This window comes from Syngnathoides biaculeatus, chromosome 3 (assembly GCF_019802595.1).
Source record: "Syngnathoides biaculeatus isolate LvHL_M chromosome 3, ASM1980259v1, whole genome shotgun sequence".
NCBI classification, from domain to species: Eukaryota; Metazoa; Chordata; class Actinopteri; order Syngnathiformes; family Syngnathidae; genus Syngnathoides; species Syngnathoides biaculeatus.
Genome location: NC_084642.1, coordinates 8,709,643 through 8,925,502, shown reverse-complemented (window position 1 = coordinate 8,925,502; position 215,860 = coordinate 8,709,643). Strand labels below are relative to the sequence as shown.

Genomic DNA, 215,860 nt, shown 5'->3' with positions numbered 1-215,860 from the left:
GTTTAATTGGAAACGATAATGTGCAAGTCGGTGTGTATCTGCGTGTGAAAATTTAATTTGCAAGCGCAAGTAGCACCGAATATAGTTTTTGTGACATTTTTGTTCGGTGGTGTCCCGTGAGATTTTTCAAATATAAAATATTTCTCAATAAATGTTAGGAAACACTACTCTACACAATACAGTACACTACCGGAAGTGTTTAAAATCGGTACGACAAATAATGACCACTGATGTTATTTTAGGTCTTAAATTATTTTAAGTGCAAGTGATTCACACATACATGACACGTCACAAAAAATGTAACATAAATTGTATTATTTACGATCACTGATTTATGGATTGCTTTGCTTGTTTCGTCCATTGTTTTACATCAGCCAGATGAATTCTTTCCATCACTTCCATGATTCTTTAGTGTCCCGTCCCGGTTCTGCTGCGTCGTGGTCTCGTAATAGGGTCTGTAGATATAGAACCCACCAGCCACCCCGAGGAATGTTGCCAAGGCCATCTGAGCGAAGGGGATTCTTCTATGAAGCATTATTTTTCTCAAGCAATGGCAGGGTGAGGGTACAAGGCGAACCTGAAAGTCAGGAAGAATGTAAAGAAAACAAAACCACGCATTGCATTTTAATGCGAAATTCCACGAGATATCGCGAGAGTTTGTTGCTTAACAGTAGTACAGTAGCTGTACATAAGTTTGGAGTGAAATGTCGACATCTTAACAATGATTGAATGATTGATATGTTTCAACTCACCGAGGAAAACCAAATGTCCGAGGCGCGTTACTGTCAGGGGATAAAAGACAGAAGGGAAAAAAAAAAAAAAAAACACGACGTCACAACATCTTCAACAAGAATGACACCTAGGACACCTCCATAACGAGACGCATGTTCTTATTCTCTGCTTTATTTACAGAAGAAATTACAATAAGTTATCCACGTCGCCTTCTGCTGGATAGAAGGTTACATTGCACCTTGTCAATAATAAATCACTATTATAAAAATTCATCTAAAAATGACACAATAACTAAATATAGTACGTGTAATGTGCAAGTTAGACTTTATTTAGGAATACTGTTTACAAAACTGTATATCGGAAATGCTGAACTTTTAAATTGAAGTGGTAAGTAAACATGATGGCGAAAGTGCCGAAAGAAATTTCAGCTCGCTTTCTCGATAGACCAATCGATAATAAGAAGCACTAAATTATTAAATAAGTAAATATGGCGGTCTAGAATTAAAGGAAAGCTGTTTTTGTTGTGCGGGATTCCCTTTGGACATGAATATAAAGTCGTCGCTCGTTTTTGTCGTCACAGATGTGTCAATGCGGCGTTATGAATACCACACGTCTTCTGTGCAGGCTATTTCCTGTTGAAAAATGATTGGTTTCACTTTACTTTATTTTAAAAGCGATTGGCTGAACAAAAGAGGAATGTGATTGAAGTGTAGCGGCACCATAGGAAACGTGACTATTTATTTTTAGCATGCAGAAATGTGATCTATATTTGAAGTTAGCGCGTCAAATTGTGGGAATTTTGGTTTGGAATGGTCGCCCTTCCTACGACGCAGTTAGTGCGTTATCGTTCAGATTTCCTTCCGAAATTCTTGGCAGTCATGTAGATTCATGTCTGCATTGACGACTAAGAAAACAACATCCACACATGGAAACTTTCAGGCAGCGTTCGAGGTTCGGGAGGAAAGAGGACGACGTGAAACTCAGGAAAAGAAAATCTCGACTGTACACAAAAGACGACGGTGCTCCTATAAAGACAGGTGGGTTGCCATAGTTTGAGTGATAATTGTTTATTAACTACTTTACGAAACCTGTTAATATCCCACTAAACTTATTGTCCAAAAGTTATTTACAAACTAATGGAATTACTCATTCACAAATGATTAGTTACCAACGAAATTAATTTCCGTGCTACTTTTTTTTCTTCTTAAAACAACCTGACATGTACATGTACAAAAGTGAATTTTCTTCCATAAGAAAATTCTGATTTATTTTTCTTCAGTTTTCACTGTCTAGTAAAATAGCATAGACCGTAGGTGTCAAACTCTGACCCGCGTTTAAAGGCAATTTCAAATTAATATTAGAGTATTACACACTTGTTTGGTTCGATATTAAAAGGTTCATTTGTTCAACCTTGGCCCGCTGCTTTGTTCAATTTAAAATTTTGGCCCACTGTGAATTTGAGTTTGACACCCCTGGCACAGACAGATATTTCATTTAAAGGGCCAGCAAAGGTTTTGTTTTTTTCCTTTTTAAATACAATCTCGTTAAAAAGTATTGGAACACTTCTCAAATTCTTGTATTTTTGCATAGTTGCCCCAGTTTAATGATTAAGATCAACGAGCAAATTTAATTTTAGAAAACATAACCCAGGCTAACTCAAACTACTGTGTTTCAATATTTATTTCATGTAATGAAAAGAAAAAAACAGCAAGACAGCCGCCCAACTAATAACTGTACCAATGTTTTCTGTATCTGGCAATGAGTCTTCCACTTCTCCGTGGAGAAATTTTTGCCCACTCTTCCTTGCAGAATTGTTTGAATCCATCAAAAAAATGAAGCCATTCTTCTTTCTCCCTACAGAAGTGCTGAGAGTCGCGTTGTTTTCTGTGCTTTTCCGCGTGCTCAACTGCTTCCTGGTTCAGAGCAGCTTCGTTCCGGATGAGTACTGGCAGTCTGTGGAGGTCGCCCATCACATGGCCTTCAAATATCCTTTCCACTCAATTCAATACATAGTGTTTGTCCACATTTGAGCGTACACCCTGCACTGGTCACGGGGGCAACGGCATTCACGTCAGGTCATCAAGTTTTTGAAAAAGATACTTAACAGTGGAACTTATGGGCATCTGACGTGGGAATGGAAGGAGGGCATAAGAGGCTTCACATATCCTCTCTTCTTTGCAGTTATCTATAAAATGCTACACTGGATACATTGCGATTCTGTGTATCTTCTGGAAAGTATCTTTTTTTTTATTATCTATATTCAGCCATGTTTGGGTCGCAACAGATTTTGTTGTTCGAACTGGTTGGTTTTGCCTCCAGATATGGCTTCCCCGACTACTTCACGCACTCGTTGCCGCCTTTGCGGACGTTAAATTCTTCTTCCTCATCAGAACACTGGAAGATCGCGATATTGCAAAATGGACGGTAACTAGACTTGTTTCTGTCTGGGTTGAAATTCAAATCTGTTGCCTGCCTGTTGATGGTTTTGTTTTGTTATTTATGCTTTTGTGCAGTTCTTCTGCCACATGTGCTCGTGGTTCACGTGGTTCTGCTGCACCAGAACGATAAGCAACAGCGTGGAGGCCACAATCGCTTGTCTGGCTCTTTCCTACTTCCCTTTGCCGAGATCCAAAACACACAGCAGGTCTCCTGAATGTGATAACCTCCCCCCCACCTTCCCTTTCTCTGTCTCACACCTTGCTTGTTTTTTTTCCCCCCACCCAGTAAAAAATATCTGAGCCTCGTCGCATTAGCGTTCATTGTTCGTCCCACGGCCCTGATTGTCTGGCTTCCGCTGTTGATTTACCATTTCTGGCGGGACGAAAACAAATTGAGACTCATGGTTGATAACTACATTCCTATAGGGTTAGTCGTGTTTCGTATTCACAGCTTTATATTTTTTGGATTTGGGGTTGATTTTGTTTTGTTTTGTTTGTTTGAAGTAACAATATTTGTGTTTTTTAGGGCTTCAGCCATCGCGATTTCAACCATAATCGACTCTGTCTTCTTTGAAAAGGTGAAGTGTACGTTGAACATCCATTAGGTACACCACACAAGTTCATGATAATCAACATTTTATTTATTTGTTATTCATCTTTTGTGTAGTGGATCTTGGTGCAATTCAACTTCGTGAAGATGAACGTCTTACACGGCGTGGCTGACTTTTACGGCACCCACCCCTGGCACTGGTACCTCACCCAGGGCTTCCCCGTCATCGCGGGCTCTCACCTCCCGTTCTTTTTCCACGGATGTTCCCTCGCGTTCAGAAGGTACAGAATCCTGCTGGTGGCGATCGCTTGGACCGTCGGCATATACAGGTAACGCGTCGGAATTCTCTCGCTTACTCTCCGAATGCTAATCAGTCTCATCAATTCTTTGGCTCGTTTGATATCTTTTCAGTTTGCTTCCTCACAAGGAGTTTAGATTCATCTACCCTGTGCTTCCCTTCTGTATGGTCTTTTGCGGTAAAGTTTTTAATTTACATTTTTTTAGATGATATATAAGGTGAATCAGCTGGTAAAGCGTCGGCCTCACAGTTTTGAGGACCCGGGTTCGATCCCGTCCCCGCCTGTGTGGAGTCGGCATGTTCTCCCCGTGCCTGTGTGGGTTTCCTCCGGGCACTCCGGTTTCCAACATTAATTGGACACTCCAAATTGCCCATAGGTGTGATTGTGAGTGCGGCTGTTTGTCTCGATGTGCCCCGCGATTGGCTGGCAACCAGTTCAGGGTGTACGACCCGCCTCCTGCCTGTTGACAGCTGGGATAGGCTCCAACACTCTCCGCGACCCTCGTGAGGATAAGCGGCAAAGAAAATGGATGAATGGATGGATATATAAAGTCTAGAAAGATGGAAGGAATAATATCCAGTTTTATTGACCACAAATACCAAAGCAAAAATTGTTGCCGGGAAAAGCCTACTAAAGCATCTGAACCTTTCGGGGAGGGGGTTGAGGTCGGTTTTAAATTGTGGCAGGTGTGTGGTAACTCCCATTTAAAATGAATTGGAATGCTAGTCATCCATTTTCTTAGCCGCTTATCCTCACAAGGGTCGGGTGTTTGTCTCTATGTGCCCTGCAATTGGTGTACCCTGCCTCCTGCCCTGTGATAGGCTCCACCACTCCCATGACCCTTGCGAGTATAAGTGGATAAGAAAATGGGTGGGTGGATGTACCATGACTATATTTTTCTCCCCATGTGTAATATCCATCCATCTATTTTCTTTGCCGCTTATCCTCACAAGGGTCGCGGGGCGTGCCGGAGCCTATCCCAGCTGTCAACGGGCCGGAGGAGGCGGGCTACACCCTGAACTGGTTTCCAGCCAATCGCAGGGCATGTGGAGACAAACAGCCGCACTCAGAATCACACCTACGCGCAATTTAGAGTGTCCAATTAATGTTGGATGTTTTTGGGATGTGGGAGGAAACCCACGCAGGCACGAGGAGAACATGCAAACCTCCACACAGGCGGGGCCGGGATTGAACCCGGGAACTCAGACCTGTGAGGCCAACGCTTAACCAGCTGCGTCACCGTGCTGAATTGGAATGTGATTCGTTAATTCTTTACACGTTCACTTTCCCATGCAGTGAGAAGAGGGTATGAAGACTAATGCAACCTCATTTCAGGGTTTTTTTTTTCTTTCTTTTCCAGTTTACTTCAACAGGTTGTACATGAAATTTGTGAAATGGTTTGTCCTGGTCTCAATATTTTACATTACAAAAACCTGTGAACAGGGGTGTGTAGTCTTTTTATAAACACTGTATGACAGGAATCTCGGCAGTGTATAAATGCCTGGTGGGTTGGATTACGATACCTCGCCCAGCACTGGAGTATGTATGTAACTGCGTGTGTATAAACAGGTGTATCGGTGGCAAATATGAAAGTGTGGCGACGAGCAGCCGCGTGCGGCTTGTTGGTGACCAACTTGCTGGTAGCCCTGTACACGGGTTTAATCCACCAGCGCGGCGCCCTGGACGTGATGGGCCACGTCCGCGCGCTTTGCCACAACGTGTCCGAGTACGACGTCCTCTTCCTCATGCCCTGCCATTCCACGCCTTACTACAGGTGCCCGCTGCACGGTGAGCCACAAAGACCCGTAACGGGCAACTTGAAGAGCTTTCCCTCTCCCCGCAGCCACGTCCACTGCCCGCTAAAGATGCGGTTCCTCGAGTGCCCGCCTGATCTCGGCCAGCCGGGCCACGTGGATGAAGCGGACAGATTCTACGACGACCCGCTCCTCTGGCTCCGGACTTCGTTTCCCCACGTGCGGTCACGTCCTACTCACTTGATTCTCTTTGATGTCTTGGAGAAGGTACTAGTGTTGTTTCTAGAAAGCCATCCGTGCATTTATTCGTTATCCTTTATATCCACGTTGAGGTCCTTGTATTAGTTCTTTGGGGCATATTTTCCCATGTGCTTAAAGTTATAAGATCTTAATAAGCCATATTTTACCAACACATTAATCTTCGATATTTTCGCTCAAGAAAATGAAACTGTCCTTCATTTCCAAAAATATCAATTCATTTTGTCGCAATTTTGAATACCTAAATTCCTATGGAATGCGCCTTTTCATTCCCGAAATAGATACCATCACTTAAAGTGTGGGCAGAACTATGGGGCAGCTGGTAAAGCGTTGGCCTCACAGTTCTGAGGACTCCGCCTGTGTGGAGTTTGCATGTTCTCCCCGTGCCGTCGTGGGTTTTCTCCGGGCGCTCTCGTTTCCTCCCACATCCCAAAAACATTCAACATTAGTTGGACACTCTAAATTGCCCATAGGTGCTATGTGAGTGCGGCTGTTTTTTGTCTCGATGTACCCACCGATTAGCTGGCCACCAGTTTAGGGTGTACCCAACCTCCTCCCCGTTGACAGCTGGGATAGGCTCTGGCACTCCCCGCGACCCTTGTGAGGATAAGCGGCTAAGAAAATGGATGGATGGGATGGACTTATAGTGTGCTCGAAATGGTGACCAAAGTCACTGCATAGAAGGTGTGGAAAAGGGAATATATTACACTACTACTACTATATACTACTACTACTATAAAGTGGTAGTTAAGGTAGTTATATTTTGCATATCATATTCTTCTGGGAGAGTTCCCCACCTTTAAAATTACAACTTTTCAGGAAATGAAAATAAAAGGTGGTTAAAAAAAAAAAGACAACTTGCTTAAGTTTCCAAACAGCACTTTGTTCAACTTGTTATTTACAGCGCAGCAATGCCTCGGTTCTCGACCACAATCTGTTCCAGAAAACGGTTCAAGAAGTGATTTGTTCGAAAACGGAATAAATGTTTCCCATAACAATGAATGGAAAAAGAATTATTGCGTTCCAAGTCTAAAAAAATTAGGCTTTTCAAAATATTTTTTTAGCTTTTCCTGATAATAAACTGCATAATAGAAATACGCGTACAGTTTAAGTACTTTATATAATAAAATAATTTAAGAAATATACTCATTTTTTGCTTAAAATGTATGCTTTAGTAGTAGAGTACACTCGGCTGGGAGCGCATTGCCGTATCTGTAGCGACTCGGACCCCAACCTTGTAAACTTTTTTTATTAACAAAAGTGCAGAATAAGTTTAAACAAGCAACTTGCCTTCTTTGGAGCCATGATTGGGGGTAAATACGGTCGTCCTCGATAAGAAGGAAAAACAACAGTCACTACTGGGACACTGGGTCTGTGTACAGAGGCTGCGTTATACAGAATAACAAAAGTGCGCTGGTTGCGCCGAACGCGTTGTGTCATTTACAGTTTTTTTTCGGGGGGGTGTTCAAATTGACAATAACAAAACGCGTCGTGGGTGTGTCAACTGGTTGCGCCCGTTATTTCCGGGTTTTTCGGAGGCGTGGGAATTCACAACCAAGCATGTCCTGGGTCAGCTGGTCTGGCCACGCGCAATACGGGGGCGTTCGATTTTTGTTTGAAAACAGAAGCAAAAAAAAAATCTCAAAATTTTCGTTCGAGAACCGAGGCTTTCCCGTATATTGCTATGTACTGTTGTTCATGCAGTAGTTGACAGTCGACAAATAGGATTGATAGCCCACTAGTGCATTGAGTTGACCTGCTAGTTGGGACAAAGTGCCTACTAGCACTTGGGTCTTAAATTGGACACTAAGCATATTGAATAAATGCTCATTTGGCCGTCTATTGGTGACTTTAAAAGTAGATATGTTACTGAATTTTGTTTTATGTTGCAGGAGATCTCAGCGTTTCTGCAGGACTACATTAAAACAGCGGACGTATTTCACACTCATTTTCAACAGGGAAAAGTTGGAGGAAGAATCTTTATTTATGAAAGGCTTCAACCACCACGGGAACATCTCGGGGACAATGTCTGATATTATATAGAATACAAGGCTTATATTTTAAGGCATGTAATGGGCCTTCAGTTGAATTTGTTTTTTTTTTGCACTTGTTAGCGATTTTGTAATGAGCACCCTGTCTGAAGCGCTGCGTTCAACACTGGAAGACACCAGAATGCTGCTCTCGTTCCTTCCTTGGGGCCATTTGCCATTTTGTATTATGTCTGGCTTGTATGTTTGCTACATCTCACTGTAGGATTTACTTTATTGATTTGCCCCTGTTAACAAGAGTTTTGGCATCTCCCCATCATCACATCATGTCATGTTTCCTTCGTTTTCACTTGTTGTGTTGGTTTTGCCTTCCACCATAATTTTTGGTTACTTTTTACCCACCCGTTTATCAAGATTCCCCTACCTCGTTATACTTTTTTTTTTTTAATATATATATTTCTATTTCTTGGCGGCACAATGATTGATTGTTAAGCACATCTATTTGACAGTTCTGAGGGTCCAGGTTCAAATCCGGCCTTGCTTGTGTGGACTTTGCATGTTCTCCACGTGCCTGTGCGGGTTTTTTTCCAGGTACTCCCGGTTTCCCCACCACATCCCAAAAAACATTCATGGTAGACTAACTGGGGGCTTTAAATTGCCTGTTGGTGCAATTGCTTGTATGTGCCCTGCGATTGTCCGGTGACCAATTCAGGGTGTACCCTGCCTCTCAGTCAGCTGGGAGAGGCTCAAACACGCTTGTGATGTAAGATGAATGAATGAGTTCTGTTTAGTTTTTAGTTGTTTTTTTTTTTAAATAAAGACAGCTTCTGCAGCTGTTTTTCTATTTTTTTTACAGAATCAAAGGATGCAAGGGTCACTTCGACATACTTCAACTTTATTAAACATCGTAAAAACAATCTGCCAAACAATTTTACATGATAGTTGTTTTGAGAAACTGCTACATCAGCGCTTTCTGTGAAGTGGTAAGCTAAATCGTTTTGCAGTTTCATGATTTTTTTGGGGTGGCCCCACAACCTCGTATCACACGATAACATATCTCCATATAATGAGAACCAAAATGAGGAATCTCTAAAAAGATGACAGTCTGTTTCTCGAGATCATAATTAATCATTAATGTGACGTCTTCCTAAATTAGCCTTTGCTAAGAGCAAAAACAGGAAACCATTTTTGCTTCTGAAACTTTGTCCAAGGTGCATTAAAGAGGGACATTTTGTTTGTTCTAATTGTATTTGCTTTTCTAAAAAATATGGATCAATTCATTATTATCGCCGCTCTACTCACATATGGTTCACCCTCATGATCCTTTAGTGTTGCGAGTTTGTGAAATTTTTTTTGCGTTAATTTTTTTCTATATGACGCAGGCCACCTAAAATTGACCGGGAATAACAAACAAATATTGTACTATATACATATATAAAAAGCAAAAAACAGAAAAGGATTAAGTGGGGGAGGGGATGTAGCAATTTTTATACAATGTTTACACTTCATGAACCAATGTATTGCGTTGCATTCTCTTATTTTATCTTTTTTACATTGTTTTTTTTATGTAAAAATGTAACAAGATATATATATATATATGAACAAATTCAAGTGGAAACTATAATATTTTTTAATCAGGTAAAAATTTAAACTAAATCTTAAACCGCGATACAGCGGGGGATTAAGTGGTTTAAAAAAACTCGCCAGGTTAGGTTAAACATGAAAGTTGGCACGGAAAAAACATTACAACGTTCTATTATTAGAGTCGATGTATGAATGTGATATGAATATAATGTTCGTTGTGCTAGTCAATATTCTATTCTGAGTTGAGCCACACTCCTCACCGGTAGGCGGCGGTATTGCACACGTATGCCAAGAAGAACAGCCTGAGAGGCTGGGGGGAGCCTGAAATAGGAAGACACTTCCAGCAGACACCGAAAAGGTGTCTTCTGGGTGACTTTGACGTGGTTACGGCCGATACCGACTTGTCTGCATCGCTACAAACTATATTATTCGTGTGAGCAGCGCGCATTGTTGTTGAATAAAGGGAAACACCGGAGAGTTGCGACGACGCTCGAGGAAAAGTACGGCGACCGCCTGAGAGTGAACGACGCGATGGGACAATTCCTAAGGGAATTCGTAAGGACGTGAGGTGGATTGCCACCGGTTTTTTTCCGAGTACGTTTGACCCCCAAAAGAGACAACCGGGGAGAAAAAGCGGTGGACCGAGTGTCAACAAAAATGGCGGCGTCCATTGTTACCAGCGGCATGTGAAGACTCCGAAATCCCGTGATACCACGACTTAGGACTGCACAAACTTGGCTGTTTACGAAGGTTGTTTTTAAATTGTGCGGCGAGCTCAAACTCCAAGCAACCGTGCCGCCAGTCGGCGAACCCCACAACATCGGCCCAGCATTCCTCATTAGTTCCGTTCACGTGGTTAACATCCAGTGAGTGGAAGCGTTTTTATTTTTACCCTGGGGAGGCTTGCATTTTCTCTTTTTATCTGTATAGTTACCGTCACAAATTCCCTTTTTAAACATGGATCCTGTGAAGAAAGTCAATCCTCCAAAAAAGAAGAAAAAGAAAATGATGTCCATTCAATTAAAGCATGAAATCATCGAAAAATACGAGCGCGGTGTGCGCGTCGTCGACTTGGCGAGGCTGTACGACCGAAATACTTCCACCATATGTTCTATACTGAAGCAGAAGGAGTCTATAAAGGCGATAACACCAGCTATGGGTGTTAAAATCATCTCAAGATTGCGGACGTCTGTCCATGAAAAGATGGAGAGGCTCCTGTTGGTGTGGTTGACAGAGAAGCAGCTCACAAGATGTCCATTGACCGAGGGTGCAATCTGCGAGAAGGCACGGGCCATTTATGCCGATTTGTTAAAACAGACTCCGGGATCTTCGACGGGCGGGGCGCCGGAAGACTCATTCAAAGCCAGTCGGGGCTGGTATGACAATTTTAGAAGGCGGATCAGCTGCCCTTCCGATGTCAGGAGTTTTGAGACGGCAAGGTCGGACGTGAACGAGGATTACCGCAAAACCTTTACTGATGTGATTGCGGCTGAGGGCTACGTCCCCCAGCAGGTCTTCAACTGTGACGAGACCGGTCTGTTCTGGAAAAGGATGCCGAGGAGGACTTTCATAACCGTTGAGGAGATGAAGATGCCGGGTCACAAACCCATGAAAGACCGGTTAACCCTAACATTGTGCGCCAATGCGAGCGGCGACTGCAAGATCAAGCCACTACTCGTGTATCATTCAGAAAATCCCAGGGCCTTTAAGTCGCATAAGATTATTAAAGAAAAACTGCAGGTTATGTGGAGGGCAAACCCGAGGGCGTGGGTCACCAGGCAGTTCTTTGTAGAGTGGGTCAACCTGGTCTTCGGTCCTGCTGTGAAGACTTACCTCCAGGTGAAAAACCTACCCTTGCGCGCTCTCCTCGTCCTGGACAACGCCCCTGCTCACCCGCACAACCTCGAAGACGACATCCTCGAAGATTTCAAATTTATAAAAGTTTTTTACCTTCCACCCGACGGCACCGCTATCCTGCAACCCATGGACCAGCAGGTGGTCTCCAATTTTAAGAAACTATTCACCAAGCACCTCTTTCGTCGCTGCTTTGAGGTGACGCAGAGTTCAAATCTCACCATCCGAGAGTTCTGGAAGGACCACTACAACATCGTGTCGTGTCTCAAAATCATCGACATGGCCTGGCAGGGCGTTACGAAGAAGACCTTGATTTGCGCGTGGAAAAAGCTGTGGCCCGAGGTCGTGTCTGAAAGGGTCATATTTGAGCCCGAAGAGGCGGTGGTGGAGGAGATTGTGTCCCTCGGGAAGTCCATGGGGCTGGAAGTCGATGAAGAGGACGTGAACGAGCTCGTTGAGGAGCACTCTGAGGAACTGACGGCGGAGGAGTTAAAAGCTCTGCAGACGCAGCAGCACGCAAAGGTTTTGCAGGAAATCGGTACCGCGGAGGAGCCGGAGGTGGACGAAGTTATCTCCACGAGTGAGATCATGGAAATGTTGGGAATGTGGGAGAGACTTTCAAATTTTGTCGAGCGAAAACACCCCGAAAAAGTCGCAACCGGGTGTGCGTCGTCCTTATTCAACGACACCTGCCTGGCTCATTTCCGGAATATCCTTAAAGAGAGGAAGAAACAATTATTGAAACGGCCTGCGGGTGAAAGTGGGGAGTGCCTGATGAAAAAGCCAAAAACAGAAAAGGATTAAGTGGGGGAGGGGATGTAGCAATTTTTATACAATGTTTACACTTTATAAACCAATTTATTGCTTTGCATTCTCATATTTTATCTTTTTTACATTGTTTTTTTTAGTGTATGTAAAAATGTAACAAGACAAGCGGGGTGGGTTTCAGGTGCTGGAAAAGATGGCATTTTATTAAATTTCAGTGGGCTGAATTGGTTGATGAAAGAGGACAGTGAGTCACAAGCTCGGTAGGTAGGTAAGTCTACCAGTGCAGCACGGTCAGAACCAAGCAAAACGAAGCCTTTTCATGTGCGCTGAGCCCAGTCAAAAGAGATGCCTGCGAGGTTTGAGTTGGGACACTACAGCGGTTTTACGGACAATGACCCGACTCAAATGTTTTGCGCTCAGAACTTTGTGGAGTAACTTGGTGGCAGTCGACGCGGTGGCCGACTCCTTCGGCACAAACCCCCGGTAGTGGTACCGCTCTCTGGGGGCTTCGCCCTCATGTTCCGTTCTTTCATGGACGCTCCCTCGGGTTCAGTAGGTACGGGATCCTGTTGATGGTCATCCCCTGGACCGTCACTTTGTACAGGTAAAGGGTCGGAATTCTCTCTCACTACTCACATGGACTAAATATTTACCTGTTGATGTACCTCACCCCATTTTTCAATTCTTTTCAGATTGCTTCCTCTCAAGGTGTTTACATTCATCCACAAAATGCTTCCATTTATGATCTTTATTGGTAAGTAAGTCCCTATTGCAATTCTTTATACTCATGGGAAACTTTTTTTTTTCTCCAGATGGAACAGATCAGTTATAATGTTTAAAAAAAAAAAAAAACATTCTGAAAATCAATAGACAGACATTTTAGTTTTCCGAGGCTCGAGCCAATCATTGGGCACATTGTTTTGTTTTTGTTAGGTTTAGGTTTTGATTTTTGCTTGCAAGCAGAAATTTGAGATGTGACCACTGCATGGTGGCAGTGAACGCTGTACCGGGTTTTCAAAACAGTCCTCCGTGAAATGCTTGGAACATATTACTGTCCGCTTTGATTTCTAAGTCCAATGTGCCCGCTTTGTCTTCAAAAACCTGGTCCATAACCTGCCTATCCGCTCATGTTTCGGCCATTCATGAAAGCTAACGCCATCTGTGTGTGACGCTAGCCGTATGCAACACACTTCCTCATTATCGTTGCTAGCTTTTTCACTCCCTGGCTAAATGTTGTCGTCACATTCCGGAGCGTACCGGAACTTGCCGAATCTAAGTTGACATTTCGAACAAAATCCCGAGACTGACTTTGATGCTAATTTATTTCATTTCTGTTGTGTTGAGAATTTTTTTTTAAATATTTTTTTAAATGAAAATTTAGCTACATTTGTATGATAGACAAATAAAATACATTTCCTCTCAATTAGACAGTTAAAGAGAATTACACAATGAATTCAAAACAACCACACAGTTATGCCATTGGAAAGTCAGTTTAACTGCTGACGAGTGTTGCAAAACGACAGTGATGAGTCCAACAATACTGATATCAGCACGTGCCGAGCTCAGGGGCGAAACCCCGTTCAGGTGTGCTTACCTCTTTAAGAAAGTCACATGACTGATTTGTTCACGTCTCTGACGGGCAGATTTATTATAAGTTTCCCAACATTACAATCGTCCCCACAGCTTGGAAACAGCTGTAGAAATGTGTGTACGGTATCCACAAAGTTGGTGTACACTGTACGAAAAAGGACGTACGTCATGTTTTTGTGCGTGCGCACCTTTTCTACATGAGGCCCGAGGACTTTGAAAACCAAAAGTCTGCGGCACCGCTGGTTTTCCTTCTAGAGAAAAATGTAAATTTTCAAACAGAATCAACATAGTACTCTGTTGACTAGTCGTTTGGTTAAACCACTTTGTGTGTGTGTTAACAGGGGTAACGGTGGCTCACTTGAGTGCTTGGTGACGAGCAGCCGTTCCTGGCTTGTCGGCGGCAAACCCGCTCTCAGCCACATCTTCACTGCACGCTCGAGGTCAAGGTGCCACATCCACGCTCTTTGTCGAAAAGTCTCGACGCCGGAACTCTTCCTCTTTGCCATTCACCGCTCACCTTACTACAAGTGATGCAGGTTGGAGGGGGTGTTGTTGGGCCTATAGTGCACTGATGGAGGTCCTGAAGCGGCCTCCTGGGGACGGGGGGCACGCGACGTGTACACAGCCCAAAATGAAATATCCCCAGGACCAAAGACCTTTTTTCCCCCTGCCATTTCTTACATTTGTCCCCATCCCAAAACTCAGAACCTACTCTTTAGTAGGTTCAGCTCCCGACTTGCAAGCTCAGCCGCTTGGTTCCACTCCAATGTGGCCTCAGACTTTTTATGTGACCTCTGGGCAAGGTTTTATGCAAGGGGATAGCAGTGTAGCTACCCTGCATCTATATATGTGTTAAGAGTTCGATAGATTCCGTCTATGATGCCTTGGAAGTGATTTGTTGCTGAATGAAAGAGGGCAAGCTGTGAGAGAAAAAGCATGCGTACAAAGAAGTTCGAGGTAGCTTGGTTACTGCTGACAGTCCCCGTCTGGTTTTGCAATAAACACGTGATTGACCTTTATCGACCCAATCTTGAGTTTCTGATGCGCATGTGCACGTAACGGTGAACTCTATGAGTGGGGGAGCTGGACCAAGTAATAAGACGATAATGTACCCACCGTGTGCGAGGTTGGCTGGTTGAAAAGTAGATCTCGGGGCAAAAAAGTTCGGGCACCACCCGGTCAAGGCAGATGTGTGACGTCTAATTTTGAAGGCTGTTTAAGAATATTTGTTACATCAGAACTTGTCATGGTTCACTGAATTCTGTCTTCCGCGCTTTTTGTCTGCACGTTACTGCAACTCATTCAGAATGCTACAGCTCGGGTTCTGACCAGAACAAAGAGGTCAGAGCACAAAACTCCAATTTTAAAGTCCTTACACTGTCAGCTTTAGAATAGATTTTAAAGTTCTGCTACTGGTCTATTCATAGGGTTCTGGGCACAGAATCCAAGGCAAACGTGGTGAAGGATCGTTTAGCTACTTTGCTGAACACAAATGGAATAAGTTCCCGAAAGAGATGACGCCAGCCCCAAGTGTAAATATTTTAGAATACTGGTTGAAAACTCTTCTTTTTCTCATGCTTTTTAGAGTATTTCCAATTTTGAAATATATTTCTTGCACTGTATGTTGCTTTAATTGTACTTTTATTTATTTTTGTTTCCTGTTTTTAATGTTTTATTTCTTTGTACTTAAGTGCTTTTAATCATGTAAAGCACTTTGACTTTCCTTTTTGTTTATGAAATGCATTACACAGATAAATTTGCTTTGCTTTGCCTACTATACCCCCCCCCGCCCCTCCAAAAAAGAAGAAAAACAGCGCTGACTGAAAAGTGTTTGTTTGTACATAAAAAACAAAACAAAAAAAATGCAATACAGTGTTATGAAAAAGTTCATTCATTCCCGAAAGTGGAACTCATACAGTATGTACCTACAGTTAATGGAAACTCCATATTGCGTGTCTCAGGAAAATATATTATGAAAAAGATCAGTATTGGAAAGACCCTAATGAGCTGATAAACTCAAAACGGCTGGAAATGGTCCCTGATCCTTTTTAATGGTCTCTATAGAGTCCGGTTCACTAGATATACAATCATGGAGAAGAGTGCTGACTTGATAGATGTCCAGAAGACGGTCAGAACCACCCTTTACAAGGAGGGTCGTCGTCTTTTCCTTTCGGCTTGTCCCGTTAGGGGTCGCCACAGCGTGTCATCTTTTCCCATCTAAGCCTATCTCGTGCATCTTCCAATGTCATCTTGTCTTCCATCAACCTTTTCTTTGGTCTTCCTCTCGCTCTCTTCCCTGGTAGCTCCATCCTTACCATCCTCCTACCAATTTCCTCACTCTCTCGCTTCTGGACATGTCCAAACCATCGAAGTCTGCTCTCTCTAACCTTGTGTCCAAAACATCCAACTTTGGCTGCCCCTCTAATGAGCTCATTTCAAATCCTATCCAACTTCAACATCTACATTTCTGCCACCTCCAATTCTGCTTCCTGTTGTCTCTCCAGTGCCACCGTCTCTTAATCCGTACATCATGGCCGGCCTCCCCACTGTTTTATAGACTTTGTCCTTCATCCAAGCAGAGAGTCTTCTGTCACATAGAACACCAGACACCTTCCGCCAACTGTTCCGCTCCGCTTGGACTAGTTTCTTCGCTTCCTTGCCACACTCATCATTGGTCTGTATTGTTGACCCCAAGTTCCATGTACAATACTTGATAAAGAAGCTGCTTGTTCACAGAGTACTGTATTCAAGCATATTAACAGGAAATTGAGTGGAAGGAAAAAAGAGTGGTGAGAAAATGTGTATCTTGAGGATTGTCGAGAGGATTGTCAAACGAAATATATTGAAGAATTTGGGGAAGCTTCGCAAGGAGTGGACTGAGGCTGAAGTTGGTCCACCAGGAGCCGAAATGACGTGGGCTACAAATGTCGCTGTCCTCCATTCAAGTCATTTTTGCTTTTTATCTGGTAATCGAGGTTTACGAGTCGAGCGGAAGAATGGAGAGGCACACAAAGTCCACAGTCCATGTAGCCATAATCTGCAAGTATTGGGAAAATCTTCAGCACTTCCTGCTTTTTTCTGCCGATACGCTTTACGGAGATGGTGATTGTATTTTCCAGCAGGACTTGGAACCAGTCTACATCATCGAAGGTACCAAAAGCCCATTCAGTGATTCTTGTATGAATGCCCGGGTGAGAAAATGATTCATTTACAGCAAATACTGTATAAATCTTAATCTACATATCTGTGCTGGTGGTGACAGAACAAAGAAATGCTCATCCAATACTTGGCAGCAAGTGCATCCTTGACTTGTGTGTAAACCTTTGATTGGCTTGTATCAACTTTTTGTGACATCTTTGTTTGTTGGTGTGATTTTCCAGAGGTCAAATATGTGCCTTGCCTCACTAAATCATCGCTGAAATCTATATGAGGGATGCAGGTATTATTTATGTCCACTTGAGGACGCCAGTCACACATTCTACTCGACAGTAGCTCTGACAACGGCGTGTGTGCCTTACCCTTATTAAGCATGATTCTTATTAAAAGTGTACTTACGCACAAAAACTAAACTTAAAAAAACTGAAAATGTCCATTTTCATTTTCCAAGATGCTTATCCTCATGAGGGTCGCGGGAGTGCTGGAGCCCATCCCAGCTAACTTGGGGCGAAAGGCGGTCTACACTCTGAACTGTCGCATGGCACTGAGCGGGAATCGATCCCACGCTGCCCTCACCAAAGTTGGGCTTCTGTGCTGAAAATGGTGTCGGACAAAAATAAATAATCAACAGTGGAGTGAACATAGTGGTTCTTTTCCTGCTGTGTTTTTACATGCTTGGCCAGGCCTGGACAGCTGGCCAGTCATTCCCATGCCTGCCTTTATTCTTTTATGAAGAAACCTCACTGTTGTAAGACATCCATAAAAAAAGTAATTGCTTGGATGGCAGCATATGTTGTCCCAAAGTCCCGTGAGGACCTTTCACAATTAGTGATGCTTTCACAGATGTGCACATTACCCATGCCATGGGCACCAACAAACCTCCATACCATCAAAGATGCTGACTTTTGTTTTGATAACACTAGATTGTCATTTTCCTCTGTGGGCGGACGACACAATGTCCATACTTTTTAAAAACAATTTGAAATGTGAACTCCTCAGACCACCGCACACTTTTCCACTCTGCGTTAATCCATCCCGGATGAACTCTGCCCCCGAAAAGCCGGTGGTTTTTGTATGCATCCGTTGACATACGGGATAGTTTTCACTTTGTACAGTACAGTTTTAACCTGGATTTGTAGATGTAGCAACCAATTGTGATAACTGACAATGGTTTTCTGAAGTGTTCCTGAGCCCACGTGGCAAGTATCCTTAACATAATCTTGCCTTATTTTTGATGCAGTGTTGCCTGGGGGATGGAAGATGAAGTGGATTTGAGGTTGGTTTTTGTCCTTGCTGCTTATGTGCAGAGATTTCTCCAAATTGTCTTAATCTTTTGATGCTATTTAAGTGAAGAAAATAAGTATTTGAAGACCCTGCTATATTGCAAGTTCTCCCACTTCGAAATCATGGAGGGGTCTGAAATTTCCATCGTAGGTCCACGTCCACTGTGAGAGAGATAATCTAAAAAGAAAAATCCAGAAATCACAACGTGTGATTTTTTTTTTAAAACTATTTGTGTGATACAGCTGCAAATAGGTATTTGAACACCTGTCTATTAGCTAGAATTCTGACCCTCAAAGACCTGTTAGTCCGCCTTTAAAAGTCCACCTCCACTCCATGTATTTTCCAGAATCAGATGCACCTGTGTGAGGTCCTTAGCTGCATAAAGACACCTGTTCACCCCATATAATCCGTAAGACTCAAACTTGTAACATGGCCAAGACGAAAGAGCTGTCCAAAGACACCAGAGACAAAAATTGTACAACTCCACACGGCTGGAAAGGGCTACGGAGAAATTCCCAAGCAGCTTGGTGAAAAAGGTCCAATGTGGGAGCAATCATTAGAAAATGGAAGAAGCTAAACAAGATGGTCAATCTCAATCGGAGCAAAGCACCATGCAAGATATCACCTCGTGGGGTCTCAGTGATCCTTTTAGAAAGGTTAGGAATCAGCCCAGGACTTCGTCACTTACCTGAAAAGAGCTGGGACCACCGTTTCCAAGGTGACAGACTGTTGGTAATACACTAAGACGTCATGGTTTAAAATCATGCATGGCACGGAAGGTTCACCTGCTTAAACCAGCACATGTCAAGGCCCGTCTTAAGTCTGCCACTGACCATTTGGATGATGCAGAGGAGTCATGGGAGAACGTTTTGTAGTCAGATAAGATTAAAATGGAACTTTTTGGTCATAATTCCACTAACCCTGTTTGGAAGAAGACGAATGATGAGTTCCATCCCAAGAACACCATCCCTACTGTGAAGCATGGGGGTGGGAGCATCAGGCTTTGGTGGTGTTTTTTTGCACATGGGACAGGATGATCGCGGCCATGTATTGTGAGGTTTTGGGTAACAACCTCTATCCCTTGTCAGAGCATTGAAGATGGGTCGTGGCTGTTGTCTTTCAACACGACAATGACCCGAAGCACACAGCCAGGAAAACCAAGAAGTGGCTTCGTAAGAAGCATATCAAGGTTCTGGTGTTGCCCAGCCAGTCTCGAGACCTAATCTCAATAGAAAACCTTTGGAGGGAGCTGAAACCCCTTGTTTCCCAGCAACATCCCAGAAACCTGTCTGATCTAGAGAAGATCCGTGTGGAGGAGTGGGCCAAAATCCCTCCTGCAGTGTGTGCAAACCTGGTGAACAACTCCAGGAAATGTTTGACCTCTGTAATTGACCCCTCCGAACAGGGCACTTAACCACGCCTACCGAAGTGACGTCACGCCACATGTGCTGAAGTAAGACAAACAGTTTGTAAAAAATGGCCAATACCATACAATACATTCTGAACTGAGAGAGACCCCATGCTTCTGATTTCATTCAATCATTCACACGTAGCAATGTTATGCTAGCGAAGAACGAGACGTGTATTAAAAATCAAATTTAGGGCATATCTTCGTGCAAACACAGTCTGGTTAAGCTTTCGGCCGCGAGCCAGCAAGAAAGCGATACGTTTGTGCAGTCCGAGCATCGCTAAATATCGCTCGACAAAGAATAAGTGTGTCAATCGATCACACGTAGCGGTTATGCTAGCGAAGAACGTCTCATTCATTTATACGAGACGTGTATTGAAAATCAAATTTAGGGCATACCTTCGTGCAAACATATCTGTTCTGGTTGATATTAGATGGATTTAGTTGATGATGCGGTCTTCCACAAAGTTTGATCCATCGAAGGCATTTTTCGTACTGGGTCTTCGGTTTTGGAAAGGGTACGAATGGAACTCCACCAACTAGCCTTTCAGGATACCTGTCGTCACTATTACAAAGTCCGTGACTACAGCTCTTAACCATATTTTTTGTTAAATAACCCAAATACGCGATAAAACGCTACCAAAACCTATACTGGACCATGCAATGTTGCCTGAGAAAATGGCGGGAGCAAAAACGGGCTTTGGTTTATGCAGATCTCTGGTCTCTGATTGGTCAGTGACGTGGATTGCGCAATATCCACGGAGGGGTCAATTGCAACCAAAGGCCAAATATTAAAATATAATTTATATATTTATTCATAATATAATATATATTAAATAATATAATTATAATATAATTAATAATAATAATTAATATAGTTCAATATATATCATCAAATAATTTATATATTATAAATATAAGTACCGAATATTCATGTTTTTTTTTTCAGGTGTTCAAATACTTATTTGCAGCTGTATCACACAAATAAATCGTTACAAAAATCATACATTCTGATTTCTGTATTTTTTTTCTTAGATTTTCTCTCTCTCTCTCTCTCTCACAGTGGACATGCACTTATCCCCCCACCCCAACATTTCACCTCAAAACCCTAACCTCAACAGGTTCTTTCAAGACTGAAGTTTCTGTTTACTCCAAGGTGACCGCTGAGACCAACAAGGGACTTTTTGTGTAACACCTCAGAGCAAGGGTCTTTTTCAGAGAGGATGAGTGAAGCATACTCACTTAAGATTTCCATACGTCGTGGCTGCGTATGAGGCCTTGTATGCGATCCGACATGTGTACCATGCATAAAGAAGCTGGCGCCACCACAGGTCCGGCTCACAGTCACCTTTCCGGTTTTCAATAAAAGGCTTGTCAAATGCGCAAGTCTTGTCATCTTTCCAGCATCTGGGCGGACGCAGTATGTCCATCAACTTCATGTATGCATCGAATGTATGCGTGTATTGCATTTATGGATGTTGCATGCAAGATAACAAGTTATATTTATGTTGAAACTGTTGAACTTTTAATTTGAAAGCTGTAAAATTTAAAAAATTTGGCTCCATCAGAACAGTCATGTTTTCCTGTCATTTAGCTCCTCCCTGTTGTTTTTTTTTCCCAGCTTCTTGTGCAAGAGTGAAGCGGCTGGAGTGATCTACTCTGTGCCCAGACCAGCAAGACCGTTTCCCATACCGCATCCTGTCTCGCTCTTGTGGTTCTTGCCAGTCTCGTTCGACGAGTTGTCTTCCGAATTCCTAGATCCGTTTGTCGTAAGCGTCGGCATATTCCTGACAACTCGCCTCGCTTGAAACTTCGAATTCGCCCTCGTGCACACTTGCGGCAGCGCTTTTGTTTGCTTTTGCCTCACCTTGTTTGTTTTTCCAGGGCTCGTCGCAGATTCTTTTTGTTTTGGATTTGAGTTTTAAATTATTTTAATGGGTTGCAAATAGTTGCAGGACTTTTCATTTGAAGTCTGGTTACGTCAGACTGAAAGTCAGTCTGGATTCACACCAAAAACAACCAAAAAAGTTAAGTCATTTCCTTTTTTTACATTCATACTCGTTTGGTACCTTCAACATCTTTACGGAATATATATATTTTTTTATGTTCCTTAAATTTTTCAGCATCCAGGCTTGTCTGCAGTCCCACATAAGGGCAGAACATCCACATGGGGACTTTGACACAGCGATGGAGCTACGGTGGAAAAGAGGAGGATGAGAAACTGGGGAAAAGCCAGTCCCTGCTGTTAAAAAAGGAAGACCATGCTAGTCTTAGGACAGGTGGGTTTCCTGATAGATGTGACATCATCGTATAACTGTCTTGTTTCTTTCGGCTTGTCCCGTTAGGTGTCGCCACAGCGTGACATCTCAGATCTTCTTTTCCTTTCAGCTTGTCCCAATCAGGGGTCGCCACAGCGTGTCATCTTTTTCCATCTAAGCCTATCTTGTGCATCTTCCTCTCTAACACCCACTGTCCTCATGTCCTCCCTCACAACATCCATCAACCTTTTCTTTGGTCTTCCTCTCGCTCTTTTGCCTGGGAGCTCCATCTTCAGCACCCTTCTACAAATATACTCACTCTCTCGCTTGTCTCTGAACATGTCCAAACCATCGAAGTCTGCTCTCTCTCACCTTGTCTCCAAAACATCCAACTTTGGCTGTCCCTCTAATAAGATCGTTTCTAATCCTATCCAACCTGTTTACTCCTCGCGAGAACCTCAACATCTTCATTTCTGCTACCTCAAGTTTTGGTTCCTGTTGTTTCTTCAGTGCCACCGTCTCTAATCCGTACATCATGGCCGGCCTCACCACCGTTTTGTAAACTTTGCCCTTCATCCTAGCGGAGACTCTTCTGTCGCATAGAACACCAGACACCTTCCGCCAACTGTTCCACGCCGCTTGTATCCGTTTCTTCATCTCAGATGAACGCTCACATTTGTTTGGCACAGTTTTTATGCCGGATGACGCAACCCCTCTCGGGGAGTGGAGGCCCCAGTGGGATACAAACTCACAACCCCTGGTTTACTGAACCGATGCTCTTAACCACTGAGCTATGGGTCCTCCTGACATCATCTTAGAACTAGCTTGTGGTTATTGTTGTTTTTCCACTCCCGTCCCAAGTCATTCTTCTTGCTCCATACAGAAGCGCTGAGAGTCGCGGTGTTTTCTGTGGTTTTCCGTGTCGTCAACTGCTTCCTGGTCCAGAGCAGCTTCGTTCCAGATGAGTACTGGCAGTCTGTGGAGGTCGCCCATCACATGGCCTTCAAATATCCTTTTCAACGCAGTAATTCGTGTATCTTATATTGCGTTTGTCTTTGTCAGGGTTGCGGGTGTGGTTGTCAGAATTACTGGATTACATTTAGAGGAGACGTAGTTGAAGGTAGCTGATTGGTAGATGCAAGGAACAAGGCTGACAAGAACATTTGGAAATGAAAACCTTATGATTCGACTTGAAGAAGACTTGAACTACAGTCTTGGGGGAAAAAAGAAGCTAAATTCATCCAAAACAATGCAAGAGTCAAGAAACTGATATCATGACAAAGTACAATCTCGAAATTTACTGCACTCTCAGGTAACACCATCACGACCAGTAGTGGGCCTCAGTGTAATGAAAAACGAGACAAATGTTTTATTTCTGAACGGTGTAAAGTATTTCATTTTCCTGTAAGCCACTGTAAGTTGCACTTGCTGTATATGAAGGAAAGTAAAAAAAAAACCTTAGATTTGATTGAACTTTATTTGACAAATTAAATGAACGCTGTATCTTAATTATTAAAAACATAGTACTAATTACAGTTAAACCAGGGAGATTTTTTTTTTAATTTTATGACATTTTACAGCCTTAACAGTGTGACTTATGGTCACCTGACGTGGGAATGGAAAAAAGGCATACGAGGGTTCACCTATCCTCTATTCTTTGCGGCCATCTATAAAATACTACACTGGATCCACTGTGACTCTGTGCATCTTCTGGAAAGTCTTTTGTCTTCATATTCAGTCATTTTTGCATGATTTGTTATTCACGTGTCTTTGCTTTCCCTACAGGTTTGGCTGCCCCGACTGATTCAAGCGCTCGTCACGGCGTTTGCTGATTTCAAATTCTTCTTCCTCCTCAGAGGACTGGAAAATCGGGACGTTGCGAAATGGACGGTAACGATACACGTTTCTGTCTCGGGTCATTGACAGTTCCATCGCACGCTTGGTTGCGTTCACGACAGCTACGTCGCATGTTTGGTTGCGTTCTCGTGTGTGCAGTCCTTCTGCCATCTGTGCTCGTGGTTCACGTGGTACAGTTGCAGCAGAACGCTGACCAACAGCGTGGAGGCCACCATCACTTGCCTGGCTCTGTGCTACTTCCCCCTGCCAGGGTCCAAAACACACAGCAGGTCCCCTTAGCGTCATCAACATCATACTGTATGCGCCGTGGATTCCTGGCTGACACCTTGTTTGTGTTGTTCCCTCCCCAAGCAAGAAATATTTGAGCCTCGTCGCATTAGGGATCGTCGTTCGCCCGACGGCCCTGATTGTCTGGCTGCCGCTGTTGATTCACCATTTCTGGCACGATGAAAACAAACTGAGACTCGTCGTGCATGACTACATCCCCATTGGGTTTGTCGGGTTTCAGGTACGCATTCAGTTGTTTTGTCTTGTTGGAGGTAAAAGTGTGTGTGTCTCCTCTCCAGGGCTTCGGCGGTTGTGATTTCAACCATAATTGACCGCATCTTCTACGAAAAGGTGAAACATAGACACAACACTTCCTTAGATACGCCTACGTAATCGTATGTGACAACATTTTTCCGTGAATGTAATATTTTTGTAGCTTTTCTGATGTCGTGAATAAACAGGACATGTTTGTATTTCATCAAAGAGACATTTTTGCCACGTTACACCTAGGTCTATGAAAATTGCCAAACCTCGACAACACAGAATGGTGGTGGGCAGGAAAATTAAGAAGACAAAGGGTAGAGCAGAGAATCGGGTGTGGAAGCTGAGAAAAGGAAGAATCCTGTGCGGCATTCCGGAAGGAGGTGAGACGGGCTCTCGATGGACAGGAGGAGCTCCCGGAAGACTGGACTACTACAGCCAAGGTGATCAGAGAGACGGGCAGGAGAGTACTTGGTGTGTCTTCTGGTAGGAAATTGGAGAAGGAGACCTGGTGGTGGAGATCCAAAATACAGGAAGTCATACAAGAGATTAGCAAAGAAGAAGCGGGACAGTGAGAAGACGGAGGAGGGGCGAAAGAACTCCATTGAGCTGCGACGTAGGGCAAAGGTAGAGGTGGCGAAGGCTAAAAAGGAGATGGATAGAGATGGGAAGGATGTGCAGCAGGTAAGGGTGATTAAGGATAGAGGTGGATACGTGTTGACTGGTGCCGGTCGTGTGCTGAATAGATTTACAGAATACCTTGAGAAGTTGATGAAGGAAGAGCAGAAAAGGCAAGCGTGAAGGACCAGGAAGTGGCAATGATTAGTAAGGGGGAAGTCAGAAAGGCACTACAAAGGATGAAAAATGGAAAGGCATTAGAGGGACAGCCAAAGTTGGATGTTTTGGAGACAAAAAGGTTTGAGAGAGCAGACTTTGATGGTTTGGACATGTCCAGAAGCGAGAGGGTGAGTATATTTGTAGAAGGGTGCTGAAGATGGAGCTGTCAAGGAAGAAAGAGAGCGAGAGGAAGACGGAAGAAAAGGTTGATGGATGTTGTGAGGGAGGACATGAGGACTGTGGGTGTTAAGAGAGGAAGATGCACGACATCGGCTTGGATGGAAAAAGATGGCACGCTGTGGCGACCCCTAACGGGACAAGCCGAAAGTCACTGATGGTGTCGTGGTACACATCCCTTACTTTGGTGTTTGTTGGGAGCGATACCAGCTCAGTGATGTTGTTGATGTTGTGTGCCATGCCATGCCAGTCACTTGACTGGCGACCAGTTCAGATTGTAGTCTGCCTTTCGCTCGAAGTTAGCTGGGAAATGCTCCACCCCTCGTGAGGATGAGCGGCTTGGAAATTGGAATTCCAAAGCCAACAGGAAGTGACCTATGACCTTTTCATTGTACAACAGAGGACCTTTTTTCCACGAGTTGAATGTGTCCTACTTTTACACTGATCTTTCAGCAGTGGTGCCCAACCTACAGCTCGGGGGCCATTTGCTGCTAGTCCTACGTTTTTGTGTGGTGTTTTCGTGTTTCCTGAAATGTTAGTGTTGCACAATTTGTTGTTTCTTCTTGTCTTGTTTTGCACTTCTATCCCACCAAACAGTTTTTCTGCCACAACCTTTAAAAATAATTTACTGTATTAGATATGACGTGTGATGTGGAAATCAAATAAATTCCGAATACCTCTGATCTCGGAATCGCCTCTCACGTAGTCATATATTTTAGTCTGAAAATGCTTAAGTAAAATTAAAATATGCAAGTCAAGAGATTGGTTTTAAGACCAGCGTGAAATGAAAGGATGTTTTTGGTTCGTCAGTTGTTTTGTGCTGTGTAGTGGATCTTCGTGCATTTGAACTTCCTCAATGTGAACATTTTGGACGGCGTTGCCAGCTTGTACGGCACCCACCCCTGGCACTGGTACCTCACTCAGGGCTTCCCCGTCATAATAGGCCCCCACGCCCTGTTCTTTTGTCACGGGTGCTTCCTCGCTCACAAAAGGTACAGAATTCTGCTCCTGACCATTGCCTGGACCGTCGGTATTTACAGGTAAACCATCGGAATTCTCTCTAGCTTGTTCTCCGCTCAGGCCTACTAATATTAATCCGTCTAATAAACTTGTGACATGTTTGAATTCTTTTCAGTTTGCTTCCTCACAAGGAGTTTAGATTCATCTACCCTGTGCTTCCTTTCTGTATGATCTTTTGTGGTAAGTCCGTTACAATCCCTCACAAAATCAGTCCTAATATTCTCTATGCCTGTTTTTAAATTGGCTGGTATACAAAAAACAGCACTCAAAATCTTCCTCTCACTCATCCACACAGATACATAAAAGAAATGCAGACACAGTTAAAAAAAAAAAACAAAAAAAAAAACGAAATGCCTCCTGGTAACACCACAAAAACAAATTATACTCTAGACAATTTGACTGGGAGTGGGGCTAAAATCGACCCCTGTGGCACACCGCATGGATTTCAGAGGAGCATGTACCTAGACTTACTATAAAAGTTATTTTGGTGATGTAGAACGACAACAATTTTTGTGTATAGTCCAATGAGGCCAACCAGGTGTTTAATATAATAGTGTGCTGTGTCTAAAGCTGCGCTAAAATCTTTCACTTGAATTGTGGTTACCAGCCTTCACTAATAAATACAAGCTTAACGTGTGTGTGCATAAAAAGTTGTTGGATATAAATTTTTACTACTCCGTTTTCTTTGCGGGCAACTGGTCATTTGTGTCTGTCAACAGGGGCGGCGTTGGCCCGTATGAGAGTGTGGCGAAGAGCGGCCGCTAGTTTTTTGTTAGCGTCCAACCTGCTCACAGCCCTCTACACGGGCCTGATCCATCAACGTGGCGCTCTGGACGTCATGGGCCACGTCCACGCACTGTGCCGCGACGTCTCCCAGCCGGACGTCCTCTTCGCCATGTCCTGCCACTCCACGCCATACTACAGGTGCCAAACTGCGCAATGGGAAACGGTGGATCTGAAGTATTAGTGTACTTGACTTTTTCTGTCGTCGTCTTTTCTTTTCGGCTTGTCCCGTTAGTGGTCGCCACACCGTGTCATCTTTTTCCATCCAAGCCTATCTTGTGCATCTTCCTCTCTAACACCCACTGTCCTCATGTCCTCCCTCACAACATCCATAAACCTTCTCTTTGGTCTTCCTCTCGCTCTTTTGCCTGATACCTCCATCCTCAGACTCTCTTGCCTCTGAACATGTCCAAACCACCCAAGTCTGCTGTCTCTAACCTTGTCTCCAAAACGTCCAACTTTGGCTGTCCCTCTAATGAGCTCATTTCTAATCCTATCCAACCTGCTCACTCCGAACGAGAACTTCAACATCTTCATTTCTGCCACCTCCAGTTCTGCTTCCTGTTGTCTCTGTAGTGCCACCGTCTCGAATCCGTACATCATGGCCGGCCTCACCACTGTTTTATAAACTTTGCCCTTCATCCTAGCAGAGACAACTTTCGCCATCTGTTCCGCCCCGTTTTCAACCCTGTTTCTTCACTTCCTTACCACACTCTCCATTGCTCTGGATTGTTGAGCTCAAGTATTTGAGGTCGTCCACTCTCGCTATCTCTTCCCCCTCCGCCCCTCTCATTCACGCACATAAATTCTGTTTTACTTCGGCTAATTTTAATTCCTCTCCTTTGCAGTGCACGCCTCTATCTTTGTAATTGTTCCTCCGCCTGCTCCCTGTTTTCACTGCATTTAACGATATCTGCGAAAATTGTGGTCCAGGGGGTTCAAGTCTAACCTCATCTGTCAGCCTATCCGTTACTACTGCAAACAGGAAGGGGCTCAGCGCGGGTCCCTGATGCACCTTAAATTCTTCTGACATACTGACGGCATATCTCACCACCGTTCTCCTGCCCTCATACATGTCCTGTACTATTCTAACATATTTTTCCGCCACACCAGACTTGGGCATGCAGTACCACAGTTCCTCTCTTGATACTCTGTCATAGGGTTTCTCTACATCCACAAAGACACAATGCAGCTCCTTCTGACCGTTTCTGAACTTTTACACGTCCGCAAGGCAAATAATGCATCTGTGGTACTTTTTCTCGGCATGAAACCATACTGTTGCTCAGAGATACTTACTTCTGTCCTGAGTCTAGCCTCCACTACTCTTTCCCATAATTTCATTGTGTGGCTCATCAACCTTCTTCCTCTATAGTTGCCACAGCTGTGCTAGTCCCCGTTGTTCTTGAAAATGGGAACTAGGACCCTTTTTCCTCCATTCTTCAGGCATCTTCTCTCCCGCTAGTAGTCTGTTGAATAAGTTGGTCAAAAACTCCACAGCCACCTCTCCAAATAGCTTCCCTACCTCCATCGGTATGTCATCAGGACCAACTGCCTTTCCATTTTCATTTTTCATCTTTCATCCACTGCCACTTTCTGGTCCTTCATACTTGCCTTTTCTACTTTTCATATTTATTCATTAAGTTCTCCAAAGTATTCTTTCCATCTATTCATCCCCCTTGCAGCCACGTGCACTGCCCACTGAAGATGCGGTTCCTGGAGTGCCCGCCCGACCTGGGCCAGGCGGACTACGTGAACGAATCGGACCGCTTCAACGAGGACCCGCTTCTCTGGCTCCAAACTTCGTATCCGCACGCACGTTCACGTCCTACTCACTTGGTTCTCTTTGACGTTATGGAGAAGGTAAAAAGTGGAGACAAATCTGCCACTGTAGCAGACACATTAATTTAATGCTAATTCTATTTTCATGTTTGCATTGTAGAAGATTGCCGCATTTCTGCGCCAAAACAACTACACGAAAACAACAGACATATTTCACACTCATTTTCCCGAGGGAGGGGTAGGAAGAAGAATCTTTATTTATGAACGGCATCGACAACCACGGGGACATGTCGGCGGCCATGTCTGACCTCATGCAGTAGCTGATGAAATAAAATACTTTACACAATTTTTTTTCCTGTCTCATTCAGATGAGAACAAAAAAAATGGAACGTTAGAACATTAACCTCCGTCACACAAGCTTGTTCTACATATCAAACCCATTTGCTTTTTTTACACCCCGCAATTCTTTTTTTTTTTTTTGTTGCATACAAATAACAACCAATCACACATTTACAAACAAATTGTGTGTTAATCAACATTAGTCGGCTATTGCGTTCGAGCTAAGGTCGAATCGGCACGCAAACGTTTTTAGAAACTTGAGGGTGAAGTTTAAGGGATGGTTCACGGTAGCTGCACTCAACAGTGAGATCAGCACATGTTCCTCACCACTTCACTCAAAACGCCAACATTGCCAACGTGCGCAATGTTTGGAGTGCACAAATGCATTTTAATTACGTTTAGGACTAAAAGAACAGCGCGTGCGCCTCATCTCTAACCCCGTGTCGAGGTGTTATTTCAACCAAGGCAAGATGGTGGAGTGTTCTAACTTTTACGGAGCAGACAATTCCTGGCATTGCCAAAAAACAGCATCCTTTTGTATTTTTGGGTGGAAATAGCTCAATCCAAAAACAAATCCATTTAAAGTGCATCTGAAAATGTTCCACCGGAATCCACAGAAACCCCCCTGGAGGACATTCAGTAGCATTAAAAAAATTAAAACATTGTGCAAACAAGGCATCAAGAGCCACCCAGAATAGGACTAAAGAATGAAATCAGGTATTGCCGTCAAACTTGTCGAGAAGTGTTCAGTATTTGGGTTCGAACGGCGTGGGGGCCGCTCTGAGTTTGACGTCGGCCCTGTGCCCGTTTCTTCGCCTGCTGCGACGCCACGCTCTTTTGTCTCTGCTGCCGACGTCCTTGGTGTTTCATCCTCAGCTCCTCTCGGGAGGAAGAGTCCGGTCGCTCGAGAGGCCCGCTGGAACATTTGAGGTCAAACGTGGGGAAAATTTACATGAAAGAATACAACAAGTAGAGAGGTTAAGGTTGGCCCGCATAGTTAAGAGATTTAAATACCGTAATTCTCAGCCTACAGAGCGCACCTGGTGAAAAGCCTCGGTACACAGAGAGTTTAACGCTAGTGCAGCCGCGCTAACGCGGCGGTGGTAACACTAGTGCGGCTTGTTAGCCAGGAATTACAGTATTTTGAAGCATTTTACAGATTCCGTGTTACATATTCCACGAGCAATGATTTGGGCCTCCGATGCCTACAGAGCACACCCGGTGATAAGCCTCGGTACACAGAAAGAGTTTAGCGCTAACGCGGCGGTGCTAATGCTAACACGGCGGCGCTAACACTAACTAGTGCGGTGGGTGTGAAAACAGTTGTGGCTTGTTGGCCAGGAATTACAGTATTTGAAGCATTTTTCAGATTCTGTGTTACATATTCCAAGACCAATGATTTGAGCCTCCAATGCCTAATGCTAGCGCTAACACGGTGGTGCTAACGCTAACACTAACTAGTGCAGCAGCTGTGAAAAAAAAGTCACTGCCTGTAGGCTGGGAATTACAATATTTAAAGCATCTTTCAGATTCTGTGTTACATATTCCACGAGTAATGATTTGGGACTTCAATGCCAAAATGAAAAGCATGAAGGATTTCTTGGCTAGATCCTGGTGTGCGACTCTCCTACGGCGCATTCTGATGAAGACCCGACGGATTGCGTAGTGTGACTGCCGCCTATCCCCCTCCCGATCTGACCGCTGTTGTCAATATTTATTCACACGCAAAAAAACACACTCTTTAGCGAAGCTTCGGCGCGTGATTGGACGGAAGGTCTCGCTCACCTGGGTCCGGCGCTCTCTGCGTACGGCTCGCCAAAGAGGTGTCTGTAGATGAAGTCGTCCACATCCCCGAAGGCGTGGTCGTGAAGGCCGTGGTACTCGGGCATGCTCACCAGGTACTGCTCCAACCTGCTCACGAAGTCCGTGAAGAGCATGTGGTCGTGAATGAAGAGGCCGTTGCGGAAGAAGCCTTTGATGAAGCTCTCCAGTTCCTTCCAGTGGCGGAAGTTGTGGACTTCCCGTTGCAGGTAGCTCCACAGCAGCTGGTGGAACTCGTCGGCCCGTATGGGCTCGGCGGCTTTGTTGAAAACGGTCATGGACTCGTGGTAGGCGCAGTCGAAGACTCCTCGGCATCCTTTGGGGTTGGTGCTCTGGCCTCGCTCTTTGTGGACTCTGTTCCCCGATTTGCGCGTGTTGGCGTCTTGTCTGGGTTGGCCCTTCTTTTCCTTGTAGTTTTCTTCTTCGTAGAATTTGATACCTTCCCTCTTCATCGTGTTGATGAAGGTGCTGGCCGAATCCTTGAAGTGGCGGAAAGTCGATTTGACGGAATCGGAGAATTTGCGCAGGTTTTCCTTCACAACCTCCTTGGCTTTCTTAATCTGCTCTTTGTGATGGTGGACAAATTCCTTGGTGGAGTTCTTGACCGCATCGAACGTGTCTTTCACGACCCCCGACGTGCGTCCTTTTGCCTTCGCCACTTTGGGTTCCGTATCTCCCTTGGCCCGGTCTTCCTTGGTTTCCAGGTAGAGCCTCTCCCACATGTTGGAGCGCTGCTCCTCGTAGGCCAGCCTCTCCTCCAGCTTCCTCAGACGGGCCCGGGACTCTTGGGCCTCCGCCTCGTATGCGAGATTCCGCTCCTTGTCGAGCTGCTTCCTCAGTTCCTTCTCCCGATCCAGCTCGTCCTTCAGCTTCTGGTTTTCGGACAGCAAGTTCTTTTCGTCCTCAAGCTTGTCCTTCAGGCTCTTTGTTTCGGACAGAAGCGCGTCGGCTGCGGCTGCTCTAGCCTCCAGATCTTGAATCTTAGAGTGAAGGTTCCTCAGCTTCTTCTGCAAGGTGGACAGCGATTGTTAGTGGAGTGTGCTAAAGGTTTTCACCACATATGCAGTAGGTGTGGACTTCATAATTTTTTTTCCTCTTTTCTTCAAAATATACCGTCATTTCCGCAACGTTTTCACATGCATTCGATCTTGCGGTTTATCCGGTGATGCGGCGCTAACGTTCGCGCGGCACTTGCGTTAGCGCAGTGATAGCGTTAGCGCACCTGGTTATAAGCCTCTGTACACAGAAAGAGTTTAACGCTAGCGCCGCACTAGCGTACTGTGGACCGTGATTCTGACCAAGTGTGCTCTGTAGGCCGGGAATTACGGTGGTCACCTACAAATCATTTAATTTTAAAGGTAAAATTGTCAGATTACTCTAAAGTAATATTAATGTGTCTCTGGATTGGCGTAATTATGGTTTTCTACTATTTGCAAAAGTACTCTGTGCATACTTCCCCAGAATAGCACTGATACAAATTGGTATAATGGTACGCAAAAAGTAGGACAGTAACCTTGTGGTTTTAGCGGGGGGGGGGGTTTACTGTACCAGTTCTCCTCAACCGGGGGCCTCTGCTTTCATAGTCCACTTGGAAAGAAAAAAGGGTCTCAGTGCAACATCTTGCTTCTGATGACTACCGTTGTAGACATCTAGTCAGTTGTGTCCATCCATCCATTTTCTTAGCCGCTTATCCTCACAAGGGTCGCGGGGATTACTGGAGCCTATCCCAGCTATCAGTGGGCAGGACCTTGAACTGGTTGCCAGCCAGTCGCAGGGCACAAGTAGACAAACAGCCGCACTCACAATCACACCTAGGGGCAATTTAGAGTGTCCAATTAATGTTGCATGTTTTCGGGTTGTGGGAAGAAACCGGAGTGCCCGGAGAAAACCCACGCAGGCACGAGGAGAACATGCAAACTCACACAGGTGGGTCCGGGATCGAACCTGGGATCTCAGAACTGGTAAGTTTACAAGTTAAGTTTACCACTTTAGAGCTGGTCCACTGTGCCGCCTCAGTTGGTTTTTTTTTTTTGTTTTTTGGTAAGGGGCCTTGGGGATACTAAAGAACACCGCGCACCAATAAAACAACAGTAAAGATGGAATAATTATTCAGAAAAATAAAGCACAAATACTGCGCAGTGCCTTTATCGTGTGTAGGCGATCTTCAATATTTTGGGTTTTGAATTGGTTATAAACGAAGTGAAAGAGACCAAGTTCCAAAGGTCTGTTGGCAAAGAGTTCTAGTACTTGGTACTAGGAATGGCAGGTGGACGGAGGAAGAAGATCTGAGGGTGCAGGCTAGAGTAAAAAAAGTACGTTTCTTTCGGCTTGAGTGGTGAATTCTTAATTTATAAGTTGCTGAAAGAAAGGGGGTGGGGGGGGGTGTTTATGGAAAGTGGGGGATTTTGGTGCTGATGCTTGTAGCATAGTTCTGACCCAATTCAAGCTTAATAAACTTCAATCAGGAGGTCAGTGAAGATTTTTAATAACGCAGTTTCAGTACCAGAGAGGGGAGAAAATCCATACCGGAAAGGCTCGTAAATACTTTTGTGATTAATGAAAGTGAAGTTGAAGACTTTAGAAATGAAGGCTTTATAGGAGATGGTGAGGAGGTTCTTGTACTTGTTGGGATCCAAACCAGGTTTTTGAGAGCAGGGGTTCCAGCTATAGTTTGGAGCTATGATGGGACAATAATGGTGGAGGTAGAGGTGAAGGGAAGCGGTTAGGAGAGGCTGGATTTGGTGGGAGGGGTTGAAATTAGGAAGGAGACGAAAGGAGGAAATGAAAAGGAAGTTACTGTACCTGTCCGCGTCCTTGCTGGATGCTGAGCTCCTTGTTCTCTTCGTCCATCTTTTTGACAACTTCTATGAACAATGACGTCAGCTTCTGCTCATCCAACTCATCCAGGATAAGGTTGTCGCTTTTGACCTAGATCGGTAAAAAAAACAAAACACTTCACTGAATAAAAGTCTTTTCAATTGACCGCGAGAACTGGGCCGGTGCTTTACTGACGTGGTTTTGAAGAACGTCCCTCACACTGTTGAGTTCATTTTCTCTGACTTTATTGATGTTTTTCTGCCTCTCTTGTACGTGCACTGTACCTGCAAACAGAAGATAACGTGAAAATCGTCCAGAAAGGACCCAAACTGCTAAAACATCCATCCGTCCATTTCCTGTACCACCGCATTAGTGTCATGGCCGAGCTGGACTTTAAGAGGTGGGCGACACCCTGGACTGGTCTCCAGTCACAATCGCAGCGCACATCGAGACAAACAAGCGTTCACGTTCACACTTATGGGAAATGGCGTCACGGTGGGACAATTGGAAAACATTGGCCTCACAGTTCTGAGGTCCTGCGTTCAATCCCGGACCCGCCTCTGTGGACTTTGCACGTTCTCCCCGTGCCTGTGTGGGTTTTCTCCGGGCAGTCTGGTTTCCGCCCACATCCCCATAATTGGACACTCTAAATTGCCCCTTGGTGTGATTGTGAGTGCGGCTGTTTGTCTCAATGTGCCCTGCAATTGGCTGGCGACCAGTTCAGGGTGTCCCCCGCCTCCTGCCCGTTGACAGGTGGGATAGGCTCCAGCACTCCCCGCGACCCTCGTGAGGATAAGTGGTTAAGTAAATGGATGGATGGAGTTGTAGGAAATTCAGAGCAACGATTCCAAATAGGTGAACTATGATATCATCTGCTGTGCGGTGGAAAATGATCCGATTTTTCATAATTTTTGGTCACAAAATTATCTATTGACTACAAACAATGTAGAAAAACAATCAATGACGTCAACGCAAAGTGACAGGCAGAACAACTAAATGCGCTTCCACTAGATGGCAGCAGCTCCAGTTAAACTGTTACTATGTCCATTCCATAATTTTTCACAAATCTACACTGTTGATCACTTCCGTCATGGGTCTATTTATTTATTTTTTTCAAATATCGACCAATCTAAAGTGTTGAAATCGGCTTGCTCTCTTTGATTCCATGTTTATGGCTTAAAAAAAAAAAAAAAAAAGGTTTTGGAGATGCAAAGATTCTGCTTAAGTACTAAGTAAATCCATTTGGGTTATTTACTGGTACATAAATTATTCAATACATTTAGTGGGGTTTTTTTGGTGATGGTGTTGTGAGATTTTCCCAATACGTACAATATGTATTGTTGCATGAAAAAGGTTGAAGAAAAAAAAAAAAAAGTCTTCAATAAACTGAAACCATACCGTAGAAGTGTCCAAAGGCCACGCTGAGGGCGATGACGACGGCGAGCAGAACGCAAGAGTTGAGGGTGGCGCTGCCCTGGCGTCGCATTCTCACCGTCGCAGGTTTGTCTCCAGTTTGCTCCGCCAGCTGCTTGTCTTCCTCCTCCTCCTGCTGCTCCTCCTCCTCAGACTCCATCGTCGTCTCCTCCTCGCAGGACTCCGTCACGGTGTTCGCCGTGTTCCTCCTCAACCTGCGTCTTCGCACCACGACGCTCAGCGCCGCCTCTTCCTCGCTGCTGCTGGAGTTCGTGGCTGCGGGCGGCAGCTGAGCTGCTAAAACGTCCGGTGATATATGCAAAATTAATATGGGAAAAAAACATCATGCGCGGCCAGTTAAAAACGGGCTCACTACACATGCGTACATACGTGAGATTATTCATGCCAAAATGATTGTATTTTGTGCAAATGTTTGTCATTCAAGTTTTCAAAACAAGCAAAAGCTGCTTACTCAAATTCATAACTACACGCGTGTAAACAGCACACAACAATCAAAGGCCAAATATTAAAATATAATTTATATATTTATTCACAATATATAATAATAATAATAATTAATATAGTTTTACTGTGAAAACATCATCTAAGGGGGAACCTCAATCAGAATAAGAATCAGCTTTAATGGCCAAGTGTGTAAAAACCACACAAGGAATTTTTCTCCGGCAGTCGGTGCTGCCCTGGTAAACATCATCACTTAGGAAGGAAGAAAAATTGAAGACTTAAAGGTCAAGTGTCATGAAATAGATGATTTTTAATGTTATTAATGAAAAAACAGCAGCCGGTATGGACACATCCGTTTTTTGACCACAAAACCTGATTTTGACGTCCATGGCTTTTTGTATCCTCCGCCATGAAAATCCTCTCGAGGGATTTGTTTTCGACAAGAAGCAGGAAGTGACGTTAAGGGCAGTAGCGCACTCAAGCGGACTCGTTTCTTTCTATTGGTTTTACCTGCGGGAAGGTAGCTCGTTGTTCCTTCGTGTTAGCCAAAATGCCGGCTCGTTGCATTGCTGGATATTGCTCGAACACTCGGGAGGATGGATTTACTCTTCATAATTTTCCAAGAGACGCGAATCATTGTGAAAAATGGATTGTACAGGTGCAAAGGCAGAGAGCTTCGTGGGTTCCAAATGACAGGTAGGTGTGTATACAGCTACTAAAAAAATAAATCGCCACCGGCCACGTCGACTGGGCCGGCTGGTCCCGGCACCGGGCTGCGGCGGCTCATCTCCGCCGCGGAAGTGGATCGGACAGGGATACGGTTTGGCCGCGGCGTCGTCGTCACTCGTGGGCGGTGTTTTTTTTTTTTAAATCACCGTTGTGCAGCGGTGGTTTGGGGGGGGAATGTGGTTTGGCCGTGATCCGCATATCATCTAAATATGGCTCAAAAAGATCGGGTCATATTGCCCCGGACACTTCACTCGATTGTGAGATGTTCTCTTCTTCGAAAAGAGCTTCCGTGTCAGAAGAGGTGCGTTCGTCTCCCACAGTAGGGGCCACAGCGTGTTTTCAATGGTGAATGTCCGGGGTGAGGTCACAGGCAGGAGATGCAGCCAATATGGCGACCACTTGGATGTCGAATGACACTTCCTCAACTTTGCGCATGGATTTTAGAATGTTTATAGGGATGACACTTGACCTTCAACTACAATTTATCGGCGTGAAATTATTGTACAGTGAATACATGGTTCTCAAACAAATCGGTTTTTGAATGAAAATTTTGAGATTTTTTGTGTTTCTGTTTTCGAACAAAAATCGGTACTCGAGCGCCTGTGACAAGACCTGGAAATAACATAATGTGCGCGGCCCGACCAGCTGATCCACAACGTGCGTTGTTATTGTGTATAATGCAGCCTCTCTACACAGACGTGGGAAATATTGATTCGGTTTTCAAAACGCCTTCTGGAACGAATAATGGTCGAGAACCGAGGTTGTACCGTGCATTATTGGGGAGGACAGAGGAAATATGATCCTATCTATGCTCTCTGTAGTCCTGAAAATTCCATACGGTATTTTCCGCACCATAAGGCGCACCTAAAAGCCTTTAATATTCTCAAAAGCCGACGATGCGGCTTATATATGGATCAATATTGAGCCTTTAGTGCAGCTCCAGCTAATGGATGCATAACGTAATCCCAGCCTCCACTGTAGCGTCGATTCCATGCGCCTTATAGTGCAGAAAATATGATACTTTTTGCATCATTTGGTGGTGTACGTTGTGTATTGTTTGATGTAAAATATGCACCTGGGCTCCATTCAGTATGGGAAACAAACTCAAGTTCATGCAAGCCAAATATAAAATACAAGCACGTACTGCAAAGCGGTTATTTGTGACCGCGATTAGTTCGCGCGCGGGTCCCGACGACTTTCCCCTCTTGATGAGTTATTTGTGAACGAGCTTGAAAATTGTCACACTCGGAACGAGGCCACCTGTAAAAGTGAGCCGACTTCGGAGCTGGCAGCCTAAATTCGCCAGGCTCTGCAAAACTTTCCAACGACTCGAGCTCGGATCTGCTTTGGCCGTATGAAATGAACAAAAAAAATAAAAATAAAAATAAATAAGGAAGACATATCGGGTTTTTAACATTTTTTTTGTCTAACATTGTGCACCAATTTGACTGGAAATAAAAACCACGAGCAAAGAGGATGCGGCCTTGTCGTCCTACCAGGTTCTGCAGCCGTGAAGGTGTACCGGCTGCTGCTCGACGTGCCCAGAAAGAGGCCCTCGTCGGCGGCCGCCGTCTCTTCCGTGCCGTCGCACTCGTCCTCCTTCAGCTCCTTCAACGTCACGATGTCCGAGTGCTCGCTGGAGGACAACACGGCGACGTGCTCCGCCGCGTCCGCGTCATCCGCTCCGCCCTGACGCCGGCGAGGTTCCGTCGGCACAGGAAGTGGCGACCACGTGGCCGAGAGGTTTCCAGGCGATGTGTCCTCGGAGGCGCACAGTGAGTTCTCGTCCACGGTTTTGTCTCCTAGTGTGTCGTCCAGGGAGCCATCAATTTTGTCATTATGACAGCCGGCTAAAAATATGAAGCAAACATTAGTTGGGATGACACCTAAACGTTGAGTTTCCAATTATTCTATGTAATGTATGACATTAAGCTGTACGTATTATCCATCCATTTTTTTTTGCCGCTTATCCTCATGAGGGTTGCGGGGAGTGCTGGCGCCTATCCCAGCTGTCAATGGGCAAGAGGCGGGCTACACCCTGAACTGGTCGCCAGGCAATCGCAGGGCACATAAAGACAAACAGCTGCACTCACAATCACACCTACGGACAATTTAAAGTGTCCAATTAATGTTGCGTGTTTTGGGAATGTGGGAGGAAACCGGAGTGCCCGGAGAAAACCCACGCAGGCAGAACATACAAACTCCACAAAAGCAGAGCCGGGATCGAACCCGGGTCCTCAGAACTGTCCGGCCAATGCTTTACCGGCTGATCCACCGTGTCGCCCTACGTAATAAATTGATATATATATATATATCACATTGAATAAATGTTCAATGAGTAACAAACAAATAAATGCTCCAACGGCTTCAATAGCGTTCCATAAATCCATATGAACATTTATTCGATACCCGAGGTGTCAGGATTTAGTCTACGTACTTGTGGTCTCGAGTAGGTCAATTTTGGCAGTGAAATAGAACAGCAATTGACACCTGTGTGCTGCTTGCATTGGCACCAAGCACTTTACTGACTTTGGTGCGGGCAGCGTGGGATCGATTCCCGCTCAGTGATGGTGTCGATATCTGCCCTGCGACTGACTGGCGACCAGTTCAGGGTGTTGTCTGCCTTTTGACCGAAGCTAGCTGGGAAAAGATCCAGCTCACCTGTGACCCTTGTGAGGATAAGTGGCTTGGATAATGGATGGATGTAGAGCAGTAGTGGAAATCTGTGTCGCCACAGTTACCTTAAAAAGTAACTTAGTTAATGTTATTTATTACTTGATCTTAAAAGTTGTAGTTGCTTTACTGACTACTTGATTTCAAAAGTAACTAAATTAGAAAATAACATTTTGCTCTCAGGAGGTGCCAGGTGGAAGTAATAAATCAATGATCCACAGTCCAGAAATAGCATCAGCTTAAGTCTACACATTACTAGCTAACGTACACCACACAAGTTTGGGAATGGTGTCATTGACATGGACTAAGAACTTTAAGCTCAACTCTCATGAAATGCATGATTTTTATGATGTTATTAATGGGGAAAAAAAAAAAGGCACTCGGAATGGACCCATCACCACAAAACATGATTTTGACGTATATGGCTTTTTGTCACTCCCGCCATGAAAATCCTCTCGAGGGATTTTTTTTTTTTTTCGAGAAGAAGCACGAAGTAACGTTTGTAGCAGACGCCCACTCAAGCGATCTCGTACGTTTCTCTTAGTTTTACCTGCGGGAAGGTAGCTCGTTGTTCCTTCGTGTTAGCCAAAATGCCGGCTCGTTGTATTGCTGGATATTGTTTGAACACTCGGGAGGATGGATTCGCTCTTCATACTTTTCCAAAAGACCCGGTTCGTCGTGAAAAAAGGAATACACAGGTGCAAAGGACTAGAGCGTTGTGGGTTCCAAATGACAAGTAGGTGTGTATACAGCTACTAAAAAAATAAAAGTTTGCCAGGGGAGGGGATGTAATCCTCTCAGAATGTAACAAAAGAACCGCGTGCGGACAAGATACAGCGGCACCTGGGTGGCTCATACATACTGTCTGGAAGTCTGTTGTTAGTTAGAAGTGATCCGCATATCATCTAAATATTGCTCGAAATGAAACGATAGGGTAATATTGCCCCGGTCACTTCACTCGGTTGTGAAATGTTCTCTTTTTCGAAAAGAGCTTCCGTATCTGAAGGGCCGTGTCCTACAGTAGGGGCCACAGCGTGTTTTCAATGGCGAATGTCCCAGTCTGACATCATGGACAGAAGATGCTGGCAATATGGCTACCACTTGGATGTCGAATGAGACTTTGCCAACTTTGCGCACGGATGACGCGCTCTCCGCTCATATTTATTTTTTCATATAGACATTGAAGTGAATAATGTTATATGTATTTTTCAAAACAATATCTATTATAGCATGTTTATCGGCATGACACTTGACCTTTAAATATTAGTGCAGACAAAGCCACATCAAATCAGCAACTTTTATTAATTATCACAATTTTATTGCTGAGTGACTGTGTTTTTTATCCTTATGTCTCAAAAGTACTCTGTCATTTGACTGTTTTCGCACTGCAGTGGCTCAGAATACAGGAGACAAAATGGTTGTGTTTTGCTACAAATTTGGCGATTAAAGATTATTCTGATTCAAGAATCATCTTTACTTCATTTAACTTGAAAGTCAGTCATTTGCACAATGCAGTCTTTCAAAAGGTCCCACTCGAATACATCAAACACATGACATCATGTGCACGTTTTGCTTCGCATTTAATATATTTTGTACACTCATGTTTTGGAACAGTGTAGCTCATAAAAAAAAAGGGGAGATTCATACCAACAGAAGCTGAGTCCGGAGAGTCCTGCAGTTCCGGTTCGGCCACGGCGGGGCGCTTTTGCTCATCAGGTCCATGCGGTCCCGCGGAGTCTGCCGCCAAAGTCTCAAAATCGGAACCCTGTAAAGCAGAACATCGAGAACATAAACAAGGAATCTAAAATTCAGCTTAGGCAAATATAAATTTACCATAGATATTTGTGATTAAAAAAAACAAAACAAAACTACTTCCGGTGGTAGATGAGCACAAGATAATAGAGCGTTTACTTTGCACACTTAAATAATCTAATGAGATCCAAAACAAGATATGAAATACAACTTTTCTGGTATCTAGGATAATTGTTAAGACCGTGAACCAACCGAGTTTCCCATTTTATGCTAGCATTCAGGTAGCACAGGCTATGTGGCTACTCAAAAAGTACACAACTTTGTCAACTTGACTTTGTTTTATGTAACCTTCGGCCGAGTGGCCCTCGAGAGTTGAGACAGCTCTATAAGAAACTAAAAAAAAAAACCGAGCCATTTTTCAAGTGTTTTACTTGCCGACAGACGCTACAGCTGCTCGTTGACTTCAAAAGCGGCCGTGAGTGACGTCTGCCATGCTGTGAACGCGACGGCCATGATTTTCAAAGCTCCTCTTTCATCAGTCAACACTTCAATCGCATTTATGGGTAGAAAAGAATGCTATTGTTGAATTTTCTTTTAAATTTGTTAACTGCTGCTCGTTGTAAAGTGAGTTGAGAGACAGTTACAAAGCAAAAAAAAAAAAAAGAAAAATATATATATCTCGTCTGATCAACAGGAAATTTGTAAGCCGGGTCACTCGGATGTCAAGAACAATTTTTTTCCGTTTCCATTTTTTTAAGCCACGTATCCTCACACTGGTATTTGCTCAAGTTTGTTGACAATAGTGTTGTATTTTACCTCCATGCTGATGATGCTCCAGCCACAAGACGACTCGGCGTCGCTGGACGTGTTCGACATGATATCAGCTTGTCAGCAACACTGAGGAGTGTGCCAAAAAAAAAAATACATGATGTGATCCACAAATTTTCTACTGAGCTTGGAGACAACGTTGAGTGACGTCACGTACGTGCTCATCTACGTTGTAGGCCTTCGAGAAAGACATTTCTATGTTCCGCACATTTGAGAATCGACAATAAAAACCAACTCTTCGTGCAGAGGACACAATTTTGCTGAATAAGAGGCCTTACGTTGCTTCATTTGCACAATTACGTCCCGACTTAGTGACCCATTTCACCGGTCGTGTTCAACTTTGCAACATGCAGCCTTACAATTTGAACAAAGTGTGACACAAGATCATTTGTACAAGATTACACGACAGTCAACCTTTTGGGGAGACAAAAGCTGTTATGGCAAAATGTTTTGTTCATGACGTAAACGTTTTACCTTGATTAACTGGCCTTAAATGCAATAGTAACGACACAATCGTCGCCAATTCACATCGACAATGTCAATTCCTCTACGTGGGCAAAACAACAACAAAATAATTACTGAATTAAATATTTAAAACAAACAAACCAACCTGTGTTTTGGTGTCCAGCAACGCTGCAGCTGGTTGCAGGTAAACTGATAACTATTACACTTATGCTGGGTCCCGGAAAAACAGCAAACGTCACAACAAAGCGAGTGGTTTCTGGGAAATGTAGTTTCAAAAGTGGAGGGAATTCCGTAGAGAGAAGGCCACCCGCCGTTTGAGCAAAACTTTCTTTCCCATAAGGCCACGCGGTAGATGTGGGGGCAGGGCGGAAGTAGAACACGCAGCTTTGAAAACAAAAACAAGGAAACGTGACAACGTTGCATTGTCAACAGTGGAATAGAAAGTAAGACGTGCATGGTCAACGCCTTCCTCCCTGGTAGACACGGAAATTAAAAATATTCTTTGTTGCAACCTCAAGTAGTCAAGGGAAAGAGTTGAATACACGCCGATGTTTATGATTGTCAGAAAGCCTGTTCAAATATTTAAATGCACCTTTTTTTTTTTTGCTCCCATTGTTTCACGAGCTTGACTCCACCATCTGTATTTTTAAAAATACAAAAGAACTAATTTCTCTCAAATACTGTTAACAAATCAGTCTCAAGCTGCGACCAACACTCAAAGCAAACCATTTTGACGGCGCCATATTGCCGGTCAAAAAGAGCTGCTCGACAGTGTGGAGGGACATTAAACCGGAGCAGAATATTCACAATGCCATAGACTTGTTGTGCTGTTGGTTGTTACAACAGACAAGAAAGATATTTAAAAAGATCGTTCTATGGAATAGCAGCTGAAAAAAAACAGGAAAGATCGATGGATTTCGGCAATTAAACGTGATGGATGATGCCCAAACAAAATTTCCACGCGCCTGTGTAGTTATCACTTCGTATCAGGTAGGAATTATCCTTATCAATCTCAAATTCCCAAGAAGTATTTATAATGCTAAATTGGCTCAATTAAAAAAAAAAGACTTGTTGCAGCCACGCGTTAAACTTCAGCAAACCTCTCCCCAACACGTTTTTTTTTTTTTTTTTAATATGCATTGTTCTCAAACGAGTCCAATGCGTATTTAAAAAAAAAAAAAAACGTCGGTCACAGTGATGTTTACGTAAGTTAACGTATGGCTCCAACACGCTTCCGTGTACAAAGCCTATCTCAGCGGTTTATTTTCTTTTTTTAAAAATACGCATCGGACTCTTTGAGAACAATGCATATTTAAAAAAAAAAAAAACAGTCTGTCACGGAGAGGTTTATCTAAGTTTAACGTGTGGCTGCAACACGCTTCCTTGTACGGAGGAGCCGACTTGACTCGCTGTCTCCCCCCCCCCCCAATCATGGTAAATGAATGCGAGTTTGTGTAAAACCAGGGGTCATTTATTTAAATATTGGTATTTGTATTGAAAAATCTGAGTGGCTCCATCACTATGTGGGATTTATTCTTGATTGAGAACAGATCCAGCAACAAAGTATTTGTATGCGTCCGGACTTTTAGACGCTTTCAAACTCTTGCGTGTAAATCTCGACGACTTACTCACCAGATACAGATCTTCAATATGACCAGTCATGTGACTTCAGTGACGTAGGTGCACAAGCTCTCTTTTGTCCTCTCGACATTCATGTTGTATTAGTTTGTACAGTACAGTACAGTACAGTACAGTGCTTGTTTTTTCATGGATTTAAATGACTGCACATGGTATCTGATGGTCGCAATACGCAAGTAAAGCTAAGTCTTCATTGAGCATAGGGACAACAACACCAGTTTTTGACTCATTCACAAACAACTCAGCCGTTTGTTATATATATTTTTTACTTTTATTAAGAATCAGATCTTTCTTAAGTAACCACAGTCTAAAATCGAAACAATTTTGGCAAATACAAAGAATTGTGATGACAAAAACAGACAGACGAGCATTAATTATAGCATCATAATTACAAGAGATACATTCAATTCTCATGACTTTCTCTTCTAAGGACGAGCAGCCCAGGGGTCCACCTGAGTTTATATGTTTGAAAATAAAAAAAAAAAATGACCCGTGGCTCTCGACACTTGAACTCATCATCACAACGTTACTGCCAAAAGGGAGAAAACGAGACACTCTTGTTATTTCGATCCCTTGTCATTCACATGATCGGATAGGAACACGCCAGAAGAGAGCAGGACAACATGCAAGGTTCGTGTCCCGGGTGGGTGAATAAGTCGCACTTGGCCAGATTCTCATAATCATCGAAAAAATAAAAACATTGCAACGGCACCTTCCACCATCACATGATTTAAGTCGAGTGCAGCGTGACATTGTTTCTTCTCCGAAAGATGATAAAAATATGAGAAGACTGGACAAGGACGAAAAATCACACACAGACACGATGCATCTTGAACTGATCAGTTCTCCCCAACATGCAACGGTGACCGTTTTAAAAAAAACATCTTTGGTTTATAATGTTTGCTCCCGAAAAACAAAAATAAATGATTGTGCCATTCAAAAAAAAATGACCCGATTGAGCCCTCTGATTAGAAGCAGCATCGTGAAAGCGTCCGTGCACCCGCTGAGCTTATTGCATTCTTTTGTAGAAATCGTGAAATCGATTGATTAATGCAGCCCTATGGGGGCACAAACCAGTGCAATCTGTAGGCCGGTCCCAAGCCCGGATAAATGCAGAGGTTTGCGTCAGGAAGGGCATCCGGCGTAAAAAACTGTGCCAACAAATATGAGCGTTCATCTAAAGAATCCCATACCGGAATCGGTGGCGTCCGTGGGTTAACAACGCCCGCCCCGCACTGCTAACCTGCAGGGCGTCTGTGGAAATTCAGCTACTGTGGGTCGAAGACAAAGAAGAGGAGGAAACCGGATCCAGCGTCAGAAGAAAAAGAGGAATGCACAGAGCCTACAACTGAGTGTAGGGACTTTGAATGTTGGGACTATGACAGGAAAGCACAGGAGTTGGTTGACATGATGATTAGGAGAAAGGTTGATATTCTGTGCATCCAAGAGAGCAGGTGGAAAGGTAGTAAGGCTAGAAGTTTGGGAGCAGGGTTTAAATTATTCTACCCACGGAGTAGATGGGAAGAGAAATGGAGTAGGGGTTATTTTAAAGGAACAGCTGGCTAAGAATTGTCTTGGAGTGTGAAAAGAGTATCAGATCGCGTGATGAGACTAAAATTTGAAATTGAGGGTGTTATGTATAATGTGGTTAGCGGCTATGCACCACAGGTAGGATGTGACCTAGAGTTGAAAGAGAAATTCTGGAAGGAACTAGATGAAGTAGTTCTGAGCATCCCAGACGCGAGAGAGTTGTGATGGTGCAGATTGTAATGGACATATTGGTAAAGGAAACAGGGGCGATGAAGAGTGATGGGTAAGTACGGCATCCAGGAAAGGAACTTTGAAGGGCAGATGGTGGTGGACTTTGCAAAAAGGATGGAGATGGCTGTAGTGAACACTTATTTCCAGAAGAGGGAGGAACATATAGTGACCTACAAGAGAGGAGGTAGAACCACGCAGGTAGATTATATTTTGTGCAGACGATGTAATCTGAAGGAGGTTACTGACTGTAAAGTAGTGGTAGGGGAGAGTGTAGCTCGACAGCATAGGATGTAGTATGTAGGATGATTCTGGTGGTTGGTAGGAAGATTAAGAAGACAAAGGTAGAGCAGAGAACCATGTGGTGGAAGCTGAAAAAAGGAAGAATGTTGTGCAGCCTTCCGGAAAGAGGTGAGACAGGCTCTCGATGGACAACCGAAGCTCCCGGAAGACTGGACGACGACAGCCAAGGTGATCAGAGAGACAGGCAGGGAGAGTACTTGGTGTGTGTATCTGGTCGGAAAGGGGAGAAGGAGACTTGGTGGTGGAACCCAAAATACAGGGAGTCATACAAGGAAGAGATTAGCGAAGAAGAAGTGGGATACTGAGAGGACTGAGGAGAGGCGAAAGGAGTACATCGAGATGCGACGTAGGGCAAAGGTAGAGGTGGCAAAGGCTAAACAAGAGGCATATGAAGACATGTACACCAGGTTGGACACGAAAGAAGGAGAAAAGGATCTCTACAGGTTGGCCAGACAGAGGGATAGAGATGGGAAGGATGTGCAGCAGGTCAGGGTGATTAAGGATAGAGATGGAAATGTGTTGACTGGTGCCGGTAGTGTACTAAATAGATGGAAAGAATACTTTGAGAAGTTGATGAATGAAGAAAATGAGAGAGAAGGAAGAGTTGAAGAGGCAAGAGTGAAGGACCAGGAAGTGGAAATGATACTAAGGGGGAAGTCAGAAGGCACTACAAAGGATGAAAACTGGAAAGGCAGTTGGTCCTGATGACATACGGTAGAGGTATGGAAGCAATTTGGAGAGATGGCTGTGGAGTTTTTGACCAACTTATTCAACAGAATACTAGCGGGCGAAAAGATGCCTGAAGAATGGAGGAAAAGTGTTCTAGTTCCCATTTTTTAACAACAAAGGGGATGTTCAGAGCTGTGGGAACTATAGAGGATATAAAGTTGATGAGCCACACAATGAAGTTATGGGAAAGAGTAGTGGAGGCTAGACTCAGGACAGAAGTAAGTATCTGCAAGCACAGTATGGTTTCATGCCTAGAAAGAGTACCACAGATGCATTATTTGCCTTGAGGATGCTCGTGGAAAAGTACAGAGAAGGTCAGAAGGAGCTACATTGCGTCTTTGTGGATCTAGAGAAAGCCTATGACAGAGTACCAAGAGAGGAACTGTGGTACTGCATGCGTAAGTCTGGTGTGGCAGAGAAGTATGTTAAAATAGTACAGGACATGTATGATGGCAGCAGAACAATGGTGAGGTGTGCCTTAGGTGTGACAGAGGAATTTAAGGTGGAGGTGGGACTGCATCAGGGATCAGCTCTGAGCCCCTTCCTGTTTGCAGTGGTAATGGATAGGCTGACAGATGAGGTTAGACTGGAATCCCCTTGGACCATGATGTTCGCAGATGATATTGTCATGTGCAGTGAAAGCAGGGAGCATGCAGAGGAACAATTGGAAAGATGGAGACATGCACTGGAAAGGAGAGGATTGAAGATTAGCCGAAGTAAAACAGAATATATGTGCGTGAATGAGAAAAGTGGAGGGGGAAGAGTGAGGCTACAGGGAGAAGAGATAGCGAGGGTCGACGACTTCAAATACTTGGGGTCAACAATACAGAGCAATGGAGAGTGTGGTCAGGAAGTGAAGAAACGGGTCCAAGCAGGTTGGAACAGCTGGCGAAAGGTGTCTGGTGTGTTATGTGACAGAAGAGTGTCTGCTAGGATGAAGGGCAAAGTTTACAAAATAGTGGTGAGGCCGGCCATGATGTACGGATTAGAGACGGTGGCACTGAAGAAACAACAGGAAGCTGAACTGGACGTGAGGTGGCAGAAATGATGTGTGAGGTTCTCGCTCGGAGTGACCAGGTTGGATAGGATTAGAAATGAGCTCATTCGAGGGACAGCCAAAGCTGGATGTTTTGGAGACAAGATTCGAGAGAGCAGACTTCGATGGTTTGGACATGTTCAGAGGCGAGAGAGTGAGTATATTGGTAGTAGAAGGATGCTGAGGATGGAGCTCCCAGGCAAAAGAGCGAGAGGAAGACCAAAGAGAAGGTTTATGGATGTGGTGAGGGAAGACATGAGGGCAGTTGGGGTTAGAGAGGAAGATGCAGGAGATAGGCTAAGATGGCAAAAGATGACACGCTGTGGCGACCCCTAACGGGACAAGCCGAAAGGAAAAGAAGAAGTGAAATCGATTGATTAGACTTTTATACGAGGGTCGTTTGACCAAATGGATTAATTAAAAATAATAATAATAATCGTACCTCAATTTACAAGTCCTCCAACTTGCTGATTTTTCGGCGACGGAAAGTTTATATTCTATTTTATTATTACAGTGTTTTATACAATACAATACCATCCATCCATTTCCTTTTGCCGCTTATCCTCACAAGGGTCGCTGGGAGCCCCGGGGGCTATCCCGGGTGTCATTGGGCAGGAAGAGGGGGACAACCTGAACAATTTCAGGGCACATGAGTCACACTCATAATCATACCTATGGGCAATTTAGAGTGTCCAATTAATGTTGCTTGTTTTTGGGATGAGGGAGGAAACCAGAGTGCCCGGAGAAAACCCACCCAGGACACGGGGACAACATCCAAACTCCACACAGGCAGGTCCGGGGATTGAACCCGGTTCCTCAGAACCACCACAATACAATACCATATATCCTATTCTTTTCACGAAAAAAATAAAAAAGCTTTTCGACACGTTTGTTTTTTGTCACGGAACAAATTCGACTCGGAAGCCAAGATGCAACCATCGGAATCAACAGAATAGCAAAATTTTGCAAACACGCGGCTGCACTGTCCCAACACAGATGATTAAAAATTAATATACTTCTCATCTACAGCGTACAAAGATCTAGTTGCATCAGTTTTTAAAAGAGGACGTCGGCACGAGGGTCATTTGTGTTTGTGTGCAGCGTCGGACTGAGTAAGAATGGTCACTCCCACGTTGGGGGGTCGAGGGGGCTGAATGCTGCCGGCACTTTCTTGGAGAACTCGTCGGAGTTCAAGGCCACTAACGTGCATTAAAGGCTTGGTTTTGAGGAGCAGCACCTCGGCTGATCTTCATCTTTGGTCTAATGTGTTTGATTAATCCACATTTTCCCGTCCACTGGACAAGATTAAAATCAAATAAAATGTCGGGTAAGCAAACGTGTCTTTGGGTGGGTGGGTGGGGGGGGGGGGTCGTGTCGGTCACCGTTGCGTGTGGGCTTGCTAATATAAAACTACTTGGCAGACAAGTGCTAATCTTTATCTACTTTAGAGGAAAGCAAGAAGAAGAAGAAAAACAAAAACAATACCTTGAGCTAGATTCAACTACATTGTGTACTCAGTAGTACAAACGTTCTCACAAAAACAGAACATTCTAGAAAGTACAACGATAGAAACGGTCCAGATGCGTCCACATTAAGGCCAATCGTCAGGCGGTTCGGTACCGGCGTGCCGCTGCGAGCGCTTGTGCGGCGAGCCGTTTGTGAGTTTATTCCATAACAGGTCCGTGTACTAGTACACTATGTCCTCATTGAAAAGATCGAATAATTGCTTAAATGGCTCATTGGCAAGCTACTTAAGCATTTATTCAATATTGTTTATACCCAGCGGACACACGCCTGAGTAAACAGACTAGTACCGTAATTCCCAGCCTACAGAGCGCACCTGGTTATCAGCCTCACCCAGTACATTTGTACAGGAAATACTATTCGGTACATACATCGGCCGGAGCTGTGTAAAAGCCCCAAGTGCCCACATTGAAATATGAGATATTTACTAAGAAAGATGGTACACATAGGGTTTAACGCCAGTGCCGGCGCGCTAACGCTAGCGCTGCACTAACAGGGCCGGTAAAAATCATTGCGACACGGCAGTAACACGGTAGCGCAGCGCTAACAGGGCCTGTGTGATGATCTGAGCGCTCCCGGTGCTGAAAAGTCTTCTTGTGATTAATGCGCATGCGCGTATATATTGTAAACTTCCGGCCAGTATGACACATCCGCATCCGTGCTTCAACATGTGCCATTCGACAACTTGTCGACGAGTGTTCATGTTCGCTATGGATGTCTCAGAAAGACAAACACAGTGAATGTACAGATGTGTGTATACTTTTCTTTTAAAGTTAGGTTAGGGTTAGGATACAACGTATGTTACCTCCCTCTATGTAGAAGAAGGGTGTCAAGAACCAACGGTGCACGGGCGGACCCAAATGTAGGAGTCCGAGACGAGGACATCATGTTCAGTGGAACTGTGAGAGCGGAGCATTTCCCAGTAAGCGCCTACTTCATACCCACAGTTCTTCTGTTAGTAACGCATGTGCATTAATCACAAGGGGACTTTTCAACACGGGGGAGTGCTCAGACCATCTCACCAGACAGGTAAAAGTCATTTTTCCTCGGCACATATATTCCACATATATTTCACTCTTACTTTTTCCGCTCGAGTGCCCCCTTGCGGCCGCTAGAAAAAAAATGCACAAATTACCCGCATCACCGCATAAACCGCAGGGTTGAAAGCGTGTGAAAAAAATCCTATAGGCCGGAAATTACGGTACACGGATTGAGATGGCTTTCGAGAATATGGAATCAATGTTCAAACGGCTCGCCGTACACTTGCTCTGTGCTCACTGACACCGGCAGGAGGTAGTAGTGGAAGTCAAACAAAACAAACGAAAAAAAAAATAGAAGAATCACAAAAGGTTAAGCCGTTCAGGTTCTGTGCAGGAGGTGTCAGCTACTGGCACAGAGAGATACATTCATAGCAAATCTACTAAATCAAACACGCTCAGCTTAGTACTGAGAAGATACCCTGTCAGTTCACCGTGTAGCAACACTACAAACGTACTAAACTTTGTTCCCTGAGTTTAGGAAAGCCGACAAAGACAAAACAGTGGCAGGTAGTATAAAAATAGGAACAGCGGGGGCAGTGGGACATCAATGGGAAAAAACAAACAAACAAAAAAACTTGCTTCAACGCCATTACTCAATAATGGATTAGAAAACACGTATTAATACTGGCTCACGACCTCGGCAACACCCGAGGAGGATAAAAAAAATGTGTTTTCCATCCACCGTGAGAAAGGAATGGAAGCTGCACTGCCCTCGCATTCCAGCAAATAAGGACAAAAGAGAAACAAAATAGAATGACAACCCCCCCCCCAAAAAAAAAAAAAAATCATCAGGAAGTATCACAGGTTATGTAAATGTCACATAACACAGCAGTTATTAAATACACAGCGGAGGGTTCGCTCGCGAGCGGACCGAGGTAGATAATCAGCGAAAAGAACGTCCCTTTCACTCCAGTGATAAACTCTCTTAAATAAAGTTTTGACATTCTTTTTTTTTTGTTTCAACATTCATGGTGGGTGAGATTAAAAAAAAAAAAGACATACAAAACAAATAAAGAGAAAATTCCCAAAAAGTTGGAATAAAAATGGTAAAAGTTGAGCAGGCTTGAATATAAATGTAAAAAAAAAAAAGATTTCTTTTCAACTGCGGCTCCTCGTGCATCCCGCGGTCACTTGCAACCCGCAACTAGTTCGAGAAAACTGTTTGCAGGAAGCGGTTCCAGTGGAGTTTTGTGGAAAAGTTGGTCGCAAATAAACCGCTACACACACGCGCGCATGAATACACGGAAAGCCATTTAAGCATATTCAATATCAGTAATATCCTGCTTAGGGTCCTTGTACTACTACACTTTAACAATTACGGAGCACTAGTATGAGTGTTTCTTAGTATCTGTAGTCACATTTTTTCCCCACTACTGACATTTCTGCATGGTACTAGGACAATTTTGAGACACTAGTAGGAAAACGTGTACTTTAGTTGTAATAATCGTGTAACAAAAAAAAAAAAAAAAAAAAAGATGTTGCATTATGGTGGCGTCGTCGTTCCACTAGTGCGCTGAATTGTGTCACAAGTACATGGAGATATGAATGTGAATAAGTGCTCAATTGGCTTTCCGTACACACACACACACACACCGCCTCACACAACTTGAGAAAGCGAAAGCAAAGGCCGACCGCTTTGGGCTTCCTGACGACAACGGAGCTCCTCAACAGACTCCACCAACCTCAAATCAGTCTGACCGTGCGGGGCCAGTCGACGCGCTTCTTCCTCGCTGTTTTCCACCGTCACGGACGGCCGGCTGCCGCTCGGACCGGACGACAGGATTGTCATCTCCGTCTCGTCTTGCGAGAAGCGTCCCGAGTCGTTGGTGGCGTGGCTGCCCTCGCTGCCGGAGGAGCCCTCCGAATCCCCGGGACGCCCCAGCGGAGCCCGCGGGGGCGAGAGCCGCTCCGCTTCGTAGGTCAACGCGGCGGAGCCGGGCCGGAAAGAGGCGACCCCCCGTTTCATTTTCTGCAACACAAAAACCACAACCACTCAGAAATTCTTCAAGCAGGGTCATTCCTAACCACGAGGTTACACACAAGTATTCCGTTTAACAAGCGACCCCATCCCGAGTGGCGCATATCGGTTAGACCTGAGAGTCTCATTAGTGGATTTTTCTCACGGGCCACATTGTTGTTCCGGTTTCCCTCGGAGGGCCGTTTTGACTGTGGAACAAAAATATTTAATCATCTCATATTTACATTATCAATTTATGAACTAGTTTTGGAATCAGAAATCAAGGCTAGTGTGTTTTTCAACTATTCACGTTTGGTAACACAAAAATGCTTAGAACATCTCAACTTTATCATTTGTGATATATGAAAAATTTAAATTTTGGTAGAGATTTTCACAAGAATCATGGAAATTGACACTATAGATTTGGCCTCGCGGGCCACATAAAATCATGTGGCGGGCCAGATCTGGTCCCCTGGCCTAGAGTTTGGCACCTTTGCGTGAGTGGTACGAGGCCTTCCCCCAGTGTTATGGAAGTATTGCTCAATTAAAATTTCTTAACACGTTCTGTTCATCTAGTACAGTATCTTTGTTAAGTTCAGCTCAGTTTGTTTAAATTTTAAGTGAAGTACTGTTGAATTTAACCTTTCAGATCTGATTACATTTATGTGGGTATTTTTTACATTTGTAGTATTTTTTTCCCCTGAATCATTTAGGTGAAGCTTAATTTCCTGTATTAATATTTCTATTTTTTCTTCATTGGTTATTCTGACTGGTCTGACTCAATTTAACTTGGGGGCCGCTGGAGGCGGAGTCTGGCTGAGGCTGGGCCACAGCCTCAGCGCACTTGGACTTTTGTGGAATTAAAATTAGAAATTACAAACGATCCTATCTTCTCAAACATCTTTTTTTTTTTAAACAAAATAATGAAGGACGCTGGTGTTTACAACTTGTGTGTAAAACCTCTTGGAAAAAAAATCTCCTTGGCAACGCTGCTGTAACTTTCTCATTGAAAATTGTTTCTCTGCTTGCATCATCGATGTCACATAGCCTATAGCCATCTCGCCCACCGTGACCACCGTCTTCTCCGCACACAACACTGTAAAAGTGCCATCCATATAAAACTCAAGGGGCGCAGTACCATTATACTTCCATATTCAGGTGGGGGCTGCAAAATATCATCTCGCAGGCCGCAAATGGCCCACGCGGCGCATGTTTGAGACCACAGTTTTAGAGTGTGTCTCTTTTTCCTGTGGAAAAATATAATCATTTGTTGTTTTTCCCTGACTAGAGAATTTAAATTGGTTCTGTAGCACCTTGGTTGGCCATCTTGTTGATGGTGCGCTTTACTAAAAAGAAAAGATTTAAGCGGTTGATCCTACTTGCAGAAAACACGTGCAATTTGTTTCCTCACTGTATCCAAATACTCAGTATCCAAATGTACTATTGCACTCCAAGCGAGTATATAGTTCCCTGAAAATGTATTTATCCCCTTCTGGATTTCCTTAAATCCAAATGGGACGCTATGGTATGACCTTTAATGGGCTGTTCATGATTGAAAACTAATATGACCGAATTAAGACAACTATGGCAAGAAGAGAGGACCAAAATCCCGCTTCAGTGATAAGAAGTTTGATCATCATTAAAGTTATTGCAAATGCTTCATTACCCTAATAGTGTTTACCTACCTGCACATCTTTAACACTCTTCAACACTCTGAAGGAAAAGCATTTGCTTTTCCTCTCGGAACTCGCTTCAACTGGACCAAGCGAATTGATGATGAGATCTGTTCCGCCCTGCAGATGCAGACGTAAGGATTAGCGGAAAAGATGTCAAAAATTTTGCCATTTTTTTAATTGTACGTCAAGCAAGAGCCAATGAAAAGCATTGAGGTGCAGATTTGGAAAGAAACGACATTTTGGTTCAGAGATGCACCGTTTTCAATGGATCCCAATAATCATTAACAACGGTGACTTTCTTAAAAATATATATTTTGAATAATCTCTTTTTTTTTTTTTTTTTTAAACATATTACCCAACAAGCGATACAGAAAACGCATGGTTTGATGATTCAAGGCCAGACCCCGCTGCGCGTGAAGCACCTTGCTGTCGATGAAATGATTCTGGCTCATCACGGCCGCCCTGACGTGGGCGTTCTCAGCCGAGCCCTGCGAGCCGGGGCGTCCGGCAGCGGAGGCGGGGGGGCTCCTTTCTTCGCTGCGCAGTTTAACAGCTGACGGTTTCCTTCTGGGAATAAACGAGTAGCGTGAAACTGACCGAAGCGTGGACGTCGAACGTCAGGTGTACCCGGGCGTACCTGTGCTTGCCTCTGCACACGATGATGAAAGCGCAGACGATGATGCACATGAGGGCGATGGAGACCCCCACAGTGATGCCCGTCATGGATGTTTGGTCCAGGTGGTAGAAACCGTCGGAAAATGCTGTAAAAAAAAATCAAAGATAACGAGGTCACATCCACCCTTTGTGCTTCCCTTGCTTCCTTTTTTTTCGTTCAATAATTTTAGCTGTTAAAATACATAATGTGATAAAAGGTAAATTTTTGGCTCTATAAAGGTCATTTTGGGCCAATTGAAAACTTTTCTAATCATACAATGTGGGTAAAATGAGTTCAATTACAGACTTAAAATAGTTTTTATGTTTTCTCCTGGATTATATCATTTAGGATGATAAAGCAATTTTATGTACTGCTATTAGTGTTACGTTTTCCAAAAGAGGCATTTAATGGCTTCCTGCACTGCATTGAAGTAAGTGACTGACAATTTTGGTTTTAAGAAGTGACGTGAAGATACAGTATTACCCCTGCTAGAAAAAATTCTATAGAAACCTAAACAATTCTATAGAATTTGTACAAAACAACTTGTTCTATAGAACTTTGGCTGTGATTTTCTATAGAAATTCTACAGAACAATAGAATTTCTATAGGACTTGAGTCCTCAAGTTCTATAGTGCTTTAGAAATTGTTTAGAAATGTTCTACAGAATTTTTTTTTTTAGCAGGGACCCTCTGCTGATCATGTAGAATTACATTTTCATTTAAAAAGGTGAAGCTTTCCGTAGTGGATATATATAGCATCTGTCCATTTTCTTTGCCGCTTATCCTCATGATGGTCGCGGAAGTGCTGGAGCCTATCCCAGCTGGATTTTTCACAGTAAAAGCAAAAAAAGGTCACACAATTAATATATAAAGCCCATTCTATTGAATCGATCCCATTTGCAGCCCAAGAAATAAAATGTATAAATGCAATGTACAATGGAATGAATTCTAAAATACATTTTCTTGACTGAGCAAATTGTTCTTCATCAAAAACATCACCAACCGTTAGAGTGTGTGGAGCCTCGCGAGAGCCGCGGGTCGTGACCGGAGGGGGGATCCGCTCGCGCTGTCAGCTCCACCATGTGAGAGAAGGGCCCGTCGCCCATGTTGTTGGACGCCGAAACTTTCACGAGGTAAAACTGGCCGGGCTTCAGGTTCTCCAGCAGCGCCATGGTGATGCTACCTGTCAGCCATATGGAACAACTTCACATTCCACCCAGTAAAAATTTACATGGGTGTAAAGCAGGAGTGCGCAATGCGTCCGTCGCGATGGCAGTTTTGGTCGATCGCGACGATTTTAAGCCCTCGCTTAAGAAATCTTAACAAACATGGGTATGGATGCAGGAGTAAAGAAGACAAAAGCGTATCACTTTCACACGGAATGGGAGGCGGACTTTTTTTTCACTGTGTCATTTTCGAAGTGCGTTTGCCTCATCTGCCAGTGCAGTGAAATGTGGAGCGGCATTTTCAAACTGTTCATTGAAAATACGACGTCGACATTCCGCCGAAAAGCAAGCTGAGAATGAGAATAGTGAACAAACTACAGTCGCTTTTCACAAATCAGAGTTCAACAGCGAAAGCCGCCACCGCAGCGTCGTTCCGGGTTCGTCACATCATCGCTAATAACAATAAATCCTTCTGAGACGGAGAGATGGTAAAACTCGTTGTTCCGATCTTTTAAAAATAAAGCAGAAATATTATCTTCAATAAAATCTCTGCAACTGTAAAGGCGCTGTGAAGCCATGGCTGATGTGTGGAAGGACGTCGGAGATTGTGAGTGTTCCTCACTGCAGTTGGACGAATCCACAGACGTGAGTGACACAACCGAAGTGCGCATTTTCATTCGTATGGTGTTTAGTGATCATCAACGTGAACTCAGTTACAAAAAATGTTTAAAGTTAATTATGTTGTGTAATATTGGCTCATGCGGTTATGCAAGGCACACAAACATACATTTACACATAAAGAATCCTCAATAAACTTTAAAATAAATATGTTTTGCATTTTTGTAGTGGGTCGATCTCTGTGGCTTAGTCATTTTATTTCATTATTGGTCGTTCTAAAAAGATTGCGAGAGTCTGTCGACTTGAAAAGTAGATCTTGTGGTAAAAAAAGTCTGGGCACCCCTTGTGTAAAATGTCTTTCTGTGCTTCCTGGGGCCAAAGACTCCTAAAAATAAAAATAACTGTGGAGTGTGGATCGGTAACGAAACATTTGAATGGAGCAACTTCGCTTACTGTTTGAAGTAACTGCACGTATCACCACAACACATTTACTCGATGCTCTTTCTTCTAATGCTGGATAGTAATACAGTTGTTGCATAATAATGTTTTGTTTGTTTTTGGTACCAAACAGTCATGGAGTTCCATCACTTGGCTGAATGCTCTGCGTGTAAATAAGATGCAAAGTAAATAAAGGCGACTGTAATCACAATCAATAATTAAAAACAAGCGAACACACCACAGGGAGGCAACAGAAAACGTCAGTGAAGATGAAATGAGTTACTGATTTCCAATGGAGGACTTGTTTGGGACTGGAGCAGATCTTTATGAATGGATTTATGTGTCTGCCTGCCCTGTGAAGCCGTTTTCTCTTTCTTCTCACGCGTGCACAGCCTTACCTTCTCTTTGCAGTAACTGCCATTCCCCGGTGAGCCACTCGTTTCGGGAGGCATACAGGATTGTGTAGTGCGTAACAGAAAGGCCGGCTTCCTCCGGGGGCTTCCACGACACCAGGGCCGTGTCCTTCTCGATCAGCGTCACCTTGATGTTGGTGGGAGGCAGTGTCGGAGCTGGGACAGATGGGTGACAAGTCAAGTCAGTCCTACGGTTACAGCAGGAGCTCAGTTGGGAAGTTCAACAAAGTTAAAAGTTACGGAGTAGAATGTTACAAACTTTGGAAAAAAATATATACAAGTAATACCATACTAGATCGACTGGTTAGCACACCTGCCTCACAGTTCTGAGGACCCGTTTTCAAATCTAGCCTTGCCTGTGTGGAGTTAGCATGTTCTCACCGTGCCTCCTACATCCCAAAAACATGTAAGACAGTAAATTGCACGTAGGTCTGAATGTTTGTTTAAAGGTGCCCTGGAGATTGGCTGGCGACCAGTTCAGGGTGTACCCCGCCTCTTGCCAGAAGATGGCAGGGATAGGGTTCAGCACACACGCGACCCTTGTGGGGATAAGCTGTATGGAAAATGAATGAATAATCCACTGCTATTCATGGCAGATAGGAACTTCCCCTCCCTTTTTCTTTCAAGACCCACAGAACACTGTGTTCTCTGACAAAGCAAAGCAAATTTATTTATAAAGCGCATTTCAGAAACAAGGGAACTCAGTGTGCTTTACATGACCAAAAGGATTTGAATACAAAGAGATAAAACATTTAAAAGGGGGGGAAAAAAACAATAAAAATGGCAATAATATGTATATATATATATATATATAGAGATTTTTTTTTTTTTAATATAATATATATAAATATATATAAAATGAAAGACCCAAACCTCGTGAAAGAAAGTGTGGATTCCCTTCTTTCACCAGAAAAAAAAATCCTTAGTAGTCAGCAGTGGAACATGACAAAGTTTCACTCAAAACACCAGTTAATGATGCCCCCCCCCACAAAAAAAAGCTTTTGTAAAGAGAATCATGTCAACCAAGATCAGTGATTTTGGCACCACTACATATATACGATACATCCATCCATCCATCCATCCATTTTCTTAGCCGCTTATCCTCACAATGGTCACGGCGACTACTGTAGCCTATCCCAGCTGTCAATGGGCAGCAGGCGGGGTACAACCTGAACTGGTTGCCAGCCAATCGCAGTGTATATATCTATATCTATATATATTTTGTGACAAAACAACATTTTTTTTGGTTTTCAAAATGTTCCCTTCTTCTGAAGGGAAAATAAAAATGTATTTCCAGATAGTGTATACACTTAAGAAATGCACCGGGAGCGGTGCTGAGTATCTGTATGGCTGGAATTGATTTTTTAGAGTGACCTCATCAACGGCTCCATGAACACGTCTTCTCAGGATTGCAACATTTCCGACTACAAGATGCTGTTCAAACCATACATACGCATATACATAATGTGTATGAATGTGAGGCCCTAAACTTATTTACCAACCAATTTACCATTTCTCCCCCACATAATCAATGTGACAGGGTGAGGTTCATCCCATTATCATTATTTTCAATGCCCATTGCCTTCAATAAACATGTTTTTTTTATCTACAGAAGGAAAAAAAATATCCAGAAAAAAATAAATCCACGCAGGCATGAGGAGAACTTGTAAACTCCACACAGGAAGAACAGAGTACCATCAAGAACCTCAAAACTGTGAATGCAACCCGTGGTCACCATGTGGGTTGCAAACAATGGACTGATGTGTGTTATGATATGATTCACTATCAATAAAAGGGCCCTCACCCTCAGGGAAAGTGTTTTGGTAGACCACAGGGCTCCACGGGCTGGACAGCTGGTCAATATGGAGCCGGATAGCAAATTCATACTTGGTGTTAGGCTGCAGATCTCGAACTAAAAGGCTTTGCTCGTTCCTGATTGAAATAAGGAAAAAATAAAGTGTAACCCGATGCATTCATTGATACAGGGCTCCTCATGGAACATGGATGGAGAATAAGCTCTTACGTCTGCAGGTAGAGAACCAGGGAGGCGTTCTGCAGGCCAACGGGGTTGCAGCGAACAGTGTAGTTGACCGCGTGGCTGGAGGTGAAAGCAGGCCTGCCCCAGTGAAGGAAGATGGATGACGAACTGTTGGTCTTCGCGTGCACGTTATGAGGAGGTGGCGGAGGCGGCACCAGGCGGTCCCGGACAGCTGAGAAATCGAATGAGGGTAAATGACGTCAAAACACATCTATCCATCCATCCATTTTAAGAACCACTCCTCCTCACAAGGGTTGTGGGAGTGCTGGAGCCTATCCGAGCTATTATTGGGCAGGTGGAGGGGTACACCCTGAACTGGCTGCCAGCCAATCACAGTGCACATGGAGACAGACTACAGGGGCACTCACAATCCCACCTAAGGAAACTTTAGAGTCTGTTGTTTTTGTTTTTGGGATGTGGGAGGAAAACGGACTTCCCGGAGAAAACCCACACAGGCACGGGGAGGACATGCAAACTCCACACATGCGGAGCTGGGATTTGAGTCCTGATCCCCAGAACTGTGAGGCCAACCCTCTCATCAGTTCCACCACCGTGTCAAGGCACATTACTACAAGAAATCACAAAGTAAAGTACAGTGAACAGCATCTGACATCACAGTTTATCGTATGTGCACCTGCTATATTGCGGATTTTTGAGCAATTAATTTTATAGGATTTTACATTATACATACAAACGAGCCCAAACTTATAAATAAAAAGCATGTGTTGTTGCTGCCGCTGTGTTAGTAGTTGTTTGGAGGTTTATGATTGCTGTAACATCAATGCTAATTTCCATTAGGCCACCTTTGGCATTTTAGAGTATATGTTGGGATTAAAAATGGCTGACATTCATCTGTACATCCATCCATTTTCTTTGGCGCTTATCCTCACGAGGCTTGCAGGGAGTGCTGGAGCCTCTCCCAGCTGTCAACGGGCAGGAGGCGGGGGTACACCCTGAACTGGTTGCCAGCCAATCGCAGGGCACACCGAGACAGACAACAGTTGCACTCACAATCACACCCAGGGCCAATATAGAGTGTCCAATTTTAGGGATGTGGGAGGAAACCGGAGTGCCCGGAGAAAACCCACGCAGGCACGAGGAGAACATGCAAACTCCACACAGGAGGGGCTGGGATGGAACCCGGGTCCTCAGAACTGTGAGGCCAACGTTTAACCTGCTGATGCCGACCGGCTGATATTCATTTTATGAAAATATTGTATATGGTATGGGGGAACATTTTGGTCTTTAAAACTTTTAATTATATTTTTATGTCAGTTTTATGGTAAACATCAACTGGGAGTGAAAAAAAAGTTTGAGGCAGGCACACTTTGCCTCTTATTTGGAGCGCTGTGCGAGATTTCATTTTTGAAAGAGTGAGAACAGCTTAGGGCTTCAAAATTAGTTACATTTTTATCATGACCATTGTGTTGGCTGCTGCGATTAAGTCAATCCGATGGTCGGGGAAATTTATTCATTTAAAACGCTAGCTTTGGGTCATACAGCATTTCATGTAAAACTTTCTCAGTCACTACTCAGCCACCAGGGGCCGAAATCCATATTTGAGTGGTGTGTAATAATACAACAAAAACAAAGAGTTCATTAAAAGGAAAGTCCGGGCAAAAAAGGAAATGGTTGCCTAAATATATTTTTTTTCAAGTGTTGTTGACATGTTTTTCATCCGGTTACTCACAGACACATCCGGGGGTGCTGATAGTCTGATCTGCCTGGTAGCCATCGCCAATGAAATTGTAAGCCAGAAGCTTCACATGGTACTTCTTCCTTGGGTCTACATTAAAAGAGAACGAAGAGGAACGCTCGTCAAAATTAGTCTGCATGGAGTCTTCAACAAAGAGCCACGAAGATTTATGTGTATCATCACTGAGGATTAATAGCACGTATCTTAACTGTGTGGGTGTCAGGTCAATGTGGGCTTTTGGATGTGATTGTGTGGTGAATGTGAGAGCGATGTCAAAGGGACAGATGCTCTCACTGGAAGACTTTGACTAGATCCATCAGCCTGACACCCATCTTTTGAGTGGGGTAAAAAAAAAAAAAAAAGGAGAAGAAGATCCTTTCTCCAGCCCAGGTCAGCGGTCAGTGGCCATTTCTATTCACAGTCACAATCTATGGGGTGAAGGGGTTGCAACTGGACCAACAAAATCCCCAAGGAAGGACATTTGTGGTGGTCAACAGCAGTTGCAGGACACAGTGACCTTAAGGACCAGGGTCATGTCACCAGATTTAATTCAATTTATTCAAAACAAGGTTCACCAAAGACGAAAATACAGATAAAATCTACCTATACCATAGAAAATATCTGCATTTTATTTTAAGTATGTGTATGAATGTGCAACAATTTATGACAGTCTTATAAATGAGGATCTAAAATAACATCACATTATGGACATGAACCAATATAATCCAAGATTTCAGGCGCCGTAAAAAAAAAAAAATGATCAAAGCCTTTATTCCAAAATTTCACCAAGGGATGAATACAAACATCTCACTGGTGCAACAATAGCTCAGCAAGTAAAAATATTTTCTAAAACAATAATTGTGTGAGATGCTATTTTTTTTCCACACCTTTACTTAAAGTAAAATAGCATAGTTTAAGTAATTTTTCAATGCTTTCTGGGGGAAAAAAAATAGCACTTGGGCATTTATGCTACGAGGCTAACAATATATAGCTTTCTTCAAACATGACCATAAATGTCCCTTTCTGTATTTAGCTATACTCACAAGATAGATACTACATTAGGTACACCTGCTTCCAGTGACAACAGTGACTTGGCCACTTGGGGGCAGTATAAGATACAGGTATAAGGATATACTGTACAGGGAATGGGTCCCAAGTACTCAGTAGATCACAGTGATAGTCATTGTTCTTCACAGAAGATAAAATACCTATGCCTGTGAGTATCGTTATTTTACATTTGCTTGTGATGCTCCCCCGTTTGTTCAAATATCTGTTAGTTAAAGAGTAGCAAAGGTAAATGCCACTACACATAAATGCCATTCGCTGGCTTGTCCATGGTATTTTCCATTATGTGTTGATAATAAGAGAGTGGACGTAAGGTTAAGTTCTGTGGTTGTGTTATATACACAATGTGTAATTATCTTCGTTTTATGTTTAATTTGACAGTAAACTTCAATTGAGATTGTCAATAAACAGCTTGAAGCTTCTTTTTTGGGATGCTTATTGTGGGTTGAGTTCCTTGCCACCAAACAGTACTTGTATCTCGAGTTTTTGCACACAAGTCAAAGTAAAAACAACCGTCTGAACCACTGCTTGTATTTCAAAAATTGTTGTCAGATCACGTCTATCTAAAGGCAAATGTGGGACCAAGTCATTGCTTTCCAAATCAAGTCCCACACGCAAGTTCTGAGTCAATTCTCAAGTCGAGGCATGCAAGTCCCAAGTCAAGTCATAAATCTTACAATTTGAGTTTTGAGTCCTATATTCATCCATACATCCATCCCATTTTCTGAACCGCTTATCCTCAAGAGGGTCGAGGGAGTTCTGGAGCCTATCCCAGCTATCGTCGAGCAGGAGGCGGGGTACACCCTGGACTAGTTGCCAGCCAATCGCAGGGCACATGGAGACAGACAACAGTCACACTCACAATTCCACCCAAGGGCAATTTAGACTTTTTGTCAGAAACACCAGAGAAGGACTTATGTGCCTGTGGGTGGAGTTGTTTAGGAGAGGGAGGATGGTGCCCCCACCACCAGGCCTGAGGAGTTCCACTGGAGCCAGACTAAGGCGAGGAGGTCAGTTTGAGATAAAACTCTGGTAAACTCAGGTCACGGGTGTGGACTATGAGAAGAACTTCTCAGGGATTCTTCTGAATTAGCCTCAATCATCATCATATTTTGCATGAAGTCCCTGTTTGAGTGAACAATTGACACCTCGGTGTTCAACTTTCAAGAGAACCATATAGCCTGCATCTCAATACAAAGGACCTGGCGTAATTATGCCACACAGGATCTCCGACAGGGTTGGGGGAGCAGGGGTCGTAAACTGTGACATCTGGGCCGTGACCTTTGACACGGAATCCGGGCAAGCTAAATCCTGCAGAAGGAGGGGATATAGGGCTCTTTTGGAAACAGGGGGTGGGTAGGATCAAGCGCAGGAAGTGAGTGCAAAAACAGGAGAATGCTTCTAAGAGTCCAATTAAAATGCTTAATGATGAAAGTAGTGCGGCTCATCATAAATACAGTCGGCTGTTTTGTGTTAGTACAAACAAACTTCCAAAAGTGGGCCCAGGAGCAGTTTTCATTTCACATGGGAAAATATTTTAGGGGACACAATTTCTTGGGAAAATGCGTTTTGTGTTCTATGTTCTTTAACATTAGTTGAAATGTCTAATATGATGTTATGACAATCATCCGTTCAAGTTTGGGGCGCGGAGCGGAGTCCATTTTTAAGTAACCTGGTACTTTGAGACAAGTTTCATTCATAACTGCAGAATATTTCATTGTATAAAAACATAATACAATGAGTAGATAAAATAAAAAGAATTAAAACATTTTGTGAATCATGATTCAGGTGTGCGACATGGCCATCAGATAGCAGTAGTATTGGGTACATAAAAGATTTTTAAAACGACTATAGGGGATTCAGTAAATATTATTCGTAGTCATTTTTTGCAGAGGATAAAGAGCATATGTTTGTCTATATTTTTATACTGCCGGTATACAGTATATGTGTTGCGGCATTTGTGTTCAACACCTGTTTCTTAAATAGTTATAACGCTGCCACATGGATGCGTTAGCCCATCTATCTTAGCATCACGCTAGTAAACCTTAAAGCAGTTTTGTGGTTGTTTTATACAATAAACCTGCGATTCTACTTGTTGATGCTATTTCATACGGCTTATGAAGTGAGCTGAGTCTCATTACCCTGCCGCCATGCAGGCTTTGCATCGAAAAACCTTTTAACAGAAGTCAAATTAAAGAAATCAACATAATTACAGAGCTTATCTCACAAAACTCTTACATTGAATCAGTCATATCTGAAGACACAACTGTAATTAGAATTAAAAAGAAAAAAAAATCTAAACAATAAAGCAATGAAGTAGGTTAATTGAAGATTGTAAATTTAGTACACCCTGTGACCCTTGTGAGGATAAGGGGAACAGAAAATGATAACTCAATGAAGAAACAGCCAATATTTGACTTACAATGGAAAATTCTGTTTATTTCAATATTTAATGTTTTGAAATTTGAACTTTCAACCTTTGAGAATACAAAAGTTCTATCTTCGCATTTGTGCCTTTTTAAAAACTGCATAATAGGTTAACTTCACAATATCATCATAATGATAATCCACCGTGACTCCTTGTGGAACATTTATCATTTTCCTTCCCCAATAAACAGGAATAAAAATAAACATTAAAATAAACAGCCTTCACTAATAGGGGAAATGAACATTATTTGGGGGCAAGAATATGTTGCATGCGATATTCCGTTCGTGGCGTAAGAATTAAAGTGTATCATTCAACAATTTTCACCTATCTCAGGGGGTTGCCATGTTGGGCAATATCGCCGTCTGCCGTTGATGGAATTTGATTTGCGGACATCACATGACCAAAAATCGGGAAATCAGGATATTGGGCTCCTTGTGTCTTGTTGCGATAACTGTGAAAATGGTTAGAAAAATATTCTCGCAGGTTTGGGTGTAAACAACCACGTCAACCTGTAGTTTGGCTAATTATTGCAGCATACATGAGGAACTTATAAGCAAGGAGAGCAGATGAGCAAGTTTCCAAATTCTTCGTCACAACAAATTGTATTCTTAGAATACTGTACTTTCCAGTCTTGAGTGAGTGAAGGACATTCCTGTGCTTCCCACTGGTGTAAATCTCTCACAGCCCAACTTCCATAAATCATGGTGTTTCCATTAAAGGACATATTTGAGCCATTAGTGGTGAGTCTTTTCTTTTTTTTTTTTTTTTTACTGCCAAAATGCAGATCCCATTGGCCTCTGAGGTTTTGTTTTGCCCCATGAAAGGGCCCCCAGGCCGTAAGCGAGCCTGTCCTGAACGGGAGGCCGTAAATGTCAACTCCCCACATGAGTCCACACCCCGGCATCTATCATCCCGTCCCCCACATCCCCACTCTCACCCTCACGCACACAAAACAAACACAAATGCCAGCGCAAAATAATCCCTAAAGTAAACACCGGAATAATGTGGAATACTTAATGGTCTTGAATCGCTGGAATGGATGTTAGATGATGTCTTCTTATTAGACATGAATCTGAAGCTGTTACATAACGCTGCCTGGTGCCACAAAGTATGAATTTTTTGAGCTCTTCTTATGTGCCAGGCAAAGGACACAGTCCACTCACACATAGGGGGAAAAAGGTCACACCTTTTACACCCGACCGGAACCTCCGGAACACATTCCTGTCCCTCCCAGTGCGCTTTCAATCATTTGGGATAGTCAAACTCTACTTTGCCCGAGAGTTCCGAACACACCCACGTGAAGCTGCACACGCGGAGCTGAATCTGCAGCGTCCACTTTTGTCACAACTGAGCGTTCATAAGTCACTATTATTGACAATAGAGAGACGGATGAATAATGTACAACAGATGTATTTGAAATGCCATCTTAGGTACAAGAAATTATATAAATGTTCTGGTCCTCAGGAAAATGAACATGCAGAAAACACTTTCACGCAATAGAAAACCTCTCATGGGGCGAAATAAAGCTCTCAGCTGCACCCACAAAAAACTCTCACCGCATCTGAGAACCTTACACTTGGAACAAAGAGTGAAGAACTCTCATTTTTAACCAAAAATCTCTCAAGTTAACCAAAAAACACACCCAAAACCCTTTCGAACATTCCCCCAAAAAAATCTCGAACTCACCGAAAAAACTGTCACCCCAAAAAACTCACATTCACCCAAACAAATCCTCACCAACTCCAAAACCTCTCTCGTTCACACCCCAAAACATATCTTATCTTATCTATCTATCTATCTATCTATCTATCTATCTATCTATCTATCTATCTATCTATCTATCTATCTATCTATCTATCTATCTATCTATCTATCTATCTATCTATCTATCTATCTATCGATCCAGGTAATGTAAATGCGATCAGATTCTCATTTGCAATGCCGAGAATGCTGCAGACAAACAAAGCAAAATAAAAATAAATGCAAATACAGTAAGTGCACCGTGCATCTCACCTGCCCCCCCAAAACTCTCAAACACCAAAACAACTCTAACATAACATCTCTCGCTCCAAAAACCCACTCACTCATGAAAAAGTCTCACCAATAAACTTATACCAAAAACCCATGTAGGTGCACCAAAACTCTTTCACACACAGCCAGAAAATCCTCACCTGCATCAAAAATCATCTCTCATACACCCAAAAATTTCAGCGACGCTGAACATCTTCACATGCAATGAAAAACCTCTCACACTCACCAAAATACCTCTCACCCCCCCCCCTAAAAAAAACTTCACACCCAAAACACCCTCTCACTCACATCAAAACCTTCTTCCTATAATAGATACCCTGACCTTTGTGAGGATAAGCGCTTGGATAATGGATGGATGGATGGATAAAAGAGAACCCCTCACATATCTTTTTCTTTTTCTGTTTCAGACCTTTTTTTGTCTAGGTAAGAGCCAGAAATTTAACGTGAAAGCCAGCTCAAGAATGGAAATGGAAGCTATCAAAAATATCTGGTGCTGATTTTGTCTGTGAAGCTTCAAATGTCCGTAAAGCCCGTTGAAGAATTTCACTACACAAAGAATGCCTCCGAGCAATGCCATCACAATTGAACACTAATCACCATGAAAACAAGCTGGTAAAAACTGTAAAGTTGTTTACGGGGAGTCCCTCCAGCGGGACTTTCACTTGCACTGGTTGTGATGTTCCGTCACAGGAGGCCCGATGCTCTTTTCAACGCCAACCACATGATTCAAAAAGATTGCTCCTGTAATGACTGAACACAATGACGGGCTTTGCACAATTATTGAAAAGAAAGGCTCTATAATTTCTGCCTGGTTAGCCTATTCTGCTGATTTCATTTATTTGTTTCACTTCAGGTGATGTGCAATATCTGAATTTGCATACATGCTTTCGTTAAAAAAAAAAAAAAATACAACAGAATTTACTCACTAGTTACTCAGTAATTGAGTAGTTTTTTTTTTTCCCCACAGTATCCAGTACTTATTCATTCTTCCGCAAGTGAATTTTTTTTACTCTTCTTGACACATATTCTAATAAAAAAGTAACAGTACTCTCACATGAGAACAATGTGTGACTTCTCTGTCCAACTCTATTATTAACAAGTAACATTCATTAGGGCAACAAGATGCAAAAATGAATATTATTACAATACATGATACAAAATACAGATTTTTTTATTTTCATTTTAATCCTAAAAAGGGGTAAAAAAGTTGTTTTGGTGTTAAAATTTGTCTGTTTGATATGTGGAAAGTTGCCTGTAATATCTGATCAAGTGAGTTTGTGTACGTTCATCTGGGTGTGGTAATTGAACTTTCGAAAAGTCAAGCACTGTCTCATTAAGGCGCATTTAAAAAGTCTTCTTTCAGTGGATTTAATCCAACAATTCAGTTTTCTTGAGTGCATGTAAACACCCCGATTGTTTAGCCTACAGCTTGGCCGGTGAAGGGCTGCATTGCATTCATGCATGGGCCAATAAACGAGCTTTGTGACGCTTAAAGCAAAACACAATGAGGGTCTTTGATGTCAGCAACCCTGCTCACAGCGGCCATAAAACACGCAATAAATCTGCCACCACGAAAGCCCGTCCCAACTTCTCAAAATGCCACCAAGATGCTCCTTTGGTAAAGAGGAATCCTTAGTTAGCGCAAACTTTGGTTTGATGTCACCAAAGTGCACAGCGGCTTAATGATTATCAGCAACTCTTTCTCACCGTGAATTCATTATTCAAAGTATTCAGGGACCCCCCGTCCGACATCAAGTGACGAGATTAGATTAGATTGTCATATGAGGAGAACAGATAAACATTTAAAGAGATCAGACAGATGTCTTTTCTTACATTGATGAATAAGAGCAATTAAAGGATGCTCCAGGAACACCTTAAAAACCAAAGCGCTAAATGAAATGTCGGATGCTGTAGAAGCATCACACGGCCTGATTTACAAGTCAGCTGCTGGCCACCTGGTTGACCCCCTCTGGCCACAGATGGTCAGTTGTCCACTGCATTGCGTGAGACCACCCCCCCCCCCAAAAAAAAAAAAAAAAAGGCCAGAATGAATGTCAGCGACCTCAAGGGCCAGAGGAGCTGCAATGTGCTCCCAACACTATACAGCAGCTGCTGAAAAGAAACACACACGGTCCAACACAGAGGTCATGGAAGTGGGATGCGGCGCTGTTGTGTTCCATGCATAATGAAAGTCTCCTTGACAACACACAAAACTTTTGAAAATGTATCAGTCATGAAATGGGAGGAAAAGCCAACTAGCTACCCACAATATTAGGTACACTGGCACAATCTAGGGATAGTCGTACAGCTGTATCAAAATCGCAGACAAAGTTCCATCAGTAGTAGCTCCAAAGGTGAATCAGTTCTACATAACATTCAGTATGCTCTAGTGTAGTTTTATATGACTGCAAACTCCAACCACAATAACATACATATTCTTAAATTAATTGACATTGTCAAACAAAAGCTAGTATTAATTTCTGCAAAGGCTAAACTTTTTGAGAAAGTTTCAACCAAATAGTCGACAAGTCAACGAGGTGACTTTACCACACTCCGTCAAAGTTTTATACTTTTTTTAAGTCAACCAATCGCTAATTATGTGTTTTTGCATCTTCTTAAATTCGGGCCATAGAAGAAGGAATTCCGACTCTAATCTGCCGCTGTCACCGGACTACAACACTTCGAGGACCAGCGACGTGTTCGTCCAACGGGGCGACCCAGTCTTGACAAAAAGCTTGTTGTGAATGAGCAGAATGGTTAGCCTTGCCAGTTTTGGCTATTCCAATTACCGCTAGTTTTGAAAGATTCGCAACCACGGGACCGGTGGCGAGGAACGAGCGCACCTCCTGATTGGCATCAAAATGTTATGTCCAGTAATGCACAGGCAACAACTGTGAACTGGCGAGAACTTTTTCCCTCATTGGAGTTCAGCGGTACAAACCGGCAAAATGTCTTCACCTGTACCAGGTCTGTGATGCAAAAATGTTGGGGATTGCTGTATTGTATTGAAAAATATTCAAGGATGTCGTCAATTAATTGGCTTCAACTCGACTTTCATTACATTATAGTCAACTACAAAAAAAACTTTAGTCGTTCAACCTTCGACTTTCTGATACAAATCTTGTATGAGATGAGATTTTTAGATTGAGATTTTTGTATTACTTTACCTTATGCAGGTGTACGAAATGTTGTTTCTATGTTAAAATTTGATCAATGGATGGATGTGCAATCTGTAAATGACATACTGACTGTCCCAAAGCTCTTTCTTTACTTACTCTTTCAGAGCACAGAATTGGGGTGAGGGCTACCAAGGAAAAACTAGTTCTCTCTATCTCTCTCTCTCTCTCTCTCTCTCTCTCTCTCTCTCTCTCTCTCTCTCTCTCTCTCTCTCTCTCTCTCTCTCTCTCTCTCTCTGACTTCAACAAAAGAAGGACACAAAGGAATGTTTTTTGTGCTTATAAAAAGAGATTTGTATGCTTTACTGAACTTTGTCTTGATATTAGAACTGATCTTTAGTACTTTGTTTTCTCAGTGTTGGATACTAGAAATCTGCAGATTAAATACAGCCCTCATCTGAAAACATCTCACTTGTCCATTGAGCTGAGGGACAGCTACACTGTTTTAAATTCTTTACCTCAGGATCCTTTTTTCCATCCAAGGGTACAGCACAATTTTCACATTTTTAATGATGTTAAACTAAGTTAGTGTGTCTGCTTGACACTCTTTGAATTACCATTTAGCACATCAGACATTAGGAAATATAGGTGCAGAGATTTTTTTTCTGGTATGAAGCCTGCTTGATGTCTTACCAGTTTACAGAGTCAAAATCCCCAGTATTCAGTGTACCACAATACAGTAATAGTTGTATTTTAGTCCAACTCACCGAGGCCTCCAATGGTGTGGGAGTGATCCGAGGCACGCAGCTGAAGCGGGGCACTCTCAGGCTGGCTCTCCTCATGGTAGAAGAGTTTGTAACCTTGCGCAATAGCCGAATTTCTCTGTGCCAGCCGCCAGCGCACCAAAATTGTGGTGCAGTTCAAGGGCTCCAAATGCAGTTCAGGAGAAAGAGGGACTTTGGGAGGAGGGGGCATAAGAAAAAGGATTGCGTCATGTTGGACAAACAGTCAGAGGAAAATCTGTTTAAGCAGTTATGTGAGATCCCTGATGAGCTAGCTAACTTAGGTTTTTATTCTCAATAGTAGGACAAATTTGAAATATTGGTAAAATTTGTTGCTAGTGAGACAAAAGTAGTGGGTTTTTGGTAAATTGGATATCAAGGATATTGAACAAATTCTCAAAAGGCTTCCCGTACAGTGGTAGAATCACTATTTCTCCGCAAGAAGCTACAGTCCCTGCAGGAAGGTGTTTCTAGTCAGTGTTGTCGTCTTTGAAAAACGAAACTCATTTGATTTTTACCAGCTGCTTCACACTTAATACACAGCAGGCACGACCTCCCTGACGACAGAGGGAGCAATTTCACACAGTCTTATTTTGGGAAGGAAGGTGACTTTTAGCAGATGCCTGAATTTCAACAAAAGAAATGCAACAAATACAATGCTACAACCGCTCCCTACTCTGCTACTATCTCAAAGATTCTAAACAGTCATCTTCTCTCTCCCACCGGAGTGGCACCCTTTATGACCCATGACTGAAACCCTTCCAGTGCTTCTGACAGCACAGGGAAAAGGTCATCAAGTAACCAACGCACTGCCTTCAAAAGATTATTGGCAAACCTCTCCAAGCAGTTAGAAAGAACAGAAAGATTTGACTTTTCTTTAAATACGGTGATGCCTTGACTTAAGAGTTAAATTCATCTCAAGACGATGCCCCTAACTTAAATCATTCGTATCTCAAACCAACTTTTCCCATTGAAATGAATGGAAAAGCCACTAAACTCTTCCACTTGCCACAAATGCGTGCAACGGGTTTCGAACAAGAAAATTAGCACACTAAAGTGTTGCACTGAAAAAAAACATACAACAATAAAAACATACAACATCATACAATAAAATGTGAATAATGTTAGTTTGTGCATCATGATTTCATGTTACAATATAATGTATGTACTTCTATTATGCACTCCTTGTCCGCTTGAGGACAATAAAGTTCAGACACTTTCACAGAGTAAATTTCAACTGCAAAAAATTTATTTGCACTTCAACTTAACTTAATCTTCACTATTTTATTTTCATTTTTTGTCATTTGCTATGGTCTCTTCATGCAACAATTGAATGGACACCATCTGCTTCTTCTTAGCAGTCAGTTTCAAATTTTTGGGGTGTAAAAAAATTCCTGCACAAAACTCATAATCTGAACTTGTATGTCCAGGTATCACTGTACATGGAGTAAATGTATTTAATGTGATTTTTATGTGGCTCAAGGCCATGTTTACCTTGTGCACTGGATGCCTTCGGGGTGCGGTGGGAGGTCCAGGCCGACTGCTCGCCCCACCCAATACTGGTGGCGGCTGCGATTCGCAGGAGGTAGATGGTGTCAGGCTGCAGGTTTTCTAGGAGGTACTGCGTCTTTTCTCCCGGCAGCTCAATCTGAGAGACTGTGCTTTCAGCGCTGGTCCGGTACGACAAACGGTAGGCCGAGACTCGGCCGCGGCTCAGCTTGTCAGGGAGGGCTTGCCACGACACCTGGATGTCGGTGGGGCTGCGGCTGGTGAGGCTGATCTCGGGGGCGCGGAGGGGAACTAGGAACGGACAAGACAGGAGAGATTAAGTTTTATATGCTAACCCGTTCTCAAAGAAATGAATCAACTTTCATTATCAATATGTACACTATCTGAAGATCTGACTTGTCACTATGCATTTACTTTTTAATTTTTCTAAATTTTCATGCATTTTAACTTCTACGCCTGACATTTGAAAACGGACATTTGAGGTGTATTTTTGTAGTGGATATGATGAATTTAATAAAAAAAAAATCAATTACATTGAATTATCAAATTCAGTATTTTTTGTTTTGTTTCTATGTTTTGCCAGTAAAAGACCTATCAGTTCAGTCCTGATTATCCCATCAGAATTTAACTCGTACCAAACCTGTGTACAGTGATTTTTTTTTTTTTATTATTATTCTGCAGATTGAAAAAAAAAGAGAAATTTTTTTTCATCCCTTGAGATAACTTTTCGGTTATTGTACGTGCTGTAATTGAAAAAAAAATCATTTTTACCCACTTTAACACTTCAGAGTCTGTACTATACTTAAGTAAAAGTGTCGGATCTATACTTCAACTAGAGTATATTTTCTTTCCTTGTACAATAGAATGTGAGCACTTTTGCCACCACAGATATGTATTATTCTTATACTATACTATACTATACTATACTATACTATACTATACTATTTCTAACTCTGGACTGCAAATTATGTCCATAAAAGAGTATGCCAAAGCTACAGCTGGCGCTCTAACCAAGAACTATAAGATTTTACAATTCTAAAGAAAGTAATTCCTAGGGTAAAAATAATAACAAATAAGACAAATTGGAAATAAGGGGAATCATATTGTTATTCGTGAATGAAAGCTGCTAATTTTTCTGGTAATTTTTTCAAAGTGAAATTTTAGTAGACAAGAATGGAATTTTCATTTTCAACCCGTATAGAAAGGGAATGCATGTTTGTTCATATTGATGTGGACATGACCTGAAAGTAACATCATGTTCTGCATAGCCAACCATTGACATGAAAATGAGCATCAAGAATCTAAGAGAATGGAAGATTACCATTAACAGAGCCATAAATGATCCTGTGTACACAATAAGAGAGGAAAACACTAACACAGGGATTTAGATATTGATCTTCCCCTTTACGCAAACCTCAACAACGATGCTCATTAACTGCAATAAAACATCTTGAAAACAAACAATAGTGAACCCCTTTTCTTCTTTCTTGTGTTCTAAAGGCAGGATTGTTGAATTCCTCACCATCCTCGAGCGTGTGCTGGAACATGTGGTCAGACATGCGACTGGCTCCCATGGGCATGTAGGCCACCACGTAGAAGGTGTAGTTACGAGCTGGCTCCAAGTCATCAATAATATAGCGAGTCGTATCATTTCCGATGACAACCTGGTACTCCTCGTTGTTTAATCCTGAACAGATGAGGACGTGTCAAATTAGTTAACTGTCAAGTGTCTCCATTCGACACCATGATCCATAAAACATCAGTGTGTCACATTAACCCTTGAACAATCGATCGATAGAAAAAAGTATGCATTCTGTGTCCAATAAGTTGTTAAAAATCAACCAAATAACAGTTGCAAAAACAATTATCTGACAGGAAAATGGAAAAAAAAATCAAAGCTCAGAGCTTGAAGAAAAACTTATTTTTGGACCATTTTCCAGTATTTCATTGACCCCCCCCCCCCCCCACACACACACACACCCCGATGTTTATTGAAAATCCAGATGGACAGAAAAGAGTTATAGGGTATAGGGACATACAGATACAGACAGAGGGGCAGAGTGGACAAGTGGGGAGAGGGGGAACCACAGCAGAACAATAGCGAGACAGTCTAGATATTTGAACACAAGTATCATTACAACAGCTATTTGCAGATGGTGCTGGGGTGGGCGTTGGAGGGACACCCGGTGAGGACATGCAATAACTAACCAAGAGAAACAGATAAGGGAGGACAGAAAAGGGCAGGACAGGATGTGGGAAATTGAGCATTGCAGTGCTACTGTTGAGTGGTGTGGTGGGATTCTTTTTAGCCTCTAAACACCTGCAAGGACCTGTCAGTTGATACTCTAGTTTAACCTGTGTTGTGAGAAGTGATTCCAGCACGAGCAATAAAAGTCTACTGTGAATGTTTCTACGGACGAATAAAAGATAAAGGGGTTCCCAGGCAGCATGAGAGGGCTGCAGCAGTCATCTACTCCAGGGGGCCAGAGCTCATGAGCACTGCCACGAAGCGAATGAGAACCCACACCCCTCCCCGTTATGATGAGTGACAGATCCCCGGCTGACATCACATTGTGGGTGCTGAATGAATCCATTTTCATATAGCCCTCCCACAACCTTTTACATCTTACAAATTACATTTGTTGTTGTGTCCTTTGGCCGAATGCCTCCTTCAAGCCTTCTTGAAAAGATGAAAAAAGTCTGCTTCCTCTTACATTTCACACCCTCTGACTGGGTTCCCGGGTACTTTTATTACTACTTTTGGACACTCAACCACGCAGGCTAATTAGTTTCTCCTTTATAGAGACTCCATTTAGTGGTAGCTCTTGCTGACTGCGTGCTGCAATGTTCAGCTTTTCTCGTAGCCTGTGGAGATGTCAATGCATCTAAATCACAATAAGCATGACAGATGCCAGCAATTTAACAATAACCACTTCTTCTTTTTTTGCCTTATTCATCTCCTACAGGGTCCGGCAGGTGTTCCTTTTTCCCAGTTGAATTCTGTACATTTCCCCTCACCAATTGAAGCGAGTGGAGTGCCGGTCTTGAATGAGTACGTTGATTTTTTCCTAAAGGTGCAACATTGTTCCACTATGACTCTTGCTGTCAATACCAAGAGTTCCCAGGAAGGCTGGAAGTCATTTCTGCTGCCACACTGCAATCCTTGTGACTTGTTGAATAGTTTTCTTTGCTACTTGAATGTTATCAGCCAAAAGAAGGGCCCCAGGTCCTTCAAAGTCCACTGCACTCTCCTCCAAAAGGGGTCTAAATCCTGTTTGTCAAGATAAGGAGGTTTTTCCTCTCTTTTTAGTTTTACTTTATCTGACCACTGCCTTCAAGCATATAAGAGGCAGAAATTACAGGGTTTTTCTTGCTAACATACAGACTTTCATACAGCATTGAGATAAAGTCTGAAAAATTTATAAAATCCAAAACACAAACGAAAAAAGGCTCAAAACAAACTTCTGGTAAAAGAACAACGAACTCTTTCTTTTGGTAGTTTTGGTGCTTTTCATGTCACGGAAGACACTATTGCATGGGTCTTAAAAGATCAGTCAGAATTATCCAGATTTATCGTCAATATTTTATAAAAATACCCACTACAAAAGTGCTTTGTTTGTATTTATATTAAGTATACCGTATTTTCCGCACTATAAGGCGCACCGCATTATCAGGCGCACCTTCAATGAAGGCTTATTTCATAACTTTTTTCATATATAAGGCGCACCTTCAATGAATGGCCTATTTGAAAACTTTTTTTCATATATAAGGTGCACCGCCTTATAAGGCGCATAGAATAGACGCTACAGTATAGAGGCCGGGGTAGCCATCTCGCTTTGTTCCCTCGGAAACCCTGTTTAGTCTTTACTTGGCGCAGATCATCTTGTTGCTTCCTCCACTTCCACGCCATTGATTTGTTAATGTTAAATTCTCTCAATGCTGCTCTATTCCCGTGTTCTACCGCGTAACTGATCGCCTTGAGTTTATACTCTGCGTCGTAAGCGTGTCTTTTAAGAGCCATTTTGGGGTCTCCATGCCGCACACGCTACTTCTTCTACAGGGGAAAATGGAGTCAGCGACTGCTTTCCGTAGTTGCGAGAGCTGTTGCGGCTCACTATTGATCCATATATATGGCGCACTGGATTATAAGGCGGAGTGTCGGCTTTTGAGACAATTAAAGGCTCTTAGGTGCGGCTTATAGTGCGGAAAATACGGTAATTGTACCAAGTGAGTTAGGGTTAAGTTTAGTTGTTGTTGTAGTAGTAGTGTAGTGTAGTTTAGTCTCTAAGTACAGTTCTACAATATGTGTTAAATTTTGTGGGAACGATTCAGGATAAACCAGAACAGAGATTGTAAGAGAGCAGGCCTTGACCACAGCAATGGACAGAAATGACCACCACCATTTATTGTCACAAAGACCAGCTGTCCTAATAATTTTTTTTATATACTGTGTCATATAACAATATGATTTGTGTTCTCATGCATTTTTCCACTCACCCTCAGCCTTCATGTAGTGCACAGAGTAAGCAATAACTTTGTCAGAGTTGTAGAGCGGCCTGTCCCAAGCCAGCAGGATGGCCGAGCTCGACACAGTGTCCGCTCGGATATTTCTGGGCGCGCTGGGGCGGTCCTCCGACATGACCACGATGAGCCTCGCCATGGCGAGCACGGAGCCCTGCTCGTTCTCAGCCTGGCACTGGTAGATGGCGTCGTCCTCGGGAATGATCTGGTTGATGACCAGTTTGCTGTGGGACACACGTGCACACACAAGTTCCTCATCGTGTGCACCCTTTCCGATTGCTTTATTACCTTTAATGAGCGGCGACAGTGAAATAAAGAGCAGGAGCACGTTAGATTGAAATCAATTTCAGTCCCTGATTGTGATTTCAATTATTCAGTTTCCTTCCTAATGTAAGGAAGGACATACATACATTAATTGTTCATCTGGACTGTTTTTAGCTGGCCTAGATTGGTATAAATAAATAAATGAATAAATCAACAAAAAAACAACAAACAATTTTATAATATTTGTAAACTATCCAAGGCCGAAAGTGGCAGAAAAGGGAAGGCAGGTGGAAGGGGGAAAAAAGGGAGCTGTGAGGAGGCTACTACTGAACTCAACTGAAAGATGACAAGAACTTGTGTTTGGGGTTGTGCCACAAAAGGTTATTTGTGCCCCATTCCCTAAAAAGAACAAACAAAATAAATCCGGCTGTAAATGTTTTGTAAGGACGATAAATTAAGAGAAGATCACAAGACTGCCTGAAGTGTCAAAAAGGTGAAGTGTTTTGAACAGAGACAGAAGGGCAATCGTAATTTACATTCCAGTAAGAAAATGTATTAAAAATAGACGGTTTATATTATAATTGAGGGTCTTGTTAATTGACTTTCTAATACTCAGATTAATGCCACAGATGTGCTCTTTTGACGCTGAAATGGACAGTTTGTTGTAGAGTGACATTAGCTAGTGGGCTAGATGTGTTTTTCTAAACTACTCAAAGAAAGACAACCCAAACAAACATTTTATACTGGCCAGAGAGAGATTGTTTGTGCACACCAGGTGAAAGAGGTTTAGTTAACAGTCTGTCCTTTTCGTAGTGGCTACTTCACACATTCAAACTACTCTGGTAGGTGACAAGGCTAAAATCACAATCAATCAAGTCATTTCCCCTGTTTTTTCTGTGAATCTGCCTTGATCAATTGACATGTCAGTGTTTGTTTACGAGTTGTGCCATCGGAGAAAACTCAAACGTTTTCCATGCATAAGTTGCATCATGGTTAAAATGTCTATTGGTTTCCTTCCTCAATCTTCTATGATGCTTATAAAACTCAATGAATCACAGAAATATACAGTAAAATCTGATGTCAAGAACTATACCTGCTATACATCTTGATTCGACCATTGGAGTGAATTCTCTCTCCGTTCTTGAGCCAGGTGATTTGAGGCGCTGGGAAACCCTCAGCTTGGCACACAAAGCGAGCCGTGCCGGCACGCGGACGCGTCAGACTCTCCGGCCACTCCACCAAAGAAGGCGGAGCTGTGGAGGAAAGACATCAATAGGAAATAAATATTAACAACACAATACATGAAATGGACACATTTCGCATTGCCTTGAATACTGATGAATTTTTTCCTTATTTTAGGTGCATTGACTATTTGCGTCCACCTTGCTTCTATTGTCTGTTGTGAAATTGAGCAAATATGAACGGGAATGACTCTTCTTCTTTTCCTTTCGGCTTGTCCCGTTAGGGGTTGCCACAGCGTGTCATCTCAGATAAACGCATATTTGTTTGGCACAGTTTTACGCCGGATGTCCTGAATGACTGAATAATGATTATATTTATAGCAATTGGAATGTAAGCAAGAGGTGGTCGTTTATGGCCATGTACAATAGAAGGGATTTTATTTTTTTGTTTCATAACCAGTGTTAGTGCTCATTCTTCAGTTCCATATCGCAGACTATATTAGCAACACAAGTAGAAGAAAAATAAGGTAGCATTAAATGAATATTTGTAAATGTTCTTTTTTTTTTTTTTTTTTTTTTTTTTTTTTACAATTGTACGAATGCCTGCGTGGCTTTCCTCCGGGCACTCCGGTTTCCTCCCACATCCCAAAAACATTAATTGGACACTCTAAATTGCCCCTTGGTGTGATTAGGAGTGCAGCTGTTTGTCTCCATGTGCCCTGCGATTGGCTGGCAATCAGTTCAGGGTGTACCCTGCCTCCTGCCCGTGGACAGCTGGGATAGGGTCCAGCACTCCGTGCGATCCTCGCGAGGATAAGCGGCAAAGAAAATGGATGGATGGATATGTTAATGACTAATGAAGGGGAACTGAGGTTTATTAAACACTTATAACGAACTGACATTTTTTGAAATTTGAAACAGCATTCAAATGATAATGAGGACCTACTACTACACGTCCTAAAATACTCAAGCTGTTACATTATAGTATATCCAAAATTGTCATCATGCAGTTGCACACAGTAGTTGGATGTAAATATAGAGTACTACAATGCATAAGCATCTGTGTATATTTACCAAGTACAGTAACATTGGCTGCAGCGACAGTGAAGTTTCTTGTCCCAGGAGTAGAAGCTCTGCACACGTAGACCCCTCTGTGCTGGGGTTTGATGTCCGTAATGATGAGATTGCCATTTCCCAGCACTTTGGTGTGGTAGACATCAATAGATTTGCTGTCTGCTCGGCTCCAGGAAATGATAGGTCGGGGGTTGCCTGTGGCCATGCACTCCAGAGTGGCGCTCTGGTGAACCGACACAGAGATGTTCTGAGGCCCGGCTATGATGCGTGGCCTCTGGGGAAGCCGGGGATTGGGAGCTGCCAGAACGTGAAGGGAGCATTAGTACACGTTAAGTGTGGTGTGCACTAAATTGCACCCAGTTGCGGGTCATGCATTTGATCCATGGGACTTCAGTGGTGGCTGGCCCAACTTAATTCACCTCTTAAAACCACCATTATTGCAAATAAAGACAGTCAATAGTATGCAAAAAAATTGCAAAAACAGTGTAAAATTGTGCCAAGCACAACCTCTGGAGTAGTTGCAAATACATCTTTCTCATTCGATTTTTTTTTTTTTTTAAAAACAACATCATACTTGCCACAGAAGCTGACACACCTGAGGTAACGGTGAGCGTGGCCTCCGTGCTGCGTCGCCGGTTTGCAATGTTGGTGCCGACGCAGCGGTAATTGCCACCGTCGGCCCGCTGCACCCCGTGGATCTGAAGAGCGCCGCTCGGCAGGACTGTGATTCTGGGTGAATCAAATACAAGAAATAGAACATAATGCTAGCATGACGTTACGACCTGAGAGGCACTATTCAAAATAACACTGCTGTTGAACAAGTATGCAAAGAAAAAAAAGAAATAGGATGAAGCTGGAGTGAAAACATCAGAGTGCATACCTTTCAGTGGTGAGGGGTAACGTTACCCGATTGAACTCCCAAGTGATGATGGGAGGAGGGTGCGCACTGATTTTGCAGGAAAATCTGGCCACTGAGCCTTCAGTTACCACGATCGACGTTGGCTGAGTTGTAAACGATGAAATACCTGAAGTGGAACAGAACAAACCATGATTTTTAATGGTGTCTTTGAATAAGTGCTTAATTGATTCCTTCACTTCTTAATTGATCAAGTTTCAATCATCTGATGTCTTCAACTTGTTAAATTATTGATTTTCATATGCTACTCCTAGAGAGATTTCCAACAAGGCACAAACAATCCTTAATATGCACAAGTGACTAAAAAAAACAGAATGTGTTGGGGTTTAATATTAGAGTAGGTGGAGATAATGTATATCAGACTTCGACTGAAAACTGCCACAGAGTCAACTTCATCTGACTCAAATTACTTCAGTTAGATCTGGTGTGTCAAGAGTCCAATACAGGTGGACAGTAACAGTGAAACATTAAAACGAGAGTTATTCAAGTAATATTCGTCCCTGTTTGTTCACACGTAATAATAATAAATACAAGACTGGCTCTTAATAGGGAACACAAAGATAGTCGGCGATCGGGGTAAGTAAATTTGCTTAGGACAAAAGAAGGATATGATAACTCTTTAAATTAACTTCAATTTCCACTAATTCCAAAACATTACCATGAAAGGTTTCCAATTCATCATCTTCATTTTCCAACGGCGCTTACCTGAAACCTTCTGGAAATGTACTCGAAATTTTCCAAGTGGTAGAATAGCAATAATAACCAACACTACATCACGTATTATCTCTACACATACTCAAAACTTCAGTCAATGAGGACCAAGTGAGCGACATGAGTTCTTAACAAAATCCCACATGGATAAGGTTTCCTGAAACTGAGCCTTGTCACCAACAGAAGAGCAACGAGCACCTTAAAAGGGCCATAATCATTAACTATAAACTTTACATAGACCCAAGCTTCATCAGAGGCGCATACTTATGTACGGATTAGGGTTGTTTTAGCCTTTCCTATTGGTAAATGCACTCTTTCGACAGTCTTCCGGGGTAGTAAAAGCCTTTAAAAGCCATTAGGTCACACAGCGCTCCCATCCCCCTCTTTGCTCAAAAAGCTTTGGTAACCTCAGGTCAGTCAGTAAAAGAAGCTAGTAGTACTCTGTGATGGGTCACTCACCACGAAAACAATATATTCGATAGAAAGTTACAGCAATGCCTATGTGTACGAAACGATATATCGTTACTGAGGTGACACTTACACGTGCCGAGCGGTTATATTTTGTATTTCAAAATATTCTGCATGTAGCGGAAATGACAACAGTTATTTTTTTTGTCGACACAAATGTGATGAAAGTCGTGTTGCAGTTGATTGATCACTGATGCCCTAAATACTTTTTCAGAATTGTACAGCGGTCCTCAAACCAGTTTAATACGAACATATTTGATAAATAAAAACAAAAGATTAAACATACACCACACAATTACACTGGATGTAGTTGTAGTAATTAGTACGAGGCTGTATCTTAAAGTCCGTGTCAATCTCGAGTATAATATAACTCAAGTAAAAGTAAAAATAATCCTTCAAATATTTAAAGCAGTCAGTGGAAGGAACTTATTCAAACTACAGGGGAGTCCTCGTCTACGACTGAGATCCGTTCCTACAGCAGCGACTTAACCCGAATTTGGACTTAAGTCGGATTCCACCATTAAAGTCAGAATTTACATCAAAATACTTTGTATAAAAAACAAATACATTGGAATAAACAAGATGATGTACTTAGCATTACTGCTGAGAGGTGGATGGAGAAGAAGGGGGGGCTGTGTTTAGCTATTGCGAAGGAACCTGGTCCTCAATCCTCTCCATCTCGACAAGTATCAAAGAATCTTGTTTTGTGAACATTGCATCCGGCATAGGAACGGAACCCTTCACATGCGCTAAAAAACGGGCTTTGTCTTTAATAATTGTCACTACGGTCGCCTTGGTGGTGTTGGTGTCTTTCCTTTCTCCAATCTTTTTATGATCTTGAGCTACGTTTCCATGGTAATGAATTTTGTTTTGGCTCCAGAAGCATTGCTAAAAGACACATCTTTCTTCTTTGAGGCAATAATGTCTAAAAAGGAGGGTGAAAAATGTGAAGATACTCCCGGCGCACAAAAACGGATAAGCATTAGCCAGACAAAACGGCAGACGGGACAGGCGTTGTAAAGTCGAAACGTCTTAAGTCGAGACCATCTTAACCCGAAAACTCCCTGCACTCTGACCAGTACAAATTATCCAAGCACTGTCACCCACATCTGGGTATATTAAATAGGGCATCATCGATACTTTATCTCGTTGGGGATCATAGAAGTCCTGTGGTGGTACCCATTGCACTTTATCTATTTATTTACTAATATTAAGTGTGACATGATCTCAAACTTACTTCTACTTGGACAAATGCACTCCATTTCAGTCATATCAGTCACTGAGGAAAAATTATTCAATGCAAAACTTTGAGAGCAAGATTTTGCTTCGACCATTTTTGTCATTGAAATATTCAACTTAACTGAATAAACGCTACAGTCTTAGTTGAGTGCACTACAGTTGTTTTATGAAAATCAATGAGATGAGAAATATCACAGCTTTGTATGCTGTCAGTAGCTTTCTTTGTCAGAACCCAGCCCTCTTTTTTTATTCTTTTTTTTTTTTTTTTTTTTTTGTTGCACCAACCAGTGTCATGTTTAATCAGATTAGTCCGGAGCTGTTGCCCCTCTGTTGTAAGATCCACTCTGGGCGCTCGGTGTCAGTTGGGAAAAGGTATTCCAGCCCCCCTCTTCTTCACACACACAAGCCCACACTGACCCCGAACCCCACCCCCATTCCCCCACGTTAATGCTGGAGTGATCTGGCTTGAGGGCATGAGAGATGAGCAGCACTGATCCTCTGCATCCCTACTCAGGAAAAAAAAATAATTGTCAGCTTGACAAACAGCGTGATGATCATTGATTATTGATCATCTACTCAGTCAAGGTGGAAAATCGATGATTGCAGGGCTGCACTTACAGCTGAGAATAGACCACTGACCTTAAGACTTTAGGTGGTGAGGTTTCCCAAAGACTCAAATACATGCATTAATTCATAAAAGCTAACACACCCTCAAGAGATAGCAACTAATATAATGATATTTTACAGGTTGGTATCTTAAAGTTATTCTCATCGACCGTTTGTATTTTTTTTTCAAGAATTTGGAGCATAATGAATACTTGAGTTCATTCCCCAAAAGCAAAAAGAAACTGACCATCTGCCCTTCCCCAGTAAGATGACCTCTAACTTCTGACCTCCACAAATCCCGCCCAGTGCCAAGATCAGGCAAAACTATGCATGGCCTGACCACCCCTGTGCAGCTTTATAAACTCGCTCACATCACATTGCTGACTTTTCAAGAATAGCATTGTGTGTTGTTCTCTCACAGCCTATCTGACTCTATTTCCCTAAAATCCAGTCATCTATCTTCTGAAAAGTGGGGTGCACCCTGAATTTGTCTTTGGTCAATCGAAGGGCAATATTTCCCAAAAAAAGGAAATCAATACAGTAATAAGCAATGGCGAGAAAATTGGCTTGTATTTAAGTTTAAATAATGTTACCTTTTTGTATTGTTCCTTACAACAGATGTCAAAAACTCGGCAAACGGAAGGTCAGCGAACAGGTCAAGCCCAAACAAAGGTTCCCTTACAAAATACCAGGAATTAGTTCAGCCTCTCTGCTCTGGTTACTGTGATCAGTCACTAGTCTACACAGTTCAACATTGCCACAAAACCACAACCACAAAAAAATAAGACGTGCAGTTACCCTAAAATATGGAATTGCTGTAAAATGATTATTAACCCTTTCCGGGCAGGGTTGCAAATTTGCAACAGGTTTAATATAATCAAAAATTTTAAGTCCAGAGTATCATTTTCTGAAAGTATCAGATTTTTACAAAATTACAAAATTTTATTTGGTCCAGAGAGGGTTAAATCCTCTTTGTAATTATTTTTTCCAGTTTCATGACGACTTGACTAATTTAAATGGTCAAAACGTAATGAAATAAAAGGGGTTTTATAAAGACTGTATGCTCTCATGTTCTGTTTGTGTGTTTGGCGAGGGCACTACACTTCCGCAGTTGCTCAATCCCCGCCCGCCTAAAAAGTCACCCAAGCAAGGGTGCCTCTGAAGCTGGCTCGTAATGCGAAAAACTCCCAAGTTGAGACACGGCTAATCAACATCTCTGCGACTTTAACTACATGCGCGCTTCCAACAATGCTCTCCTGTCCGAACTCAACCTGCCCCCGAGGGTCCAATCATTTAGGGGAGACGTTAAAATTGATCACCTCATTCATTAAACTCCATACTAAAAGAATGTCAGACGACAAAAAAAAAAAAAAAAAGTCTCTCTGCGAAGGCCCCACTGAAAAAGTTTGAAAAGCGCTCTTGTTGCAGATGAAATCAGTCAATGCAGTTCTATTGAGCTGGGTCACTAATTAATTGAAGAAAGAGGCCTTAAGAACACACAGTGGCTCCGCAGAAAGAAACTGACTGATAAGCCAGAGGAGAAGAATGCAAAGCCGAAAAAACCCAGCATATCAATCAGTGGCAGGCTGGCAGATGTGCCGTCGCTCTATGCGGCCTGCAGGACAGTCAAGTGACCGCTGGCCTGGCTGCACAAAGAACTATTCCCTTGAGCAAGCGGCGTGACCCCTGAAAGCCGAGGGGGAGCACTCATCTCCCTTCCTCCCCCGGCCCCTTATCTCATCTCCAAAGTTTTTTCAATCATTCGACACTTGCCTTCCACACACCGCACACAGTGACTGCATTGTCTTTAATCTCCATAATAAAGGTCAATGTGTAGGTATGGATTGTTTAACAACACCTTCAGTTTACTTTGAGATAACTTGGTTATAAACAAAACGACCACAACATTGGCTGCACTTGCACAATTCAAAAAGAAGCAAAACGAGAACTGTTTCAATCATGACAATTCCTCAGTTTTGATTGACACTGGCAGTGAGGTATAAATTCAACAATACTTTTATTACCCTGGTTGTAATTAGCTGTCATGCATCTACACTCACTCATGCAGCTAAATAAGTCCACCATATTAATACAAAGTTGATGGAGTGCTGTTCTAAACCACTCCAAACTTATCACCACAATTAAAAAAAAAAAAAAAAGATCCTGTCATGGCCGTCGGTGTAACTAAGAAAATTTAAGTATTATTAGAAGGAAGATTAGAGACTGGGCTCTCTTTGGCTGCCCTTCATTCCACTGAACAATTTAGGGACACCTTTGACCTCTGAGCCTGGCATTGAGGGGAACCATGGTAACCTTTCGTGTCCAGCAGAGGAGGAAAAACAAGATTCCACGCTTTCCGTTGTCTAACGGACGGCCATTTCATTCATCCGTGCCACAGCTTGCGCGGTGGAAAGTTTGCTCCCGTCCTATTAGACTTCCTTGTAGCACCACAGCAGTACAAGTACTTAGCAACTATAAATAACGGCATGTGAGGTTTAACCTATTGAAACAAGCCGCACAATAAAAATGACATTTGTGAGAGCCATCCCGGGTTTGACACACTGGTATTCTGGGATACCACTAGTGCAGGGGAGCATTAATGCCCCATTAAAGCTTTTTACAGGCTCCAAGGCCCTGTATAAGACTAGTGACCATTGGGCTTAAAATTTACTAGCAAGGTGACCATAACAAGCATGTAATGTCCACATTTTCTAATAGATCAGGAAAAGTGAAAATTGATGACCTTTTGACATTTTCATGAGTAAGAACTGTAAAGGGAGTTTTATCCTACTATATCATGGTTGAAACGGGTTTTCGAGCCTTTAACAAGTCTGAATTTAAAGTTGCGTGCCGTCAGTACAGTACCACGTCAGTCACTCACATTTGAAAAATGTACGGGTGTGGTCAGTCATGCGCGCAGATAAAGTTGCGGGTGTGATTAGGGACGGAATCTCAGTATCTTAAAATAACTTACTGGATTAATATAACAGAACTGTAAATGAAAAATAAAATAAACAAATACACAACTAAAATGGAAAAAAAATTCTAACTCAAATTATCATTTCCAATTTCAACTGATATTAGTAGAACCTGATTTAATACGGTATTTAAAACTTTTCATCAAGAATAATTCTGGATTTGACAGACTTTATCTGAAGAAAGGTTAAATGCACTGGCCTGTCAAGGAATGAACACGAACAGTCTATACCGGCAATGTTTTGAAAATGATGAAAGTTTAGTTCAACACAATCGGCGTTCGTGGCAACAAGCTAAGTGTGCGTTGAAACAAACATTCCTGTTGGCAATCGGGATGTATTGTTATAATCTAGCGTAATTTACGGCGCTATCTATTGTCAATCCATTGATGAAAGCTAGCAGTAGATGATCTATATCTCCCTAAAGCATGTAGAGGGCAAAGGTTTTCAAGTTCAAGATAACCCGTACCACGGGGAAAATGACCGTTCGCATTTAGATATATGTACGGACTCGTCTAACGTTAGAACTTAGATCAAGTCAAAGTAAATCACAATCTCATACTTATTATAGTTAGGTACTGAAAAATGACCTGTGTTATATCCCAGAAATGTTTTCAGTGTGACTGAATTTCCTTTGGCGAGGCTCATGATGCTGATGACTTTCGACGTAAATGCGCTCGCAGTACATGAAGAAGCTCTGAACATGCGCTTTCAGCCTAACTTCCGTCCACGCTCAGTACGTTTAACTTGTATTTACTGTTTTCGGGTGAATCCTGATTGTTTAGGAGAAGGCTTTTTTTCTTAACGTTTATGAAATAAACACATACATATAATGTCAAGACTACACAAAATAAGCGACGCCTTTCAATACCTATTTTTTTTTTATTCGTAATAAATTTTACACGCGTGATTTTTCATGCTCGACTGTGCAGGTTTGTGAGCACGGTCGCGCTTGTCAAATGTGAGTGACTGCCACGTTGTGCCATAGCATGCCAAGCAACAATTATGTCTACTGTGAGAAACTAAGTGCAAGAAGATACTGAGAGGAACAGTAGTTATTCAAAAAAAGAAAGAGAGAATACATGTATGTCAGTAATCTTGCATTACGATGGCAGACGTTTGTTAGACGAAATTATTAATTAGTCAATTATTAATCAGACAAAATCCACCAAAATCTGGCTGAACATTTTTTTTATCCATCCATCTTCTTGGCTGCTTATCATCACGAGAGTGGCGGGGAGTGCTGGAGCCTATCCCGGCTGTCAACGGGCAGGAGGCGGGGTACACCCTGAACTGGTCGCCAGCCAATCGCAGGGCACATAGATACAAACAGCCACACTCACAATCACACCTAGGGGCAATTTAGAGTGTCCAATTAATGTTGCATGTTTTTGGGGGTGTGTGCCACACAGGCAGGGCCGGGATGGAACCCGGGTCCTCAGAACTGTGAGGCCAACGCTTTACCAACTGCCGCTGCCAATTGTGTACAACATTTAATGAATTTATTCTTTTAACTTTGATTTCAGTTTTATAGTATGAAAGTGAAATAAACCACTTGAAACAACCACACGATGCATCTTCTTTGGAGAAAAGTCTCCTTTTCCTTTCATCACAGTGGAGTTATACGATAGTACGCCGTATCTTGAAAGCGAGAGCGTGAACAGCTGCTCATAAACACTTTAAAAAGTGTGTTTTATTAAGTGTATGTTTAAATTTCTTTAAAGCATGTGGGAGCGATACAAGCCTCTTTCAGACAGATATTGGCATATTGAGCCATAACAGAAGATGGCTCTGCCTTTTACACCTAATCCAGCTTGTTGTAAGTGCTTTCACACCCCCGAAACACCTTCCAGCAACCAATAATTGGATTGCAACATCAGCACAACTGTCTTGCCAGACGGTTGTGTGAAAATTTGTTTAAGTACATCAGGGAGGAAGAACTGAGTGTCAGGTGTTAAACTTCAAGCCCCTCTCCGGACATTGCGGAATACCCTTACATACACGTAAGTGAATTAAACGTGTGATACTATCATTAACGGCAGAAAATGACTGTAGACAGAAAAACGCAGAGAATCGCTGGCTTTTAACAAGGAGCGTGAAAGGGACAACTGTTGCTATTAATAACATTACCATAATTTCCGGCCTACAAGCCGCGACTTTTTTCACACGCTTGCAACCCTGGTTTATGCGGTGATGCGGCTAATTTGTTAATTTTTTTTTAACAGCTGCAAAGAGGCACTCAAGCGGAAAAGGTAAGAATGAAACCAGTGGAATATATGTGCAGAGGAAGTGACTTTTACCGGCCCTGTTAGCGCTGCACTAGCGTTAGCGCTGTGCTAGCGTGTTGCTGCTGTGTTACTGGCGTGTCTTAGTGATATTTACCGGTTTACCGATTTAAGTTTTATTTTAACCAGCTCTGGTAGCATTAGAGTTAGCACTAGAGGAGAGCTAGCATTAGCACTAGCTTTAGCGCGGCGCTAGCATTAAATTCTTTCTGTGTACCTTCTTTGTTTGTAAATATCTTGCGTTTGAATGCGGGTTTCAAAGTGGGCACTTGCAGCTTTTACGCAGCTGCGGCGTATGTATGTACCAAATGGTATTTCTTTTACAAATGTACTCGGTGAGGCTTATAACCAGGTGCGCTCTATAGGCCGGGAATCACGGTAATTAAGGTTTCGGTCTGCTTAAATTTAAAACGGGTACTTGGCCGAGCCGTCGGATGTCGGAAAAAAAACAAAGTGGTGGAGGGTGGAGAGGGGCCTTTCCTGGCAACGGATCCGACTTGGGAATCTCATTTCGTGCGGCACGATGGAGCAGCTGTAAAGCGTTGGCCTCACAGCTCAGAGGAGTCACTCTAAAAAAAATTATCATAAATATACGGTTAGATATCCTAAGATTGCATTTTTACTGTCAAACTGTATTGCCATCATGAAAACAGCCTCCTACGTGACTGGTGATGGTATCCGAGGCATTACATAATACACATGTCAGCAATAAAGCTGAGCCAACACTCGCCTGAGACATATGTCAAGGCATTGATTTTCTATCACGCTGACAAGACACCTTCGATATCAACTTTCCAAGAATTCCAAGAAGCGGCTGCTGTGCTCCGAGTTGGTTGTGTCCAGAATTCCCTTCTTACCAGTGGATGGACCACAGGTAAGATGGAGTCCCTCCACCAAGAAGGTTTGGAGGAGCGTTGGGCATAACAATCCATGCACCCATCTATTTTCTATAAGAACGTGTCCTCATTATTTTTGCGGGTGAGCAGGATCCAGCTGACTTTGGCTGAAGCCATCGTGGTGTGTTAGAAAGTCAATCATAAAGCACATAGAGACAAACGAGCAAATTAAAATTAATAGGTTAATTAGCTAAAGGGAAATTCCGGTGGTTTGGAGTAACAATGTATCCAATAGGTCACGTAATATGTACTCTATTTTGACAATGTGATGTTAAATCCTCTGTCATTTAATAAGGTTTTGAGAAGATTTTTTATTGACAATTACGAATTTTCAGGGGTGCTGCCATTTTCGCAAGTCACATGACCTACGTGGGCGTATGTGACGTGTTACGTGCCGTTCCAAACGCTTATGCCCAGCACTGATTTCTCAGCTTTATCCTTATCCGATGAAGAAATAGCAGTATCGGTTGATCGGGAAGACGGAGGAATACTTCCATACGGATTTGAACCTGTGGCCGTAAGTAATGCCGCCGAGTGGCGGAGCCGTGAGGTAAGCTCCACCGAGCGGCAGAGCAGTGAGCTCGCTCCCCGCCGACCCAGGAGCTCACTTGCGGGGGAGCGAGCTCTGTATGGAAGTATTCCTCCATCTTCCCGATTAACAGATACTGCTATTTCTTCATCAGATGAGGATAAATCCGAGAAATCCCCGCTGGGCATAAACGGTGTCACATGTAATGGAGCGTTTGGAACGACACGCAACACACCACGTACACCCACGTAGGTCATGTGACTCGCAAAAATGGCAGCGCCCCTGAAAGTTCGTAAATGTCGATAAAAATCTTCTCAAAACACAATTAAATGTGAGAGGATTTAACATCACATTGTCAAGATAGAGTACATATTACATGACCTATTGGATACATTGTTAATGCAAACCACTGGATTTCCCCTTTCAGTAATGAGTGGTATTTATCCAAATAAGGATTGCACTATCGCTTTTGTTAACAGTGCGAGATTTTATGTCATTTGGAGTGCTTCAAACTAGGACTGTTCAATCTCTGATTCCCATTCCACTGTTTAGAAATGTTAATGCATTTATTCTTATTTCGACACGGTGTCCACAACAAAGACGGAGCTGCAAAAATTGTCCCAGACATGATTATCGTCATAGCAAGTAAACCTCCGCTGACAGGCTGCAGGAGGCCAAAACTGGGGAATCAACCGATGGTCTAAAATCCCCCATTAAACAGAAATCTATTGACAAAAGTCACGATGTGGCTCATGTGTCGCATTCCACTTCATCAGGGCCAAATCCCTCCTCACCTTCGTGCTCTAGTGACGCTCGCATTGATAAACTAGCAGCACTAACAACATGTAAACTTAGAATCAATGTCTAATCCTTCACTTTTTAACTGATCCAATTAGCCTCGCGGGGGTGAACAGCTCCTGCAGTTCTGGCCCGCCAATATCAAGACTGATTAAGAGCTTTTCTTTTGGGAACACATTCGGAAGAATGGCGGAAAACAGCGGAGGGTGAATGAGATTTTCAGCTTGTGACTCTGTGGCAAGGGCGGCAGGAAAAGAGAAGAATTGTGCAAAGCCTGCAGCCACAACTGACCTGCAATAAAGTTTGGTCGTTTGGGCCGGCGGTACACGGACGCACCGATTCACATTTGTGTGTGTGTGCGTGTAATACTTGGAACAAACCCCCCTGTTACCACTATGTCCTTCAACTGAGCACTTCTCAGGTATGTGTAAATTTTATGAGCTTCCAGATAGACCCTCAAGCAGGCTTTAGTGTCATTTTAAAACAAACTTGTAAAGCTTATGGGCCGCTCTGACATTAACTATTACCTTAAAATGCCCCCACCCACCAAACGGGACCACATCTTGACTGCCACCAAGGAACTTGCAGTTCTTTTACATTGACCCAACCAAAGTTTTTATAGCTTTTCTAAAAAACAGACGAAAATAAAATCAGCCGTAACTCTGGGACAGCAAGCGCGGTAGAAAATGGAAGTCGAGGAAGACTTTTCACAAACAGACACAACAACCTCTTAACACGTGCAAATATGGAAAGCCATTTGAGTGTTTGTTCGATATTTTTCACATCCATCTTAAGGACCACGTACTAGTACGCCCTTTGTCCTCAACAGTAGGACAATTCAATGATACCAATGATGTTGACAACTGCATGGTACTAGTACTCCTCGTGACATTATACCTTTGAACTACTTAACATTTAGATACAGATTTTTTTGCTTTACTAATGTTACTAGGGCGGCAGGGTGGATTAGCTGGTGAAGTGTTGACCTAACAGTTCTGAGGTTCTGGGTTCAATCCTGGCCCCGCCTGTGTGGAGTTTGCATGTTCTCCCCATGCCTGTGTGGGTTTTCTCCGGGCACTACGGTTTCCTCCCACATCCCCAAAACATGCGACATTAATTGGACACTCTAAATTGCCCCTAGGTGTGATTGTGAGTGCGGCTGTTTGTCTCCATGTGCCCTGCGATTGGCTGGCAACCAGTTCTGGGTGTACCCTGCCTCCTGCCAGCTGGGGTAGGCTCCGGCACTCTCCACGACCCTCGTGAGGTTAAGCGGGTAAGAAAATGGATGGATAGTATTATAGTAGGATGTATTTGTCAACAACTGTGAACTAGATCAGTGATTTCCAACCTTTATAGAGTCAGGAAGGGCATCCGGCGTAAAACTGTGCCAAACAAATGTGCGTTCATCTCAGATGACACGCTGTGGCGACCCCTCACGGGACAAGCCGAAAGGAAAAAAAATAGAGCCAAGGCACATATTTTACAATTGAAAAATCCCACGGCACACCAACAAACGTAAATCTCACCAAAAATGGATCGATTAATTACTGTATGTACTTCCTGCCATCTAATAGAAGAGTATTTTTGTTGTTGTTGTTTCTGTCATTGTGCCTCACTGGCATAAATAGATGAATAAAGATACATAATTTCTTGGAAATAAATGTTTTTTTACTAATTATATAAAATTGGATAACTTCTCACGGCATACCTGAAGAGCGCTCACGACACACTAATGTACACCAGTACACTGTTTGGGAATCACTGCACGAGATGACTACTTGTATGCCAAAACTGTGCTTCTAGTGTGCTAAAATGTCACACAGGAGTGGAAGGCAGTCGCAGGAAAAAATTACTAGTAAGACACATACTGGTTAGTGAGCTAGTCCATTCTGCTGACAATGTATTAATTTTTATAGAATTACCCAGGCCTAGTTAACGGATATCATGAAGAATAACAAATAAGTATTCTGTTTTCCACCCTGAAAAGCTAGTCAAGCAAACGCCACAAAAAGTGTACTTCACTGAAAGAGAAATGTAAGGTGGCGAGCTTGATAAAAACACTAAATGTCTAAAAAAAGTGGCCGCCAAATTTATTTCCTACTGGAGGGGAGAGGGGCGAGCGAGACGTCCCAGCATTCTGCTTAGATATTCTCCCCCCTCCCTCCTTGAAACTCGGAACGCGGCATTGAGGGAGAACGCATTCCAAAAGAACAATTCCTCCAACGACAGGGGTGCAATAACATGAAAGCCCGGCCCGGTGAATAGGGGTCATCTGCTCTTTAGCTTTTGGTGGCGGTATCCTGGACAGCGCCGCTTCTTCATTAACACACCAATGGGCACCTCTCCCCTCCCGAACCGTATCTTTCTTTCGGGCGCCGCAGCCACCCTGAATGCAACACTGCGCGGCAAACACGACTTGTGCAAATAAATCCTCATCTCCTGATGCTTGAGGTGAAACGGCGAAAACAAATTGCTCAGCAAACATCCATAAGACGAGGCTCGGAAACCGATTCCGACGTCATACTCACTCGCGATTGTCAGCCGGGCCCTCTGGCTGAGGATGGCTCCGTACTTGTTCTGAGCAAGGCACTGATAGAAGCCTTCATCTGATTTGTCACCTCGTCTGCTCTCCACTTCGGAAATGTAAAGGGAGCTGTTGGAGAGCAGGTAGACCCGCTCGTTCTCCGCCAACTTCGCTCCGTTCCTGAGCCATCGGACGTCGATGGGCGTCTCGCCGTGAACCTGACAGTCCAGAATGACGGCCTCTTTGCGCAGGGCCGTCACATCGTGAGGCTCCTTGATGAAAAATAACTCGCTGAAGCAGAAAACGCCTGAAAAAGAGAGGAGATGGGTCAGAAAAATATATAGATCAGGGGTGTCAAACTCATTTTTGTGGAGGGCCACGGTTTCAGAGGGCTGTTATTACTGCGAAACCATAAAAATCTTCAACTGCTATATCATATTGACATGAAATATACAAGCTAGTTCTGGAATGAGAAATCAAGCGTAATGGGTTTTTCAACTAATGTTGATGTTTAGCAACTAACAAAAATGCTTGCAATGTCTCATCTATGATATGATCATTTGAAACTTTGGTGAAGAATTGAACAAAAATCATGGGAGATACACATGATTTGGCTGCACGGGCCATATAAAGTCATCCGGCGGGCCGGATCTGGCCCCCGGCCCTTGGGTTTGACACCTGTGATAGAGATCATATGGTCAATACCACAGAGCATTAAGCAGTGAACGCTTGATAATTTCGGAATTTGTCCCTGCACCCTGACTATCCATCCATTTTCTTTGCCGCTTATTCTCACGAGGGTCGCGGGGAGTGCCGGAGCCAATCCCAGCTGTCAACGGGCAGGAGGCGGGCGGGGTACACCCTGAACTGGTCACCAGCCAATCGCAGGACACATAGAGACAAACAGCCACACTCACAATCACACCTAGGGGCAATTTAGAGTGTCCAATTATTAATGTTGCCCGGAGGAAACCCACGCAGGCACGGGGAGAACATGCAAACTCCACACAGGCGGGGCCGGGATTGAACCTAGGACCGCAGAACTGTGAGGCCGACGCTTTACCAGCTGAGGCACCGTGCCGCCTCACCCTGACTATAACACGTCAAAATTTCCCAGCAATCATTTCTTATAAGGTTTAGCATACAGGAAAGTCAGAATTTAAATGGAATTTCACTTTTCAACCATAACATGCCGGACAGTAGTAAGGTAAACAGGAAAAGCAGCAGCGGAATTATTAGGCAGAAGAAAAGGCAGAGAAGGTCCACAATGTACTTTTGTGGGTTTCCGTAATAGTTGTTGTTCTAGAAATTAAATGCCAGTGAGTATTTTGTGCTGTTTGAATGTGTTACTGCTTCATGTGTGCTTAAGTAGCAGTTCGAAACCTTTTTAAAATCCCCATTATAGCAATGCTAATTTCCATTAGCTTGTGTGGCATTTGACATTGAGCTAGCTGACTTTCAATGGATGAAATTATTTGCTTGGGTTGAACATTTTGGTGTTTAAATATACCATGTTTGATTCTCTTTTGCTGGCAAGGTGCAGCTCGGCGAATATAGCTGGGACAAGCTCCAGTATGCCCGCGATCTTAGTGAGGATAAGCGGTACACAAAACGAATGGATGGGTGGATGATTCGCTTTTGTTTTCTGTGTCAGTTTTACAGTAAACTTCAACTGGGAGTGAAAAAAGGAAGCAAGCAGGCTTTGCCTCTAATTAGGAGAAATGTGTGACTGAGTCCTCTATTGTTTTCCTCAAAGTGATGTTGTACTATAGTCTCATTTCTTGACAGTGAGAGATTGAGAACAGGCGCAAAGCAATGGTTTAAAAGCGTGTTTAAATACGTTTTGACATGTTTTAACCATATAGGAATGGCAATTCTGTATAAAACAGCATTTTGTGTAGTCTCTATAATCACTGATTTTCACAAACAAATCATACACTGTAACTTTAAAATGTTTTGGGGAAGAAAGTTGAAACTTTTTTATCATGTGAACATTGCATCAAAAAACAAATAAGTGGACTGTGGCACACGTATTTGCAAATATTACATGCTTTCTAAGGCAGACTCCAATTTCCTAAATCAGCTACATCTATAATTTTATCAAATAGGATAAGGATAAAAATGTAAACAACTCAAAAGACCATTCCATAATGACGAGCTGCCCCTCTTAAAACTGTTGTAAACACTTTGCCAGACTCATTTTTGGAATGCAACACGCTGTACCATGAAAAGATTTAAATTAAGACCAACATTAACAACTCCTGTACACTATTGGTTATTTTTTGTTTCCATTTAGTAATATAGGTAACAGTGTTTCCTTGTTACAAATACAGCTCAACGCGTGTGATGATTTAAAGTCCATTTTTAATATCATGACACTAAGTTAAGTAAATGAGATATCGAACCTCAAGCGATAATGTTAAATTAGTGCTGAAGTTCGGCGACGTTGACTTAAAAAGTGATGCAAAGATGCGTCCAAATGTAATTTCCATGTGACACGTTTAGTCGAAAATCTTTCATTTTACGTTTTTTCCCCCCACTAAATATTCATTTGAAATTTGTACACGTACGATATTAACAACCCGACTCCCTCGCAAAATCTAAATGTTGTCGGATTTATTTAACACACAACTGATGCTGAGATTGACAGTCGTCCTTTGAACTCCCTCCGGTTGTTGTTACTGTCCATGTGGTGACGACAAACTTCGAAAAAGTCCCCCGAACATACCTGAGATCGGAAGAAAAGCGGCCAGGAACAGCAAATGCTGATATATTTCCCTTTTGACAAGCGCCATTTACGTGAAAGGTCCTCACATGCTAGCAAGCTAGCTCGTTTCTCGCAGCGACTTCCTCCGAATGAGGCGCCGGCCGGCCGGGACTGCTGCGGGGAGAACCTGCCTCGGGGGGAGATAGTGACCAACGAGTGCACTAGTAGCCCACCCTCCTCCGGACTCATCACTCTCATTCATCACCGCTCGCCATCATTTGAAAGTTTCCGGATAATGGCGGCATCTAGCGGTAGCTAAGCCGTTTTCACCATTGATTTGATACGAGTACGCTATTTTGCTCTCACTAGTAGAATTAATGTGTGGGTGTCTAACTTACTAGTGACGTTTTTGATATTTCTGCGCACAAGTAGGACACTTTTCACATACTAACTAGCAGGACAACTACATGTTGCTCGTAAGGCTAAAACTGTGAACAAGTTGACATCCTACTAATTCTACAAGTGTGAAATGTTAACTACTAGATTTTATTTTGTCACTAGTGGTATTAGTAGTACTCAGTTGTCATATAGCGCAGTTTAGCTTCACTAGTAATATGGTCATTGACCTACTATTATATCAAAGTTGTTCTACAAGTTAGGACAAAGAGTGCACTAGTACCTGGACCTTCAGATAGATGTCAAGGATATGGAACAAACGCTCAAGGTTAGTCCCCCCCCCCCATTCTAGTGCCCAATAGAACTCATAAAAATAAACCAATTTCCTAAGGGCGATAAGTACAAAAATATATGTTAAAGCCCGAGTGTCATCCCTCTAAACATTCTCAAATAGGTATTGAAATGAAAAATACATATAACATTATTCACTTCAATGTCTATATGAAAAAATAAATATGAGCGGAGAGCGCGTCATCCATGCGCAAAGTTGCGGAAGTGTCATTCGACATCCAAGTGGTCGCCATATTGGGTGCATCTCCTGCCCGTGACCTCACCCCGGACATTCACCATTGAAAACACGCTGTGGCCTCTACTATGGGAGACGAACACGCCTCTTCTTTACACGGAAGCTCTTTTCGAAGAAGAGAACATCTCACAACCGAGTGAAGTGATCGGGGCAATATTGCCCTATTGTTTCGAGCCATATTCAAATGATATGTGGATCACTTCTAACGGAAAACAGACTCCCAGACAGTATGTATGAGCCAGCCCGGCCGAAGCCGTGCTCGTCCTCGTCCGCCCACCTACTATGGGACACAGAAGCTCTTTTCAAAGAACAGAACATCTCACAATCAGGTGAAGTGACCAGGGCAATATTACCCTATTGTTTTCAGCCATATTTAGATGATATCCGGATCACGACCAAACCGCATGCGGCCAATCCACCGTCCCCGTCTGATCCACCTCCGCGCGGAGCCACCCCGGCCGAAGCCGTGATCGGCGGACACGGAGCCGATGGGCACATCGACACATTTAGCACCTTACGGACGTGGATATTTTGTTAAGTTTTGAAAGGATTATGTCCTACCACCCAACTATTGTTTTTTTTAGTAGCTGTATACACACTTACCTGTCATTTGGAAGCCACGAAGCTCTTGTCCTTTGCACCCGTGCAACGAACCGGTTCTCTTGGAAAATTATGAAGAGTAAATCCATCCTCCCGAGTGGTCGAGCAATATCCAGGAATGCAACGAGCCGGTATTTTGGCTAACACGAAGGAACAACGAGCTACCTTCCCGCAGGTAAAACCAATAGAATGAAACGAGTCCGCTTGAGTGCGCTACTGCCCTTAACGTCACTTCCTGCTTCTTGTCGAAAACAAATCCCTCGAGAGGATTTTCATGGCGGAGGATACAAAAAGCCATGGACGTCAAAATCAGATTTTGTGGTGAAAAAACGGATGTGTCCATACCGGCTGCTGTTTTTTTTTTTTTTTTATTAATAACATACTAAAAATCATCCATTTCATGACCCTTGAACTAACAAATTCCAGGTAAAAGACAGCTGGACTCTTGATAAACGTAGGCACAAATGCAAATCCATTTGCGGTCTGACTGACTTGTGATTGTTGACATGTTTTGTAATCAAGACCTCAACCCTGTGAAGAACTGACTGCTCCACTGCACTTATCAGAACTGTTCACTTTCCTTTATCAAGGCGAGCAATGCCGATTGATAAAATTGATAAGAGCGGATGGGTCAATATCGCCGGCCCACCGCACACCAAACGCTCTCCGCCGCCTCATGGAAATGAGCTTGTCCTTTCAAAGCGGGGCCCCTTCAATGACAAGGAAGCATTGATATGAGCAGGACAGCTGCCGAGTCAATGGCGATATTGATCCCTTGCCCATCGCTTATTGTGGCGACGGATCGAAACCCCTCACTGCCACCCCGCCCTTCTCGGCCTTTTTTTTCGGCAGCCCAGCTGTGATATACTCTGTCACCACACACACGCAACCTCCCCCCCCCAAAAAAAAAAACCTGTTGTTTAAAACAAAAACAGAAGATACTACAAAAGGAAAACACACTGTAGTGCTTGTACAGAGTAAAATTATGCAAATATCACTATTTCTGTGCATAAGGTGATCCATTTTCACTGACTTAACAATTGTACTCATATTTTATCTCAAATACTGTTTACATTTGCTACCTATCATGTTGTCCATCCATCCATTTTCTTAGCTGCTTATCCTCACGAAGGTCATGGGAGTGCTGGAGCCTATCCCAGCTGTCAACGGGCAGGAGGCGGGGTACACCCTGAACTGGTTGCCAGCCAATCACAGGGCACCTGTCATGTTGTGCGAAATGCAAATACAGTTTTGACATTATGGTATTTGTTGGTCTGCGCGATCAAATTCATATTTTGTAGCAATGGCAGTAACAGCTTGTAATCTGTGCGTTACTCAAACGCATAAGTGGCCGAGCCCTCGCGCAGTGGGCGGCTGACCTTTTCATAACTCATTTGCGATGGGTCCAGTCCAACTTTCCCTATGCCTAAAGTTTGTAAATCGGACAGATATTTGAGTATGAAAAAAAAAAGACGTGTACTTTACCAACTCCTCTACTTGAGCAAGACAAGAAATAAACTCATTAAATGGATCGAAGTCAAAAGCAAAAATGCATTTTTACTGTATACAAAACCTGTTTTTAATCACTTAACACAATGAAAGAAAAAGACTAAAAAGGTTTGTCATAAAATTCTATACAAGTGTTTGTAGTGAGAAAATTATTTTGTATAACACACAATGGGAAACTATGTACACAGGTTAACATGAATGATTTTCATAAGCATAAGTAGGAGTTTGCATGTTCTCCCGGTGCCTGCGTGGGTTTGGTCCGGGTGGTGCACTCCGGTTTCCTCCCACATCCCCAAAAACACGCATTCTTTGGACGCTCTAAATTGCCCCTAGGTGTGATTGTGAGTGCGGCTGTTTGTCTCTATGTGCCCTGCGATTGGCTGGCGACCATTTCAGGGTGTATCCCGCCTCCTGCCCGATGATGGCTGGGATAGGCTCTAGCACTCCCGCGACCCTTGTCAGGATAAGCGGCTAAGAAAATGGATGTATGTATAAGCATAAGTAAAAAGTTATGTAAATACTCGAGTACAGTACAGATACTTAAAAAGTACAGTAATGAAATATTTGTTACTTCCCCCAACTGTTAATCACCACCGCAAATATGTAAAGTTATTCTTGGGTTATGAATGCCGCCGAGTATGTGAGGGGGGAAATAAAGGGGGGAAGCCAGTTGGCTGTCTGCCAGAAGGGCCCCCACCCATCCCCAGTGTCCAAAAGGCCGGCCTGAATCGTGCGTGACCTGTCCCCTGACCCCCGTGCTGGGGGAGGCGAGTTGTTTTAGTGGCAGATCAAGAGGGGGGGGGGGGGGGGGGGCGAGGGGGCCCCTGGAAAAAATTATGGCTCGGGCACACAAAAGGTTCCCACCGCGGAGATGTGGAAGAGTCCACGTTGCGGCGCAAACGTCAGATATGCGAGGAGTGAGGCAGTATGACAGTGGGAGAGAAGCAATCGCCCCACTGTGTACACAAGTCTTATGGAACGCCGAGTGAGCATTTATTCTTTATCCTCGCTATCCGGCCTAAGGGCCACTATGTACTAGTACGCGGTTTGTTCCTCACTAGTTCGACAATTGAGACTACCACTCATAGATACACTTACTACTGTAATAACATTTCATTTTTTCCACTGCTGTATATTTCTCTAAACTAGTAGAACAACTTTGGCGGTGGCCGAACAGTAGCACAAGTGAGGCAAAACTGAGCAATACTACTTGAACTACAACAAAGCGCTGAAAGTTAACTGGTAGGACTATTAAGACACAACTGTGCACTGTACAGTGAACAAAATAAGTATTTGAACACCCTGCTATATTGCAAGGTTTCATGGTTTCAAAATCATGCATGGCACGGAAGGTTCCCCTGCTTAAATCAGCACATGTCAAGGCCCATCTTAAGTTTGCCAATGACCATTTGGATGATGCAGAGGAGTCATGGGAGAAAGTTTTGTGGTCAGATGAGACCAAAATGGAACTTTTTGGTCATAATTCCACTAACCCTGTTTGGAAGAAGACGAATGATGAGTTCCATCCCAAGAACACCATCCCTACTGTGAAGCATGAGGGTGGTAGCATCATGCTTTGGGGGTGTTTTACTGCACATGGGACAGGACGGCCAGACTGTATTAAGGAGAGGATGACCGCGGCCATGTATTGTGAGATTTTGCGGAACAACCTCTTTCCCTCAGGCACACAGCCAGGAAAACCAAGGAGTGGCTCCGTAAGAAGCATATCAAGGTTCTGGCGTGGCCTAGCCAGTCTCGAGACCTAATCTCAATAGAAAACCTTTGGAGGGAGCTTAAACTCTGTGTTTCTCAGCGACAGCCCAGAAACCTGTCTGATCTAGAGAAGATCCGTGTGGAGGAGTGGGCCAAAATCCCTCCTGCAGTGTGTGCAAACCTGGTGAACAACTACAGGAAACCGTTTGACCTCTGCAATTGCAAACAAAGGCTACTGTACCAAATATTAACATTGTTTTTCTCAGGTGTTCAAATACTTACTTGCAGGTGTATCACACAAATAAATCGTTAAAAAATAAAAATCATACATTGTGATTTCTAGATTTTTCTTTTTAGATCATCTCTGCACCTACAATGAAAATTTCAGACCCCTCCATAATTTCTAAGCTGGAGAACTTGCAATATATCAGGGTGTTCAAATACTTATTTTCTTCACTGTATTCATTCCAGTAGTACACCGAATTGGATTACGGGTGAGGACAAAGCACATCCTGGTACATGGACTTAAGGATGGATATTAAGGATATTCAATAAATAGTCAATTGGTGTTCCATACTCAACTTTGAGGTATGTTACAACTTTTCATCACAGCGATTTCATGACATCCAGAGTTAAACACGACCCATCTGCCATTCTATTTTTAAAACCTGTCGCAAATACCATGAAGGATTAATTCATTCTCGCCAGAAACGGTCAAAATTTGAAAAATAAAAATAATAATAATAAATCATCAACACACACAAATAAGAGGCAGATATGATGATGCTGCTGCAGTTGTTTTTACATTGCTTTATTAGTGAAATATATATCAGTTTGTGCTATTCAGAAAAATTCAGAAAACTACATTTCATTCCACACTTTAAAACTATTTTAATATACATTATGAATGTGAGCTATAATGGATTTACAAGTGACATTTTAAAGAAAGTGTCACCGCGCAAATATTAAGTGGTATTATCTCTTAGACAAAATGAACATAACAGAAACTTGCTTTTCAGGTCTACAACATAATGGATATCTATAGTACATAAATCATTTTCAACGCGAGAGAGAAAGAAGAGAATGTGCTTAATTTCAGCAATGTTCACATGTAAACTTTTCAACAGGTGCACTTTTTTTTTTCCATTTTAAGAAGTGTGCAGGTGACAGTTCAGAAGTAAGACTTGTTGATACGAACAAAGTGCGTAACTTTATAAAAGCATCACATAGCTTTGTCGTCAGCGACGAGAACCAGGCTCACAACACCCCCGCCCTTGTCCACAACCTCGAAACACGTCGGGCGGTGTAAACACATCTTACCATTGAGAAAAAGATTAAAACGTTGTTCAAAAACCAAAATGTATGAAAAGTCCCTTCTGGATACACAGTTGTGATATGTACACAATTTGTCAATGCACATAAACGCAGTTTTCAATTGAGTTGGACTTCTGCGAAATGATTCAGTCGCATGTTGGAACATGCAAGCTGCAAGCTACCGTCCACCGAAAAAGAAACGTTTCATCCATTTTATACTCGGACAGGAACGTATAAGATATGACAATGAGCAGAAAAAAAAGGCTGAGTTACCATGAAGAGAATAAGGATTTGAACACTCTGCTATATTGCAAGTTCTCCCACTTAGAAATCATGAAGGGATCTGAAATTTTCATCGTAGGTGCAGCGATAATCTAAAAAGAAAAATCCAGAAATCACAATGTATGATTTTTTAGCAATTTATTTGTGTGATACAGCTGCAAATAAGTATTTGAACTCCTGAGAAAACCAATGTTAATATTTGGTACAGTAGCCTTTGTTTGCAATTACAGAGGTCAAACATTTCCTGTAGTTGTTCACCAGGTTTGCACACACTGCAGGAGGGATTTTGGCCCACTCCTCCACACGGATCTTCTCTAGATCAGACAGGTTTCTGGGCTGTCGCTGAGAAACACAGAGTTTAAGCTCCCTCCAAAGATTTTCTATTGGGTTTAGGTCTGGAGACTGGGTGGGCCACGCCAGAACCTTGATATGATTCTCTCAGCCATGACCCATCTTCAATGCTCTGACCGAGGGAAAGAGGTTGTTCCCCAAAATCTCACAAGACATGGCTGCGGTCATCCTGTCCCATGTGCAGAAAAAAAATACAAAAACAAAGCATGATGCTACCACCCCCATCCTTCACAGTAGGGATGGTGTTCTTGGGATGGAATTCATCATTCATCTTCCTCCAAACATGGTTAGTGGAATTATGACCAAAAAGTTCCATTTTGGTCTCATGTGACCACAAAACCTTCTCCCATGACTCCTCAGTATCATCCAAATTAAGACGGGCCTTGACATGTGCTGGTTTAAACAGGGGAACCTTCCGTGCCATGCATGATTTCAAACCATGACGTCTTAGTGTATTACCAACAGTCTGTCACCTTGGAAACCGTGGTCCCAGCTCTTTTCAGGTCAGTGACCAAGTCCTGTTGTGTAGTCCTGGGCTGATTCCTCACCTTTCTAAGGATCATTGAGACCCCACGAGGTCGGGTCGCTCCGATTGAGATTGACCGTCATGTTTAGCTTCTTCCATTTTCTAATGATTGCTCCCACATTGGACCTTTTTTTCCTCACCAAGCAGCTTGGCAATTTCTCCGTAGCCCTTTCCAACCGTGTGGAGTTGTACAATTTTGTCTCTGGTGTCTTTGGACAGCTCTTTGGTCTTGGCCAAGTTACAAGTTTGAGTCTTACTGATTATACAGGGTGAACAGGTGTCTTTATGCAGCTAAGGACCACACACAGGTGCATCTGATTCAGGACAATACGTGGACTTTTAAAGGCAGACTAAGAGGTCTTTGAGGGTCAGAATTGTAGCTGATACAGGTGTTCAAATAGTTATTTGCAGCTGTATCACACAAATAAATTGTTAAAAAAAATCATACATTGTGATTTCTGGATTTATCTTTTTTAGATTATCTCTCTCACAGTGGACATGCACCTACGATGAAAATTTCAGACCCCTCCATGATTTCTAAGTGGGAGAACTTGCAACATAGCAGGGTGTTCAAATACTTAATTTTCTTCACTGTATGTAGCGGTGAGCCGGCTTTGAATGACTTAAACTGTCATTAAAAAAAAGCTTCATCATTTTGTAGGAGGCAACAATTAGTGTCTAATAAGAGAAGCATTTAAAATGATGCATAGTACTGTAACATACTCAAACTGCACACAGACTCGGCTGTAGACGAGAATTTGTCAAGCATTGAACTGGTCCTGGCGTTGGTACATTTCAAACTCCGTTAAACTACAGACACTTTGCTTACTTGCAGTGAACCCACAAATTTTCTGTTCTGAAGGCACATACACTTCCCACCTTGGTGTGTCTCGTATATTGGAATGAATCGTGTAAAAGCATGTCTACAACTTCAAAGAAACAATACCTTTTACCCCTGTTTCAAGGACAAAAATTAAAAAAAAAAAAAAAAAAAAAAAAAAAAGACTTCAATGTCGGAGAAGAGTTTAATTTAAGAATACGCTGGTGCCTTGAGATATGAGTGACCCTACTGAAAAATTTTTAAGTTACAAGCCGTCATTCTGCCGTCTTTTGCTTTGACTTGCAAGCAAAAACGTGAAAGCGGTCAACTCAAATCAACTAACTTTTGCAAAAAGCAGCAGTTTGGCAGATAGTCGTGAAAAATTGTTTAAAAAAAACAAAAAAAAAAAAGATTCAAGCTGTTCATTGCCAATCCCGGTTCAAGTTTCGTGTCAAGCTAAAAATTAAACAAAGGGAATAAAACATTTGTGTATAGAAAACAACCATACAATATTGCCTTTTAGCCCACAAGCTTATTGCTAAAAGATAACGGGAAACACCATAGACAGGCTTTGAATAGCGTCCATGTGGTGGTGTTATAACTCTTCAAACAATATTTGAACACAAACAATATATGTATATAGCTGATATAATAATACTCACAGGCATACATTTTTTTAATCCTCAAAGAACAACAACTCCAGGTAATGTTAGTATTTCCTGAGGACTGACCCGTTTACATGTCTATGTGTATCTATCTTGTAAAGCCCTCGGGTGGTCAAAACACATACACCTAAAGGACTAGCAGAGTCCATTGTCCAAAAACTGTTTAATTATTTTGATTTCATAAAGTACAATATAATTATTTTTCGAATTAAAAACACACTCCAAAATATTTTCTTGTTTTTGTTTCAGGCTGGAACAGATTAATGGCTTTTCCATTTATTTCTATGAGGAAATATGATTTGCGGTGTGTCTTGGGTTACGAGCGTGCTCATTAATGAAATTAAACTCATATCTCGAGGCACTAGTTTATGTCATGATGTATATCGGATGACTTCACTGTCATGCCTTTGTTATTCATTTATCGTTATTATTAGACCTGGGCAGTGATTACGCACGTGGAACCGCAATAGTTGTGTCACTTACAAAATTAACTACTTTTTCCATGACCTTATTTTTTAAAAGTGATGTAGAAGGACAACTTTTTGTAAAAGTGTGATGTGAAACCAAAGCCATAATATTCACGTTTTTGGTTATAATAGTCCCATGCAGGGTTGGAATAATGCACAGGCTTGGGCAGGGTCCCACGCTCCTCAACCCCCAAACAGCCATTTAAAATGATATAATTTGACTTCAAAAAATAAAAAACGACATTCAATAGCGTATAGCAACTTGGACATAAGGGGGCAAGTCAACAGACACCCTGAAAACCTTGAATATGGCTCTGGTCTCGTGGCTAGTGTTTTGTCATTTCACATGAAATGAAAAGACCCTGATTTGTAAACTTCAGAACACTAGAAGAGATATGACACCTTCCACTCCAGACGTTGTCATTCCTTGTGTTGTCCAAAGCGAGGGCCAGGTGTCGGCCCTTTTTGTGCGTCTTACAGCCTACAGCTGTAATATGGATCTTCGCAACATCCGGTGCCGCTTGGTTTTCTCACTTTTGTGTCCGTGATCGGACTAGTCCACGCCGTCGAAGCCCTGCGCATTCTCGATGGCGATGTGAAGTTTCTCCCGCAATTCCTCGAACGACTCGTAGGGTGGAAGGTCCAGACGGTTAAAGCTTGATGAAAAAAAAACAAAACAAAAAAAAAAACAAAACAAAAAAACAAAGATGATCAAAACGTGAATCACGACAAGAGTACAAAAATCACATCCGCACACAAACTGTGGTACAGTAGTACCTTCAGACGTTAGCCTCTCTTGTAAAAATTCCGCTCAAGAGCATCTACAAAAAAGCCGTTTGAGCATTTATTCTGCACCTTAAAAATTTGTTTTTGAGACATAAGCTGTCTGTTTTGTTTTGAGTTGTAAAGGACTGTAATTTCCAGCCAACAAGCCGTGACGTTTTTCACACGCTTTCAACCCTGCGGTTTATGCGGCGATGCGACGCTAGCATTAGCGCGGCGCAAGTGTTAGCGCACCTGGTTATAAGCCTCGCTACACAGAAAGAGTTTAACGTTCGTGCTAAAAATAATAAAGCTAATAAATCTAAAGCTAAAACAAATAACAATAAAGCTGATAATAAATTGTTTGCGTTTTCTGCGTTTACTCTTTCTGTCTACCGAAGCTAATAACCAGATGCTCTTGGTAGGCCGGGAATTACGGGAAAAATGTGTTCTTGCCAACTGCCAACTGCCGCTTGAATTTTACTGTAAAACTAAAGTACAATCACACACAGGTATTCAACCAAACCGCATAAATTTGTTTGATGAATTGATCAACGCTAACACGCAATGCCAAATGCCAAAAATATAGACATACCATAGACTAATGAAACAGTGTGCGATCACACTAATTTGGAATTTATTTCGTCAAGGAATGTAAATTTATTCATGTCGTTTCCACCATTGTTCCTGACCTATTGCGTTACATGTTTTTGTTTGCATATTAAGAACAAATGTAGTGGGTTTATTTGGAGCAACAATTAGAAAGATGGAGGCATGCACTGGAAAGGAGAGGAATGAAGATTAGCCGAAGTAAAACAGAATATATGTGCGTGAATGAGAGGGGCGGAGGGGGAAGAGCGAGGCTACAGGGAGAAGAGATAGCAAGGTTGGACGACTTCAAATACTTGGAGTCAACAATGCGGAGCAATGGAGAGTGTGGTAAGGAACTGAAGAAACGGGTCCAAGCGGGGTGGAACAGTTGGCGGAAGGTGTCTGGTGTTCTATGTGATAGAAGAGTCTCCGCTAGGATGAAGGGCAAAGTCTATAAAACAGTCGTGAGTCCGGCCATGATGTACGGATTAGAGACAGTGGCGCTGAAGAGATAACAGGAAGCAGAATTGGAGATAGCAGAAATTAAGATGTTGGGGTTCTCGCTCGGAGTAAGCAAGTTGAATAGTTTTAGATATGAGCTCATTAGAGGGACAGCCAAAGTTGGATATTTCAGAGACAAGGTTCGAGAGAGCAGACTTCGATGGTTTAGACATGTTCAGAGGCGAGAGAGTGAGTATATTGGTAGAAGGGTGCTGGGGATGGAGCTGCCAGGCAAAAGAGCGAAAGGAAGACCAAAGAAAAGGTTGATGGATGTTGTGAGGGAAGACATGAGGACTGTGGGTGTTCGAGAGGAAGATGCACGAGATAGGCTTCGATGGAAAAAGATGGCACGTTGTGGCGACCCCTGACTGGGACAAGCCGAAATTAAAAGAAGTAGTGGGTTTATTTTAATTCAGTAAAAAAAAAGAAAAAAAAAAAGACTATTCAGTAAACCAGTTTTTCTTTTGTTTTTGAGACTGTAGGGTGAAAGATACAGCTGCCTACGAGTGTGGACTTAATGGGTGGCAACAATGGGGAAATAAAATGGCAGTATTTTGAGAGCAATAGCCTGTCAGCAAAATATAATAGAAGAACTACGAACAAGTTCATTTTTAGAAAGGTGAACTTTGTTCAAAATTTACAATTATGAACTGAACTCGTTTATTTTTGGAATTGTGGGCGGCACTTTGAACGGGTTCACTTTGAAAATGAACTGTCATATGACTACTGCTCCGGTACAAGTCTGTGGGGAGAGTGCACTTCATTTTACTCTTTTATTAACTTTCTAGGTTTAGTGCTGGCAATCTGTGAGGAACTTCTTTTCTGTTTGAAAATAAAACATTTTTATTGTGTTAATGCAATTGTAATGAAACAGCCCTGGTTTGTATTTTTTTTGTCAGATTTTTGGATTCCTAAATTTAGCTATTTGAATATATCAATAATATACTGTTTATGGTGCCGTGGTGGCTCAGCTCAGAGTTCTGAGGTCCCAGGTTCAATCCCAGACCCACCTGTGTGGGGTTTGCATGTTCTCCCGTGCCTATGTGTTTTTTTCCGGGCACTACAGTTTCCTCACACATCCCAAAAACATGCAAAATTGATTGGAACCTCTAAATAGCTCCTAGGTGCGATTGTGAGTGTGGCTGTTTGTCTCGATGTGCCCTGCGATTGGCTGGCAACCATTTCAGGGTGTACCCCCCCCCCTCCTGCCCGTTGACAGCTGGGATAGGCTTCAGCACTACCCGTGACCCTTGTGAGGATAAGTGTGTGACAAAATTAATGGATGGATATACTGTTTACATTGCATTGCACCCTTTTGGCTGCAACACTGCCTACGTGACTTTTTGGTTGTTGTTGTGTTTTTAACCAAGTTACAAACGTTTTCGTGTAAAGTAACAATTTCCTGTTATAATCTTGGTTTCCAAAAGAGGCATGTAATGTCTTAATGTACTCAAATTAAGAAAATCAATGGCAATTTTAAAAAAAGAGCAACTGCATTGCATGACCGTGGAGAAGAATTCCATTCTCATTTGAAGAGTGGCAGCTCCCTCTACTGGCTATAGAAAGATGACAATTTTAGTGATGAAAAACAAACGAGCGCCTAAAAAAATATATATATTTTAAATTTTGTATTATGTGCAAGCCAATTGGAATTTGAAGTAATAATTTTTTTTTTAATTGACATTTTATATTGATGGGAAGACAGGAATAAGTTAGTTGGTGAGACAAAAGTAGCAATTTAATGCAGTCATGGCCTCAATGCTGCTAAACGTGACTAAACTGGATAACTGTGAACAAATTACAGAGAAGCTGAGACCGTCTCCTTGTCTAATACTCTGTTAAGTTATCATTAAATTTAGTTATTTACTGCACATGAGTACTTTTGTTTCTTCTTTGCTTCCCTGATATTTTAAGAAGACATACCTCGTAAAAGAATGGCAAAAAGAGCATGAGAAATCAGATAAAGAAAACCAGACCTTTACCATTAAGTACGGAGAATCTTTGGCATGTGGTAGAAAAAAAAAAAAAAACGCACTAAAAGATTGCCAAATTGTCTTGTAAACATTACACAATACTGTGACTAACTATCTCCCTACAGCGAGAAGAAGAGCGGAATGCAACCTAATGCTAGTTTGAACACGTTCAATGTAGTTTTAAGAGGTCATATATTTTTATTAGTAGATTCCATATTTTTTTTATCTAGCATGTATGTTATACAATGTAGCCCACTACTGAAGTGACCCTCCCTTTGATAAACTTAATTAAATTCCAACGAAAAGCTGACAAACAGTCAACAAGGAGGATTGCTCACCACGTGTGTGCTCGGGGAAGTTTGTCACGCGTTCCCCAAAGCTCAATGGTGAACCGTTGCGGACCATTCGATCCTGGAAAAAGTCATTAAATAGCACACAAACACAAAATTAATTTCAAAATGCGAATCAAAAAATGCTAAGACGCCAAACTTGTGGACCCAAACTGTACTTGCTAAACTCACCGTAAAGTTCAGCAAAACCATTCATCGGGACTCTGGACGTTCCTGTCACAAACTGTAAGAGCCGAATTCGCTTTTCAGCATCCATCAGCAGTACTGCCTATGAAAAGAACAATAATTAAAAAAAAAAAAAAGCACAATAATTGGCAACTCTTTGGAAGAAAAATATAACAGAAAACATTCACTCCCAACAAGAAGTCCCTTTAAGGTCCGTTTATAATTAACGTGGTGCAATGAGAGACGTGTTTTGATTAATTTTGTGACCACACATGTAACACAAATCTTATTTTCCCAATAAAATAAATTGAAATGATGTTCATGCGTTCCAGCCTCCCACCAATGAAAACAAAATCTCTGACATGGAAAAAAAAAAAAAATTAAATTATTTTTGCCACTTTTTTTGGGGGCCTCAATTCAAGGGCATTGTACTGCTCCTTCTGGTGTGAGCAACTGTGCTATTTGGAGGTATTAAAATACTAACATTTACACTGAGCCCATCTCAGCTCCATGGTAACCCACAATAACATTTTTCAGATAGGATAAAGAATAGGCCTATTATAATAGTATCATATCATCTGTCTAGAAATGTTACTCTCACATTTGTGTTAAAATATATGTTGCTTAAAGGTTTATAAATTCACAACACCAATGCTATTCGTTAGTTCATCTATGGCGTTTCCCATTATTTTGTGGCATTAAGCGAGTGGACTTTAAAGCCAAGTTATGTAGTTATTTTAAATACATAACGTAGTTTGGTTTGACACTCAAATTCAACTGGGAGTGTCAAAGAAAAACCCTGAAGCTTCTTTTTTGCCATACTGTTGCTTCTATAACGCGAGTTGAGTCCACAGCCGCCATACAGGGCTCATATTGAAAATTTTGGTTTACAAGTGAATGCAAAGAACAGAGAGAACAAAAAACAAACAGAAAAAAAAGCAGCCCATCATTAGCTCGCGACTTGAATAGGTGGAGTCACTCGTGCCTCACACCAACACTGCACGTATTTATTGTTAATGTAATTGGGATTTTATTTAATTTTGTGTCTATTTTCCCATTTTCTCTTCTGCTGTGAAACAGTTCTCCTTAAAACGAAGCAGGAAAAAACAACAGATGTTTATGGTGTAGTAGCTCCAGGCATGGAACGTTTCTTACTTTCCAAAACCAGTGGATAACGACGTGGTTGGAATTGTAGCCACTCTTGTACTTGGTGTTCTGTCTCCAGTCGTTCACGTCTACATCTCCGAGACCACACATGAGCAACTGTGTTGGGGTTGGGGGGACGACAAAAGATCAAATTCATTTAGTCAAATTCATCAAAGGGATCATAAAACCACAGACAAAAACTCACCTCAAGCTCGTTCTCGTCAAAGATCTTGATCAGATCTTGAGGGATCAACTCAAAAAATCCCTACAAATAAAATAGTGTAGAATTTGAAAATCAAACTACAAATACTTTAACTGTGGAAGTTTTGCTGCCGGTGAAAAATGTCATTACATCCTTGAAGGCAGTCATCTGCTTCTGAATTCGGTTTACAAAGCGCCACTGCATCACAAGACTGTTGATGAGAAAATGTGCGTACACGTCACGATTTGACAAAAACAGTTTCAAATTTGTATGATGAGAGGTATTATTTTCTTGGTTGCATACTGGATGTATTCCTTCTTGTTGTCATTAGTGACAACAATCTCTGCACCATCGGGCTTCAGCTCATGCTGGTGAGTCTGATGAGGGTGAAAGAAATATGAGAAACAAAGGAAACGTATCCATAGAAGATAAGCTAATGAGGCAAATATCACATAGAACCAACTTGGCCAAAAAGTTCCTCGTCAATGGTGAACATCAAATCCAGGTCAGTTGGGTCGTTCTCCAAAATCCATTTGAGTGAATTAAAATATTCACTATCCTGAGAGAGAAGAGTAAAAAAAAAATAAAAATAACTCCCAAACATGAAGCTGGATTGCCTTTTATTTAAAAGACAGAAGGAATTCATACATGCCAATAAGAAAGTAAATATAAAAAACGTAGAGGTTTCTTGAATTTGGACACTTACGACGGACTCCATGTCCTGCAACGTTATGGGCTTCTGCAACATCATCTTGTAGAAGGGCCGAATGAAGAAAGCTACACATACAATGACAACATATGGTCAGAATCTTTTAATTTAATCTAGTCCTCACATTCATAACCCCTATGAAAAAATAATGTGAAGACAAACAACAATAGTCGCTTTAAATCATAGAAAACTTTAATAATCAGTTTCTATTTCACCTGATAGCTGAATATCGCATTTCTATGTAAGTACAGGGAGTCCTAGGGCTAAGACGGTCTCGACCTACGACGTTTCGACTTTACAACGGCAGGTGTTTATGGGCCGGGAGTATCTTTGCATTTTTTGGCCTCCTTTTTAGACATTATCGCCCCAAAGAAGAAAGCTGTGTCTTTTACCAATACTTCTGCAGCCAAATGAAAATCCATGACCATGGAAACAAAGCTCAAGATCATAAAAAGATTGGAGAAAGAGACACCAACAGCGTGAAGGCTTCAGTCGGTGGACCGTGGTGACAATTATTAAAGATAAAGCCCGTAATTTAGCGCTTGTGAAGGAATCCGTTCCTATGTCGGATACCATGATCGCAAAACAAGGTTCTTTGATACTTGTCGAGATGGAGAGGATTGAGGACCAGGTTCCTTGGCAATAGCTAAGCACAGCCTGCCCTTCTTCTTCATCCACCTCTCAGCAGTAATGCGAAGTACATCATCTTGTTTATTTCAATGTATTTGTTTTTTTATACAAAGTATTTTGATGTAAATTTCGACTTTAACGGTGGAATCCGACTTCAATCAAAATTTGAGTTAAGTCGCTACTCTAGGAACAGATCTCAGTCGTGGACCGAGGACTCCCTGTACTGTATATCATAGTGAGCAAAAACTCACCGTCAAGCAACTTTCCGTGCCAGACGGCCATGCCTGCCACACGGCCAATACACTTGAAGTACGTCAGATGGTCCTCGTTGCATAGACCTGAATTGGGATTAATCTGCAGTGTGTAGTTGTCCCTGAAAAACCAACCACATCAGAATTGATAATCTTCTCTATGACGAGATGTGTCGTTGCTTTTTCCTGCGTTTAGATAAAAATAATGCAACACAACACAATGATGTTCTCCAACACGGTTTAGGACTCACGTGGCAGAATATTCAAAGAGTCCATAGTAGGGGTTGAACATCTCCTTAGACATGAGGAAGAACCACTCCCGGGCCAAGCCTCCGTAGTCCAAACCCTTTTCTCCCTCAAACTCCACCCACAGCCGTGCTTTCAACAGGTCTGGCCGCTTAACCAGGAGGATTTGCCGATACGAGTCCTCCAGCACTCCGTTTCTTCTCACTTTCATCTCAAATCTATTTGGGATGTTGTCCTACAAGACAAAATGTGTTACATTTCCCTTACAGAAACCACACAAAGAGGTTGGTCAACAGAGGTTGACAACACTCACTGGTTTCTTCAACTTCTTGCGGAAGTAGTCATACTTTTGTTTATAATCTCTGGAATAAGGCACTGCCTGTAACCAAGCATAAAGACAACCAATCAATCCGTAACTCGGTTTTCAGTGATGTAGAAAAACGAGAATTAGATGTGATATACAATTAATACTTACTGGTCCAGTTATTGCTGAGTTTTGTAACCTAGGATCATCCCATTGTGTAGTCTTGGTGTCTGTGAAATACAGACGAGACTTTTCAGTGCACTGAAAATATCTTCAGTATCTGTGGTCAGATGTACATCAGATCGGCTGAGACACTCACTGTGATCAATGTAGAATATCCTCCCGTCTGTGTGTACCCTCTCCTCCCAACCAGGCTGGGGAGAATAAAAATATCAAAGGCTCACACAAACATTCAGATTAAAAAAAAAAAAAAGACTTTCAATAGATGTACTGTGGAACTCACTGGCAATGGGCCAAGATCGGATGGGTCAAGTGCAGGTCTGCTCCTCGCATGCACAGGAAGTATAAGCCTGGGATCTTGCTGATTAGAAGCAAACAAATATGCTTAATGGAAACAAGAAATGCTTACGTGAGGTATTGAGCATTTCTAATGGTATAAAGTGTACCACCGCCTAATAACGTTTCGCTATGCACAAATTCACCGCTAATTTTTTTTCCCCCTCTGAAACCTATTCTTAACAACCGTATTCTAAAAGAAACAAAAAAAAAATTGTGCTCCGATGCCCTAAAATGCCATATGGCGGTGCTAAATCCATGGGCAGCTAAAAATAAACGTAGTAATCAGTGTCAAGGAAGTACGTTGACTAAAATCTTTATACAGCGGAGGGGGGGCTAAATTCGGCTGAGATTGTTACGGAGAATTCTTGAATGTGACCAAGGCTTTCAGTTGATGATTGGTTGGCCATTAGCAGAAATACAGGATGGCGTAAAATTAATCGGCACAAATATGGAAAGCAGTTTCAGCATTTATCCAATCTAAAGGATGATGCATTTGTACACCATTTTTCCTCACCACTAAAAGGGGGTTCACTAGTAGAACGGCTGTGTTTTAGTACCGTAATTCCTGACCTACAGAGCAGTAACACACTAGCGCAGCGCGAACAGGTGCGGACCGGTAAAATTCACTTCCTTGGCACATATATTCCACCGGTCTCACTCTTACCTTTTCCGCTCGAGTGCCTCCTTGCAGCCGTTAGAAAAAATGCACAAATTAGCCGCATCACTGCATAAACCGCAGGGTTGAAAGCGTATGAAAAGTCACGGTTTATAGGTCAGAAATTATGCTAATTCCCCCCCCCCCTCCGAAATGCTTAAATAGTTTCATGGAAAGTCATTCTAGTATTTATTCAATATTGTTTATATCTGTCTTAAGGCTCATGTATAAGTATACTCTTTGTTTATAATAGTAAGGCAAGTACATTAAATTAGTACGGTGAAATTGTGTACTACTTGACATTGGTGTGCTATTACTACGAGTGAAAATGGATGTTAACCTGTAGAATATAGTCAAGAGTAGTACTAGTTCCAAGATGTCAATGCATATATTTTGGTCTAACTAGGAACACGTAGTTGCAGTACTATTTTGCCAACGTTGTCCTACTAAGGAGTACAAAGCACAGCTAACCCTAACCCACTTTGCATAGGATTGTACTAGGTATTTGAAAAATTGGCATCGCAATTCTGGGGGCTCTGGTTCAAATCATGCCTTGCCTATCTGGAGTTTGGATGTTCTCCCTGTGAGAGCATGGGTTTCCCCCAGGTTTTTTCCCCACATCCCAAAACATAAATTGCTCGTAGGCGTGAATGTCAGCGCGAATGGTTGATTGTTTCTATGTGCCTGCGATTGACTGGCGACCAGTGCATGATTTACTCCGACTCTCACCCAATTACTTGACAAACTATCGACAGGATAATCAATTCTAAAAAGATTCATGTATCTTCAATTCTTACCCAGGTAGTAGTTTTTGTATTGTGGTCGATGAAAAAGGGTCTTCCATTGGGAGCGCTCCGGACCTCCCAACCGGCTGGCATGGAGCCAGATTCAAGTGCGGCTTCCGCGTTCGGAGTGTGTTGGGGAGATGCCTCAGCGGACACGGACTGGAAGGGCGGTGTACCCGCACTGCTGTGCACGGCCCCTGACGCTGACTGAGTTCTCTGAAATTGAAAAAAAGATATATAAATTTGAAGAGATGTTATCCCAAGACAGCACTCCTAATATTGTAATGCACAGGTGTCAAACTCAAGGCCTGGGGCCCAGATCAGCCCCGCCACATGATTTTATGTGGCCCGCGAAGGCAAATTATCTGTCAACTTCCATGATTCTTGTTCAAATCTGTACCAAAATTTCTAATTGTCATATCATAAATCATAACGTTGAGTTATTGCAAGCATTTTTACGTTACCAAACATCAACAATAGTTGAAAAACCCATTACCCTTGATTTCTGATTCCAAAAGTAATTCATAAATTTCACGTGTCAATATGATGAGGGAAAATGGAATTACAACGTGGCCCGCGACAAAAATGATTTTTTACAATGTAATGTGCGCTGTACCTGCACACGGGGTCGTATCCACGAAGTGGTTCGGGTATTGTGGTTGATATAATATCGTCTTCCTTTACTGTCTCTCTTTTCCTCCCATCCTGGAGGCAGCCCCCCAGAGGTCCCAAGCAGCTATTGAAAAACATGAAAATAAATAACTGCGATCATCTTAAAAGACCCATTGAAGTGAATGTAGAGATTTGTTTTAGATACGCTATACATGTTTGGAGGTAATTGCTGAAAACGTGTAAAGACTGAAAAACTATGCAGTAAGTGAGTAACTCTGTCAACTCACTTGTGGAGCTATAGGATTAAACTATTCACCACTTCTGGTTTTCCTGATTTGGGGGGAGGGGGGGGGGGCGTGGCTAAAACATGGCCCAGTGACACACCTTTGACCCGGCACTAGTTGCTCTTGCTAAATAAAAACATGAGTGCCTTCGTCCACATTGGTGGTTATCCAGCTCAATTGCGATAAGCAGCGAGCTAGCTCGCGTACACCCTGAAAATTTACAGTAATTTCTCGAAGATAATGCGCAATTTTTTCCCAAAATATTTTCAAAAAGTCAATAGAGTGCATTATATTTAAGTATGGATGAAAAAGAAAAAATACATATTGTATAGTCGCATATATATATATATATATATTATATATATATATATATATATATATATATAAAAATGTATATAAAAAAGTATACATATAAATTTATTATATTTTATATATATTATTATATTAGATTTCTTATGTTACATATTTATATATATTACGTTAATCTGCGACACCAACCTGAACTCTGACCTTCTCGCGGGGGGCTTTTCATTTCACGATCGTTAGCATAGCATATTTGTTGCTACTGCACCAAACATCTCAAACATATCCCTGTGAGTTTGTTTTAATTTAAATGAAGACAAAAAATGTCGACTAGAAGGGCTGGTTGTGCAGCCGCTTTTAAAAAAAAGTGTCATCATGCCGGCCGATGAGGCGACCAAACCGGAAGCTAAACAATGTGAGCTAAAACTACGTAGTACGATCGTACGATCATTTAAAAAAAATAGCGCACACAGCATTTTTAAAAATGCCCATTACGCTCATTTAGTTTGAGCTCTCGTGTTGATAGGAACCTGACGCTATGTATATTATAGCGTATATTACCGCTGCATCAGTACATGCACAAAGATTATTATTAATGATTGTTGTACAGACGATTTTTGGAAAAACAATACAAGTACGAATTATAAAAGTACAACCGTAGCAATATAGAAATGGAGATAATTCCTAATATTTTGAGCATATGGATTGCAGCAAATTGGTGGTGCGCATTGTTCATTGGAAGAAGGGTTTTCCTGATTTTTGTAGCTCAACTTTGGGGGTGCGCATTATACTTCAGGACGCATTATACTCAAGAAATTTCGGTATTTTCCATTTGGACAGTCCACTTTACAGCTTAGTTGTCAGCCTTGTGTCCTCACAAATCATGCAGAGCATTTCAGATTGGAATGAATATCTTGTTTTTTCTGATTTTGAAGCCTCATTTTAAATAATAGGGAATTTTTTTAGTGGTTCAAAAATATTCATGGTTAAGAGTTTTTTTTTATTTTCACTCTTTGCTGAGTTTAATCACTGATTAACTCCTTAATATGCGGAAGCAAGTTCACACTTGTAAGCGCAGAAAAAACAATTTGGACAATGAGAGCTTTCATAAGCAAAAGAAATACCACAGAATTAACAGGATGCTCCTCTGCTGTTGACGTGTGAAAACTTCTCGTGCGAACGGAATGGCTTGAATTGCACGCGTGATCCTGTAAGCAGAGCAAAGTGACACACCAACGGCGAGAATTGCCTATTAGTGTCGATAGCGGCCTTGCTCTCGCTTCCTCACATGAGGCTCATAATTCATATTGTTCTCATTATGGCTCTACTCCATCTTGGTAATCTTACAGGAATGTAACAAAGGAATGACTCACCACCTGGTGCTCGCAAGCTGTGGCCCCTGGAATATAAATGTTTCTAAACTCGTCATTTAACATCTGTATCTCCGGGGGCATCTGAGGTGGGGGCGATGTGAGTTGGTTGCCCTGGTTTGAAGAGAATTCATCGTCTCTAAAAACTTCCCATTCCTAGACAATAGGACAGTCCCAAATCAAGTACGTTTAGACCGGACAAGAAAAAAAGCACCCAAAAGCGCAATCGTATTCCAAGGTTCGAGGGTGGTGAGATGCAATGAGTTGACTGTGTGGTAAACCTGGGTTGCATATTGCTCAAAAGCATTACAACATCATCATCATCATTCAAAAAAAAAAAAAAGAAAGCAAATACCTCATCTTGCCCAGAGGTCTCATCCGGGTCTGAGATCTGTCTGCGTGTAATACAATTCTGCGCCGTCTCTCTTGTACTTTGTTGTCGCCTTGTGTCCAGATTATTGTCTCTGTGTATGGGTGACACAAATACACGCCGACCATTAAGACCACGCCATATGTCATCTTGATAGCAATATTTCATCATCGGTGAGTCATCTTAACTGTAAGGTCGGTGGGCCCCACTGCGTAGTTCTGCTCTCGTGGTGGACATAGAAGGTTCTTCCCAGGTTGTCCTGACGCTCCTCCCAGCCAGGGGGCAGAGCAGGTGTCTGCTCGCTCTGCATAGGACCTGACATGTCCTGAGATTCCAATAACTCCCATGAGGGCTGCACAAAAAAAAAAACCAAAATGTATTACTATAATTCAATTTCATGCTGTGGTTTCCTTGTGTGCATACTTTAGTATTTTTCCATTCATGCCTTTTTCGCTGTGATGACCTACGCTGCTGTTGTAAAAGTTAATCATAGTGTACTAATGCAAAGAATAGGTTTATCCTGTTTATGACCAGGACTAAAGGCCAAGCAGGAACTTTCTCCTCACCCTGGACATTAGAAAAACCCCCAAATGGCCCTCCCTTCCTTCGGGTCCTTAAGGGATTAATCTGCTAAAGATTGCTGCGCCCTAACCCTATATATATATATATATATAAATAAATTATTAACTTAGGTGCCACAGTGGAACAACTGGATAGAGCACAGGTGTCAAACACAAGGCCCGGGGGCCAAATATGACCCACCCCATAATTTTATGTGGCCCCGCGAAGGAAAATTATGAGAATCAACTTACATGATTTAAAAAAAAAAAAAAAAAAATCTGTATACTAAAGTTTCAAATCGTCATATCATAAATGATAACATTGAGATATTGCAAGCAATATTCTGTGCCCAAACAACAGCAATAAAAACCCATTACCCTTGATTTGTTATAATAAAGCTAGCTCATAAATTTCATCTGTAAATATGATGTGAAAGATTTTCATGGTTTCCCATTCATAACGGCCCTCAGAGGGAAACTGTAACTACAATGTGGCCCGCGACCAAAATGAGTTCGACCCCCCTGGGCTAGAGCATTGGACTCACAGTTCTGAGGACCGAGGTTCCAGTATTAATTTATATATTATTATTGTTATTATTATTATTATTATTATTGAGGTGGCACGGTGACTCAGCTCGTAAAACGTTGGGCTCACAGTTCTGAGGACCCGGGTTCAATCCCGGACCCGCCTGTGTGGCGTTTCCATGTTCTTCCCGTGGCTGTGTGGATTTCCTCTGGGCACTCCGGTTTCCTCTCACATCCCAAAAACATGCCACATTAATTGGACACTCTAAATTGCCCCTAGGTGTGATTGTGAGTGCGGCTGTTTGTCTCCATGTGCCCTGCGATTGGCTGGCAACCAGTTCAGGGTGTACCCCGCCTCCTGCCCGTTGACAACTGGGATAGGCTCCAGCCCTCCCCGTGACCCTCGTGAGGATAAGCGGCAAATAAAATGGTTAGATGGATTATTATTTGAGAGAGAGAGACTCTCAATATGGGTGGAATTTGACTTATTGTCCATGGGTTGGAACATACCCCCGTTTCACTGTATGGGCTTACTCTATTCCAGTCCATCAAATTTATGTAAATAAAAATGAAAACAGATTGATGCGGGTCCACAATATTTAAGGCTGCAATAAGATACAGTTGTTACTAAAGCAGACTTACATCTGTGTTGTCATTCTGATCTGTCGGCTCCTCGTCTGAGCCCGTGTTTCTTGGCATGTAGGTCATTTTAAGTCGCAGATGGCCCTTAACTCTGGACTTGTGACTGCACAAAAACATCATGAAGTAATGTTGATAAGATTGTTATAGATTTTTAAAAGGGGCAAAACAATGTATTTCATTGAAATTCATAAAAGATTAAAAGCTTAAATGGTCATGAAGTGACACCGACCTTCTGGGGTGAAGCAGAAAATCCTTGAATGTGTAAGGCCTTTGTGCATTAGGATTTTCTGTCTGGGGGGGGAAAGTAAAATAAAACAACAAACTAAAATAAATATTTACACTCAAAGCAAGGCAAAGCACTTTACCACCACAGAGTACAATTACATTTTTTTCACTCACTGAACGTCACATGTACATGTACGGCAGTCATTTGTGAACATTTTGTGTACTATGAAACAAATGCAGTGACGTCACATAAACACGTTGGACTGTGTTTCCATAACTAGTGTCAATGATGCGGAACAGACCCGACACTGAGGGTGTTCCAAATTACATAGAGGTAAAGCAAAGGTCTGTTCCTGTACAGTAAAGCGAATCACATGCATTGCCCGTGAACTATATCCAGCACAATGAACAAGGGCCGCGCTGCTGCTCTTTGCACATGACCATTAACTTACTGGTATCTGATTGAGAGGAACATCCACCTGTCCCAGAAAGTCATCACGTGTCTGACAAGGAGAAAAAGACACACACCATGACTTAGTGTTAGTAGTATAAGCACACAAACTAAACACAAATCAATGTCAGGATTCAAATTGTCAGCATTATGTAAAAGGGATATAAAGTGTGTCCACCCAGTTCAAAAAACTGATTTTGTGATTGAAAAAAAAAGGAGGCGGGGGAACCAAAATAAACAATTTCACAACTTTTCCCACTGTTAATGTGACCTACAAACTGCACAACGGGACTGACACACCATCAGATGTTTTAGTAGGCTTTTCCTGAACCTGCTTTTCTTTCTAGTAGAAGCCTAAAAGCTTTAAAAAAAAAAAAAAAAAAAACACGTGACTGCTACAGTACAGCCTCCGTTCTCGAAAATGTCAAGATTTTTTTGCTTCTGTTTTCGAACAAAAATCGGTACTCGAACGCCCCCATCAAAACCCGGAAATAATAGAACGCGCACGGCCAGACCAGCTGACCAACGAATCGCTTTGTTGTGAATTCCCACCCCGCCAAAAAAAAACCGCAAATAACAGAATGCGCGCGGCCAGACCAGCTGATGCACCCACGACGCTTTGTTATTGTCAATTCGAACGAACCCACGAAAAAAACCCAAACTGAAATAACATAACTCGCGCGGCGGTTGATTCGGTTTTCAAACAATTCGGTTTTCGAACTGCTTTCTAGAACGGATTGTGGTTGAGAACTGAGGCTCCAATATATTTCAAACTGTTCTCATCCCCTCAACCTTGATGAAGGCCCCAGTTCCAGCTAAAGCAATGCAATCCCAAAGCATGAAGGAGCCACCAACGTGCTAATGTCGGTATGGTGGATTTTTTTTTTTTTATTTAAATTTGGTGATGGGCTATATTGTGTTTGTGCCAAACATAACCTTAGGAATTATGCCCAACTTCGGTTAAAAATAAGTAAAGCAGGAAAAGCATGAATCATCTCTCTACAGACTCTTTTTTGATTAAAAGCAACAATAAAAAACTTCACTTGACTACTCAAACAGAAAATTATTTGGACCTTACAGGTGGCACTTTAAATGTTGCCATGTGTGTTCTGACTCCTATCGAACATACGTTTGAATGTGATTGATTCATTCTGAAAACAGTCATATCCCAGTTACGAGGGCTGCCTAACAGGTCAAAGTGTATGATAGCCGTATACAATGTTTACGTGAGCAAATATAGAACAGGGAATCCTGGGTTGCTCCCATAGGAAAACTAGGAAGGTCCCGAGTGATAACACTGTCGTCTATATACATTCCATGTCAGGGTTTCCAGAGACATTTTCATCTTAAGACACAAACAAAGAAAACGGGCTCGTCCCTGGGGTCTGAAGAGTTCAATAACTTGCTTTGTGTACTTCCATTGTTGTCAGGCTTATATTAGTAAATAACCAAATACAGGGCTACTGGACAATAAACAGTCGAGGCTACAGCGTTTTTATGTCCTGATCCAGGACAAGGAAATTTGTGTGTTGAAACATCACATTCCGCCCAACCTGGTTCATCATCTCCAGGCCCTTAAAGGCATTTCCAGAGTACTAATTACTCAATACCTTCAAGACACAACACTTTCTTTCACTCTGTCAAACCCCATTTACACCATTCCTCCAGAGTACTGTATATTGTGTCAACATGTTTATACTGTGATGCTCGCCTCCATTTTGAAAAGGAGGAGCTTGGTAAGCTGCTAAAATGCATCTATTATGATTGTAGTCCATACAAATACAGCTGATGCTGGTAGTAGTAATGACTTGTGTAGTTTTTGTATGATTTACATAACGCTTAAGGTCAACGGACTTGACTTTTGCACAATTGTAAAAAGTGCATACTGTAAATAATGGGATTTTTCTATCGTTACCTAAGAACTGAGATGACAAGTTAATTGTAGTTTTAGCACGATGAAGCTTGAAAATACCCTTTTAGTAAAAGTCTGACTCGAAAGATCAGAAGTCAAATTGTACAAATGATCTTGAGCCTAATTGGGAAAACGATCCTTTCAATAAAATGTCAGTGCAGTATTACATAAACAGCCACGAGCCGACAGTAATGGCAATCCCAGGTGGTTTAAAAAGTTTTATCTGACATCTGTATCTAACACTTCAAAACAAAAATCAATAATGGTAAAATGACAGTCAAAAAGCATGTAGAAAAAAATAATAATCCAAAACTAGTCTGCTCAATTTTGAGGTTGGTAGGATAGAGTTTAGTCACACATTGAGGCATCAGTGAAGCAAAGTAAGTGATATTCATGTCCACTTGGCAACTTTAAAAGAACTTGACAGGTGGATTGCAGAGCTTGTGAAACCTTAACTACTGACGACTGAGCCAGTTAATGTTATTGGAGCGGCAGTACTACAAAGTGTCAAAAATGAAGTCCGCCTGATGAGTTGGTGAAAAACATTTCGCAAATTCGATGTCAATTTGGGAAGTTGTTCATCAGCACAAAAACAACAGTGGAAAATTGGATGCACTGAATCAGTTCCACGTGGGGATAATAAATAACCGCGAAGATAACCTCGGAAGTCAGCCTTACGTTGCGCTTTTATATGTTTACATTTTATTGCAGCAAGAAAAGGATTGGAAAATAACTGGGCTCCTTTCCTCTTAGGCTGGTTTCTCCAAACAACGCTAACACTCCTGAAGGAATCTTGGCTCGTTCCAACTTGAACTCGTAAATGTACACAACCGACCAACCCCTCCACAATAAGGGTGGCAGGTGCAAGCCACTCTCTAATGCCGTTTAGGTCAAGTTGTGCCTAACATACTGAATTTGTTGTTATTGGTTATTACTGGACACACACACACCTGTTAGAGATGTATGATGGTTGTGCAATCACATTTTGAGTCATTTTTAAAAATATATATATATTTTAAGCTCACTTGAGCAACTTGCACTCCGTTGTTGATTAACGCATGACATCAACCGTAGGCTGATAAGAGTTGACCTAAATGTTAGACATTTTTATTCCTCCTGTTAAACTGATTGTGAAATCAATGCGTGATGTAGCATATTCCATTGCAGTGCACGGTCCAAGCTCCAACTTTCCAGTCCTAAAGTGGACTAATTAGAATTCATTGAAAAATTAAGGGGGGGAAAAAAAAAAAAAAAAAAAAAAAAAATCAATAAATACAAAGACAAAATTCCAGAATACTTTTTTTATGTTGCCAATTGTGTAGTGGTACACTTGCCTGACTTTGGTGCAGGCAATGTGGTTTGAGTTCCCACTCAATGACTGTGTAAATGTGAGTGTGAATAGTTGTCCCTGTCTATATGTGCCCTGCGACTAGGAACCAGTCCATTACGCCTGAAGTCAGCTAGGATAGGCTACAGCAACCCTAACTAGGATAAGCAGTGTTGAAAATGGATCAATGGATGGATATTCTTTGATAAATGTTACACCTCACCATCAACACTGTTTCCTAATACAGTGGTGCCTTGAGATACAAGTGAGTGGACTTAAAAGTTTATGAAGTTACAAGCTGTTCCATAGATTTTTTTACTTTGACTTGTGAGCCAAAATTCAAGATCCACGCACTGTATGATGACAGTGAAGTCAACCCAGCTCACAACAATCAGCAGTTTGTCAGCAAGCAACCAATTCTTAAAAAAAAAAAAAAAAAAAAAAAAAAAAAAAAAAAAAAAGAATAATAACATGTATTTGAAACAACTCAGACAAAAGGACCTTTCCGACCTGTCAATCACTTGTACAATAATAGCCAATCAGATAGCTGCATTGTCCTAACCCCTGGCTTGACACACCCCTCTCGCCGTATTGTCCTACAAGCAATGCTGGTTGTCAGTAGCGTGCGCTTGGAAAAGTTAATGTTATGAAGAAAATGGTCCTATGATGCTCTTGGGGAACATGCATTTCTGATTAAAGATATCCTGCTAGGTTACAAGAGGCCCGCTTGATTCATTTTCCAAAGCCTAAAACACAGTTGTCGAAGTGTCTACGATGGATTAAGCCTCGCGGAAGAGCACACATACAACTAAAAGTGGACAATATCAACAAACACAAGGCTGTATGTTCGAAGGAAAGTGAGGGAGAAGTATCTTCTCTGAGTTTGATTTCATTATTATCAGTGCTTTATACATTGCTGGAGAACAACTTTCACTTTGTTAGTGTATCATTGACCTGCTGAATGATAATGTTTAATGCAGAAGAGTTGGGTTAATGATACGTAAATGCGCCAAGTCATGCATGAGAAATCCCCATTTGCCTATTTGTATCACATCTGTCTTTTAAGACAGAGCACTGTGTTCCATTACGAGCAAAGTCAAATGAATACAGCCACTCACTTATAAAGACTACAATGATATTACTCATGATCTTTCCAAGTAAAAAGTACTCACCGTGCTTTACATGCGCAGTACGATTCCACTATTTTATCCTGTTGGATTTCAATATGAAGTTTGTGAGGCGTTGAACTTTTTTGCATCGATAGCCAACATTTCCCTGTAACTGACATCCTGCTCTGTCCAAAATCTTAATTCTGTGTACATATCCTTGCATGAAATAGTTGAGACCTCTCTGTAGAACTCACTTGGACAAGTCTGATGCATTTGGCAAACAACATACCCCAATATTATCTGGAATACGCGATAAAGAATCGTCTTCAAACATGTTTTGTTCAATCATCATTTTGTAAACTTGTGGGACACGGCTAAGGGGGCAGAGCTTAAGATCGCCATCGGAAAGGTCCATGGTTCATGCTAAGACATAATCCAAAACACCAAAGTGCCCTGCAATTAGCTGGTATCCAGTTTAGGGTGCAGCCCGCCTCCTGCCCGATGACAGCTGGGATTGGCTACAGCACTCCCGCAACCCTCGCCAGGATAAGCGGTTCAGTAAATGGATAGCTGGATGGATGTTTGAAAGTGCTTTTTTAACAAGTGTTTTTTTTTCATTACAAGCATGATCACAGAACAAATTAAACTCAAATCCGCAGACATCTATGCATCTCTACATGATGTGCATTTAAAAATTGGCCAAAATACCAGCGTGGCGATGGCTTTTTATTTACTTAGCTACAAAGCAGATCAGTTGTCAATTAGGTGCAAGGAAAACAGGGAAACCCAAAACATAAACAATAATGAAGCGAGCGCAAAGGCTGTTTCAAAATATCATCTTTATAACCATGCAAGGAACTCATTCAACAATATCTGAGTGGCAGCCAATAAAACGCCAGACTTCAATTCATCTGACAGACCGTTTACATACCTCAGTCAGTACTGTGACTTTTGTTAGCAAAAGATTTAAGAATGAAGAGCTGCTGGGTTCAACAATTACGTTAACATCTGTGTCAATGTACTGAATGAACTACAGTAATTACTGTTTTTTTTCCTGCCGGGAAAAACGAAGCGACTGTAGGGAGAAAGGCGATTATTTGTTTCAAATTGATGTCGCACCAGGAAAATAATTGTGAAGGGACAGCGATGAATAGTTCATGTTGTTCACTATCCAATGCGATAAAAAAAACAATTCTTTTTAAATGTGATCTTTTCAAGGAAAACCCAAATCCTCAATAACACTGAACATGCTCACGCAGTGAAAAAATATATCTTATTTTTCCGCACTATAAGGCGCACCCTCCAATAAATAGCACATTTTAAAACCTTTCCATATATAAGGCACACCGGATTATAAAGTGCATAGAATAGACACTACAGTAGAGGCTGGGATTACGTTATGCATCCATTAGATGGAGCTGCGCTAAAGGCTCAATATTGATCCATATATAAGGCGCACCTGATTAAAAGGGGCACTGTCTGCTTTTGAGAAAATGAAAGGCTTTTAGGTGCGCCTTATAGTGCGTAAAATAGGGTAGTTAAATTAATAAAATTTGACATGACACCCTATGCATACAACATAACCAGAAAAAAAATAAAGTGGATTTGCACAGGAGGTCTTGAAAATAGATACAAGTATTAAATACTACAGGCTCTTTTCTTACTTGACAGGCTGCTAAATGCAGTGGGGTGGGAGAATGGGGGGGGACCTGATACTTCACATATACACCCTCGCAGGGGGCACCCACACAGAGGAGGGAGCACGCACCATGCTTTTACTGAGAAAGGCTCACGCTCCCACCCTGCCAACATTGACACCCCACCGACACCAGCCCACCCCATTTCCAGACATGGCTGGCGTGACTGTGCGCTACTCTAGTGTCATGCTGTTAAATTTGAATCCAGAGGACTGAGCCGCGCTACAAAGCAGCAGACTATCCGGAGTCAGAGGGAATATTTCAAAAGCACTTTATTTATATCAGCAAGGGGCAGTACGTTTCTCACCACTAATATTAGCTTGGGTAAATACTTAGGGAGATTACTCAGTGCAACGAGACTAATGGTATATTTAAGTAATATGAAACGGAGTTTGCGTACTTGTGAATCCCAGCGATCATATAATGAGACCATATGAGAGTCATGTAATTGTAAATATCTGGGTGTTTGTCCACGTCGGGATCATAATTGCATTACTTATCTACAGCAATCTTCTGTTATCGAGTGCCCCTCTTAACTACTGTATCGTGAGTTTACTGTCAGCACAAAGGCTTTCCCCGATAAAACCAGTAAAGTACAGCAGAATTGTCATATTGAATGCAAAAAAACAGGAGCTTTCATTGATGGGTCTGAGAAATAAATGGAATGGTGATATTAAGGACGACTCTTCAGCAGGCCAAAGTCATCTTCAAACGAGTCCAGTATTTTGCTGATGTATTAATTGTGTTACATAACTGTAAGTTCCAAAAAAAACGTCACTTCAAGTTGTGGAATTTCTTTTCAACCGGTTTAACAACATTTTACGCAAACGGAAACTTTCTTTGTCATCTGCTGGAGTCTAGAAAAAAAAAATGGCGCATAAGAGCTGCTTGCCATTGACTTCACAAATAAAAACTGGAATTTTCAGCTCAGGGACCATCAGTCAACATCAAACAAAGAAACTCACCTTCTCATTTTGGCTTAAGTTCTTTGCGGTACTGCTCCCTTTGCAGCTTGCGTATGCGTCATTAGGTAGGCTCGGCAATTTAGCTGGACAGCACGGTGACAGATGAATGTGCACGTGCGGAGAGTATGTACTACCGAGTTTTGTGTTCGAAACGTGACATGAAATCCCAGTGTTTGCATAGGGCACCTCCAGAGAAAAGCTGCGTTGAATGGCACGATGGCAATGCTTTTCCTCCAACCTTTCTTGTTCTTTTGCTAAGGCACAGAGTTTTTCCTCTGAGTGTTTCACCGAGGAGAACAAACAAGCCGAGGTACTCCGGTACAGTTTTTTCTTAGGGTTGTGCTGAGTCTCGGGCTCTGCAACTGGGTAAGTAGCGTCAGGATATTCCGGACTGACTTTACCTGTAACTGGTCTGTGATGGGCAAAGTGTAGCAGAACGCTCCTTGAATGACGCTGAGATTTTTCATGAGCTGATGACTGTTCCATCACATCATTGCTGTCCAGCTCTTTAAATATAGGTTTGTCTTGCAAAGGAATATTAAAATGTACCATATGTTTGGTGTCCCGACACTCGGATGAAGAGTTTCCTTTCAGACAACGTTGGCCACTTATAGAGGTGGCAGACTCTTTCCAAGTCATATCCTGTTCATCCCGTGAGCACTCGGGGGCAGGTGCCTGGAACGGAGCTCTCGTTGCTGGGAGAGGAGGGAGAGCCACTGGGTTTACCGGAGAAGCAGGTGGGGTGGTACAGGGGCTCTTTGGGAATATAACCAAGGAGGAACAGCGTCTCAAGGGGACCTTGGAGTGGCAGCAGAGAAAACTCCTCTCTTGGGTAGTCCTGTGCTTTTCTGAAGTCTCTGGCTCAAAGATACTGTTGCTACTCCAGTACCCGGCATCGCTGGCCATACTGCTGCTACACGAACCCCCATCAGAACCTGCAACCACTCCCGGGTCACTGCTCCCGGGATCTCCATCCCCAACGGCGCCATCCCGGTCTCCGGTGAGCGTGCCGCAGGGCTGTAGAGAGATCTGCACAACGCTTTTTTGACTACATCCTGCTGTATTAACCCTCGGTATAAAAACTGAAGAATATCGTTGTAAATGTCCATAGTCCGGTGACAACGAAGTCACCTTGAAGTGTAGAGAACTGTGCGCCAGACTCTTTGTGGGGCTACCAGCTGACAAAATGACTCCACTCTCTTCACCATGGCTGCTGAGGCACTCTGACAGAGGGTCGGTGTGGCTTCTCCTTGACGCGAAGTCCAAACGGAGCCGGTGTGCCATTCGTTTAACTCTCTAATCCCTGTAGCACTGAGGAGTGCCGCATGATAAAAGTCATCGGTCGGGGAAAAAAGAAAAAGCAGAGGAAAGCAACTGCTTCGTGCTTTGCGATCACAATCATTAGTGGGTGTACATAGCCAAAATAGCTCTGGTGACATCCTACATTCCACTCCAAGCTGATCTTAGCTTTTAGTCAGAGGAGGTCAGTGGTTCTGTTTGAAGGCATGACCAAAACATACAACCTTTCAACAGGAGCAATCCCAAGGGGTAAATCTCACATAGAGACCAAAAGTATTCTAAAATTTAACTTACAAACACTCTGCCACTGATCTGATTAACAACCGTAACATATTGGATAGTGAAGATGGTTCCAGGCTATTCAGAGTCTCTTAGCGCCTCTGTCTTGTCCGGTCACCTCACTCAAGTTGAACACTGAAACTCAAAACTACACGGTACCCATCTGTGTTGCATCTCAAACCCAAGTGTTGTGTGTGAAGTGTTCCATCTGCTTGTGCCCTCTCACTCAAGTCTCTACTTCCTACTACGGCTAGGCTTCTAATCATTCTGCCGCCCGGTGCCCCCACAAATATGTTTACCCGCTGCTACTGTTTTACAAGAAAACAAGGAGAATGACTCTAAATGACTCTCTCTCGAAATTAAAAATAGATAACAAAATCATTCACACTAATGTTTAAAATATTTGCTCCATATCATCAAATGTTTCTGCACTTTTATGATTTGCCAGCAGCAGAAATAAGGTTGTAAATTTGCAACATTATCTGCCCCCCAACAGAAAATAGAAGATAAGAGTGAGGGCGACCTGATTTGACTGTGGCATGACTGCTGTTATATGACACCTCATGTAACAGTCTGTACTCGTCTGATTTCCTGTCACTGCAGTTGCTGTTTATTCATGGTGGGCTATTGTGAACCAGGTTGTGCTATTTAAACTACCATGCTCCAAACCTTGTGACTGGCTATTAACTGATGGTGCATGAAATAAAGAATGGATGACGCATATGTATTTATGTCCAGTCATACGTGATAGGACAATGAGCCGCTCTGTCACTGAGCTAATATTACAATGACCCAAATAATCTTAATTCAATAACTGTTACACCGGCAATATTTTAAATAAGCAAACCCCAAATGGATCACCATAACATTTTAGTACTCTTTAACTAATTTATTGCCACGGATGTAAAATTACGTCTACAAGAAACCAATCGTTCAATGCCATGGACGTAAAATTAAATTTTTGGTGTTTTGGATTTAAAAATTGTAATGAAGGGCTTTGCGCAGCTACTCAATACATATATACATATATATGGGAATGGTTTCAGTATGATAAAGCAAAACACTAGATGGCAGGAGTGGCTTTGATCAGATCTTTGACCGAACGTCCCGTTATTGCGCTCTACTGTCACCGAGGTCTCAATGGATGGAGCCGCGCAGGGCGCATAAGCCACGCTTACTTAGATACTGTTGTTAGGCACCCCAAGCTACCGATCAAAATGGCAGACGCAGTGCGGCCGAAGCATGAGATGAGCGATTCATTAGAGCGAATTCCTGTTTCCTTTGTGCCCATGGTATCAGAAATATCGACGAAGAGTGTACAGAAAGGCCTGAATTACTTTCAACAGGGATATATTCATAATGTCAAGGTTTCCCAAACGGGTCGCCAGTTGAAGTTTCTGCAATGTGTTGGTCGGTTGGTGCGTGTTGGTGTGCTTCCCTATTATTGGTTTGATTAAAACTCAAACTCCATAACTTTTCTCACGCGCCGTGTGAGCAAAGCTGCACGTCTCTCCCACAGCAGTGGAATAAACCCAGAAGGTCCAAAATCAAACCAGTGCAGATGAGTGAAGTAGTTGTCGCTCGACCAACAGAAAGGGGGAAAAGAAAAACGATTCTTTGTCAGACGGATATGAATTCCAGGTTAAACGAATGAAATAAATAATGAATAATAGTGAAGATAATGGGATGGTCTTTGTCAATTTGTAGTGCAAGCCCCTTGTCACATTCCAGGAGATGTTCATCATCATTTACAGCTGTTACACCGACTAATTGAGTAATTTACCTTGGAACGGGCGGCTTTGTGCCGATTTATCTTCGATACGTTCACCTGGTCGTGAGGTCGGCCACAAGCCTAAATCCACCGCTTGCATTTATCTAAATTACGCTTTAGGGTGGGTAAGCGCACCAGATATGCTACCAGTAATCTCTCTGGATAGCGCTCATCTCCATTACACATTTCTGAGCCACATCGAAGCACCATATTTCCGAATCGGATATAAGCAGGACTATACACTCGCAATTCAGAGGCTTAAAGTAAATACGCGGTCCCTTTTGTTTGTTTGTGTACAAGATCCCGGATGTGGATAGCATGGGCGGAGTTCAGCAAATGACGCCCACTGATTGGGCAAAAGGGAGCTGTCAATCATTCTCACGGATCCATCTTTTTGAGCCGAAGGAAAAACTATACCATACCTATGTAGCCTTTCTGTTCTGGTCTGGTCTGTTCATGGTTAACAAATTTGCATACATCTTGCATAATATTCACAGTACACTGCATTTTCAAAGTTGTGTTTTTCCCATTTTAGGTAGCAAAATTGTAGGGCATAATAATTAATTCACTGATGATACAAAATGTGTCTCATTTGTAGAATTGATTGTTGAAATTGCAAAAATGAGTCCAGCAGAGGTGCCGCTTATTCAGTCACTTCCAGTTTGTGGACCAAACAACATGCAACAACATGATGTCAGCTAAGCAAAGTTAAGCTAAAGCCAGCCAGACCTCTGCTATGGGTTTTGGGATGCCATCTCTTTTGGATATCATCAAACAAGAGTTTTGAAAATTTCAGAGAGGGATTCTTACATCTATCATGAAAACACAACCGATCTAGTAAAAATTCTCATCCCTATCTGACATACCAACCATTTCATTTTGAATAAAATCGGCCTACAACAGAAGGCAGAACCTTATGTAATGCCATGCTAATAACCAGAAACTATTGTGTGTGTAAGGACTGAAAGAGAGTTGATATACTTAATACAATGTCTTCTACATTCTCACACGAGGATCCGTTGAATGCATTTCGTGACGAAACTATTAACATACAATAACTCATCTGTCATCGAACATCCTTGTGATCTGAATTCCCATGTGACACGAGAATCAGTTTCACGTTTTTTCTTGTACACCTTCAGGCAATGTGTGTCAGGCTTTTTTTTTTTTTTTAAAGAAAAAGATTTACCCCTATTTACAGAAGGGAAAAAAATAAGTTGTTGCGGTTGTCAAACACTTTACTGTACATCATGGCAAAACAAGGGCCGCTTAATCTTTAACAGGCAGTCAAACCAGGCTTAACCTTGCAATGTGTCAGTCTTGGCCTTATCTGATGAAAAAAAAAATAACTTGCTACCCACATTCATAGCAGAGGAAAACATTAAAGAATGATATTTTTACAGTAGGTTGAATTCCATTGTACAGTAGGTTGAATTCCATTGCACAACTTCCTCCTTTGTAACACGACACCCTGCCGCTAAAATCTCTTCAACATGGCCATAATACAGTAGTCAACGTGTTACAAAACACCCATAAAAGATTATTGCAGTCTCTCTCAAAGTTTGGTCCACAGACCAATATAGCTCACCCCACACATTAGAGCACATCACAATCACAAGATTATGAATTCAAAGGGTTGTCGGAACAGTAGAACTATGAGAAGCGGGCATGTTAAGTCATCAGATATTAAAAAAATAATGCTTTTTAAGTGTTCCTTTCTCAGTTAATATATCACAATAACACATGTACAAATGTGCTCAAAAAGACAGGCACGTACGTACAAAGCAGCAATTACAAGACAAACACGACGTGACGTTCCAGTCAGCAAAGTACAGAACTTATTTAAGGTTGCAAATATGCTTATCACTTACCAACCGGTTCTCATCAAAAACTTCCAGCAGGAGGCGGTGCTTGCTGGGATGGACCTAAAATCAAAGGTGAATGAGACAAGAAAGCCTTAAAGATTACCTGCGTGCAACAATGTTGCCTGTTCAGTAAGGCCAAAAGTTGAGATGAAAGAATTTCAGGTTGCTGGTATGTTCATGTGAGCAAGGTGGAATAGTGTTTACATGTCATCCTGTGTTAAGTTTGTATCTTCAGTCCACATTCTTAAAAATGGATCATAGACTTTCACTCTTTATGACTCTCACTTGGCTGTACAGTGCCTCGGTTCTCGACCACAATCCGTTTCGGAAAACAGTTCGGGAAGTGATTTGTTCGAAAACCGAATCAATGTTTCCCATTACAATTAATGGAAAAAGAAATAATGCGTTCCAAGCCTAAAAAAATTGGGCTTTTTAAAGCATTTTTTTTTAGCTTTTCCTGATAATAAATTGCATACTAGAAATATATGTATACCTTAAATACTTTATACAATATTTATTTTTTGCTTAAAATGTATGCTTTAGTAGAAGAGTACGCTAGACTGGGAGTGCATTGCCGCATCTGTAGTGACTCAACCCCCAGCCTTGTAAACTTTTTTTTATTAACAAAAGTGCAGAATAGCTTTAAACAAGCAACTTCCTTCTTTGGAGCCATGATTCGGGATTAATACATTAGTCCTCGATAAGAATAAAAACATCAGTAACTACCGGGACTGTGTACAGAGGCTGCGTTATACAGAATAACAAAAGTGCGCTGGTTGCACCGCGCGCATTATGTCATTTCTGTTTTGTTTTTTTTTTTTTTGGGGGGGGGGGCCTTCGGATTGACAATAACAAAACGCGTCGTAGGTGGGTAAACTGCTTGCGCCGCGCGCGATGTCATTTCCGGGTTGGTTTTTTTTTTTGGGAGGGGGTGTTTGAATTGACAAAGTGCGTCGTGGGTGGGTATACTGCTTGCGTCACGTGCATTGTGTTATTTCCGGGTTTTTTCGGCGCTGTGGGAATTCACTATAAAGACCGTCGTGGGTGAGCTGGTCTGGCCGCGCGCAATATGTAATTTCCGGGTTTTGTTGGGGGCATTCGAGTACCGATTTTCGTTCTATAACGGAAGAAATAAAAACTCAAAATTGCCATTAAAAAGACAATTTGTTCGAAAACGGGAACGTTCGAGAACCAAGGCTTTACTGTAGTTGTTAATGTGAGTATGAACTTGTTTGTTCATATGGACTCGACTATAGGCTGGCAACTAGTCCACGGTATGTTTATGTGAAGCAATACAACATTTAAACTTACTCTAAAATAGAAGTCCTCATTCCACTTTGGATCCAGTGACTTCAGGTGACAAGAGAGGAGCAAAAAAAGAAAACAAAATACGTCAGTACATGGACAAGATACGGTGGTAGCGTAACTGCAAATATGTGCGTTGTCTGTCACCTTTTTAATTGTTTTAGTCTGGACACTTGCTATTTCCCCGCTGATGGGATCATAGAGAGACAGTCTTGTATACGGATCACTGCAAAATAAGAAAATGTACTTAAATGCGGTCAGGAAGTCTCCACGGAACTGCAGAGGACACTTGTTTATAAGTGCTCTACATTGCATTAGTGGTTCTACATGGCGGGATGTGACCAAAGCTACATTAACATAATAGTTAATGGTTGGACTACTTCATGCACAATTGACTGTAAGTTATATCATAATGCTTTGGGTCCTTGTGACGCACATTAAAACCAGAATGAGTCTTAAATTGCCACTTAGTCTTACACCACTGCATTAGTAATGTAAAATATAAGCAATCTGTCGGTACACTAAAGTTGGGATTATGGAGAACAAAAACTCATGACAGTTCACTGACAGACATCCAGATAAAGCCTCTCAACATCTTCTGCTATAAACACTTTACTGAGCTTTATTACCCCAGCACTACACTGCAGTAATAGAACATAAAGGAATATGCCTGAGTAATGTTGCATTTCTGTATTTCTTTCGCTGTGCTATTTGTGTTTTAATATTTCTTTACCAGATTGTATTGCACCATAAAAGCTAATTTGTTAACCTGACTTTGGTGTTTCGCATGATGTGTTAGCATTAAGCGGGTGAACTTTTGGAAGAGGAAGCCATGTGCTTGAAAAAAATATGCAATGTGATAGTAGAGTAATATTCAACTGCATGTCAAAAAAACTATTCAGATATGACATTACTAAAATGCGGCAATGTATAGGTTTCGAATTATGCCATCTTGTGTGTCTCCACCACCCCAAGACCAAATCGGATAAATTAACAATAGAAAAAAAATTCACGCTTTACCTATCACCTGTGTTCTTTGACCTCTATGACACACAAGATGGCGTAACTCGAAACCTATCCATTGCACAGGAGGCACATGGAATCTGAGAGGACTCCCCTCTTTCCTGAATACAATGGACCCACCCCCATTATTCGCTGGCAATAGAGACTGAGCCAGGCGGTAATTAGTTCTTTTTCTTCTTCTTCTTTTCCTTTCGGCTTGTCCCGTGAGGGGTCGCCACAGCGTGTCATCTTTTTCCATCTAAGCCTATCTCATGCATCTTCCTCTCTCACACCCACTGTCCTCATGTCTTCCCTCACACCTCTCACTCTTTTGCCTGGCAGCTCCATCCTCAGCACCCTTCTAGCAATATACTGACTCTCTCGCCATCTCACCATCGAAGTCTGCTCTCTCTCACCTTGTCTCCAAAACATCCAACTTTGGCTGTCCCTCTAATGAGCTCATTTCTAATCCTATCCAACCTGCTCACTCCGAGCGAGAACTTCAACATCTTCCTTTCTGCCACCTCCAGTCCTACTTCCTGTTGTCTCTTCAGTGCCACCGTCTCTAATCCGTACATCATGGCCGGCCTCACCACTGTTTTATAAACTTTGCCCTTCATCCTAGCGTAGACTCTTCTGTCACATAGAACACCAGACACCTTCCGCCAGCTGTTCCAACCGGCTTGGACCCGTTTCTTCACTTCCTTACCACACTTACCATTGCTCTGTATTGTTGACCCCAGGTCCGCTTATAACTGATGCCACCTTAAAAGCGACAGAATTTTTAAAAAAGTGATTTCGCACATGGGAAGTTGAAGTCATTTTGGCCTGCAGAAGAATAAGCTTCATCAAGCAATTAGCAGGGAGGAAATCTTTCTTCATCTTCAAAATCCATCTCTCTCTGTCTCTCGTTCACAGTTTCATAAAATAAAAATTCCTACATATCAGCTACCCTTACATATCTCCAATGAACACTCATAACAATGTGAGGAACAAAGTAGACAGGCGAAGTGCAATGTTTATCTTCAATAACTACAAGTATTTACAAAGCTAGCCACAAAGCATGATGGGATGCAGCAGAGCTCCTGCCATCATTACAAAAATATCACTAACAATAATCCCAAAACACTTCAGTAGCGTTTTGTATTACAAACATAATTACATATTCCTATACTCTTAAAAGCAGTACTGCTTATTATGGGGTAATTTTAGGGAAAAAAAAAAATCTGCAAAAAAAGTTAATTCACAATCACCAAACTGCAAAATGAGAATCTTTGTTATTTCTTATAGATAGTGCATTTTTATGAGCTGTATGTATCTCACTGTATCTCTATTGAAGTTGGACCTATTATGTTAGTGATATCCAGAAAATTTCCCGGAGAGGGATAATAAAATTAATCCCGATATTTGTGTTGCTTTAAATACAATTTTAATATCCCATAATAATAAATAATAGTTGGCGCTCATATTTGACTTACCTTGCCCCAAGGATATCTTTTTTAGCCAGGCGCATCCCGGCTATAACTTTCACTTTAAGGATTCTGGATTCATTCTAAAAGAAAATACAACAACAAATAAATGAAATTACAGTGATGCCTCGGTTCTCGACCACAATCCGTTCCAGAAAACGGTTCGAAAAGTTAATTGTTCGAAAACCAAATCGATGTTTTCCCATTGCAATGAATGAAAAAGGAAATAATGCGTTCCAAGCCTAAAGAATTAGGCTTTTTAAATTGACAATAACCAAACACGTAGTGGGTGGGTCAAGTGCTTGTGCTGTGCGTGATGTAATTTTGGGGTTTTTTCGGGGGGGGGGCGTTCGAATAGACAATAACAAAACGCGTAGTGCGTGGGTCAACTGCTTGCGCCGCGCGCATTATGTTATTTCCGGGTTTTTTCGGGGGGCGTTCGAGTTGACAATAACAAAGCGCATTGTGGGTGGGTCAGCAGGTCTGGCCGCACGCATTATGTTATTTCCGGTTTTTTCGGCAGTGTGGAAATTCACAACACGAACAGAAGGAAAAAAAAATCTCGAGATTTTCGTTCAAAAAACGATTTGTTCGAAAACGGGGACGTTTGAAAACTGAGGATTTACTGTACTATGCAATCCTCACGTATTGAACATGTTATTTGGAGGAAACAATAAAAAAATGGCAATAATGAATAGCAAGTCATTATCCACAATAGCAATAAATTTTTTATGTCAAGTACCACATATAAAAAAAAAATACATTGGTCTCCAAGCACTACCAACATGAAAACTGCAGAATATTAGCATATAGAAGCATACTATGCCACTGTAACATTATACACAGTTTTAACAGAAACACAATGTTTAAATACAGAAAAATAAACTGTTTAAATGATGATTCAATTCAAATGTATTGCAAATGAAAGTTTCAAAAATATAAAAGCATGCCCAAGTAAATATTTTAAAAGAACTGCTCCTAAATAAAAATCAAGCAAAGTTAACTACAACCCAAATGCACTTAACAAATGTACTGCATATGATTTAAAAAACATTAAAGCCACTCTAACTTTGTGAACAACTTGAACACTTAATATAGTGATTCTATTGCATACCACTGGAGGGGGCATGTGTATTACTAGTGGTACTTATAAAACACTTTATAGAACTACTGCATTATGTAGTTCCCTGCTGTGTTTGCCATTTTGTACTTCTGCTTGAAACTGTAGATACTCCTAAAGTGAAGTTATCCCCTCTATAGTACCCTCATGGTGACACAGAGTAAATGCCCTTTGGCAATAAAACTGATCAGCCAATCAGCATAAAATCCCAATTATTGGACAATTCCAATCAGTCCGATAAAAGTGGCCTAAAGTCCATGCAGTAGTGTTAAGAGTAGGGTACACAAGTAGAATGATTGTTTCTTGTTTTTTTTCGTGACGATATTACATTCCCGTATATCGTAAGACAACTTTGTCAATATACTAGTAGGACAGCTACATTTTACTAGCGGGGAAAGCTTACTTTGGTGCAAGTACCGTATTTTTTGCACTATAAGGCGCACCGCATTATAAGGCGCATAGAATACACGCTACAGTAGAGGCTGGGGTTACGTTATGCATCCATGAGATGGAGCTGCACGACAGGCTCAATATTGATCCACATATAAGGCGCACCGGATTATAAGGCGCACCGTCAGCTTTTGAGAAAATTAAAGGCCTTTAGGTGCGCCTTATAGTGCGGAAAACACGGTTATAGGGTACAGGAGGGTTGTGTAATACACACCTTCCAGTTGGGCTTTGTAGTGTTTCTAGAGCAGCACAATAGTTTACTAATAAGCTCTCATTGCATAAAAGGCTGTCAGCTTTCCACAAACTCAGAAAACTCTTAAGTTGCTATAAATCTCCTGTAACTGTGTCAAAACGTCTTCCATTCCATTTTACTGTGCCGCTCCAACTGTTTCTATACATTTCTGTCTTGTTAAAAAACCGGGACTAAACTCAACACTCCAGGAAAAAAAAACCCTTTTCAACATACCCACCTTCACCGGACTCAAAAACAAAGCTGTTACACGCATTCCTTCTTGGATACCGCAGGATATCTCTCACCCATTACATGCATATCTCATCCCACTGATTTCAAGGCGCAGGTACCGGACGGTAAGGTGGAAAAGGGCTCATTTTGGGAATTAAAAAAAAAAAAAAAAAAAGCTAAACAACAACACCAGTAGTGGAAAAAAACATTACAAGTAACACGCAATCATTCCACTAGTGCACCCTAGTAGAGGTGTCACAACTAAATCGATCATTAAAGTAATCCGCAACTACTTTGATCATCGATCGATAATCGTTTAAAGACGTAGTTTGACTTATAGTTATCAAAGTCATTTGATTTCAGCCTCGCAACTTAAACATTCAGATTTATGCAGTCATCCGTGCAAGCTGATTATCTTCGAGTTTAATCAAAATATTTGCAAACAAGTTTTTACTTTGAAAAACAACGGTCAACATTTTTGCCTGGTTTTGATGACTGTCACAGCCCAAACGAAACTAAATTACATTAATTAATTCATTTTGTGGAAAAGGAACAACACTGTCATCACTTTAATTATATTAATAAAAAAGTATTTGCAGCTTCAATGAGAATAACGGCGGATCAGCTGGTAAAGTGTTGGCCTCACAGCTCTGAGGACCCGGGTTCGATCCCGTCCCCGGCTGTGTGCAGTATGTATGCAGGTTCTCCCCGTGCCTACGTGGGTTTTCTCCCGGCACTCCGGTTTCCTCCCACATCCCAAAAACATGCAACATTAATTGGACACTCTAAACTGTCTTTAGGTGTGATTGTATGTGCGGCTGTTTGTCTCTATGTGGCCTGTGATTGGCTGGCAACCAGTTCAGGGTATACCCCTCCTCCTGGCCGTTGACAGCTGGGATAGGCTCCAGCACTCCCCGCGACCCTCGTGAGGATAAGCGGCAAAGAAAATGGATCGATGGATGAGAATAACCTGACAAGGACTGAATAATTGACATGTAGTTGAATCTTTAGCAGCCTCACAAGTGTATAGTATATCAAATAAGTAATACTCTCAACTTCAAAATGGTTGGTGAGTGATGTCACTCCCTCACGTGTGATATTGCTTAATGATTAAACGGAAACAGATAATCAACAATAATAAACAGTACCAAAGGGGGGAAATATGATTTAGCAAAAATGTGTACATCAAAAACATTTGAATCAAATTATTCAACTAATTGATGTAACAATAAATAGAATAACTGATTCTTGGCTTGGTAGTAGTGGTGGGAGGTACACTAAAAACTTTGCTACTGTACTTGAAGTAGATTCTATTCCTGTAATGTTTATTTTTCTCGAAGCTTAATTATCGACTTTGTCACAGTACTTTTTAGTTCACCGTGTAAAAATCCCTCCCCGAATGAGCAAATAATTCCGAATCCAAATCGTGACTTTCATCACGTCCACCTATGTGAAATCAGATGATTTTGACGTCACGCCGCGATGACGTGTCCGAGAACGACAAGTTTTGACGATGACTCGCAGAAGTGACAAGAAAGCAAAATGACGAAGAGTTGGCCTCCAAACAGGAAGTGGCCTCGCGGAGGAGCGCGAAATACGGCAAAGGCTCTCCTTGAACTTCAATTTTTGGAGCTGTACTCGCCACAAAGTAGTCACTTGGAACTGGAAAGCAAATATTTGTTTAACTAGCTCGTCCACAGAAATGAGGAGTTAATCGTTAGCAAGCAGGCTGTTGCAATAATTGTGTTCAAAGACTTTTTTTTTACCTCCTCGTCGCACGGAAGTCCTCGGATCTGTGATGAAAGTGCAGCCATGATATCCCAACCTTTTGTCTCCCGGAGGAAGCGAGTAGGTAAAACGGGGCTTTTCTTCGGAACTGTTGAAATTTCGTCCGTGTGTTTACGTGAGGAAGTGTGTTACAAGGAGGTCACTCCCTCTATCCATCCTACCGACCTCCCTTCCTTCCTTTCCTCCTCCTCCTCTTTTACGCCCTCCTTTATCACTCGGAAGAAAAACACCCGAATGCAGCTTCGACGCTGTCAGGCGACTTTGTCGGAGTAGGAAAATTTCTTTAACTACTGACATACTTTAAAGCCAATAATATGGTTTCATACGACTTGAAAAAAATGGATGGACTTTGTCCTCCTTCGGCTCATTAAATGTATAGACACCCCCCGCACCCCAAAAAACGTCACAAAGTAACTTCGTTTACGTAATCGCAAATCTATGTTATTGGAGAACATCTGCTAGTGCTGTACATTTAAAAAAAACAATGAAAATAGTTCTTTTACCAGACAAAAAAAGTGCCTTGCTTTTTGTGTTCTTTCGTAATCAGCAGTAAGAGTTGGTGATACTCAAAACACCAATTTCTGAACAGGGGAGAACAAGCTTGTTGTGAAAAGAAGCATGTCAAGCAGATTTTTTTCTATGGTAATATGACACTCCAAACTTTTGAACAAAAACCAGGCTGAGAAAGAGCTTTAATGGCAGTGTTATTTATTTACAGATATACCATGACCCTTGTGAGAATAAGCAGCTCGGAAAATGGATGGATGGATACAGCAACGAAAGCACCATGGGAGATGCTGACTCGCTCACTGATGGTTTAAGTTGAGCTTAAAGCCCAAGTGTCATCCCTATAAACATTCTAAAACAGATATTGAAATGAAAAATACATATATCATTATTCACTTCAATGTCTATATGAAAAAATAAATGTCAACGGCGAACGTGTCATCCATGCGCAAAGTTGCGGAAGTGCCATTCGACATCCAAGTGGTCGCCATATTTGCTGCATCTCCTCACCCCGGACATTCACCGTTGAAAACACGCTGTGGCCCCTACTGTGGAAGACGCCCCTTCTGACAAGGAAGCTCTTTTCGAAGAAGAGAACATCTCACAATCGAGTGAAGTGACTGGGGCAATATTACCCTATTGTTTTGAGCCATATTTAGATGATATGTGGATCAATTCCAACTAGCAACAGACTCCCAGACAGTATGTATGAGCCAGCCCGGTCGAAGCTGTACTCCGCCCACCTACTATGAGACACGGAAGCTCGGCCGAAGCCAACGGGCACATCGACACTTTTAGCACCTCTGACTTATGGACGCAGATCTTTTGTTATGTTCTGAAAGGATTATGTCCTTCCCCCAACTATTGTTGTTTTTTTTCTGTATACACACCTACATGTCATTTGGAACCCACGAAGCCATCGTCCTTTGCATGCGTGCAATCCATTTTTCATGACTAACTGGGTCTCTTGGAAACTTATGAAGAGTAAATCCATCCTACCAAGTGTTCCAGCAATGCAACGAGCCGGCATTTTGGCTAACAAAGAACAAAGAGCTACCTTCCCGGAGGTAAAACTAACAGAAACAAACGAGTCCGCTTGAGTGTGCTATTGCCCTCTACGTCACTTCCTGCTTCTTCTCCAAAACAAATCCCTCGTGAGGATTTCATGGCGGGAGTTAGAAAAAGCCATAGACGTCAAAATCATGTTTTGTGGTGAAAAAAACAGATGGATTCATACCGGCTGCCGTTTTTTTCATTAATAACACTAAAAATTATCCATTTCACGACAGTGGCACTTTAAACTTGAAGTCCTTCATCCTATCTCGCAAGTGCGACAAATACTTTCTTATACCTACCACTACACATTTCCTGTTTACACCATGCAAATGCATATTCTGTTCATGTGAGACATGCCTAAATTTGTCAGACATTCATGTTGGCATTTCTTCACCTCAGAATCAATGCCACGAGCCGAGATTCACCACATAACCTTTATCATCTACTCAAAGACTGTACATATTTCAAATCCAAAACGATGCAACACCACACATCTCCACATACTCATTTTGTATCGTGTTGGACTGTTTGTACCATTCGAAAAACCCGTAAGTGAAGTAACAACATCACAGCAAACAAAATTAAATAGTATTTATCAAAATTTGAAACAAGTCAGATAATAGATTTGAAAACAACCAATTTTTTTTCTTTTTTTTTGACTCCGAACCTAATGAGTAGCCACCCCCTCAATCTAACAAAAGCCGTTCTCCCAGTAGCAGGTGGGGCGGAGTGAACGCTGCCTCATTTAAATGAGACAGGTTTTACAAAAGACAAAAAAATGGGGTGTGTAAGTTGCTATAATTTGTGATCCTTGAAGTATTTTTGATAAAAGCGCCAAATTGGAACTGCTCTTGATTGTGGAAGGAAAGCCACTGTTCTCTCTACTTAGTAATCTTTACATAGCTTTTTTTCATAGTGACAACTTATTTAATTGGGTATATTATTCATCTACAAAATTATGTCATTTTCCTGAACTTCCTTGTACATCATTATTTATAAAACAGGATACAAACATGAGAGTCCATCTTACACAACTGCCTCAAGTTTTGTAATGGTAGAATTAGCTACTAAAATACATACATAAGCAGCATTAACAATATCTATTGTTCTGTAAGTTAAGACTTGAATTAGACTCGTTTAGACTTTCATTTTCACTGTTAAAATTATGCCTGAAGTTGAACTGCAACCCTTTCACAATTTCTGCCTTTGCAAAACAACGTTTTTTTAATTTTAGCACTGTTGGGGAGGAGTTACAGTGAAGAAAATAAGTATTTGAACAGCGTGCTATACTGCAAGTCCTCCCACTTAGAAATCATGGAGGGGTCTGAAATTTTCATCGTAGGTGCATGTCTACTGTGAGAGAGGTAATCTAAAACGAAAAATCCAGAAATCACAACGTATGATTTTTTTTTAACAATTTATTTGTGTGATACAGCTGCAAATAAGTATTTGAACTCCTGAGAAAACTAATGTTAATATTTGGTACAGTAGCCTTTGTTTGCAATTACAGAGGTCAAACATTTCCTGTAGTTGTTCACCAGGTTTGCACACACTGCAAGAGGAATTTTGGCCCACTCCCCCACACAGATCTTCTCTAGATCAGACAGGTTTCTGGCCTGTCGCTGAGAAACACGGAGTTTCAACTCCCTCCAAAGATTTTCTATTGGGTTTAGGTCTGGAGACTGGCTAGGCCACGCCAGAACCTTGCTATGCTTCCTACGGAGCTACTCCTTGGTTTTCCTCGCTCTGTTCTTCGGGTCATTGTCATGCTGAACCCAGCCACGACCTATCTTCAATGCTATGACAGGGAAAGAGGTTGTTTCCCAAAATCTCACAATACATGGCTGCGGTCATCCTCTCCTTAATACAGCTACCACTCCGATCCTTCACAGTAGGGATGGTGTTCTTGGGATGGAACTCATCATTTGTCTCCTTCCAAACATGGTTAGTCGAATTATGACCAAAAAGTTCCATTTTGGTCTCATCTGACCACAAAACTCTCCCATGACTCCTCTGTATCATTCAAATGGTCATTGGCAAACTTAAGACGGGCCTTGACATGTGATGGTTTGAGCAGGGGAACCTTCCGTCCCATGCATGATTTCAAACCATGATGTCTTGGTGTATTACCAACATTCACATTGGAAACGGTGGTCCCAGCTCTTTTCAGGTCATTGACCAAGTCCTGTCATTTAGTCCGGGGCTGATTCCTAACCTTTCTAAGGATCATTGAGACCCCAGGAGGTCGGGTCGCTCCGATTGAGATTGACTGTCATGTTAAGCTTCTTCCATTTTCTATTGATTGCTTCAACAGTGGACCTTTTTCACCAAGCAGCTTGGCAATTTCTCCATAGCCTGCAGCTGTGTGGAGTTGTACAATTTTGCCTCTGGTGTCTTTGGACAGCTCTTTGGTCTTGGCCATGTTACAAGTTTGAGTCTTACTGATTGTATGGCGTGGACACGTGTCTTTATGCAGCTTAGGACCTCACACAGGTGCATCTGATTCAGGATAATACATGGACTGGAGGTGGACTTTTCAAGGCGGACTAACTGGTCTTTGGGGGTCAGAATTCTAGCTGAAATACAGGTGTTCAAATACATATTTGCAGCTGTATCACACAAATAAATCATTTAAAAATCATACATTGTAATTTCTGGATTTTTCTTTTTCGATGATCTCCCTCACAGTGGACATGCACCTACGATGAACATTTCAGACCCCTCCATGATTTCTAAGTGGGAGAAATTGCAATATAACAGGGTGTTCAAATACTTATTTTATCCAGTCTCCGATAAACTAAAGGAAATGCATCCATTATTCATGTCAACGGTTACACCTACAACCAGCAGTGGAAAATGCCTTCGACAATTACTAAAGGTTTGTTCGGCAAACTATTGTGCAACGAGAAACCTGCACCTACACACCTGGTACCTTGCTTTTTGAACTGTTAACTGGAAAAGCGATTTTCCCATTCACAAAACAGAGTTAAGAATCCGTAGTACAGTACACAATTGTCTAAAATGTTTTGGCGAGATGTGTATTTGATACTTTTGTCCATACCAGTGCTTCTTCCACCAAGTTCCAGTTCTTCTATTTCAGCGATTCTTTGACATACTACTACGGGAACGCACCTACCACATCTTTACGACACGCAGACATTCACTCATGGGAGCATTCTGGTGTAATGAAAATGGTTTATTAAAATATTTTTTTTAAAAAGACTTCAAAAGCCAAGCATTTCCCCTTCATAAAGCACATAAAATATATTCCTTATCAGCTGACAGGAACATAGCGACTACAGCGGGGGGCAGTTCTGTAGCTCTGAACGAATTCAAACAGGAGTAGTAAAGTCTTAAGAACATAAATATCAGTGCAAACCAAATTAAAATATTCTTAGACACAAAAATTAACAGGAAAAAGAGCAGACATTTAACATACAAGTATATATGAAAATACTACCAGTGCTAATCAGATTCAAAACTACAATTAAACAAGTTTAAAAAACTGGACTTCTATACTTGGAAAAAAAAAATGGTATTCATTTTATGCATTGCTGCATTATACCATCCAAGTTATCCCGACATACAGGAAAATTATAAACAGTTCAACCATACCCATGCTAATATTATGCATGTTGATGGATCCTTTAAAACAACATATCAACACATTCACTAACTGTACAATAAATAAAATGAAATCATACGTACATTTGTGAAGTTTTCTTCATACATTATGTTACAGCCCTTCAAAACTCGTCAATATGTCCACCATTCAATATAGGAGTCTCTCGTGACACAAGATGTTAGTGCATTTTAAAATGGATCTTTGGTATGGACATAAGGCTTCGGACTGTTTTGATCCAGGACTGGTAGAGAAAAAGCACAGTGCATTTTTTTTGGTGGAAGAATTAATAACGTTCAGATGGTCTGTGCAGGATGATCACAGCAATTGCCTCAATTGTATTCATCCAGCTATCATCTAATTGCATATTTTGGCATTCTTTAGTTTGCACACAACAAGTTACAATATCTCCGGAAACTTCTAGTTAGCTATGATTCCATTTAAAAGTGCTTTATGGCTCAAATTTAGCTTGTCTTTGGCCCGCCGATTTCTTTGGGGTTAAAGAGTGACTTTATGGCTATCTGATGATAAACAGGCAACGTACCATATGGGACTTTTATTTTTTTACATTTACATATGGAGGGCTGGATTGCATCCAGTTATGTTTCTGGTTATTAAATAACCTACATTTACTCCATCTGTGATCCACCTTGACATATAAGATTGTACAAATCAGCGGTGGGGAACCTGTTCAGGGACCATAGATGAACATTTCATCTGGCCCTGCTATAAAGCTCGTGCACGTGACGTCACTTTTTTCACAGCGCCATATTGGCGGTCAAAAGGAGCTGCTTGACAGTGTGGGGGACATTGAACCGGAGCAGACTATTCACAATGCCCGAGAGTCGTGCTGTTGGTTGTCAAAACAGATGAGACAGATATTCAAAGAGATCATTATATGAAATACCAGCTGTAAAGACGAGAAAAGGTCGATGGATTTCGGCAATTAAACGTGATGAATGGTGCCCAACTAAGTACACACGACTGTGTAGCAATCACTTCATTTCAGGTAGGAATTATTCTTCTCAATCTCAAATTCCCAAGAACGATTTATAATGCCAAGTTGGCTCATTTGAGAACAATGCATTAAAAAAAAAACAGAGTCATTTCCGACGTACACGGAAGCGTGTTGCAGCCACACGTTAAACTTCGGTAAACCTCTCCTCGACAAGATGTTTTTTGTTTTCTTTTTTAGTATGGATTGTTCTCAAATAAGTCCAATGCGTATTTAAAAAAAGAAAATAAACCATCTGTCACACAGAGGTTTACGTAGGTTAACATGTGGCTGCAACACGCTTCCGTGTACAAAGGCTGAAGCCTATCCCAGTGGTTTACTTTCTTTTTTTAAATACACATTAGACTCATTTGAAAACAATGCATATTTAAAAAAAAAAAAATGTCTGTCACAGAAAGGTTTACCGAAGTTGAACGTGTGGCCGCAACACACTTCTGTGTACGGAGGACCCGATTCGCTCTTTTTTTTTTTTTTTTAATCATAGTTAATTAATGCGAGTTTGTGTAAAACCAGGGGTCATTTATTGAAATATTGGTATTTGTATTGAAAAAATCTGAGTGGCTCCATCACTATGTGGGATTTATTCTTGATTGAGAACAGATCCAGCAACGAAGTATTTGTATGGGTCCAGACTTTTCTACTCTATCGGCGAAAACATCGACTTCGGCATTAAATATGGATCCCCTATCTCTCAATTTTCCACATATCTTCGTTTATTTTCACCTTCTAAATGTTTAACGATATTGGACAAAACTCTGGGCGTCGTGCTATAAGACGTATTTTCGTGCCATCTCCGACCGACTTAGCTTTGAGCAATGCTTTGCTAGACCGTCAATATGGCCTGTCACGTGACTTCGTTGACGTAGGTGCGCGAGCTCTATAAAATTCAAACCAAAAGTATCACCTCAAAGGAACTCGACTGAAAATGAACATGCATGTTATCGTAAGACATGAGAATAAAAATGTATTTGATCGTTGCATGATATTTTTTTTCATAACGTTAGTATGCCTTCTGAAGATCGAAATAGCTCCTGGTAGGAAAACGGTTCCCCACCCCTGCTATAAAAAGTATACACCATGTGAAACTTTCAACGCACATATAACAGTGATTATTATTTTTTACATTTGCGAAATATTTTGCATAGTGCTCCAATTTCATCTTACCCACGTGGCATGACTTCAGGTTGCATCACTTTTAAAATGTTTAAAAACGTCATCAGTGACAACCATCACTTTTTCGAACTTCACTAATTAATGCTGATCGTCAATGTAGAATATATTCTACAAATTTATAAATGTTTTAATAATCTACATCGAAGACAACATTCCTGAACTGCAGATTTGTGGGGAGATACAAAATAGATAGAAATACATTAAAAAGGGGGAAAAGATCATTTTCTCACTAACTTCTGTTAATGTGTCGGAAATGCTGGTACAGCAAGGCGATGTTATCTGATATAAAGAAATGGCCAGCATTTGGATCAGAGGGCTGCAGCGTCATTTCACTTTTGCTCGGCACTTCGACCGGACAAACCTCACCGGTGTCCAGTGTTTGAATAAAAAGTCGCAAAAATCAAACCGACAACGGAAACTACAGAGTCAACATGGTCACCATGATGTTAAGAGGCTCCGCTCTCACCCCATCAAACCGACAGTTGTGTGATCTTTGCTCTCAAGCCACTCGAGTCCACCAGAATGTGTCGCGCTGCTGGTGATTTGCTGAAACAGAGGCTGATTGTCCAATTCCTCCGGTGCAGCACCTGGATATTGCCCTTGCTGACGACTGGGGTCAAACAGAAGGTTTGCATCCAGTGTATTCAGGTCATTAATGCTACTGGACAAGTCCGAAGTCATTCTGAGTTCGCTTGGAAAATCTGCCCCTCCTGCCGCTAGCTCCGATACCTCTTGCACCAGCTGATTGCCGGCATGAAGGCTGCCGTCCGGTGGGGCATCTTTAAACGTGTCACAGAAACCCAAATGCTGTCTCTGTGAACTCAAAGTTTGCTGTGTGGGGTGAGCCTGCTGCAGATGCTGTCCCCCAGAGTCCGGCTGTGCTCGCCCGCCACTCCCAGAGAAAAACATTTGTTCATTATTGAGGCAATTCGACCTTAGTGACACACGTGTGCCGGAGGAGTCCGAAGGGATCGGGCTGACATTCTCAGGCTGGATGATCTGAGTGAGATTCATGCGCGCCGTATAGCCGGAGGGCAAATTATTAATCCCCATTCCCCGCACACTGTCATGGTCTGCATCCAGCTTGCTCAGAAGGACATCAGTGATATTGTTACCGCTGCACTGTTGACCAGGCATCGGTAGAACCTCCGTCTGCATCATGATGTTGAGGGGCACAGAGCGACTTCTTTGAGCCACGCTGCTCACCCCAAGATTTCCCTGGTTGTTTGCTAAAATGTTGAACACTTCAGGCGTTACCTGAGTGTTAAATGGGGAAACACGCTGCTGGTGGACATTGTGAAGGCCACTGGTTACCGAATTCCCGACCAGGTTCCTCGGGTGCACGGCGGGGCTAACACTGCGACACCGAAAAGATCCACTCGTAGTGAGAAGGTTGGAGGTCTTGTTATCAAGAGGAGCAGGAACGGCGAACCCCTCTTGCCTGGTCGTGCTAGCCATGCTCGCTACCTGCTGCTGCACAGGGGAAACGGGAGTCAACCGGCCAAAACGACCATCGTGGTGCCTTGCGTGAGGGATGGCGAAGGCGTGAGGCTTTTGAAACTGGTCATCTACGAGGCCCTGATAGCTGGGCAAGATTCCAATGGCACTGTTAGACTTATTCAAGCTCCCAGTGTTGCTGTTGCAGCTATTATTCATCCAGTCCAGCCTGGTCTTATCCGGGTGGGTGGCTGTTGGCCTCTGCATGGGTTTGACGGGGCTGCTGGAGACCGCGCTGCCGTCGTGGAAACTTGTAATGCTAGAGTTGATGGGGGTAAATGCGAAGGGATTCCTGCACTCCACAGGGCTGGGGGTCACAGTGCTGCTGCAGTTGGAGAGTGGAGTACCGACTGGCGTGTGTCGAGAGCTTCCGAGGGTGCCGTCGACTGGTGTTATGGGGGTGACACGTGAGCAGGGGCTCTCTCTGGCCAAACCTTGAAGTCCAGTAAATTCTGATGTTGGAGTGGGTGTCGGTGTTTGAACTAGATTGTTCACGCCACTGCTGTTAGCATGGCAGAAAGTGTTCATTGTCTGGTTGGTGGGCATCACGTTATGTGGCATCGCAGCCTGCTGCCCTTGTAGCATGATATTATTTCCAAACTGTTGTTCATTACGTTTCATCTGCTCTTCCATCTGGACCAGCTCTTCCACGATGCTGTCTTGTGTAACATCGTCATCAAACGAGAAGTATTCTATGTCTGTCTGCACAGGGAGTTCACTTGACGTGGATGCTTGATCCAAAAAATCCAGGGGTCCAGAAACAGGGTTGGCTTGAGCGTAGGTCTGTTGTTGAACATGATGTAGACCTACTGATGAATTGGAATTATTAGGCATGCAATGCCCGTCAGATATCATGGGCTCCTCCGGTTGATGGATTGATGGCTGACCGACAGAGGTTTCCATAACATTGGAAGTGTTTTTCCTGTGCATCGAGGTCTGTGTTTTGCCAACAGCGAAGAAACCGCTACCTCTGAAAGAGTCGTTGGAAAGTGTATGGACTTGACTGGGCAGAAGAGTGTTCATTTTCATCTCAATCTCCCGGGTGACTGGTGCACTCTCAGGTCTTCGACTCCCATATCCAAGAGCAGGAGTGCCCTCTTCTGGGTGTGGAGACAGAAAAGCCCTTTTGACAGGAGAGAGGACCGGGCTCGGACTGAGGCCTGAGCGCTTCCGGAAGCTCCTCGTCGCATAAATACATTCTCCAAATGAAGATACTATGTTGGTGTTGCACGTAGAGACAGCTTTCATATTCTGATAGGAAGGCGTTAAATTCAGAGTGCTTGTATTAGTTGGGTTGTTTTTAATATTAATGCCAAATTCAGTAGCCGCTGTGGTGCTGTTGCTCAAGCGGAGATTTCCATCATATTCCTTGCTGGAAGTTTCCTCCAGGGATTGGAAGCCTTTAGTTTGAGGTATGGGCACACTAGCAGCCCTCTGCGCTAGAGCTCCATGATGCATCATTAAACTGCTCACATTTTGGTTTTGTCCGTTCTTGTGGATATCTTCAACTTCCAATTCAACATCAATGTCATGGGTGTCGACAAGCTCAGGCCTCGTCATCCGGGCCAGAATGGGGAGAGCGGAGGTACTCCTCGTATTTTGACGGGATCTCAGGATATCCTCTGACAGAGTACAGCTGCTGATGCCTGCAGATGCTGGCCTCATTGTCGTATTTGTAAAGGTAGTCGTGGCGTTGTCGCTGTGGGGCGCGAGGGATATGGCTGTCATCTTGACCAAACTGACAGGACTCACGTGACACGTGGTCATCACTGTCTTGATGGGGTTGTTGGCAATAATCATCGTGGAGGGCGAGCACAAAGCGATTGCCGTGGTGGTCGCTGGTTTGGGAAGGATTTGAGGATAACGCTGCCGAGGTGCGCGTTCTCCTACTTGACTTGATAGAATATTTTGGGAAGTCTTTGACAGTTGTTTCACTGGCTGAACTGGCTGGGTCACCACTTGGAAGTTTATTGGCAGCACTTTGCCCTCCCCACTTCCTGCTGGACTGGGAGACATCAGCTGGTGGCTTTGCTGTGTCTACGGACAAGGAAAGTCAGTCAGAATTAAGATCACTCAATTTTATGTCAAGATATACACTACAACCTCGGTTTTCGACCGCAATCCTTTGCAGGAGGCAGTTCGAGAACCGATTTTTTTTTTCGAAAACCGAATCAACCGCCGCACACGTTATGTTATTGCCGTTTTTTTTTTCTGTCAGGGTTTTGTTCAAATTCCCAATAACAGACTGCATTGTGGGTGGGTCAGTTGGTCAAACCGCGTGCATTATATTTCAATTTTTTTTCGGCAGCGTGGGAATTCACAACAAAGCGCGTCGTGATTCAGCTGGTCTGGCCGCGCTCGGTCTGTTATATCCGAGTTTTATTAGGGCCGTTCGAGTACCGATTTTCCCTTGAAAACAGAAGCAAAAAATCTCGAAATTTTTGTTCCAAAACCAATTTGTTCGAGAATGGGGACGTTCAAGAACAGAGGCTGTACTGTAGATTAAAATTGTACATTTTGACCATTGACAACTACTACCTAATATTTAAGTCTGAGTAATTAATCTCAGACGTTCCTTGCGATTTTCAAAAACTTTCATTCCATATTGCAAAAAAAACTGTAGTAGCAGCAATCGATGTCAGGAATGAGTGACTTGTAGGTCTTTGACATTTTTAGCATAGTATGAACTATTTTTGAACAAAAATACCAATTTTAATGAGACCTCATCTTGAAACTGACTAATTGTTAAAATAAATTACAGTCTTGTGTCTGTTCATTGTCAGTAAGTTATTCCACAGTATTCACCCATAGTCAGTGTTTTTATTCTTAACTTTTCTTTTGTGTACGATAAATGTAAAAAAATAACGGGTAAAAGAAATTCTCACCGTGACAGGTCTTGGGACTGCAGTGACCACAATGCCAATGGTTGGCTGAGGCGACGAAGAGGTTGGACTACCACATTGCCCACCGCCGTCATTTACAGTCTGTATCAAACCCTCTCCGGGTGTGGGTGAGTGCAACTTTTGTTCTTGTTGCTTCCTTTGGATCTTCCTCTGGAGCTGCTGCTTGGCATCAACAGTTGGAGACGACAGAGTTGCCGTGTGAGGCTGGAAGCAGTGTGCGTCAGCGGTGGGCACAAAAGCCGAGACCGTCTGCACAGGCTTGACATCTGAAATACGTGCAGAAATACTCTTAACGTTCATATTAATTATACATGAAGCAGCAATAGCATGAGTGCTGTAAAATACCAGGCAAATAGTCTGTTTTGTCAGGAAAGAAAGATCATCGGCTGTGCTGTGGGAAATTATCTAGTTTTATCCCCCCTTGTTGTGTGGAGCATGTTTTTCCTGTGCTTGAGTGGAATTTCTTTTTGCACTCTGGTTCATATTAGTTTAACTGCAGAATACAGATAGTTCATAGGTCTGAGTCTGAGTGTTGAATAATTGACCTGACCTGCTGAACGAAGTGTGTAATGTTTAATGCAAAAGAGTCGGGTTAGTGATACTAAATGCGCGATGTCATGCAAGAGAAATGTCTATTTGCCAATTTGTATCACATCGGACTTTTAAGACAGAGCGCTGGGTTCGATTACGGGCCAAGTTACATCAATACACCCACTCACTTCTAAAGACTACAATGATATTACTCGTGATCTTTCCAAGTAAAAAGTACTCACCCTGCTTTACATGCGCAGTACGATTCCACTATTTTATCCTGTTGGATTTCAATATGAAGTTTGTGAGGCGTAAAACATTTTTTGCATCGATCGCCAACATTTCGCTGTAACTCTGACACATTGCGTCCTGCTCCGTCCAAAATCTTAATTCCATGTACATAACCTTGCGTGAAATAGATGAGACCTCTCTGTAGAACTCTCTTGGACAAGTCTGACGCATTTGGCATTAAAAAAATACCGCAATATTATCTGGAATACGCGATAGAGAATCGACTTCAAAGACGTTATGTTCAATCGCCATTTTGAAAGCTTGTGGTAAATGGCCAACGGGGCGGAGCTTAATGTCGCTATCGGAAAGGTCCATTGTTACTTGTGCAGCACAGTAGTTTACGAAGGTTTAATTCCATACAAAGCCAAGACTTAATAGTAAGATACAGTCATTCTGCTAGTGTGCTAAATTGTCTTACTGTGAGGACAAAGAGGGTACTATTACTTTAGGATGGATGCCAAATATATCGCTTAAACCCTCAAACAGCTTTCATAGGATGCCAAATACAGACTCAAAGCCCTTCCATAACAACACAAGTGGAGCAGGAACCGCCGTTGCCACCAGATGTCACTGAACGTGTGCGTTATGTGTCAACAACCGGCTCCTCTCCTCACCTGTTGTCGTTGCCGCGCCTGTCATAATGGTGAGAGCTGCCAGCGACTTGTTGCTTATGTAGTGGCTGTCGATCAGGAAGCGGGCCAACTCTTCCACGGCCTCAAACGGCCGTTTCAGCACCTTTTGAGCCCACTCGCACACCAGATCACAAGCCGCGAAGCGAACCTCCTCCTTCATGCTGCCGAGGTGGCCCGCTGAGTCCATTCCGTCACACTGGAGCTGGAACACAATAAATACATGCTTATTTTGGCAAAGTCTCGATCCGGGACCGGCGAGAAATTCATTAAAAAATAGAAAGATTCATCCTGAAATTTAAGAAAGAAAGATGAAAATGTGCTCACTCCTTCTCCAGTTTTGTGTAGCTCCAGACTTGGTAAACACGGAAAGTGGACAAAGGGCCTCTTCCTCAGTCCACTATAGCAATATGTGAGCCAGTGTTAAGATAAACACGTGAAATTGAAACCGATTTCATTTCATGACTGCTTATCCTGTAAATATATAAGATAGACGTACTGCTAATCTTCATATTATAAGAATGTATCTTAAATTAGTGATAGCAACTGAACGTCATGAATATAAAGTTTTGGACTTTGACGTCATAAGGACAACAAACCAAAAAAAAAAAAAAGGGGGGGGGGGGGTCACGCGTCGTGAAGGTCAAGATCACAGTGAATTCCCCTGAGCACTTGTGTATTACGCACACGGTTCAGAGGGGGGAATTTATTTCATTTGACGTCTATATTTAGCGAGCTTATGAACTGTAAGAGCAGATGGCCAGTGAGTACAGACAGGCGGTTACAGTCCATATTCCAGTGGAGGATATTTGGATTTTCCTCTCATGCCAAGTCGGCGCGCCTTCATGTTGGGAAAGACGTTTTTCATCATTTTTCCGAAGTCTGCCGCACTCAGCGGATGGTAGTTGAGATTGTCGCAGAAACTCCTGAAGGGGAAGGGAAAAAAAAAGAATTTAAAGAAACGCTACAAAAAAAAGATTAATTTGAGCCTGTGTTCATTTAAACAATAAAAAAAAAAACATAAACCACAGGACTAGATGACAGCGTGTTAAGATGAACATCAAAACGTTGCTCAAAGCAGTTTGTGGCAACAGAATCTCACGAACTTCAAAAGAGCTAAACTTTGTGCCACAATATTAGGTACAGCGTCATTATCAAATGAGATCCATACATGACAGTATCAAAAATTATTTTTACAAATAGAATAATTCTCCATTGGAATTGACATTGTAAAAGAGATATTAAAGGTCTAATCCAGAGGAAATGTATTTTATTTATTCTATCATGCATAATTTTTCATTAAAAATATTTTTAAAAAATTCTCGCCACAACAGAAATGAAATAAATCTGCGCTAAAGTGCACATTTTCTTTGTAACCCGAATGCCTCCGATGTCTGTTTCAAACCGAGGCTCTGTCGAAGCTGCTTCCGTGTGACGTCACACCTAGACAACCCCAGTACAGAAATGGCTTCCTAAATAGACAATCATACACACGAGTGAGATCTAGAGGAGATAGCAGTGATGAAGTTTTTATGGAATGTGTAAATGCTACTGGCTTCTTGTGAGTGCATAAGAGATCACAAGGGTTTTATTGAACTCCGAGGACATGGAAGACAGTGAGCGGCGACACATAGACTGCCGCAGGTAAATAACTAGAACATAGATAAGGAACCCACCCCATAAAACCTAGGAGACATAGTGACAAACAACCAATAATCTACAGAATGCTCTGTGGAAGAGGTGGAATGTTTTTAATTCTTCCCATGTTCGAAAAAAATCCCATGCAGGTGTAATTCAACCATATATGATCAAACCTGCGTTGACGAACGCAACACAAGGACGGGATTCAGCGAGACCTGACGAAGTTGACGTGGAAGTTCGCACCCGATACACAGACTGGTACGTGCCTCAAGAAATCTACATACACCTTGTTGACGAAATAATCTGTTGGCACACAACAGTGAGTCGTTTGTTGTTGTTGTACTAACGACTGAGTCGGCGTGAAACAAAAATCCAAACCTTCGGTGTCGTTCTGCGTTTAAAGATTTAGCCCGTATTTTAAACAATGCACCTAACACTTGAGAGCACACACCGCTGTAGTCAAATTTCAGGAAGACCTCAGCGACAACAGCACACATTTCGTCACCTCCTAAACATCACATGGATACGGATATTAGCTGACATATATAGCTGTATCGGCATTCTACTTACATTTACAACGAGATAGATACTTGTCAATACTAAACAATTGAACAGGTACGTACTTACTTGCTACCGAAGCCAAGGTGAACGCTGTACTGGGTTTTCAGAGCAGTCCTTCGTTAAATGCTTGGAACATATTATCCATAACCTGCCTATCTGTTCATCTTTCGGCCATTCATGCAATTGACATAGAACAGCCGCATACAACACACTTCCTCACCATCTTTGCAAGCTTTTCGCTCTCTGGGTGAATGTTGTCTTGCCGTGACGTCACATTCCGGAGGGTACCCGGAACTTGCCGAATCTTAAGTGACATTTCGAACAAAATCTCGAGACTGTCTTTGACGCTAATTTATTTCATTTCTGTTGTGTTGAGCATTTTTAAAATATTTTTTTGGGTGAAATTTTAGCTACATTTGTATGATAGACATATAAAATACATTTCCTCTGGATTAGACCTTTAAGATAAAGAGATATTCTGCTGCACGATTCGATAACTCTTGGCGATATTGAGTCCAAGATACTGCAGCAGTGATTAATTGAATAATTTGATTACAAAAAATTCAAAAACGATGATTTTTTTCCACATTGATTAATCTTACTTACTGGGATTTCATTACACTGTCCAGGTGTACTTAATGTTTTGGCTGGAGAGTACAGGATATACTGAATTGTTGTTGTCTATTCTTTGGAGAAGGTGCGCAATGTGGCAACTGCTGTTATCAGTTATGAAATAGAAAGGTACTAGGAATAAATGTTTTTATGTTTCGGAGTGCTTCACATCGTGATCCTTTAGAGCCTTTTCACCTGTCTCGCCCAAAGGCGCCAATATACCAATGTGTGTGTGTTTGGAAGGGGAGGGGGGTGTTGAATTTAGTTAACTTCGAAAGACAGTTATGTAACACTGCCAGAGCATTTCAATGGCTGTCTCAGACTTTCCATTCTAATATTACCAGCACATGCTGCTCTGTCGATTTCAGGCCTGCAGCGTCTATTTATAATGATGGTTCATCTGGCAGCAATTTGGAGGTCTCTTATGTGAATGTCGGTGGTTGTCTTGAACTAATATGGATGGTCGTAATAAAGCCTCCATTCTTATCAAGAAAAACATTTGAAATGACTTGCTTGTATTCATCGTAGACCTCCTGTTTGGGGAGTGAGGTCTCCGGGTATTCCTCTAAGTGATTACGGATCCAGTTGAAGGCGTGCATCTGCTGCGTGCGGCTTGATGACACAGCACTCTGATCACTGAGAAAACACATTCATTAACGGACCTTTCCGACCTGTCAATCGCTTGTACAATAATAGCCAATCAGATAGCAGCATTGTCTTAACCCCTGGCTTGACACGCCCCTCTAGCAATGCCTGTGGTCAGTAGCGTGCGCTTGGAAAAGTTAATGTTATGAAGAAAATGGTCCTCAGATGCGTTTGGGGAACGTGAAATTCTGATGAAAGATGTCCAGGCTAGGTTACAAGGGGCACGCTTGATTCATTTTCCAAAGCCTAAAACAAAGTTGACGAAGTGTCTACGATGGACAAAGGCTCGCGGAAGAGCGCACGTACAACTAAATGTGGACAATATCAACAAACACAAGGCTGTATGTTCGAAGGTAAGTGAGGGAGAAGTATCTTCTCTGAGTTTGATTGATTTGATTGTATCACATTGGACTTTTAAGACAGAGCGCTGGGTTCCATTACGAGACAAGTCAAATGAATACACCCACTTATTTATAAAGACTACAATGATATTATTCGGGATCTTTCCAAGTAAAAAGTACTCACCCTGCTTTACATGCGCAGTACGATTCCACTATTTTATTCTGTTGGATTTCAATATGAAGTTTGTGAGGCGTCAAACTTTTTTTGCATCGATCGCCAACATTTCGCTGTAACTGTGACACATTGCGTCCTGCTCGGTCCAAAATCTTAATTCCGTGTACATATCCTCGCGTGAAATAGTTGAGACCTCTCTGTAGGACTCAGTTGGACAAGTCTGACGCATTTGGCAAAAAACATCCCCCAGTATTATCTGGAATACGAGCTAGAGAATCGTCTTCAAACACGTCCTGTTCAATCGCCATTTTGAAAGCTTGTGGGACATGGCTAAGGGGGCGGAGCTTCAGATCGCCATCGAAAAGATCCATTTATTTAACTCATTAAAAAGTCTTGCACACCAACAATTACTTCTGGTATCGTTTACCTTTTCTCAGTGCTGGCGCTGCTGACGGGACCAGAAGGCAACTTAAGGTAGAGGTAGAGCTTTTCAATGTCTGTGAACTTTTCAACATCTTGCTGAAGGAGAAAGTGGAAACAGAAAATGTCATTTATCAACGAAACGTCATTTTCCATAGAGTAAAGGTCTTTTTTTTTTTTTTTTTTTTGCACTTGAACAGGCATCAATCCATCCATCTATCTCAGCTAACACCGTGTACTGATCGCCTGTCGATCACAATGGATTTGCAATAAATTGCTGGTGTAACAGTAGCGGAGCGCACCAAAGTGGGACGTTTCTATGTTTGAAGTGTGTGTCCACACAGCCAATGCGCGCCTGTTGGGATAATTGGATGAGATGTGTTTTACGGTATCAGCACAATTGCGATTTACGATACAAATTTACGATACGTCACTCTCCCAATGGGAACCGTGTCTCGGAGATGGGGTAAAAGACAGATAGGACACCTTAGGAACATCCATCCATCCACTTTCTGAGCCGCTGATCTTCACGAGGGTCGGGGGAGGGCTTCGGCCAATCCCAGCTGTCATTGGGCAGGAGGCGGGGTACACCCTGGACCGGTTGGCAGCCAATCGCAGGGCACATGGAGACAGACAACAGTCGCACTCTCAATCACACGTAGGGGCAATTTAGAGTCTCCAATGAATGCAACTGAAATGAAACTCCACACAGGTGGGGCCGGGATTTGAACCCTGGTCCTTAGAACTGTGAGGCCAACGCTCTACAGCGGCACCCACCGTGCCACCACCTTCGAAACAGTAAAGAAAATTTCAGAAACAGTCCACCATCCTGACAAGACCTAGAAAGTTGATAGATGAAAACAGAGTCTGATGCACTAGTTACACTAAAGCTACACTTTAACTATTGTGTCACTTTACACATTTAGCAGTTTTCTTGGTCTGGGGACAAATGAGTCTCCGTGCCTCCTCCAATTTGTCCTGTAAAATGTGGCTCAACAGTAAATTTGCAGCCAGAAGGAAAGAGCATTTCATAGACCAGTACGGTCTATAAATCTTTCGCCTTTTTGAGAAGTGAGCCTGTGTGCCACATTGACAACTTTTGTCTGTCACCCCAGTGTTGCTATAGCGAGGAATACCAGCACAAGCAAGAAGACACGGGGTAGGACATTGATAAAATACAGACTTCAGTGTACAGTCTACATTAAAACTATTCGTTGGGGGGGTTAGTCCTCGGTTTGGACTTTCTGTGTACGTACCAAAGACCGAGGAGCCAATACCCAGAAAAAAAAGGAGTCATGGGAGAAGGTTTTGTGGTCAGATGAGACCAAAATTGAACTTTTTAGTCATAATTCCACTAACCATGTTTGGAGGAAGACGAATGATTAGTTCCATCCCGAGAACACCATCCCTACTGTGAAGGATGGGAGTGGTAGCATCATGCTTTGGGGGTGTTTTTCCTGCACATGGGACAGGTCAACTGCACTGCTGTAAGTAGAGGATGACCACACGCATGTACTGTGAGATTTTGGGGAACAACCTCTTTCCCTCAATCAGATTATTGAAGATGGGTCATGGCTGGGTCTTTCAACATGACAATGACCCGAATCACACAGCCAGGAAAACCAAGGAGTGGCTCCACAAGAAGCATATCAAGGTTCTGGCGTGGCCTAGCCAGTCTCCAGACCTAAACCCAATAGAAAATCTTTGGAGGGAGTTGAAACCCCGTGTTTCTCAGCGACAGCCCAGAAACCTGTCTGATCTAGAGAAGATCTGCGTGGAGGAGTGGGCCAAAATCCCTCCTGCAGTGTGTGCAAACCTGGTGAACAACTACAGGAAACCGTTTGACCTCTGGAATTGCAAACAAAGGCAACCGTACCAAATATTAACATTGGTTTTCTCAGGTGTTCAAATACTTATTTACAGCTGTATCACACAAATAAATCATTGTGATTTCTGTATTTATCTCTTTAGATGATCTCTGCACCTACGGTGAAAATTTCAGACCCCTCCATGATTTCTAAGCGGGAGAACTTGCAATATAGCAGGGGGGTTCAAATACTTATTTTCTTCACTGTCGGTGTCATACATACTATAGCAAGATAGCATGTAGAATTTTATTTGACCTCACTTTCCAGTACAGTTAAAGCCCGAATGGTTGGCTTCCTATTTGAAACGCAGACGCACGATGTTTATTCATCTCGCTCCTCTTGGGCTGGCTTGCCCTTGACGTTGCCTCCTCAGCAGAAGAGCAGCACTGTGTGCTAATCACGCTCAAGGATAAAAGGGGCAAGCGAAGATGCTGAGACGCCCGGCGAACGTTCCCTTTGCCGTGGGCAATGCGGAAGGGCCATAAATTGTCATTTAGACGCTTAGTATTCAGGGCAACGCTTTGTTGCGCATACGTGGACAGAAGTACTGAGACACAGGAAGTGAAGTCCAACGAATCCTTAACCATTCGGTTTGTTGTTCACAAATTCAACTGCCGTAATTTCCGTCAACTTTGATCACACGCTTTCAACCCTGCGGCTTATGTGGTGATGTGGCTAATTTGTGCATTTTTTTTTTCTAGAGGGGCGCAAGGAGCCACTCGAGCAGAAAAGGTAAAAGTGAGACCGCTGGAATACATGTGCTAAGGAAGTGACTTTTACCGGTATGTTGTTTTTGTTTTTTACCAGCCCTTTTAGCACTGCACTAGTGTTAGTGCCACATTAGCGCTGTGCTAGCGTGTTGCTGCTGTGTTACTGCCATGTCTCAGTGATTTTTACGTGTTTTTTTTTTCTTTTTTTTTTTTTCTTTTTTAATCGGCCCTGTTAGCACCACGCTAGTGTTAGCGCCGCGCCAGCATTAGCGCTGCGCTAGTGTGTTGCTGCTGTGCTACTGCCACGTCTCAGTGATTTTTATTGGTGTTTTTTTTTTGTTTGTTTTTTTTTTGTTTTTTTTAAATCGGCCCTGTTAGCGCCGCGTTAGTGCTGTGCTAGCATGTTGCTGCTGTGTTACTGCCATGTCTCAGTGATTTAAGTGTTTTTCTTTAACCGGCTCTGTTAGTGCTATGCTACCGTGTTGCTACTGTGTAGCTGCCACAACTGTTTTTTTTTTTTTTTTTTTTTTTACCAGCCTTGTTTGTGCTACCGTGTTGTTGCTATGTTAAGCTACGCTAAGACATTAAAACTTTAAAAACTCTCTGTGTAACGTCTTTGTAAATATCTCGTGTTTCAATGTGGGCGCTTGCGGCTTTTACACAGGTGCAGCTTATGTGTGTACCAAATGGTATTTCCTTTACAAATATACTGCGTGAGGCTTATAATCAGGTGCGCTCTGTAAGTCGGAAATTACGGTACTCGTGTTTTTGCTCTTTCTCGATGGCAAGTATGTTTAAGTGATACCGCTCCACTGGGAGACGAGCATTTTCGTATCTCAGGGAGGAGATAAGATTATCGTATTTTCCGCACTATAAGGCGCACCTTCATTGACTGGCCTCTTTTAAAAAAAATTTCTCATGTATAAGGTGCACCGCATTATAAGGCGCATAGAATCGACGCCACAGTCGAGGTGCGGTTACGTTATGCATCCATTAGATGGGCTGCGCTAAAGGCTCAATATTGATCCATGTATAAGGCGCACCTGATTATTAGGCGCCCTGTCAGCTTTTGAGAAAATTAAAGGCTGTTCGGTGCACCTTAAAGTGTGGAAAATACGGCAGCTTGGACTGGGAGAGTAAGTTACCAAAAGTCTTAATCGCCGGTGGATGTAGCGTGGATCCCCGTATATTCAGAGTTTGGCATACGCGGGTTTGCCTATTTACTGTTTTTTTGGGGGGGGGACTTGGTTAATGAAAGAAATTTTGACGAAACAAATCTGGGTCATGTCGCCGCTACTGTCGTAAACCGAAGAAATTCCATCCGCCTTTACAGACTTCCTCACTCAAATTGTTACCGCGATACTTTGAGCAATGGCATGTTCAAAATCGATCAAGAATGAACATTTAAATGGTCTCGTCCAAACTGCGAGATCCGTGTCCCGAGACTTTTTGCCCAGAATGTAGAAAGTGTCCGATGGGGTCGAGTGAAACCAAATCTGTAGCTCAGGATGGCCCACCGCCTGCAGCGTCCGCAAATACACTTGCCCACGGTGCCAACATGCCCCTCCACTCAGACATTTCCCTACTTTGACTCCTAAGAATAAACACACCCATTTAACCTTTTTTTTAATTCCAATCTCTGTTATTGTTGTCGCCGTCGTTAGGGAACCGAGCAGCCGCAATGTCACGCCAGTAACGGGGGGGTCGGACATATTGAAGGTCGATTCCCTCGGTCGACTGGACATTTCGTCAAAAGGGGTCTTTCGACTTGTGGAATCTCCCGAATGTATCGCCCCAAACGTGATAACATTTTCAGTTCAACTTACATTTTCTGGAAAAATATGCCACAAAAATTCAATTCGTGTCGGGCAGCACGGCGGAGCAACCTCTTAGGGCGTTGGCTTCACAGTTCTGAGGACCCGGGTTCAAATTCCAGCCTCGCCCGCGTGGAGTTGGCATGTTCTCCCCCCCCCCCCCCCCCCGTGCCTTGCGTGGGTTTTCTCCGGCCACTCCGGTTTCCTCCCGCATCCCAAAAACATGCAACATTAATTGGACACTCGAAATCAGGGGTGTCAAACTCATTTTTGTCACGGGCCACATTGTAGAAACCATGAAAATCTTTCGCCTCATCAGATTTACACGTGAAATTTATGAGCTCGTTTTGGAATTAGACATCAAGGTTAATGTGTTTTTAAAATATTCCTGATGCTTGGGTACACAATAATGCTTGCAATATCGGAACATTCTCATTTATGATATGACAATTTGATATTTTGGTACAGATTTGAACAAAAATCATGGAAGTTCATACTCGTAAATTTGCCTTCGCGGGCCACAAAATCATGCGACGGGTCGGATCTGGCCCCCGAGCCTTGAGTTTGACACCTGTGCTGTAAGTGCTGGTGTTGCCCGTCTCCACGTGGCCTGCGATTGGCTGGCAACCAGTTCAGGGTATACCTCGCCTCTTGCCCGATGACAGCTGGAATTGGCTGCAGTACTCCAGTGACCCTTGTGAGGATAAGCAGCTTGGATAATGGATGAGATGGTAATTAAAAAATTTAATTTTATACATTTTATTGATTAATAAAATATTAACAAAAACTAGCAAATGATTCAACTATTAAAATAATCAATAGGAATGGCTACAGTACTCCTTCGACCCTTGTGAGGATAAGTAGCTTGGGTAATGGATGGATGGGATGGTAATTTAAAAAGTTTTTTTACACATTTTATTGATTAATAATATAATAATAACGAGGAAATGATTCAAGTATTAAAATAATCAATAGGAATGGCTACAGTACTCCTTCGACCCTTGTGAGGATAAGTAGCTTGGGTAATGGATGGATGGGATGGTAATTTGAAAAGTTTTTTTTACACATTTTATTGATTAATAAAATAATAATAACGAGGAAATGATTCAAGTATTAAAATAATCAATAGTTGTGGCTCTAATTCCTTAACGCCATTCATCGGTTCAAGCCTGCCAAAATATGCAACAACAAAAACGTTCTCATTCTGGTATCTGTGCTTTGGCCACATGGGGGCACTATAATAGACACTAATATATAGTATATGGAGCTACTCAAATCTCCTCAATAAACTAACAATAAAAATAGATATGAGTAATTTTTCACAGAGGATGAAGAATATATGCCCGAGTATTGTTATATTATCTGTTTACATGTGTTGCTGCACTGTTTGTGTTCGTATATCTGTTACTTAAAAGGTGATAAAACTGTGACACTGATGCCATTCGTTAGCCCGTCTATGGTGTTTTGCATTGTTCCTTAGTGTTAACATCAACGGACTCATTTGAAGCAAAGCTATGTGGTTGTTTTAGAGACTCAATTATTCATTGAGAATTTATTGGTGTGTTTGAATATTGAACAAAACCTACCAAAAGAATACTCACCAGAATGCCGTCCACTTTCGATTGAACCGTTTTGCTGAAAAGAAGAGATAAGAGCAGAAATTAGCACGCTTGTAGGCTGCCATGTAACACGAGCGCTGGCGCATTTATTTATAAAGCAAGAGGAATGCCTGGCATGAGTTGACCCCTCCCTTTGGCATCTTTCAGGTCATGTAGCCCACCGCCAGGGACGCTTGCTATCATATGTAAAAAGACACGTTGTCGTACTGTCTCTTGCAACTTTGTGCATGTACAGTGGAGCAAAATGTATCTACGCTTTGGACAGGAAGGACGTGCCGCAACAAGATTTATTCAACTGGAATTGATTATTTCCTTCCATTATTTCTATCATCCTTTTTAAAAAAAAAAAAAAAAAAAAAAAAGCAAGATTTGCGTTATTATAAACAAAGTCTACACACCCTTGTCCTACTCAAACAGCTTAACTTTATTTTAGGTTCATCAGAGCCACTTTAAAATTGCGGAAGCTGAATTTGAATGCAAATTTTCAGTTTCGAACACAACCCCATCCCAGTTTTAAGAGGGTGTGCACAGTTGTGCAACCACAATCGCAGTTGTTTTAAAGTTTTGAAATGTTTTATTTTGGTCTCCTTTTTTTTTTTTTTTTTTAAATCACAAACGCGGCGTCACGGTGGGCTCAGCTGGAACACGTTGGCCTCACAGTTCTGAGGTGCCGGGTTCAATCCCGGACCCACCCTTGTGGACTTTGCATGTTCTCCCCGTGCCTACGTGGGTTTTCTCCGGACACTCCGGTTTCTCCCCACATCCCAAAAACACGCAACATTAATTGGACACTCTAAATTGCCCCAAGGTGTGATTGTGAGCGTGACTATTTGTCTCTAGGTGCCCTGCGATTGGCTGGCAACCAGTTATGAGTGTGGGCCGCCTCCTGCCCGTTGACAGCTGGGCTAGCCTCCAGCACTCCCACGACCCTCGTGAGGATAGGCAAATGAAGCTGTGCCTTACCATATTCAGTAGATGCCTTTAAATGAATGGTGGCATCATTTTTTTTGTTTTGTTTGATTTTTGTTGATACGCTGCCATTCCCCCCCCCCCCCCCCATAAAAATCCTTCTTGTCGTGACACAAGTTGAGAAAATACAAATAGTCCATCCATCGACACATTTGTTTGTCAATAAACAGCAGCGGCGGCGGCAACGGGCAGACTTGTCCAGGTTTAATTCCTAATCTGCAGACGGGTCATCTTGTTGTTGACAGCGAGACAGAAGGTCCAAGCGGGTCACGTTTAAGGACAGCGGCTCAGCGAGGGTCAGCGCGGTGGCCCTAAGCCGCCCAGAGCACAGTTCACTTTAATTCGCTATTACCAGGCGGCCGGTGAGCTCTCATTAGGTTGCTTTCAGGACACATTTAGCAGGTACGTCGGATTAGACCCGCGATCTGTTTTTTTTTTTTCTCTCGACCAACAGATTAGAGACCCGCTAGTGCTCGAAAGAGATTAAATAGATCTATTAAATTCCAGTCTCGGTGCAGGGGTAGTGTTTTCCCCTCGCTGCCATCCATCCATCCACCTGTTCAACAGCAAATAACTTTCCTTGTCTTGCTTCTTCTGGTTTAGAGAGGAAGCCGCAAGTTTGGTCCAAACGTGACTTGAAATCAGCAACCAATCACAGTCTCGCCAGTTTTACAATCCTAATCAGTTTCTGCAATATACGTAACTCTAAATCGGCCAAAGTGTAAATGTGGGTCTCAATGTTTGTTTATCATATATCATGTTTAATGTCTATATCTACCTGCTGTCTAAATAACTGGATGAGCCAACATTTTCTTCAACTAAACCACAACAAAACCGAGACAATTGTTTTTTTGGCAATAAAGAAAGGATAATTGCTGTTAGTAAACACCTGCACTTTCCATCTTTAAAAACCAAAGACCAAGTCTGAAACCTTGGTGTGCTGATTGATTCTGACCTGACTTTCAACAATCATATCAAATCAATCACAAAAACTTCATTCTACCATCTGGAAAAACATCTAGATTAAAGTCTTGTATGTGTCAAGCAGACCAGGAAAAGCTCATCCAAGCTTTTATTTCAAGTAGACTTGACTATTGTAATGGCCTTCTGTCTGGACTCCCCAAAAAGAGTATTAAACAGCTGCAGCTCATTCAGAATGCTGCAGCTCGCGTTCTGACCAAAACAAAGAGGTCAGAGCATATAATGCCATTCATATAAAATCCTTGCACTGGCTTCCAGTCAGCCTTAGAATAGATTTTAAAGTTCTGCTATTGGTCTATAAATCACTGAATGATTTCGGTCCTGAATACATGAAAGAAATGCTTACGGAATACAAGCCCAGTAGAGCTCTGAGATCGACTGACTCGGGTCAAATAGTGGAGCGCAGAGTCCAAAGCAAACATGGTGAAGCAGCCTTTAACTCTTATGCTACACACAAATGGAATTAAGTCGCCAACAAAAGTGAGGTCAGCCCCAAGTGTGAAGATTTATAAATCCAGGTTGAAAACGCTTCTTTGCTCTCATGTTTTTTTTAAAGTATGTTGTCTTAGAGGCCACTCAAAGGTTCCGACGGCTTCTCGTCCAGAGTCAGCTGGGATAAACTCCAGGAAATACAGAAACGTTCTAGTTGCGCTCATTCGTTCATTCTTCTTACCCAAAAGGAAGGAGTTCAATTCTCCCCATGCAGTACATCTGCGCACATCCACATTTGGCCCTCATCTAAATATATCAACCTGGGAAGGGTTCAAATTCAAAAGCAGACGCCTCCATTTTCTGATGAAATAAATATTCCTTTTTTCCCCCCTTCCATCCAGTTTCAAGCTAATACCATTTATTTAGTTGATTTAAAATTGAACATCTTTCAAGGAAGTCTTTGATGGGATTGACAAACCAGCCAACTCCCCAAAAAATGTTTGAATACTAAAACATTTTCGTTAATGTTTAAAAGAAGGTGACGGTAACTGCACCAAAATACTTCGGATGAATCTTGGCGGTTAAACCTTTAAAATTAAGCCCGCACAAGCACGGGCGGAGAACCTGAAAACTCCAAGCGGGAAGTCGGGATTCAAACCCAAACATCAAAACTGCGTGGCAGACATGCAAAGAATCCCTCTACACTCATTATCTCCTTTCGGGGAAGCTCGTTTTAAAATCCAACGAGTTCTGGAAAAAAATTCTCCAAAATTGACCGCATACTGCATTTATTGAAGAAAGACTGACCAGTGGCAAGTGAGGCAGTGCCCCAGCATACACGATAAATGGTAGAAAAAAAAAAAAAAAACAACATTCCAATCATATGTTCCCAAAACCACTAAAATATTCATGCATTGCCATAACAATGAAAAATACAGTGAACCCACAACCCATTTACAAATTCTGATTTTTTTTTTAAATGGGATTCATCCTCTGCTATTGGCTGAAAAACTGACTGCATTCTAACCATACGATATGGCGCAAAGAAATAAAAACTGTTCTGTTGAAGATGTTTTTTGAGCAGATCCTATTGGGAATGCCTCACAATAATGTTCCACAAAACGCCAATATTTACAACACAAAAAAAAAATGTTTCTCCAGAACCCATCATGCGATTTTCAAAAAGTTTAGTCCGGTTGGTGTGGCCGATCCAACCAGACTTGGCATTTTTCCATTTTTTTTATTTGTAATCTTTTTTAATGCTAATTTGTCAAACAGTGACCCAATAAAAATAGCCCCGTGTCCCATTTTGGTTAGGGAACCACAGTTTGGAAACCATGCTTAAAAAGCAACGCAACCACTGTTTTGAAGCTCATCAGGTGTGTCGAAGATTTGTTTTTTTTTTTTTTTGTTCATTTTTTATTTTATTTCTTTTCATCTAAGATCCAGGTTGGCAAATTAAAAAACAAACAAACAGGGCATGGCATGGGCGCCCCTCACCAGATGGAGTTCTTGATCCTGAGCTGCAGAGCCCCGACGTCGGCGCCCTGGAGCCCGGAGAGCAGCCGCTGCTGCTGCTGCTGCTGCTGCTGCTGCTGCTCGGGGTCCTCCTCGGCCATCTCGTGGACGGGCCGCAGGTTTAAACCAGGGGCGGTCGTCGCCGAGCTAAGCCGACATCATCATCATCGTCGTCGTCGGGGGCGCGCCGCGTTGTTGTTGTCGTCGTCGTCGTCGGCCAGCAGCCCCCGTCCGACATGTCGCACCTCCGACCCGCCGCACTTTTCAGTCTTCATGGAAAACAGAAAGAAGCGTCAAACAGTGGCCGGCACGCAAAGGTCCACGCGGCGGGACCCGAGTCGGTCCCCTCCGGCGCTGTTCACACCTTGTGGCGCTTCTGCTTGTGCATGTGCGGCGTGTAGTAGCTGTCAGGTTAGGCGCATGCGCAGTGGCGGCCACGGCGATTTCAAAACAATACGTCAGCACGACGACGACGTCGAGTTGAGGTCCGGAAGTTGGCGGCATGTGCGGGAATGCGCGAGGTCGTCCAACTTTTCTACTCAAGTATCCACGAGACAATCAAGCAATTTTTTGTTTTAATAATTCGGCAATGGTTGGATACAAGTGGTATAAAATTTTGCAATGATGCACGTATTCATTTGAAAAAAAACGGATGCATTTTTATTTCTCGAAATATTGTTTGGAAACATGATTTTGAAGATATATCAATGTTAAATGACTTGTCAATTGTGATTTTCTCCCCTTATATTTTATTAGTGGTAGGAAACTATGTTACTACTCAGTATAGTAGTGCAGTTTTTTTTGTATGTATTAAATAATAAGTAAATACTGTATGGTAACTGAAAAAAATATTACCCCCCAAAAAAAACAAAAAAACAAATACATTCAATATATATATAAAATCAAATAAGTATAGTACTGTAGTTGTTTTTTTATGTATTGTGAGATACTGTATGGTAACTGAAAAAATACTACAAACAAACAAATGCATTCAATGTATTTACAAAATCAAATAGTATAGTATTGTAGTTGTTTTTGTATGTATTGTGAAATACTGTTACTGTATGGTGACTGTAAAAAAATACTGCTACAAAAAAAACCCAAATGCATTCAATTTATATATAAAATCAAAGTAAATACAAATAAAGACTACACTTAAATATTACAATAAAGTCTATAACCCTGCATAAAACCGGTTTAATTTTTTTAATGCATCCAATGCATTTTTACTGAAACTACATTTTTAAATGCAGTTCAGTCGTATTTAACTTTTAAGTACGCTTTGAGCTTCAATACTTTTGATTTTTTTTTTTAAACTTTGAAGACATTTTAATTGAGTTCACAGATTGTTGGTTGAATTTATTTAAGATAGCTATTATTTTTTCCCTATATCTAAGAATAGTGTTAATGACACATTGGTTTCAATTATATAATTTGCATATTATTTTTTTCCCCATATTTAAGAGTGGAGTTAATGACCCAGGGGTTTCAATTATATAATTTTGGAGTTTTTTTTTTAAATATGAAAACATCCTGTAAAGTCTTATTAAGGTTTATTAAGGTAAGTTATACATGGAGATTTTTTTTTGTTAGTACTTGCCATAAAAACTTTAAGAACCACTCCCCTAATTTTAAAACCACGTGATATATATTTGAATCTTTGGAGTTGTGAGTAATGATCCAACTCTCGCTGTTAACACGATATTCATTTTTTAAAAATTCATATTGTAACAATAATTTTTTAAAATCTATTTTTGATAGTAATTCTCAATAAATAAATGAACCTAACCCCTGTTTAATGAGATGAATCAAATGATGAACATTTGAATCAGCTACAATATATGACATCACAGAATATGTATCGTAAAAAGTGTACTTGAGTACCAAACTACTCGTCAGGACGTTCTTTGTATTTAATGTCGCTGTGCTACGCGGGTGACGTCATACAAACGCCATCAAATGACGTCGTGTTTTTTTGTTTTTTTTTTTTTTTTTTTAAAACAAAAATTGCTCGTGGGCCGACACAGTGCTGACACTGAGTCGAAACGCTCGCTCCAGCTTCTCATCAAGCGTCTTTGGGGTTCATTTGTCGTCTTCCAAATGGCTTTGCAAATTGGGGACACTCGTCTAATTTGTTCTAGTGCGGCCTCCGTAGTTGAGGATGGTTGGCAGTCGTTGCTAGGCGACCACGAAAAGTTGTTGTAAACGCGCCTGATGGTTCGGCTCCACGGTAAACCGTTAAACAAATGATGCCACCGTAGATCACATTTTTTCATATTTAGAAGAAAAAAAATTGCTAACGTTTTTCGTTGATCTAATCGCTTTGTACTATTTGTCGGTAAACAAACGTCTTTGTACACAATTTAGCCGCACGAAATGTACGGAAATCTCACACCAAAGTAGACTTAGACTACTGAACCGTTTTGGGGGGCTTTTACGGTCACGGGCAGGAATTTTGAAGACCACCAGAGATGCCTGCTACTGACCTTTTGGCCAAGGAGGAGAAGTACAAGTAAGATCACTGCGGAATTATTTAACTCGAGAATTTTCAGCATATTTTGGAACCGAACACGGACCCAAAGTAGATTTAAAAAAAAAAAAAAAATCTATATGAATGTGTTAAATATCATAAAGAGAGTAAACCCACGTATGATAAATGTCGGGGTTTTACAAGGATCTCTTTGAAATAAAAGATAACTACAGTACCATGCAAAAATAATAATTAAAAAAAATCTATAGAACGTTTCTAAACAACTATAGAACTTCAGGACCCAAGTCCTATAGAATAGAAATTCTATTGTTCTGGAGAAATTCTATAGAAAATCAGTCCTATAGAACAAGTTGTTCTGTACAAATTCTATAGAATTTCTGTAGATAATTTTGAGCAGGGTGAAGGTTTTGCACCTTTTAATATTAAAAATGTCTTGTTTGGTTTTCTTTAGGCTGCTAAATGCAAAGCTCGAGGCCAAAGCAGCCAATCTGGCGATGCAAGCGGATCAACTCAAGGTGAGTTTGTACACAAATGCAACAAAAACGGATGCTCGGCGCTGTGCTTTCATTTCATTTCAATCTTGCCCAGGTTTAATTTGTACATATGAATTCTTTTTCAGAAAGAACGAGATGATTTTCTGTCAAAGCCTTTGACTACGCTCCCGCTGGGGGATTTTGACAATGAAAAAGTGGCAAGGTGAGTTACCAAAATCTTACTCATGTCAACATCCAAGCCGCTTATCCTCACAAGGGTTGCAGGAAAGCTGGAGCCTATCCCAGCTGGCTTCGGGCAAAAAGGCGGACTACATCCTAAACTGGTCGCCAGTCAGTCGCATAATCGATCCCACGCTGCCCGCACCAAAGGCGGGCGTGTGTACCACTACACCATCAGTGATTCTCATGCGTCTTCGTGTTGCTTTAAAAAAAAAAAAAAAAAAAAAAAAGTAATACTAATGTCTTCCTTCGGGGCGGCACGGTGGATTAGCTGGTAAAGAATTGGCCTCACAGTTCTGAGGTCCCGGGTTCGATCCCCGTGTGGAGTTTGCATGTTCCTCCCTGTGCCAGTGCGGGTTTTCTCCGGGCACTCCGGTTTCTTCCCACATCCCAAAAACATGCAACATTAATTGGACACTCCAAATTGCCCCTAGGTGTGATTGTGAGTGTGCCTGTTTGTCTCTATGTGCCCTGCGATTGGCTGGCGACCAGTTAAGGATGCACCCCGCCTCCCGCCCGTTGACGGCTGGGATAGGCTTCAGCACTCCCCGCGACCCTCGTGAGGATAAGCGGCAAAGGAAAATTGTATGGATGGATGTAGTCCTTCGCTGTTATGTTTGTCCACGTCTCCGGTGACTGGCTGGCGACCGTTCAGGGTCTGCCCCGCCAGAAAAAATGCATTTATTATTTATTATTATTATTCCAGTAACATCAAGGATCGGGAAACGCCTGTGCCGAAGCCTCGCAAGGTATCACTATAAAAAAAATATTCAGCAGTTATCCCATATCTTTGTTGTCCTCCTTTATGTTCATATACTAGTACACTCTTTATCCTCACTAGTAAGACAATTCAGCGTACTAACAGAACAAATGTCTTAATTGTAGTATTTTCCCTCCCATTACTACTGCAAGTATAGCTCTACCAGTATGCAGTTACACATGAAACTACTCTGCTGCACTAGTAACACTACTAGGTGCCATAATGGCCATGTGGCACACTAGTAGCACCACTATAATATGTAGTTGTAGTACGAAAATGGAGTACAGTAGTGGAAGGCAGTCAGGGTATGCCACACTTGTCTACAAGTGTGTAGAAATGTCATGAAGTAGTGGAAAAAACACAGTATAAGACACAGTCAATCTACTAATTGTTGTACTAGTGTGCTGAATTGCCTCACTAGTGAGTACACCTTACTGGCTATTGAGGGTATAAATCAATACATGATGATACAATACAATAAATGCTCACACAGTTTTACATATCCTGTACTACAATAGAATATTTTGTCTAGAAATCTGCAAATGACAGCGAGTAGTTGCTCTAAATGACAGGTGTCAAACTCAAGGCCCGGGGGCCACATCTACCCCGCCACATGATTTGATGTGGCCCGCGTAGGCAAATCATGCGTATCAGCTTCCATGATTTTTTTTTTTTTTTGTCCAAATCTCTACCAAAATTTCAAATTGTCATATTGAGCTATTACAAGCATTTTTGTGTTACCAAATGACAATAGTTGGAAAAACCCATCACCCTTGATTTATGATTTCAAAACTAGTTCATAAATTTCACGTGTAAATGTGATGAGGCGGTTAAAGATTTTTATTGTTTCACAGCTATAACGGCCCGCGACAAAAATGAGTTTGACACCCATGCTCTAAAGAATTGTACGATAATAATTCATTTCACAACGTGTTCCTAGGTGGAACCCAAAAGGTCACAAGCGTCAGAAGCACAAGAGTCCAATTCCAAGCCAGCGTGAGTTGCGACCGAACAGAATGACGACGCGGGCCGGAATGACGCGTTCACGGGCCACCTTCTCTCCGTGAAACACGTTGTTTTCTTTTTGTTTGTGGACTTTCAGAATTTGCGGAGATGCTTTAGGAGCGGCGGGAGACTCCGCCGAATCCTTCGTGGCGAGGACGATAAAAAACATCGAGGGCAGGATGAACCATTTGGTCCCTTACGACGTCGTCTCCAGCGACGGCGACAACGAAGGGACGGCGGGTAGGAGTTTTCTATACTGCTCATCCTCAAGAGGACCGTTTACACTCACTTTCACATCTGTCAACACACGTACAGCAGTACGTGATGTTTACTGTCGCCTCAAAATAACAACACAAAGGCTTCAGTGTCCTAGAGGAACAGGAACGAAAGTGAGCACACCCCTAAGTGAAACTGTGTAACGTGAACCCAAAGTGACACCCTTTTGTGGGGCCACAATTATTTCCCGTATTGATAAATTGACATCGGTTCCAGCCTCCACCGGGAACATTTAATAAATATCCTCCGCCTAGATTCACTTAGTTTGCCTGTCTATGGCATTTTAGCAACAAGGTAAACAGAGTTCAAGCGAGCTCAATCTCGTCAGATCTCGGAAGCTAAGCGGGTTTGGCCCTGGTTGGTACTTGGATGGGAGACCGCTTGGGAATACCGGGTGCTGTAAGCTTCTCTCCTCGACTAAAATGCAGAGGGGTTGCGTCAGGAAGGGCATCACGGGTAAAAGTGTGCCAAACAAATGTGCATTTATTTGGGATGGCCCGCTGTGGCGACCCCTAAAGGGACAAGCCGAATGGAGAAGAAGAAGAAGCAAGGCCTACATTTTTCTTTTTAAAAAGTGCAAAAAATTCAATTGAAGCATTGTGCATTTGACTATTTGGTTTCAGGCGTTTCATGCGCACAAATCCATGCCCTGATGGCCAACATCAAGATGATGCAAGAGGAAATGGATCAGCTTCTCAGTGAAAGAAGAAGGAAGGTACGCGACGGTCCGGCAAAATGGACGGGCCCGCCTTTCGCCAACACAAGTCCTCCTTGTCGTTGCGCCTGGGGCAGGATGACGAAAACATCAGGCTGAACGCCAAAGTCAAGCAGCTGGAGGAGGATCGGATCAAGCTCCAGCGGACCGTCAACATCCAGCAGACCAAGATGGACAAGCTCAAAGCGTCGGAAAACGAGGCCGCCGTCAAGTGCGACAGCCTTCAGCTGCAAGTGTCCGCTTTGCAAAAGGTACCGAGGCGCGTGCCAAGATAGCCCCCACCTAAGTACAGTAAGATGGATTTACCCTGAGACTATAATACAGTGAAGAAAATAAGTATTTGAACACCCTGCTATATTGCAAGTTGTCCCACTTAGAAATCATGGATTGGTCTGAATTTTTCATCGGAGGTGCATCTCCACTCTGAGAGGGATGATCTAAAAAGAAAAACCCAGAAATCACTATGATTTTTTTAACAATTTATTTGTGTGATACAGCTGCAAATAAGTATTTGAACACCTGTCTATCAGCTACAATTCTGACCCTCAAAGACCTGTTAGTCCGCCTTTAAAAGTCCACCTCCACTCAATGTGATATCTTGAATCAGATGCAGCTTTGTGAGGTCGTTAGCTGCGTAAAGACACCTGTCCACCCCATACAATCAGTAAGACTCAAACTTGTAACATGGCCAAGACCAAATAGCTGTCCAAAGACACCAGAGACAAAATTGTACAACTCCACACGGCTGTAAAGGGCTACGGAGAAATTTTTGGTCATAATTCCACTAACGGTGTTTGGAGGAAGACGAATGATGAGTTCCATCCCAAGAACACCGTCCCTACTGTGAAGCATGGGGGTGGTAGCATCATGCTGGGGGTGTTTTTCTGCACATGGGACAGGACGGCTGCACTGTATAAGGAGAGGATGACCGCAGGCATGTATTGTGAGATTTTGGGGAACAACCTCTTTCCCTCAGTCAGAGCATTGAAGATGGGTGGTGGCTGTCGTCTTTCAACAGGACAATGACCCGAAGCACACAGCCAGGAAACCAAGGAGTGGCTCCGTAAGAAGCACATCAAGGTTCTGGTGTGGCCGAGCTAGTCTTCAGACCTAAACCTAATGGAAAATCTTTGGAGGGAGATGAAACTCAGTGTTTCTCAGCAACAGCCTAGAAACCCGTCGGATCTAGAGAAGATCTGTGTGGACGAGTGGGCCAAAATCCCTCATTCAGTGTGTGCAAATCTGGTGAACAACTGCAGGAAAACGTTTGACCTCTAATTGCAATCAAAGCCTTCTGTACCAAATATTATCATTGGTGTTCGCATACTCATTTGCAGCTGTATCACACAAATAAATCATACATTGTGATTTCTAGATTTATCTTTTTAGATTATCTTTCACAGTGGACATGCACCTACGATGAAAATTTCAGACCCCTTCATGATTTCCAAGTGGAAGAACTTGCAACATAGCATGGTGTTCAAATACTTTTCTACACTGTACATTTGCATCTGATCTTTATCGATATAAAAAGTTATATGAAAAGTAGCTCCCATGCGGGGCTTTGGCCAGCTCCGGTAGACCGTCTCAGCCGTCTGACAATGCAATGTGACCCGCAGGAACTGGAGAAGCTGAATAAATCCAGCAAGCAAGGAGCAGCCGCACACAACACTGCGGAGCTTCGTCTCTCCAGAGCTCTGGACGAGGTGGAACGCTTGAAGTCGGAAATCAACAAAACCAAGCAGATGAACAGGGCAAGCGCACTCATTTGTTCAAACACGCCATCGTACTAAAAGTGAAGCACGAGTTCCAAGTCATGCCGGACGAGAATACCTGAAGATTAGTTAGGGTTAGTAGTCATTTGTCTCATTTCCCATCCATCAAGGACAAGACCAACGAGGAACAGCAGACGCGGGAAAACCTCCTGGCAGAAAATAAACTGCTGAAAAAGCAGAAAGGGGAACTCGTGGTGGGCTTGAAGAAGCAGCTCAAGCTGATCGACGTTCTCAAAAGACAAAAGGTGCCCTCCCCACACCCCGACTGTAAAACAGTCGGTTGCCGTTCATGTTATTAAAAGCGCCGTTTGTTTGCAGATGCATCTTGAAGCTGCCAAACTGCTATCTTTCGCAGAGGAAGAGTTCGTCAAGGCCCTCGACTGGGGCAAACCGTAAAGACGGAAGACTTAATAAAGTCGTAGGACATTGAAAATGTATATACTGAAACCTTGATCAAGACTGAAGGTGGAAAAACAGCTTCAAACCATTGAAAGTTATGTTTTACTTGACTTTGAGGTGAAAAATTCACCGATTACCTTGTCTCATTTCATCCACTGGTGTCAATAAATGGCCGGCTAATCTTCAAAAGTGAAAAGTATGAAATAAAATCGAAGAAGGCATGCAGTAAGGACGCCGTACGACTGTGCCTGTGCGGTTAGAAGACCAGACTGCCTAGTTATGGGCGAGAGGACTCTTGTTTTGTATCGGCGCCTGGTATTGTTTGCCGGTATCATCCCAAAACAGATACCAGGCATCGGTTCTCGCTTATCCCTAGTTTTAACCTCGAGAAACTGCTGTGAGACGGACGACATCTCGGGTTGGGTGGTCGGCGGCGCTCTCAGCGGGTCACTCGTGTATCCCTGACGAGGCCCGAGACAACCGCAGAGGACCAACAGGCCACAAGATCCACCATTAACAGATCAACAATCCACAACATCGGATAAGACGGTCTTCTGAGATCCAATACAAGAGCTCTATCAAAGAAGAATCAATAAAGATGGTTTTTAACACTATCAGAAAGCTATTAATCCACCAATATGTTTATTGATGTCCGTAGTAGTTTCTAATATTTTGACCTCGTCATTAGCACCTTTTGTATTCGATGTCATCCATTTTCCATGCGCGCGTACAACCATTCACCCGAGACTTTCCGTGAAAAGTGTGATCACATAACCCTTGTTGTAGTAATTCTAAAATTGGTAACAAAAAATAAGAAAATGAATCAGTCATCTCCGCTGTGGTTTTCATTATCTGCTTGACTTGTCTGGAAGTTTTTCCTGAAGTCTTCATCAAAGTGCTTCAGGTCGTCTTCGCGAAGCAAACCCTGAACGCAGAGACAAATATGGAGGCCGTGATACTTGTTTCTCAAGAATAAAAATAATATGTAGACGTGAAAGTGTTTCCCAATGAGGAACTAGGAACCCTCAAACACATCATCACCTTTGGTAGGTGCCCGAGAAGTTTGGTGGCGTGACGCTGAAGAAGCTGCAGTCTTTCCTCTTCGATGATCTGCCTGCAAAGCGCTTCTCTCTCCTGCTCCATCGCTTCTTCTTTGGCTTTCAAATCCTACAACGGTTAAAAGAGTCGCGCGTTACAACTTCATTCATCACTCTCCCTTTGAACATATTTTTTTTCCCTATCGGCTTGTCCCCTTAGGAGTCGCCACGGCGTATCATCTTTTTCCATCTAAGCCTATCTCATTCATCCTCCTCTCTTCACACCCACAGTCCTCATGTCTTCCCTCACGACATCCATCAACCTTTTCTTTGGTCTTCCTTTCGCTCTTTTGCCTGGCAGCTCCATCCTCAGGAGCCATTCTACCAATATACTCCCTCTCTCAGCTCTGGACATGGCTGCTCTCTTGAATCCTTTTGTCTCCAAAACATCCAACTTTTGCCGTCCCTCTAAATGAGCTCATTTCTAATCCTATCCAACCTGCTCACTCCAAACGAGAACCTCAACATCTTCATTTCTGCCACCTCCAGTTCTGCTTCCTGTTGTCTCTTCAGTGCCGTCTCTAATCCGTACATCATGGCCGACCTCACCACTGTTTTGTAAACTTTGCCCTTCATCCTAGCAGTTACTCTTCTGTCACATAGAACACCAGACACCTTCCGCCAACTGTCCCATCCTGCTTGGACCCGTTTCTTCACTTCCTTACCACACTCACCATTGCTCTGTATTGTTGACCCCAAGTATTTGAAGTCATCCACCCTCACTTATCTCTTCTCCCTGGAGCTTCACTCTTCCCCCACCGCGCCTCTCATTCACGCACATATACTCTGTTTTACTTCGGCTCATCTTCGTTCGTGCCTCCGTAGTTCTAATTGTTCCTCCGCCTGCTCCCCGTTTTCACTGCAAATCACAATATCATCTGCGAACTTCACGGTCCAAGGGGATTCCAGTCTAATCTCATCTGTCAGCCTATCCATGACTACCGCAAACAGGAAGGGGCTCAGCGCAGATCCCTGATGCAGTCCCACCTCCAGCTTAAAATTTTTCTGACACCTACGGCACATCTCATCGTTGTTTTGCTGCCCTCATACATGTCCTGTAGTATTCCAACATATTTCTCTGCTACACCGGACTTGCGCATGCAGTACCACAGTTCCTCTCTTGGTACTCTGTCGTAGGCTTTCTCTCTGTCTACAAAGACACAACGTAGCTCCTTCTGACCTTCTCTGTACTTTTCCACGAGCATCCTCAAGGCAAATACTGCATCTGTGGCATCTCGCCCTTTGAACATCTACTCTGTATTCTTGACATCATAAGGTCTACGTACTATGTACTGCACTCTCGTCATCACCGGTAAGACAATTCAGTTTTGTTTAAATGTGTGGCACTTTTGGCCGACCTACTCAATGACTTCATTTGAGGAACAACTCTCATATTTTTGCAGGCTAATCGAGAAGTTGGAGAAACTATATATTTTTTTCTTGGTTGAAGAGCAATTATGATTATTTAGATAGGAAGGGATAGATAGGAAGGATGTGGTATAAACGCTTGAATATCTTGCTATGGACAAGAGAAGCGCGGCGGGTACCCTGTCGGCCTGGTGCTGCCGCCGTCGGTCCTCGATCAGCATCTCCACCTCGCGTTTGTGCTCCATCATCTTCATGCGCCGCCTCTGGGCGTTCATCTGCTCGATGCGGTCGTCCTCCGCAAACTTGTCCATGGTCATCTTGCGGAAGGCCTCCTCCTCGTCCTTCTCCGCCTGCCGTCGCATCTCCTTCATGGCCATTTGCTCCTGGCAGGTCCTCTGCAACATCAGCCGCTGTCTGATGTTCTTCTCCATGTCTTCCTGGAAGGTGGGGGGAAAAAAAAATAATAATAATTCTATTTCATAACCTTTAATGCAACTGTCCCTTGGCCCCTGGTATACGAATAATCACTCACTTAAAGGTTCAATGTTTGATGCGTAATGTAACAGTGGCTTATGAAATAATATTCCACCAGGCTGGAGAAATAAAATCTGTCTTGTTTTTTGATGAACGCTTTGGGCTGCTATAATATTGTGTTTTATTGATGCTCACTAGGCGTCATGGTGGGCTCAGCTGGAAAAAGTTGGCCTCACAGTTCTGAGGTCCCGGGTTCAATCCCGGACCCACCTGTGTGGAGTTTGTATGTTTTCCCCGTGCCGGCGTAGGTTTTCTCCAGGCACTCCGGTTTCCCCCCACATCCCAAAAACATGCAACATTAATTGGACATTCTAAATTGCCCGTAGGTACAATTGTGAGTGCGGCTTTTTGTCCCCATGTGCCCTGCGACCAGTTCAGGGTGGACCCGGCTTCCTGCCCATTGACAGCTGGGATAGGCTCCGGAACTCCCTCTGACCCTTGTGAGGATAACCGGCAAAGAAAATGGATGGATAGATGTTGCTCACTACGATGGTACTTGTATTCTTTTTCGCTCATGACCATCCGTCAAACACAACCAGCCCTCCGTGTTTAGTGGCCTGCAAAAACAAATTTTCCTTGACTTCACAAGTCATCCATTGGGAAATGGACACTCTTCAAGTGCAGGGGGAAAATTATGATTATTAGCGTCTTTCAATACATGATGGACAAGAATTGTAACTGCCATTGTCTCCCTAGCCATACACCAAATTTGTATACAATCCTAATCCTAGCGCAGCTCAGCTTCTGGCTGGCAACTTTATTTTTATTTGAAATGTAATAAAATCGGTTTATGCTTACACCAAAATGTTTTGCATTTTTTTGCCTTCTGTGCCTGTACCTTAAAACCAAAATAGACTGAAAGAAAAAAAAAAACTCATTTATGTACATCAGTTGGACAAAAGTAAATTACTTTTCACCCCCAAATAAAATAGTATACATCACTTCATAGGACTTATTTTAGTGTATGTGGGCAAGGAGGGGTAGCAATTTTGCAAAGATATCTGGTATTACAAAATCTTTATATTTATGGATGAATCGATTTCCTTTTCAATTTTATTACCCTCAACTCCAAATTATTTCCCATTGAAAGTTTTTAAGTTGTGATTTGAATAATTTCCAAATCGCCCCAACTTCACTTCCAGAGACTTCAGAGTAATTTTCCATCTCTTCACGTTTGATGACGTCAAACTCACTAGGAAACAAAATGAAAGATTCTTACGATTTCTTTCCTTCTGAAGGCCGCTTCTTGTTCCTCGAGACAAAGATCCTGGCGAATTCTCTCCATCTCGTCACGCTGTCGCCTCTCCTCGGCCATTTTCTCGGCAAGCTGGACGGGAGCAGGCACACTTTGTTGAATGAGCGCGACACAGACATATTTTAAAAAACTAAATATTAAGTTTATCTGAACCGTATCTCTGAGGTGCTGTATGGCGTCTTCTCGCGCTTTGATCTTGGCTTTCCTGTCCTGCTGCGACTTCTTCTGCTGGTTTGCGAATTCCCTGATGCGCCGGTTCTCCTCCTCCATTTTTTCGTTCTCCAAGCGCTGCCACTCGGCGCGCTGCGTCTGGAAGTCTTCGATGTGCTTCTGGGTGGCACGCACCCTCTCCAGCTTCTTTTGTCGCTCCCTTCAACGCACCACCAAAACCTGTCAGTCTGCCCTGTTGCCGATCCATTTGTACGTTTTCCTGCACTGATCAACCCTAACGAAGCAATCAAAGTGCGGTGAACGCTTTTATAGATGCCAAAAGACAACAGCGACGCACTTCATGAGTGCAAACTCAACGCGTGTCACATAAACAACGCTGGCTTTTTGTGTATTATTCATCACAAACAAAACCACTGGCACATGAGGCTAATCGATGGTATTTGCTAGCACTGAAGAACTTTTATCAGTACTGGATGTAAATTAGTGCCACCAGGATATGAATTTGAAATGTAAAGCAATCACATTTCAATAGTTGCTACAATTCGCTGTCGAAAGTTCACCGCCTGTGCCACCAGGCAGGGTTACTTCAGGTCAGAACCAAACAGCCAGCCAATCCAGTTACGCTTTCGCAGTCACGTGACATCACATCCTAAGAAAGCGTAACTGGATTGGCTGGCTGTTTAGTTCTGACCTGAAGTAACCCTGCCTAAATTTCAGACAACGTATTGTAGCAAGTATTGAAAATGTGATCACTTTACATTTCAAATAAAAATTCTGTTTTCTGTTGGCATTTGACATTCAAATCCTGGTGGCACTAATTTACTTCCATAGTTGCGCCATATGGAGAGAAACATCCACCCATCCAGTTTCTCGGCCACTTATCCTCACAAGGGTCACGAGAGTGCTGGAGTTTATCCCAGCTATCAACGGGCAAGAGGCGGGGTACACCCTGAACTGGTTGCCAGCCAATCGCAGGGCACATCCAAGACAAACAGCCGCACTCACAATTACACCTAGGGGCAATTTAGAGTCTCCAATTAATGTTGGAATTTTTGGGATGTGGTCGGGAACCGGAGTGCCCGGAGAAAACCTACGCAGGTGGCGCCAGCATCGAACCCTGGACCTCAGAACTGTGAGGCTAACGCTTTACAGCTGATCCACCGTGCCGCCTGGACAAAAAAAAAAAAAAAAAAAAAAATAAAAAAAAAAAAAAAAATCATACTTTTGACGGGCATGGGGTGCATTCAAGGACTGCCATAAACAGAATTCTGAAGCTTCATCACTTGTTTCAAAAACCCATTTACACATCCTGATCCGCACATTTCCTGTTTTTTTTTTTATTACTTAAAATATCAACTGCATTTTCCTTAAATCATAAATTGTTTCAGCATACATTTAACATAAAAATGTGTTTGCTTTGGTTTAGTTGGAGATAACCGGTTAAGAGAGTCTGCCTCACAGTTGTGAGGAACAAGGTTGAAATCCCGGCCTCGCCTGTGTGGGTTTTCTCCGGGCACTCCGGTTTCCTCCCACATGTTCAAAACACACAACATTAATTGGACACTCTAAATTGCCCCTAGGTGTGATTGTTATCTGTCTCTATGTGCCTTGCAATTGGCTGGCGATCAGTACAGGGTGTACCCCACCTCCCGCCCAAAAGATACCTGGGAAAGGCTCCAGCAAATGAGGATAAGCGGCTCAAGGACTGTATGGATTAGTTTTGCGGCGATAGTTTTCGGGGGACAAACGACAGGGTTCAACGACCTCACGACGAGGCGTCGAGTTCCAATGACCTCCGACCTCATACTTCGTGCAACCGAATAGCGAGGAAGCGTCGAGACTCACAACTGATCCTCTTCGTAAATCTTGCGCACGATGTCGTCCACCATGAGCTTCTCCTTGAGGAAGTCGTCGTAGGCCACCTGTCTCTTGTGCTCTCGCTCGATGAGCTGCAGGTTGAGCTCGTGCTGGTACTGGAGCTGCTCCTCCTGCTTCCTCTGCTCCAGCTTCTCCTCTTCCAGGGTGGCCTGGTCAAAGTCGCTCTTCATCTTGTTGTAGAGCTCCGCCTCCTCACGCTGGCGCCACAGAGGAGACATGGACAGGAAAGGCGATCACCTCGGCCGTTTTTGGGGTTTTGGGAGATAACGATTCAAGAGGTGGCGTGGAGAAGGAAAAAGTGCGCATGAGTGGGGGGGGGGGGCGGTGGGGGGGTCACCATTGTCTCACACTTGATAGCTTCGTGCTCTGCCATCTGCGCCGCTTGCTCCTTGCTCACGTAGGCCACTTTCAACTTTGACTCCAGTTCGCGCAGCTCAATGCTGGAAAATAAGAACATTCAAAATGAGCTAAAAAAGAAAACAAGGGAGAGAGATTTGTAAAAAAAAAAAAAAAAAAAAAATACAGGAAAACATTCAAAGATGAATCTAAAATGTACGACACTGGACTTGTCTCTGATCTTCTACATCACAGGTGTCAAACTTAAGGCCCGGGGTCCAGATCCGGCCCGCCACATGATTTCATGTGGCCCGCAAAGGCAAATCATCGGTGTCAAAATCAGTGATTCTTGTGAAAACATGTCCCAACATTTCAAATTGTCATATATCAATGTCAATGTCGAGCCGGTGCTCCTCCGCATTGAGAGGAGCCAGATGAGGCGGCTGGGGCATCTGATTCGGATGCCTCCCCGGTGAGGCGTTCCGGGCATGTCCCACCAGAAAGAGACCCCGGGGATGACCCAGGACACGCCGGAGAGACTATGTCTCTCGGGTAGCCTGGGAATGCCTCGGAATCCCTCCGGAAGAGCCGGGAAGAAGTGGCTGGGGAAAGGGAAGTCTGGGTATCCCTGCTGAAGCTACTTACCCTGGGACCTGACCCAGAGAAGCGGTAGAGAATGGATGGATGGATATATCAATGTTCAGATGATATCAGCATTTTTGTGTTACCAAATATGAACAATGATTGAAAAACCCATTACGCTTGATTTCTGATTCCAATACTAGTTCATAAATTTCACGTGTAAATATTATGAGGCGATTCAGGTTTTCTGTGGTCTCACCGCTCGGAGGGAAATCGTAACTACAATGTGGCCTGCGACAAAAATGAGTTTGACCCCCCTGTTCTAAATGTTCAATGTCTCAGTACTACTTGTGCACATTTCCTGGTTCGATTCGGATGGACTCAGTTTGGCGAACCAGGACAGCCGTGTGTTCATTATCGCAAGTAGACAGCAAAGTATGAGCATTCGAAACAGGGGTGTCAAACTCATTTTTGTCACGGGCTTTGTCTGCGAAACCATAAAAATCATTCATCGCCTCATCATATTACTTTTGGAATCAGAACTCAAGGGTAATGGGTTTTTCAACTATTCGTGATGTTTGGTAAACACTTGCAATACCGCAACATTATGATTTATGATTTGACAATTTGAAATTTTGGCCCAGATTCGAACAAGAATCACGGAAGATGACGTGCATGATCCGGCTTCGCGGGCCACATCAAAACAGGTGGCGGGCCGGATCTGGCCCCCGGGCCTCGAGCTTGACACCTGTGCTTTAAAAAGATAAGTTATTTTTTGTTTACAAAACAAACAGTAGCATGAACATTGTCGTGTTCAAATGTGCACCGTCATAGATATTTAACGACTTTTCAAGCAACCGAGGGTTTCCCAGCGATTTTTAAATGTCATGATTACTTGCATCGCTACATCAAAAGCAGACTAACTCAACGGAGGAACTAAATTTCATTCATAAAAAAAAAAAAAAAAAAAAAAAAAAAAGAGATCTGGGAATTAAAAATGAATTTGACAATTGGATCAAAAGATCGCATTGAATGACAACATTTGCTTGTGTCGTCATTGAATTCAAAAGTCCATGTTAGCATGGAGTGACCGGCAGCGAATGGGGATCTTTTTCGGTCACTTTTTGCAAGTAGTTTAATTCTATGTAGTGTGCGTGCAGTACCTGTTCTCTCTTATGTACTGCCTAATTTTGCCTTCTCGTTGCCTGTCCTGGTTGATGCGAGCCAACTCCTTCGCCAGCTTCTCCTCTTGCACAAGTTGCTTCTCCCTCAACATTTTTGCAGTGTGGGCCTGCAAGTGGGGTCCGTGAGGGGCGGGGGGAGGTGGTCACGTTCAGACGCAAACGAGGCTACTTATTAATACTTTGTATGTACAAATCCTTCTTCCAATGAAGTTGAGACATTATGTAAAATATCACTGAAAAATGAATACACTTCAATCTTTTGCAAATACATTCTTTGTTCGCAAAGTATGACAAAAACATACAAGGAATTTGTCTCCGGTAGTTGGAGCAGCTTTCGTAAGACACACGTCGAGTACGACAACAGAGTCAATTGAGACATAAACAAATATGCTCTCATTTTGAATTTGATGCCTGCAATATGTTCCAAAAATTCTGGGACAGCGGCAACAAAACACAGAAAGTTGAGGAATGCTAATAATAAAACGAGGTGAAGTGGAAAAAATGTGTTATTATTGAGAGGGGAAAAAAATAGCATTGAGAATCTCAACTATATCTATCCATCCATCATCTTTGTCGCTTATCCTCACAAGGGTCGCAAGAGGCGGGGTTCACCCTGAACTGATTGCCAGCCAATTGCAGGGCACATGGAGAGAAATAGCCGCAATCATAATCACACCTTGGGGCAATTTAGAGTGTCCAATGAATGTTGTTGCATGTTTTGGGGATGTGGGAGGAAACCAGAGTGCCCGGAGGAAACCCACGCAGGCACGGGGAGAACACGCAAACTCCACGCAAGGCAGGTCCGGGATTGAACCCGGGTCCTCAGAACTGTGAGGCCAACGCTTTACCAGCTGATCCAACGTGCCGCCTCATTTTGAATTTGATGCCTGCAAGATGTTTAAAAAAATGCTGCGACAGCGGCAACAAAAGACAGCGAACGTTGAGGAATGCTTAAAAGAAAATAATAAGAAAAAAAAAAACTTTTTGGAATATTTTTTTTAGATGAACAGATTAAATTGGGAAAAAATCTTTATTTAGAATCTCTACCATATACCGAACCTTATACCACCTAACACCCAGCCATGGGGTGCTCTGGTTCAAGTTTATCTGAGATGTGGAAAAGCGTACTATGGTCGTACTAGTCCACATTTGAAATATTTGGAGGAAATCATGGATGTTTTGTCCTCTGGGGGAGGGGAAGAGGAAAAAAACCATTCGGGGTGTTATTGGGTGAAAAGTTAATAAGCCAGAGATGTGTTAGTGCCCATGGCATCGGGGAACTCGCACTTTTGGGAAGGCGCCATTAATGCACATGGGTTTTGGATCAACATGTGCTGCCATCCAAGCAATCTCCTTTTCAGGGACAAGCTACATTCTGCACATTACAACAATGTACTTTCAGAGTAATGATGATTCTGAGTACCAGACTGGCCTTCCAGCAGTCCATTACAGTCTTATATTGAAAATGTGTGGCACAATATGAAGGGCAAAATACCACAACGGAGACGCCGGACTTTTGAGGAACTGAAGTTCAACATCAAACCAGCATGGGAAAGAATTCCACCAGTTAGTGTCCTCAGTTCCCAAACACTGATTGAGTGTTGTTGAAAGGAAAGGTGATGTCCCGGCTGTTTTTGTAACGTGTTACACATTCATCAAACTCAAAATGAGTCAACATTTTTGCAAAAGAATTTGCAAGTTATTGAACTCTGTTTTATTTATGTTTCACACAAAGTCCCAACTTCATTGGAAATAAAAATGGATAGCTAGATAGATTTGATAAATTCAATAGATACTGCAGATAGTGTCGACCCCCCCCCCCCACACGTACGTGGTTCGGCATTGAGAAAACACACCTGCACCATGGCGTTCTCTATCTCTCGCTCTTTTTGCTCTTCCTGCACCTGCTTTAAGAACCTCTTCTTGTCCACGTTGTCCTCCTCCTTCATGGCGGCCACCATTTTGCGGTCCCGGTCCACCCGCAGGGCCTCCAGCTGCTTGTGCTCCTCGAGGGCGCGCCGCTGTTCCACCAGCCGGTACTGCTGACTGCGGGTCAGGTTACGACTCTTGACACAGCGCACACAATCGTGGAAAGCCATTTTAAAATTTTGACTCCATATCCAGCTTGAGGTTCACGTACTAATGTGCTCTTTTTCCTCACTAGTACGCAAAATTCCGCTCACTAATAAAAAGATGCAGACTGATTGTTTTACCGGTTGTTTTTTTCACTACTATATATTACTGCACGCAAAAGCAAACAAAGCAATTTTTTTCCACAACCAATTATAACTCACTGTGCTGAAAGCAATTTAAAAAAAACTAATTCTAAACATTTCAAACAAATAATTAATCATACATTGGAAGTAGATCACTGAAAAGCACGTGGGGGGTGGGGGGGTTTAACCTGGACTTGAAAACATTCACACTTGGGCCTGACGTTACTTATTGATGGCAACTTAATTCATTTTTATTAGTAGTATAGACCTCACTAGTAAAACACTTCAGCATACTAGGCTAGATCGACTGTCATGTTAGTGGTTTTTTTTTTGCTCACTAGTAGGAGGATAGGCGGCACAGTGGATCAGTTGGTAAAGCATTGGCCCCAAAGTTCTGAGGTCCCGGGTTCAATCCCGGACGCACCTGTGTGGAGTTTGCATGTTTTCCCTGTGCCTGTGTGGGTTTCCTCCCACATTCCAAAAACATGCAACATTAATTGGACACTCTAAATTGCCCCTAGGTGTGATTGTGAGTGCGGCTGTTTGTCTCTATGTGCCCTGCGATTGGCTGGCAACCTCCTGCCCGTTTACAGCTAGGATACGGTCCAGCACTCCCTGCGACCCTCGTGAGGATAAGCGGTGAAGAAAATGGATGGATGGATAGTACAAAGATGCTATTATGCGACACACAAATGGAATACGTTGCCAACAGAGGTGAGGCCAGCCCCAAGTGTGAATGTTTTTAAATCCAGGTTGAAAACTCTTCATTTTTCCTCATACTTTTTTAGACGACCACTTTTTAAATCCTATTACTTGCACTGTACGCTGTTTTATCTTTTTTTATATATATTTTGTAATTTTTCTTTTTTTTTAAATCTCACTTTCAAGGTTTTATCGCTTTGTTTTCAAATGCTTTTAATCATGTAAAGCACATTGAGTTACCTCGTGTATAAAATGCGCTATACAAATTCATTTGCTTTGCTTTAGTAGGACAACTACATGCTAATAGTGACGTAAAGCTGCACATTAGTCAATAGCTGCACGACACAAGTACTGTACTACTGGCCAAGCGCTAAATGTTAATTAGCAGAACTTTAGTCAGTAGTAACACGCACTTGTCAGATATTGCAGTTTTGCCTCAATTGTAACGTGTAAGTTGTCCCTAAAAGTAGCACTGGTAGTGGGGGAAGGACAAAATGACAAAACAGAAGTTTTACCATCGTTTTCGCCTTTTCCGCCGTCTTCAACTTTAATGGCGCGTGACAACCTTGCGTCGAGAAATCTTTTTTTTTTTTAATTAATAAAAACAAAATGTTCTAACGTCAAACGAGTCTTAAACGTTTTTTTTTTTTTTAAATAGCTTCTCTTTTTCACTGAGCTTGTCCCGTGTCGAAGTAAAGCTTTCAGGTCGTTTAAAGCGTGTTAGCGACGTTTCGACAAATGTTTGATGATTAGTTTCCTTGGAAACCGCGTCAGATGCTCAGCCATTAGTAAAGGGCGTTGGTGTGTGCGTCATATCCGGGAAGGGATTGATCTGGGATTCGCCAGTGATGTCAAGTGACTTTGGTGAATGACCAATCAGCAGCCAGCGTCAGGCAGGGGCGGGACCTAATAAGAGACCAGTGATTCGTTCAGCGAGTTCAGTGCGCTGTGGTGAAGCGAACGAGTTTTTTTTGTGACCATCAAAAACTCGGCGTACTTTTACAAGGAGTGATTTGTTTACCAAAGGAACGACACAGTACTGCAGTGTGTATACTCGAGTAATTTTAACAGCAAGTCCTGATGTCTTCGAAGTGATAACTTTCACTCACGGGTGTTTCTTTAAGCTAACGGCTAGCGTTTGGTCCTGTCAGTCGAGCGCATGAAAACAAGCACACATTCAAAATTTAAATTGATATACAGGGTGTCCCCCCCCCCAAAGAAAATGTATACACATTTTTATCAGATGACAACTGAATTGTTTTTTTCTTTGCAAATTGAACCGAAATTATCATTTAGCTCATTTATCAAATTATTATTTTTGTTTAAATCTGGCTTGTGCTTCAGTAAACATGAACCTTCGAGGTGGATCATTGACAAAATAAGAAATCACTTAAAATTAAAAAAAAAAAAAAAAAAAACTGAACAATTCGGTAAACAAATCTTTTTAAAGAACTTCGAGTGATTCACGACACTCACAAGAACTGCCATGCCCATCGCCGGCACACAGCTCCACAGCGGCCAAAAATGTAAGTGGAGAGCGAAGACTGAAAATGACACGATTTTCTCAAAAACGGAATTTCTTACCCTGTTGACCTGTAGGGTGGAGGCCCAAGTGCCCTTATTGACCAGCTGCCACTACAAATTGTTGCAACAGCTTTCCAAAGAGCCACGTACCAAATGTACAGCTGCTATTGAGTACACTAGTACAGGAATACAGTAATAAAGAACAGCTTTGACTCCATCTTCAATTTATCAGTTGATTTATGCTCCCAACTTTCCATTATGGTTCCTCTGCATGGTGTCCGGGCTCAGTTATCCTGGAGGGGTTCAGTGTTAAGTCGCTGCTCTGGGACCTGGCTAGGCGGTTTCCTGGTGTCACAACGCAAAACACGACGGAAGTTGTAACTCCTGGCTGGCCTGGGAACATCTGTGGTTGCCCCCCAGAAGAGCTGGACGTAGTGGCTCGGGAGACAGTCGAGGGAAACCGTCACCCAACCCTACACAAAAGGAAGAAAACCTATAAATCGAACACTTTCCCCTTAAAATGTTTTTCAACGGACCTTTCCGACCTGTCAATCACTCGTACGATAATAGCCAATCAGATAGCCGCATTGTCTTAACCCCTGGCTTGACACGCGCCTGCCGCCATGTTGCCCCACAACCCATGCCGGTTGTCAGTAGCATGTGCTTGGAGAAGTTAATGTTATGAAGAAAATTGTCCTCAGATGTGCTTGGGGAATGTGCAATTCTGATGAAAGATATCCCATCCCAATTGGTTCATTTTCCAAACCCTAAAACACAGTTGACGAAGTGTCTACGGTGGATTAAGGCTCGCGGAAGAGTGTACGTACAACTAAATGTGGACAATATCAACAAACACAAGGATGTATGTTCGAAGGTAAGTGAGGGAGAAGTATCTTCTCTGAGTTTGATTTCATTATTATCAGTGTATTATACATTGCAGGAGAACAACTTTCACTTTGCTAGCGTATCACTGACCTGCTGAATGAAGTGTGTAACGGTAACTTTTTTGCATCGATCGCCAACATTTCGCTGTAACTCTTGACGTTGCATCCTGCTCCGTCCAAAATCTTAATTCCGTGTTCACATCCTTGTGTGAAAAAGTTGAGACCTCTCTGTAGGACTCTCTTGGACAAAGTCTGACGCATTTGGCAAAAAACATACCGCAACATTATTTGGAATACGCGATAGAGAACCGAGTTCAAACCTTTTCTTTTCAGTCGCCATTTTGGAAGCTTGTGGGACGTGGCAGCTTTAGCTAAGGGGGCGGAGCTTAAGATCGCCAGTCGGAAAGGTCCGTTACCGTTTGTAAGTCACGTTGGGGTGAACAACACTTTAAAATTATTTATCTGGGTCTTTTTTTTTTTTTTTTACATCACAAAAACTTGGCATTTGAACAGTGTTGTGGGGACATTTCAAGTCCACCAAATGTGGTGCCCCTACCCAAAAAATTACAAATGACAAAATGAGAAAAATGTGTGACTAAATTTCTCAATTACATTCCAGTGAAGATGAAGATAAACACCAAGACTTAAAAGCCTCAATTTATCCCACCTGTTTTTAAACAATGTCATCTGGGAATCAAAAGTATGACATCACAATTGTAAATGGAAGCCATTTGTTCACAAAATGGTCTGAACTACAACACACATCACACGGCTTGTAACCCTCAACGTTATAAGGGAGAAGTACTCAAAATAGTAACACTTTCCATGAGAATGTGCACCAGGATTGCTCTTTTCAGTTAACATACACGCCTGGAGTTAAGATTTTTCAATATTTCAAATTTTGATTTCTTTTTAGAATGTGGGGAAAGAATTATAGCCAACCATACATATTCAACATCTGTGTAAAATTTCAGCTCAAAGCAAAGAACGGCAAAGCGTCAAATCTTTTGGCTATTCTATCTTGCGTAGATCACGTGCTGCCAGAAAGTATTCACACTCCTTCGCTTTTTCCGCATTTGGCCATGTTACAGACTTATTCTAAAGCTGATTTCAGTACATTTTCTTTTTAAAAGAATCTACAGAAAATCTCACACACACAAAAAAAAAAAACGTTTTCATACCATTGTGAAATCGTTTAAATAATCAGTACAGTGGGTGTGGAAGGTAAAAATGTAGCTCTGTACCAGGTTCACTGTTTTGTTCAAGGATGAGAATGACCAATTTGGACCAAAACAGTGAAAATGTCTGTTGATGTGGGGGTTGAGTTTCCTCCTGGATATTTTTTGCTCCTATCGGAACACAGAGTGCCCAGCACACTTTTTGTATGTGTTCGGTTAGACGTGTTGATACCGTTTTCGGTCCTATCTGCGCGGTTCCACTTTTTTCAAGCCATGCCCGTCTGAAACAGTTTTTGATTCCAGCATCCTTGTCAATTGCCCTCGCTCGATCTTCATCCTTTTTTCTAAACCCTTTCACCATCGTAAAACTTTCAACACACCGTCGCTCAGTTGGCGCTATCTAAGTCCCACGCGCCATTACTTGGCTAACTAACAAGTCACACTGCGATTTCTGAGAACCGAGAACACATGTACATGGCCATGGTGAAACTCGATTAACCACTAACATGATTGGATCGTTATACTGTATAACTGTTGTCCAATCGAGTAATCTGCCACAAACAAGTTTTAATGTTTATGTCGCAAAATGCAAATATTTAGACTACGGAGCAGGTTAGAACGGCATATGATAGTCATGCTTGTGCTAGCACTAAGCTGAACTTGCAGCTCGGAGCCCACCACCGAGAGGAAGGCGCACAATACCCCCCGCCCCCGAAATTTTCTCAACAGATTTGTGTTTATCTAGAGAATTGTCATTTTGGTCTGAAAAAGTCCGAAATCCGCCGATCGGCGGAAAATTCTCATCCCTGTTTGTTTTTTGCCCTGACCTTATCTAATCCGGTGTGCGCCATTGCAAATGATGTGCTATCAACTGAATTTGCCACAGGTGGCCTCCATTCACATTGTTGAAGCATCTAGAGAATAATCAGTGGAAATTATACGCACCTGTGTCCTAGCAAAGAGTGTGAATATTTATGGACAGTACCAATTATGTTGGAATGGTATTTTTTTTTAAAAATGAATTTACACAACTGTCTAGATATGTTTTTACATTGCCATTGTAGAATATTTGATGTAGATGGTAAGTAGAAGTATACTCAATTCAAGGCGGCGTGGTGGGTCAGCTGGTAAAGCGTTGGCCTCACAGTTCTGAGGTCCCGAGTTCAATCCCGGCTCCGCCTGTGTGGAGTTCGCCTGTTTTCCCCGTGCCTGCGCGGGTTTCCTCCGGGTGGGCACTCCGGTTTCCTCCCACCTCCCAAAAATATGCAACATTAATTGGAGACTCTAAATTGCTCCTAGGTGTGATTGTAAATGTGGCTGTTTGTCTCGTGAGGATAAGCGGTGAAGAACATGGATGGATGTAGTATACTCAATTCAAAGCGTTCAGGAGTGTGAATACTTTCCGGTGCCACTGGAGAGTATTATTGTATCAAGTATTGTAAATTATCCCCACTTGTGGCCTTTTTATAGACACATCTATTAATGTGTTTTCGATCAAAATGAAATTAAGATAAAACTTTTGGCCCATATTCGTACATGACATCTAAAGTACTGCGATAAACATACATTTACATATTAAATAAAATGGTTTCTGTACACAAAAAAAAAAAAAAAAAGGTGCCAGACAGATGTCAATGAACCAAATGTATCGTGCGCCTAAATGCTGGGATCCGATGATTTTGTTTCAAAATGTACCAATAAGAGGTTGTTAACAGCATCCAATATCATCATACAATATCTACAAGGTGCCTTTGGCGGGAAGTTTTGAGTGATTCATGGTAAAAGTTAATAGCAAAAACTGCCGTTGTTCTGTGGTGAATGCTGGAAAAGTTTGAGAAATATAAAAGAGTTTATGACTGGCACCGTTTGTTCCGCCATTTGCGGCTCAGTCTGTCTCGTGGGCAGGGGTGGGGTGACCGTCCTCTGTGATTTGCGAGTCTTCAACAAGGTTAACATGTTCGATACCGTCAAACATGTGAGAAGGTGGGGAAGGGGACTGTGCTGCGTTTTCTTCCGGATTTTCACCCGCTGACTCTGTCACGCTTTCTCCTGGACAATCTTCCACCGCTGACGGTGTCACATTCTCTTCTGGAGAATCTTCAACAGTTGCTGGCAACACTGGTGCAGATTGTGGTTGTTCAACGCACGCTTGAGGGAAATGTTCAATTTCGTCAATTTCCACGAGCTGCAGGGGTGTTTCCAATGGTGACGATTTTAAAACTGTGTATGGCTGTGGAGAAAAAAAAAAAAAAAACGTGCAAAATTTAGTGTCATTAAAAAAAAAAAACTCTTACAGTACCAGTACTGATGTCATCACTTTTGTGTTTGATTGGAGTTAGAGGCTACAAATGTATTTATTTAACCTTCAATTGTACAGGTAAGGCCACTGAGAACAGGTCATTTGCATTGCTAACACAGCAGCGGACATAAGAGTCAAAAAATAAAAAAATAACATTGTGAATAAAAGGTTCAAAACAATAATAGAGTCGATAAGTCGGCTACTAATATAGGCATATTGCTCACCTTTACGAACCGATATCCAGTGGTATCGAGTTATAATTCCCAACCCCTGTCCTCACATACAGTATGCCATTGCTCATTCGCGGTTCACCGTTCGCGGCCCCGCATATTCGCGGATTTTGCTGTCAAAGTCCCCCCCCCCATATCTCCATATTTTCACAACTACAAGGTGCACTTAAAAGTCTTAAATTTTCCCCTAAATAGATGGAGCACCTTATAATCTGCGCTTTGTGTGCATACCCAGTTCCAATATCTGTAAATGATGTTGTGTGACTAATTCAATGAAGTACAACCATTGTTAGCATGCATGCTAGCAGGTGTTTTACTGTGTAGGTAAGCTATCATGTGATAGCACTCACGAGGCAGTGAGGAACAATTGCAATTTTACATATGTAAGCAGGAGAAGATTACCGTAATTCCCAGCCTACAGAACGCACCTGGTTATAAGCCTCACCAAGTACATTTGTAAAGGAAATACCATTTGGTACAAAGATACGCCGCAGCTGTATAAAAGCCGCAAGTGCCCACATTGAAACCAACATTGAAACATGAGATATTTACAAAGAAAGACGGTACACAGTTAAGTTTAACGCTAGTGCTAATGCTGACAGGGCCGGTTAAAAAAAAACCCATACCGGTAAAAATCACAGAGACACGCCAGTAACACAGCAGCAACACACTAGCACAGTGCTAATGCAAGCGCAGCACTAACATGGCCAGTAAAAGTCACTTCCTTGGCACATACATTCCAATCTCACTCCTACCTTTTCCGCTCGAATGCCCCCTTGCGGCCGTTGGAAAAAATCCACAAATCAGCCGCATCACCGTATAAACCGCAGGGTTGAAAGCGTGTGAAAAAAGTCGCGGCTTGTAGGCCGGAAATTACGGTACATTCCCCACACACCGACAAGTGAGAGCAAGTCATTAGTCAACATCTTCACACTCACGGTGTCATCAAAACAAAAATTTGTCATAGCAAACAGAATAGCATAAGTAGCAAAAAATAAAACAAAAATAAGTGAAGAAATAATTGACAAAACGTGAACTTCAAATGCTATTTACATCCTCGGTAGTGTTGCAAAGCATGCTGGGAATCCATTTTGCAAAGTCTATTTTGGAGAAAATTCAAGACTTGAGTGCATCTTATGGTCACAAAAATACAGAACATATCATATATAGGCGTTTTAATACTGCGTCCGTTATGCGCAGATTTGGGGTGGGGGCTTAAGGAATTTAAACCCTGTACGTGTAAATGTGCTAATTTAAATTAAGATGAATGTAAGATTAATCATATGTGTTGCATTATGACTAGACACCATCGTGAATGCATTACATCGAGCATACCTTTGAAGAGTCGACAGGAGTTTCTGTGTTGTTCTGGTGGGCTGTTGCAGGCGTGAGGAATATCAGTTTGTCCTGTCTCAGGATGGCCATTTCTCCCCTTTCACACGCCTCCTTGAGCTTGGGGAGTAGTTCCTTCCTTTTCATTCGGAAAGCGTCACCGTGGTCCTGACTGGATTCAGAAGGCAGGATAATTATATGAAATATACAGAATAAAATTTAACAGTGCAACTGAAAGGTGATAATTTGGGGCAACCGTGAATTCAAAAACAACTTCAAATTAATGGATGACTTTTTCTCTCTTTTTTTTTTATGTAGAGTGAATGCGGCACGGTGGACCAGCTGGTAAAGCATTGGCCTCACAGTTCTGAGGACCTGGGTTCAATCCCGGTCCCACCTGTGTGGAGTTTGCATGTTCTCCCCGTGCCTGTGTGGGTTTTCTCTGGGCACTCCGGTTTCCTCCCACATCCCAAAAACATCAACATTAATTGGACACTCCAAATTGTCCAAAGGTGTGATTGTGAGTGCGAATGTTTGCCTCGACGTGCCCTGCAATTGGCTGGCAACCACTTCAGGGTGTACCCCGCCTCCTGCCCTTTGACAGCTGGGACAGGCTCCAGCACTCCCTGTGACCCTTGTGAGGATAAGCAGCAAAGAAAATGGATGGATGGATGGATGGATGTAGAGTGAATGCATGTATGTCATGTTTTCTACTCACACTCCAGTTTCGGCTTTGACACCTGTCGGGTTGATAACAGAGTAGAACTTTAGGAGACAGGCCAAAACATAAAAATTGACCTCATGAGCTTCGAACCTCATACCTTTCTCCTCAATGACTTTGCATACGTGATTTGGTCTGTCATTTAAATGTTTGCTCATCACATCGCCGCCTGACGCGTCCACCAGGAGGTCACAGTTGAGACACACCAGCGTTAATCTACAGCAAACGCGGATGGAAAACGACATCAGAGGTGACTTCAGAAAGTTAAATACAAGTAAAAAGTTGTCCTCCAAATATTGAGAGTAACTCTTGATTGAAAAGAAAGAATAATAACACCATTTTTATATATATATATATATATATATATATATATATTATATATATATATATATATATATATATATATATATATATATATATATATATATAATGAGGTAATAAGAAAGCAATAAACAGGATCAACTCAACTCAAGAAACGTACTTTAATGTAGATGAATGTTTTCTCTGATCTGCTTTGGAAAATCTGCTCTTGTTGACCGTGCTATGAAATCTGAACAAAGGGTGAAAAAAAACACTTTAAATAAAACACATGCGCAAACAAAGTGCCTCAAAAATATGATTTAAGACGACTAACCTTATCATGTGAGTTCCAATGGCAACTTTGCAACTTGTCCGATAACTGCACGCACCACAAACGGAAGGTAGCAGGAAGTGGGAAAAGAAGTCATCAATTTTGTTGTTGCACTCAATGCAGGTGTAGCAACCTCCATTTGCACTGAAATTAGGAAAATTGGTGCAAAGTGTTAAAAGGGGAAAACAGCTTGTTCTATCCTTGCATTCTTTCTATGAATCTCTACAAATGTTTGCTACATGACAGAATCCAGCATGCTCTCTTTGATGATTGAGCCCAATTACTGCAAATCACTGTCAAGCTTTCAAAAACTCCACTACTATAGAGCTTGTGCACGTGACGTCACCATTTTCACGGCGCCATATTGCCCGTCAAAAAGAGCGGCTATACCAGTGTGGGGGACATTGAACCGGAGCAAAATATTCACAATGCCCGAGACTTGTTGTGTTGTTGGTTGTTACAACAGACGAGACAGATATTCAAAGAGGTCATTCTATGGAGTACCAGCTGAAAAGACGAGAAAAGATTGATGGATTTCGGCAGTTAAACGTGATGGATGGTGCCCAGCCAAAATACGCACCACTGTGTATCGGTCACTTCATTTCAGGTAAGAACTACTGTATTCTTCTCAATGTCAAATTACCAAAAAAGTATTTATAATGTCAAGTTGGCTCATTTGAGAACAATGTGTTAAAAAAAAAAAACAGGGAGTTGTCTCCAATGTACGTGGAAGAGTGTTGCAGCCACATGTTAAACTTTGGTAAACCTCTCCCTGACAGAGGTTTTTTTTTTTTTTTTTTAAATATGCATTGTTCTCAAGTGAGTCCAATGCATATTTAAAAAAAGAAAATAGTCGGTCACACAGGTTTAAGTAGGTTAACGTGTGGCCGCAACACGCTTCCGTGTACGGGGGCTGAAGCCTATCCCAGCGGTTGAGTTTATTTTCTTAAATATACATTGGACTCACTTGAGAATAATGTATATTTAAAAAAAAAAAAGTCTGTCTCGGAGAGGTTAACCGAAGTTCGTGTGCCCGCAACGCACTTCCGTGTATGAGGAGGTAACTCGCTGTCTTTTTTTTTCTTCCAATTATAGTTAATGAAAACCAGGGGTCATTTATTTAAATATTGAACTATTGAAAAAATCTGAGTGGCTCCATCACTATGTGGGATTTATTCTTGAATGAGAACAGATCCAGCCATGAAGTATTTGTATGCGTCCGGACTTTTCTACGCTTTCAAACTCTTCCGTGTAAATCTGGACGACTTACTCACCAGATACATCCATGACAGGCAAAAACGGGTTAACAGTCCTATTTCTTATTGGCGAAAACATTGACTTCGCCATTAAATATGGGTCCTCTATGCCAAGTGTTTCTCATTTTTCCACGTACCTTCGTTATCACCTTCTAAATGTTTACCGGTATCAGACAAAACTCTGGGTTATTAGGAGTATTTTCGTGTCATCTCCAACCGATTTAGCATTGAAGAATGCTTTGTTTGACCGGCACTTCCGGCCAGTGATGTGATTTGATGACATAGGTGCACGAGCTCTATTGTCCAATTTCCACACCGGTTATCCACACAAGGGTCGTGGGGACTGCTGGAGCCTATCCTGGGTAGTAATATAATTTTTTTTGTCAGATTACAGAGTATGTGGAAAAAAAGAAACACAAAATGAAATATTTTGTGTATCTCAGGCTTCCAATAATGTCTATGAATCTGCTTTCAGTCTGTCATCTAATCCCGGGAGCTCCATATGAGTGAATCCCAAATGACGGCCTCTGGGAGAATGAATGTTTTCAGATGTGTGCAGGTGAATTTATGATTCTGGCTAATTGAATATTAATGGTAACAAACCTTATACTTTTAAGTGACAGGTTGAAATTGGCAGTAGACTGTCCTTTTTTCTTCTGAGTTATTTTGGCCTTTCCTGCTTCAGGGGTGTTTCTTTTGGCTTTGGCGCAACCGATTGTTGCGCTGTTACTCAGCGTTTCAGGAGTGAAAATTATAGCGGATCGATCCACTGAACCCGAAGTGGCGACCATCTTGCCACTGAGCGAGGCTCGAATGGTAACCTGGAGAAGTGGAAGAGTACATAAACGTGAGCGTGGCACTACAGAAGACAAGGAAGCATTAGGGGCGAAACGAGCCACACCTTTGTCCCCGCAGGCAGGCCCTCCAGGACTGAAGGCTTTCTAAAAGTCTTGTGGACCTGAGTCCTGTGGTCAATTCTGTCTTTGAAGGTGAGGAAATTCAGTCGACATTTTCCACAGCGATGGATGCCTTTTTTCTGAAAACACAAAACAGATTGTACGTGTATAAAACACTGAATGAATGAATAGTGTTGGTCAGGTTTCTTCTGAAACGTTTTAAGTTACTGTATATAATAAAGACAATGCAAACACAAAGGCGTGGAAAAGGTACCTCCCTCCCAAAAAAAAAAAAAAAAAGGCAAAACTCAAACTTTCAGACTCCACTGCTAACACGAGCCTCAGTTCTTCCGGTTATGTCAGTTTTACCCATATTATAGCCCTTGGTTTAGCCAAGGATACACTCCGCCTTAACTAGCTGGTACAGTGAAGAAAATAAGTATTTGAACACCCTGCTACATTGGACGTTCTCCCACTTAAAATTCATGGAGGGGTCTGAAATTTTCATCTTAGGCTCATGTCCACCGTGAGAGATAATATAAAAAGAAAAATCCAGAAATCACAATGTATGATTTTTTAACAATTTATTTGTGAGATACAGCTGCAAATAAGTCTTTGAACACATTTCTATCAGCTAGGATTCTGACCCTCAAAGACCTGTTAGTCCGCCTTTAAAAGTCCACCTCCACTCCATGTATTATCCAGAATCAGATGCACCTGTGTGAGGTCCTTAGCTGCATAAAGAGATGTGTCCACCCCATAAGACTCAAACTTGTAACTTGGCCAAAACCAAAGAGGTGTCCAAAGACGCCAGAGACAAAATTGTACAACGCCACACGGCTGAAAAGTGCTATGGAGAAATTGCCCAGCTGCTTGGTGAAAAAAGGTCCACTTTTGGAGCAATCTTTAGAAAATGGAAGAAGCTAAACATGACAGAGTGGAGCCCCATGCAAGATATCACCTCGTGGGGTCTCAATGATCCTTAGAAAGGTGATGAATCACCTGAGGACTACACGACAGGACTTGGTCAATGACCTGAAAAGAGCTGGGACCATCGTTTCCAAGGCGACGTCGGTAATACACTAAGATGTCATGATTTGAAATCATGCATGGCACGGAAGGTTCCCCTCCTTAAACCAGCACGTCAAGGCCCGTCTTAAGTTTGCCAATGATCATTTGGAGGATACAGAGGAGTCATGGGAGAAAGTTTTGTGGTCAGATGAGACCAAAATGGAACTTTTTGGTCATAATTCCAATAACCATGTTTGGAGGAAGACAAATGATGAGTTCCATCCCAAGAAGACGATTCCTACTGTGAAGCATGGGGGTGGTCGCATCATGCTTTGGGGGTGTTTTTTCTGCACATGGGACAGGACGACTGCACTGTGTTAAGGAGAGCATGACCGCAGCCATGTATTGTGAGATGTTGGGGAGCAACCTCTTTCCCTCAGTCAGAGCATTGAAGATGGGTCGTGGCTGGATCTCTGAACATGACAATGACCCAAAGCACACAACCAGGAAAACCGAGGAATGGCTCCGTAAGAAGCATATCAAGGTTCTGGCGTGGCCTAGCCAGTCTCCAGACCTAAACCCAATAGAAAATCTTTGGAGGGAGCTGAAACTCCGTGTTTCTCAGCAACAGCCCAGAAACCTGTCTGATCTAGAGAAGATATGCGTGGAGGAGTGGGCCAAAATCCCTCCTGCAGTGTGTGCAAACCTGGTGAACAACTACAGGAAACGTTTGACCTCTGTAATTGCAAACAAAGCCTACTGTACAAAATATTAACAATGGTTTTCTCAGGAGTTCAAATACTTAGGTGCATCTGATTCTGGAAAATACATGGAGTGGAGGTGGACTTTTAAAGACGGACTAACAGGTCTTTGAGGGTCAGAATTCTAGCTGATAGAAATGTGTTCAAATACTTATTTGCAGCTGTATCACACAAATAAATCGATAAAAAAATCATACATTGTGATTTTTGGATTTTTCTTTTTAGATTCTCTCTCACAGTGGACATGCACCGATGATGAAAATTTCAGACCCCTTCATGATTTCTACGTGGGAGAACTTGCAACCTAGCAGGGTGTTCAAATACTTATTTTCTTCACTGTCGGTCAGTTTCTGAAATGTCATCTTGCTTTATTGAAAGGATTGTAAGAAGGTAGCGTCTTACCTGATGTTTCATGAAGTGTTGCATGTACCTTTGACTATTTCTCAAGATCTTGAGACAAAAAGGACACAGCAGATCTTTTGTGTTTACATGGACACTTCGGAAATGTGTCTCCACATCTGAGAAAAAGGAGGACCTATAATTGCACACCTGTGTGGAGGAGAGTGATATGAGTTAATCAGGATCATAATGTGCATATTTTTTGCAACATGTTCACAACCAACAGACCTGACAGACGTAGGGCATCTCCCCAGGCTTATGATTGTCCTTCATGTGTTCCAGGAGCAGTTGCTCCGACTCAAACGCTAGCTCACATATCTTGCAATTCGCTAAAAGAAGGCAATAAAAGTACAAATGTTGACTCAAGATGATGCACAGAACCGGAACGTGAGCTGATGAATTCTTGATATGACGTACTGGAGGATTCGATGGGACTGTGAGCGCTCTCGATGTGGCACTGCAGCTGGAATGGAGTCATGTACATGCGGTAGCAATGCTGGCAAGTTGTGTGGCTCTCCAAGCTCTCGTTGTTCTGTTTCTCCAGCTCCAGGTGGTGCTTTACGTGGTTCATGAACCTAGAAAAGAGTTACAGACACAACGGTCACCTCAAGACTCGTGATCATCTATCATCACGTTGACTCGATCACAAATCAAATTGTCGCGGTAAAGCACGCTATCACTACCCTCCCTGTCTCTTCCTCTCCAGCAACGCTCAATGGTATGTCACCTTTCCAGGTTGTGTGACCTATCCTTTGTTCCGGTTGTATATTTTCGGAACTGTAGTGTAGTTTTGCTTTCCCGAGATGAATGCTGGGCGGGTCTTGCTGAGAAAAGGCCGTGGGATTTCCAAAAATATCTGTTGAAATTGGGTCCTCCGATACCGACTGTCTGTTATTAAAACGGGCCCCTCCCTTTTCAGGTGTCCGTTTTTGTTTTTGTGTTCCATCTTTTGTGTTTGTGTTTTGTTAAATGTTGAAGTATTTTGTCTTTTGTTGTTATGTTTCATCTATTTGTGTGTGTGTGTGTGGGAGGATTGAAAAGGTAAAGTGTTTCACAATTGGTTACATTGTTTTGTACTTCCAGCCCACCATAGCTCACGGCTCAGCTGAGGCAACCAGGCAAAACAAGAAGAGGGACGGCAGGTATTTGGATGGTATCTATGATATCAGTCACTCACATTTGAAAAATGTACGGGTGCGGTCAATCATGCTCGCGGATATAAAGATACGGGTGTGGTATACCAGTCATGCCTGCAGAATAAAATAAAAATTCTTGATCTGACAAATTTTATCTGAAGAAAAGTTAAATGCACTGGCCTGTCAAGAAATAAACACGAACAGTCTATACCGGCAATGTTTTGAAAATGCTGAAAGTTTAGTTCAACATAATCGGAGTTAGTGGCAACAAGCTAGCGATACATTGAAACAAACATTCCTGTTGGCAATCGTGATGTACTGTTATAATCTATAATAATTTATGGCGGTATCTATTGTCAATCCATTGATGAAAGCTAGCAGTTGATGATCTATATCTTCCTAAAGCATGTAGAGGGGAAATGTTTTCATCTTCAAGATAACGCGTACCACGGGGACATGATCGTTCACATTTAGATATATGGACAGACTAGTCTAACGTTAGAATTTTGATCAAGTCAAAGTAAATCACAATCTCACATTTATTATAGTTAGATACTGAAACATTACCTGTGTTATAGTCCAGAAATGTTATCAATGTAACTGAATTACCTTTGACATGGCTCATGATGTTGATGACTTTCGACGTAAATGCGCTCGCAGTACGTGAAGCACCTCTGAACATGCGCTTTCAGCCTAACTTCCGTACACGCTCAGTACGGTTAACTTACATTTCCTGTTTCCGGGTGAATGATTGTTTAGGAGCAGGCTTGTTTGATTAACATTTATGAAATAAACACGTAAATTAATGTCAAGACTACACAAAATAAGCGACGTCTTTCAATATCTATTTTTTCTGCTAACAAATTTTACGCGCGTGATTTTTCATGTTTGACGGTGCAGATTTGCTTGTCAAATCACAGTGACTGTGATATTAATTGTTCATTAACAATAAAGAAGTTGTCAACCAAGCATGGCCTGCCTTTGTCGTATTGAGTAATCCGACAGCATAGTACGGTACTGCCTTTTTACTGTTAGAGGAGAGCGTTTGGTAGTTAGGACTTACAGGTACCCGCCAGGTAGCGTTAAGACTTTCAAACAGGCATGCACACAGTAGACAGAACTTGTGCTTTTCTTGCATTTCGGGATAAACTTGCAGTTCTGTGAGTGGTGATGACTCAACCACAAGCTCTAACTAGCATTGCAAAGTTGATGCATCAATTAATCGACAAATATGTTCAACCCTTACATGGCAGACAGTCAGAATAATCCAAACGTTTTGGTGTTGAACATGAATTTACCTGATGTTACTCTTGAGAACTTTCAAACAACACTGACACTTGAAAGTGATGCTGCTCCTCTCCAGAGGCTCCTTGACGTGATCCCCCTCAAATCTGCCGTAGTAGAAATCTGACACCAGCATGATGCGTTTGTGTGCGAGGTTATCGGATAGCGGAGAACTACTTTCCGCTCCAGCCCGGCAACTCTGGAAAGAGAGATTTATATATTAAAATCCCCGTGCGTCAATAAACTTTTAAACGGAACATCGACTGAGAACAGAAACACACAATCATATGTTGATTTAATGCCTCCTGGTGAGGGAATTCTTCTTTACAATGTGGACATTTTTTCTTTACCTCACCATTTTCCACTGGTTGGGTTGCGTTTTCTTGGCCTAAAGGTAAACCACAGTGGAAGAAGAACTAGTGTTAGCATTTCCACAAGGCATTTTGCAGACATGTCAACACCAAAGACACGAAAAAGGTGACCACACCCCGAAAAAAAAAGATTTTAAAGGGAATCTGAGGTCCTACACTAAAGGGACACAATTGTAAACCAAGAATGTCTTGTAGACTGTAAAATTCCATTAAAAATTTGCTTTAAAAATCCACGATGCGGCGGGGGTTCACTGTACTTTGCAGTACAAGTTGTTCACAGGAAAAACTTACCGATGTCAGATTTGAATCTTTTTATAGCCATGTCCATTTGCTGAGGAATCAACACCCGCTTCACTGTCTCTGTGGGACACCCAAAAATAAAAGAAAATAAGTGCATTGATTGACAAGTGGCTCAAATAAATGTGAAGCCTTTCAAAAGCACACCTCTGTTTAAAGTGTTAGCCTGCACAGGCAAGGGGATCGTCTGCGCAGAGGTGGCCTGGCCGACTTGCAGCAGACGGTGTTTGGGTGAATATACAGTGGGGCTCTGCACATTCGCCAACGTCACAACGTTGTTTCGGATCTGCTGCACGTGAGGCCGATGGACAACGCCAGGTACGGCAGTGACTGGGGCGACCCGCTGGATTAGCTGCTGCGGCTGACCGGCTGAAAATCAAAACATCCAAAGCCTTAAAAGCAAAAGACTTTCGTGAACTATTTTTCTTTTAAAAACTCAGTTAAGTGAATTCATTTTGTTGCTAATATTATTATACATGTTTGAATGTAATTGCTGAAGATGTGCAAAGACTGAGAACTAACTCAATTGTGAGGTTTCCTATCATCACATCAGTTTTCCAGATTTTTAGGTATACGACTATAAAACCACAGTGACACAGTTGGGCCCAGCTTTGAGTCGTCCGTTCCCCATAATATAAGAACTTGAAAGCTTTAATTTGCATCAGCAGCTATCCGGCATAACTACGACGTGCAGTTAGCTACCTAGCTACACCAACGCCATGAAAATGCATCTTTCCAGATAATCCTATGTTGCGTCCACTTTAGAGCCCCTTGTTGTTGGTTGCGAGGGCAAGCATATCAACTAGAAAAAGAGCTGAAGAGCAAGCAAGATGGATGTTTTATTTAAATCCAATCTGAAACTAATCAAGTGGACCCAGGGCCTTGGGCTGCAGTGGCCACTTTGGAGCGGTCATGGGCTTTAATTGTGCATATGTTACTGAGGGAGGCAGTCACTCATATTGGAAAAATGTATGGGTATGGTCAGTTGTGCCCGCAGATATAAAGTTGCGGGTGTGTGTTCTGTTTGTAATTATGAGTGTAGCCCTTTAAGAGCGGAAGGGGGCGGCGTCAGGTAAACTAGGAAGTAGAAGTAGGCTGAGCTACTGTACAAAACATTAGCATTGTTTTTCTCAGGTGTTCAAATACTTATTTGCAGCTGTATCACGCAAATAAATCGTTTTTTAAAAAAATAATACGTTGTGATATCTGGATTTTTCTTTTTAGATTATCTCTCTCACAGTGGACGTGCACCTACGATGAAAATTTCAGACCCCTCCATGATTTCTAAGTGGGAGAACTTGCAATCTAGCAGGGTGTTCAAATGCTTATTTTCTTCACTCTATAACACATTTACTTTCACTTTATAAGGACTTTCAATACTCCTGTTGGCATGCAACTCAACATTACCTGGTACAAAGGTAAATTTGGTCCCAGGAGGATACTGCTTCCCAAGAGTGGCAATGAGGTTATTGTTGCTGGTTAACTGCGGGGTTACGATGAAGCCCTTGGATTAAAAGAAATGGTTATGGATAACATTGTCTTCTCAAATTACAGTACATGGGGTTGAAATAAGACTGAAATGGTTGAAATTACAATACCTGGTTATTGACAATAACAGGCTGCGGAGTCAGCGTCGTGAGATTGGCTGTTGGAGTACTGATGGCATTTCCAGCTATTTTCAAAGGTAACATTATAGAAGATGCCAGGGTTGGCGCAGTGGAAGCAGGAGAAGGCGCAGGAGCAGCAACAGGAACAGGAGAAGAGTTGAGCACATGCTTGATCACATTGTCCTTGAGAGGAGGTGAAGCAACGTGCAGAACCTCGTGTTCCTTTTTTGCTGGAAAACATTGAAAAAAAAAGACTGGAAATTATATTAGGTGCAACAACCAAAATAATCACTTCAGACAAATATGTTGATATACAGTGGTACCTGTACTTACCGACGTCACTACTAACGAAAAATTCAGGTTACAAAATGCCTCTTCAGAGGAAATTCAGAATATGAAAGGAAAAAAGATGGGCGCTGGATTTTCCCAAATTCCACCAAACGTGAACATCCTGTATCTTGGTTTGCGTGGTGTGATAGAGTGTCATGATCCTGCCGCTCCAGCACGAGCTGTGCGGGTGCCTGCGCGGGTGCGCTGATTGGGAGGTGCACACCTGCGCCTCATGCAGCCTGATTATGCTGTGGATTTATATGACCGCGATGACAACTGGCCGGCGCCAGTTCGTTGATCTTCATGTCCCGTTTGTGTGCTCCGGTATCCCTGATCGAACCTGTGTGTACCGACCTTCGCCCGTTCTCCGACCAACCTTGTAAGCCTGACTCCTTTGATACTTCTGCCTGCGTTGATTGTTCCCCTGTGTACCGACTCCTGCCTGCCCGCTCACCTGCTCTCTTCACCCGGCGTCCCAACTACCGCTGCTGCACCGGACTGCCTGCTCGATCCCCTACCTCTGCATATAATAAACGTTTCTCCTTGAACTACCTTGCATCTTCCGAGTCCTGCATTTGGGTCCTACTCTCGTTCCGATGCTACGTGACATAGAGCTGCTCTCCCATTGGCTATTGCCGTAGCATCTTCCCGGCATCCCATTGGCTAGAAGTGATGTCAATTGTTACCCGTGACGGACATCCTGTATCTTTGTGTGGTGCAATAGAGCTGCTCTCCCATTGGCTATGATCGTAGCATCTTCCTGGCATCCCATTGGCTAGGAGGGACGTCAATCTTTATCCCATGATGCTTTTTGATTCCCTTGGACACTCGACTGTCACCAAATGATGCGAGTTTGTGTCACACACTGTCACAACGCTAACGCACATTGGAAAAGTACAACTTTTTGTCTGTGGGTTTTTTTCACCATGGGCCCCGAGAAACTCAAGTGGAATTAAGATCGTACGTATGTCTTCTCTGGGCTGTCAAAGTTTGCCTCCTCCAACGCACCCCACGATGCCTTTTGCTTGTTTGCTTGGTTGAATGCCAAAGGTAAATTAACATTTTTTATTATTCTTTACATTATGTACTTTGAATGCTTATTTTTGGTGAGGTCTTGGAACGAATTACCCTATTTACATGTAAAATGAAAAATTCATGTTACGAAATGACTCCCTGAACTGATTAATTTTGTAAATAGAGGTACCACTGTATACTGTAAATGCAATCTGGAATCTCTCCATGACAAAATAACAGCCAAATGTCAATTTGAACCACGTACCGCATCACTTTGAAGATATTTTTAAACAACAAACAATAAAAATTGCACATACACACTACTCCAACGAAAATGGGCTCATCGTCGTCGTCCTCCTCCTCATTCAACGGCTCTGGAGCTGCTCTCTGCCATGGCTCCAGCTCTTCTTCTTCACATTCCATAAATAGTTCAGACATTTTGAACCTACACAGCAAACAAACATTTACTCAGATAGAATACTGTGATATAAACACCACATGAGTACTGTTGACCAACAAATGTAATTTGTTCTGTGACAATGCTCGTAATTCAAAACGCTATTCATCGCAAATCATCTTTCCTGAAATGAATAGAAAGGCCATTTGTTCCAGACAGCCCAAAACACCAACAATAAATTATTGGAAGGTGTTTATGAAATAGGCGGCACAGTGGAGCTGCTGAAAAGTGTTGCCCTCACAGTTCTGAGAACCCGGGTTTAATCCCGGCCCTGCCTGTGTGGAATTTGCATGTTCTCCCCGTGCTTCCGTGAGTTTTCTCCGGGCACTGCGGTTTGCTCCCACATCCCAAAATATGCATTAATCGGAGACTCTAAATTGCCCCTAGGTGTGATTCCGAGTGTGAATTGGCTCACTCCGTGTACCCTGCCTCCTGCCCGTTGACAGCTGGGATAGGCTCCAGCACTCCAGCGACCCTTGTGAGGATAAGCAGCTCAGAAACTGGATGGATGGACTGTTACGTGCTATTTTATGAACATCCATTCAATAATTTATCGTTGGTGTTATGGGCTGTCTGGAACAAATGGCCTTTCTATTCATTTCAGGAAAGATGATTTGCGAATTTCGGGAGTGCTGGAGCCAATCCCAGCCATCATTGGGCAGGAGGTGGGGTACACCCTGAACTAGTTGCCCGCCAATTGGAAGGGCACATACAGACAGAAAACAGTCACATTCACAATCACACCTAGGGGCAATTTAGAGTCTCCGATTAATGCATGTTTTGGGGATGTGGGAGGAAACCAGAGTGCCTGGAGAAAACCCACATAGGCATGGAGAGAACATGGAAACTTCACGCAGGCGGGCCCAGGATTTGAACCGCAGTCCTGAGAATTGTGAGGTCAACGCACTAACAGATTGCGTCACCGTGTCGCCGGCACTCAACAGTATTGTACTTAAAATGTATTTTAATATTGTCAATAACAAAGTAATAACGTAATTAAAATAAGATGAAGAATTAAATAATTTGTGCATCAAAAAATTTCACTGGGCATTGATCTGCTCCTGTTGTTCGCACCTTGGCTACTCCATCCATCCATTTCCCAAGCCGCTTATCCTTACAAGGGTCACATGAGTGCTGGAGCAGGAATTGAACCCATGCTGCCCACACCAAAGTCAGGCGTGTGGCCCACTACCTGTAACTCTTGGCTCCTGTGAAGCAATGTCATACATACACACATACTAGATACTACTATATTTGCTGATGAAGAACAAAATAAAGACAGCCGCAACTAAGATGAATAATAATACTAATTACATGTAAGAACATATGCCCATTAATATTGTTGTATGCTCTGTCTGCATGTGTCACTACCGCTTGTGCTCGAGTTTATAGGGCAGTTTAATTTTTACAAGGACATTAATGCTAGTTTTGTAATTGTGTTTGCATTAAGCATGAAAAAAAGAATTGGCCCCAAGTGTGACATTGAGTGTGAATGGTTGTTTGACTCTATGTGCCCTGCAACTGGCTATCAAACAGTTTGGGTTTTACCCCGCCTCTCGCCCAAAATCGGTTGAGCTAGGCGCCAGCGCACCCACAATCCTACTGAGGATAAGTCGTTCAGAAAATGGATGCATGTTTGATAACTCGAAAACCTAAGGTTAAGTACCAAATGTTCACATGGGTATAGAAAAACTAAAAGCTAAACATTGTTTTTTGTAATTAATGGTTAATAACATATTACTGTTTTTCTTTTGCTTAATGAATAAACAAAGCCAAACAATTACAATGCAATATCACGAGAGCGAGCAATATACCCTCCAACTTTTTTCATGTAGAGCTATTTTTGGGTACGAATTAAAGTGAACGGCTACTAATTTGATATACACTCAGAAAATAAGGGAAAATGATGATCATTAAGAGCATTCCTGAGAGAATCTGCAATTGGGTGGCAACCAGTTTAGGGTGTACCCCGCCTCCTGCCCGAAGACAGTTGGGATAGGCTCCAGCACTCCTGCAACCCTTGTGAGGATAAGCAGCAAAGAAAATGGATGGATTGCCGAGAGAATATTTACGATTGAGCGGCTGAAATCTGAGTATTTGGATGATGCAACATCGGTTCTAAACGACAAATTAATGATCAAAACAACTGTCGCTTAATTTGATAACTGACTAATTGTTAATTGATCAATTCATTGCTGCCCCTCAAAAACTGTTAACAGGTACTCAAATTGTGTGGTTCAACTTGTTTCTTACAGAATCAAAATGAATAGCAAATCAAAAACCAACCTAAAAAAAACAGCCGATATTGGTTTGAATTGCAACCCAGACTTGCATCAAATCGCAAGCTTCTTAACAATACCAAGGCCTAATAGATTGCATCCTCTTTTTGTATTTGTCTTGACTTAATTCCATTACCGACAACATAAACAAATGTTTCAGTTTCGATTAACCCAAAAGCGAGTTCTGTGAGATATTTTGACTTTTTTTTTTTTCCACATTGAAAATAATTCAACGTTCCATTCACACAAAAGCTTCCAATCAAGATGGCGGCCGTATGGACGACGTAAACGGAAAAACCTGCCCAAATCCAGATCGCGATTCTTTCCCCACTGCGACCAAATGTACTCAAATAAACAAAAGACATCACCGGTTACAAATGAGCGTGCCAGTATTACACGTGCGCGACACTTGTAAAAAGACAACACACGGGTAAACGACAATGTAAACACTCGTTTTTGGTTTAACCACAATACACGGGTTAGTTGTTACTTATATGGAAATATACTTCAGACGCGCATATGTCAAAACAGAAGTTAAAGGAAGGAAAAGACTGCAAACATGCTTACTAAGCAACGTGTAAAAAAAAAAAAAAAACAAATAAACACTCCACTTCTGCTGTAAACAACCAATGCTAACTAGCTAACACGTTCATGTTGATTTTTCTCCCCAATACTGCGTTTCTCCAACCACATCTGCTACAAACGCTTTTGACTCACATACAGCACCAACTCTAAGGCGTGTGTGCATTAATTCAACCATACGTCGTGTGTTGCTTGGTTCATCACTTGCTGCCCGTCGTAGAAAGAATCTTTAGCTAGCATTAGCTTGTAGTCATTGTCTGAAATTTTAAAAATGGAAGTCTGTGATGAACTGCATCGCACGGAGGATTTTTTTTTTCAGGTTGTTGTTGGCTTCCCCTCTCCCGGATGAGCTATTTGCCTACCTTACCAGACAAGTAAAAGTCTGTCACCTGGCTGGCAGTGGTTCTTGGAGGTGGACGACACTGCGCTTCTTTTTTCCCCCCCGACACTCGCGATGGTGGAAATTCCGACTTGCGTGAGCCGAACGCGGCGGAAACACTCTTTGTGAAACCCGTTCCACTTCAAATGACTTGGAAAGAGCGAAAAGCAGAGAGCAAAAGTAGAGCGAATAGGTTGTTTTTTTACACAACTAGTGCCATTTTTGGCCAACTATGTGCAATTAAACCTTACTAGCAAACTACTGTGCTGCACTAAAAATACAACAAGGTCCGTTTAGACAATGGCACGTGCATACACAGAGCTCGGGTGGTGCTCAAACACTTGCCCTTTTTACTGCAACCAATGTTTTTTATCAAAGGTCTATACAGTTGTACCCAGTAAGCAATGGAGTACTCTTGAAAGTTATGCATTTGGTCTCTGAATCACTTAGTGGTTTTAGTCTTGGTCAAATGGAATCTAAATTCAGTTGGGGTCCCTGCAAAAAAAAAAAAAAAAAAATTCTATAGAAATCTATAGAATTATTTCTATAGCAAAGCTCAACAACCTTTTTGAGGCTGAGGGCTACTTCGTGAGCACCGATCGTATGAAGGGCTACGTGACTTGTTTGCGGCAAACTTCAGGCTCAGTTCATTACACGTGCATAAAATATTTTTGTTTTAATGTATTGTAGTAAATGACATTACAGGTATTTTCAAATTTTAGTTCACGTAAAAGCAAGTCAGATTCAGAATTTAAAGGACAAATAATACTAATAACTTGTGGCCTATAGTATTTTTAGAACATACCTCGCGGGTGCCTTATATGGTCCTCGTGGGCTACCATTCGCCCACGGGTACTGCGTTGGTGACCCCTGTTCAATCGAATTTCCATCGAACAAAATGTTTCTGTTAAAATTCTACATAAAGATTTGAAGAACAGAAAGGGGCACACTGCTTGATCTCAAATTTCTATAAAATTTCTACACAAAATAATTTCTGTAGAACAATTTTCGAGCAACGTCAGTGTTAATACACATGCTGAAGTCGCATAATAAAACGCATCAAGTATTTGTTACAATATATTACAATACAATACAATACTGTCATGACTGTGGAGATTTTCAAAATAAGGCAAGTCCATCGTGTGAGACAAGCCTGTATTATAAAGCCTGTTCCGGTTAAATAATGGAACAGAGTGAAAGGCAAACATCAGGGTGCGGCATTTACAGTAGCTATAATGCTGCACAGAAATGGAATAAGCTGAAAACAGAAGTGAAGTCAACCCAAAATATGATTTCTCTGTAGTCCATACTGAAAATATTACTTTTTCCTGATGTCTATGATTGACGATTTCAGACTGCTTGCATTAAAAATAATACATTTCTTGCACTGTACGTGAGTCATTTTAGTGAGCTTACTTTTATTTTTCTGTATTTGTATTCTGTATCCGATATTTTCATTACTATTGTATTACCTAACTGTAACTTATAGGTATGAGCATTAAATGGCTTTAGCCTAAGTGTAACAACACAATGACAATTATTTTGAGTTTCAGCTTGCTATTTTTATGTTTTTCGAGGTAGTACCACAGCCATAACGGGGGTTTTAAAGTGACTACCGCTGTCCAACAAGTGTCGTATCCGTCGATGTCATCACGCATTCCAATTACTGTAAAGTGAGAAACAAAACTATTTTTGTGTGTGTGTCCAAGTTTTCTCTTTATTTTTTCAACTGAATTCGGACAATTTTCCATCGCTGAATCAGAGCACGGCATGCGTTTCCCTTGTTCAGATCTGTTTTTAATGCCAAGTTTTTAACACTTTATGAATCAAATGGGGCGGCACGGTGGATCAGCTGCTAAAGTGTTGGCCTCACAGTTCTGAGGTCCCGGGTTCTCCCCGTGCCTGTGTGGGTTTCCTCCGGGTGCTCCCGGTTTCCTCCCACATTCCCAAAACATGCAACATTAATTGGACACTCTAAATTGCCCCAAGGTGTGGTTATGTGTGTGGCTGTTGTCTGTCTCCATGTGGCCTGCGATTGGCTGGCAACCGGTTCAGGGTGTACCCCGCCTCCTGCCCGTTGATACCTGGGATATGCTCCAGCACTCCCCGCGACCCTCGTGAGGATAAGCAGTGAAGAAAATGGATGGATGGATGAATCAAATGTCACAAACTTTGTTTACTGTAAATTGAATAAAAGACTGATAAAAATAAGTATCTGTCAGTACAAAGGTAACATCACCTTTGTTCAAAATTCATCACATTTGTTTATTATTGTCTTATATTTATTATGTTATTAATTATATATAATACAATTATGATATATCTAATAAATATATAATAGTTATAAATATATAATATTTATTATATTATTTCTTATATTTATTATTGTGTTATATTTATTATTATTATTATTATTTAGTGTGAATGTTTTTAAATCCAGGTTGAAAACTTTTCTTTTTTCTCATGCTTTTTAGAATATATCCACTTTTTGATCATATTACTTGCACTGTATGCGGTTTTAACCATCTTTTTTTAAAATATTGTTTGTCATATTTATTGTTTTATCCCGTTTTAAATGTTTTATCTCTTTGTTTTCAAATGCCTTTAATGATGTAAAGCACATTGAATTACCTCGTGTATGAAATGCGCTATACAAATAAATATGCTTTGCTTTGCTTTGCTTATTATTATTATTGTCTCTGTTTATTTTAATCTCTAAAAAGTTAAACTACTTATACAGGTAAACAAAAACATGTTGATATAGTTCAAAAAGTTGACCTGATTGACCAAAACCAATTTGATATTTGTATGTATCCATCCATCCATTTTCTTAGCCGCTTATCCTCACGCGGGTCACGGGAGTGCTTGGGCCTATCCCAGCTCTCATCGGGCAGGAGGCGGGGTACACCCTGAACTGGTCGCCAGCCAATCGCAGCGCACATCAAGACAAACAGCCACACTCACAATCACACCTAGGGGCAATTTAGAGTGTCCAAATTAATGTTGCACGGTTTTGGGATGTGGGAGGAAACCGGAGAGCTCGGAAGAAACCCACACAGGCACGGGGAGAACGTGCAAACGCCGCACGGGCTTGGCAGGGATCTTTTCTGATGTATGGGCCTCTGTTGAAAAGACGCTGTCAAAAAGTGTGATTTGTTTCCCAGGTCAAATTTTAGCTTGGCGACTACAGTAAAGCTAAAAATTTACGGTGCACAATTATTCATGGCCAGTGATAAAACTACAAACACACTCCCACACGTCATCCCCGGACCCGATGCAACAAAGATTGAACGATAAAAATAATACAGTAAACATGCAAACCTGGTGACTCTGACTTTATAAATAGATGTTAAACATTTGGTTGGAGCTGAGTGAGTTGGGTTTGTCCAACAGGTGGCAGTCTGCAATTATTAATAGCTTTTCTATTCAAGTTATCCGTTGCCATTTTCCAAGATTTGACAACATTCCAAATCATTTTACAAAGCCCCCTTTTTTAAATTGCGTTGCGATTGGGACGTAAGCCTTTTTTCCTCATGAAAACTTGCAAAACCTTCAGTTATGGAGTTATATAGTGCTTGTCAACCTTTATTGAGTCATGGCACCCATTTTACATTAGAAAAATTGTCAAAATCTAGCAATACATCTATATCTGTTTCAATACCTTATCATAATTTTTGATTTGATTTGTTTTAACAAAAATCCCATTTGATTACATTTGCTTAGGATGTGCAGTTACGCCGACATTTATATTTCAATATATAAATTTTTGGGGGGGAGAGGTTGTATAGTATGCTCACTTACAGTGTCACTTCAATTTACAAGTGCCCCGATTTATGAATTTTTGCGTTATATGAGAAATCGCTCAGCTGTTTTTTTTTTTTGTGGGGGTGGGGGGACAAATATTAATTAGGTTCACAAACTATGCTTCCTGACATAGTGTACACACTCAATGCTCTCTTGTGCTTATGCTCACAGAGTGAAAATATCATTTATGCCACACATTTCAAGTATATTATTTATTTATTTCTGGGATTTACCTCGGCGGCGAGGTGAATCAGCTGGAAAGCGTTAGCCTCACACTTCTGAGGTCCTGGGTTCAATACCGGCCCCGCCTGTGGGGAGTTTGCATGTTCTCCCCGTGCCTGCGTGGGTTTTCTCTAGGCACTCCAGTTTCCTCCCACATCCCAAAACATGCAACATTAATCGGACACTCTAAATTGCCCCTAGGTGTGATTGTGAGTGCGACTGTTTGTTCGTCTGTATGTGGTTGGGAGGCAACCAGTTCAGGGTGTACTCTGCCTCCTGCCTGTTGACAGCTGGGATAGGCTCCTGCACTCCCCTGACCCTCGTGAGGATAAGCAGCTAAGAAAATGGATGGATGGTTCCCAAGAAAGCCAAATATGTAAGTTATTGTGGTGAGAATGACAAGATGCGTTGTTCACGCTGTTCAAGTAGATTAGTTCGTTGTTCCATTTGATGTCGGACTATATTGTTCACAGATCCAAAATGACTAAAAATAAATAGCTAGAGAAAACATCCCAGTGACCAAGAAACTGTGAAAGCCTTATAAAAAAACAGCTAACTCACAAATGAAGTTCAAATCCTTAATCGGTACACCATCGTGAGGTCAATTTGTATGCAAACAACAGTGAAATATGGACTTAATGAGGCCAAAACCTAACTTTTGCATTCATGACTCCCCATATTAGTCTGCATAAAACAGTTAAGTGTTATTTCTGGCCGAAGGCCACTGTGTGCTTCCTGCGTGTGAGGCTCTGAATGGTGCCAAAGATGTTCCAAGTTTACTCCTTTCCTCTTCACATAATAGAACTCACACACTAAAACATCTGGTTGGGACCAGAGGGACAATTATAGTGCTTGCTTAAAAGGTCAACACATGTTGTTTTATGTGCGTGATGCTCTGTATGTAGTTATACGCATTTGATTTTCAAAATATCCGTGTACTCCCATTTTCTTTCAACCTGATTAGCCAAAAACAATTGCTTACAAACTGGTTTTATTTCCATTCCTTACGACTTGCAAAGATGATTTCTTGCTTTTTCCTCCACAGCCTAACCTCTAAAGTCCAACACATTACATTGTGGATGATTTTCAAGTTGTTCCCATGTCAAAAATAATTTTGCCAGAGAAAATAATGTCAAAAGTGAATTAATTCATCTCAGGTTCAAAATTGAGAGTTGGTGATGTTTTCAAGTAACATGTTACTACACTAAGAGATGTTAACCACTGTGTAATAAAATTAAATGAAAAACTAAACTGAAATAAAGTAAAACTACGATGATTTTTTTTCTTAGCCCCTTATCCTCACAAGGGGAGTGCTGGAGCCAATCCCAGCTGTCAACGGGCAGGAGGCGGGGTACACCCTGAACTGGTTGCCAGCCAATCGCAGGGCACATCGAGACAGACAACAGTTGCACTCACAATCACACCTAGGGACAATTTAGAGTGTCCAATTCATGTCGCATGTTTTTGGGATGTGGGACGAAACTGGAGTGTCCGGAGAAAACCCACGAAGGACACGGCGACAACATCCAAACTCCACACAGACGGGTCCGAGATCAAACCTGGCATGTGAGACCTGTGAGGGCAACGCTTTCCAGCTGAGTCACCGTGCCACTTCCTTGGGTTATCTGAAATATATTTAAAAAAAAATACACATTAGAATTATACATGTACGGAATGTATTATCTCTCCTTTGTATGGAGACTGATGGGACACCCTGAATATACAGGTTGAGTGGAAGGTTAAGGGGAGGTTTCACACAGGGTGCCATTCAAGCCAGGAAAACCTCTTGAGAGAAGTTGTTTGCAGAGCGAAGCTGTCACCTTGTGGTATTTTATGGGTACTTCAGGACTTAATCAGAGAGCACAATGTAGCATAATAATAGCTGTTTCATATGAGCATTTCCTTTGGAAAATTAGTTTGTGCACTGTATGTACTTTTACTCAGAAGGGGATAAGTGGCAGTAAAACAGGCCAAAATCCAGATGTCAGGGGGTGAGGCACAGCAAGAGACTAGCTACATGTTGGGTGTGGTTTAAACAAATGTGAGGGTGCAGGAATAAGTATTTAATTGATTTTTTTTAGCATTCCTACATAGATAACTTCTGTAATTTGAGCAGGTAATCCTTACAGAACAGCTTTTGATCCATATTTTTAACAGAAAATTTGGACTGAACTCCAGATTGCATTTTTTGTCCTTTCACCCAAAACAGCATTTATTCAAAGTTTGAAAAACAATCCGTAAACAACATACCGGATAAAATGCTGACTTTGTTAAAGCAATTGATGATTTGGGAAGAAG

The 215,860-nt window shown here is 42.3% G+C and overlaps 10 protein-coding genes and 1 long non-coding RNA gene across 21 annotated transcripts; 5 read left to right on the top strand and 6 right to left on the bottom strand.

The window, feature by feature from the left end:
* The first annotated feature begins 1,162 nt into the window (after positions 1-1,162).
* Positions 1,163-8,853, top strand: pigb (phosphatidylinositol glycan anchor biosynthesis, class B). Its single transcript, XM_061814130.1, has 12 exons — positions 1,163-1,769; positions 2,593-2,716; positions 2,846-2,962; positions 3,051-3,156; positions 3,246-3,376; positions 3,457-3,597; positions 3,697-3,748; positions 3,838-4,049; positions 4,132-4,196; positions 5,589-5,793; positions 5,863-6,040; positions 7,924-8,853. Exons 1-12 carry the CDS (start codon positions 1,658-1,660, stop codon positions 8,062-8,064), a joined length of 1,584 nt encoding a protein of 527 aa, XP_061670114.1. The 5' UTR covers positions 1,163-1,657; the 3' UTR covers positions 8,065-8,853.
* A 994-nt stretch (positions 8,854-9,847) lies between these two features.
* On the top strand, positions 9,848-15,603 carry LOC133497878 (tigger transposable element-derived protein 1-like). Of its 2 annotated transcripts, XR_009794131.1 has the most exons (5): positions 9,848-12,037; positions 12,646-12,829; positions 12,918-12,979; positions 14,157-15,156; positions 15,243-15,603. XR_009794131.1 is itself a non-coding variant. In XM_061814122.1 (4 exons), the coding sequence occupies exons 1-4, from the start codon at positions 10,561-10,563 to the stop codon at positions 14,186-14,188; spliced, it is 1,755 nt and encodes a 584-aa protein (XP_061670106.1). In that variant the 5' UTR covers positions 9,848-10,560; the 3' UTR covers positions 14,189-15,603. The 2 variants fall into 2 exon arrangements, 1 of the variants encoding a protein (XP_061670106.1); XM_061814122.1 differs by having other exon boundaries at positions 14,157-15,603.
* Positions 15,604-18,209: 2,606 nt separating this feature from the next.
* Positions 18,210-29,486, top strand: LOC133497880 (GPI mannosyltransferase 3-like). 3 transcript variants are annotated; one of them, XM_061814123.1, is made up of 14 exons: positions 18,210-18,247; positions 21,285-21,690; positions 21,787-21,942; positions 22,805-22,928; positions 23,517-23,635; positions 23,708-23,811; positions 23,917-24,047; positions 24,130-24,270; positions 24,345-24,396; positions 26,149-26,360; positions 26,456-26,520; positions 27,060-27,264; positions 28,806-28,983; positions 29,063-29,486. In XM_061814123.1, the coding sequence occupies exons 3-14, from the start codon at positions 21,831-21,833 to the stop codon at positions 29,207-29,209; spliced, it is 1,590 nt and encodes a 529-aa protein (XP_061670107.1). In that variant the 5' UTR covers positions 18,210-18,247; positions 21,285-21,690; positions 21,787-21,830; the 3' UTR covers positions 29,210-29,486. The 3 variants fall into 3 exon arrangements, with proteins under 3 accessions (XP_061670107.1, XP_061670108.1, XP_061670109.1); XM_061814124.1 differs by lacking the exons at positions 18,210-18,247; positions 21,285-21,690 and adding an exon at positions 22,984-23,233 and having other exon boundaries at positions 21,917-21,942; positions 22,805-22,905; positions 23,502-23,635; XM_061814125.1 differs by lacking the exons at positions 18,210-18,247; positions 21,285-21,690; positions 21,787-21,942; positions 22,805-22,928 and adding an exon at positions 22,944-23,233 and having other exon boundaries at positions 23,502-23,635.
* ccpg1 (cell cycle progression 1) lies at positions 29,240-42,494 on the bottom strand. The gene is given in 10 exon segments (XM_061814119.1): positions 29,240-30,074; positions 30,076-30,157; positions 31,027-32,069; positions 33,865-33,990; positions 34,075-34,163; positions 35,278-35,589; positions 37,980-38,333; positions 40,804-40,921; positions 41,725-41,805; positions 42,347-42,494. Coding segments are annotated over 9 exon segments (2,271 nt in total). The 5' UTR covers positions 41,785-41,805; positions 42,347-42,494; the 3' UTR covers positions 29,240-29,987.
* Positions 42,495-51,684: 9,190 nt separating this feature from the next.
* On the bottom strand, positions 51,685-95,765 carry LOC133497875 (protogenin A-like). Of its 2 annotated transcripts, none has more exons than XM_061814118.1 (19): positions 95,532-95,765; positions 92,808-93,110; positions 79,737-79,881; positions 79,452-79,585; positions 78,857-79,153; positions 77,695-77,854; positions 76,314-76,561; positions 73,339-73,503; positions 71,802-72,107; positions 70,293-70,481; positions 60,880-60,975; positions 59,175-59,361; positions 58,956-59,083; positions 57,137-57,307; positions 55,520-55,699; positions 54,500-54,623; positions 54,285-54,426; positions 53,872-53,979; positions 51,685-52,198 (listed from the first exon to the last, which is right to left on the bottom strand). In XM_061814118.1, the coding sequence occupies exons 1-19, from the start codon at positions 95,596-95,598 to the stop codon at positions 51,827-51,829; spliced, it is 3,522 nt and encodes a 1,173-aa protein (XP_061670102.1). In that variant the 5' UTR covers positions 95,599-95,765; the 3' UTR covers positions 51,685-51,826. The 2 variants fall into 2 exon arrangements, with proteins under 2 accessions (XP_061670102.1, XP_061670101.1); XM_061814117.1 differs by having other exon boundaries at positions 54,285-54,429; positions 95,532-95,764.
* Positions 95,766-101,109: 5,344 nt separating this feature from the next.
* Positions 101,110-139,803, bottom strand: LOC133497874 (E3 ubiquitin-protein ligase NEDD4-like). 2 transcript variants are annotated; one of them, XM_061814116.1, is made up of 29 exons: positions 139,670-139,803; positions 135,880-135,953; positions 133,547-133,625; positions 133,406-133,444; positions 132,101-132,154; positions 119,872-119,922; positions 119,424-119,485; positions 119,195-119,297; positions 117,656-117,819; positions 117,453-117,561; positions 117,101-117,253; positions 116,852-116,935; positions 115,145-115,264; positions 114,541-114,744; positions 113,033-113,110; positions 112,889-112,943; positions 112,741-112,799; positions 112,579-112,644; positions 112,271-112,500; positions 112,020-112,141; positions 111,136-111,206; positions 110,893-110,988; positions 110,733-110,806; positions 110,580-110,640; positions 110,433-110,492; positions 110,237-110,344; positions 109,088-109,184; positions 108,905-108,977; positions 101,110-105,395 (listed from the first exon to the last, which is right to left on the bottom strand). In XM_061814116.1, exons 1-29 carry the CDS (start codon positions 139,715-139,717, stop codon positions 105,293-105,295), a joined length of 2,697 nt encoding a protein of 898 aa, XP_061670100.1. In that variant the 5' UTR covers positions 139,718-139,803; the 3' UTR covers positions 101,110-105,292. The 2 variants fall into 2 exon arrangements, with proteins under 2 accessions (XP_061670100.1, XP_061670099.1); XM_061814115.1 differs by lacking the exons at positions 132,101-132,154; positions 133,406-133,444; positions 133,547-133,625; positions 135,880-135,953; positions 139,670-139,803 and adding an exon at positions 126,881-128,164.
* Positions 139,804-139,908: 105 nt separating this feature from the next.
* LOC133497884 (uncharacterized) lies at positions 139,909-161,018 on the top strand. Its single transcript, XR_009794132.1, has 5 exons — positions 139,909-139,960; positions 140,239-140,333; positions 140,410-141,265; positions 151,455-151,571; positions 159,880-161,018. It is a non-coding gene; the product is annotated as an uncharacterized LOC133497884 (long non-coding RNA).
* Positions 141,063-168,060, bottom strand: LOC133497873 (DNA-binding protein RFX7-like). Its single transcript, XM_061814113.1, has 10 exons — positions 167,586-168,060; positions 167,204-167,490; positions 163,304-163,337; positions 157,318-157,409; positions 156,243-156,365; positions 153,725-153,841; positions 153,243-153,327; positions 152,901-153,120; positions 151,447-151,730; positions 141,063-150,598 (listed from the first exon to the last, which is right to left on the bottom strand). Exons 2-10 carry the CDS (start codon positions 167,320-167,322, stop codon positions 147,527-147,529), a joined length of 4,146 nt encoding a protein of 1,381 aa, XP_061670097.1. The 5' UTR covers positions 167,323-167,490; positions 167,586-168,060; the 3' UTR covers positions 141,063-147,526.
* Positions 168,061-169,245: 1,185 nt separating this feature from the next.
* Positions 169,246-175,839, top strand: tex9 (testis expressed 9). Its single transcript, XM_061814107.1, has 11 exons — positions 169,246-169,733; positions 170,164-170,227; positions 170,332-170,408; positions 171,132-171,174; positions 172,126-172,181; positions 172,288-172,430; positions 173,090-173,181; positions 173,259-173,432; positions 174,801-174,935; positions 175,067-175,201; positions 175,275-175,839. The coding sequence occupies exons 1-11, from the start codon at positions 169,693-169,695 to the stop codon at positions 175,350-175,352; spliced, it is 1,038 nt and encodes a 345-aa protein (XP_061670091.1). The 5' UTR covers positions 169,246-169,692; the 3' UTR covers positions 175,353-175,839.
* A 137-nt stretch (positions 175,840-175,976) lies between these two features.
* mns1 (meiosis-specific nuclear structural 1) lies at positions 175,977-187,466 on the bottom strand. The gene is made up of 10 exons (XM_061814106.1): positions 187,194-187,466; positions 185,617-185,826; positions 183,740-183,867; positions 181,996-182,098; positions 181,626-181,855; positions 179,763-179,979; positions 179,574-179,681; positions 178,000-178,257; positions 176,397-176,522; positions 175,977-176,280 (listed from the first exon to the last, which is right to left on the bottom strand). Exons 1-10 carry the CDS (start codon positions 187,194-187,196, stop codon positions 176,179-176,181), a joined length of 1,485 nt encoding a protein of 494 aa, XP_061670090.1. The 5' UTR covers positions 187,197-187,466; the 3' UTR covers positions 175,977-176,178.
* A 2,062-nt stretch (positions 187,467-189,528) lies between these two features.
* znf280d (zinc finger protein 280D) lies at positions 189,529-209,801 on the bottom strand. Of its 6 annotated transcripts, none has more exons than XM_061814099.1 (19): positions 209,547-209,801; positions 206,157-206,284; positions 204,487-204,725; positions 204,296-204,392; positions 203,036-203,257; positions 202,883-202,951; positions 202,502-202,608; positions 202,235-202,419; positions 200,218-200,375; positions 200,029-200,129; positions 199,804-199,950; positions 197,635-197,769; positions 197,337-197,554; positions 195,481-195,621; positions 195,328-195,396; positions 194,947-195,062; positions 194,844-194,865; positions 194,129-194,297; positions 189,529-192,494 (listed from the first exon to the last, which is right to left on the bottom strand). In XM_061814099.1, exons 2-19 carry the CDS (start codon positions 206,275-206,277, stop codon positions 192,150-192,152), a joined length of 2,661 nt encoding a protein of 886 aa, XP_061670083.1. In that variant the 5' UTR covers positions 206,278-206,284; positions 209,547-209,801; the 3' UTR covers positions 189,529-192,149. The 6 variants fall into 6 exon arrangements, with proteins under 6 accessions (XP_061670083.1, XP_061670089.1, XP_061670084.1 ...); XM_061814105.1 differs by having other exon boundaries at positions 202,571-202,608; positions 209,547-209,799; XM_061814100.1 differs by having other exon boundaries at positions 209,525-209,606.
* Between the last annotated feature and the right edge of the window lie 6,059 nt (positions 209,802-215,860).

Bases quoted from the DNA above. Each gene is read 5' to 3' on its own strand.
- tex9 (XM_061814107.1), top strand. From the start codon at position 169,693: ATGCCTGCTACTGACCTTTTGGCCAAGGAGGAGAAGTACAA. The intron at 174,936-175,066 runs GCAAGCGCACTC...CCATCCATCAAG, and splicing joins AAACCAAGCAGATGAACAGG to GACAAGACCAACGAGGAACA. The intron at 175,202-175,274 runs GTGCCCTCCCCA...GTTTGTTTGCAG, and splicing joins ACGTTCTCAAAAGACAAAAG to ATGCATCTTGAAGCTGCCAA.
- LOC133497875 (XM_061814117.1), bottom strand. From the start codon at position 95,598: ATGGCGCTTGTCAAAAGGGAAATATATCAGCATTTGCTGTTCCTGGCC. The intron at 93,111-95,531 runs GTATGTTCGGGG...TCTCTTTTTCAG, and splicing joins CGCTTTTCTTCCGATCTCAG to GCGTTTTCTGCTTCAGCGAG. The intron at 53,980-54,284 runs GTGCTTCACGCG...CTGCATCTGCAG, and splicing joins ATCATTTCATCGACAGCAAG to GGCGGAACAGATCTCATCAT.
- LOC133497878 (XM_061814122.1), top strand. From the start codon at position 10,561: ATGGATCCTGTGAAGAAAGTCAATCCTCCAAAAAAGAAGAAAAAGAAA. The intron at 12,038-12,645 runs GTGAGATCATGG...TTTTGCGCTCAG, and splicing joins GGACGAAGTTATCTCCACGA to AACTTTGTGGAGTAACTTGG. The intron at 12,830-12,917 runs GTAAAGGGTCGG...AATTCTTTTCAG, and splicing joins TGGACCGTCACTTTGTACAG to ATTGCTTCCTCTCAAGGTGT.
- znf280d (XM_061814099.1), bottom strand. From the start codon at position 206,277: ATGTCTGAACTATTTATGGAATGTGAAGAAGAAGAGCTGGAGCCATGG. The intron at 202,420-202,501 runs GTGTGTTTCTGT...CTCTCTTTCCAG, and splicing joins CATTAAATCAACATATGATT to AGTTGCCGGGCTGGAGCGGA. The intron at 197,770-199,803 runs GTAAGACGCTAC...TTGTGTTTTCAG, and splicing joins AACACTTCATGAAACATCAG to AAAAAAGGCATCCATCGCTG.
- pigb (XM_061814130.1), top strand. From the start codon at position 1,658: ATGGAAACTTTCAGGCAGCGTTCGAGGTTCGGGAGGAAAGAGGACGAC. The intron at 3,377-3,456 runs GTCTCCTGAATG...CCCCCCACCCAG, and splicing joins AGATCCAAAACACACAGCAG to TAAAAAATATCTGAGCCTCG. The intron at 3,598-3,696 runs GTTAGTCGTGTT...TGTGTTTTTTAG, and splicing joins GATAACTACATTCCTATAGG to GGCTTCAGCCATCGCGATTT.
- LOC133497873 (XM_061814113.1), bottom strand. From the start codon at position 167,322: ATGGCCGAGGAGGACCCCGAGCAGCAGCAGCAGCAGCAGCAGCAGCAG. The intron at 153,842-156,242 runs GCAAGTCATTTC...CTTCCCCTTCAG, and splicing joins GAGGTCTACGATGAATACAA to GAGTTTCTGCGACAATCTCA. The intron at 153,121-153,242 runs GTGAGCACATTT...ATTGTGTTCCAG, and splicing joins TACACAAAACTGGAGAAGGA to CTCCAGTGTGACGGAATGGA.
- LOC133497880 (XM_061814123.1), top strand. From the start codon at position 21,831: ATGGGGACTTTGACACAGCGATGGAGCTACGGTGGAAAAGAGGAGGAT. The intron at 23,812-23,916 runs GTAACGATACAC...TCGTGTGTGCAG, and splicing joins GGGACGTTGCGAAATGGACG to TCCTTCTGCCATCTGTGCTC. The intron at 24,271-24,344 runs GTTTGTCGGGTT...TCTCCTCTCCAG, and splicing joins CATGACTACATCCCCATTGG to GGCTTCGGCGGTTGTGATTT.
- mns1 (XM_061814106.1), bottom strand. The intron at 183,868-185,616 runs GTGTGTTTTCTC...CCCCACTTGCAG, and splicing joins TAGAGAACGCCATGGTGCAG to GCCCACACTGCAAAAATGTT. The intron at 178,258-179,573 runs GTAAGAATCTTT...CCCACCTTCCAG, and splicing joins CCTTCAGAAGGAAAGAAATC to GAAGACATGGAGAAGAACAT.
- LOC133497874 (XM_061814115.1), bottom strand. From the start codon at position 128,164: ATGGCACACCGGCTCCGTTTGGACTTCGCGTCAAGGAGAAGCCACACC. The intron at 112,645-112,740 runs GTAAGTATTAAT...GCTTGGTTACAG, and splicing joins ACTCAGCAATAACTGGACCA to GCAGTGCCTTATTCCAGAGA. The intron at 109,185-110,236 runs GTAAGAAACGTT...TTCTTTTCATAG, and splicing joins TTATCCACTGGTTTTGGAAA to GCAGTACTGCTGATGGATGC.